Source organism: Toxotes jaculatrix, chromosome 18 (genome assembly GCF_017976425.1).
Source record: "Toxotes jaculatrix isolate fToxJac2 chromosome 18, fToxJac2.pri, whole genome shotgun sequence".
NCBI classification, from domain to species: Eukaryota; Metazoa; Chordata; class Actinopteri; family Toxotidae; genus Toxotes; species Toxotes jaculatrix.
In genome coordinates, this window is record NC_054411.1 from 21,648,614 (window position 1) to 21,936,971 (window position 288,358).

General features: G+C 40.9%; 3 protein-coding genes and 1 long non-coding RNA gene across 4 annotated transcripts; 3 read left to right on the top strand and 1 right to left on the bottom strand.

Annotated features, from left to right (window-relative positions):
- The first annotated feature begins 4,268 nt into the window (after positions 1-4,268).
- On the top strand, positions 4,269-68,651 carry rbfox1 (RNA binding fox-1 homolog 1). Its single transcript, XM_041063284.1, has 12 exons — positions 4,269-4,361; positions 7,774-8,067; positions 19,506-19,652; positions 19,817-19,870; positions 22,071-22,163; positions 27,401-27,461; positions 28,520-28,573; positions 35,829-35,961; positions 51,286-51,325; positions 54,724-54,788; positions 62,034-62,109; positions 66,537-68,651. The coding sequence occupies exons 1-12, from the start codon at positions 4,323-4,325 to the stop codon at positions 66,657-66,659; spliced, it is 1,179 nt and encodes a 392-aa protein (XP_040919218.1). The 5' UTR covers positions 4,269-4,322; the 3' UTR covers positions 66,660-68,651.
- A 9,302-nt stretch (positions 68,652-77,953) lies between these two features.
- Positions 77,954-225,689, bottom strand: jupb (junction plakoglobin b). The gene is made up of 17 exons (XM_041063434.1): positions 225,617-225,689; positions 148,642-148,696; positions 147,818-148,051; positions 130,950-131,203; positions 130,620-130,858; positions 115,822-116,023; positions 115,586-115,730; positions 115,395-115,498; positions 113,965-114,084; positions 108,539-108,757; positions 91,520-91,672; positions 90,660-90,779; positions 89,526-89,676; positions 87,638-87,759; positions 81,698-81,740; positions 78,991-79,130; positions 77,954-78,020 (listed from the first exon to the last, which is right to left on the bottom strand). The coding sequence occupies exons 2-16, from the start codon at positions 148,655-148,657 to the stop codon at positions 78,994-78,996; spliced, it is 2,259 nt and encodes a 752-aa protein (XP_040919368.1). The 5' UTR covers positions 148,658-148,696; positions 225,617-225,689; the 3' UTR covers positions 77,954-78,020; positions 78,991-78,993.
- A 43,292-nt stretch (positions 225,690-268,981) lies between these two features.
- Positions 268,982-272,137, top strand: LOC121198991. Its single transcript, XR_005896396.1, has 3 exons — positions 268,982-269,234; positions 269,294-271,978; positions 272,111-272,137. It is a non-coding gene; the product is annotated as an uncharacterized LOC121198991 (long non-coding RNA).
- Positions 272,138-272,150: 13 nt separating this feature from the next.
- On the top strand, positions 272,151-276,161 carry LOC121198992. Its single transcript, XM_041063416.1, has 4 exons — positions 272,151-273,100; positions 273,313-273,468; positions 273,881-273,973; positions 274,759-276,161. The coding sequence occupies exons 1-4, from the start codon at positions 272,222-272,224 to the stop codon at positions 275,053-275,055; spliced, it is 1,425 nt and encodes a 474-aa protein (XP_040919350.1). The 5' UTR covers positions 272,151-272,221; the 3' UTR covers positions 275,056-276,161.
- Positions 276,162-288,358: the final 12,197 nt, after the last annotated feature.

Sequence of the window (288,358 nt, forward strand, 5' to 3'; positions counted from 1 at the left end):
TTAAACTGTAAATTGTGTGCACTGTTTGGAGAGTACATCACTAGTTTAATTATAGCTCTCAGTAACATCTGGGTAGCATTGGTATTTTCAAAATCATTCAAACTTGGTAGATAATGGCTTAGCGTGACCAAAGGTTGGTAAATTTATTTTTTCTCTTGAGGGGAAAAAAGCTCTGAAATTATTTGCAGTATCTGGCAGTTGGTTGTCTACCACATTCTCTCTCTGTCTGCTGATTCAGGACAGTATGGAGCACTGGGCTGGTTTGACAGTAAGGAGCACACAGAGAGAGCTGGACTGGCAGCTGCCAGTGCTCCCTTCGGGGCAGTGACCTATCCTCGGGGACACAGGCCGGCTCTGGAGAGCTGGTTAGTGACATGGGAGCTGGTCTGGAGCTGCTCTGCTGTTCTCTCTTTTTGCTCCACTCTGTCAGCCTCCTCTGGGGCTCTTCTCTTAATTAATGACACGATGACATTTAAATATGAGGATTTGCGTCAAATAGACCTCTGAACGATGTAGTGTGTTTATAATCACAGGAGTATAAATTCTAGTTTGCAGAGTACAGAACATATTTCTTCCTGTAGTGCACATGTATTCAGATGTAACACCAAACACCGCCCTGTCACAAAATGTGAAAAATCTGAAAACCTGGAAAACTTTACATGAGGTGATTTACCAGGATTGTACACAATTTTGTGTGTGAGATACAAAGAACTCTCTCCCAATGACAACAGCCAGCAGATGGGTCTATATTACGGAGCCATCATCTGTGTTTTCATAACCCCTCGCTCTCAGCTACCAGTGTAATGGCTTTCAGTTACTACAAAGTGCAAACATTGATCCTGATGACAGAACATCTGTGTGCTTGTTAGGCAACTGAACAAGTGTTAAACACCATCAGAAAAGAGAAGCTGCGGTGACAGTGACACACACACACACACACACACACACATACACACACACTTGACTAGATGAGTGCATGTACAGCAAATTCGAGATCTGTTTTTAAGGCTGGTTATAATTAGAAACAGGTGTTGATTTTATTAATAATTTTTTCCCATTGTTTTATAAATATGTATATACTCATTTTCTTCTGTTGTTACCATAGATGTTACCAAATCAACCAGGACTGAAAATTTAAGGATTAGAACTTTGAATGTGATTAATTTGGAAAAATGTAGCTCATTTTTCTGCTTTTATAGAATTACCCCTATTAGTACATAATCAGTAACACACTGAACAAATTTTGTTTTCATTAATATAATAACATTTGTTCCATAATTGGTCAAGAATCAAGTATCCATCCAAAGTTAGTCCAAATTATGAATGAATTTCAAGGAAATCCTGTTCCATTTAAACAGTGCAGGAGAAGAGGGATGACATCATTGAAATGAATGCATGGAAATGATGTGGAAAACGTGAAGGAAATATTTCTATTAAAGGTTTCAGTCTCCTCATTGCTCCACACACATCTGAAACAGATGCTTCTGTGGACCTTTAAGTCACATGCTTTATGTATTTTGGGATTTATTTTATTTTATTTATTTTTTTGTCTGTTTTTAATTGGTAAACCAACTTTTAACCTCAACTTGGGTTAACAACTTTTTTTCCCCTGATATTTTGACTTTCTTTTGACTTTCTGGCATTTCAACTCAGCTTTGTTTATCCAAAGTGAAAATACAGATAATAAGTGGTAGATGGAAATGATCTTAGTGGCACTGACAAATGAAACAGCCTGAACTTCATGAAACAGCAGCTTCAGAGCTGCTGACCAGTGAAGGAATCAAGCAAAAGTAGTAGTAGTGTTTATAAGTATGACAACCATTACAGCTTGACCTCAGAAATATAAGGTTCTGTCTGCATTCAACATACTGAGGTTTACACATTCTAGATAGCTAGGATTAGAAAAAAAAGACTGTATAATCTTACTTTGTTTTAATGCACATCAATATTTTGGGCAGAAACAAGTTACACAACAAGAAACTAAAATTGGTTAAATAAAACTCACTAACAAATTTGGACTCATATTACAATCCACAGATTTACTAACAGTGCAATTCAAATCAATGCAAAAAATAATAAAATAAAAGAAATTGCTGCTCTACATTGTTGCTCGGTTTGCTGCCCTCTGTCTGCAACACTTCTTGCTGTAATTCTGGGACTAAAATAGCTCCTGAGTGAGTTAGGAGAAACTCCTAAAAATAAATGGTGTGTTGGTCCTGACTTTGATGTTTTTGGTCTAAAAGCGCAGTCACACCCAAATTGACTTCCCATTGATGTCTGTGTGAGAAGGGGTGAGAGACCTTCTGGCTATGAACTGATCCGCCTCTTTTGGTTAAGCTCCAGAGTTCAGGTCGTCAGGGCAGTTTGAGGGCTGACCTCTCGGGGGGTGGGGGGGTGGGGAGGGGACCTCTCATTCAGGAAATACTGTTTGTACTTGTTCATTCAGGAAATACTGTTTGTTTCTATTCTTGTTTTATAACTGCAGGTAAAATAATACAAGCAGCTGAGGAGAAAGGATGTTGTTTGGCTGCAGTGAGTGTGAGGACAATAATAGAGGTTAATAACAGTAAAATGTTTGATAAATCGCTATATAATTTACAACTTTGTGGACTGCTGCTGTTAGTTCGCTAGCCCTGTCAGCTCCTGCAGGTTATGTTTACAGCCCAACCCACGCTATTTCCTGTCCCCTCCTGCTTTTGGCCACAGCACACCAGTAAATTCCGTCTGGCAGGTTTTGGTTTGTCTTCACCATAAGAGCAAGTCACAAAGCTGTTTAGCACTAAAAGTTGCTCCTAAATGCGAGAGAAATCAGAGGCATTCCAGAGGACTCCTTATGGTTTACAGCTGAATTTCTCTAAAGACTCTGCACCCCTGGCTTTGACTTATCAATTGACTCCTACAGATCATGGTACTTGAAATGCAAATATTTGCTGGATTACCACTGTTGGAATAGATAGTTTTCACTGAGGATTTCTAACACCAGAGATGGACATGAGTGCATACAGTGGATGTCACCCGGTGACAATCAGAAACAGATACACGTTATGGCTGATAGCGGGTTCCTGGCTTGACTCATGACTGAGGTGAAGTTCTGTCTCAATGAATGGATGAACAAACAACAGATGAATGTCTGGCCTCGAGTCCTGACTGAGTAGTTCTGCCAGCCAGCCCAGCAGTGCTGTGGTCGTTTTCTGTGTCTTTTCTCTGTTTGTATGTGTGTGTGTGTGTGTGTTCCATCCTGCTTCAGTAGTGTTGCTTCGGTCACACCCTACCTCACATCACCCCAAACCATCTGTCAGCTACATGACCAGGACACATACACATCTGGCCAGAACTCACCCTTTTTACATCCATTCATCCAGCTTCTCCTTCCTCGCTCACTCCCTGTCTCTCTGTGTGTCTGGGTGATCAAACAGTTGGAAGGCCATGGCCGCTTAGCAAACTACTGATCTGTGGATGATACACTGTCTGTGAGTGTGTGTGTGTGTGTCTCTCACTTCTTTCTTTCTCTTCTGCAGAGATATTACAGTGACTGGTCCATGATGGAGGCCATGAAGAAGCCACTAAAATCCCAACTAACAGGAAGAGAAAAAAAAAAGTTTATTTAATGAGAAAAGTAAAGTTTATGAATCTTTATTGTTCATTCGTTAGCTGAAAACTGAAGACTGAAGAAACTAAACAATCTATGAACAGTAAAGTAAACAGGACTTATTACCTCAAAACATTAACTAATTAACTAATTAGCAATGCTGTTACAATGAAATGAAATCAAATAAAAAACACAAGTATAAGGTGCTTCTTTTTATGAGCTCATTGTCTTTACATTAGCTTAATGCTTACTGGTTCATATGTTGTGTTATCTGACCACTAAAGGTAAACGTGTTCATAGCTGGTAAAAATGGCCACACTGTAAGGAGGGGAGTAAAGCCAGCCTTCTGAGAGAAAGATGCATGAGGCACACACACAAGTTCAAACCCTGCCTCTTTCACACCTCCACAGAGCTGGCCAATCACTGCTGTGGGCATGAATGGCAGATTTAGAAAGTTCCAAAACCTGTATCACACAGTCCTTTGATCCAGATTAAGTATGTTTACAGGGGTGTCTTTTGGAAAATAAAAAACAAGAACAAAATAAGGGATTTCAAAGACGAGAGCAGAGAAAACATTTTTGCCTTCATTCACAGTGGCACCTCCTCCTCCTCCTCCTCCTTCTGCTCATTTCCCCACTACACACATACACACCCACACGCACACACAAAGTCATCCATAATTGATGCTAGCTGTAGGTAGACACTGGCGAGCTGGACTTTATAGCGCAGCTGGATGTGCATGGAAGAAGGCAGAGGCAAGATGGTAGAGCAGGTACTTGTGAGAATACACACTGTTTTTCCTCCCTCTCTCTTACTCCTCATTGTCACTTCTGCACTCGCTCTCTCGCTCCACACTGTTTGTGCTGTGACTGCAGAAGGCAGCATGCTTATGCTCCTTTTGTGTGTGTCTGTGTGTGATTATGCATGTGTGTGTGTATATATATACATATAGGGCTGCATGCTCCGTTATGTGGGTGTTGGTGTGTGTATGCATCTCTTTCTTTCTCTCATTTTTTCACCTTCATCTGTGCTAGACGCTGGCAGGAGTCGATGTATTAAGGCATTGTAGAGAGAGAGACAGAGAGACAGAGCGAGAGAGAGAGAGAGAGTGGAAATGAAACCACGAAGCCCTGCAAGCTGAAAAAAGGTTTGTTGTGTTTGTTCAGCAGTGAGAGGAAGAAAGAGAGAAATCTTACTATTCATTCCCAATTCTCACGTCTGTTTGAATACAGTACTCAAATGTTGTGTGTGTTGAGTTAGTTGTGTCGCTGTCATCCTTCCCTCTCTTCATAATCAGACTCTTTACTGCTGTAAAAAATGGAAGACAAAATCTTCCAAAGTCCACCTGAAGCTTCAGCCTTCACCAGCGAGAGTTAGACAAATTGCAGTAGCTTCCATCTTTGTATTTCCCTCAGATGCAGGAAGTACTCCTCCTTCCTGGTAGTCACATATGGGTTTGTTGCCAGTATTATGATGAAGTCTGTTTGTTTATAGATTTGTTTTGGTTCTTACCTTAACCTGAACCTAACCTTAACCCTTCAAGTGCCACAGGAAACACTATGCATTATTCAAACAAACTCTGGCACAAAATTGAGACAAAACATCACAAATAAACCTACAGGTGACTGCCAGGATGAAGACACTCACTTGATTAGATTGAGACTGTCTTCACAAAAAAAAAAAAAAACAGTTCTTTTCAATGTTCTTTTAACTACGACACAGATTTTTTTCTTAACCTTAACCAAGTAGTTTTTCTTTTATCCATGAGTACAAAGGTCCCCTGGCCTCAACAAACTGCTTTTTAAACCCAAACTCTGATGCTAACTGAACACTAACTGAGCCAGAAAGTACACAGGGGCATCAGCTCCTTTGCTTGAGCAAGGATATAAGATTATGTTCCAAAAATGTTGAATTATTTCTCTATATTTTTTTTTCTGCCGTCCTTTGGCAGGTGACAATTTAAACATGCACACACTAACAAACAACATTAAACAAAGAGGACAAGACATATGATACAAAGTTGCACCTCAGTACATCACATTCAATTTATTATGAAGCATGATAGGCATGACAAAAATCCAGGGTTGAGTAGCAACTTGGGTTATACATTGTATTATACAAATTAATTGTTGAGGAAATGCAGTGACACTGAGACATGATTGATCAGATGATCAGGAAAAAAACAAAACACAGGCCAAAGCTATGAAAGTAAAGCCCAGGTTGAACTAAATAAGGTACAGTAAAATCACTGATCACTCTTTAGTTCTCTATGTCATCTGGTACAGTGTTCCACTGAGCTGTGGCTTTCATAAGAGAATACCGACGGAACAATTGCAGTGCAGGCTACAGTATAATCTCTCATGGAAATCAATATTTTATGTTATCAATAGATTTCATGGTGTTTGAGGGAGGACAGAGGGGAAGACAGATAGTCAATCAGTGGAGGAGGGGCAAAGTCATTTAGAGTTAAAACAAAGGACAATTTTGATTCTAATGTAGAATTATCCTTTTGGAAAGTGGAGAAAAAGTTTGCGATAGAAGAATAACACACAGGGACACATACAGAGAGACATTTTTATTCTGAAGTAGAGAAATTCCTTCTCTCTCTGTGCACTCATTCAGAATTTTAATTGTATCCCCTGAGCTGCCTGTGAGTGTGTATACATGTCTTTGTGTGTGTGTGTGTGTGTGTGTGTGTGTGTGTGTGTGTGTGTGTGTGTGTGTGTGCAGCACTTTGCCACGTAAAGCATATTTCAGCCTTCTAAATGTGGTTCTCATTACACAGCAGAGCATTTAGCCAAGACTCACTGTCTGCATCCCCGCTCTCTCTTTCTTTCTTTCTCTCTCACTTTCCCTCTCTCTGTTTTTTTTCCTGCATACGGCTACACCTCTCTCTCTCTCTCTCTCCCTCTCTCTCTGTAATGGCGAGATATAAATGTCCCACAGGAGTAGCCTCTCTCACATACACACACATACTTACACTGCAGAAGTGTTTTGGGAGCACATTCACTTTCCTCATATGTTTCCACCATTTTTTTTTTTTTTTGAATCACATCTACAGTCAGCTGAAACCACATTTCTCAAACCTGCAATTCTCTTTTCCACGTTTGTGTTGAGCAATCACTGCTGAGATGTTTTACATACACATACACAGATCTATAATAAATGAAAAGTACTTTGGCCTGGACAAGTTCAACAAAGACTATTCATGGGACATTATCAGCTTGACATTCTAGAGTGTTTTCCTCTCTGCACAATACACAGAGTGTTCAGATGTGTTTTAGTGTATTAATGTGTGTGTGTCATTTGGTTGATTTGTGTGACGCAAAGTGCCCTCTATGATGAAGAGGATAACTCTGATGGATAAATTGGTTCTCATTACACAGGACAGCTCTTCAAGTACGTTTCCTCCATGTGGAGTAGACTAGTGTGTGTGTGTGTGTGTGTGTGTGTGTACTGGTACTAATGCAACGAAGTCAAACGAGAGTCTGTATTAGCTATGTGCTAATCAAACTTGTACTGTAAATCTGTACTCGGGATTGACACCCAACACAACTACTGACAGTTATGATATATATATATATAAGTCTTGCCCGCTACATCTACATTAACTGTAATATTTCTGAGGGTTGTTCCTGAAGGGTGCGTACAATGTGTTTCAAAGAGGGCAAAGTTCAACCTAGTGGCACTAAAAGACTATCCTCTGAGGACCAATAATATTCCTCCCAAACTCCAAAGATATCTAATAAGTGGGTAAAATGTTTTATTCCAGAAAGTGGTGGAGTCAGTAGGATACATCATCAAGCACTGATGAATGTCATGAAATGCATGGCAATCCATGTTTGTCATGACATTTCATACTGAATGATAAATGTCAGCCAGCTAGTGCCACTAGATGAAAAGTCAAGGGATCACCAAGTCAATATCATTCGTCCTCTGAGGATGACAAATGTCTATGTCCTTCCAAATGTTTTGGTAATATTTCATTCTGCACCGAAGTGGCTGACCAACTAACACTACCTCGCTCAGAGCCATGCACGGGCAGGGAGAAAAACAATACATCAAGATGGCATTTTCAAAAAGCATGCTAAAGGGATTTTAAGTAAAGGAGTGCATGAAGTGAGCAAAATCTCCAATGATGGAAAGTTCCAGTGGTCTAAATTAAAATCTCTTTGTTAATACAGGGTAACCAGGACACACCGGCACCCCCGGACCCTTCCATGGCCCAGGCGTACCCATCAGCCCAGTTTGCCCCCCCTCCCCAGAACGGCATTCCAGCTGAGTTCACAGCTTCACACCCCCATCCGCATCCACACTCCCACCCACATCCACATCAGCACCCAGCGGCGCCACAGGACTACACCGGGGTCCAGGCCTCTGTCAGTGAGCATCCACTCAACATGTACCAGACCTCACAGAGCCACAGTGAACACGTTGGGTCAGACTCTGGCAGTCAGACGGTCACCGGGACAGCCACAGTAAGGCATTATGGGAGAAGTTGATGTTTAAGTTGGGAAAAGCTATGTTTCAGAGTTTGTATGTGCTGTGCCATGTTTATGTTAGCATTTATAGATTTGTCTACATATATATATATATATATATATATATATATATATATATATATATATATATATATATATATACTCCCTATATATGTTTTTTTTTTTTTTACACATTCAAAAATCTCACTGTGCATACACACAGATTGAGATAGAGTTACACTATCAATAGTGGCCCCATAGAGGTACAGGGATGTAGGACTTTTGAATTCCATTAATTTTTTTACTGAATAGAGCTGTAAGACTGGATTATGACATGGAGATACAGGGTTGCAAAATGTAGAGGGTTGTAGGTCTGGAACTTAAATGGACTGGATCATAATTGCGGTAGTAGAACTGGACCATGACCTGGAGGTACAGATTTGTAAAACTGGACCATTACATGGATGTATGGGGTTTCAGGACTAGATCATGACTGGTACGGAGTTGCAGACCTGGATTATGACCTGGTGGTATGGAATTTGAATGGGATTCTTGGACCATAATTCATCCATAAATCCTTTTGTTCTGAAGTAATTTCTTGAAAGTTCTTTCAGAATTCATCCTCTTCACAAACAATGGAATCAGAAAGATGATTTTTAGGTCTTGGAGGCTTGGTCCTCACTGAGTTTTTACTGAAAGCTGTCACACCAGGCAAAATCAACTCAAACAAGCACACTGTTTGCAGAGTGGATGCCCTATGTGACAGTTGATGTTGATGAAGTACCACTGATTTTGACTCATAAAACCCTCAGACTGCATTGAATTGTGTGTCTTGTGAGTCAGTATTGTTCACAGAGAAGTATGACATGGCTAGTGTTTGAATGACTAATGCCTCAGCCTTTACACCGCATACAATTGGTTTACAACTCCCTTATGAAGGCTTGCAAACCAGTCTCTGAAATATGTCCCATTTAAAACCAGTTCTTATCTAATTACACCAGTTGAAAGGCAGCTCAGCCTATCAGTGTAGACTGAGGTGATGGTGTTTCTGTTCAGTCATATAGCACAACTGGAAAACAGACTGTACTGTGTTATTTGTGTTATTGAGTGTGATCTGATTATCACTCCAACACTCCAGCTCCCCCAAGACAATTGACAGTGATCTCTGGGGCCACTTTAGAGTTGCTGTTCTAATAGAATTCATATGGTTTTTACTACCGCACAGACAAGTGCAGCCACACAGGGAACAAAAATTCTGCTCTTCAAAAATCCTGCTAGTCTCTGGATTTATAACTCAGTTCATTTTCATAAATATTTATGACACCATTGGCCTTAAGTGTCATAAAGATGGGTATTGTTTTGCTAAGTAATATTGTGTTTTGTACACAAATGCTTAACTCTGAAATTTAATTTACACACGAAATATTGATTTGAACTGAAAATAAAGCTCCACTGACAAACGCATAGCTAGGAAGAACCTGAAATATAAAATGTTTACAGCAATCTTTGCACGTCGTGAGCAGCAGTCTGATCAGAAATTAATCAGTCTGACAGCTATCTGACATGTAGGGGGGCACTACTAAGAAAAAAATGAATCCGTTGATATATCATTGAATCTATATTTACAGTTACAGGTGCTCTTAATCACTCAAGCACTTGAGAAACGATGATGAAATCATGTTTCCAAACTAATTTTTTAAAATAAAAGTTAAAAAAAATTGTGTTAACCTCTGCAGTTGTGTTTGTCATGTAGCTTCCCTAATAGAAATGATGCAGTAGACAGAGAATATCTTGTTCTGCTTTTTCAGCCTTGACCAGAGTCTGCAGGTGTTCCTTTGAAGCTGCATATACTATAATTTCCGGACTATTGAGCGCACCTGGATATAAGCCGCACCCACTAAATTTAAAAAGAAAAAAAAAATGTACATATATAGGCCGCACTTGTCTATAAGCCACAGGTATCTATGTTGTAACATGAGATATTTACACAGACAGATTTTTTTAACTTTTAATTAATTTAATGCTTTTTTCCGAACAGTTCCTGTAACACGGCAGTAACACAGCAGTAACATGGCAGTAAAACGGCTGGTTAAAAAAATAAAAAATACCAGAAAAGTCGGAAAAGTCATTGTTGCAATCTTCCTCTCACTCCTGCGCACTAAAACCACTAACCAAGTCGTCTTCTTCAGTGTAGGAATTGAACAGCCTCAGAATTACTTTGTCACACACTGTATCAATTTCTCTTTTGTTGTTTTTGTTGTTCTCTCTCGTTAGCCCGTAAAAGTCTATTAATTAGGCGCATCTTTGTTTAAGCTGCAGGGTTCAAAGCGTGTGAAAAAAGTAACGACTTATAGTCCGGAAATTACGGTAGCTCTAAAACCGTCCACCGACAAGTTAGGGGAGGCTGTATGGAGCCCATGAAGCAAAACCCATGGCAAAAAAAAAGTATGCACGCAGTTGCTGTACCACTTCCTCCCACTTGTTAAGCTCATTGTGTGGACACACATGATGAACACATGATCAGCATTTCTCTCACCTCCTCTCTCCTCTCATCAGTACTACAACGACTGAACAGTAAGAGGACAGTTAAGAAACTGAAGCAAGAAAGTATAAAAGTGGATACTATTACGACTTGATTTGATGCAGTGGTTGAACACAAAGGTTAAAACAGACAACTTCACAGAATAACAAAGACCTCAATCCACCTGCAAGCACCACAGACTGTAAGTTGAGTATTAGTGGTTACAGTTCTTCAGCTGGAATATTACATTTCCAGCTGTTCCTTAATACAATAAAACTTTCATAATCTGTTTTATCAGAAATGTAATTCTTGTTTATTTGCTAGGTGCAGAGAATGTTGTGTGATGATTTCTTTGCTATAATGGCCAAGTTCTACCAGAGGAAGGAGTGAGACAAGAAAAGCATTTTGTTAGCACAAATAAGGCATAGTGTACATCTGGAAGTGTCATCAGTTCACCCTCTCACTCGGTCTGTCTGCTGCACACAATCACCCACATCATCAAACCTTCCTCTCAGTACTGTACTCGCTCTTCTTTTCCTGTTTTTTTCTTTTTTTTTCAGCCATACTGGGACTGGGACACTATTTCATGCATTCTTCAGCTGTTTGCCCCAACAGTGAATTTCAGGCCCAAAATACCACAAAAGCTGCGATGACAGAAGATTCAGACAGCAGATACATCTAGTGAGCTTATGTTCAGTATATCTAGTTGACATCTACGTGGAACAGCTATTTTTTAATTTATTTTATGCTTATCACAATAAATATAGTAAAGTGCTTGATTAATGTAAGGAGAGGAATGAGAGGACATTTTTAGAATTATTCAGTAGTTTTCAATATAATCATTGGAATTTAAAACTGGCATTATATTTATATAATATAATTATATAGTATCAGACAGACCAGTTCTGTTAATGTACCTTCACTGAGCACTTTAATAGGAACACCATAGTGATACTGGGTAGCTCCGACCTTTGCTCTCATGGATTTCACAAGATCTTGGATTATTCTGCTGGAAGTAGGCATTAGAAGATGATAAACTGTGGCCATAAAGGGATGAACATGGTCAACAATACTTGATGACAGCAACTACCATGATTGTGGCCAAGTGACCCAAGAAAACATTCCCCACACCATCACACCACCACCAGCCTGGACACAAGGCAGGTTGGGTCCATGGATTCATGCTGTTGATGCCAAATTCAGACCCTATCACCTGCATGGGTGTCAAAATAAATGAAAAAACGAGTTTCCAACTGGGGCATTTTCATGGGAGTACCCTCTTAAGTTGAAAAAACAACAAGAAAGTCATCAAAATGATGGACATGCCCGGAAAACTATGTAAGGCATCAAAAAAGCATCTGTTCAATGAAAAAGAGTAGCAGCTTTACTTCAAGTTCCCCCAGCTCCTTACCTCGTCACCTTGTGGAGGAAACTTTTTTAAGCCACTTGTTTATGCAATGTCATGTCATTCTTTCAGTCCCTACCCAAAGCTACGCTCTACGTTGGAACATAGACCGAATGGTAAATTGAAAGCTTTCTGTAAAATGCATAATGCCTACATTACTGCTGCACCAATGCGCCTTTCAATCTCCCTCTCTACTATTTAAATATTTCATATTTTATGAAATATTTTGTGGTATTCCACAGAAAAATGGAAATCACAGAGAAAGACCAAGAAGGACAGCACTCTCAGAGAACCGCATGACATGATAAGCAGACATGAGAATACATACCTGGACACTGTTCTTGTTGTTTTGGGGGATTTTGATCACTATAAACTCCAGAGAGATATACCAAAAATTTGCCAGTTACTTTCCCCAAAAGGGGAAACAACAACTTGGGTTACTGTAGCCCAATACTATACCGATCAGACTTACCATAGATATACCACTCTCAGTAAGTCTGAGCACCTGGAAATCTTGTTGCAGCCCACCGACACCACAATGCTGAAAGCTAGTCCAGTCATAGTTAGCTCTGCTATGTACTGAGATATGGTCTACCAGTGCACTGGCAGACGTGCAGGGTTGACTAGAGAATGCAAACATTAACATTTTTAAGGAGACCACAAACAATACTTGTGACCAGGAAGCATCCTGATCAGATCCCTGAACCACCTCAACTGATATTTTTATTTTGTCCATCTCCATCTGTGTACACTCCCAACCATTTCAGTTTTTCCTAATCAAAAGTGCTGATTCAACATGGATATACGTTGGAAAAATAGGAAAAGGTGTGCAGCTTTCAGGTCAGGGGACATCCAGTCTGGGTGACACATACAGGTTCTTGGAGCTTTGAAAGCAGGTAAACGCCCACAAAGCAGTATCACTTGATGGAGTGTCCCTGAGAGTCCTGAAGACCTATGCTGAGCAGCTGCCAGGTGTGTACACAGACATTTTCACACAAGCAGCATTGTGACATTGTGAAATGCATAAACCCTGTGCCTTCAGGCACAGTGGTTCCCCATGTCACCCAAACAGACGACATTGTGACATGGTGGCCCTGGCGCTTCACTCTGCCCTGGAACACTTCGACACAAAAAGAACATATGCACAACATATGCACACATGCTTTTTCTGGATCTACCTTCAACATCACCCTACCAATGAAGCTCATTGTGAAGGTGGCTAACCCACCTGTAAATGAATTTTGGATATAGACAGACCACATGTTATGAATCATTGTTCAGAAAATTGGTGAACAAAAAACTTAATTTATGGAGAGGACAATGACTTTGTTCTTAACATGAGCAAAACCAAAGAAATAATTATGGACTTCAGAACAGAGCTTTATTTTCAATTCTATTTCCATGCAGACACATCTCCTGCTTAGCTACATGCTATGATTAAGTGTTGATGCCATTCATTAGTTTTTTTGAAATGTAGAATCACCTTGGAAAGGACGTTATTATGACATGCTGATGGCCCTTGCTTGTAAGCGTTCAGTTGCATTTTCCTGCAGGACTTTTCTTCTCCTGGTACACTTCATCTCAGCTCCATGGTTTACCTGTCTCTCGCTCTCTCTTCCTCCTGCATTCTTCATTTTTTCTCCACTCTGCTTGACCACATGGGCTCCACACATTAACTGAACATTGTGTTGATGTGTACGTTCCATGCATTTGTGTAACATGAAACAAATTGGCCAGGTTGGCGGGGTTGGGTTGGTCTAATGTTTTCAGTGACTGTAACTAGCTCAGTGTGGTTTTCACTTTGATTTACACATTTTATTCTGCATTTTTAACACTGGTCCCGACACTGCAGACAAGTTTACCACTTCACATGGTACAGAGACTGGTGGTGGTGGTACAGAGAGAGTAAACAGACACATACAAATTTTGCAGACACTGTTCTCAGAATTCCATTTACTGAATGACTTTGCTTATGATGGTTGTGTCTTTAGCCAGCGACAGTTGCTGAATGATTATTTCACCTCTTATCAGCTTGTAAAGACATCAGTCAGAACTTGAGTCATAGCCTAAATAAAACTGTGGCTCTTGTGATTTGAAAACTGCACTCTTACAATTTCAGCTATAAGTAACCACATGAATAACTTTTTCTTCAATTCATGGTTTACTACTTCTACTAGTAAACTACTACTACTTGAATGCTGGCCCTCAAACGTTGTTCACTTCCAACCCTGTTCGTATCATGTTTTATATGCTGCATATCTTTCCCCTCCTCCATCTTCCTCTTTTTCCTCCTTCACCCAGCTCGGCCATCGGCAGGAGGGTCCCTCATATAAACCAGGTTCTGCTCAAGGTTTCTTCCTGTTAAAAGGGAGTTTTTCCTTGCTGCTTTCACCTTAAGTGCCTGCTCTGGGGTCAGGCTCTGGGTCTCTGTAAAGCGCTTTGACACAATTTTGATTGTGGAAGGCGCTATATAAATAAAATTGAATTGAATTGAAACTGAATTAAAAGTAATGGAAAATCTTTATATACCTGACTGTATTTGCTTAATATTTTGTGGGTGGAGGTGGAAATCAGCATTTTTCTTCCTCTCTCAGTAGCAGGAGTGTTTGTGTGTTTGTGTGTGTGTGTGTGCGTGTACTGTGTGTGTATCCAGAAAGAATGATCTCCTCATGTTTATAGTGTCAACCTCCTCTCCCCTCACTGTGAGCCCCACACTCTGTGTAGTGAGTTTCATAAGCTTGCAATAAAACCCACAGTACTGGGTGTGTAGAAGTGTATCATATGTGTCTATCCAAACATAATGTAGTGCCATTTTTGTTTCAACAAAAGTGAAGTGTGAGGAAAAAAACAGGGGTGATGAGAAAGTCATTTCATTTTGCTGTTTGGACACTGACATTCTTCATAGATTAATGTATGACTGATATAGACACAGTAACTGCAAGTTTACTGAACACATTCATGTTCCCCAAAAGGTGGGCCTTTTACATTTTACATCCTAAATATCAGCTTTTCACACAAGCTACACCATAATTTAATGGGCAGATTACTATGCATCTGCTGAAAATGTTCATGCTTCACAGGGGATGAACCCATTAGCTTTTAATCAGAGTGGTGAGGCTGTACGGATGGGGTTGTCCATTGGCCAATCTGTTCAGTACGTTGGTATGGACTGAAATATTTGTTTAATCACCATGTTTGTTACAGACCTTCAAGGTCCCCAGAAGATGAGTCTTTATGACATCAGCAATCCTCTGACTTTTAATATAGCACATTAAGCAGGTCAGAGTTTTCACTTATCTAGTGAAATATTTCACATCTGCTGAATGAACTGGCACAAAATTTGATAACAATTCATGGTTCCCAGAGGATGAATCCAAGTCTAGGTCAAAACATCAAGTTTGTTTAGTGCTAATTAGCAGATAGAAGAAGAAGAATCTTTATTATCATTGCAGAATACAGGTTGTACAGTGCAATGAGATTTTGTTTTGGCTCCATGAGATGCTTGAAAAAAGAAAGTACAGTCTAAATATAAATATGTTATAAAATAGAGGGGCACTAAGGCTAGGATTTTACATGTAGTAGATTCATGTAGATTCATATGTACATACATATGAATCTTGCTATAAATATAGATCTGACTGTGGTGAACGTACACATATTATTTACAGTGTTGTGCAAGTTGCCATCAGGTTATTTACATAGCAGCATCATACAAGGGAGGAATGGTAACAATGTAAACAGTGTAGAGTATTGTCATGGTTGTGTCAGGCAGAGAGTTTCTTTGACTGATTCAGAGCAGCCACAGCTCTGGAGAAGAAGCTGTTCTTCAGTCTGGTTGTGTGGGTGCGGAGGGCTTTATCTCATCTGCCTGATGGGAATAGTTTGAACAGGCAATGGCACGGATGTGTAGGGTCCTTGCAGTGGCTGGTTGCTTTTCTGAGGCACTCTGTGGTGTAGATCTCCTCCAGCACGAGACGCTGAGCCCAATTATCCATTGTGCACTGGACACAACACGCTCAAGTGCTTTCCTGTCCGCTGCAGAACAGCTGCTATACCACGTTGAGATGCAGTATGTTAGAATGCTCTCTATGGAGCAGCGGTAGAAGGTCACTAAAATCTCTTGTGGTAGTCTGGCCTTCTTCAACATCCTCAGGAAAAACAGCCGCTGCTGTGCCTTTTTCACCTGTGCAGTGGTGTGTGTCGTCCATGTGAGGTCCTCGGAGATGGGTGCTCCCAGGAACCTAATGCTGGACACCCTCTCCACTCTCTCACCCCTGATGAAGACCGGAATGAAGTCCTCAACCTGGGATCTCCTGAAGTTGATGACGATCTACTTGAGAGAGGTTGTTCTCTGAGCACCAGTCCACCAAGTTATGTATCTGCTCTGTAGGCTGATTCGTCGCTGTTGGTGATCACAGTCGTGTCATCTGCAAGTTTCACTATAGTGTTAGTGTCAAATGCAGGGACACAGTCGTGTGTGAACAGAGAGTACAGGATGGGACAGAGCACACACCCCTGTGGTGTGCCTGTGCTCAGGTTGATGGTGGAGGATGTGTGGGAGCCCAGTCTCACTGCCTGCGAGCGCTCTGTGAGGAAGTCCTGGACCCAGTTACAGAGCTCTGGGCTCAGGTTGAGCTGGTGAAGTTTGGTGGTAAGTTTGCCAGGGATGACTGTGTGTGTGAAGGCAGAGCTATAGTCCACAAATAACATCCTCACGTATGTGCTCTGTCCCTCCAGGTGAGTCAAAGCAGTGTGAAGAGCAAGGGAGATGGCATCCTCTGTGGATCTATTTGCTCTATAGGCAAACTGGTGTGGATCTAGTGTGGCTGGGATGGAGTCCTTGATGTATGAGAGGACCAGTCTCTCAAAACACTTCATCACCATTGGAGTAAGGGCCACTGGTCTATAGTCATTCAGGGAGGAGATGTTTGACTTCTTTGTCACTGGCACGATGATGGCAGATTTCAGGCATTTTGGGACTGTTGCCAGACACAGAGACAGATTGAAGATGTCTGTGAAGACTCCAACTAGTTGTCCTACACTGTCCCTGAGAATCCATCCTGGAATGCAGTCATGGGTTGATTCTGCTCAGTGTGCACTGTACATTGCGTGTGCTCAGATGTTAGGAGACTACTGCTAACCTGACCTGGTGATCATCACCCAAATTCCAGCCTCACAGAGCTGTCAGCATTGTTGCAGGTTCAGTCATGTTAGACACAGGATGCCTGAATCAGAATCGGGTTTTATTGCCATTTACGTTTTTACATATGAAGAATTTGCTGTATCCCTGATGGGACAGGAATGTTCTTGTTTTAACAATTCTATGGCACCACACTCAGGGCTCTCAAAGTTTAGCCCTTGTGCTGGAAGGGCTCTAAGGATTGATCGTTTGACAATAAAATCTTAAGTCAGGGTCCATTTACTATATTTTTTGAGGTTTAGTGTGTTGTGTGTTCTGTACAATATGTTAATATACAGTATGTATGTACAGTATGTAAACATTGCTGCCTCTAGAAAGGCTTCTGATTCAGTGCTGTGCCTTTTCTTTCTGTTTTTCTTAACCTTTTTTGTTTCTTAACAGCAGGTTATAGAATAAAGAGTGACTTTAAACATAGATGTTTTTTTTAAACAGCCAGCCTTTTCACCACATTGTCTCTCTTTTCTCTCTCTGAGAACCTGATGTTAGCAATCATCTTTGTTTGATATCTCCAACATGTCTGAAACCGCTCTACATTCAGCCTCGCCTCACTTCACGTATCAGTTTCTGATGCCAAACGGGATGAGATGAGATGCTTTGTCTCACTGTTTGTTTGTTTTATTTCTTCACTGCTAGTGTAGGCGGATGTCGCCACTGACAAGGAGCTCTGCACAGATGGCAGTCGCGGCTGTGTGTGTACACTCTTTTCCATATGTGCCTGTATATACCTAGGCATTGCGTTGAAGACTTGCAGTCTGCTGGCCTTATGCTGATTCTTTTCAAGCTCACACACCCACACAAACACACACATATGCACACATGCAGGCTGTATTTTTAGCTGTCTTGGAGCATGGTACTGTTTGTGAACAAGAGAAAGAGAAGGAAGAATGGAAAATATTGTCTTTCTTCTTGGATCATAATTTTAGTATGGTACATGTAAGTATGGCAGTAATTTCCATGCTTACATTTATTATTGAACCTAAGAAGCATGGAAACACAATCACTAATAGCCTCTCTAATATGTCATCCTTCCCAGTCTCTACATGGGAATATGAAATTATGAACAAGACTTGTTAATGCCAACAAAGGGACACACCAACAGTTTGTGTAACGCACACACATTTGCAGCGTAACGGGAGACTGTTGAATTCTCTCCTGTGTTTAACAGCCTTTGATCTCATACTGAGAGCTAAAGGACAAACTGTTGCTGTTACCCCATTTAGGTGTGCAAGAGCATCTCTCATGTCTGTGTTTACATATTTGAATGCTCTCCGGCTCTGACTCGTTACTTGTCTTCATCTCATGAGCCATTTCTAACTTTCTTCTAATTGATAGGCTCTATGGATGAGGTCTGACTGTTTTCTCACAATAATGTTATCAGGTCAGTTATTAATGTGAGAACTGCCCTGACGTTAAAGCAGTCCAACCTTCACTCCATCAACATACACCTATGTAATTAAATGCACTTCAATAAAACATACCTGCAACAAATCAGACAGGACTGCAGTTTGGTCTCAGACCAGGCAGGAGAACAGTGCTGTGGCCAGGATCATCAGTGTCATCATTATCAAGGACAATGCGGTGTCTGTTACATCGTTCAGCTTTCTGAAATATGTTAATGTCCAGGGCTTCTAACATAGTGTCTATGTTTTATAATCCTCCTGCACCTTCACATAGACACACAAGGCATGTATACACACAAAATGCCAACTGTAATACAATGGTGAGGTTACTAATTCAAGTAAATGCTTTTACAACTCAGTTCTGAGGAAATATAACTGTCCCACACTGTTTCATTGTAGCAGCCTGAGTGTTAAGACATAAAAACTGACTAAGAAACTCTCTCAGCTGATGCTCCACCAACAGGAGCTAAGCACAAAGACAAAAGGGATTTCCATCAGCATTTTGCTCAGACCATTCCATTTAAGAGACATTGGACATTGCTTCCTAAACAGCTATGATCTGGGCTTAGTACCAAAAATGTCACACGTGTAGTTTAAAGATTCAGGGCTTTGCTGAAAACATTTAAGTACATACTGAAGTGCATTTAAGCATCGATGCAACTGACTTCTCCTGGTAAAGACACCTGCATGGAAGGAGGTCAGCTGGGGGTTATGAACTTTGGCAAATCCCTAGGTAGTATAAAAAATTGTGTGTGGTATCACATAGATTGTGTCTGTTGAATGATGTGATTTGTCGTCATGCAAAGTTCATAGTTTCTTGTTAGAAAATATGAAGAATCTTGTAAAATTTAAATATAGGAATAGCCTTTGTGCATCTTTCATTTGTGTCCTTTAATCTTTGTTTTCCAGCAGACGGATGATGCCGCCCAGACAGACAGTCAGCCACCAACACAGAGTGTACCTGAAAGCACAGATAACAAGGCCCAACCCAAGAGACTTCATGTCTCCAACATCCCCTTTAGGTTCAGAGACCCAGATCTCAGGCAAATGTTTGGCGTAAGTACAAGAATATCTGACATACATACATAGTGTCAATTTTTATGGAACATTACAAAAAAGAGGAGTAAAAACAGTTGGGTTTTAATTTCCTGTTGAAGAAAATATGTTGAGAATTAAAAATGAATGACCAAGAATTTTCCTTTTTGCTTCTCTCGTTGCAGCAATTTGGCAAAATCTTGGATGTAGAAATCATCTTCAACGAGCGTGGTTCAAAGGTACATGGTGTTTGTTTTGTTTTTTTCTGCACACAAATCTAAATTCAAGGAACACATTTGGTTTAAAGCCTTACTGCTGGATTGACATAACTGATCAATTGATGCCTTGTTCATTGCTACATCCACATTAGACCTTTCTCAGTATAGCTTCTGCAAAGTTTGAAGACATGCCCTTGGGAGTTTGAACTTTGCATGTTGAACCAGATTCACAAAAGCAGAGGTACAAAGTATGCTCTATGTATATTTCAACACAGCTGAATAGTAAAGGCCAGCTACTGAGATAACCAACCTGCCTTGCCCTGCTTGGCTTCTTCTTTCTGGAAGCATTGGAGCATGAGTTTAAGGCATCAGTTTGTTAAGTTGACCACAAATTTAAAATCTAAGCTGTAATTTCTCTCCCAAATTTAATTTGAGGAGCACAATGACAAAGACAAAAATATAACACTGCATTTGGCTGTCCTCTATCATACATGATAAGCACAATACTTGTCCACTCACATTTTCATAAGTCAGGACAGAATTTCATGTCAACACAAGTATAGACAAAAATCCATTATTGAGGCCTCATGTTTTAATGTTACAGAAATGCTGAGCAACAGCACAAAAAGAAATGGGCAGTCAATGATACACATACATTATCGAGAGACAATGAGATTTTGATATTGATGAAAATGTTGTAGATTGATGTTCAAATTTAATTAAGTATATAAATAAAGTTGCTACTCTATTTCATTAACAAACCAGAGAGTCATGGCTGATCAATACTGGTATATTAAAATGTCCTCCTTACAACAACATCCCTGTTTTATACTGAGCTAGGCCATTGTTTATTCAGATGAAATTCAAGTCCGTAAGTTCCTTAGAGGTTTTTAGAGTGAGACTTCTTGCTTGTTTTTTGTGTTCTTAGGTTTGGCTGGTGTTTTTTGCTCCCTATTATTACTTAGTGTCTTTTTTTGTGTGTGATTGCTGATGCCGTGCCATAAAGTTAAGTTCATTTTCCATTCATTCTTTTGGTGAATTTAATTTCCTCTATAATTACTTCCTCATAGGAATCTATTTGTCGTACGGCCTTGCAATATGGGAATATTGCAGTGGATGATTTATGTCAGGCTACACTGTATGCAATTGTCATAAACCCCTGCTACAAAAGCAGACATTTATTATTGAGCCATGTTATTAACCCTTGAGGCTTGAAGGTAATGGGACAGAGTAGGTAATGAATGGGAAAAAACAGTGGAAGGCTTCAAGTCCAATAACTAACATTGGTGAACATGTCTTACAGATAGTATTGCAATTTGTTCAAGAAAGCAGTGTATATAGAGCTCTTGTAAGAGCGATACTAAGTTTCCAAAGAATTTGGAGGGTTGTGTCTCTTTTTTTTTCACCTTTCAAAATCAGAAAACCCAAGAGTAAAAATGTAATGGTTTTAATGGGATGTGGGATTTGTCTGCTCTACATAAGCCACTTTTATTAGCGCCACCTACAGTAGAAACCTTTACTACTTCCAGTATCAAGGAGCACACACAGTAAATAGCTAGCTACAATCTTTTGTGGGGTTACAGGTCTTGTGAATTAAATAGAATCCCACCACATAGGAGCTGGTCCTGGCTGCTGCTACATCAGTGTATAGGTTAACTTTGGCAGCTCTGTCCTGCGGCTGCAGCCTGAGTCTTATAGCATGCTATCATGTATGTAGCCCTGAAGTACATATTTAAGGCAGATTAGAATGGGTCCCATTTCAAAAGAAGTCAGCCAGAGACAGAGTATTCAACCGGCTCTCAAGGTTAAATCTCAGCAAGGAAAATCAGCCTTTACTGTCAAAGGATGAGAATCCTGCCTTTGTCTACCTCTGCCTAAGCAGTGCAGTATAAACAGGACTGAGCACATATCCATGTCTGTGTTGGAGTATGTACAATCTTTACATTGCAGCTGCACGTGTCATGCTAGAATAGAAAACAAAGCCCCTAAAGGGGCAGGTTTTGCAATGGGTCAGTTCCCTCTCTTCAGCGAATTTGATTTTTCTTTTCCAGACCAGTGTAATATTATTAACACTAGTGAAGTTGAAAATTAAAGCAGAGGCTGAAAATGTTGTTATCCATTGTGCTGCTATTGATGCAAGCCACAGTTCACTGTAATGTTGACTGCAATATGTACAAAATAATGTGCATGTTGTTCTTGCCTCTCTCCATCCTGCGTGCAGGGTTTTGGGTTCGTAACGTTCGAGCATAGCGTGGACGCCGACAGGGCCAGAGAGAAATTACACGGCACCGTGGTAGAAGGTCGTAAAATAGAGGTGCATGTTCTCAAATATTTCTCTGGACTTCTACTTTCTCCTTGTCCTCCTTTTCCTCTTTTTGTGTGTATGTGTGCTTTTGTATTTTTGTGTGTATGTTTGTGTGTGTGAGTGTTTGAAAGTCTAATGTCATATCCCATCTTGTCATCTTTCTTATGACATCAAACTGAGTCTCATCATTTCCCTTTCCTTGTGCAGTTTCATTAATCCAAACACAAATAAATGTGGACATATAACTACTCCAACATAATTGTAGATGAGAGATTTTGGTTGTTTTATTTTCTTTTATGTTTTGATTTTGTTCCTTTTTCCCATTTTACTTGATTTTATACTGTCAAGGAAATTGGCCTTACCAAAGTTTTAAAGGTGAAAATCCACTCTAGCCAGCCATTATAGAACATGATTGTGTTTACAAAGGTGCAAAACTGCTCTATATCAGAAAAGTTCAAAAGTAAACATGTTCTTATGTATGGTTAATAAAGAAAGTAAAATTTTCCCAGAAAAAAAAGTCCTCAAATCTTGTTATCCATGGACAGAGGAAGTACCTAGGAATTTAAAGACATCAGGAGAGTGAAATGCAAGGTTCACAACTAACCTGATTAAGTAGTATTACCTAGATGCTATTTCAGTGTCTTGTGTCCACTTACTGGAGTGCACACAAGATGCCGCCAACCTTGAAGCATAACTCTGTCCATCTGAGTTTCAGCATAAAGTTGTTAAATGTTTTAATCATGATGGTATAGATATCATGGTATAGATAACTTTCCATCAAACACCCAATAGAAACCACATCATCCCCATTCCAACTGTGGACCATACCTACACAGTCCACACAGGAGTCTGGACCATGTGGAATGTACTACATGGCAGGTTTCTGATGGTTGGGCAGAATTGACACTTAACAATAATAAGAGCTTATTTAGCCTGAGGGAATTTTTTGGACCACTTTTGGTTTTGCTCCCATCCATCACATTACAGGTGCAAATCTTCCATTGTTAATCCTTGATAGCAGGCAATGCCCACACCTGCTGTACCTACAGATATAAAATAATTTATTTCTGCAACTGGATCCTGACAAAAGCTATAGTACCCTGGCACCACAATAAGTCACATCCATCACTCAGTCCATTGATTCATCCACTTTCAATCACTTACCCAGTTTGTGGTGGCAACAGGCCAAGCGAGGTAGCCATGAGGTCCTTCTCCCTAGCTACGTTCTCCAGCTCTTTCTAGGGAACCCTGAAACATTTCCACAGCAGATGGGACATATAATCCCACCAGTGTGTTCTGGGTCTTCTCCCAGCTGGACTTCCTGCATCATCATCATCATTATCGTCAACCATTTTGAGGCCAGACAGTGGGCCTAGCCTGTACAGGGAACATGTTGACGTGAATTATGTTGACGTTGCAAAACTACTTCAGCCTTTCACAGTGTTACCATAAAGTGCAGATGAAATAAAATGCTCAGTTAGGCTCTGCGGCAATTTACTGTCAAGATCCAAAGAACTCTCAGGAGCAGTTGCCCTCTGGCACTTCATGCTCAGTATATATAGACTCATTGAAGAGCCAAAAGCTGACACCCGATTCAGCAGCAGGAGGCTTCCAGATGACAAAGGTACATACTTGATTCCAAGATTCGTCCAAGATAGATTACCTTTACCTTTCAAGTCTTCCTTTTAGTCCCACTCATGGCACCACTACATTTCTCCAATGTCATTCTGGCTCTCTACGTTAAGGCCTCCCAGCAACCCAGTGCTCCCATTACACTCTCATAATGGCAGCTTCCAGATTTTCCAGAAGCAGGACTGAGCACACCCTGGTGCTGACCACTGTATGATAAATCCCCCTCATCCTCTCATCACTGGACCAGCATTATCAGCTATCAGCTCCCTGATCTTTACCCTCTGTAGCAGAACCGACTGGAACACTTGTTTCCTATTTACAACATTAGTCCTTACACTGATCTCAAGCTGTTTGCAACTTGGAACAGCCAGACTACATCTCTACATTTTCCTACCATCTCAAGCTGCTTATACACTTCTGGAAAGTTATCACGGCTCAGTTCTTTTATCTTTCATCATGAAGGTCACAAGATAGAAATAAGAAATACTCTTCACTCATAGCAGAGTGTATGTGCACGTATGGCCATTGCAGTACCTTGGCAGATGATATTACTGCATTGGCCCCCTCTCTTTGTTGTTGGACTTATTCACATGAACGAGGGGACTGAATTTTAAATGCAGGGCTTAAGTCTGTCTAAATGCGGCCTTGCTTTGACCTGCAACTTGCCATGGCAGCTCTGCCTATCTAATTTGCATGTTGAGATCCAGTCACAGTGAGGGCACACTGAAAATAGCTAGTGTAAATGCACAGGCTTGTGATCATATGTCATTCCCCAGATAATGTATCCAAATAGAGACAGCATGTTCATCCCCCATTCTGTAGCCCCCTTCAGATTGGATTTATTCTTAGCATATTTGGGGTGATTTTAATATTGCTTGCACTGGTCAGTAATATTAATCCTGTCCAGACTGCATATGTGGGTAAATTTTAGGTTGGGTAGAGCAGTTTGTCTTTATATTCTTATTTTTCTTTAAGTTCAGAATGGAGGAAACATGCTAACACCAACATATAAGGCTACGGAGGAACAAATCAAGACCCCATAAAACCTTATCAAATGGATTGTTGTAGTATCAGCTACAGGTTTTCTCATTTGAGCCATGTCTTTAACCAATACTTGTTTATATTTTGTCAAATTGTCAAGATTAAAATTATGCAAAATTACCTATTAGCAACTGCTGTTGCAGTGTACTCATGGATGTATACACAACCACTGGATTGGAAAATTTAAATGTGATGATTCTCTGGCATGTTCTGTGGCATCTTTTTTCCAGTGACTGCTAAATAGATTTATGGATGGTAATCTGCCAACGACACTGTAGATAATCATATCTAAGTTACTCTAAATTATATCAATATGTGTGTCATGTCTCTGGGATCAATTTCAAAGAGTTACGATTGTGAGAATCAGCACAGTTTTTTTCTGGGATTTCTGCTGTTTATTAGTCACAGTGGAAATAGACAGGAAAGAGAGGGGGGGGTGACATGCATTAAAGGGCCAGACCAGATTCGATCCCCAGCTGCTGCGATAAGGCGGTAAGGATTCAGGCTTGACACACAGCATAATCTTAACCAGGTGAGCTACCAGTGGAGCCCACATTATTATTTTTGACTTAGATTTGCCTCGCTAAAATTTAAAATCCTTTCTGGAACTGTAGTTAAATTTCCAGAGACCACAGGGAATATTTTCCTTCATTTCTCCACGTAATGTTAATCCTGTTCAAATGAGGCTTCAGCCAAACTATCAGTGCAAGAGCCACTGTTTGAAAGTGAAACAGGGAGAAGCTTTCCAGACTGTTTTTTTCCTCAGCCGCCACACTAGGAATCTTTAAAACCTTAAAGCCAACTGAATTGATAACAGCCTTAGTGCCCTTACATTTATATTTACCCTGACAAAAGGGACTTTTATTAATGAAGTTCAATTATTATTTCTAATCTAATTTCTAATCTAGTAAATCTTGGACTCTAAAGGTCTTGACTTTTGGCAACCTTCTTCCATCTGCCCAGCTCTCTGCAATACACTAAACAACGTTTATATTTTATCTTAACCTTTGCTTTTCCCTATTAAAATATTACCATGATCTGACAACTGCAGGGTTTTGCTCAATGTCATGTAGTGAGGTGTCAGGGTGACAATAACCACAGAAAAGTGCTAAAGCAATGGCCAAGGTAGCATCAAAGCTTTATAAGATAAATAATAAAATTATTTTAGAGTACATCCATTTACATATTTTTTGTGTTTCATTACAGATCAGTGAAACTATGTTAGGCTATCTGAAGGCACTGTGTGCCTTCAGCGTGTCTTTTGGTTCTATAGGAATCTGAGAGTTCATCCAGAGTGTAGGTATCTCCAAAGTGAAGTAAATGAGATGCTTTTGTCCAAATCAATCAGTATGATGGATAATGACAGCTTGTATGAATAAAATGGTCAGAGTTATGCTTTAAGAAACTAGCTAACTGCTTGTATAGAGAGAGCTGAAAGAGAGAGTTTGTGCAGTGGAATGATTGCAAAGTTTTCTTGGCCACCTGAGTAAGATGCTGCTTATTCCTTTCTCATCCCCTCCTCCCCCACCATCCTTCCAATGGTAGCTTGTTTAGGGCCCCATCCAACACAGTTACAACGGTAACAGTACACAAACAAGTGGGAGGGGCCAAAAGGTTTGGGAATGGTAAGTGTGGGCGAGCAAGCCATTCTGCCAGCATTTCCTCTCACTCTTCCTCTCTCTTTGGAACGTTTGCAACGCTAAAACTTACGTGACATTTCTTTTTGAATTGTGGTTGAGTTGATGCTATATATTGACATACATATTTTCTTGCGTGTCGGCGTGAGTGTCCATTCACTGTTCTCCTGAAGCTGCGTGTGCGAGCGATAGTGACTGAGATATGAATTCGTTTGCACATCTGAGATTGTTGGAAACCCATTTATGTATTTATTTATTTATTTATTGTTTTATTTTATTTCGGAGGACAATGCACCCTTATTTTACCCTATTAGCTGTTGTTTGAATTTGGAATGATTTGATTGGTTGATTGATTGATTTCTTCAGTACATCTGTTTTCTTTGTTTGTTTTTTGACCTTAAGGTTTATTCTTGCAATGGATTTGAGAGGCTGTTGTCTGAGTGTGAATGCTTTGTGTTGCTTTTGTCACAACATGTTTTAAGGTTGACTGGATGTTGCATAATGCTCCCAACATATTCTCCTCTCCCCTTACCCCACTGACATTTTCTGTTTTTACTTCCTCCTGTTCCTCACCACTGCATGCATTTGTACATTGACAAAACATAATTTTGCCAAGTGCATCTGTTGTTTCTTTACTTTTGTCTGTATGTTATTGAAATGTCACTAGAACTGGGGAGAGCATGCTGGAAAACGTCATATAATAGAAAATATGCAAATGAGAAAGGAAACTGATTTGTTTTGGATGTGTTTTTAAGTGTTTATGAATGCAATTTTGAGAACACATAAGTGACATGGGTGTTTGCCATGACACAGTGTACTGCTTTCTTTGTTTACAACATTGGGAAACTTTGCATGCAGATTTACTCTAACAAGTACAGCACTCTCACTGACATATGCATATCATAACTTATGGAGCTCTCTCTTTACCTGCTGTAGGTCAACAATGCAACAGCCCGAGTAATGACAAATAAGAAGACTGTCAACCCATATGCAAATGGTAAGTCAGAGTTTACAGTGCCTATAAAAAGTATTCAACCCCCTCAGAGGATTCTATGCTTTATTATTTCACAGCATTGAAAGTGCATTCAAAGTGGATTTAATGTTGCTGCTTTGACACTGATCAACAGAAAAAGACACTTTAATCTTAAAGATCTCTACAAAGTGATCTATACTGATTAAGTCTAGATTACAAAATACATGTCTAAATGAATACTCACCCCCCCTTAAGTGACTGAACCTTCAGGCTAGGGAATTCTGGTATGACACCAACTTCCAAGGTGCATGGATAAGGTAAAATGATTGATATATTTATAAAACATAAATTTTCCATGTTTCACTGATCATGTCAGTATGGTTTTGTCCCATTTGAAAATGTTTGTGGTAACTAATCTCAACTGGTTAGTTAGCAAGCAGGTACTGTCACATTTTCAGTTACTTGTCCACAAACATTTGGCTTACTTTTTAGTGTGAGAGGATGTATATGTTTTGCTGACAACAGTCTTTCTTCACAGTTACTTCCTCTTCTTTTAAGCAAACATGCATTTTATATTTGGAATGAAGGCATTTATAAGAATTACTAATAATTACTGACCACAAACTGAGAAGTTTTCAGTTTGGTGCAGAAAAGGGTGGATATGAATGTGTCCAAAATATCTCTGTAGTGTATCCAAAGCTCTCTGTTGCTGCCCATTTGCCAGTGACTTAAAAAGTATTTACATCATCTGCCTGGTGTGGCTTAAATTCAGTTCTCAGTTATCTAGCCCTCTGGTCTCCTCTGGTCAGAAATTATGTGGGATTGTGCATAGCAGGGCATCACAAAACTATTTCATTTTATAATTAATAATAATAATATTATTTTATTAAAATCAAATAAATGTTCTTCTTTATATTGTCTATAATATAGACAAAATAAACACTAACAAAGATAATAGAGACAATACATACAATTTATATTGTCTACAAATATAAATAACCACAGTGAAACACTGTGGCCTGTTCTGTGTCTTTGTCTTCCTCATTATCTGTTTCTTTGTCTTGCTGTCTGTCTTGTTTCAGGCTGGAAGTTAAATCCAGTGGTCAGCGCTGTCTACAGCCCAGAATTCTATGCAGGTAAGAGGACATGCCCTTCTCCATCTGTCACCATCTCCTTTGTTGTTATCTTCCTCCTCCTCATTCTTTGTTTTGTTCTTCACTTTTTTCAACATCTTCATTTTGTCCTTCTCCTCAACACCCTCCCCCCTTTTGTTTTAACCTTTGTCACCTCTTCCTCCTCAGCTTTCATTCAAAGCAACATGCAAACAGGCACAGTCTGTTTATAGCCTGAGAACTATGCTGAATCAAACAAATGTAACAACAGACTGTCATATCTCCTGCAAAACAAACATAAATTCTGCAATGCCTCAATGCAGCAGTCTATCTGCAATCTTGGCCATCCCTGCATTCACCTCCTCCAGCCTTTAACCACCACCCAGCCCCCACCCTGTCATTAACCATGCCCATTAAGGTGAAAAATACCTGTATTTTGTGATAAGAGGAACAAAGACAGATAAAAGAGTGTGGCAAAGGAGAGGAGGAGTGAAGGAACGTAAAGGACAAGAGAGAAGAAAATCTAATTGTCCATTTCTGCAAGGACGATAGTTCTGCAAGTAACTGCAAGTTATGAAATATATTTTGTAAATTAAAATCAATATTTTCAATTTCTCCAGACAGTCGTTTGCCTAATTCACCCCCACGTTCTTTTAATTACAAAATGACTTTATATTGATTTACCTTTGTCTCACCTTTCAAGTACCCAAAATGCTATTGGGGCGTGCGGAAGTGTGTGTGTGTGTAGTGTGTGTTTTGTGTGTATGTACACATGTACAAAGAGTGTACATGCTTGTCAAGCTTTTTCTGCATTGGTATTTTGTGCTATCTTGCTATTAATAGGCTAATACAGCTATTCAGGATAGATGCCAGGATTCCTGCTCCTGTGGTTAATTGGTTCAGATGTCTTGATAGAAGAGCAGATTAAGACCAAGTTTACATTAAGTTAGTTAAATTGTGTTTTCATTTATAAACAATTTGCATCCACATTAGCATTTCCAGGTTAGTTTAGTAGAGAAATCTGGCCACAGTAAAACACTGAACAACAACAACAAAAAAACAGCTAAATCTTCGCTTCGTGCCTGCTGTTGAGTTGGCAAACAACAAGACTACATCACAACTTCTGTAGAGTGATGGTCGTGACATCATGTGATAAAATTAATGTGAATGCATACTGTGACATCTGTATCATTGGTTATGTGAACATTTAAAGTGAATGATTACCAAAATATTGAATTGAATTTAACTGAATTGAAAAAAAAAAGTCAGAGGACAGAAGGCTGTCCTCTTTGCTGTTACACAGCCCCTGCCTGTAACCAGGCAAGACACACAGCTAGTTAAGCTGGATTTATCAAAGCAATGGCTGAACACAGTGTTTATACACCAATCAGGCATAACATTATGACCAATGACAGGTGAAGTGAATAACACTGATTATCTCTTCATCATGGCACCTGTTAGTGGATGGGATATATTAGGCTGCAGGTGTACAGTTTTGTCCTCAAAGTTGACGTGTTAGAAGCAGGAAAATGGGCAAGCGTAAGGATTTGAGCGAGTTTGACAAGGGCCAAACTGTGATGGCTAGACGACTGGGTCAGAGCATCTCCAAAATTGCAGCTCGCTGATGAAGAAGTTAATGCTGGTTCTTATGGAAAGCTGTCAGGATACACAGTGCATCGCAGTTTGTTGCATATGGGGCTGCATAGCCGCAGACCAGTCAGGGTGCCCATGCTGATGCACCAATGGGGCAATGGGCGCCAACAATGGGCACATGAGCATCAGAACTAGAGCACAGAGCAATGGAAGAAGGTAGCCTGGTCTGATGAATCACATTTTCTTTTACATCACGTGGATGGCCGGGTGCATGTGCTTCACTTCAATTGGTAACAGATAAGACCAGGATGTAGAAAGCTAGCCGGTGGAGGCAGTGTGATGTTTTGGGCAATGTTCTGCTTGGAAATCTTGGGCCCTGCCATCCATGTGGTTGTTACTTTGACACATACCACCTACCTAAACATTGTTGTAGACCATGTACACCCTTTCATGGAAACGGTATTCCCTGATGGCTGTGGCCTCTTTCAGCAGGATAATGCGCTGTGCCACAAAGCAGCAGGAATGGTTTGAGGAGCACAACAACAAGTCTGAGGTGTTGACTTGGCCTCCAAATTCCCAAGAGAGGTTTTGAGTCCCAAGTGTCTTAGTTTCTGTGTTAGCTGCTGGGGTATGATTGTGTTGAATGCTGAACTGAAGTCTAGGAATAGCATCCTCACATATGAATTTTTGGAGTCCAGGTGGGTGAGGGCTGGGTGGAGAGCAGCAGAGATTGAGTTTTCTGTGAACCTGTTTGTCCTGTAAGCGAACTGGAATGGGTCGTGGTAGGGAGGGAGGATGGCTTTGTTGTTCTGCATGACCAAGTTCTCAAAGCACTGATGGGGGTTAGGGCCATGGGTCTATAGTCATTGTAGCTGGATGGGTGGGAATTTTTTGGAATTGGCATTATTGTGGTGGCTTTGAAACACGTTGGGACAACAGCCTGGCTCAGGGAGATGTTTAAGATGTTCATCAGGACATCCTTGAGCTCATCAGCACAGTCCTTTAGGACGCGACCAGGTATGTTGTCTTGTTCCAGCTGCCTTACGCGTGTTGATCTTGTAGAGTGACCCCTTAACGCTGGCTGGAGACAGACATACAGCCTCCTCATCCCCGTTCTGTGCCGGTGTGTTGTTTTGTGTTTCAAAGCGGCCAAAGAAGTCGTTGAAGTCAGGAGCCTGTAAACCTCTCCTGTCAGCCATGTTTCTGGTTGGCATGAACAGTGATGGTTGTCATGTGAGTGACATCATCTATGCATTTTGTGATGTATGCAGTAACAGTCTCTGTATACTCCTCTATGTCTGTGTGGTCATTATAAGGCTGCATGTTTGAAGATGTCCCACTCTGTGGTGTTGAAACAGTCTTTCAGAGCATAGCAGGCCCCCTCTGGCCACACACGTACCTACTTTTTAGTTGGTCTGATGGCTCTCACCCTAGGTCTGTATGCCGGTCTCAGCATGATGGTACTGTGGTCTGAGAGTCCTAAGTGGGGGAGGGGGGAGGCCTTGTATGCTTCTTTGCAGTTTGTGTACACTAAATCCAGTTTGTTGTCTCCCATTTTTGGAAAATCTACGTGTTGATATAGTTTGAGCAATAAAACCTTTAAATCTACATGGTGTTGTTCATGTGGTGATGATGTGGAGGTGATGTTGTTCACTGATGACCTGGTAGAGTTCGTTGAGTGCCTCGCTCCTATCGCTGGTAGCGCAGGGAGGGATGTAAACAGCGACAAGTAAGATGGCCGTAATCTCCCTCGGTAGATAAAAAGGTCGGCACTTAATGATACTAAACTCCGCCGGAGGAGAACAGTGTTTGTGAACGACAGCAGCATCTTGGCACCAAGCGTCGCTGATGTAAATACACACTCCCCTGCCCCGAGTCTTATTTCCTTCCACGAAGACTTGGGCTAGCGGCTAGCTTAGCCTGGATGCCTCCGCGTTTTCCTCACTTCTGCTTTCTCTCACACTGCTTTCGGGCATCCTCTCTGGGTGGGATGCGGCAGGCAAGTCTGGTCTTGTAGCAGTCTTGCGGAGGAGTCCTAGGCTGAACTGAACTGAACATCTTGGTGCAGCACACCTTCAGGGGTCTAGTTGAGTCCATGCCTCAACAGGTCAGGGCTGGTCATAATGTTATGCATGGTTGGTGTATTCCTTCATTTACTCTGTGATACAAAGTGACAGTGAGATGCACACATTTTTAGAACTTCAGAAATTTAGGTAGACTAGACATTATATAACCGTATTGTGTTAATAATAATAATAATAATAATAATAATAATAATAATAATAATAATAATGCATTTTATTTATAAGTGCCTTTCTTGACACTCAAGGTCACCTTACATTATAAAAACAGACACAATAAAACAACAATAAAAGACAATGCAATTTAAAATAGACGATAGACAATGCAGTTGTGGTCATAGGGAGTAAGCTACTCTGAACAGATGGGTTTTGAGTTTAGATAGTGCTGTCAAGAGATTAAAAAAATTAAGAGATTAATTAATTATGATCTGTAATTAATTGATCTAATTAATCTCTTTTTAAATCTCACCTAAAAATTGCTGAGAAAAGCCCTCAACTTGAGGTATTTTTCATTTAAATTCATTATTACATTATTGTGGTGGATCTAAAGATTGATATAAAACAAAAAAATGACTTTATAAAGTCATTTATTGTTTTTAAACACATTTGAACAGATGCATCCATTTACATTCTGCTGTGTTATTTTGTCAAACTCTAAATAATTAGGAAATACAAATAAAATAAAACATCACGTCCTTATGAGGTGCCATAAGTTAACATAAGAAAAAACAGTAACAACAGTTTTCTGAGTAATACAACACTAAACTTGTTGCTTTTCCTCTGCCTCAGATAATAAAAAATAAATAAAACAGACCCATCAATCACAGTGCTGTAAGTTAGCACATCAAAAATAACATAGTTCATCACAAAGTGCTGAAATAACATCAAGCAATCACTTCTAGTAGGCTACAGAGGACATAACAGCTATGCTGACCTCGTGCCTCTTATTTCTCCTTCTTCAGCCAGTCACTGAGACAGACCAGCTTGGTCACATTTTCTGGGAGCAAGGCTGCCCTTTTCTTTTGCACTATGTGGCCTGCGAGGCTAAACAGTCTCTCACAGGGTATGGAGGTTGCCGGGGAGGCCAGGTACTTGCGTGCTAGGACTGACAGCTTTTAATAGGCTCCTGAGTGAGCATACCACCACTGCAGGGGACAGTCATCAATACTGATGCTGGGCTCTGCTCTGTAGCGCTGAAGCTCTCCAGACTCCATTCCATCTTCTGAGTCGGACCCCAGCAGGAGAGTGCTCCTCCTCTTCTTCTGAGCTGGTCCAACATCCTCTGTGGAGGGCTGGAGAGTAGCTGCTCTTCTGGGCTCTGCATGTTCTCCAGACTGGTCCACATCTGAATGAATGAATGGATAAATGGACGGGTGGATTTGAAACGTGGATCCAGTGCTGTGGCCACCTTGAACCATGTCTCGTTGGCATCAGCTTGCCATGCTGCCAGGCCCTTCTGGAAGGCATTCTTGAATTTCACCACGTAGGCTGGATCATCATCAGTGATGTCCATGACACAGTCCAGATGGCGAAAAGCAGGCAGCACTACAGAGTAAGAGACATAGGCCTCACCACCCAGCAGCTCAGTCACATACCTGCAGAGGTGGATAAGTTTGCAAATTTGCTGAATATTTAGTGAAACTGATTTTCAATTTCCAATAATTGTCTTTAAAAGTAACTACCTAATGTTCATTCATTTTTAGATTACACGTGACTGTAGTTTATTTCATTAAAATGGACAAGTGTTTATTTGAGCTTACCTGCATGGTTCAAGCAGGACCACCAGCATCTGCAGTTTCCCCCACTCAGCTTTGGTTGACATGACCAATCTGTGGTTGTTCTGTAGGTCCAACATAGCCTGGACAGCCTCTCGGTTGCGTAGGAGGCGTGTCACCATTGCGAGTGTCGAATTCCACCTGGTCGGTACATCTTATATAAGTTGCTCGCTCTTTTTTCCAAGTGCTACTTGTTGCTGGTTAAGTTCTGTGGTACTTGCAGGGCTTTGTCTGAAATGGCCAACAATCTTGCGGCACTTTGCCGGTACACAGTACACATAAACTGTTCGGCACATTTATCAGCAAAATGCCTGGTTTCTGTTTTCATGGTGGTCAGTGCAAATGAGTTGATGTTCCACTCACCATCAATAAAGTGTCCGGTCACCCCCAAATAGCTGTGGTTCAGTGATCTCCTGTTGTAGCAACACAGTTGGGCGAATCCTCCACCAAAATCTCAAGTTTATTTTACTTGCTACGGCTCGCTAAATTGCTAATGTCTTCGCTGCTAACCTTAGCTGTGACTGCACTCGCGACTGGGTGCTTTGCATTGATGTGGTAGGCTAACCTTGAGCTGCTTCGGTGGTAAGCAAACTCCTTCTTACACAGAACGTACATCACTTTACCTTTATTAATGGTGCCGTCGGGGCTTTTTTGAAACGTAAATTTCCTGTTCATTGGGCCGTATGGGGAAAATATGGGGAAAATATTTTATTGTATAATATGTGACAAAAGACAATTATTTTAAAACATTTGACTTGAACCTAAGTAAAACACTGGAGTGACTGCTTTTCCTTCCGTGGTAAAGTAACAGCTGTAGTATAAAGAGAAGGAACATATTTTTCATACAGATCCAGTGTTATACCACTTTAAGACTGTAGTTTTAAAACAGCCCTATCATGAGATTCTTTCCTTTAATTTTCTAGTTGAAATTGACAGAAAGGCTGCAGTAACCATTCTTTTCTTTTCTATTCAACTGTGCATCAAAGAATGCAGTCAATGCAACACATTGAGGAGGATGGACTACAACAGCAGAGACCACGTCAGGTTCCAGTCCTGTCAGCCAAGAACAGATCTGAGGCTGTAGATGGTAGGGTCAGAATTAGGAGTTGACAGCATGAATCCATGGTGAATCCATGATGGTATCTATCTATCTATCTATCTATCTATCTGTATATACCGAGCACATTTTTCATGTAGGCTATATCAACATTACAGTGGAGTAGTATTGGAAAGAGTCATCAGTGTGACTTGAAGGGTCACCAGGCCACTCTGCCCTAAAATCAAGGTGACAAAAGATGAATAGGAACAATTACCAGCCTCACTTCTGTCCTTGTCTCTCTTTGAGAAACTCTTATCCTTTGGCTCAAACCTTCCATTTTTCATCAGGTCAATGAATGATTCACTGTTTCTATTAGCATTTTATTAGATCTCCTTTTGGAAGAGATGTATAATTAGGGTTGGAAATGGCACCTCGATCTCCTTCTCAACCTTCACTCACCCCAGCTCTCAAATTAAGCTTTGTGTCAGTTGGCCCCCATTAAGATTAATGATAAGTTAATAACAATACCACTGCAATAGCTCTCCTCCACTGCCACTCTCTCTTTATTCTTTCTTTCTCTGCACTTTCTTTTCCACAACTGGAAATAGAAATATACTTTACACATTCTCTCCAGGATTCAAATGTTAATGTCATCTGAAGGAGGACAGCTGTACCTTTCACTGAACACTACTTAAATAACCTGCCTTGCCTTAAACAGAAATTGTGCGTTCTTTTCGGGGGTTTTGTGACATCACAGAGGGTGTGCATTATTTTCTGTTCTCTGTCTCCAGTACCAGGTTTTCCCTACCCAGCAGCCAGTGCAGCAGCAGCTTACAGAGGAGCCCACCTACGGGGTCGAGGACGGACTGTATACAACACATTCAGAGCGGCTGCTCCGCCTCCCCACATCCCAGCTTACGGAGGGTGAGCATCCTTTCTCACTCTTGTCCTGTTGTCATATCTTCCTCTTCAGTCTTCTCGTTCTCTTTTTCTCTTATTGAATGGCAAAGTCTCTGTACTCAGACAGAGTCAGTGGAGCGATGCATGCCAGTCTCACCTCACAATGATAGCACAATCCCCCAGTTCCACAGAATGCTGAATCAACCAACAGGCATGCTCCAGGACATATGCCTTTGCACGGACTCATGGGAAATGACTGTCAAATTGGGCTTGTACTGTGGTGTCATTGAGCTAGGCTGTCTTCACGGAGGAATGGGAGGTCCTCAACTTTGTTTCCACTTTTGGATTTTACCCAGTAACCCCCCACCCCCGCCCCCACCCAAAAACAAAGGCAAAAAAACAAAACAAAACTAATAAACAAACAAACAAACCAGCAGCAGTTCTGACTAAAGGGCGAATGTTCTAGACAAAAGCCAAGGAGAGCTGTGTATTCTGGGCAGTCAGACCTGTTCTGCCATTTTTCTATTCCATCATGTTTTCCACATGGAAAATGGAAATAAATTTTTTCCTCTCTTCAGTGGCGTTGAAGCTTCAGTTAAGTCACGTGTTTCACAAAGTCTGTTTCCATCACACTTTCTCATAATTAGTTTTTTATCGACGCAGCCTTTTTTCTGCCTCAGCTGAAGCTTAACCTTAAATAGCTGGATGGAAATTTACTTGCTGCCAGTAATTACCAACTATAGCTCAAACTGACCAATGAGCATCCTATTTTTCTCCTTGGTATACAACACAAAGACTGATAAATCAAGACAAGATCAAAATGAATATGAAATGATAGCTCCCTAGCCTGAAGTAAGATTTTATTTTAACATTTGGTTTATTTAATATGTTACAAATTTCAACAATTTTCTCCGAGTATCCACATGGGCTTTGTGTTTTATTGGTCCAAAGAAAAAACAGTATATGCAACCCCATGTAAAGGATAGCTAGATTTCAGTTCAAACAATACATAAAAACATTGCATTTAAAAATTATAAATAAATCTTGCAGTTGCTTTTTTTTTTTTACAAAAGGGGCGTAAATGCAAAGGCACTGTATGTATTAAACTCATCTTATAAGATTGACAAAATAATAATAAAGAATGTAGTTGTCAATATATACGCATACCGTCACTTCCAACAAATCATCCAGTCTTAATGACCATATCAGTCTTTTGTCCCTACCCTCTGATGATCCATAGGAGCATTTCCTGCATTAATGCCCCAGTGGTGGAGGAGATATGCCACAGAAAAAGTGTTAAAATTTACAGTTGAAGTTGAATATAAGAATATATAACTGATGCTTTTTGTCAGGGCTTGAGGCAAGGACTAGGACCCAAATGTACAACCCCTCAGACATAGTCTGAGGGGTTGTGCATTTCAGAGGGCTGGTGGGAGAGGCAGAAGACCTCAGGCGGACAGCCTGGATGCCAACCCGGGCAAGACCGGAGACCTCAGGCGGTTGGCCTGGGTGCCAAACCAGGGCAGGACAGAAGACCTCAGGGCACGGCCTGGAGGTTGAGCCAGGGCAGAACAGGAGACCTCAGGTGAGCGGCCTGGAAGTTGAGCCAGGGCAGGTGAGGTGACCTCAGGTGGATGACTCAGAGGCCAGACAGACTGGTGAAGACACTGGGGAGGCTGACCAGGAGGCTGGACAGACAGGCAATGGCACTTGGGAGAATGACCAGACAGACGAAGGTGCTTGGGAGGTCGACCAGAAGGCTGGACAGACAGGCGAAGGCACTTGGGAGACTGACTGGACAGGTGAAGCAGCTGTGAAGCAGCTGGACAGCGGCGGCAAAGGCGAGCCATCACTGGAGGCGAAGCTGGAGGGCGACGGGGGTGAAGACGAGTCCCCTCCGGAGATGAGGAGGCAGCTGGCTGGGGGGCAGGTGTCGGCCGGACCACCAGCTGGAGTCTAGCAGCAGGTGTTGGCCGGACTGCTGACTGCAGACGTGGAGCAGGTGTCGGCCGGACTGCCGACTGGACACATGGAGCTAGTGTCGGCCGGACCGCTGACTGCAGACGTGGAGCAGGTGTCGACCGGGCCGCTGACTGGACATGTGGAGCAGGTGTCGACCGGGCCGCCGACTGGACACGTGGAGCAGGTGTCGACCGGGCCGCCAACTGGACACGTGGAGCTGGTGTTGGCTGGACCGCGGGTAGGGAATGTGGAGGTGGTGTTGGCTGGACCACCGGTAGGGAACGTGGAGGTGGTGTCGGCCGGGCCGCCGTCTGGAAACGTGGAGCAGAAGTTGGCCGGGCTGCCGACAGCACCGCTGGCAGGAGACGAGAAGCAGGTGTCAGCCAGACCGCCAACTGGAGACGTGGGGCAAGTGTTGGCCGGACGGCCACTGACTGGAAACGATGAGCTGGTGTCGACCGGACTGCTGACAGGAAGCGAAGAGCAGGTGTCGGCCAGACTGCTGACTGGAGGCAAGGCGCTGGTGTCGGCCGGACCGACCCGGAGACGTGAAGCAGGTGTCAGTCGGGCCGCCGACTGGAGACGAGGGGCAGGTGTCGGCCGGACAGCTGGTAGGAGACGTGAAGCAGGTGTCAGCTGGACCACCAACTGGAGACATGGCCAGGATCCCTGATGCAGGGACAGGGGAGACTGGCTGGAGGTTAGTTGGCCAGAGGCTAGCTAATTGGTTGGGGAATTATATTACTCCCAGGTGCTTGACCAGTTTGCTTTTAAAACCGTGGGTGTCGACCAGAGCCGGATCAGACGGAGACAGTCCCAACAATATGGCGACCTCTGGAAACACATGCACAATCCATTGTTTTTCCATCACTAGGTCGCGGATCACTTCCCGACCAAAATTCCACTCCCACCAGTAGTTTTTTCTCGGCTGCATAAGCTCAAGCAGCCTTAGAAGACGGGGGTTTCAGAAAGTTCTTCGCAAGTAGCTTTCATTTCCAAATAATCTTGGGACATGGACAAAAACTTGACTTGGTGTCGACCGGGCCGCTGACTGGACATGTGGAGCAGGTGTCGACCGGGCCGCCGACTGGACACGTGGAGCAGGTGTCGACCGGGCCGCCAACTGGACACGTGGAGCTGGTGTTGGCTGGACCGCGGGTAGGGAATGTGGAGGTGGTGTTGGCTGGACCACCGGTAGGGAACGTGGAGGTGGTGTCGGCCGGGCCGCCGTCTGGAAACGTGGAGCAGAAGTTGGCCGGGCTGCCGACAGCACCGCTGGCAGGAGACGAGAAGCAGGTGTCAGCCAGACCGCCAACTGGAGACGTGGGGCAAGTGTTGGCCGGACGGCCACTGACTGGAAACGATGAGCTGGTGTCGACCGGACTGCTGACAGGAAGCGAAGAGCAGGTGTCGGCCAGACTGCTGACTGGAGGCAAGGCGCTGGTGTCGGCCGGACCGACCCGGAGACGTGAAGCAGGTGTCAGTCGGGCCGCCGACTGGAGACGAGGGGCAGGTGTCGGCCGGACAGCTGGTAGGAGACGTGAAGCAGGTGTCAGCTGGACCACCAACTGGAGACATGGCCAGGATCCCTGATGCAGGGACAGGGGAGACTGGCTGGAGGTTAGTTGGCCAGAGGCTAGCTAATTGGTTGGGGAATTATATTACTCCCAGGTGCTTGACCAGTTTGCTTTTAAAACCGTGGGTGTCGACCAGAGCCGGATCAGACGGAGACAGTCCCAACAATATGGCGACCTCTGGAAACACATGCACAATCCATTGTTTTTCCATCACTAGGTCGCGGATCACTTCCCGACCAAAATTCCACTCCCACCAGTAGTTTTTTCTCGGCTGCATAAGCTCAAGCAGCCTTAGAAGACGGGGGTTTCAGAAAGTTCTTCGCAAGTAGCTTTCATTTCCAAATAATCTTGGGACATGGACAAAAACTTGAGCTTCAAGTCCATCTCGGAGATGGGGTCTGCTGGGTCCATTCTGGTCAGTTCGTTCTGTCAGGGCTTGAGGCAAGGACTAGGATCCAAATGCACGACCCCTCAGACGTAGTCAAAAATAATATAAATTAAAAAAAAATAATAATAATAATAATTTTATTCTAACAAAGTAGCAAAATAAAGGATCACCCAAACGGGGAATAAGGCAGGAAACAAAAATACAAAACGTGAACACAAAATCACTCTAGTGAGGAAAAAGACTGAACAACCCGAGGAGTGAAAAAACCAAACAAGAAACAAAGTAACAAATAATACATAACCTGAACAATGATAATGCTCAGGGGAACAATGATGATGCACAACCTGACGTGAGATACGAGCCCGGGCGAAAGACATGTGACAAGAGACAAGGGCATGAGACAAGAAAGAACTGACAAAAACACAGGGAAACCACAAGGCTTAAATACACAGGACAAAGGGAAACAGGTGACACCAATTAGGGCGGGGCAGACAATCAGACAGGCGGGAAACAAAACACAGAGAGGAAGTAAAACAAGACATGATACACAAGGAAATGGGAGACAAAGCTGTCTCTGTTTAAAAGTCTGATATTTGTCGACCCATCCATCCACGCCAATGGTATTAAAATAATGGTAGTCTAGTATTATTTTTTTTCAGTGAAACACTTCAAATTAAAAACTCCCCTTTATTATACTCTTTGAATTACTTAAAGGCTTGCAATTCTCAAAGAAAATGCAGTATGAATGCTGAAACCTGAAAGTAATAGTTAAAGCAGTGCTGAATATGACTGAAAAAACAGCTGAAGTGCTGAAGCAAAACTTGGAAGCTGAAAGCTGAAATAAATTGCTTAAGCAATGCCGAAAATGGCTGCAGAAACAGTTGAAAGGCCAAAGCTGGAAGTAGAAATAAAATGCCTTAAACTTGCGCAGAAGAAATTCTTCATATTAATATCAGACAGATGAAGTGTATCCTGACCAAGCCTGGACTGGTAATCGGGCATACCGGGCATTTTCCCGGTGAGTCGACAGTCCCAGGGGCCGATGCTGTTTTTGTTTTTTTGTAGTAGCTTACGAGAGCGGCCCCACCCTTTTCTCTGCACTGATCCCCGCCAGTTTCATAGTGTTGAGCGTGGAAACATGGAGAAGCAGAAGAAAGGAGGAGCGGAGAAGTTGCGGGCTAAAAGATTAAAAAATCTCGCTATAGACACTGCAAAATGTGTTAAAATAACAGACATATTCTCTGGAGGGGCTACTGTAGCCTCCACGTCCTCTGCATCCCAGGTTGAAGGGGAACAGGTAGAGGAGCAGCCAGACACTGTTGACAGGGAACCCGAGGGACAGAGTGACCAGGGAAGTGTAGCACAGGCACAGCAGGTAAGCAGGTAGTAATGTTATGGATAATACCGGGACTTTTAGGTGATGGACAGGCATGAAAATCGCTCACCTTTCGGCGAAATTCGCCGTTTTGAAGCCAAAACAGGTGACCTACGTGAATCGTGTAGAATTACATTAGAATGGTCAGCAATGAATAATGTTCTTATTTTCTGTCGCAGCAGTTGCCTTAAATTGTGTTTTGTTTTCGTTCCGTGTGAGTTTTTTTTCTACAGTATCACTGCAGTTAGTATGAGATTTTTCTGATTATTATCAAAAAATGTAACCTAAAGATACTAAATGTTTTGATGGTTTAGATAGTTGCGCAGTTTTTCCAAGTAGTTCCAAATATTTTTAATTTTAATTTGGTTTTTTAGGTTTTCTATTTATCACTTAATAAATTGTAATAATCTGCTGCGAGTTTGCTGGTGGTTTTGGGGAGCTGGGATTTTTCCTTTAAATGTTGCGCCATGGTTTCCCCTAGGCCAAGACGTAACAATAGTAAAATACATTGCTTCGGGGAACACATACATAAATTAGTCCGATGTGCACCACTAATTAGGGGCCAGTCTAAGCCAAAAATGTCAGGGCCGTTTTTTTGTCCCAGTCCAGCCCTGATCCTGACACAACCGAAAGTTTGGATACTGTGACGTGAAAAATAGAAAGAAATAGGTCTCAGTTGTGCGTGTGTCTGGTTGCATTTGTAAACAGCACTGAGACCAGAGAGGCTGTTAAGGACTAAATGTTCCTCAGCTGTGTATAGCCACCCCACTACTCAGTCAAAATAAACGGTTTTTACCTGATTTTATCTGGCTGAAGAAACCTTAGGCAGTTTGAATCTCTTACACACGGACATTAACAGACACACAAATCTCCACCTTGCATTGCAGATTCACCGCAAAAATAATAGTCCGAACTACTTAAGAAGAGCTTACTCAGAGGCTCCATGTTAGACAACTTTGGCAGTTTCTACTATACATGCACACAAACACACAGACAACTGAGACATATTTCTTTCCATTTTAACTGTTAAGAAATTCAAACCCTCAGCTGTTTCAGGATTCAGTTCATCTGCCTGATATTAATACAAAGAATTGCTTCTTTCACAGTTTTAAAGAATTTTATTTCTACTTTCTGCTTTGGCAGGATATCATTTCCCTTTCAGCCTATCCTGCAACATGTTTCAGCTCCCAGCTCCTGAGATTTCAAAGCAATGCTGTTTATTCAGCAAATTTCTTCCAGCTCTCAGCTTCTGAGTTTAGCTTTTACATTTTAGCTGTTTTTTCAGTCACTTTCTGCATTTGTTCAGCAATTTGCTTGAGCAAATTTTATTTCTATTTATTTCTATATATAATTCTATATATAATTAATTCAGTACATATTTTTAGAGCCATTTTGAGCATTGCTTTGGCAGTTTCCTTCACCTTACAATTTATTTCAGATTTCACCTTCATTCATTAGAGGCCATGGTTTGAAAACGTGGTAGTTTAGATTGTACGTCAATTTCTGAAATGGAAATAACCCTCCATCCAGCACAGATAAAAGCAAATGCTTGGTTGCTCCTTTTTTCCAATGTTTTTCTGCTAAAAGTATGAATAGTACCACCACGAACTGACCACACTGTCACTATGAGTGTCCCCAGCAGTAGCTGAACCATCACATCAGATAAGGAAGACCGGAGTTTGGGAAAACACTGGAGCATGGTCTTGACAAAGAGATATGTGCTATAGATTGTACTTTCATTAATGCTCCTGCACCACTTAATTGCCCTGGTGGCAGTCAGATGGTGAATTATTAATGTGGACCGTGATGTATTTTTATTAAAACTGTCCGTCTCAAGTAGCAATGAGTCGACTCTAAATAAATCCTGTGATCAAGCTAGGAAACCAAGTTTGGTTTGTGTGTATTCATAAAATGTTCATGTCTGTACAGATGTCTGACATGACATGACATGCTATAGTATCAGTAAGCCAAAATGTGCATGTAGCTGTCCTGCAGAGCATATTTTAATGAGTAAAACATTTCTCTCTCTGGGGCACTTTTACATTTGAGAAGTTATTGATTATTAGAGATCAGGGGGAGGTCTTTGCCCTCTTTGTCAAACCCCTGGACATCAATCTCACAGCCATCCAAAGCATTCCATACGGGGCACAACAGATTCAGCAGTGAGGATCACTTCCGCGTTCAAAAAGCTGCAGTTCCTCGGCTGCCGCTGGGGGCTGGCTCCAGAAGTGAGCAATTCTCCATTGACCCCCATGTTAAAATAGCCAACTTTACAGCCTAAAAAAACATATTTACAGCCTGGTACCTTGTTTTTGGTCTCTATTGATAGTTTCCACCTCCGTGAACACTGTGGGGGAGGGGGATTTTTATGTACCACAACCGTTTTAGTGTTATTTAGGCTTAATAAATTAGGGCGTGGTTACGTTGAGTGACAGCCCATAGACAGGCACAGGCAGTTAGCTCTTTGCTAAAGCATCGGCTGGGCTAGGCGGCTACATCCAGAGGCCTCTGGCTACCTCCAGCGGTTGACAGGGGATGCAGTGTCCATGTTTGTTTGCCAATGTTAGGATAGGTTTTTGTGACAGTATGGCTTGTTGTAGTGTAGACTGTACTAACGGACCGTCTAAGGAGCCTGTGTTGCAGTCTTCTTACTATTTTACCTGGATGTTTGCACTAATTAGCATGTACCGGCATATTTGGCCGCTGGCTTATGACTTAATTGCCGATTTATGGTCGCTGCTGATACAGATAGAGGACCGGAGCAGATAATGTTAGAAACGCTGCTGCGGTGTGTTCCGTGCTCTCAGAGTCTGTTTATTGCGGGAATACTAGGCTACAATTTTATTTCGTCTCATTTTTCTGTTTAAAAAGTCCGACATTGCATGGACACAGCAGCTCTGTCAATAAGTGGCTGCTGTTGTTTGTGTGCTATAAGTGGATAGTGGGTGGAGGCAGCGGTGAAAACCGGTAAATATTAAATATTAAACATTTTAATATATTGTTATCATCATTATTTTGATCGTTATCATTAATAATAATGACAATAACAACAACAACAACAATAATAATAATAATGTTTTTAACTTTTTAATATATTTTATCAATATGAAATAATAATTATTGTTTCACAGTTAAATAACAGACTAGAAATAAATTTCCCCCCACAACTCCACCAAACCCTGCAGCTCCATCTAAAACCTCTTTATCTGAAACAGTCATGTTTAAAACACAGCAGCAACATTATGATCTCTGTTGTATACTCTGTGTTGCGGTCGTACGGGGTCGAGCTAGTCGGGTCGGACTCTGGGACTGTCATGTGGTGGATGTAGCTGCGTGTAGCTGCCGCTTAGCTTGTTAGCCTAGCTGATTAGCTAATTAGCCTTAGGCTAGCTCAGTTGCTCCGAGCTAAGTGGCCGGGTTCTCAGCCGGCTGACCCGTAGAGTAACCGCCTCTTTGTCAAATATGGAAAGTACACTCCCACTAAAATCCAAGATGGCGCAGCTCAAACGCCCATGGTTTGGTCACAAAACCGACTCCCCGAAACCAATGGGTGACATCACGGGTGCTACGTCCATGTCTTACACAGTCTATGGTCCTGGAGCGGGCCAAGATGGCGCTGTAGGCAGACGTGTTTTTGTACAGCTGAGGACGGGCAGAAAGAAACTCGCAAAAATTTCGCGCTTTATTCATCTTTTGCACTGCAAAACATAGGTAAATGATATCCAGATAAACTCTTGTATATTCTAAAACAACGGATTATCACTGGCCAAGATTTAAAGTTTTCAACTGCTAACAAATCTTCATCTATACTACTAGCTAAGATGTCTACACACGACGTGACTGCTGTTGTGGAAGGAATGGAGTTAGACCTCATAAAAGAAAAGAGAAGACTCAGTGAAACTCATTCGTACGCATGCAAAGCGACAACTGGAGGTGAATGTGATTCGTATCCCAACACTCCCAGTAAGAACCAAAGTGCCAAGAAAGTGAAAAATTCTCCATCAAACACCTGCTCTCCCGCCACAAAAGAACCAACTCTGGGTGAGGTGCAAAATAACATCATACAGATCCTGTCTGGCAAAATCAATGAAAGGGCAGATCAGCTCGAAAAGATGGTCATGAAAAACTCAGCCGAAATTGAAAACATAAGCGAAGCTCTTAACTCAATCCACAATGAAGTTGTGGACCTGAAGAAAGACAATGATATGATGAAAACAGAAAATATGGAGCTAAAAAAGAAGGTGGAAGATTTGGAAACAAGGATCAATGAGCAGGAAAGATACAGCCGAAGATGGTGTCTACGCCTACATGGAGTAGCTGAAAGCTCAGTGGAGAACATAAAAGTTAAAGTCAGAGAAATTTGCAGAGCAGTGATCCCAGAAACGCAGAGGAATGAGGTGATTGCAGCAGTGGACGTCGCTCACCGTCTTGGTCGTCTGAAAACAGGAGAAGGAAGAAATATGAATCCACGGCCGATCATCATAAGATTTATATCGAGAGCAGCAAGAGATCTTACATGGAAACACGCTAAACAAAATGACTTTCTGAAAAGTCATGGATACCACTTCAAGGAGGATCTCACCGCCAGTGACAAAGCAGCAAGAAGCCTTCTATGGCCAGCAGTGGAGAAGGCAAGAAAGGAAGGAAAACCTGCATTCTTCAGTGGTGCAAGAGCATTTATTGATGGTAAAGAGGTTCATCCTGTTCAAAAATAACTGAAAAACATGAATTGACAAGAAATGTCCTGAACACCATATTTACCTTCGATGAAACATCTTAATTGCAGGTATTACATAGTAAAATTTAGGTTACACAAGTTATGCACTCCGTTAAAGATGCTGTGCAAATGTAATTGTTAAACATAAACTTTGCGAGTTTCTTAAAGCCTTTACGGTAAGGTTAATCTTTATCTCTACAAACCACAATCTATCAATTTTCCTCTTTGTTCTTTAATGTCTCTTTCTGTTTGTTCTGTTAATGCCAGGGGTTTAAGGAATCTACTTAAAAGAAAAGCAATCTTTCTATATTGTAAAGGAAAAAGTGCAGACTTTTATTTTATTCAAGAAACACATGCAGGTTCAGCAGATGAATGCTTTTGGAAAAATCAGTCGGGTAATGAAATATGGTTCTCTAATGACAGTAATCGATCAGCAGGGGTCGCCATCTTAAAAGATAGGTTTAAAGGACAGATATTACACAGTGTTAAAGACTTGTCAGGAAGATATATTATCTTAGTGGTAGATCTTGACCATAGCCAGTTTATTTTGATTAATATTTATGCCACCAACAAGCATTCCAACAATATACTGTTTCAAGATATTGAATCAAAAATTAATCAGCTATACTCTGTCTATCCCTTAGCTAAAATAATTTGGGGAGGAGATTTTAACACGGCTCTTGATGAAAGTATAGACAGATGGCCACCAAAGAACACAAATATAGACTGTACTCTCAACCATTCATGTTTACGAATGGGGCTTACAGACATCTGGAGAAAGAAAAATCCTCAGAGAAATGTGTATACTTGGAACAATAAGAACTTCTCCTTACAGTCACGCATTGACTTTTGGCTTATCTCTAATGACCTTAGTGATCTGGTCACAGATGTTGTAATAGAACCAGCTGTATTAACAGATCATAAAGCTATCTTTATTAAACTTGTCCCTAAAACAAACTGTATGTACACATATAACACTGGTTATTGGAAACTCAACAACTCCTTACTGAAAAGTGAAGATCTTAAATTAGAATTGGATGGTATTATTGACAAGTACTGAAGCCAGGCCCATGATTCAGGTTCTTATGGACACTTTTGGGAGCTAATGAAATATGAAATTCGTACAACCGCTATTAGAAAGGGAAAACAGTTGGCAAAATTAAAAAGAGAGGAGGAAGATAAGATTATCAAAGAAATTGTAAAATTACAAATGGAAACAAATGGAAACTTAACCAATCAAGATATATTAAACATGAATATACTACAAAATCAGTTAGATAACATTTATGAGGAAAAAACTCGAGGTGCCTTTATTAGATCACGGCGTAAATGGCTTGAGCATGGAGAGAAAAACACAAAATATTTTTTTAGTTTAGAAAAAAGAAATGCTGAATATATAACGGTGAGCAGGTTGATGATCAATGGAACATTAACAGATGACTCTAAATTAATTTCTCAGCATGTTGCACGGTTTTATCAAAAATTATACTCTTCAATCCCGATCAGTTCTCCTATTGAACCCTTCTTAAAAAACATATCACCACATACTAATAAAATAAATGATGAATTCAAAGACTCTTGTGATAGACAGATATCTTTATCTGAAATACTTGAATGTATAAATTGTCTCAAAGAAAACAAATCCCCGGGAAATGATGGCTTGACTGGTGAATTTTATAAAACCTTTTCTGCCAAACTTGGTCCTTTCTTATTGAACATGTTTAAGGAATCGATCCAAAAAGGTGAATTTCCAAGTACATTGAAACAAGGCGTAATTACATTAATCCTAAAACCAAACAAAGACAAAGCACACATAGAAAATTGGAGACCTATCAGTTTGCTTAATAATGATGCTAAATTATTTGCATTAATTTTTGCTAAAAGTCTAAAACAAGGTTTACATCAAATAATAGATGAAGAACAATCTGGTTTTATGCAGAAGAGACATATCAGTAACAATATTCGCCTGATACTGGATATGATAGATTATAATAACCTAATACCTGATGAAAGTTTTATTTTATTTATTGATTTTTACAAAGCCTTTGATACAATTGAGCATAATTTCATGTTTAAAGCCATTTCTTTTTTTGGGTTTGGAGAATATTTTCAAAAAGCTATTCAGACATTATATAACAATTGTAGCAGCTCAGTAAAATTAAGACACGGTACATCAGAAAGATTCAATATACTACGTGGTATTAGACAAGGGTGTCCAGTATCTCCTTTCTTATTTCTGTTAGTTACCCAAATAATGGCTTCTCATGTTAAGAAATCTCCCTTTCTAGGAATAAATGCAGTGGGTAAAGAGTTCAAAATTTGTCAATTGGCAGATGATACAGCAATCTTTCTGAGGGACAAAAATCATATTTCCAAAGCCATAACATATATTAATGAATTTACTTATGTTTCAGGTTTAAGAATGAATTTGGACAAATCTGTTTTGTTTCCAATTAAAACTAGCAATCTATCAGTTTGTCACGGGATCCCAGTTAAAGAAAAAGTTACATATCTAGGTGTTGTTATCTGTAAAAATATGGAGCAAAGACACAAACTTAATTTTAATCCCATTATTGAAAAAACAAAGCAGAAATTAAATTCATGGTTGATGAGAAATATCTCTATATATGACAGGGTCTTGCTATCTAAAGCTGAGGGTATATCAAGATCAGTCTATGTCTCACTTTCACTATGTGTCCCAACACAAGTTATTAAAGAATTAGATAAGATACTGTACAACTATATTTGGAGGAAAAAGGCCCACTACCTTAAAAAGGAGGTTATCAGAGGGAACAGAGATCAAGGTGGTCTTGAGGTTCTAGATTTTAATGTATTAAACAACACCTTCAAAATTAAATGGATTATACAGCTTTTAAAAAATCCCAATAGCATCTGGAATGCTTTTCCTAATTACTTATTTAAATCAGTTGGAGGAATTAATTTTCTGTTAAAATGTAATTTTTGCTTGGACAAAATCCCCATTAAATTAGCTACATTTCATAGACAGGCTCTTTTAGCTTGGTCATTGGTATACAAACATAATTTTAGTCCCCACAAGTACTTTATATGGAACAACAAAGATATACTGTACAAAAATAAATCATTGTTTAATCGGTTATGGTTTGACAATGGAATTTTGCTGATCGGTCAACTTATAAATAGAAATGGTTTGTTGCTATCATACTCTGAGTTTCTGGATAAGTTCAGGATACCAATTACACCGAAGGAATACGCTATTATTTTTGATGCTATTCCCTCTGGAGTCCGTCAGTGTTTTAGAACATGTATTATCACAGATATTAATGTTACATACTCAACTCAAATTTTTATTGAAAATGTAGACATTAATTCTAAACAGTGTAGTAACAGACTTATAAGAAACTACGTTTATGTACCTTCCGCAGCAAAATTCTTTTGGTCTTCTATGATGGATGATTTACACTGGGAAAAAGCTTGTGGAATTCTCAATAAGTATTGCATTAATAATAAAATGAAGGAAGTATGTTTTAAGATTATACATCGAATTTATCCTGTCAAAGATGTTTTAGAAAGATTTAAATTGGATATAGATTATAATTGTGATTTTTGCAAGCTAAACAAGGAAACTATATTTCATTTATTTTTCCATTGCACACATTCACTTAATTTTTGGACCAATATGCAATTATATATAAACCAAAAATTAAATACAAATGTACTTATTAATGTATTTGATGTGTTGTTATATTTTGTTGATTATAAGCTAAAGAAAAATTTGAACCATGCTATACAGATTCTTGTAATTCTTGGGAAATATCATATTCATAAATCCAAATGGTCTGGATCCAAACCCTCCTTTGTACAATTCACTGTTGAACTGACTAAATATGGACTCATTCTGGAAAACATGGAGAACCAAAAGGCAACAAGGACTTTTAACATCCTAAAGGAACTGAATTTTATCTGAACTGTTAGTTTATATTGTACCCATGGCATATATGTTCTGTTCATGTTAATGCACAATTTATGAAATAAAGTTGAAAAAAAAAAAAAACAGTCTATGGTCCTACCAAGACGGAGGACTGGGTAGTAGAAGGGACTGTGCCTGTAGCTGCAGGAGCGGTGCATTGCTAACCCTTTCCTGACAACTGCACCCAAGGTATGAAGCCCTTGAAGCTCCATCCACCTTTCATCATTCCAAACTACTACTCTTGGCTGTTTTGCCTGCTGCAGCTGCCCAGTGAAACTGAATGGACATTTGGGAGAAAATTTTATATGTGCCCTGGCCATCCAGGAAGCCTGGTCCTGACTATCCATGGTGCTCTGATCATGACCATCCTTCATTGGCATCCTTATCCCAAACAAGTATGGCCTACTGGGCTTGGCATTTTCTCTGCATAATATATATTATGAATATACTTGTGAACTTGTTCACTCCCCATGTCCCATGTGGCCTCTCCATGGAATTAGAGAGGCCACACATGGTGCTTAAATAACCACATGTTGCTAATCATCCAGGTTAGCTGCCTCTGAGTGTGTCCAGATGTCCCAGAGTCTTGACACAACAGAAGACCCACTTCTCTCTTCATGGTACACGTTAATGTTAACAAAACAAAAACATCAAGTCCAAGGTGCAATTAAGTGTACTGAGTCTTTCTGTCTTTTTGGACCTCATAACTCAACTTGCCAAGTTCAAACTCCCAATAATACACGGTCAAACTTTGCACTCTCTGCATTAAGAAAGGCCAGTGCTCCATATGTATTTTCTGCATTCTCAATCGTCAAAATACTTTTATGATATGTAAATTGCACACTTTCAAGCACATACACTAAATACTCTATATCAATGAAATAAAATAACAAAAGAGCGAAAAATGTGTCAAGTAATATTTTTCTAGTTTTTCAAATAAAAAATATGATGTCAAAATATAAATCAAAATAGGGCAAGGAATTTTTTTTTTCCTAATTCGTTCCACTGTTTTGCATCTTGCCAGAAATTCCATTGAGCACTAGTTGATTTTCTATTTTTGATTGAAAGAAAAATCAATATAAATCTGATTCTGTTGATTGGGCTTCCAGCTTTAAAAGACTTATAAACATTGTGAGATAATATTTTTGGACCCTCCCAGCCTCCTTAGCCAGAGGGCAGAGGAGGGTGCCTGCTGTATTCCGCTTTTGCCTCTGCCCCTCATGTTTTTTGTTTGTTTGTTTTATTTTGGTTGTTTATTGGATTGCGGAGATGGGGGTTGGTTAGTAGCTAGCCCAGTGCCTGCATGTCAAAATGCACTAATATGGATGTTTTTGTTTTATTGTGTGTTTGTCTGTTTGTTTGTGTTTGCATCCTCTGCAGTGTTGTATACCAGGATGGATTTTATGGTGCAGATATTTATGTAAGTATTATTTACTGGTATGACATTGCATGCTACACCGCCATCTCCGTGGTCTCTGCCCTGTTGCTACACACATGCAAGCCTGCAGACCTTCCACACACATACATGTCTTCACCTTTCAGCTGGGGGAGCACATAGCTGCTCATGTCACAGCCTGCAGTTCAGATTGGCTCCATCAAAGACACCGTAGGACACAAACATCAAATGGGTACAAATACAGGTACAAATATGAGGCAAATAAAGCTGTTCTTACAGGCGCAGAAGGTGTAAATCTAGAAACACATACGCAACATCCAAATACAGAGGTTAGAAAACGATGAGACTTTCAAAATGGAAATGGGATTGGGGAATCTCACAATTCAATTCAGAACTGATTCTTGAAAGCACCATTTCCAGGCTCTTACTCCTGCACAATGTGTGTCAAACCATTCACCCTTGTCTTTAGACCACTGCATTGTAATATGTATTAAAGGCAAGTGGTCTTGATGAAGGTCAGTGTCTGACAGAACACCTACAGTTGAATTGTGCTGGGTAAATGTATTATTTTTGAAAGTTACCTACAAAAAAAAAAGGAAACACCCTACAGTAACCTGCCTGTAGAATAATGGTGAAATTATGTGAATAAAATACAACAGTGTAGCTCTTGGACTACGCGGTGTCCTGAGTAACATTTCCTCATTCAGATAAAACAAAATTATTTCATACAAAAAACAGAAACTGATAGGAGGTTTTATTTATCTATCTTGGCATTTAAAGGTTTTACCAGCTAGAAATATAACTGATTGACTGTCATGCTGCAGTCACAACATAAACCCCCCCCCCCCCCCCCCCCCCCCCAAAAAAAAAAAAACGTTAATGGCTACCATCTAAGAAACAAACTCCCTGGACAGATATTCCACATTAATGGGCATAATCCCCTACATTCACCAACTGCTTACTGCATTTGCTGTAAACCAGCACACATCCAACACAGCATCAACCCAGACTACTACTTTTACCTTGCCTTGGTGTCCATTTATGCTGTGCCAGCAGAACTTGAATGGTCATGATTACGCATGGCTCAGCTCAGCACCGGTATCCCCACCTCTGTAAAAAGTCATTTGACATAATGATGTTGTCTTACTGCTGGAGTTGTTGCTACTTTACTGTGAATCTACTTTACTTAACAACCAACACTGGTGAATTTACTTGCGTTATTATTGGATCAGTAATGTCACATTAGGCTTTTATTTGTTCATGGTGGATTCAGCCTGTACTTGAAAAGTGGCTTTTATTTGATATTTCACTCTATAAAGAAACACGTGAGACATGTGTTGCCATTGGGATTTTAGCTTTGCTTTTAGTCATTTGAAGGCAGTGCCACAGCATGACTGTGGGCCTGCAGACAGGTGAAAAATACTGAAAGTCAGAAAAGATGGATGGACAGACTGGAAGAGATGTCCTGCTTGGCCTTTCTTTCCTTCTCTGAATCAGCAAGTATGATGGATTAGGAACATTCCCTGCATGAGATTGTGTGTGTGCACATATTGTACACACCAACTATTGGTCTCTTCTCCAAATACAGTTTGCAGACACACACACACCTGCACACAGAGCTGTAAGGTTGCCATTAGTCACTCAGTCAGGAGTGACAATCCACAGTGGCTAGTGACTAACACGGGCCAACCTGTTCATCTTTCTGCCACGGCCCATCATCGACGCACTAAGTGTCACTTACTTACCTCCACAGTTTATAGTGGTAATAATACACTGCTGATGTCAGGACAGACATACTGTCTCAGTCACAGTGTGTGGAAGGGTGGAAGGTGAAATGATGTGAGAAGTGCTGGAGTTGTCACTAAGCCTGGGAGGGAGAAAAATGGCTTTTGTTTTATGATAAAGCAGGGATTTTCAGTCATGTGTGATTTAGAGCCAAGTCTGCTGGCTTTCAGTGAGATCTGAAAGACTGCAAAGCTGTAATATAACTGCTTACACTTTTAAAAGGAGAGTAAAATAAGACGAGAACCCAGCCACGATGCAAAAGAGGTGGATGAAATAAATTAACATTTATTCATTTACACTATGTGTGATCACTGCTGCTTGCATGTTCCTGTGTGTGTGTGCATGCGTCTACAATAATTGGTGGGTGTTATTAATTGTGACATGTTCAGGACATGTTGAGCAGTATTCACTGAGCACATTAGATGACACTGTGCAATACACTGAACAAATACTAATCACTAAGTAGTATGTGGACAGGCTTCAGCATTCTTCAAAATTGTTATAAAAGTGCAGTAAGTAATTTGGATTTCAAAAAGCTGCTCCTTCAAAATTATATTGAAACATAACTGGTAATAAAAGAAAAGTTGAAGCACAACAAAGCATGTCCAATAAATGAAAAACATATTTAACCTAATGGTTTCGGTTAGATTACTTTCATTTGAGTTAGTCATGTAAGATCCAATTGTAAAATCTTATTCGAAAATTCGAAAAGAAAATACTACTAAATTAAAATAAACTAAATAGTTTCTGATTTCCAATTACAGTTTTCTATATTACTTACCAGTACTATTAATCTATATAATATGCTGTGTACAGCATATTTTGATTCGGTTTAAATCTGCATGGGAACAATTAAAAAGTAAAGCAGATCTGAAACTTTTATGCTTTGTGAGTGCAAGGACATTAATTGCACCTGAACTGGAATGGAAGCCTGTGGGTTTGTCAGCTTTTGTCAGCCACAGTTTGTCTCCAGCCATGTCTTCACCTCCAGCATTCAGATTGTACAAAGTAAAGTAAAACTTAAAATAAAAAAAATAAAAAAAAAAAAGTTAAAAAAAACATACAAAAATTACCATCTACGGTATTTGGAGGATCACTAAATTTAAAAAGGTATGCATTCTCAGACCTGTATTTATTGGACTGAACTGGGTTTTTGTGTCCACCCACACCCACCCCGGTTTTGTGTACTTCTTTGGGGGGCTGAATTTATACTTATTTTTTCATATGCTCTCGTGTTTCCCATTCCTGTAGATCAGTCAGTGAGCTCTGCATATCAGCAATGAGACGTGAGTTCTTTTGGGGAATTCAGGGAGCTAATTGGTTGCTTCCACATGGGCTTCAGCCACTGAGGACATTCTCCAATTAAAAATTTTATTTGGGTTGGTAGTTTGTAGACTGATTCCTGTAATTTTGTGAAAGAAAAACAGCGTGTCATATGTGATAAATAAGAACATGTTGGCTTGGATGATGATATTATTTCTCCACCAGAATTTCTCTTTGGCAGTCTGTATACCTCTGCAAGACAGATATCATCCATGCCCAAGACGATTGAATCTTTCATTAAAAATAAAGGCAGACATACAAAATATTACCAAAAATTTACCTCTTCTCTCTCCTTGTTTGTGTGTATTTCTTAGGGTGGTTACGCTGCCTACAGATATGCCCAGCCTACTGCTGCCACAGCTGCTGCATACAGTGACAGGTAAGATACAAATGGCATATTGAGATGCAAGGTTTACTATTTTTATTTTCAAGACAAGATATAAGGACTTATAAATGACTATAAAAAACTACAGTGGCTTTATTTACACAGCAGAGACTTTTGGACTGCATTCAGAAACACTCAGCTTCAGAGCTGTCACTGGAGGTGGCTGAATTAGTCAACTACAGCAAGGCTATAGCAAAATTTAGTTGGCATGTAATGAAAGTTCTGCACATTGCCTCCTGTTGTCTTTGGGTCAATTTGACCCATTTTCAAAAGTTAATATGCCATAACTTTGGTTTTCTTCCATATAATTGCCTGAAAATTACACGGATGTCCCACACTATGCTTTTTGCAAGGAAAATTGATTATGACTTTTTTTGTTGAATTATGTGTGTTTTATTAAAATTTATATCACCTGTGGTCCTCCTGGGTCAATTTGACCTGGCCATATTTAGTGGTGCAATGGGTCACACTATTGCGCTTTCCAGCACAATGAACATACACACACACACACACACAACTTCAAAACTACAGATGTGTAAACCTGATTTCATCACAACTTCTGATTTACCTACATGGGGCTACACATGGGGCTACATACACATGCACACAAACACACACACACACATACAGTTTCTCTGTTGATTGTATTTTTCTAAAGTTCAAAATAGTTTTAGGGATGTTTTGTGTTTAAGTAAGTGTTGTGCTTTACAAATCATATTTGTTTGGCTCCTGGCTACTGTTTGACATATGCCTGTCAGTGATCACCCAAAACACAGTGTTCAACACCCCAGTAATCAATTCGATAGATAGGTCAATTAAACCCGGGAGGAAAACAGGTGTGACTATTTGCTGCCATTAAAAAATTTGAAATGGTTTCAAAACAGTATCCTGACTAAACTCTGACATATACCAGTCTGTGATAATTCATCAACATATGTGCCTCTGATCCTAACTATAGTCAAAATAATTCACAATTTCTGCTTTTTTCTACTCAAAAACGAGGTATAATTTCATGTAAATTAGGTCTATTATACCATACATTATAAAAATAAGTGTAAAATATATGTTTATGTGTTGGAAACAAGTTCACTAAAAAGGCAAAACAAAAAAAATTGGTGATCATTTTATACGTCATGCTTTATAAGCAATCAAACAAGACCGGGTCAATTCGTCAAAGGTGCGTAGTAAATAGGAAGACAATACGAGGGTTAATAGCGCATCCTGCTGCAGAGTTTCTCTTGGAAAAGAGATACCATTACCATACTCTGACTCTACTGACTTTTACTATTTTCAAATAATGTGTAATGACATGAGAGCTCCACATCATGGGGTGTACAAATGTGGAAGTTGTTTAAACCATGGCCACATGCCAAGAATCAAATGAAAAATATCAGCCGTACATTTCTTCCTTGAAATCCCAGAAAGTATTCACATTTAATAGTTTAAAAGAGAAATTTCTCTTCTTCTCCCTGCAGCTGTCCCTCAGACTGAAGCCACCAACTTCACAGAAAGTTCTTTGAAAAGTCCTATCTTCATTCCCCTGATGCAGATTCACACATATATCACACACATTTGAAATTAAATTTGCTCTCAATTTGTTCTCATTGCTTTTTTGTCATTGAGCAAAAGAGCAATGGCAGCTACCTACCAAGTTCCTTAGGTAGCTTTCACTACCTTCACCAGCAGTTTAATATTGGTGCATTAATTTAGAATGTTTTCAATGGTCATGATATAATTATACAAATTACAAAAAACATTAAATAAAGCCTACCAGGAAGGTGGGATTGTGCTGTTTGACCCACAGGAAGGCTTTTAGTACACATTTAAACCAAATGGAAATTGCAGTATTTGGGAAAGTAAGACATTAACTGATGGAATTACTGATGTTGAAATGTACATTTGTCTAAGAGGAAACAGTGTTAAAAACAAATTCAATCAGGAACATATTAGAAATCAGTTTATTTGCACACAATACAACAGCACAAAACAGATGTGGTCAAAAAGCCATTGGCTCATACAAGAGGCCTCTTCCCAACTCAGGGAAATACAACTAAACTCATAAATACAACATGATTTAGCAAATAAACAACGTTCTGGTATTATGAGAATGAATCTAAGAATTAATTGTCAAAAAGTTGATAAAAGATGATAATTAGTGATAGTGATAGTGTCGAATACTCAACCACCTGTGGTTATTCAGTGAAACCAGATCCACACTTTTTTATCTGTACAGTGTTTCTGTTAAACACTTCTGTACTTAATGGTGCTAAAAAGAAAAAAAACAAACAAACAAAAGGAAAAAAAAACAAGTTTGTGGTTATTTAATTTCCCCCAACTTTTCTTGGGCCTCTCTCTGTCCAGATGTAGAAACTGGATCAAAATCTTACTGGCTTTATGAAGCAGGAGCTGGAGGAATGGCAGTTGTCAGCGACTTTTTCATAGCTTTTATTAAACTTCATAAAAAGCACAAAACATATACAAAACACATTTTCACAAAATGGGACCTTAAATGTCCATAACAGCAGCAACAATGTTGAATGCTCAAAACTCATGGAGGCCATGGGATTGACCTGAGAAAGTCTCAGCAAAAGTGGAACATAAGATGCTTCACTAAATTTGTTCCAGTTGTTCCAGTCCTAACTGGGTAAAGAGTCATAGTTCTAGTTAAATAGTGAAAATATGCTTCAAGAGCATTGCAAAAGGGCTTGGATTTAATAGTTTCCAGGAGTGAAATGATATTTGATGATGTTTCATATCCTATGTGCCTGTCCCCTTTTTATGAATATTAGATATATTCAGAACACAATGAATAATTTGAGCAGGATTAGTAAGCACTGGTGTGTAATTTTAGTTTATAATTGCATGGAACTTGCAGATGTCTGTCCTGTGATGTATTATTCATCTTCCGCCTCACTTTACCACCTTTTTTTTCTGCAAGCCTGGTTTGAATGAACCAGTCTCAGATTGCAGAAATACATCTAAATCCATCTTTTTCAGGAGCACCATGTAAAATTATAGAGAGGGCTTCAGTGCTGACAATAGAACCGCTATGTTGGTGGGTATACAGTAGGTTCACTTGAAAAGAAACTATATGTTTATGAATGATGAAAGTGGCTATATTTGTCGAGGGAGAAACAAGGACAAGCCAAGATTAGAAATAGAAAAGATTTATACCAAGGCTTAAAAGCTGTTTGAAATTGAGAATAAATTGTAAAACGTTATCTTTATCTTTAACACATGATACACAAACTTTGTACCACATGATTATGGATTAATGCACAGTTGATTATTGTATGGTTGGGAACATTTGGAAATTTTAATTACGTTTGACCTGAATTCAGGTGCTGAGTCAAATGAAATAAGAGAATGGGCTTCTATAAGCTTTTAAGAGCAACTATCAATTAATGGAGCTTTAAACAAGTCTTTAGGCTTATGAGAAGACTGGATGCTTCACCCTGGTCTGTGAATCTTTGAGGACTTGCTCATGTACCTGTGCAGCCTTGATGTGCCCATCTGTGCGGGCCACACTGGCACCGTGTCGGCCATGTTTTGTGCCGTGAGGGTCGCAGAGGGGAAAAGCTACAACAGCTGCTTTGATGAGGCCTGACCAGATCCAGCCTGACTCATGTGGCCTACAGACCAAACACAAATGCTGTTCAGCCACTCATGCTGATATACTCATACAAACACATTATGAGCATTAACAAATTACTGCCCACATGCACATGAACAAGCACAGACTTCTTTGTCCATTACCAGAGCACGAACTTTTCCAGATCCAGGAATTAAGCAGTACCTGCACATCACCGTTTTTTGTAACAAGGTCATTCATTTGTCCATGTTGATTTAATTTGATGATAAAAGTAACGTTCCTACCCCTCTAGTGTCTGGACTTCAGCAAAGGTACACGACATACTTGTTTTGTGACCCAAAATGTTACCTTTCCTGCACTTAGCAAACTGTTAGTCCTAAACATCCATGCACACACATACACACATCATATATGCTGGAATAATAATTGTGTGTCACAGTGAGGTTTTGTACCATTGTGCCTGGTTGTAGGTTATACCCAAACATGTTCACTGTCAAATTCAAGAAACCTGTGCTAGAGCTTGAGGCACCACACAGATTTTCTGATTGAAAGTACAAGGTACAGGTCCAGCACATGGTCCCTGTAAAAGCATTTTTTTTGTTGTTTTTTTTTTTTTTTGCTTTCAGGCACTATACAGTAATGGTCTTAATGATGATTGTTTTTGTTTTATTACATTAAACAATGGATTAAGTCATTTTTGCATGTGCTAAAACAACTCCATCAGCAGCGAAAGCGACAATTGATTAGACTATGGGTGAAAGGTGATGGATGATAAAAGCCAGATAAAAAGAGGAAGTGAAAGGTACATTGGCAAAGATGTTAATGCAAGCATAATGCAAAAATGCTCAGTATAAATGATTTTATTGCTGATGTAAACAGAGGGGTGTCTCACAATTAGCAGTATTAAATGCTTCATATCACAGCAGTGTTTCAGATGCATATGAAAATGTGCTTCAAGTTAAAACATCAGGTCAAACAAAAACTCAGTCATATTTAAATCCTTGTGTTCAGCAAGCAACATATTCTCAAAAATCTTCACATCCTGTTACAAAGACAAAATGATGTAACAGCGCTCCGTGTACAGACATAGCTCTCAGTTTCTACCACAAATTCTTATTTTGTATTTTTTTTCCTCTACAATTTAGAACATCATGTGGAAGCTTAAACATCAAAAGAGACTGTTTGTATAACTTGGAACACTTAGGGGGCAACTTAGAGATCTAACTTAGAGACTTGTGGTTGTATAGGGGCTATGATCAGGTCATTCTATGGTTTCTTAGTCATTGGGAAGAATTTCACAACGAGTTTGTTGCACTGGCATCTGGACAATATACAGTAAAAGAGAAAGCACCATTTACAAACTTGACCCAGTTTATGAAAGAGGTGTTTTGAGAGTTGGAGGACGACTAAATAATTTTCATGCCTGAAGATACAAAGCACATTCTAGCAAAGTACCAACATATCTCAACTCTTAAACACTGTCATATTCATGAACAAGGGAAGTGAAAGTGAAGGGAACTCAGAGAAAGCTTTAGCTTCATTAGACCACAGTAAAATGCAAAAGATGCTCCTGCTGGATCCCATTGTGGTGCTGTTTGGGAAGGCATACATAGGGTCAGGAAGATTCTAAGCACTGCATTCATTCACAATGTGTGATGATCATCCTAAATTATCTTCTTATTACAAAGTTGCTTCAAAGATCCTAATGACTCTGAGCCATTAATGGAAAATCACATTCTTTGACAAGACCAGTGGCAAAGATTTGTCTTCTTTGTGAGGCAACTGACCAGTAAGGAATCATAGTGGTACCCATATCCATGTTTCTGAGGAAGCAGTTTTACAGGGAGTTAAGTGACTGTTTCAATCAGTAAACAGAGACTTTTTAGGTGGGTTCTGAGTGTCACATCTTGTCTTAAGCCTGATGTATAGAACCCACCTAAACAAAACCTTCCTGGCAGCAAGCCCTATGTGGGGCCTCCTCAAAGGAGGACCACCAGCTATGAGACAAATAAATACCAGTTGCTTATTGGCAAGCGGGGGAGGCAGGCTAAAGGGAGGAAACCCTGTGGGGGTCCAGAGTTAGGACCCCCACAGGTGGAAGAGTTGCAATACCTGTTTTCTTCTGGCAGTTGTCACATGCTGGTTGATTTCCAGTTTTCTTGACCTTGTTTTACTAAGGGACAAAAAAGGCGGATGAGGATGCGAAGCTGAATCTTCACAACTGTTCCTTACTTTAGTTAATGTTTTGTTGTGCTTAATCTTCAAGGCATAAATCATATAGCAGAGAAACCATTGATCTTGGAAGCAGTTACCTCATTTATAGAAAAAAAGTAAAAACTGGTGGCACTTTTTTTTTACAATCCATGTCTTGTTCATGAGCTTTTCATGCAAAATTAGGCCCCTTAGTCACCTCCAGACTTACAGTTAACCCAACAAAAGGCAATCAAGTGGGGCTCTAGGAATGACAGTGTCTGTTGTTTGGTTCACCACTGTAGTCCAAGTGAAATAGCTCAACAGCATTAAATAACACATGTACTTTTGCCCATGCATTCATGATGACCAGCAGTTAAATCCTAATACATTTTCATTAGGGCTGAATCCTAATGAATTCTCGTGTCTGAGCTTCTAACACAGACATAAGACTTCCATCTTCTCATCTTTCACTCGCAAAGATGATGCTTGTTTGTAGATGGAAATTCATTCAAAATTCAAAATCATTCAAAAAACATAGCATATTATTCTGCAAAATGACCATGGTAATACAGTTTAAGGTAATCTGACTGCAATACGTTAGGTAGTTGCAAGACAACATTGCTTTTGCCAAGCTATTTGCATTTTTGGAAATATTTTCCTTATATATTCACTCTGTCCCAAAACCTTGTGCATTGCACAGAGTTTCCAACTATTTTGTTGAGAAAATGTTTCCATTTTTACCTTTTCACCTCAGGGTCACTTTAAAACTGCATTTAAATTTGTGTTGTAGTTGCAGCTCACCACACATTCTCATATATTCCCTGGCAGACACAGACACTGATGGTGGGTCAGGACTCTGCATTGTGAGATAAGATAGGTCAAACATGGAGCTTGGGGGGGTAGGGGTGAGCTGCCTGGAAAATAGCAGTGTCCAAAACTAATCAGGATTAACTTCTAATCACTTCAACCAACCAATGTCGCTCAATTATGGGCAGAGGCCCTGACCCCTGACGGGCCCTTATCATGTCTTAAGTGTTCTTAAGTGATGAATTGTTAATGATGAAGTCAAAAATGTGACTCAGAAGTTTGACAGGATCTTGATGAGTAATTTTGATATTATTTCCTACTTATAACTTTTGAGCAATGAGTCTAAGAGCAATATACTATAAAAGCTCTTATACAGCTGCAGACTTGGCTGAAAATTCTTTGTGACTTTGTGCTGACATAAATTTAATATTCTTAATTCTTATTGAATGATGTAGTTTAATAGTAACATGTCTCTGTGCAAGTAAAGTGTGACCCACCTCTATATTTATAATTAATCCCACAGCATGTCATAGGTAATTGGAAAGTAAATCAAGAAAGAACTAAGGAGTAATAATTTGAAGTCTCTGCTCGATTGCCAGGACATAATTTGACATAACCATCCTGTCTTATCTCCTCTGTTTCCACAGTTACGGACGAGTATATGCTGCCGACCCCTACAACCACACACTCGCTCCAGCAGCCACATACAGCGTTGGTGCCATGGTAAGAGTGTCATATCTGCCACACATCTTTTTTCTCCATGTCTGGTCCTCTTCATATCATGCATCATCCCCACTTCTCATTTGCAGAATGTCTATAATCTTTAGCCATATTTACCTGTAAACATTACCGCAGGCCTTCCCATATTATCATAGTAAAGGAAGCCTTATCAAATGCCAGGCTAACCAACATATTCTTAGACCTAAATGAGTGCCTTACCTTAATGCAGTACAATCTGACGCTTCACCTTGGAATTGAAGCTATTTTATTGAAGCTAACAAGTTGCCTATAGAGACCTTAAAAAGAGTCAGTCATCCAAGCCTATGATCCTCCATCCAAGCCTCCAGAGGTTTTCATTGAAAGGGTCTCCAGCCAACTCGATGAAGGAAAATCATTATGGCCAATTATATGCATAATCGATTTGTTTTGGGTGCTACCCAAAGCTCATGACTGTAGATTGTGTACTGTAGTTTAAAATGTGCCAGTTAACTGAAACCTTAGCAGTGTCGTGACCTCCTGTTGCATCTTACACTCATGACCTCCTTTGCTTGCACCTTTGCCAGAGGTTGTAGTCTGATGAAGCCATCAGAACAACATTATCTGCAAAAAGTGGTGATCCATTCATCATCATCAGTCACAAGATACAACCCTGGCTGAGCCCAGTAGCCGCCGGGAACATGTTTAAGAAGTCCTAAGAAACAGTCCACATTGCTGCCTATGAAACTGAGACCTGACGGTTGGCTAGAGCACAAAGCACTACCCCAAAGCTCTATTTGGTAAAGCCATTCTTTATGGTGGGAATTTTATTACATCAAAATTCAGTATTGGGTTTACTTATCAATCCCCAGTCCTCTCAAATCCCTTTTACATTTGCACACTTCAAGTTATAAATAAGCCTAATTGATATTCACAAACTGAATCAGGTGTGCAGCACAGGATGGGAAATGTCTATTGAAGATAAATCTTCTCTTTTTATCTTAAGAAAGGGAATGTTAACAACTAAAATGTTAAACTAAACAGCAACTAAACACTCAAAACAGGATCAGGTTTATGAATGTCACCTTTTCGGTAAACCATTCAAACTGTTATCTTTTGCTTCCACTTGAAGTTCAAAAGCAGGAAAATATTGTCACTTAAAGTCTTTAAAGTCTTTAAATTCTTGTATTCAGTATTTTCTAAATGGCAGCAGAAAAAGGTTTCACCTGCAGTTACTCTTTGTGGATCTGAGACATGCCATTATCAGATGCATTTTTTTTTTCAGATCATTTCTTCTGAGCAGTCGTCACTGTTGGCATTGTTGAACAACAGGAAGACACAGTCCAGTTCAAACACTGGCTTAGAAATACACTATTAGACAACAGACGAAAGTTTCATTTTATAATCTGCTGTCTGTGATTTTCAGCAGTGGCTAGAAATTACTACAGCTACTGTGACTTAATGTTTTCTACATAAGTTTTGCAAATCTGGGTATTATTCTCCACCTGGGAACTACATCTTATTTGGAGCCAGCAGTTCCAACTATACCATCCCTACCATAGTATCTGATATATTAGCAAAAGAATTTCAAACAAAAATGAAGGCTCCTTTGTAAGCAGCACTTTTCCCTATGTTGTTTTCCCTATTATGTTGTTGGTTTAGTCGTTTTTGTTGACCTGTGAGTCTATTTTATTTGATTACAGCTGGAACGCAGCTCTGCGAATGCTTCCATGATAGAATCCAGGGGCTACTCTGACTGATGATGCCTTACGCTAGTTTGAAAACAAGCGCTGTGAATTTTATCTCGCATCTTTTACAGTGGAGTCATGTTACTTCACAGTCAGCAATGACCAAAGCAACTCTTTTAAGTGCATAGATGCCGGTAAAGTCCACAGTCTTCACCTGTATTTTCATCATGAACGAGACTGTGGGATCCATGAGGATGAGCATGATTAATTTTTAAAACATTTTAAAAGATCAAGTATGGCATCAACGAAAATTACAGATGGAGAAACAGATAGAGAAAGCTGATTGAAAATCCAGCCTGTGTGAGCATTTGTTCAGTGAATTGTCAGTTTATTTCTGACACTGGTCTCTTGGTTCATTCACAAGAAACAGTTCCATTTGCCAGCTATACGTATATTAATTTACTCCAACCTCAGTCCACAATCTCCACACGCTCTCACCTCATCTCCTCCATACTGTCCCCCTCCCCCACCACAGTCAGCAGGCACTGTGCATGCTTCTCTGCAGCGTTGACATCTCTTCACTTAAACTTAATTGAATTTGTCTGTGCTACTAACGGCAATCCAAATGCCACATTAATCCCGCCTGTAAAAGGTGATGAATGTCTTCATGCCTTGGCAGCCCAGTCCATGTTAGTTATTATAGTTCTAATTTGGTGGATACCACCTCACCCCGCACTCCCTGGTAATGAAATAATTAGTCATTTTGATAATTAAATCCCTCGTGGTGCTGCAGCCGCAGGGAGGAAGTAAGGGAAGAAAGAAGAAGAAGTTATAAAAGCCGTTTGGACTGGAGGGAAAGATTGTTGAAACTTTCTGGTTAAGCTCAAGAATGGCTTCCAGACAACACAAATCTATATTAAACAATCAACAAGCTGTGTTATGAATGTTTGAAGATCACTTACATCAAACTGTAGTGTGAGTTGTGTTTTGTTAAAGTGCCTGGGCCCTCTGATTAGCAACATCTTTGAATCTTACTTGTGCCCAGCAAGTCATTAAATCTGCATTTGATTTGCATAGGCTAAACTAGCTCAACTAGCTTGAAAGGCTGTTTCATACGAATATTGCCTGCTCACTTGTCCAGCTGCCATAATCCTGGGTATATCCCAATTCCCTTGTTTAATCACTAATTTGACCTGGAAATCGTTTCATTCTGTCTCATGAAGGATTCCCGTGCTTATATTTCTGCTCTTAGGAGCAGGGAGCGAGGAGGGAGCATGAATAGCAGAGAGCAGTCTTTGTGGAAGTCTGTTACACACAGACACACCGTTTTATTGGAAATCTGTAAATGATTGACAAACAACATAATCTACAGTTTTGCTCTCTAATTCGCCATCTAGTTAAAATAGTCTGTACATTTGACTGACAAAAGAACCACGAACAACAGACAGATTTTTCTCTTCATTATCTGTTACTTCTTTTACTCATTATCATCGACGGAAAATAGTCTACTGTCTTTCAGCAATGAACATTCTCACTTAATTTCTACTATCGCTAAAACATTTGAGCTAATAAATCATTTTTTTCACAAGTTATGACACTCTAATCATAATGTGGATTAAAAAATTACAAACATAATATCAAAAAATGTAAATTTAGCTTTTGCAAATTCAAGATGTTTTATTGGCATGAAAGTATCACAGTGTTTCCAAAGCATCATCGCTTTTTAATTGTGTTGGAATCCTACCCTTACCCACGCAAACGCAGACATTAAGCTGCCTAAGCTTAATAAATTGCAAGTGCTACATTAGCTGCACCAGCTAGCTGATGGTTGTTTAACCTGAGTACCATGGTCCCTATACAGTACCACTGTATTTCAAAGTCCACTAACTAAACATCCAATAAATTAACTCTCCCACTAACTGATTTGTTAGTGGTATTATAAACTTTCTGAAATAAACGATTGTGAATGGGTAGAGGTAGGTGGTTTAACCCCCCCAAGCCAAGAGCAGTCACAGTCTGCAGTATTGCCATAACTGCTACATTAAACCTCCTGAATATTGCTATCGTTAAGATTGCGATAGAGTAATAAAGTTGATGACACAGAAACAACAGCATGCATCACTGACAAAGTCGGGTCCAGGGCTGGTATTGCTTATCAAGAAAAAAAAAATCATAGATAAATAGGATTCATAAATAAACTGTTATCAGAAAAAAACATTTCCTAAAATATAGTAAAGTTACTGTTGAGTCTTCATCGCCTCCTTTCGGTGAAAACCAGCATGATCCATCCAGAAGATACAGCCCGTCCCGGGTTCACATTCTGCTTCAAACCACCCTTTGACTTGATTTCTTTGATTCATCTTTTCCACCACTTTCTCATTGTTGTATTGACTGGATTTCTTTCACATAGCTGTTGGCATGTTCCCCTGGCATGAAGCGTCTCGCTGTGCTTGCTGCATGACGGTTGCGCCGGTCATGGGTCTTTTCATCTCCCATGGGTTTACACTGGAATAACGGTAATGTAATGTTGAAACTTTAGTAGTAGTTTGTGCTGGACTAAGGGGGGCTAACAAGGGTATGTGTGTGTGTGTGTGTGCATGTTTCCATGCCTTTGTCTACGTGTACTTTGGTGTTTTTATAAATATGTGTTTGTGTGTGTTTTTGGATTTTCTGGTGGGTGTGTACACCTGTGTGTGTGTGTGTGTATGTTTGTATGTGTTGTTGGATTTGTGCGTTTGTATGTCTGTATGGATGCATGTGTTTCAGAACGCGTTCGCCCCACTGACAGATGCCAAAACTCGGAGCCATGCAGACGACGTGGGGCTGGTGCTGTCCTCTCTCCAGGCTAGTATATACCGGGGAGGCTACAGTCGCTTCGCACCCTATTAGCAACACCTCCAACCTATGTTCAACCTTCCAACAGGACAGAGTGTGTATGTGCGTGTACACGAGTGTGTGAGTGAACGTGAGAGAGACAGAGAGATGAAGGATTTATCAGAGGAGAGACGTTACTGAGGCCTGGGTATTGCAATACATGCAGTTTGTGCATCATTTCAGCATCTCCTTAGAGAGAAGTACAAAAAAAAGAATAAGAATAAAAACAGCTGATATTTTTCATCTTATACCTCAGATATTTTGTGCTGTGTATTTTGATATTGTGGGTTTTTAATTTCTAAAGATTTAAACATAGATTATCAGCTGTAGAGGTTTTTCCATGATACTAATAGAGAGCTGCTAGAGATTAGGACAGAGAGGAAATATTTATCAAATTCAAATTGTTAGGGCTTGTATAGAACTCCAACCCTGTAAGATAAGTCACGTTTTGGGGTTTTTATGTTTTCTAAGAGTGTTTAAGTGACTATGCTATAATCAAGTGTTGTTTTACTTCAGATTTCTTTGGCACTTCCTCTCTCAGTTTAGCATTTATGTTATTTTTTTCCCCTTTGGTTTGGGAGGAAGTAAAAAAGACTTGGAAACATGAACATAGACAAAAGGTTCTCTGAACTTTTTGGTGCCTCAGAGAAGCTGAGAGCAGCTATGATTGCTTTTATTTGTCCACAATTTTAAAAATCATGACTTTTTATCTTGTTATCTTGAGAACAAACTGTTTACTTGTGACTGCAACTTTATTATTGCATGTTCATAATTATTTTGCCAAACCAAGAAAATAATCCTTTCCCAAGTCTGATGTATAGTTCTGTATAGAACTGTTATAGTTATAATAATTATAACTGGCATAGTTATAGTTATGTATAGATCTGTATAGTTATGGAAATTGCTTGTATTCTAGCCTAATTTCACATTCAACATCAGGTTTCCTTCTATTTATGTCATGCAAAATTTCTTGTAATTTTGATTTCATATTTCTTCATTTCAAAATTTGATTACAGTTTCAAACATTCAACATCCACAGACATTCAGGAGAACATCACCATTAATGTGAAGCTAAAGCTCATCGTGCCCCTTCTAATCTGATCATATCACCACAGTAACCTATGAAATCAGTTTGTGTGGCTACATTGATTAGACAGGCTATTAAGAGTTGCTCATAATTACAAGATAAGCACCTGGTTATTATGGTTATTATAAGACAAAACACTACAAGTACAAAATGAGGCCTCCAGTTCTTCTTCCCCATATGCAATGTGTCTTTGTTTATAAGAAGATTCTTTGTCATTCTGTGTCTTTTATTATGATGACAAAATGCAACAAATTGAGTCAGTAATGATGGTATTTCTGCTCTTTCATAAGTTATCTTGAGATAACAGGTTACTCATGACCATGAAATGAAATAAAAAGACTACAACAATTATTACCAATCACAGCAGCTCTCAGACATGTAGTTTAGTTTTTTTTGTTGTTGTTTTGTTTTTTTTAGGGAGGGAACGGTGCCAATCAGCACATTATGCAGGTTGTAGATTCACTAATTAAAATAATGAAGTTGTAGCTTATATGACTTCAAGCCAAAGGTTCTAATGGACATATCTGGTATGTTTATGTGTATAATCAAGCTTCTACATAGATAGGAATCACGAGATAAGTTAAAAAAAAAAAAAAAAAAAAAGATTGCCATGGCAACTAAACTGTTAATGCCAGGTAATGGCTTAGTCTACATGCTGAGATATGAAAAAGAATTAGGGCCAGATCAATATAGAATTTTTTTTTCTTTTTTTTTAAATACATGAATTGCAGTCCTATGAGAAAAAAAAGTCAGGTTTCCTGAGGAAAGTTAAACTTTAATCAGAGAATTCTAGCTTAGAATTTGAAGATTAAATGTTTTGTGGCACTAATCCTCTTCCATAATGAGCATTTGCCATCCTGATGTGTTTTTTTAATATAAAATTCCATTACAGTCATTGGTATAAGTGATGATTTTTATATAACAGGATATATATATATATATATATATATATATATATATATATATATATATATATATATATATATATATATACACACACACACACACACACACACACAGTGGTCATAGCCACTGTGTGTATTTTACCATTTTGTTATTTTTTGTTTTTTTTTAATAATTTAAAATTTATGGGGGGTAAAATATAATAATCCAACAGTGTATTATATTTGAACTGTGCAGTGAAGATGTTATATGAAATACACAATGGTATAATGTTTTAGATTTAGATGAGTAGATCAGTTGTTAGGGTGAGCCATCTCATTTTCTATCAATTCATATTCAGATTTTTATTAACACTTTCCAAATGATATTATGGCCATGTAGATACTCCCATTCGTTTCATTGTTCCATTTTTTTTTTTCGATCAGATGTATTGTTTTGCACATTGTAATTTTCACATAAACCTCAGGCATATCAGTGCTGTAGTTGTAATTTTTGTTCAATTCTTTTTTAATCTGTTATGCAGTTTCTGTTTTTTTCTCTTTCTTCTCATGCTCTCAATGTGGCATCTTGCCTGTTATTTTCTAGAACTCAGACTTTACTCTTTGAAAATTAACTGTTTGAATATTACAAATACTAAATAAACAGGGGAAATAAATAATTTGTGAACAGACTAATCTATGATGTAAATAGAAGTTAATGGAATAATTCTGTAGTGTGAAAAGCGCTACTCAGGCAACAAGGAGCTGGGCTGCGGCTGCATTGCAAGCCAGCCTATGGGCCGCTTCCTGTGCCACATTCTGTTTACAGCTATTCCCAATTAGTGTTGTTGTTACATATCTCTCTTTTGTATTTGTAACAAATTAGATTAGGAAAAATGATCAGATGCATCACGTTATAAAAAATGGCAACAGTAAGAGCCTTGGTGCCATTTGGCTCTGTTGGTTCAGCCCGTCGCCTGTGTGCCGTGTGCCAGGACCCTCGGCCAGAAACTGGAAGTCTCATAGTTCTCACTATGCTGAATGTCTGACTCCGCAACTACTTTATCCAAGGTCTGCTTCCAGTAGGTGTTGTGGTTCAAAAACAAGGCTTCCTACTTCCTTCTCATTGTATGTGCATGTAATATGGTTCTTCCACTTATCTATAACCATAAATAAAGTTTTGTTTTTCTTCAAGATGTTTTAATCTCTTTCCTGTATGAAAAACTGTTTAGTGACGAAGTAAAGAAATTAGCATGCTGCAGAGACTGGGGAATTTGGATGTTTTGGGGACCAGAGGCCATTTTAAATTCTAGAGGTTGAACTTAAAATGAAACTCTCTAAAGTCACATATGTAAAGCTCTCTCTCGATCAGAACTGTTCTTTTTTTGGCCTTCTCTGCACTTGTCAGTTTTGGCATGTTTTTGCGCATCTACATGGGGCTTGAATAGTTTTGTTCGCGATAAATCTTTTCATGTCTTCAGCAGTTAGAGTTGGGCTGTTTACATTGTTTCAAGAATAAATATATATCCTTGTAGCTCAACCTGCAGTACAACATCAGACAAAACGATGGAGGAACACTAGCTATTATCCATCATTTAGCCTCGCCGGTAATGTACTTTGGGATAAAGTGAAATATGCATGTCATCCCTACTTTCTAATTGAAGCAAAGAGAAGAAGTACTCTCCAACTCGATTTGATTAGTGTAATTAGAAAAAAAAAATGTAGCCAGGGGGCTCGGCAGAAAGATAAGCAACATAAATGTTTAAATCTGACGACGATGATCACATGACAGAAGATAATTATGTCTCACTAGTGTAGACAGAGGTGATCAATAATTAATGCATAGCAAGTCACATGTGGTGGAGATATAATTCAAACTGCTTATTAATTCTGCAATTCAGGAGAAAAATGTTGAGAGACGAAGGGGCAGTTTTTCTTTTGTTCATCCTTTGAAAAGACACGCTGCTACTGAGCCTCGCTGAGATTTGACTTTACTAGACTTTATCATACATGTACAGACAACACAACACAGTATATAGCATCAACTGTATAATGAGTGTGTGTGTGTGTGTGCGTGTGTGGGTGGGTGTGTGTGTAAAGCCTTGCAAATAAGCCTCAACATGACTGGTGTATTATTATTATTATTACACTGCAGTACTCATTGTCAGATCTGACCCATAATCCATCCAAGTGACAGACTTGATACAGTAATGTGCACTGGACGGACACAAAGGTCCTCTACAGAAAAGGACAGATCAGACTGTTCTGTCACAGGAGGCTCAGGTCCTTCAGAGTGCAGCAGAGCTCTGCAGATGTTCTGCCAGTGTGCTGTAGCCAGTGCACTGTTCTTTGTTGTGGTGTGCAAGGGAGGTGTCATCATGTATGTATGTATGGACTACAGTACAATACAGTGTTATTTTATTATTTTGATGAACACTGATGTGATTAAGACCTATGTAAAACAGGAAACATTTGGTAATCTAGAAACAATGGGAAAATATGTCATAAGTTAAATGTCTTGTTCTGACACAAGAAGGATCCTTTAAAAATGTTTTCTCTTACGAGGAGAAGCAGCTAAGCATGTTTAGTAAGCATGGAAGCAAATTGGAATTCAGACCATACTTTCCCAGAACACTAAAAAGTCTGTGGTCTCTGTTTGATAAAAAGGCAGCAGTCAGCAGTTAGGCTCACACAAAACCTGTTTCTAAAAGCAGACTGTGATATTCGCAGGTGTATCACCATTCAGTAGTCAGCGGGATCAAAGTATTATGTAACATGTTGATGTTAGGTTAAATTCTCAGAAATTGTTCTGTTTTCAGTAAACTCTTACCTGTCATGTCCGGAGGCAAATGCGACGTCAGTTTCGATCATCGTCACACACAGAAATCATTTTTGTCCTGGGGCTGACTTTTAAAACACTGCGCCATTACTTGGTTCTAGTGCACCATCTTGTGGACATAGAACTACATCACATACTTGCAATCTGACCATAGATCAGACATCAGACTTTAGACACACTAAAATTTCAGATGTTGAGGTTAAACATATAAACCTACCCATAAGAAAGCCAAGACCACAGCAGGTTAATTCTAGGTTTTCTACATATTGTATGTAAAGATGAGGGTATAAATGCCCTTTACATTAATCTGTATGTAAAATATGTGACAGACATAGACCTTATCAGGCAAACCACAAAAATTCAAATGTTCAGTGTGTGGTGTGAAAGAAATTCATCCATGAAGAAATGGAAAATTTCAAGTCCAGTAGATTATACCATTTAAATACTCATTGGAAATTATCTGTGCACAAAGAATATCTGCAAATTTCCTGCAAAGCTAAACTTAAATTTGAAGATATAGCCATAGATCACAGCTTTGGTTAATATTTTGATCTCATTGTAGATCTATTAAAAAAAGTGTCTGTGTTTGTTAACAAGATGTACACTTGAAAAAGTACTAAAAGAAGCTCAGGTCTATTACACATATTGGCGTGAAATTTGCTCAGGTATTTTCATTAAAACATTACCATGCTTCTGCATTCCTGACAGTGGTGACAGCATCATGCAGAGATATACTTCTCAACATATATGCTCTTGTGTATATTAGTACATATATTCTTATATGTTTTTTTTATTCTGTTTGTCTTTCCATGTTGTTACTTAATCTAACACACTGTTCTTTGTTTTTGATTGCTTGTTTTCATGCTCCACTGCATTTGTCGAGCTTAAATTTGGTGAATAAAGCAGTTCTGTTTTGCCATAACTACAACCTTCCCTCACCTTAACCCAACCATGGCTGCCAATCACAGATAATGTAGAAAAAAAAAAAACTTTAAAAAATTAAAAAAAATTAAAAATAAAAAAAAAATAAAAATACATCAGCAATGACAGCCAAAAAAATGTAATCATTCCTTTTTACAGAACTTTTCCAAATAACACAGTTTATGCTGAAATCACTTTGTATTTGTGTGTCATACATGTTAAAAATGCAATGTAAGAAAAACACAGGAAACTTTGTAAACTTTACTCCTTTATTTGAAAAGAAGAAAGGAAAGCAAAACTTTGAAACGAGATTTTTGTTAATTAAAAAGTATACCAGTATACCCCCACAAACACACTCTACACAATTTCTCACCATTTGTTCATTTTCCCATTCTATCTGTTCTGCTTGATTGTTCTGTTGGTTAATAAACTGCATATTTATAGAATGAACACCTCCCAGTCCAATAATTCTGTGTGACTTGCTCCTTAGCAGCAGTTGCATGCTGACCTAACTGTGGAACTAGAATTGGGTGTGGTCACAAGTGCAATAAACCAAACGTTCCAATATCCAACTGAGATGATGGGTGTGGTCTTTATCTGTTTAACCTGTAGATTTCAGTGCAGAATTCATATTGACTTCTTCCTTGCAGTCTTAAATGTACCAGGGATCTGAGATTATACCCACTAGGAGGGAATTCAAATATTTTACAACCAGCAACATAAGCTCTGTTGCTTGACCATCATCCACTGCACAACCACAGTACTGTTTTATCTGTTGAGTATGAGCTCAGTTCATCGAAATACTCAAAACTTTGCTACAACATTTTCAGAGATGTAAAGCCCTGTTAGCTGTACAGCCGTTATGACTTCTAATCACCAAATCCCAATGAGCTGGTTGATGTTGGGAAGAACCCTGTTGAATTAACTGAAAAAAAAAGAGTGAACTGCATCTTTCCCATTTTTGCAAGCTTTAGAAACCCAGTTTCATCTTGCTAATTTTGAACTCTCAAGAACATAAATGTTAACTTGGCGTGCTCTGTGAGACAGACCTCTGCTCAGGCGTCATTATCAGTGCCTTCTCCTGCATTCCTTTATATGTGTCACGCATCACTGACTTGGACATTTTTGCAAATGATGGTGACTTTCAAGTTTCTGAATTTGGTATTATTAGCTAGCACAGAGAGGGCAGTTATTAAATATTGCTGAGTGCTTACTTTTGGTTTCACTGGGAGCCTAACTTACTGTGTACATTAAACCCACTGTGCAGTTTTGGTGATCAGCATCTTTTAATTTATTTTGATGGCATGATTAAGAAAAACGTATTCTTCCCTCACTACCAGCACTGAGGTAGCCTTGGCAGGTGCCATCACTACGGCAGCATCAGGTCAGACTGTGTTTATATTGGATAACTTTCATGTGTGAATGTGTGTAACTGTGAGAGTGTGGTCAATGTTTTGCTAAGTTCTGGGCTCTCAGTGATTGTCAAAGTGTAAAGGCTTGTAAAACTCATTGGAATCAGAGCACGATCAGCTCTTTCAGACCAGATTTAAAGGTGTAGTCACACTGAGATCAGATCTCATCATGTGTAAATGCAATGTGTGAGGTGTGACCATATTCTAAAGGACAAAAATCACCTAGGAAGTTTAATGTTTCTTAAAGGTTACCTCTTTCTGGTAGTTTAAACAAGATTGGCAAATCTACAGGTAAGTACCTGTAGTGTGAGTTAGCAAGTCTTACCTTTTCATGCCTTGTTGTGAGCCAGACCCACATAACTCATTTTCATTCTGACATGTGATTCTTACCAGATGCAAATGCAAATACAGTTACCATTATCCAGATAACACATCCAGATACAGATAACATGTTAATACTAAGGGTAAGTAAGGTTTTAGGATTAATTGTATAATTAAAATAATTAGGGTTAAAATCCTTTTTCAATGGTGGATTCTTTGCTGTGTTTTTACTTCTTTCTTCTGTTATATTTGCTTGAGCCCCCGTCCCCTTAGCTGTCCTTTACAGTCTGTCTCCAAAACACTCCACTTCCTGCTAAACAAGAAAACAGGCAGGGAATGATTATCATGGCAAGATAAACCTTTTTGACATTAATTCCTCCATCTGTTTTCTGTTCTGTACTTTCTAGATCTCTCCTTCCACCATCAGATCCTTGCAGGTGAGCACTTTGCCCCCGACCCCACTGATGAGCCAAAACATTATGACCAGCATGTAAACTCTGACCAGTTTGTGGCTAAGCAGCACAATGCCATGCACTGTGTGCACATTCCCTTCATAACCATCATTAACATTTTCACTAGGTTGTGGTTTGTCCCACTTCAGACCACTATTAACAGCTACTTGCTGCTGCTGATCAGGAGCACCCCACAAGCCTTGCTGTTTCAGAGATACTTCAAGCCAGTCATCTCAGCTGTGGGCCCGGATAAAGTCCCTCAGGTCTTTACATCTGCCTATTTATCCAACACACTGATCATGAGAACCAGGTGTTGACATGTGCTTGACATGTGCTATAGTTATATAGACCAATAATTGTGATAATCAACTGAATCAGTGAATGGTCATAATGCTTTGGCCTGTCGGAGTGTGTCCCATAGAAATGCATAATGTCTCTGAGAGTGATTTGATACAAAATTTAATCATCATATTTTACCAGCAGAAAAATGTGGATTGAGACTTTCTTCTGAATGAACAGAACCAGCGGGGGGCAGCATAGGTCACATATCCTCCCCTAAGACTTCTGTCTCCCTTTAGTTAGCTTCACCCTCTTCTCAGTGCAATCAGCACCTCTGTCCTTCCAATGCCACACAAATGCACAGTCAGGATAAAAAAACACTTCTTTCACTATGTACATTAAAGTCTCCTTACATGAACTTCCTTGTTCATGTAAAATGTCCCTGTTTTGACTTTTCACATGTAATAATCTACAGTCGTTAGTCTAAAAAGACAATGGTTCTACACAGTGGTGCAATGCAATTTTACAAAGTACAGCCACTTCTTCATCCTAAGGTGCCAGCAATGCATATTTCCATTGTTAAAAAATGTGGGTAGCATATTCCTAAAAGCTGTTCCTACTCTGCTGTCTGGACTGGCCAAAGACCAAGGTCACTTTTGATTCTGAAGAAACTAAATTAAATGTTACATAACATATCCATTGCCACAGGTCATGCTTATGTTTCCACTGATCATGATTAATCAATTAGATCAAACTCCAACAAATATAACAAAAGCAACTAGGGCCAACAAAAAAAACAATACAGGACAGAATCCTTGCAGTGGAAAAGGTTCTTACAAGCCCAGTAAGTCTCAGGGTAGGTTCCAGTCTTGAAAACAGCTGTCCAGGTTCACAGCACTTGCTGGCTTGTTGAGATTTAACTGCACACTGAGTTTTCCATAGTCAGTTCTCATCCCATTTCAACATGATAGTTTCAGCGATAACCCTGGTATGGGACTTGGGCGGCTATAAGCTGGAATGTAACTATGATATTCTGCCAGTATCCATATCCATTCTTGCTAAAAAGCCACACAGTCCCCAGGCTAACAGGGCTAACAGGAGTGTTAGCCCAAAGATGACTGTATTCAGCTTAGCCGTTCTCATTAGTCCTTTACCCTACTGAGACTACAGGATTTTTAGATATACAAATCTCAGAATTAAAACATCCAGAAGTAACAAAATAAAACCCAAGCAGATGTTTTTCTTTGTTGCTGATGGGCAGGATATTATGGAAGATTTAAAACGTCTAAAGTTAAGCAAATCAGAAATACAATAAATACTCTATTTCCTTTACATGTATGCATGTACTGTGTCATAATTAAATGAAATTATTTATTAAAAGGACAATTGTATTGCTCTTTGTCTTAAATAACTGAATGAAATGCTTTTCATTGTGGCATGCCACATTCAACCCAAATTGCACACAATTTAGTAAAGAGTTGTATTGCCTTTCATTGTTGTCCAGCAGAGGGCAGCATAAATATACTAATACTAAATACAAAGCATTATCATTCATTTTCAGGAGGAGGGAACACAGAACCTTTTTAAAAGTGAAATGTATTATCAGTGGGTCTAGCTTATTTTCACTAATGCAGGCTGATGGCAGCCATGACAGTGTATCACATTAAAACAGTTTTCTGTGGGCCATCTGGCTGAAGGGAGCTAATACTGAACATATATTTAGTTACATTTTCTGACTGAAACCTTTGGATTTGACTTTAAGTGACATGAATACTTCATGTTCACATAGTTATCAAAGACAAAAAGCTAAATAACTTTTAAATAAACCATTTTCATCTAATTGTGGCAGGGTGAATGCATACATAAAAGAGAATTATAAAAAATGTGAATTGTATTCTTTTTATTGATGTTCAAATTCAGGAGCACTATAGCTGGGGTAGTTGCCAAAGCAACTTGATAGGTCAATGTGGTTGTGCCTTCTTAACATAACGGGCAATGGCTGTTTTTTGGTAGACTACTGGAACCACATTTGCCCCTGGTGTACAGAGCAATAACTGGCCATGGTGTCCACATTCCAACTGCAGCTGCATTCTCATGCACACCATGTGGACTGTACTATTATGTGATGGTTAGGTAGAAAAAGTGCTGCTCACCAAGGTCTAAGCACATCATAGGTACTTAAGTAAATTTACTTCGCTGTATACTCCATAGCACCCACAAAGTTGTGTACCAGCTGATCAGAGAGCTGTGGTCCAGATTATGCCAAAGAATTTGCAGTCCATTTCCTGTGAACATTTAAACAGAATATCTGCTTGGTGAAAGTGAGGCTGGGATATTGTTGGATTTGTGGTCCAGTTCCACACTAAAGTTTTCCAAATAGTATATTTGGCATAATCCAAAATGGCTTGTAAAACCCAAATGTCGCTTTTTCTTAGTGAGTAAAGGTGAAGGACATTTCAATGAGTACACGATATACTACCATGCAACGACCACACATGGACATCTTGGGACATGTGCACTGTTTAAATACACAGAGGAGACATCTAAAAGACAGCAGCTTAAGGCTGGGATACACGGGTAGCATTTGGTAGCAATGCACTGGAAGTATTGCCAAAAGGTAGAAATTCTATTCTTGTTAAAAGCTGGGTGTTTTTCAAGCAAAAATCTAAGGATTTTAAATCATTTTCATAGTGAATGTTTTTGTGATGAATTTTGTTAAACTGGGGTTATAGTTACTATATTAGTCCCTGTATATCACAACTAATATAACAGACTGGTTTCTAAACTTTTACAGATGAAAGGCTAAAACTTTTGGTAAAGAATATCAGCTGAGTTTGGTTGAGCTCCCCTTCTTGTCCTGCATGTCTCAAACCGGCAATGTAAAGCATTCTTGCCTAATCTGATTGCTTCAAAAAGTTACCCGTGTAACAACACCTCAAAACTTCCCCACCCCCCACTTTCACCCCACAGTTAAAACATTAGAACAAAGTTACATTTTTTTTTTCCATTTACAGCAACATTAAACTTTTGTTTTGTTTTAAATAAGCAACCTCTTTTGATAGTTTCTGATTGCCAAATGGGATTTTTTTTCCACCACTTGGAAAGGGTTCATCCAGCTGTTCCTTCAGTCTTTGTTCCTGTGATTTGCTCATTCTCTCTTTTTCTTCCAGCATTTCTTTCTCTCCTGCAACATAAAAAAAAAGGATTCAAAGAGATCAGAGGACATATATCTGTTCATTAAGGTTCATCATTTAAAAGTACTCTCAAAATGCACTGTCATTAGAAAGGCAAGTGAGACTGCATACCCACTTTCCAAACTTTTACAATAAAAAATAAGTCTTTAAGGAAGGGTTCAACATTCTTTTCCAAAGTGGGATGAGAAAATCAATACCAATCACATCTGTCATGAGTGTGTATGAAGTATAGAGCATGGTCAGCCCAGTTAACAGACAGGGCAAAGCTAGCTGTGTTCAAAAATACACCTGCAATCACCTCTAATGCTCACTAACTAAAAAGTTGTATCTCATTTATTCACATTATGCAACATTTTAGCGAATCAATAGTTTCCTATGCTGCCCTTGATTAACACTTTGGGGTAAGCTGGAACATTATAACCTGAGGGTCTGAACACTGACACAGCCATCAATGTCTCACAGCAGCATGAAATTACTACAGCATTGACCAACATCACTAAAAAAACAGAAGCACAAAAACCATGTGACATCTCAAGACATACGGTAGTAACCACAGGCCAAACTTCTGTAGCACCAGTAACCAGATACATTGCCCCACTGCTCATTTCAGCGCTGTATCAACAAATACATGTTGTCTACCAAGCAACAGCAGCACTGGGAGACAGCTGGCTGAAGTCCCACAGCTGGATCTGTGGAGGTGTCATTGTAGACAGCTAACCTGCTTTGTCTATGTAAAGTGTCAGCATGTTCCGCTGTAGTTGTTAGCACTTTATTTAAACATGTTGGAAATGTTGCTGGCTTTCTTTAATAATAGAAGAAGAGCTTAGAGGAATAATAGCTAGCTAGCTAGATAGATAGATAGATAGATAAGAACAACAACAACAACAATTTATACCAAATGTTCACTGAAAATAGAAGAACTAAATCAAATTGGCAACACTGTGTTGTGTGTGTATTTACCTGTTAGAGAGGTTCAGGGTAGGTCTGTCTTGGGTCATACGTCATATCGGGGATGTAGGGCTCATGGAGGTCAGGGTCTAGCGGCAGGGTATCCAGAGGCAGCTCAGTGTAGCCATAGGGAGGGTAAGAAGTGTCTAACTCTGAGACACACAGACACAGATACCGGGTTCACATAAACATCTTTTCTGATGCACTTCACATCACCCAGAAAATATTGGTCATCTGTATTTCCAACTTTTGGCAAAACTCATTTTTTTTTTGCCAAGCATAACAGTTATAGCCACAACTGTAACTGTAATTCCCTGTTTGTGTTACGCTTCTGTTTGTGAATGGTTTAAACCAATGAATTAGATGGCCTCATAACTCTGAGTGGAAGCCCAATGTTTGACCCAATGTTTGAAATTCATCTCACTCAGTATGAAGGTTGAACAGAGGTGTACATGGACATCTACCTTAGAGACACACACTGAATAAGAGTTTATTTGGTGCTGACAACTGCACTATGAAACCAGCTCCTTCAACTGACATCCAGTACAACTACCAACAGCTCTGTGTGTGTGTGTGTGTGTGTGTGTGTGTGTGTGTGTGTGTGTGTGTGTGTGTGTGTGTGTGTGTGTGTGTGTGTGTGTGTGTGTGTGTGTGTGTGTGTGTGCATTACTGCAGCAGATTAAGCACCTGGAAAAAATACATATTAATATCCAGGTTTTAAACAGGACCACTACCCTCTCTCTCTCTCTCTGCCACACACACACACACACAGAAACACTGCATCTGAAGGCTAAAGATATAAGATAAGGTTAAAGACAATGAAATTTGCACCTTTCACCACTCCCCTTCTTTGTCCCACTTCTTTGTTCATTTTCTCTCCTTCTTCTCCCCTTTTCTCATGTTCATGTCCTGTTTCAGTCTACTCCTCTGCTCCTTCATGACCTTCTTCCTCCCCTTCCTTTTCATCTGTTATTGCTCTGTCCTCTGTTGTATCCTCCTTTCCTCTCTTTGCTGATACAGATAGGATATGAATTGGGTTTGTTTTCAAAGTTTATATCAAATTAACTCTGATTTATAAAGCAGCTATATTCATTTTGATATGAGTGAAATATATTTTGGTACTTTCTGAGTACACAACATTTTTACTATACAGTCAATACAGCTTTTACATTAAGTAGTTCAAAAACTCAATAAAAACTTTAAATTGAATACATTTGTGTAATTCATGTAAATAAATACATTTACACTTTTCTCACAATACTGATACAGAAAGCCACTGATGTTAGCAACTCTCAGATTCCAGTTTCTCTGGCCTGAAATAACAGCATCAAATCAAGTCACAGCAAACTTGTCATTAAACAGGCTGCAAGATCATGTAAGGTTGCAGCAGGAAATATAAATAGCACCACAAACACACATGCACACTGACATACACATACCATATATCCCATCATCTGCTACTCTGATACTTTGCCTACAGCCTCTCTCCCTCTTCTGCATGTAAGCACCTTATTTTGTGCTGATGCCATTAAAATATTGTATTCTAGTTAATATCTGCACATTCTGTACCTTCTCACATTGTTTGTTGTCTTATATATCTTTGTCAGATTAGGTTCTGTTGCACTGTGGTAATTAACAAACCATTCAAAAAAGCTACATCTACACCAAATATCGGGTAACAGGGAAATGTTATGGTTATGCTGCTATCACATTTCTAAATCACTTGTCGCAAGAGTGTGTGGCTGGGATTGATTTCACTTTGTGAGTCTGCGTGTGAGTGTGTGTGTGTGTGTGTGTATCATTATGGCAAAATGTGGTCCTGGAGGCACCTATTCCAATAGGAACTACCCCAGAGGTGGATTTGAATGCACTTCTGTCTTTCTTTTACGTAATATCACACACACACACACACACACACACACACACACACACACACACACACACACACACACACACACACACACAACATGAGGCAATCATGTGGGTAGGTTCCCTGCTGTTGACAGAATAGACTTGGGCAATGAAGCTGCTGCACCATAGAGCTGTGTGTGTGGGGGAGAGGAGGCATATGACAGGAATACCAATCTGATCTCTCTATATGTGTGTAGGCTGGGCTATTGTTGTGCATGTTGATGTCCAGCTTTTTTGTAACATGATGTTATTTTGTTTGTCTCATCTGAAGAGTTTTCTGCTGTGGTGACAACTCTTCTTCCCCTGGGACTTTTGTCTAATGAGCCTGAGCATGGTTTGTTTGAGGCTCCCTCAGACTGTGAAGTTGTGAGGGCTGAGAGGATGGAGAACACTAAAGGGACCTGAAACAGTGCATGTTTTCAACATAGCATGATGGAGAACAGCGTTTGTGTTGGGAATAGCATTAGCAGGTGTTACAGCTGAATTTCAAAGCTTTTATTGCTCTTCTTTTTTTAGACTGGATTTGCACATGGTTAACTGAAGTTTCCATGCTCTCAGATCTAAGCTAATACTTTGTTGAGTGCAGTGTTTCAATAACTAATAGGACTATAACAACAACTATGAAGAAATGTTACTGTTGACCATGAGGGGAGAGATCACCACGCTTGTACGTGTTCTTTTTAAGTGTGGGATTAAGATAAAACCACATAGCGGAAACCAATTTTAAATCTGTGTATTTGTAGTTGTAGAAGACTATAACTACTACTGTAGATGTACAATGTTATCACTGTCAAGTCAAAGTACTCACCATCAGCCAGGTATGTGGGCTCCAGAGGGACTGCAGTATGAGCCTGAGAGAGATGCACGGAAATGGAGATGAACACAATCATGACTTTGTACACCACTACAGCAACATTGTTTCTGTTTAAAGTGTACTGGTCAGTAAAGTTATATCACAGGAGAGACAGTAAAGTTGGAGACAACAACAAACAACAAGGCAAACCTCACCAAACAATATGTAAGGAGGTCAATCCTTAGAAAATCTTTTCTGCTTCCCAACCCACATGAGTCAGCGCATTTGCTAGAAACTGGTGTTCTAGTCTCTAGATTGGTTGGGTAGTTCATGTGAGGTAAGAGCGATGGGTAATCGGAGGACATCAGGTTCTTGGAGTTCCCTGGCAAGAACCTGGCATCCAGTGCCAGTACCAAACAGGAAGAGGTTTGAGGAATCAGTGTATAGGCTGGGGAACTGACAACCCAGTGCCAGTAACAGAAACAGGAGGAGATTATACCTAAATGGCCCCTCAGGGGACAAATAAAGTTCATGATTGATTGATAGCTCCTTGCCAGTAGGAGAGCGATGAGATTAGATAGAATAGAGACAAAAACTAGTATAGCTAATAAAACACAGGGAGTTGAGAGAAAGGATGTGTTCTGTTTAGCTTACAAGATTTAGAGTGTCAGTTAAAAAGAGGAAAAGGATTTAATGTATTAATTTTATTTATTTCATTGTGTTTTGTTTAAATGGGTATATGAAGGGAACAGTACTGCCACTTACTGGCCGATTTTAGTTTAGCAGTCAGTTTGTTTTGTTAAGGTTGAATAAAAACTTTATTTAGGAAGTGAGGACAAGTAACATTTTTGCCAGTTTCCAGGCTTTACAAGCCATTCCAGCACACAGCTTGTTTTGAGTTGCATCGTTGGTACGTAATAATATATTTATCGTCATGTGCTGATGTTTTTAAGTGGCAAATCTTTCTCGTTAGAAATGTATTTTGCGTGTATTTCTCTCTAGTGTACTGCATGTTAGTCACGCTAGTTCTGGTTGATGTGGTGCAGAAATATCACGTCAAATGTAATGTTCTTGATTTAGGAGTACTTTGTTTATTTTCTTTTTAGTTTCACCTTTACTTCGGCAATAAACCTACAACAAACATAATACACAAAGTTTTGTTTGGAGTAGAGCGTTTAGCTGCCTGTCAGTACGTGTATGGGACACATTGAGGACAGAACAGTGAAACAGCATCTTGGCGGAGCAAGTAGCGCTGATCAGGCTAGCAGCAGACAATTCTAAGACGCCACGATGCTTCAGCTAAGCATGGCTACGACGGAAGTGTATCACCGGAAGCTGATAATGCCATCATCTCTGCCAAATCATATGGAACAAGGTCTCAGGCTTCGTGTTCTTCTACCCGTTCAGCAGCAGCCAAGGCAAGAGCAAGAGCAGAGGCAGCAAAGACTCGTCTTACCTTTGCTCAGAAAGAAGTGAGTTTGAAACTGGAGAAAGCTAAACTAGAAGCTTCACTCGAACTCCTCCAATGTGAGAAAGAAGCAACCACGGCTTCAGCAGAAGCAGAAGTCCTGGAGGCTGCTGTTCAATCACAAGTAGATCAACAAAGCAATGGATGTGACTTAGATCTCCCTTCTCTTGAAAGTTCACTCAGGACTGAAAGGTATGTTATGGCTCAGGCCAGGTTAATGAAAGATGAAACTACTGAAAAGCAAGAGCCCTCATCATCTGATGACCCTCCAGCTAACACAGTTTACCCCCCTCTGTAATACTCATCCCTCACACACCAACCCAGTAGACTGTGGACCACCACCTGAAATAAAAACTCACATTGAATAACCTGTGCATAAGCATCATATTCCAGCTGCTTCCTTACCTCATCTACCCCCCCATCCGGCTCAGGATAACTGTAATACAAATCATGATTGGACGCAACAAAACCTAAGAGACAGCTACTATGATCCCACCTACAACTCCAGGCCTTCAGCCCACAGTGAGGGGAACATCAGTGAATTTGTTAGATATTTTGCTCGTCGTGAAATTGTAGCAACAGGCCTTCTTCAGTTCAATGACAAGCCACAGAATTACAGAGCTTGGAAACACTCTTTTGAGAATGCAGTAAGGGGTCTAGATTTGTCAGCCAGTGAGGAGATGGATTTATTGTTTAAGTGGCTTGGTAAAGAATCTGCCGAGCATGTGGAACAAATCAGAGCCATTCACATCAACCGTCCAGACGCTGGGCTAAAAATGATCTGGGAGATCCTTGACCAATGTTGTGGCTCAGCTGAGGTAGTTGAGGATGCTCTGTTTAAGCGCATTGACAATTTTCCAAAGATCACAAACAGAGATTATGCAAAGCTGAGAAAATTCTGTGACATACTCATGGAGCTTCAGAGTGCCAAGGAGGAGGGAGACCTCCCTGGTCTCTCTTTCTTAGACTCTGCAAGGGGTGTAAACCCAATTGTGCAAAAACTCCCATTCTACCTGCAAGAGAAGTGGGTTTCAGTCGGTGCAACTTACAAACGTGATTTCCGGGTCACATCCCACTGCCCAGTCTGATTGAGTGCAATGACATTCCGAACAACAGGGAGGAGATACCAATGCCCAGCGCAGCACTCCATCACCCTCATCTAAAGAATGTCTCACACCTCGTCCCAGACCTTGACCCCAGCGCCCACATTCTGATGCCGCTTGGACGGGACGTTGTCAGGGTGCACAAAGTCCATAAACAGATAAGGCGCCCACATGACGCACCCTATGCACAAAAGTTAGACTTGGGGTGGGTTATAGTGGGAAATGTGTGTCTAGGTGGTGTTCACAAAACAACCACTGTGAATGCTTTATACACCAACACAACAGAAAGAGGTCGGCCAACATGTTTCCAGCCGTGTCCCAATCTGTTTAATGTGAAAGAGAAACACAGTGAGATCCAGATCCCCTGCCACAACATGCAACAACCTACTGACAGATCTAGTTGTGAGTCAAACCATCTCGGCTGTCAGGTGTTTGAGCAGACCAAAAATGAAAATCAAGTCTCCCCTTCAAGACAATGCATTCATTGAAATAATGAAAGAAGGGATGAAAAAGGATGCAAACAATAGTTGGATAGCTCCATTACCGTTCAAGTCACCACGCCAAAGGCTCCCAAACAACAGGCCACAAGCCATGAATTGGCTCATGTCTCTGATCCGTAATTTTGACAGAAAACCAGATATGAGAGATCAGTTCTTAGCCTTTATGGAAAAGATTTTCCAAAATGGCCATGCAGAGATTGCCCCACCGTTAAAGGAGGATGAAGAGAGGTGGTACTTGCCTCTGTTAGGGGTTTATCACCCTAAAAAAGCAAAGCAGGTTAGAGTGGTCTTTGATAGCAGTGCACAGTACAACGGGGTGTCACTTAATGATGTCTTACTTAAAGGGCCTGACCTCAACAACTCACTCCTTGGCGTCCTCATGCGCTTCAGAAAAGAAGCAGTAGCCTTCACAGCAGACATTGAACAGATGTTTTACTGTTTCTATATGCGGGAAGAGGACAGAAACTTCCTCCGTTTTTTGTGGTTCCGCGACAACAACCTCTGCAGTGACATCACAGAATATAGGATGATGGTGCATGTTTTTGGTAACAGTCCCTCTCCTGCAGTGGCAATATTTGGCCTTCATCAGTCTGTGCGGTGCTCTGAGACAGACTTCGACCCCGATGTCGAGCAGTTTGTGACACGTGACTTTTATGTAGACGACGGCCTAAAATCCTTCCCCACTGTGGAAATGGCTGTGACTCTACTGCAGAAGGCCCCAGATTCCTGCTCAAAGACAGTCAAAGTCCCGCTCAACACATCTACGATCTTGTTGAACCCAGTTCAGACACTGACATCAGACCCCAGGTCTCCACCCTGAAAACCAATCAAGCGGAGAAGAATCCACTCATTGCAACCCTCATTGTGAAGCATTGCCATGAACTGTCGCTTCATCAAGGTCGACTTTACACTGAGGGGGTTGTTCGTTCGGCAGGTTGGTGGATTGTAGGCGGAAAAAGGAAAGTGAGCTATGTTATTCACCATTGTGTGAAATGTAGGAGATTGAGAGCCCCCTGAGTGTTCAAAAAATGGCCAATCTCCCAGCACAACGCCTCTCAACTGACCCTCCTTTCACTAATGTGGGCTTGGATGTGTTTGGCCCCTGGAATGTCTTTGCACAGTGCACAAGAGGAGGTCTTATCCAAAGGGCTGTCCTCTTCACGTGTTTGAGCATGCAGGCAGTTCACATTGAAGTGATCAAATCTCTGGACACATCGAGCTTCATCAACTCACTCAGACGATTCTTGGCCATAAGGGGTCCAGTGAAGAGCATCCATTCAGACTGTGGCACCAATTTTATCAATGCGAGCAAAGAACTCCAGATACCCTCGAACATAAACAATACAGCGGTCAGAGACTACCTGTTAGGACAGGGATGTTCATGGACTTTCAATCCCCCTCATGCCTCTCATTTTGGTGGCTCATGGGAGAGGATGGTGGGTCTGGCTAGAAGAATGCTTGACTCCATGTTCTTTGAGCACAAAACCACAAAACTCATGAAGTTCTTGTTACCTTCATGGCAGAGATGTCTGCTATTATAAACGCACGGCCCCTCATTCCAGTGTCAACGGACCCCACTGATCCGTTCATACTCTCCCCAGCTGTTCTCCTCACACAGAAAGTCAACCCTCTGCTCTGGCTGGCAGCTTTGGTGTCCCTGATCTGTACAAACATCAGTGGCGTCAAGTCCAGGATCTTGCCAGTGTTTTCTGGGACAAGTGGTGACGTCAGTTTCTCGCAACACTCCAAACCCGGTGCAAATGGCAATCTAGCCAACCAAATGTGAACCCAGGGACTGTTGTTGTCCTGAAAGACATTCAGTCTCCAAGAAATGAGTGGCCACTTGGACTTGTGACCAAAGTGTTTCCCAGCACTGATGGTGAAGTATGCACTGTGGAAATAAGGTGGCTGGGCCACGTGGAACCAAGTTCTTTACCAGGCCTATCTCACAGATAGCGGTTCTGGTTCCCCCAGAGCCATAAAGACTGGTTTATGGACAGTACTGGAATAACTGTGTTGTTATTGGATGCAGTTTGTGTTATAAGAGAGTGGCATCAATTAACGCCAGGTGGGGAGTGTTCTGTTTAGCTTACAAGATTTAGAGTGTCAGTTAAAAAGAGGAAAAGGATTTAATATATTAATTTCATTTATTTCATTGTGTTTTGTTTGAATGGGTATATGAAGGGCGCAGTACTGCCACATTCTGGCCGATTTTGGTTTAGCAGTTTGTTTTGTTAAGGTTGAATAAAAACTTTATTCAGGAAGTGAGGACAAGTAACGTTTTCGCCAGGCTTCCAGGCTTTACAAGCCATTCCAGCACACAGCCGGTTGCATCGTTGGTACGTAATAATATTTTTATCGTCATGTGCTGGTGTTTTTAAGTGACAAATCTTTCTCGTTAGAAATGTATTTTGCGTGTATTTCTCTCTAGCATACTGCATGTTAGCCACGCTAGTTCTGGTTGATATAGTGCAGAAATATCACGTCAAATGCAATGTTCTTGATTTAGGAGTACTTTCTTTGTTTTCTTTTTAGTTTCACCTTTACTTCAGCAATAAATCTGCTACAAACATAATACACAGAGTTTTGTTTAGAGTAGAGCATTTAGCTGCCTGTCAATACGTGTATGGGACACATTGAGGACAGAACAGGATGCATAGCTACTTTGTAAGTGGCAACCCAGTGTCTTCAATGGAAATAGCAGAAAGAACTGAAAGCATTTTAGATTACAATTTTACCAGCTGGTGGACTGATTCTTATACTGGCGCCGGATTAGAATAATTTCCAGTTTTCACCAGAGCTGTCAACTCCACATAGAATAGCTTTTCCCAGATTTTTCTAATAGCTAGCTGGAACCACAAACACAATCACACCGCATTCTTACCATTTCCCATGCAGCAGGGTCATGTTTGAAAAGCGAGTGCGTTAGCTCCACTGACACTCTCTTCCTGTAGTCTGAACTCTTGTCCTCTGAAATTCGGAACAGCACTGCTGCGGCATAGGTGGCTGCAGGGACACGGCAACATTCCAGTCATTTATAAACAGACTTAAGTAATAGATAATACAGATAGTTTACCCAAAATGTAAATAGTTCCTCCATCAATTTTTTTTTTTGTTACATAAATTTGTTAAATTTAAGGAATGCTTGCCAGTTTCATCACTTTTTCACAGAACAATACTGAAAGATGGAACCGTTTATAAGCAAAATTAAATAAAAATCAAGCTTAACTCTCAAATCAAATCAAGGAGAGGATGGATTCTAAGGCAGACAACATTTTAAAGACAGCAAAATGTGCACACTGAGCTTCTTGCACATATCCTCAGAGAGAGATCAGGCCAAACGACAGTTACTACTGGAAGTGATCAGTGACTGCTTATAGGTCACATCACAATTTTTAGGGGCAGTTTTAGAAGAGACATATGTAGATTTATATAGGCTTGAGGAATACATTTATTCAAACAACTAAGGTTAGCTAAATCTTCTTTTTATTTCCGGATGAGGCAAAACGATTATAGTATAGTATTAATCTATACTAAAAAAAAAATAATAATCTCACAATCAATTGAAGATAATACTGTTGTAACTTATATTTTAAAAACATGTGCCTCAGCACTGTCTGAAATCATAAAACCTGTCGCCCATCCACAACCAGAATTTTTTTTCAGTGAGTAATAGTTGTAATTATTCAGTCACTGTGAGATATATAAGAACTTGTTTGGAATAGGGGTTTCTCCGATTAAGCCCATTTTTCAAATACCATCACAAGTGACAAACTTTTAATCATTTCTTGTAATTGAAAAGTGTTTCTTTTTTATTTTTTTATTTTTTGCAATTTTTTTCTAATAATATTTCAAAAAGCCACTGTTGATGTTTGGCAATAAATTGGTCAAAGACATTCCAGGAAAGTGTGGTTCTTACTTACCCAATGAGTCTCACCCACTATAATTACATAAAGATTGCTTTGAATTTCATAGATAAGCTGCAGGGGTTTTAAATCTAGCAGTGACTGTTTTTGTGTTGTGCAAGTCTTGAAACAGCCTACCACCTGTAAGATTTTGCCACCATATTAATATAGTGAAGATGAACACATTTTAAGTGGGTGTTATTCTACATTTTTCTTACTGTCAACAAATCCCATGAAAAGACCAAAACCAACAGTGCATTAGTCTCTCACTTTCCTATTTCACTACACTGTCTGTGGCTGTCCGAACCCACTGGTTCCTGCTGCAAGCTGAGAAGCAGCTGGTCACTGTAGTTTTGATGATTGAAAAGAAGGGAAGTAACTAACTGCTACATGGGGATATTCGATTCAGTTCAGTTTTAAATCATATGCTTTGACACTTGTGTGACGTGATGTACTTAGTCATTAATTCTCTTTACCTGACATCTGATGAATGTCAGGTTGTGGGTAACCTGTAAAATATAATGATGCCTTTTGGCTTTTCATATCGCAGATAGTGTTGAATTTCCATGCAGCTGTATCATTTGATGACTGAACTTTGGAGAATGTGTTCAAGCTTTATGTGAGCTTCAGCTCATTGTGAATTCCAGCAGATGGCAGTAATGACTCACCAGCCACCTCCCTGAACCGTCTCAGTTTTACAGCCACTGGTGAATGTTTTAATGATTTTGTTTGTTTGTTTTTAATCATGAAATCACTAAAATCCTATTATTTATTTATTTATTTATTCATTTATTCATTTTTTGTATGAACACACACATCAACGCACACTATTGTGAAACAGCTCTTCATAAAGTAGCATTAACGTACCGATTCCTTCGTTGCTGGAGTGTAGCAGTTCCATGAGCGGTGCTGATGCTCCCTCTGCATCAATGAGCTCTGCAGATTGTTTATCCAGGGCCAACTCACACAGGACACCTGCAGACACTCGCTTCACATTCTCTACATATGAGTACAACAGCTGAACACACACACCCACCCACCCGCCGACCCACACACACACACACACACACACACAAACCTGTGATTTTAGCATTTGGGATACATTTTTAACATCACAGGTAACTCATGGACCTAAAACTTATGCTCCCACAGTCTTGGTGTTTCTGTCTGTCAGCTTTCATTTTTAGAATTTGTAACCTAGCTAAACTTAGCGCTGTAAACTGCACAAATGGACATCATGGCTCACATTTTTGACAGTCTCAAAACATGCATGGTAATGCACATTAAAAAATTCTGACCCTGCACTTTGAAACATGCATGGAGTTTGAAGCATAGTGAGACTGGTCCCCTATCCCCTGATTATCCCCTGATAATCCCATCTCACTCTAATCCAGCTCCCCATGGAGGATATGATGATATAGGTAATGGGTGGATGGAAGTGCAGTAGCTAATGGCTCTGAGTTATTTGTTGTTTTCTCTAACTTACTACACACTTCATTGAGATATGTTGATAGTGGCAGAATGACCCACAGAAAAGCAAAAACTCAAGAGGTGGGCTAGGATGTTCAAACAAAATCTGTTCAAGCCAAAATGGCCGCTGTGGGGAAACTTTACAGCTCAGTAGTAGCAGCAAGTGACTCCAGGAAGGGCAATGTTGGTTGATGAGACAGCACCACCACTCTCATCCACACTGAAATATGTTGACACCTGACTGTTCATTTAATACCAGCAGTAGCCAAGCATTCTCACATCCAAAAGAACATCTCATTGGATTGGATTGGTACAAAGGAGAATGGCCCCTTAAAACTTCGGTGATCCCTGCTACTACCACCCCAACTTTTTTCCAGAGTGCCAACAATTTCTTGGAGTAGATTCAGCAAGAATGTGTGTGAGGGTAGAAGTGAGCTGGTCCCTCAGTTTCAGGATGCTGATATCACATCAGCTGCTTCTGTAGTTTGTGCAGCCTGGTATTTTCATGTTGCAGCATACATGTGTATGTACCTGTACAAACAATGGTATGGTCTGCATGCTGGCGATCTCTCCTCTGTTTATGGGGTCTCTGGCCAGAATGTGAAGTGCTCCTGTGCAGCCTTCTACTATTTCCTCCATACGAACACCATCCTGAAAACAGAGACAGAAAGACAAGCAGAAGTAAAGAAATAAAGCAGCTAATTATACCATTACTGATACTGCTAAATACAACATGTTCTGCTTCTGACAGGACTTGAAGCAGTGTGAAATTCTTCCTTTTTATTCCTCAACATTTTTGTGAATGAAACTTTCTCACAAGTGGAGTGGAACATATGGCAGTTCCGGGGTCAAAGCTTAAAGACATTTTAAAGCTCAACCTGCTATAACCTGTGTAATATCACAGGTTATAGCTCTATATCTTCATTGTTTGATATAGTATTGTCATATCTGGTTGCTGTAAAGTTTTTTTTTTCTTTTTTAAGAAGATATGTCTTATAGTTTTATGTTTCAAGTGACAATTTGTCTAATCAACACATATTTAGACACAGAGGAAGGAAAAGGAAAGATGTTTTCTTTTCTCAAACCTAAATAGAAATGATCCAACATCCACAATAATGTTGTGTTTCCCTTTCAATGAGGTGGAGACAGTGCTGGAATTACAAATGATAATAACAAATCACTTTGCTGATTCAAATAGTAACTTTGTTCTGTGGGTCATTCATGATTTTCTAAGCCAAGCAATGGCATGACCATTCAAAAGATAAATCAGTAAGTGATTGTATTACTTAGTACAAATACTGCTCCAGTCTGTTACATTGAGTGTCCTCGCAGCTATTGTAAGACAAGATTGTGTGTCTGTTTGTGTTAGTGTAGGTGTGTGTGCTCCAGACCTGATATGTCTGCTGCGTGGAGGAGGCGTGTCTCTGCGTGTCCTGGTGAGCCTTCAGCAGCAGGTTGACCAATCGTGGAATAGCACCTGCCTCCCTCAGTGGCGCTTGATTGGCCGGGCACAGTGCCAAGTTCCGGATCAGACCAACTGTGGCCTGAAGAGATGACAAAGATCAAAGAGCTTTCTCAACAGGATGTTCCAAGCTGTATGTGGGTCAGCTTTAAAGGCAACTTCACATGCCTCCAAACGGCAGTGCCAGTCACTGTTTGGAATACCAGCAGACTGCACTCATGTTTACCAACCAGTGTGCGATGCTTCATATCAAAGGAAACCACAGGGATTAGAGGAAAAAGATCTAACAGTTTTCTGTGGATGGAGAGCTCATTCACTGTTGAGGAAAACAGCTAGGCCAACTCCCAGCATTCAGCCTTCCACCAGAGTTCAGTGCTATGTCACTGATACACCAGCAAAGTGCTCAGAAAAGCTGTGATTTTATTTTTCACCAACATGCAAAGTCTGTAACCATGCAGATATTTCAGAGGGAGTAGCCTTGGTGAAGAACACACTGATAAAGTTCCCCGAAATGGAAACGCATAACCAAAAAAAACAGGAATTGTGCCCAGCATATGTGCATCAAATGACTCCATATCCTAACCCCCATCCAGTACTGGTACTGATTCTTGGGATTACACAATACACTACGTATTGTGTAATCCCAAGAATCAAGAGGATTGTGACATGGCATCACATGTAGTCTGGTGAGATTTGTATTCATGTTGTGTCTGTGTTTAATGCTAATAAGCAACTTTTTTTTACCCACTATTTGATCAGTTTCTCATTCTAACAACTTTTTCCACTTGTAAACAATTTTTAAGATGCTGATGACGTTGTATATTCTTGGGGAAAAAAGGAGTTGAGTGAGTAATGTAGATTTTATCCTCCCAGCTGTGTGCTGTACAACCCAAACAAAAGTAACCAATTTTTTTATACTGTAAAATTTTCAGGGTAACAGGTATAAAAAGAATGTATAATAAGTCTCAGGCATGTAAGGACAGTGTGTGGCCTCTAGGGTGTGGCCCCTAGTAAGTTCGGCCCAACTTCTCACTGTGACCAGTACAGGTGCCTCTCAAGCTGAAAAAAAAAAAAAAAAAAATTTTTGAAATGTGTTTAGATTAGACAAACCTGTGCAGTAACACTGAACATCTCTGTTTTCACTGTGCATGTAAATTTGATTAGTTTCACTGTGCAGCTGCAATAGTGGTGGTGTCACTAAAGAGTGCAACACAAAAAATCACTCGGCGTATTGGTCTTTTGAAAAGAGGATTGAAGCTCGGGTATAGCAGCAACACTAAAATTGAAAAAATTATAAAATGAACAAGATACATAAGAGCCATGGGGTTGAACATGCAATGGCTCATTATCATTACATCATCATATGTGAAGGGTTTTGTAACATTTAGGCAAGAAACATTTAGAAGTAGGACAATTTCCTGTTTTCCATTACTGCTTCTCTCTCACAACCCTTTTGCTTCCCTCTCTCTGTAAAGCTCCTTTATAAAGTCACATTGTTCATCCCTCCATTCCACATCATTAAACACCAATACCTCAGTTCATTAATGTAATCTGCCTCAGTTGGCAGGGCTGTCTGACTGAGTGGGAGAAGAGCAAGTCTCTGTGTGTGTGTGTGTGTGTGTGTGTGTGTGTGTGTGTGTGTATTGGAGAGGGACATAATGGACAAAGAGAGACATAGAGATTTTCTTTTTGTTTTTTGCTGCCAACTAACCACATGAAACATGAAAAACAATAATGACTGTATCCTACTAACAAGTTCTGTGTGAGTATGACATGTTCAGGGTGACAATGCTAATATTACGCTGTTTTGCAGGTATAACTGACTAGGTGAGTAATCTTTGTTTAACCTATTAGCTAAAGTAAGTACTGTTGAGACCAGTGGAAATGTCATTAGTTTTGTAGGTAATAAACCTACAAAAAGCATTGGGCAAATTAATATTTTGGCCTGGTCATGAGACTGTATAAGAAAAGTTAAAAGATCACCAAAGTGATCAGAATTTGTCAAAGATGTCAACATCATGCTGGCACTAGATAAAAAGCCAGAGTCATTAGAATAAATGGTCCTGTGAGGACAAAATTCGAATGCTTTTGGTGATTTGGTTTTCCTGTAGCACCACCAGCAGGTTTTCTCATTTGTTAAAATAGCATTCATAACATGCACAGATTTCGTAGAGACGTTTATGGTTCCCAGACAAAACCTGCTGGTGGTGCTACAGGAAAACCAAATCATCACAGGACCTTGAAAATCTGCACGAAGTATTACAGCGGCTGTCAAGTTATTTCACTCCATACTTGTATGTACAATTTATAGCAGCCATTTAACACTGCCATCCCAAAAGACACATTGTTATTATGGCTTAAAACAAGGTCCTTGCACTCTGTATGTTTGAAGGGAGTGTGAGAGTCTGTCCATCCAACTCCTTTAAGATGAAGACATTAACTGGATCACTGGATTCCCAGGGACAATTCCAAAGGCTGATATTTGGTCTGAATAGTTTTTGTTTGGTTCAAATATTCTGATGGTATTATTATATACATTTAGAATCCAGCCATCTTTTACTGCAGCACAAGCAGCAGCCTTCAGCCATTCATAGCAAACAAACAAGTCTGTGAAGCTCATGATATACAGGATGAATACAGGATGACTGTAACACACCATATACAAAATAGTGGAGAAGATGCAAATTATAAATACACTGTTGGCTTTTGTTTTTGATAGCATATGTTGCAAGTACACTGAAAAAAATGTTTTGTTGAATTTACTCAATTTTAATGTTGAAAGTGGTTGCACGCAATATTCTCATCTAAATCAGACATTTTTTAAGCTGACTGTACTTAATATTTTTGAGTAATTTCAAATAAATTCTATAAGCAGTTTCAGCACAAAAATTCTGAGTATTTGTTACTCTGATTTCATTGGTAACAACAAACATGCAACCACTTTCAATATTAAAATTGAGTAAATTCAATGAAAATTTTTTTCAGTGTATAACAAAGTTTACTTTAAACAAAATGCTTTTTGGATCCGCAAACAACATTTGAACTAGTGGAAAATGTCACCTGCTCTATGACGACAAGCTTTTCACTGCACTACAACAGTGTTCTATCTGTGTTCCAAGAAGAGCTATAGGCACTTTTGCCGTCAGTTATAGTCAGAAAAGACATCATTCGAGCTAGTTCATTTCAAGCATCCTCCGGACTTAGAAAGAAATAAACCAGTGCTTCCACATTTATAAAAAAATTCCTAACTACTCAGTGCATCAGCACCCTTTGGGTACAGAATGAGGAAGCGAAGCGTTTTAATGGAAAGAACTTAGTACAGGTGTGTGTGTGCCCAGAGACTGGGAGGAGAAAAAAAAATGACTTGTGCCTGATTTAGCTGCAAGAATGGCATGTTTATGTGCCATCTGGAAGATTTCTGGAAGAGAAAATAGCCCTGATGATGTTAAGAGGATCTTGGTTTTTGTCTTGGAGATTACAAATGCATTACAGAAACCCTTTGTTACAAATTAGAGACATGGGAAAGGATGATCTAAATAAAGAGAATCTAGCATGTTGAATCATGGGAAGTGTACAGACAGGACCCTGATGAAAACTACAGTCACTGCACATTGTACACCCAACCACCTCCCAATGACTCTTGTTGAAAGGGAGTTTTTCCTTGCTACTGTCGCCTTAAGTGCTTGCTCTGGGGTCAGGCTCTGGGTCTCTGTAAAGTGCTTTGTGACAATTTTGACCATGGAAGGAGCTATATAAATAAATTTTAATTGAACTAAATTGAATTGAAATAAGAAAATACGCTATATCGGGAAAAATGGTATCGTGAAATATGTGTATGTATATGTCCAGTCGCAAATTGTAGTGTTTTGACTGCGTTTATCCTGTAACTGCTGTGCTCCAAGATTGGACTGCCAATGGAGAGGCCTGTCTGAGTTGTAACTGATGATTTGAGATGATATAAGGCCAGTGTACATGGCTGTACAGACTGAAGCACAGTCTGTCAGATATGTGTGTGATGGACAGCTGAAAAATGTAAAAAAAAATTATAATTCAGTTATTGTGATGGGAAAGTAATTACTAGTTTTGTCAAATGCATCAGTTTATTAAGTGATTTTAATTAAAAACTGTAAAGTTATGGATATTCTGTTAGCACACTCCAGACTTCAAAGTAGAGTTCAAAGAATATCCTACAGTACAACCACATACTGACAATCAGTATGTGGTTGATTTCCTCCAGCCCTTTTTTATTTTGCATTAACGAACCTCTGGGGGCTTCGTGCAGGGCTTTAGACTTTTAGTCTTGTTAATTTTACTTGGATTGAAACCCAGCTTCTGTCAGTCCTCTCTCTCTTGCTCTCTCCAAGTGTGACTGAGACACTAAAACAACCAGCTATGTCTCTAGAGTTCCAAGTCCCTCTTTTCCTCGTTACCTGTCTGTCTCTCCAGGGACACAGCACGCCAGCGGCTGTTGTCACAGCTCAAGTGTTTTGGAAGTGAAGCATGATGGGAGACGTGTGTTATAGTGTATGTGTTTTCTTGTCTCTAGGTGCTGCTTTATCTGTTCTTCCTGCATATATGAGTGTGTGTGTGTGTGTGTGTGCTTTATTAGGGCACATTGGCACTATATTGCACTTTCAAACACAAAAAACACACAAAACCAGCATATTCAAACTCATCCTAGGTTGAAGTCAAATCTTTATAAACTGTTGCACATAGCCCTCTTGACTCATGAATGACTTACGCTAAAACCTGGGGTCAGTTGCAACAGGTTAACTCTACCCAAAGTCCAGGGTTTTTCCCAGGCTAGGTTAACAACGCTTTCTTGATTACCACACTGAAATACCACTCAGAAACATTCCAACTTTGCTGGTAGCTCGGAATCTCATTACATAGGCCATGTCCATATTCAGCTCTTTTACAAAGTTTACCTAGGCTGAGACCAAATGCGAGTCTGCACAAAACTGGCCTCAAGGTGGCTCTGTAATAATCAATTTTACAATTATATAGATAATGGCTTGACTTAAAATTCTGTCATCATTTTCTCAGTTCATGTACATCTTTGCTCCAATGGTCTTTTGCTCTGAAATTGCTGAAACTGTCCCGCAATTAAATAAATAAATAAATAAATCAAAAGTAGTCTCGTGAAATCTAGTGTAAATCGTCAGACAATGTTGACAAGAAGTTACCAAAAGAATTTCGATATGTCGAACCATTTTGATTTTACAGTTTTTATCAAAATAGGTAATTTTCAAAACTGTGCATTGTGCTTCCCCTCTAGGGTATGCTAGAAATCCAAAAAGTTTATATCATAAATATCTCATAAATGGCTGCATAGATTTGAATTTCAGTTCATGCGATCAAGGCTCAGTCGATTCAGAAAATTTGGTAATGATTGATTAAAGTGGGTTTGGCTCATTACAAAAAAATCTTAATTTTCTTTCATAAATCGGCATAACAGAGCACATCCACGAAACTGTGTCAAAAGCTTGCCTCTCTACAACTTTGGACCTCTTAATTCACTATATTTTTCACATCACATCACACATTTTTCATAATACACAAAATCAGTAAACATCTATATCTCCACAAGTTGTTATTCAAGTGCTACCACTTGAAAACCGATATAGCATGGCTAAATTTGCATCCTTTAGATCGGGGTGTCAAACTCATTTTAGCTCAGGGGCCACATGGAGGAAAATCTATTCCCAAGTGGGCCGGACCGGGAAAATCATGGTATATATAACTTAAAAACAACAACTTCAGATTGTTCTTTTTGTTTTAATACAACATAAAAGATAAAGCTGGAGCCTGAGGACAGTGTGTCCAAAATAGTACAAGCACAACATCAATATTAATCATAAAACATCTCAAGTTTATTTGAAAATTCTAAAGAAAAAGAACACACAAACACACAATGCCTCAGTGATTCACAGAAGTATATCACAGAACTATATCAGGGTGTCTCGTGCAGCACTTTAAGTGGGGTTGCATATTTTATTTGACTCCTGATACCTGGCATCTTTTAGCTTTCACCAGCGCATCAATATCAGGCGTCACATCCTGAGTGGCAGCCAACTTCAGGATGTGATTCAAGTGCTTGTGCGTGAGCCTTGAGCGCAGCTTTGTTTTATTTATGCTCATTACAGAGAAAACTTGCTCACAAAGATATGTGGTTCCAAACATGCACAACAGTTTTGCAGCGAGGGATGTCAAGTTGAGGTAACTTGGCAAGAGATTCTGATAAAATGTGTCCAAGCCAGCTGCGGCAAATTTGCCCTTCAAATCCGAGTGTTGGAGCTCGGTCTGATACCGAGACGCCGAGGTGTAAAGACTCCCGGGAGTGGCTTGGATGACACGCTACTGTTCCCATTACCGTCTGCTTTACTTCGTATGAATGAAGAGTCTATTGATCGTCTTACTGTGCCACATTGTCAATTTATTTTCCAGTTTGATCACATTTACTGGCATCTTCATTACACAAAGAAATTCAAACCAGCCGCCATAGCGGTCAAGAACCTTATGCCCTTCCGGGGTCAAACACGCCCAGTGAGGTGAGCTAACAGCCCTAAATACCTGTTGCTGTGGCAGCACACCAGCGACACCTACTGGCACACAAAAGCCACCACACCAAGTGCCCACCAAAGTAATTTATGACCATTTGCAAATGGCTCTTACACTCCGACCCCTAATTGTTAATGACAAGCAAAGTTAACAATTCAAACAAAATAAACAAAGTGCCATTAATACAAACAATGTAGTCACCACAGTACCATCAGACATCTTCAGCTGAATTTAGTAGACAGAGTTTGGTGACAGGTCTTTCCAAGACATTAGACTTTGTCTTAAGACGAACAGACCTTACGACCCCATGTTTGTCAGGGAAGATTTCAGACACTCTCCCAAGCAACCAAGAGCCTCGAGGTGCAGTCGAATCCATGACTATAACAATGTCTCCGGGTACAAAGTTTCTTTTTTCTCTGTTCCATTTTTGCCGTTCCTGTAGCAAAGGGAGATACTCTCTGACCCAACGTTTCCAAAACAGATCTGAGATGTATTGAACCTGCCTCCATCTACGCCTTGTATACAGGTCTCGTTTCTCAAACAGCCCGGGTGGTAATGCAGGTTTGCCTTTCAGTAAGAGAATATGATTTGGTGTAAGGGGTTCAAGGTCAGTGGGATCCTCGGACAGCTGAGTGATAGGTCGATCATTTAATATGGCCTCAACTTCACAAAGAACTGTGTGAAGGCCATCGTCGTCCAACTGTTGCTGGTGCAGCACAGATTTGAGGACGCGCCTTATGGTTCGAATCATGCGCTCCCAAATCCCTCCAAAATGAGATGCTCCTGGAGGATTGAATTTCCAGTCCACTCCAGCTGGTCTGAGTGCCCTTTGGATATGGTTATGGTTGAGTGTAGCAAGAGCCTCCTTCAATTCCCTATTTGCTCCAATAAAGTTGGTGCCGTTGTCGGATAGCAGATGAGCTACTTGGCCTCTCCTACTTATAAATCTCCGTATAGCATTAATACATGCATCAGTATCCAGTGAGTTCGCAACCTCCAGGTGAACTGCTCTGCTTGCCAAACAGGTAAAAATCACTCCATATCGTTTACACAAGCTTCTTCCCCTCTTCACCTCAATCGGCCCAAAATAATCAACACCGACACTCGTAAAAGGAGGGAGATCAGGCAAAATCCTTTCCAGTGGCAGGTCTGCCATCTTTTGTTCACCTGCTCTTGCAGTGTGAAGTCTGCATGTCCAGCAGTCGTTAATGACCTTCCTTACTGCTGAGGGAGCCTTTGTGATCCAGTACTTCCTCCGAAGCTTGGATAGCGTATGGTTTCTACCACTATGACCCAGCTGTTGGTGGATATGCCTAAGGATAAGTGTTGAAATATGCTGGTCCTTCATAAGAATGAGTGGATGTTTTACTTCTTCTGGCAAAGCTGCCTTACAAAGTCTTCCTCCCACTCTAAGCAGGCCATCCTCCAGGCGTGGGTCTAGTTTGTAGATTGAACTATCCTTCCTAACAGCAGATTTCCCAGATGAGAGTGCAACAATTTCTGTTTTGAACCGCTGCTGCTGGGCGAAGCGAATGATTGCAACTTCTGCTTGCATGAGGTCATCAGATGAAATACTCTGGCCTGCAAACGTGCTTCTCAGCTTTCTCATTTCAGCCTGTATCTGCGTGGGTTGTTTATTTCCCTCAAAAGTCTGCAGCTGTTTTCTCCTTTGACTTAACTTCAAGAGAGCGTCCTTTATCTTAAGGCACCAGGCAACTGAGACTTTGAGCCTCCTCCAGTCTGAGAAATATGTAATTAGCTGATCAGTTGCATTAGATGGGCCTGTGACAATTACAGCGTTCACAGTGATGTCTTTCTTAACTTCCGGATCATCCACTGGAATGCTTGTCTCCGTAACACTTTCTGGCCAGTACCTTTCTGATTTCCAAAGAAAGCTAGGGCCTTCAATCCACCTGCTGCCAGTCAGTAAGTCATCAACTTTCCTGCCTCTGGATGCGTCGTCTGCTGGGTTATCCTTTGTATTTACATATCTCCATTGTGACACCTTTGTAGCATCTCTGATGGTTGTCACTCTGTTTGCCACGAAAGTATGAAAGCGTCTGTCCTCGTTCCCTATGTACTTTAACACCGAGGTGCTATCTGTCCAGAAAAATGAGTCTTTCAACTGCAACTGCAGCTCTGCTCTTAACATTTTGTCCACCTGAACAGCAAGAACAGCAGCAGTAAGCTCTAGACGTGGAATGGTGACTGGCTTTAGTGGTGTAACTCTTGCTTTTCCAAGCAGGAATGCTACATGGATGTCATGTCTGTTATTCTCCAACCTTACATAACTAACAGTGCCATATCCTCCTTCACTTGCGTCCGAAAAGTGATGCAGCTGGACCAGTGAGGGCTGTCCAAACTCCTTTGGTTTAATACACCGCTTGATCTTCAACTCTGACAGCCTGCTTAGTTCCTCAAGCCACTTCATCCACTGTTGCAGTATGTCACAAGGTAAGCTGTCATCCCATCCAGACTTTCTTCTGCAAAGCTCCTGCAGCAAGACTTTACCAGACAAAGTGACTGGTGCTATAAATCCTAAAGGATCGTACACTGAACTAAGCATAGACAGCATGCCACGTCTAGTATAAGGACCTTGTTTCCCCAGCATTCTGAACTGAAATGCATCACTCTCGATGCACCACTGAAGACCAAGGGCTTTCTCCAAAGGAAGGTGATCTCTATCCAAATCCAGTTCATTTAAGTCCTTGGCTCTGTGTTCCTCTGGAACTGATCTGAGCACCCTCCGACTGTTGCTGACCCACTTAGTCAGATTAAATCCTCCTCTTTGACAGATAGCTGTAAGATCTTTAATCAACTGAACTGCTTCTTCCTCTGAGGAAGTGCTCTTCAGACAGTCGTCAACGTAGAAGTTTTGCTTCACCGTCTGAACGACGTCACCAGAGAACAATGACTGACTGTCCTCTGCTGTCTTCCTGAGTGCATAGCACGCACAGCTCGGTGATGAAACCGCCCCAAACAGATGTACAGTCATCCAGTACTCTGCAACTTCTTGACTCAGGTCACCCTCTGGCCACCATAAGAAACGAAGGAAGGTTTTGTCCATTTCTGCAACCCGGACCTGATAGAACATCTGCTGTATGTCTCCCATCAAAGCTACAGGCTCCTGTCTGAACCTTGTAAGCACCCCAAGCAGACTGCTCGTCAAGTTGGGACCCTGCAAGAGTTCGTGGTTCAATGATCTTCCCTTAAATGTTGCCCCGCAGTCAAACACTACTCGCAAAGTATTCTTCCTAGGATGATAGACTCCGTGATGGGGGATATACCAAACTTTTCCTTCTTCTCCGTCAAACAGGTGCTGAGGTATTTTCTCTGCATAACCTTTACTAATGATGTCAGTGAAGAAGCTCGTGTACTCCTGATGAAACCGCTCATCTCTCTCAAACCTTCTCTTAAGGCCCAAAATCCTTTGCTTGGCCACAGACAGATTATTAGGAAGAGTAAGATGCTCTTTCCTAAAAGGCATTTTCAGGCTGTAATGCCCATCGACCAGCCTTACAGAATGGCTGACGATTTCCATAAACTTCATGTCTTCGCTTGACATTTGTCCCTCCTCCATTTTCCTGTCGTTGAAGTCATGATTATACTGAGCAGCCAGCATTTCCTCCAGTTTATGCACGCCGATTCTGTTGGCCATGATGGAGGGAAGCTCTGCATCCCTGGTGCCACCGTTTCCATTCAGTGGACCATTTACCGACCATCCAAGAACAGTTCTAACAGCATATGGGCCATTCCCGCAGCTGTTAATGACCTCCCATGGCTCCAATAGCCTGGGAGCATTGGCTCCAATCAACAGATCAACGCTTGCCTGAATACTTGGAATATGTACGTTTGCCAAGTATGGCCATCTATCCAGCTCTTCCTGTGTCACTATGTCTTCAGCAGTCACTGGCATCTTCTCCTGTGTGAGAACATCAGGAAGCATATAGAAATCACTGCCGTCGAGACCAGCAACCTCCAAACCAGTTAAGGAGTAAACAACTTTCACTGACTCCTGCCCCATTGTGCGTAGCAGGAAGCTAGTTCTTTTACCCGTAGCATTCAGCTTCTTCATGAGACGTTCAGAACAGAAAGTACCAGAACTGCCTGGATCCAAGAATGCATATGTTGTTTCAATATGATTTCCCTTTGAAACTTTCACCTTTACAGGAAGAATGGATAAAGCACACTGGTCCCTACCGACCCCTGTTTGTCCACAAGTTGTAACTGTGGGCTGTTCATTAGATGTTACTTTTCCTTGCTCCAAAGCTGCATGCCTTTTTATATGAAGCAAAGTAGGGTGGAGTTTGTCCACAGACTTTGCATGTCAGACGCCTCTTACAGTCACGGCTCACGTGACCCACACATAAACATGCAAAACAAACTCCCTTTTCCCGCAGAAACTGAATTTTCTGCTTATGCTTCTTTGCATTGAGCTCCTTACACTCATCCAATGTGTGCCTCTGAGCACAACAGAGACATCCAGCGTCTCTACTATCCTTTGGATCATCTCTTCTTTCAGCCCCATTTATAGATGTTACTGTGGTGGCGACAATGCTTTCCTTTATTCTATCTCTGGGCTTAGATTTGAACTTGGTGAGAGCCCTTGGTCCAATAGCACCTAAACCAGGGTCCTGAATGTTGCCAAACAGAGGGTCAGAAAGAATTCTGGCATGGCGTTCAATGAATAATACTAAGTCCTTGATGTGAGCTCTGTCATCTGTTCTTTCCATTATTTCATGAGCTTTAGTTCTCCATTGGTCTCTCATCTTGAATGGTAATTTAGAAATGATAGTCCTCATGTTCACCGGCATGTCCAACTCTTGCAAATACTGGAGCTCCTCCATTGCATTACAGCATCCCCGCAAAAATAGAGAATAAGCCTGGAGTGCCTTTGCCTCCTCAGATTTAATTGACTCCCAGGCCAATGCCTTCTCCATATAAGCAGTGGCGATTTTGTGCTGGTTGCCGAAATGCTCCTGCAAGAGACCTTTTGCCACTGCATAGCCACTCACAGGTTCCATATGCTGGCAGCTACGTACCAGCTCTTGTGGCTGGCCCTTAGTAAATTGCTCCAGATAAAAAAGACAATCTGCCTTGCTTGCCTTTCCTTCCACGCCATGCTCAAATGCCTTAACAAATGCTCGGTATTTAAAAGGATCTCCTTCAAAGATAGGAATGTCTCTTGGTGGCAAAGACAGAGAATGCTGCTGCTGCACCAGTGCTGCTGTTATTTCATTTTGCCTGTGCATGACATTGAGAATGTCTCCATGAGTATTTTGGCTGATTGACCGTTGAATGTCAATATATTGCTTTGATTCGTCATCTGGCTGAGCGGCCGTGAGTTGACATTGTATGTGCTGTGGTTCTGCTGATATGCTTGGGAGGTGAGAAGTGCTTTTAGCAGCTTGCCAATCTTGCACATCTTGCTTTGGCACATCCACAGATGTTAGTCTGTCAGGTGGCATTTGTGATTCAGCTAAATAGCTTGGTTGTGGAGGCCTCCATACAGACTTGAACTCTTTTGCTGTGGGGTTTAAGGCAATGTCGTGTTCCTTTTCCCTTTTTTTCCTTTCATAGTATGAATAGTATGAATTCATGCCATTTGAGCCTTCACAAGAGCTGTTAGTCTCACAAGTCTGTAATACTGCCAACTTAGCATTAAATGCAGCAAGCTCTGTTTCCAAATCAAGCTCCTCTCTTTTCCTCCTCAGTTGTTGTTCCTGGTCCTCCAAAGCATGTTTTGCCTTTAATGCTGCCTGCCGTGCAAGAAGTGCTGCTCTATCAGCTTCAGCTTTTATACGTGCAGAGGATGTTGTACTTAACTTTCCACTGTGGTAGCTCTTTTGACTTGAACGTTTGCTACCAACATTAGAAATACTGTCGTCAGGATTATCCTCCACATTACCATTATGATTTCCATGAGCAGTGAAACCATCATGGTACAAAACCCACTTTTTTGCATCAGCAATACACTCGTTGTTATTTAACATTTTTGCTTTAAACCACGTTTCATGCTTCACCTTTTCATCACATGGCAGTAAAACCAACAAGGAATCCTGCCAGAATGTCGCTTCTTTACAAACCCTTATCAACTCATCTAGTGCATTTTGTACCTCTGTTTTGTCACCATTCACCATTAAACCTTGCATTGTTTTTCTTATAACACTTGCTTTGTTTAGCCTAGATTTTCTTTCCTTTTGTAAACTCTCTAATTTACCAGCAAATGCCTTTGCAGTAAGTTTAACCACCCGTGTTCCAGTCTGTCTTTCACCACCGCCAGTCACGCTGCTGGCCCTTGTAGCAACAAACGCAACATTAGCGTCGCCCGTTCCCATGGCAACGTCCGAAGCTGCGTTGTGCGACATGGTAAACGAAAAAGAGTCACAAAATAAGTCCAGCGTTTCTTGCACAATATAGTCGAGTCAGCGCGAAGTCAACGCAAAGTCAACAGTCATTCACTTCCCCAACCAATGCATTGGATTTGTGCGTGCACGCAAGTAAATGGCCATAAACAGTGTAGCGCTACACATACCTCCCATAAACGTTGCGTTGGGCACCGTGTGATAATGCGAAGCTCCAAAGCTGTTTCCTTAAGCCGCAGCGCAGCTCCCGAATCTGGTCCTTGGATGAGCCCCGACGCGACAGAAGATCCTGGCAGCTCTCCTTCTCCTTCCGCGACCTGTAGACACCTCCAGCGTAGCAGAAGTCCTGGCAACCTCCCGATCCTCCATCAGCCCGCACGCATCCTTCGTCCTTTCACAATGTCCGAAACTGCAGCTACCGCCGGCTCTCCATGTCCATATCGCCTCCGTCACATAGCAAATGTGCCGGAGTGTTCTCCATCCAGTTCGAAATGGCGAGGTTCTTGACTAATGTTGGAGCTCGGTCTGATACCGAGACGCCGAGGTGTAAAGACTCCCGGGAGTGGCTTGGATGACACGCTACTGTTCCCATTACCGTCTGCTTTACTTCGTATGAATGAAGAGTCTATTGATCGTCTTACTGTGCCACATTGTCAATTTATTTTCCAGTTTGATCACATTTACTGGCATCTTCATTACACAAAGAAATTCAAACCAGCCGCCATAGCGGTCAAGAACCTTATGCCCTTCCGGGGTCAAACACGCCCAGTGAGGTGAGCTAACAGCCCTAAATACCTGTTGCTGTGGCAGCACACCAGCGACACCTACTGGCACACAAAAGCCACCACACCAAGTGCCCACCAAAGTAATTTATGACCATTTGCAAATGGCTCTTACACCGAGTTACACTGCAAGTCTATTATTTCAAGATGGACGCTGACGGGCAGATCAGAGGGATTCATGGTGAATGGCGAGAAAAAATCTTTGAAGTCTTTCTCCAGTTAACCAAAAATCTGAACTCCCGTAACAGTCCCGTTATTTTATCTTTGAACCACTTCATGTCTGCAACATGTTGGGGTCGCCCACACATTTTTCAGACAGGGGAAGTGAGCTGCATCACCACCGGCGAGTTGCGTCTCCCACAATGACAGCTTCAACTTGAAAGAACGTATGCTGTCACGATACTGTGTGACAACTTGCGTGACCTTGCAGCTGTTTAAGTTATTGAGGTGCTCTGTAACATCCACCATAAATGCAAGGTCCTGCATCCATTCTGCTGAATGAAATTCTTACACTGGTTTTAACTGGTTTGCCCTTTTCTTCCATGAACTGTTCAATTTCTTCTCGTAAATCAAAGAAACGCCTCAGCACAGTACCTCGGCTTAACCATCTTACCTCAGTGTGGTATGGCAGGCCATAGATGTGGTCTTTCTCTCTGAGAAGGCTGTCAAACTGACGGTGATTCAGGCTTCTGGATTGGATGAAATTAACAGTTTGGATGACCACCTTCATGACGTTATCCATCTTTAATGACTTGCAACACTAAGCCTCTTGGTGCAAAATACAGTGAAAAGTCCAAAAATCACATCCTCCATTTGCAGATTGCACTTTCTCTCTGAACTTTGTCACAACGCCTGCTTTTTTCCCGATCATTGAAGGCGCACCATCTGTAGCCAGGCTGACAGCGTGGGACCAGTCCGCTCCGACCCTGTCCAGTGCGCTGAAGAGTGCGGTGAAAATATCAGCTGCTGTCGTTGTATCTGTCATCTGCACCAACTCCACGAACTCCTCGGTGACGGTCAATGTGTAATCAACTCCGCGGATGAAAATGGCCAGTTGTGCAACATCTGTAATGTCCATGCTTTCATCAATTGCAACTGAAAACGCAATTAATGACTTTTTGCTTCAACTGGCTGTCCATATCCACAAAGATCGGAAATCCTTTCTGCAACTGTGTTTCTTGTCAGGCTGATATTTGCAAAAGCCTGGCGCTTTTCAGGGCACACAATCTCCACTGCCTTCATCATGCATGTTTTTACAAATTCACCCTCCCTAAATGGTTTTGAAGTCACTGCGATTTCATTAGCAATGAGGTAGCTAGCTTTCACTGCAGCGTCACTGATGTCTCGGCTGTGAGTAAACACAGACTGCTGTTTCTTCAGGCCTGCCAAAAGTTCACTCACCTTCTCTTTTCTCCGTTGTTTTTGAAAGTTGTCATATTTGTCGGCATGAAGACTCAAATAGCGGCGACGAAGGTTATATTCTTTCAGCACTGCAACATGCTGTCAGTGGCCGCTCACATGGGGGCGGCAAAACCACGTGAAAAAAAAATATCATCTGTGCCACTAACCCGTTTTCTATTATCTGTCATATTACTGTGTGAGGAATTGGGAAATTGGCGCCCGCTGCAGCTGCAAGCGCCCCTGCTTGCTGAGAAGGTGCAGTGTGAGGAAGGGAAAGGGGAGGGGGCGTGGGGGACAGTTCATCTCTGGGTCTCTCCCAAATGGAATGGACAAAGGAGTGGTATCCACTGTATAGAGCAAAATACTCTAATGGAATTAGTGGGCTAAGGTCACCTCATTCACATTCATATTAGTTTTGTTTTTCTGAATTGTGTGGCTAATAAAAACACTCAAGCAGAGAGGAGCTTTTCAAAGCTAAAGTTGATCAAGTCGTACCTGAGGTCAACCATGTCTCAGGAATGGCTCACTGGCCTTGCTGTCATCAGTATCAATCACTCAATAGGGGAGCAGATTTCGTATGATGACATTATTGATGATTTTGCATCAAGGAAGGCCAGAAAGGTCAGGTTTTAGTTTTTGTTTGCTGTTCTTAGTGCAATAGTGTTACAATTAGATTTCCTTTAGTGTGTTTTCATTTGCGTGATGAAGGATTTGTGCTATTCAGAATATTTATTCTATATTTTATTTGTATATTATTCTTTTTTTTGTTATTCTAAAATAATAAAATTATATTTTTATTTTATATTATTGTTATTCTCTGCTGTTCTGTGTGATTGTGTATATTTTTGCAACTTTTATGTATATACAGTATATTTATTTAATTTCTAATAACTTTAATTTCTAAATTGTTTTGGCAATGTTGGAGTAGGAGACTGTTATAATACAAATATTGTTATAATAAAACATGGCTGTTTTTGCTGTTTGTTCTTTTTTTTTAACGAGAGGGGCCGCTCGGAGGGGGTTTCGCCCCGGGAGTAATTTAATGTAGAACCGCCACTGTATGCTGTGAACACACCAAACATACAACTTTCTTGGAACACTCTGCGTCCACTTTTCTCTTTTTTGACAGAGACATATTAGGGCAATGAGGGTGCCAAAGCACATAATGTTAAAAGTAGAAGCCGTAATAAATATTGCGGGCAAAATAAAGTAGCTCATCCGTACTGGCTGCATTTGCTTGACCTACTTGCTCTGCCTCGGTATAAAGTTTATACCAAGCAAACTGTTATACTATAAACAGTTTGCTTGCTGAACACAATTGCTATTGCGCCATCCAGTGGACGCAATTGGAACAGCAGTTTCTTTTATTGAAAAATTGCTTCTCATTTTTATACTTTACAAAATCATCTCGCGGGCGGGATTATACCCATTTGCAGGCCTGATCTGGCCCGCGGACAGTACATTTGACACCCCTGCTTTAGATGGTAGATATCAAAAGTTTGACATGGTGTTCAGATTGGTCAAATGATGAGCCTGCAGCGATGTTCACCATATTGCTGAAATTTGTATGCACATTGTATTTTTGGCTCAGTGTTGGATTCAAAATCAGTAAAATATTTGATGATACTCCCGAAACCAGAAGAATGTTGTGTGTTCCTTATCGTTCCCTTTCTTTCCTATCCTATCCTTCGACTTCCCCTCCTTTCCTTTTTTTTTCCCTTTCCTTTCTATTCCTTTCCTGCCTTCTTTTCTTTCCCTTTCTTCTAACCCATTGAAGCTACTTAAGTCCATTTACACTGCATGGCAAATTTACTTATACGGAACATTGCCTCCCCTCACCTTTACTACAGGCCAGTAGTGAGGTTGCCCCAGCAGCTTGACAACAGCAGGGATCCCGTAGTGCAGCCGCACAGCATTCTGGGCTAGCTCAGCATCCGAGTGTCGTGAGGTGAGGTGACGCAGGGCGCAGACCGCCGGCTCAGCAACATCCTCCTTCTCCCCAGCACGAAGCACAGCATGGATCAGCGCTTCCACACCTCCGTACTGAGTCACCAGAGTCTGAGAATAACAGGTAGAAGTGAGTAGAAAGAAATTCCTCATCTAAAATGCAGGTTCAAAGTGAAGCTTCATTTCTGGCATGAAGCATAAGAATGAAACTCATTTTTAAAGCATGAAGGAAAGAGAAACCATCATATATAAATGGCCGATGTGTACTGTGTGTGTGTGTGTGTGTGTGTCTGTGATTAAAAGCAATGAGAAAACAAACAGTAAATATCAGTATGATATATTGCTTTTGTAAATTGATTCTTCTCCTGAGTGCAGAGTTCAGCTTGTCTAAGATGATGGGTATAGAAAGCCCTTTTAATATCAATTCGATATTTTGTGCACAAAATAAATAATAAATAAATAATTTGTTGCCCACCTGGACAGACAAATTTTTAAATTAATTTAAGATGCAGATGTGTAAAACCATCCTATATCTGTGACTCAGAACCACAATAACATGTTGACATGCATTCCACATCCACTTGTATGTACACTCCGACAGAGATGCACACACACACAGGGAGAGAGAGAGAGAGAAAGAGAGAGAGAGAGAGAGAGAGAGATGGGGGGACTGTGATCTCTAGTATGAAATAATTTCTCTCTCTCTAACATCACATACATACAAACTTACACACACTCTATAATTTCTCATCACACACATACACACCACAGTCTGACATCCATTCCAACACACCCACACCATTTTAGTTGCATATATACATTCCATTGGACTGCAGTATTTTATAATACAGCAGAAACAGAAAGCAGGAAAATAGCCTATTTACTCCATAGGCCAAATTAATTAATTTATAATTTAATCTATAATAATAATCATTTATATACCTAAAAATAATAGAAAAAGCAATTGGTCTGGTGGTGCACATGGTTTCATGTTTTATTCTGTCTGTTGCTACCTGCCAGCAGCTCACCAGGCATTACAGGGTTAATTTCTGGCTGGGCAGGACTGCTGCTGGAGAGCCAATAGGAAGCCGCAAGTTATATTCATTCCCACCTCCTCATTAGCATTTTTTGCAACTAGTGCGACTAGTGGGCATTTTTGGACTTATGAGTCAACTAGTAAGAACCAAATGTCTTACTAGTCGACTAGTAAGGCCAAAAACACCCACTAGTTGCACTAGTTGACTAGTCAGGGATTTTGGAGCTCACTAGTTGACTAGTGAGCTGAAAATGTGCTCACTAGTCGACTAGTCGTCAATTTTTGTGCTCACTAGTCAACTAGTGAAGCAAAATGTCAGTTGATATCCTGGATATCGAATTGATGTTAAAAGGGCTTTCCATAGAAGTGTACAAAGAAACTGAGATCGTTCATTAAAGAAACACAAACACACAAGAGATGAACAGGATTGTTCTTCTTTTTTAAAAAATATATCCTCACAAGAAGAATCAAGACACACTGAAAGATTTAAAATTGTGAACAAGTTTTAAAAGCTCTGCATATGCTAAAGAAACTCCTGTAACTCAAATCCTACAGGGTTCATTAAGGTGTGTTTATAAGCACATTAATGGAACACGCATTAACATGCATTCATAAAGTAGTTTAAAACACAGAAGAAAGATAATGTGGACAAATTCCTCCTAAAGATGTGGGTTTTGATGAAAGCAAAGACAGTAGGTGTAATTTTAGCATAAATTCAAATGTCAGTCTAATTGTCCATCTGCTGGCAGTTAACTCGTAAGCAGTTTACACAGTTACTATTCTTTGGTAACCATGTTACTGAGACATCGCCATGTAAGTACAGCAATTTTCTCTGATCAGTCTGAAAGTGACAATAAGTTAATATTTCCAGACATGTCACCATGCACTATATTTATTTTATATATTGTATTTATTGCAGAACAAGACACTTGCTTTTCAGCCTGTTTTTGCCTGTCCATCATTATTTATGAAAAATGAGCTCTAGTTACAGGATTTACAGACAGCTGAAGTGAAACCAGAACCTCCGGGCTCTGTTTCAGAAGAAAACCTCATTCCAAGGAAATAAATAAACAAACAAACAAACAAACAAACAAACACAAAAATTCAGCCTTGGGACAAAACCTTACTCAACGGTGGTTTGCTCCATATACTTTGATGATGATATTATTATTATTATTATTATTATTATTATTATTATTATTATTTTATGATCTACAGTTGTTATCTATCTATCTACACATTCTAAAAGAAACCCCAAAACCTATTTATAAGCTGTACTTATTGTGCATTGAAAGAAAGGAAAAGAAAATCTGTGACACAGGGACAAAAAAAGTAAAAGTCACATTGACCTGAATAAGAGGAAACAACAGGATAACAACATTCAAGCTACAGGGAGAGGATCCAATCTTTCAGATGCTCATCACCCGAGGGCATGAACTGAAACATGATGGGATCTGGTTTGAATGTGAGACTAGAGGAGCACTACACAAATCAGGTCTGATGTCCTTTTTCATTACTGATGATTTCTATCTCATTTTGAAGAATTTTCCCCTATCTGATAACTATTGGTCTAATTACATGGTCGGGGAAAGAACATGACTGTCTCACTGGTTTGTCTGGCATCTCCTCAGCCTGGCAGAGAGAACCATCCCTCAGAGCTTTCTCGCCATTTAAGCTCTAACGAGGTCCACTGTGAAAGGACCGCTGTGGGAGTCACTAGTATATTTGTGTTTATCTACTTACATTTCATGTTCTGTACAAGTGACAGGGGAGATGTTGCGCAACTTTTGGGTTCTTGTTTTGAGTAAGGAGAGGAGCTGGTCCAGTTTATGCGGCTAGGAAATAGAATAAATTAAATTAGAGTAGCTTCCTTTAAAGTCAGTGGAAGCCCCATTCCTATTAAATGGGCTAAAATTTTAATCAATTCCAAGAAAGAGTTGAATTAGATGTATATTTACAAGAAAAATCACCTTTGCCAAACAGAACATCATAAATGGAATAGGATGGGATGTTTTGTTCACAGCACACAAGTCTTGTTATATTAATTCTGTATATTAATTTTCAATAGGATGAACTATGACCATACCCCAGTAATTAAAGCATTTTATAGACACCATTTAATGTTTATGCCCCATTTGGCTGTGATTTTACTACTGAAACCCAAGATATTATCAATTGTTAGTGTAATAAAATATATGATGCAAAATATAGAGATTATGGATGTATGGAGAGACTTCTTCCTCACAAATGCTGAATACACATATTACTCTCACCCTGATGGATTATACTCCAGAACTGATTATTTATTTGCTTTTGTGAGCTTTTGATTACTGAAATCTATTCTTTTCTGAGGAAGAAAAGACAGCCAAAATGTCTTGAAAAAGAACATCTGCAGGAAATTAACCAGGATCTTCTTCAAGATATCAAAGGAGTTAGAAATGAGATTGACAATTACGTCTCCAAGATTTAGAAAAAAAGACTGTACTTTTGAAACACAGATACTATACGACATACAGTAGGTACGGAAAGTATTCAGACCCCCTGAAATTTTTCACGCTTTCTTATATTGCAGCCATTTGCTAAAATCATTTAAGTTCATTTTTTTCCTCATTAATGTACACACAGCACCCCATATTGACAGAGAAACACGAAATTGCTGAAATTTTTGCAGATTTATTAAAAAAGAAAAACTGAAATATCACTTGGCCATAAGTATTCAGACCCTCGTGACCCTCATATATTTAACTCAGGTGCTGTCCATTTCTTCTGATCATCCTTGAGATGGTTCTACACCTTCATTGAAGTCCAGCTGTGTTTGATTATACTGTTTGGACTCGATTAGGAAGGCCACACATCTGTCTATATAAGACTTTACCTGTGGTATACGACCTGATACATGTATTCTGCCATCTAGTGGATTATCATCATCAAGTAAACATTTTCTGTTTTGAAACAATGCATAAGTACTAAATAATTCATTCTTTATATTACAGTTAAATTGTGTTAAAAATTTGTGTATCAAATTCGATACTCCAGGTATATAAGGTGCTTTATCGCTGAATGGTAATGTCACATTTTTGTGATGTAATCTACATCATGGCTACCACAATACAAACACACACTATTTTGATGATTTATTTAATCTAATTAATGAATGAAATTTTATCTTAAAATACATTTTGGGTATTTTCACAATAACAATTCCTCTATATTGACCAATTTGGTATGCGTCTTTTATGTGTGTATTTTTAGATGTCAAAAAGAATAGAGGACGAAGAGAGACAAAGAAAGTGCATAGAAAAAGTCATCAAAATAATAATAATGGATGGCAATTCAAGTGACATGGAGCAGTTAGGGGAAGATGATGAGGAGAATGAGGAGGAATGGACTCCTCAGGCCATGTGTGATGGTGGAAGTTCAGATAGCAGTGATGAGGACTATTGAGATGAAAGTATAGCCCAGACAAGTGCAGAAGTTGAGGTCCCAACAGGACACAATCAGAAAGGAAACAGTGACGGGCAATGCAAAAAGGAAAGAATACAGATGGAGTAAAATACCAAGCTATCAATATCAAGCTCCATCTGTCGACTTTGTTGCATGTGTTGTGGAAGACGCAGCGGACAGGTGTGACTGGACACCATACATGTATTTCAAACAGTTTGTCACTAATGAAATGCTACAGGAAACTGTAGAACAAACAAACCTGTACAGAGTACCAAAAGATGGCAAGTCAGTAAACACAACTCTACAGTGATCCATTTCTAACACGTTTAATGTTCCACTCGGCTACAGATAAATTTTGGATTAATATTCTCTGCAGACTGTAATGTAAATAATTACCAATCATGACAGCTTTTTGCTTCTGTGCTCTGTTTCCTATCATAACTGTAATCTGCTGAGCACACATTATCCACTAACTGTTCACTAACTGTAATCTAAATGCTGGCCCTCTAACATTGTCCATTGCCAACCCTGTTGGCAATGTATTATGCTGCATGTCCTTCTCCCCCTCTCCTCCATTCCTAGCTGTCCTATCTTCCTCCTTTTCCTCCTTTCACCCAGCCCGGCCATCGGCAGGAGGGTCCCCCATCTGAGCCAGGTTCTGCTCAAGGTTTCTTCCTGTTAAAAGGGAGTTTTTCCTTGCCAGTGTCGCCTTAAGTGCTTGCTCTGGGGTCAGGCTCTGGGTCTCTGTAAAGCCCTTTGAGACAATTTTGATTGTGGAAGGCGCTATATAAATAAAATTGAATTGAATATGAGCTGATTAATACCAATAGGTGGTTACCTTGTTGCGTGAGTTATTACAGGTGAGGTTGGACAGGATGCCGGTTGCACAGGTCAACATGTTGATGTCATCTGAGCCCAGCTGGGTGACTAGTATCTGCAGCAAACCATCTAACCCCTCCTACAAAGAGAGACCAGAAAGCGTAGAGACAGACAGAGAGAGAATAAAGGCACAAATCATAGAAGTGGCGTCAGTATGACTCTTATACATTAGATTTTGAAATGTCGAAATGTACAATGACTGGTGAATGAGTTATGCACACTTTGGGCATGGATCTCCTATTTACAAGAGGTGTGGTACTGCTGTATAAGATGCTTTACAGAAACATGAATGTCAGACAAGGTACTGGACATCCAGGAACTTCTGTCTCTATACACTGCACAAGCAGATCACAAAGTGGTGAAGAAGGCACAACAACACCTCTTCTACCTTTGGCAATTAAAAAGGTTTGGCATGAACACTGTCATTCTCAGAAATATTCTTTACAACTAGTATTGTCCTCTCATTACTTTTAATCATTACTTTTAATCCTGCTGTCTTCATGAAACCTCCTTGTCCCAAGTTCTCTTTCCTCCCCTCACTGAACTGAGAGCATCCTGACTGGTTGCACCACAGTCTGGAATGGAGGCTGTATGGGCATCATTAGGCCTCCGTACACCTACATTAGAGGTGGGCTGCTCCCACTGGCCAATCATACCAGGCGGGTGCTTAGATCCCTCCCCCTCAAGCAAACCAAGGCATGAATAAAAAGTACTCAGATTAGTACTCTAATTTTCCATTAAAGGTACAGTAACCATGATGGGTCAATCTGAGAAGCAAATGTGATAAAACTACTGCTTGTTTTTATACAGAGACACACTTCCTTGTAGTGCTGAGTCTTGCTTTAGCAGTTCCTGTGTTTCCAAATTTGTTCAATTTCTTCGCCTGGAGAGTACCTGGAACTTGAATTTAGTACCACCCCCTGACCTGTGCCCATATTTATAGTTCGAGGAACTCATCATCAGTGAAGGGTAAGGAAAATACAAACAGAAGCAGAACTTGTGACAATGGCTCCAAGTTATGGGCTGCATATAACATATAACATATGCATATGCAGGAAGAAAACATGGCATTTGAAAATTGCAGCTCCAGAGCCAGAGATACCTGCTGAAAGGTACAGAGAAAGAGAGACCAGAGAGAAACAAACACAGGACTACGGGACAGAGAGGACACAGAGTTAATGACATGTAATAAAGGCTAATAAATTTGTAGAAGTGAATCACTCAGCAAAAATTAGATGTGGTGAACACCTTTTCTACTTTCTGAATGTCTGAAAGTCCCTCTTTCAGACATTGTAGCTAGCCCTCCTAGGACTGCAATTAGCACTAGTAGCACTAGTAGTCATAGCAGTATAAGCATTCAGTAGTAGTAGTGGATGAGGCAATACGTGCCTGTTTGGTTGCAGCGTCTGACAAGTTGCGTAGTGTCCACAGACAATTCTGGATCAGACGCTGACTTGAACCTGTAAGGTGCTGGCCCAAAGCTTGCATACCACCTGGACACAAATGTAAAAATACAGTTACGTAGTATATAAACATCAATACTCATTCTTCTACATTCATGTTCAGCGATGTGGACATACCAGCCTCTACTATTGCTGGCTTGTTGCTGGGACAGACAGACAGCACTTTGAGAACGCGGCTCGTGGTCCACAGCAGCTTCTCATAGTTGTAGTTCCTCATGATGAACACCAGACCCTCTGGGCCTCCATTAGCGAGGATGATGAGCTGACGAAGGCAGAAGTAGGAGGTGTAAATATGTAATAAAAAAGAGGACACAACAAGAACCTCCTTCCCAGTGTTAAGGTCCTCTCCTCACCTTGCTCTCCTGGTTGCCATAGGACAGGAGCTGCAGACAGTCAGTGGTAATGGCCAAGAACTTGGGATTGCTCTTTTTCAGTAAGGGAACCATCCTCTGCAGGCCATCGGCGAGACGCACTGCCATCTTAGCCCCCTCTTGGTGCAACAGCAGGTTGTGGAGGGTGGTAATAGCGTAAAATAAGACTGATTCCACCGGTGAACTGCATAAATGAGACAGACAGAAAGGAAAAGATGTAGAGATTTAATAAAATTAGCAAACGTCAAGGAGCATTAAAAAATCTGTGGTGTTTGTTGACTTCTATTAGCCACCAATGGCGCATCTACACAAGTTTGGCAGACATGGGGTGAAGAAGCAAAAAAGCTTATGTAGTTGGTGTAGCTTGTTCACAGCACCATCCTCTTAAATGTGTTTTCTGTTCAAAAACTAGTCAGCATCTGATGAAACTTTAATGATGAAATTAATACGGATCAGCAACCTTTTGAACTTGTATCAACCTTGATATCAACTTATATCAACCTCCCAAAATAGTACAGCTGTTTTGTTAATATATCTGCAATTTATATAATCCAAAACATGACAGTACAGTCTTTTAACTCCCTGAAGTCATTTCTTTTATTTACAGGTTTCTGGCACTGTCACATGGTGCCTGTCACATGGTGAAGGCATGTCTGTACTACTGAACAATGTGGATGCAAAGGGTTTATGAAGGCAGTCACAGTCATTCTGATAATGCTATCATGAGGTTGAGATGTGTGGTTTTCCTGCAATTACTGGATGGATTGGTATGTATTTGTTACATATTTGTGTTCCCCTCAGGAAAAATTGAAATAATTTCAGTATGCAAACAAAACAATGATACAACTAATAAAAAACTAGAAGTACCGCATGGCAGTGGTATCCCTCCGCACGGTTGGGTGCCTGTTTGTAGCAGATCTAGAGGTAGAGCTTAGGGTGTTTTGTACTGATAATGGCAATGTTTGGGAAGTTTGGGAAGGTTAGTGTTGGGTGTTCACAAGCAAAACGTACACAAGATCACAGTGGCCTTGACCTTTGACCTCTGACCTCCAATACATATTGACTCCATCTTTGACAAGCAGTGATAATATGTGCAAAATTTGAAGAACATCACTCAAAGCATTATAGAGATAACATTCTGAAGCACAACATTTGCATTAAGATCACAGCAACCTTGACCTTTGACCTCTGACCTCCACAATCTAATCAGTTCATTCTTGAGTCACAGTCAACATTTGTGCAAAGTTTGAAGAGCATCCAGAAATGAAATGAACATACGGTCACAGCAACCTTGATCTTTGACCTTTGACTTTCTAACTAACCGAGACTTTCTAACTAACCGACCCCAGACTGTGAGACTCGGCCCCCACCTCTCCTCCATTTGCACGCTGAGCACCGGCTCTCCACAGGGCTGTGTGCTGAGCCCCCTCCTGTACTGCCTCTACACCCATGACTGCAGTCCGGCCCACAACAGCAACCTCATTGTTAAGTTTGCTGACGACACTACAGTGGTCGGACTCATCTCAAAGGGAGATGAAGCAGCCTACAGAGAGGAGGTCCTGAAGTTGGCATCCTGGTGTTCAGAGAACAACTTGGCTCTGAACACCAAGAAAACCAAGGAGATCATTGTCGACTTCAGGAGGCACTGCACCGACTTAGCCCCCCTCTACATCAACGGCAAGTGCGTGGAGAGAGTCCACACTTTCCGGTTTCTTGGGATCCTCATCTCCGCTGACATCTCCTGGACAGAGAACATCACAGCGGTCATTAAGAAGGCTCAGCATCGGCTACACTTCCTGAGGGTCCTCAGGAAGCACAACCTGGACTCCATCCTGCTGCTGACCTTCTACCACTCGTCCATTGAGAGCCTGCTGACGTACTGCATCACAGTATGGTACGGCAGCTGCACCATGGCAGACAGGGAGAGGCTTCAGAGGGTAGTTAAGGCGGCACAGAAGATCTGCCCCCTCCCCTCCCTGATGGACATTTACACCTCCCGCTGCCTCAGCAGAGCAAAGAGCATCATCAAGGACAGCTCCCATCCTGCCTTTTACTTTATTCTATTCTATGTTGTATATTTATACATGTTGCACTGGAGAAGGAGATGCTTTCTATCTCGTTGTACATGTAAAAGATGTCCAATGACAATAAAAGGCATTCTATTCTATTCTATTGGCCTCCAAAATCTACTCAGTTCATGCTTGAGGCAGTTGACATTTGTGCAAAGTTTGAAAGCCATCCCTCAAACGGTTCTTACGATATGACCATGCAAAACATAAATATGGTCATAATGACCTTGCCTTTTGACCTTTGACCTCCAAACTCCTTTCGGATCCGCCTTAAGTCACAGTCAACATTTGTGCAAATTTTGACAGACAAACCTCAAAGCGTTCTTGTGATATCGTGCGTAGAAGAATCCGGGACGGACAGTCTTGGATATCGCCTGTACGGAGGCATAAAAACAAGATGCCTGTCAGATGATAACAATGACAGTGGGTGGATTAGGATGTGGGACAGTTGATCAAGTGAAGAAAAAATAGAAAGACCTTCTTCAGGCAGCCAGGAGAGACACATACAGCTCCTTAGACATCAAAATGCATTACTTTCTGACGTTTCACTTCTGCCTCCAGTGGTCCCAAATTCTCCATCCATCTTCTCTTAGTTAAGCAAATGCTGTGCAGCACAGCTTCTAAACACATGATGGTAAATGCCCTCTCTGGCTCCATCCTGATTTCACTGTGCAAGCAGTTGAATCTAAAAACTCTCTAATACCCAGGACCTTTTTAAGTGTAGGCTAAAATACACAGGGGGTGGACATGTTTCATATTTAACCAAAACATAAGCCACACACACCTGAGCTTGAGCACACTTTAGAGCACTCAATGATCAACCTCATCTGTGAATAGTTGTATATCATTTCCTGCTCCATCTGGGGTACTATGACAGATATCAACAGTAATAAGAATAAGAATTATGCCAGAGAGCCACCCCTCCTCACACCCACAAGATGCATGCGTCATGGGCAGACCCATTTCGTCACACCACCATATGAATTAATTTTATGTCTGCATCACACATACATACACACAAACACACACTCACACACACACACACATACACACACACATACACACACACATACATACACACAAATCCCTTCCTAATGTACTTGCAGAAGAAGTGCTATACACAAAAACAGAAAGAGGGAATCTTATACCAAAAAGAGTGGGTAACATTAACTTTTGTTTTGGCTCCAAACGTGCCTTTTTGATGATCTGAACATGCTATATTCACTACAGAATGAAGTACAGTGGTTTCTTAGATCTCTTTATGAATACAAACGAGAACGACACATTTTAAATAGACAATGCATCAGACATTTAAAAAGATTCAAAACAGACTGAGTAAAATGACAAATGGAGGAGCAGAGAGAGATAAAACAGCCTCCATGAAGAACAGTACAGAAATAAATAGGGAGAAAGAGGAGTTTTTTTCTGATATTAATGCCATTTCCTGTGTCTAACCAGATTACCACCCAGTATCACACACACAAATTAAAGGATTTCATTATGGAGGAGGTTGCAGAGGGTGGCAGGGACAAAGAACAAACTCAAACCTCCTTAAAAAAAAAACAAAAGAGACTGAGGGTGGGAAAGTGTGTATTAACAGGCAGAGGTGAAGACGGGCAGAGCAAGACAGGCAGAGCATGTTGATAGCATTAATACAAGTCGCTCACACCAACCTCTCTCTCTCTGAAGCCCTTTTATTTTTTCTTATTCAATTTTCTTTCATTTTCTGGGAGAATTAAGCTTTAAATCACTTAGTAGTATGATTTACTCCCCTCTGTTAAGCCCTTGTGTGAAGGATTTGCATTGCTGCCTGGAGGTTGGAAAGGCAATGAATTTGAAGGCTAGCCTGTTAGCGTCATCTGTTATCGTTTTCAGATGACCTCCAGTTGCCAGCTATTTAAAGCTTTCAGCTTTCAGTTTTCAATAGCTTACCATCTGCACAGCAAAATCTCCAGTTAAAATTCAGTTAAAAGTTAAAATTCAAGTGTAAAGCCAATTCAGAGTAAAGTGTTGAAGTTCTGGTGTTGATTCTGAAGTAATTAACTCTATGCTGGTGTGAAGACATTCTATTGTGGGCGGAATTTTACGGAGTTATCTGTATTCAACATCTATGAGTGTTAAATGGAACATCTGAGTATTTTGGTAGGTAGATTAGGTGGACAAGTTGACGGCGACCATTTTCTTTTGCTTGCCTCAAGAATGAGAAGGAGGGACTGGTGAGTATTAGTTGTTTTGCACCAAATGCAGCCATCGTACTTAAAACGCACATTAAGTAGACATGCCCAGGGCTGCATAATGGAGGATAACGCAGTTGGTTGTCATTTATATTAGTTTATCTTATTCCACAATTGGCTTACAGTAGACTTGTAAAACTCTTTGTGAAACTAGTCTCTAGCTGTGTGAGTTGAGTAAAGTTTGCTCGAAAGAGGGTCACAATCAGGTTTTGTCTGTGCTTCATTCATGTTAATGTTGCCTGCAATTGTTAACATCATCAAATGAATTGACTTGCCGCTGCCAAATCGATTTTGACGTTAAACCAAGTGGCAACCCACTGTGACATCACACACTGGTTTGTGTACTGCCATTTTGAAACCTCAAGTTTGCCAATTTGGCCTTTGCCATCTTGGTTTTTTGGATGCAGAAGTTATCATATTTGGATAAGGGGGCAGGGTGGGGAAAGGATGGGGGCGAGTCTGAGTGAGAACACAAGGACACTCTCCTCAGCCACCTACACCAGCAACCTGACTGCTTCCACCACATTGGGGTAAGTTACTAACAAACTTAGCTTCCATAATTCGCGGTAAACTTTAAAGCTAAGTGTTAAAGCTAAATACATCAAGAAATATTACATATAAGAGAATAATGTAATGTAATGTTTTACTAGGTGAAGTTACATATTACATAGTGTAATCATGGGTGTAACCTAACTATAAGCTAACTGTGTATCATCACCCACAGATGCAAGTGAGGGCTGGTGTCGATCCGAGGAAAATCGACAAGGCTCGCAGGTTTGTGAACAGTGTATTATATACAGCTATATATGTTTTAATAGTTTAACTGGTTATTTAATTCATCAATTCATTAAATTTTTTTTATACACCTTTCTGGTGATATTGATGTAATACAATTGTTGAAATGAATAGTTTTTAATGTGCAATAAAGGTAATAAAGCTCTACCCTAAGTTTGTTGTTTTTTTCATATATCTATTTTGCATACTATTGTAATCATCCAAGATCACACTAACAGAGGTTTTTTCCAGAATTTGTAATGTATTATAAGCCTATTTTTACATTAGCTTAAATCAATTACATAAATAATAGAAATGTTTATTTAATGTTGCAGTCCTTGACCCTTGACAAAGATCAGAAGACATATTAAAACGTGTGCTTTCCTTATGTGAGTCTTTTTTACATACCAATTTTAACCCTCCTGTTGTCATCAGGTCAATTTGACCTGTTTTCAAAAGTAAATGTCATAACTTTGGTTTTCTTCGATAAAATTGCATGAAAATTAGATCGATGGTTCCATACTATGCTCCTTGCAAGGAAAATGTATTAACAGTCACCAACTTCTCAAGTGAAAGTATTTCCCAATTTGATATCTGGCCAAGCAGAAGTGATATGCTGCTGTAACCACTGTAAAAGTATGTTTTAGACAGAGTTCGGAGCAGTTAAATAGTTTATTCTATTTTTGTTGAATTATGTGTGTTTTATAGCATCGGTGTTCCTTGCGGGTCAATTTGACCCGGCCATATTTAGTGATGCAATGGGTCACAGTATAACCTTCAGAAGAAGAAAAGGAAGTGTCAGAGGAAGAGAACGTCACTGAAAATTTGACTTTGCTCCAAATGATGAGGAGGAATCAAGTGATTAAGAGAAGCCTGCTGAAAATGAAGATATTTTCCAGTCCAAAGATGGAAATGTTCTCTGGTCCTCCATTCCTCCAAGTGACCAACGGCGTATGTTTGGTGCAGAGAGGGAAAGGATCCCCCAAGGGCCAACAAGGTATGCTGTTTCTCGTGCTGATAGCATAAAGTCTACATTTGAGTTGTTTATGCCAGAGGAAATTGAAAAGATAATGCTGGAGACCAATAAGGAGAGGTGTCATGTAACAGGTGGAAGAAGATGGATAAAACGCATCTACAGGGATACCTAGGTCTTTTGATTCTTGCTGGTGTCTACCGGTCCAGTAAAGAGGCTATGTCCAGCCTATGGCATACTCAGTCTGGGAGGGCAATTTTTCGTACAACGATGCCACTGAAGACATTCCACATCATCTCAAGAATAACTCGTTTTGATAATCATGACACCAGACCAGAGCGCCATGCCAGAGACAAACTGGCTGCCATCCAAAAGGTATGGGATAAGTGGGTGTGTCACAGTGATGTGACAGTGGATGAGTGCCTGTTCCCATTCAGAGGTCGATGTGGATTCAAGCAATATATGCCAGGTAAACCTGGCAAGTACGGCATCAAAATCTGGGTAGCCTGCGATGCCCAGACCAGCTACACCTGGAACATGCAAATGTACACAGGTAATCAGGGTCAGCGTGTGGTTCTCGAGGTGACAGAGGGTCTTCACACCATCACGTGAAAACTTTTTCACGTCCTATGCCCTTGGCCAGGACCTGCTAAGGAGGAAGCTGGCCATGGTGGGAACTATGAGGAAGAACAAACCAGAGTTTCCCCCTGCACTGCTGGCAACAAGAGAGAGGGCCAAATCCTCTTCCCAGTTTGTGTTCACTGACACACATGCTCTTGTCTCCTACTGCCCCAAAAAGAAAAAGAATGTGCTTCTCATGAGTACTCTGTATCGGGACACTGCAGTTAGCACCCCAGAGGACCAAAAGCCCCAGATCATCCTTGATTATTACAAGAACAAGGGGTCAACAACCTCAACAAGGTATTCCACTTTTTTTCATGTAATATTTATTTATTCAGGCCTATGCACTGCATTCTTGTGTAAATAAATAAAAATTAATTTTTGACTGATTTGTTGTTTATTACTTTTGCTGCAGGTCATCAGTGTATACAGCTGTAAATGAATCACAGCCCGTTGGCCCCTGACGGTATTCTACAGCATGCTTGATGCATTCAACTCCTTTGTGCTGCGGTGAGAGATGGACCCAAGCTGGAATCAGGACAAGTGTCACAAGAGGAGGCTGATCCTTGAGGAACTTGGAAGAGAACTTGTGACACCTCTCGTGAGACAGGCACTTCCCCGCACGCCAGCCTCTGCCAGCTTGGTCATGGAAGTCCAGCAGGATGCATTGACCTCTGCAGCTGCTCCCCCTCACCCAACTACTCCTCCTCACCAATCACCCAAAAGGAAGAGGTGCTAGTTCTGCATGAGTGACAACAAAACCAGCACCAGGTGCCAAAAATGCAATGCATATATTTGCAAAAAGAATAGCATTGTAACCTGCCACTCATGCAAATGAAGACAGACACACACACTGACTGTTTTTGATTTTATGATGAAGTTGAACGCATGCATGAGCACACACACACACACACACACAAAACAAACACAAACACCAGTTTTCACTTTTCTCCTCTGTCGTTTTCCACCTTCCTCTGTTTTCCATGACTGAGTGTGACCTTGTTGGTGTCCAACAAAGAGAGACAACATTAAGAAGCAGCAGATAGTTCACAGTGAGACTCTATTCTGCACAGTGGTTTACACACACACACACACACACACACACACACACACACACACACACACAGTTTCTCTGTTAATTGTATCTTTCTAAAGAAGTTGAAAATAGTTTTGCGGATGTTTTGAAATAAATGCTTTGCAAATCATATTTGTTTGCTCTCTCTTATTTATGAGTACAATTGCATCAGTCAGTTTTGATCTGGGGATATTCTGGTTAATGTTTGACAAATACCAGTCAGTGGTCATCCAAAATAACTAACAATTTCTGCTTATTTTATTCAAGAACATGGGATAATTTTATGTAAATGAGATAAAATATGTAACACAGAATGGTGTTATCATTTTACACTTTATGCTTTATGTACAATCGAACTAGACGGGTCAATTTGACCCGGGAGGACAAGGGGTGTGAGTATTTGCTGCCATTAAAAAAACAGAAATGGTTTCAAAACAATATCCTGTCTAAACTTTGACATATACCAGTCTGTGATATTCCATCTACTTGTGTCAATTGAGCTGGGAGGACAAAAGGTGCATAGTAAATGGGAAGAAAATATGAGGGTTAATGACACTGAAAACACTAATTAACCAAAGCATCCAAGTGCTCTGTAGTTCATAGAAAATGCACTCAGTGCCATTACCTTACAGGAGGTTTATTTGAAATTCAATATAACAGAAAACTGTGATAACAAATTAATAAGGCACATTAAACACATTTTCAATTACAATAACTGTAGTTTGGAATAAAACTGTACATGAGCTGTGCTACACTGACAGTCTTAAGTCTCCATCAAATGAAAAACATACAAGGACATGCAAAATCAACTATTTAACTGCTCCAAACTCTGTCTAAAACATACTTTTACAGTGGTTACAGCAGCATATCACTTCTGCTTGGCCAGATATCAAATTGGGAAATACTTTCACTTGAGAAGTTGGTGACTGTGCTAGAGCTGATTAAACACTTTATATATTTTTTCAATCTTGTTTATTACCATCGCCTCTAACAACAGCAGAGATGAAGTCCAAGGCATAAAACTGAACGTGTGAATATAAGGACAGAGAACAATAAACTTCTAAAAAGTTGGCCCGTCCTTTCATCAGATGAAGCTGAACTGGATCTGAGTTTCCTGGCATCCATACATGTAGTCTCCTTTCTCCACAATCAGATAAATGGCACCAAATACTTTGCTGCAAACATGAGGTCTTCATTCTGTTGGCACAGGCTGTTCAGTTTTCAGTGTGGAAACCTTTTCAATTAAAGTAAAAGAAAAACATTTTAGCTAAGACATGGTGGATCACAATAAATCGTATTTACTAGCTGGTCAGGGTTACAGTATTAAATGAACAAACTCATATGTGACAAATGTTGTTCTATACATTGTGTATTGTACAAAGAAGAACACACTTCTAACTCTTAGATATGATCATTGTGTGAATGAACTGCAATACTTGAGTAAATTGAAAATGACATATCCAAAACCAGCTATAGCCTCCTGTCTGTCTGCCAGTGTTGCTGGTGAACTGAGGATCTGTTCATGAAATGTAGTAAACTTACTTCTCTATGTTATTCCTGCTCAGCCAGGATCATTTGACGTCTAATACAGAGCTACATGAACAACGTTGACAATGCGAGTGTACAAGACTTACGTACACCTTTCCTCACCTGTTTACCTTCTGAGATATAGCAGACATTCATAACTACTTAATGGCAGGGTATGAAGTAAGCGTTACAGTTTTAATCACATTTAATTTAATTAAATGTGATGTTAACCTGAACTATTACGATGTCCTGATGGATAATTTTATTGACGTCCATTAATGCAGTACATTCTACAGTAACACAATACACTGAAACTTGGTTACATGTCTGAAACAAAACAAACATTGTTACATTAATGCACAGGTTTACAGTGGTTAATGAGTTGGCTACCAGTTGGCTAACGGTGGCTACCAGCCCAGCAGGGCCAGGTACTGTAAACATAGCAAACGCTAGCACTAGCTCATTAGCTTGGTTAGCAAGGCGCATCTGTAATTCATATAAACCGTGATATTAATTGTGATGCTAATTGTCTCCACTTCTCTGACTTCTCTGGTCAGAGCAGAAAGGAAAAATGCACCAATGTTTGGGCTGCAGTGTACACATTTTACTTAACTCTAAACTGTATTAAAATTGGACACCATTTAGATAATAAATATTTACTTACCGAAAAAACTGGATACCAGAATCTTCGGAGGATCTGTTGGTACAACTGACCGAAGGACAAGTTGTAATTACGGCGAACCCAAAAAACTTATGAAAACAAGATAACTAACAACATAAGAGACTATGGAAAATTTCTACTCCACTGACAAATAAACACGAATTTAGCTATTGACCCCGTAGTGACATGTGGAAAAAAAAATATTGAATAGTATTTGAAATCGACGATTTTTGAATTGGAGTGTATGGAGTAGGAGATTTTTTGGAGCCAGCCCCTAGCAGCCCTTAGTGGTATTGTACTTTAAGGCACTTCCACACTGGCTTAATTTTTCAGACCCGGAGTCGACATCCATTTTTTTATGAACACTGTAAATGCATTTACGTTTACCAAGTCAGTTAGCTACTTGTTTAGGCGTTTAATTCACGACGAAGCAAAAGTAAATTCCAGCCCTCAAGTAGGCTAAGTGAAGCAGGAGTGATTAAAACCTCTAGTTACTTTAAGTTAAGTTAAGTGCAAAAATAAGTTAAAAGTTAGATTAGTCTGTCAGGAATATGTTTAATTTATGAAAGAGTCCTGTATTCTGCCTGCATAGATTACCAAATAAACAAGTAATGTTACAATGAAGATAAGAATAATGTTGGAGCCAAACAACATATTTGTTGAGCTGTTTTTACTATTTCTGGACATTGTGTAATGTTTTATCCTTAATACATTGACCGGACCACAAAGTAAAAGTTCAGTAAAATTGTACAGTTAAGGCTGGACAATTTGCAAAATAAACAAAATTGCAATTTCTGAATCACAGAATTAAAAGTAAAAAGTATATATAAGTATAATAATGTCTGGCATAAAAGGACAGTTCTTTGTTTTCCATTGTGTTTTTTGGCAAGTTACAAAGATACCGCATTCATCATAAGAAGTGTGAAGAGCAGTAGGCCTATATAAAGTTCCAGACCCGTCAGTCAGATGAAGAACATCTGCATACTCAACAGCTCCAGTTAACAAAAGTATATTTCTGTATATCAGAGAGAACTTGGGTGTAGTGAAAACTTTTGGATGTTGTATTGTATAGGCTAGTAAAACACAGTCTATACAACACAGCTCTGGATTTCTGGCATGGCGGTTGAAGACCATACAGAGAAAGACAAGGCTTGGGTTTAATGAATCAAAAATGCAGACAACAGGAGGAGGTGGTCTGGGGCAAGACAGGGAGCTGCCACAGATTGGTGGTCAGCTGGAAGAAGAGTGTTGTAAAGAGGTCACATCCTTGATGAACCTCACCAGTGGCAGAGAAACAATCCTGCAGAAGATGAAGGAGACCTTTGAGTATAGAGAACGCCTCATCCACCAATCGGTGGATGACCAATCGGACAACATATTCTCAATGTTTCCAAAGCTATCTGCAATTCTTAGCTAAAAGCGATGAGTCAGAAATGTAAATTTAAGCAACTGTGTTCTTTCATTTCTCTGTTGCTGTAGATACATGAAGATATCAGCCTCCTCTTTGGGTCCGAAAGAGCTGCCAGACTGCTTGAAAAGTGGAATACATCCTTTAAAACAAACATGATCAGAGAAGCAGAGAGCCTTACGACTACCCCACTGCTCCAAAGTTTGCTGATGTCTGCTAGAAATCAGAACAGTGATGAATCCTCTGATTGCACAAGTACTGAAATTAAAGGCCACATAAGATTAATGCATTGTGGCATTTACCAATACTTAAATAGATGTACTTATGTAAAGTGGGTTTCTCCATGGTTTTGAAAGGAAAGAAATGTATAGCTAAAATGAAACTGAGCTTTTGTCTTACATCTTACAGAGTGGGATAGTGATATGACATCTTTCCAGTTTCTCCTACATATCCTGCCACCTTAGCCTACTAGAAAGAAAAAACAGAAGATCAGCGCAGGTCAGGCCATGGACCATCAAGTTGTGTTTCACAAAGTACAGAAAAAACTTGTGGGGAAATGTTGCACAGAATGAGTTTTAGAGTACAACAATGCAACTTGACATGTAATTCTCCCACAGTCATGCAGGAGCCTTGAAGAACACCTAGAGAAACATGAGGGACATCAGCAGCCATACCTTCTTGCTTCTGGAACCTCCAAACAGGCCATCAGCACTTACTACATCGTGATTGACAAAAAGCTCATCCCCTGCCAGGGAACCACATCATTGGCAGCGTTTGATGAACTCTTTAAAGTGCACTTTGTTTTCAGTGTAAGGTATGATGATGCTTCCAGCAACATGTACACCTTTCTCCAGATAACAGTCTACAATATCGATGTTGATACCACTAAAGAGAGGCCAAAGGTTAAAGAGTTAAGAGCCAATTTTATGAACAGGCGCTAAGAGCCAAGTTCTTAAATGTTTACGTGCAACCTTTATAATTCAACGCGCGGTGCACTTGGTGCAGTTATCCAGCACTTTTTTGGTACAAAACATTAGAGATGAGATATTGTATATCTATCAGTATTGAATATCACATTGGTTTTGTTGTTTGCACAGACTTTGTCAATGAGATGCCAGTGTTGAATAAGATTGTTTGCATCTTTCTTAGAAATGAAGTTTGGTTTTTGGTATCTGAAATGGAGACTACATTTGTAGAGCATTTCCATGCATTTCATGTTGTTGACAATGTGCATAATGTTTCAGTTGACTTGAGATACTTCAAACCTTTTAATGTCCAGATGTCTTATGGTACAGACTCATTTTTCTATGTTGTGCCAGACAGCTATTTTGTTTAAGGTAAGCAGCAAAAGCTGTTGTAAGCAGTATTATAGAAGGTCATTGCAGGTCATAAGGTGTTACAAAAGGTGTACCCTGCATGTTATGAAATTTAATGTTCCTTGTTAAAGGAAAAATAAAACTTTTTGATGCAGTAATTGTGAATATTGCACATCGGTAGTGGATGGTTAAGTAGCACACTGTACATTTCAACTCTCTGAGGTTCAATACCAGTGGGCCATGTAATTTTGTAAAAAGCACAGTAAACACCAGTTAGCTGTACATTTTACACTACAAAGTGTTACTCATCACTCCTGCAGTGTTAATTGGTGTCTCTAATGAGTGAACTTTCTGAACACCAATTTAGTTTTTTTTTTCATCCATTTCGGTGTTAATATTTGACAGTGTATAAGTTTGTCAAATAACTATGCAGCTGTGTAATTTATTGTTAACTTCACCTACTACACCACACTATAAGTTTGGTAACACTGTCATAGTGTTAATAATGTAACACTTTGTTAGATTTGTGTTCTCGAATTTGCATATTTACAGAGAGTGTCTTTCATGAATCTTTTTTTTTAAATTCCAACAAGTCTTCCAACCTAATTTACCATGTAAGTCCTTTGTGCCTATCCTAAAATACAACCCATAGGGGTGCAACAGTGGCAGCAACCCTTCGCTGTCATGGTTACAATAATAATCACACAGTTAAGATGTTTGAACAGTCATAGATTAAAGACAGCACTGACTATCTGTTCAAAAGGTAAACAATAAGTGGTGTCTTGTGGTATTTTGTTGACATTGTCTCTCTGTTTACTGCATCACATGCCTTCCTCCTTTGCTCCTGTCATAATTACTACAGTTACTAGATGTTGCTTAATAAAATGTAATTATGAGTCATTATCTGCCTGCAGAAATGACTTATGGGGCCGTTTTAGCATCATAACAATAAAATGCTGTTATTTACAAAGCATTCAAATTTTACACTTTGTTTTACAATATTTGATTTTTACAACTAAAGTAGAACATTTGTATGGTTAAGTTTCGGCCACTTTGTTAAAGCATCTTTAATCGATGCTCTTCTGACAATACATTAAATGAAAATGTGCTCTTGTGCCTGCCTGTCCTCTCATCATGTAACAGTCTTAGTTTTCCTTTTAAGAGCTTATATATTTTTTTTATTTAACATCACGCATATGTGCATACTCATGCAATACACAGCTCCAATTCATATTTTATCTCTTTACATGCGGACATACATGGGAGAGATTTGTAGAGCATATAAAACTTTAATAAAGTATTTAATAAATTATTCAATTTGACTATTTCCATTGACCCTAAAATTAATTTCCTTTTTTTTTTTTTTTTACAGTTATAATACTTGATATTTTTACAATGTGAAAATTATGTAAAAGGGGTCATGCACGGGCCCACACCTAAAGAGAACTATCAGCTGAATCTGTAGCTCCCCTGAGCTCTATAGTGAGTTTCAGTTCATTGTTAATCTGTCCGAACCACAACGTTACTGTTTTGATTCACTCTCAATGCTCTCATAGCCTTGTTTGTGGCTGTAGCAGCTGTTTTCAGAGAGAAAGCTGTAAAAAGCCACTGTACACTACCTGCTCAGCAGCAAACAGCAATATTAGAGAAGCATTTAGAGGCTTGCTGGTAAATAGTAGTTTTAAGTTACTAGACAGCCAGATATTTTTCTCAGGAGATGGTGAACACCAAACCAGAGCTGAAGAAAGAGAGGACTTAGATTCATCAGATGGACTCAAACTCAACTGAAAATGAATGATTATGTGGCTCTGTAACTTATGGATGTGTGTTGGCAACATAAAAGGTGATGTCAAGGTTATGTTCTGACAGAACTCCTGTCTGCTGCCCCCAAGTGGCCAAAAATATCTGCTATGTTCCCAACCTAAGTGCCCAAAACCATTTATTAATGCAGGTTCAAAGACCAGGCTCCCCGGACTCACCACCATGCCACACCACTGAAATCTAATAGGTAGATTTCAATTAAATTTACTGCAATATAGTATGCTCAGAAGTTCATCTATCATATCTTATATTGTTTATCACAGTAATATAGTTCACTGTAATCAAATTAAATTTTTTCTACCTCAGCATACGGACCAGTGCTGGTATCCCTCCAGACTTAAATATGGCCAGCAGTCCCTCCCTCTGGTGTGACAAGCTGTGGAGTACGCTGGCTGTGCAACGGGCTGTCTCCATGTCAACTGTTGTTGTCATGGCGCGCACCACAGCACCCACCAAGGTTGGAGATTGCACCAGCACCCGCCGACTTGCCTCCTTTCGGGTCAGCTGGTTGACTATCATGGCCGCCTTATTCACCACAACCTGGATGTATGAAAAAAAATATTTTGTAAGCTAAGACACATGAGTGTGTAAAACGTAATCCTATTTAAGTGAAATAATTGTGGCAGTGTACCGGATCCTCATCTGCCAGCAGCTTGGTGAGTTCTGGCACTGCTCTGGTTGCTAGCTCAGCATCATCCTGGTAGTTTATCAGATGGACGATAGCTGTCTTTAGCAGCTGGGAGGGCTCAGCCAGTCTCTGTACATTGCTCTGCTGTGAAGGATCTGATTGGACAGGCATGGCTGCCTCCCCCTCCACCAGGGTCTCTGGGAACATCGCAGCCCTGACGCGCTGAGCTCGCGTTAGCGAGTACTGAGCGTCTAAATCTGTCAGAGGGAGATAGAAACAGAGAGAGAGAAAGAGTAAGATATAGTGAGAGACTCTGGGTGTGTGTGTGTGTGTGCGCGCATGTGCATGCGTGTGTTTTTGTTAGTACATAGTGAGTTTACAGAAGATAAAACTCTGGACTATTAAAAGAAAAGAAAGAAAGTGGTTAAACCATGCAGCCTGTGTGTACCAATCTGTGTGTACCAGTGTTACTCATGGTGTGGGGACATAAATCTGAATCTGTTTTTACTGAGTCATATTGTGGGAACTTGCCTTTGTTTTGGGAACAAACATTGACTCCAAGTTCTAACAACTTCTCATTCACTTCTACAGTTAAGACTTTAGGGTAAGGTTAGGGTAAGTCTCCAGGAAATGAATGTAAGTAATCTGAAGTAAGTAATCATCTGTAGTGATGGAAACACAACTGTGTGTGTGTGTGTGTGTGGGTGTGCGTGTGAAAGATAGTAAGATCAAGCAAGAAAGCCACCACAGCATTGCTTGAGTAAGTTGGTTAAATAACACTGAAATGTGTAATTACAGCTGGGAGATAAAGTTTGATTTGTGACTTGCTATTCAGCATTCAGCTAACATGATAACAAGTGTTATCTGAATGCATTATTGAATCCATTTTGCATTAGTTCCCCAAAGGCCAAACATTGCGTTAGAATGGGCCTCATTAAATGTGATCTGATTTGACTAAATATGGCTAAGTTTGGTTTAATCTGGACTAAACTAAGAAGAGACACTGTGTCTGCCCCAGGACCAACAGTAGTTCAAAAGTGTCTATATTTCACCTCTGTCTCTTAGAAATGATGTTTATATACAACTAAACTGCACCCACAAATACATTTTGTGGGAAATGTAATTGAGTGTCTGATCTGCCACTCATACAGATAAAGCTTGATTAAGGTACAGCAGTATCCTACCAATAGTCCTGTAACTTTGGCCTTCCAGCTTTGCAAATACAACCATCCACCTTGTCCTCCCTAATTCCTCATTACAGGCTTTCACTTCATGAAGCCTCCAAAAAGAATCTTGACACGATTCATATGTTCCTCTGGTGCAACATGCAGAAGTTGAGAAAGGTTCCATTTTATGCATACCATCCAGAATAAGACATATGGGTAAAATCTACACATTATTGTCTTTCTTTTGTGGTTAACAAGAGCTCATCTAGCTGACAGAAGCAAACTTTAAGACCACTTGCCTTCAGTTAAAGAGGTGAATCATTCAAATGTGTCACAAAATATGTGAAGAACATGCTCTTGAAGCTCTTGAGCTTTTGAACACAAACATTACACAAACCATTCAAAAGTAGGACTTGATGCAGCTAATTAGGATGACAAGTAAGTATTTATGTATCTACATTTTACAAGATGAAGCAGTGGAATAACTGCTGAGATGAACTGAGAGGAATTTACCATCTGCTGCTGAACCTGGAGGGGGATTTGTAATACACTGTAAATGGGCATTTCTTGTAGAGCTTCTGGTGGTATCATCATCGAAGATATTTTGTAGTTATGCCTAATGAAGAATAATTGTTTGATAGAAGACTTAATCTCAGAGCTGATCACAGACTTGAGAAATCAGCCTTATTAGTCTGAGCCTTAAAGGGTGATTGTACTTATGTGTTAGAGTAATTTATCTCTGCAATCAATGTCATGCATGTCCAGTACTCCAGGATATCTTCCAGGTTTGAAGTGAGTGAAAGGAAGGAGGGCAATGAATTATAAGTAGATAATTTTGAAAGAGGTCAGTTAATGCAGTTAATATTATATTTCACATTTTATTACACATTATTCATTACACATGTACAGGGACAGGGCAACAAAATGCAGTTTAGCATCTAACCAGAAGTGCAAAAGCAGCAAGTGCAGGATATGGCAACAAGTGCAGAATATACAGTATTCGCAGTAGATATATACAATAAATATGATATACAGATGAGTGTTCTATAACAGAATATACAGTTAAATAGGTATTATGAACATACTATACAGATGCATTATGTATCTAAGCGTATGTACAGACATACGGGTAATATGAACTTACTATACAGATAGGTTTATGAATATATGTACACTTTATGGAGAAAAAAGAGGTTGCAGGTTGTAGGAAAGTGTGGGTGGGGGGTGATGGGGGTGGGGGTTGTTAGGGGGCAGGGTTGGTGTGGGAGGTGGAGGTGGAGGTGGGGGGTTTACAGGGGGACTGAGTTCAATAAGGAAACGGCTGTGGGGAAAAAGCTGTTCCTGAGTCTACTGGTTCTTGTGCGGAGGCTCCTAAAGCACCTCCTGGAGGGCAGGAGGTGCTCAAGATGCTCAAGATGCTCTCAATCACAGACCAGTAGAAGTTCACCAGAACGGCTGAGGACAGGTGGTTCTTCTTCAGTGTCCTCAGGAAAAAGAGGCGCTGGTGAGCCTTCTTGACCAGGCTGGAGGTGTTGGTGGACCAGGACTGGTCCTCTGTAATGTAGGTCCCCAGGAATTTGAAGCTGCAGACACGTTCAACAGCCATCCCATTGATGTGAATGGGGCTGTGAGTGCCTCTTTTCACCTCCTGAAGTCCACAATAAGCTCCTTTGTCTTGCTGGTGTTCAGGAGCAAGTTATTGTCGCCGCACCACATGGCCAAGTGCTGTACCTCCTCCCTGTAGGCAGTCTCATCGTTGTTGCTGATGAGACCAATCACCGTGGTGTCATCTGCAAACTTGATAATGGTGTTGGATCCATTACCAGGCCTGCAGTCATGGGTGAAGAGGGAGTAGAGGAATGGGCTCAGCACACAGCCCTGTGGTGTTGCAATCAAACGAAAGATGAATGCAGCCAAGTACAGGGATATCCTGGACGAAAACCTTCTCCAGAGTGCTCAGGACCTCAGACTGGGCCGAAGGTTCACCTTTCAACAAGACAATGATCCTAAGCACACAGATAAAATAACAAAGGAGTGGCCTCAGGACAACTCCGTGACTGTTCTTGAATGGCCCAGCCAGAGCCCTGACTTAAACCCAATTGAGCATCTCTGGAGAGACCTGAAAATGGCTGTCCACCAACATTCACCATCCAACCTGACAGAACTGGAGAGGATCTGCAAGGAGGAATAGCAGAGGAGCCCCAAATCCAGGTATGAAAAACTTGTTGCATCATTCCCAAAAAGACTCATGGCTGTATTAGCTCAAAAGGGTGCTTCTATTAAATACTGAGTAAAGGGTCTGAATACTTATGGCCATGTAATATTTTAGTTTTTCTTTTTTAATAAATCTGCAAAAATTTCAACAATTTCGTGTTTCTCTGTCAATATGGGGTGCTGTGTGTACATTAATGAGGAAAAAATGAACTTAAATGATTTTAGCAAATGGCTGCAATATAACAAAGAGTGAAAATTTTCAGGGGGTCTGAATACTTTCCGTACCCACTGTAGAATGAAAATGGTGACAAAATACATTAATCAACCACCATTTTTCCCATGATGAGGAAACAGAGGTGAGGCAAAATCATGTAATGAAACAATAACTGTGACTGAATCTCCATGCAATAACATATCATTAACAAAAAAGTGATGACTGAAATGAAGAAAATAATGTGATCTTTATATTTTTGTTGTTGAAAAATTTGAGACAAAATCATATATTGTTTTTTCAAACAGCTTGAATCATCTTCCCGGTGACATTACACACCAGCAGTTCATTCAAGAATGAATTGCCAACAATGCTAAAATAGTGGGGCCTAGATATGCACTATGCATTTACTTACAAATGGGGGCTTAGCCTCACTGAAGAATCAGTAACCCAACCAGCTAAGTTGGCTAATCTTTTGCTTAAGACAAGCTTGTTGATTTTATACTGCTAAACATGCTACCCCATAATACTTCCATACAAATTTGATTGTTGGGTCTTGTAGATTTTTGGCCCATGTAGTTAATTGTTGTCTATTTAAGTCTTCTATATATTGGTTACTAAATTATATGGAAAACTGGTTCTGGCTTTGAATACAGTCTTATCAACACAGTCAACAGTTGGAGCTGCAGTTATGGCTCTAACACAGCTTAGGGTGTTAGGGTACTTTACAACTCTTAGCACTTAAAGCATTTTAATTCTTAGTCCCTCTGAGTCACAACTGAGTCAAATCTGAGCACACAGACATAATACATATATTTAATTCAGCCTGATTTACACATGAGTGTATCAAAATCATTGACAGCAACTGTAAATAAATGCCTATTTAGAATACTGGAATGAATACTGGAATGACATGTAGAGTGGTACATGAAGGAAAGGTTACCAGCCAGTGAGATAAATACCAAGACAGACGAGTATTATTAACCCCTCTGCGAGGGCACTAGTGGTGATGTGTGTTGTGTGTTGGTTCATGTTCCACAGTGCTAGCTTAAAATATTACTATTAGCTCGATTGCCCTTATGTTATGGGGCATAAGCATATGTAGATTTTGTGTGTTTTCAGCTCATATTTTGAAAAGTTTACTCTGTAGTAAGCATTCAAATGTCCAACAACAAATGCATTGTTTTCCATCAACAATAATTCATTTTATGCTGTCTGAACACAACTTACCAGGCAATTTGATTTCCTTTTGGTTAATGTTTTTAAAATTTACTGTTGATGGTTTTGTAACTTACAGGGAAAAATACAAAAACATGATCATTAAGATGATATTCACTCTAAAAATGACAGTATGAAGGTGCTAAACTGACAGATACCCACAGCTTCAAAAAGCTGTGGGTATTTCTGAATGCTCATCTCAAAAGAGATGTATGGCTTCAAACTACAAAGACACCATGGCTTGAAGCTGTATCAATTGCAGAGAGCATTACAGAAATTGATGTCCTGGAATAAGCCTCTCCTCAGGGGAAAACAAAGATTAGAAAGTGTCTAGGAAGTCAAATAATAGTCTCCTCTATCTGAGTCGGGGATATAACAAGCCCACCCGTGTCCTCAAGGTCTAAAATAACCGGCCATATTTTGGCTCACCAACAAGTATTTTGGATTCAACAATAAGGGAAAAGGGGCACAGCAAAACCCAGTTGTCATGGATAATCCCACCAGCATTTGTTACAAAATTCAGAGCAACTATTACATTTTATCTCCAGACTTATGGGAATTTGTTCAGTTCCCAAGGGAGAGAACTGCATCACAATTTCTAATTGGTATTACACTCTCCAGAATGTTGTGTGGCATGTCAGGTAATTGACCAGGTAAAACATCCAAATGTTTGTTAGGACAGAATCTACTTCCTCATTCCAAGAGAAGTCTAACCTGTTTTTCTCACAAGATATTTGTACATTCCAGGTAGCCATTGATTTGGTTTTCATTTCAATTTGCATTAAAATCAACTTGTAAAGAGAAAAATATTCCAAAGATACAATATAAATACAATAGAATGCAGGTGTGAGCAAGGATTGTTTTGGTGAGTTCAGGGACACACCAGTCCTGTTGTCACCCTCGGGCTAGTTACTGACAGTTTCATTCATCTGTCTGGCGTGTACTTGCCATGTTCTAAGAGAAATGAGTATCTACTCTGAAGTAAGAATAATGCACTTTGAACCTGCGTTATTGTAACAATGATACATGATTCATTCGCAAACATTTAAATGCAACTTCCATGAACTTTTACTGACGTGGCATTCTTTATTGCAAATTTTCTCTGTTAACGGGATGACATGTCTGAGTACACAAATGTTCTCACACATTTGTCGATATGTGTGGTCCACACATGTTTTTATTCCAATATTCATGGTCATAACTTTGGGCTCTGCCATGTCTGTCTGGGGAACAGGAAGTTTTTGGCTCTGCAGTCTAAAAAATGTCAGCATTACTTGTTCTGTCTTTACCACTAGCTGTGGACTAACCACAGCTACCTGACTGGAAGAACCTGCTGACCTGATGTTCAACCACCAACTTTTTTGGGTTTATAAGAAATAACTTACACTTAACTTTGAAAAGGGTCAGCAATAGTTGTGTTTCGTATCAAATGGGGTAAAACATGGAAAATTTGTTTTTGTTCTAAAATAGTGGTACTACCGTTACATTGGTTCTCATCCTGCAAGGATTTCACCGTATGTGCAATCTGACATTTTCTTAAAGGTAAATAAAAATGCTTGATCTGGGGTTGTTTAGGTGTTTTGAAGCCCTTTCTTCCATTCTTAAAATACACAGCAAGTGTGACTATTTAGCAATCTATAGACCTCAGAGAAATGAACAGTTTCATTGATTAATTTGCCAGTGGTTTATCTATTATCCTGCCTAAATTTGATGGGTTTATGATCCTCAGAGATTTCAACATCCATATTTGCTGCTCCAGAGACAGAGATTTTAGACGTGGAGTGGATGGATGCTTGTAATTCCGACCACTATTGTCTTATTTTTTAACAGGGTGTTGCCTTCACTTTCTTGTAACCCAGGGCCCAAAACTCAACCCATGTCAGGCTCAGGAGGAGAGCGGAAGAGGACACAGGTGCAGAGACAGCGTATGTCAAAAACGGTTTAATCAGTCCAGGTTCGATACACAGGTAGTCAGTCCAAGAAGGCAGAGGTACAGTCAGGGAAAAGGCTAGCTCGAGATCCAGAAATCCAGGCAGGGGTCATACACCACACTAGGAAAACACACGAAACTAGAATAGGTACGGAACGCTGGAAAGCTTGGTTGGAATACACAAGACAATCTGGCAATGAGTGCAGGGGAGACGGAGACTAAATACACCAGGGGGAGGTGCGACAATTACAAACAGGTGAAACACATTAAGGGAGGAAAGGTAATCAGGAAGTGGGAGGAGCACTGATGCTGGACCGACGGCACCGCCACCTCCTTCTCTTCCTCAGGAAACAGAGGTGGCTGGTAGCCCAGAGCGCACTCGAAGGGGGATAGTCCAGAGGCAGAAGAGGTGAGGCAGTTGTGCGTGTACTCTATCCACGGAAGGTGAGTGCTCCATGATAACTGGCTGTGGTGGCAGATGCACCGGAGCGCGGCCTCCAAGTCCTGGTTAGCCCGCTCTGTTTGGCCGTTGGTTTGAGGATGGAAACCCGACGACAGGCTGGCGGTGGCGCCGAAGGCGGAGCAGAAGGCTCTCCAGACCCGGGAGACAAACTGTGGTCCTCTGTCTGAAACGATATCCACTGGGATGCCATGTAAGCGGAAGACATGTTTAATGATGAGTTTGGCTGTCTCCGCAGCGGTAGGGAGCTTACGAAGAGCCACAAAGTGAGCCGCCTTAGTGAAGCGGTCTACAATGGTTAAAATGACTGTCTTTCCTGAAGAGGGAGGCAACCCAGTCACAAAGTCCAGGACTATATGTGACCAAGGACGGCTAGGTACCGCTAATGTAAAAGTCCTACTGGGGGCTGATTACTAACCTTACACTGTGCGCACACAGGACAAGCAGCAACAAAGTCTTTGGTGTCTTTGGTTAGCTCCGGCCACCAGAAACGACGCCGGAGGAAGGAAACTGTCCTCCGAACTCCCGGATGACAGGTGAGCCGGGAGGAGTGCGCCCACTGGAGAACCTGCGGACGAGTTACTTTGGAAACATAGAGTCTGTTAGTGGGGCCCCCTCCGGGGTCGGGTTCCCGGACCTGAGCATTTTTAATGTCTTTTTCGAGTTGCCAGGTTAGCGCTCCTAACACACAAGAGGAGGGAATGATAGTTTCAGGTACCTGATCTGCCTCCACCGGTTCGTGGAGCCGGGACAGAGCGTCCGGTTTAATGTTCTTGGATCCTGGACGGTAGGTGATGGTGAAATCAAACCTGTCAAAATACAAGCCCCACCGTGCTTGTCTAGAGTTCAGCCGTTTGGCGGTCTGGATGTACGTCAAGTTTTTATGATCCGTCCAGACCATAAACGGCTGGGCAGCACTAACTTTGGTGGAATCTGGTCTCAGCTCTCCCTCGGCTACAACAAAACCCAGGAAAGTCACAGATGACGAATGAAACTCACATTTCTCAGATTTGACAAACAGTTTGTTCTCCAACAACCTCTGGAGGACCATCCGAACATGCCGCCTATGTTCATCCAGGTCCCTGGAAAAAATCAATATGTCGTCAAGGTAAACAAACACAAATCTATGCAGGAAATCACGGAGCACATCATTTACCAACCCCTGAAACACAGCAGGTGCGTTAGTCAGCCCGAAAGGCATTACCAGGTACTCGAAGTGTCCCATGGGCGTGTTAAACGCCGTTTTCCATTCGTCCCCAGCCCTGATGCGGACCAGGTGGTAGGCGTTGCGCAGGTCGAGTTTGGTGAAGATTCGCGCCTCCTGCAGGGACTCAAAGGCAGAATCCATCAATGGCAGGGGGTACTTATTCTTCACAGTGATTTTGTTTAACCCCTGATAGTCAATGCATGGGCGGAGAGTACCGTCTTTCTTAGAGACAAAAAAACCCCCCGCCCCAACAGGAGAGGCGGAGGGCCTGATTATCCCTGAGTTCAATGATTCGGCTATGTACTTTTCCATAGCCTCTCTTTCAGTCCTAGCCAGACTGAACAGCCTACTCTTAGGAAGGGGAGCACCCGGCAACAGTTCAATGGCACAGTCATAAGGCCGGTGGGGGGGAAGAGCCAGAGCTCTGGATTTAGAAAAAACCTCAGCCAGGTCGTGGTATTCAGCTGGGACGTTAGCTAAGTCAAGTGAGGGTGGCGCCTCTACTGGGGCTGAGTGGTCACTACCCGGGGGCTGAGCTGAGCGCAGACAGGTGGCATGGCAGAAGTTACTCCAGCCAGTAATGCGGCTGGATGTCCAGTCTATGACAGGGTTATGTAGGGATAACCAGGGGTGGCCCAGAACCACAGGAATCTGGGGAGACGAAAAAAGGTAAAACTGGGTGAGTTCATGGTGGTTACCAGTAACAATAAGATGCACCGGTTCAGTTAGAAACCGAACGGTAGAGACTACTCGACCATTCAGAGACGTAACCGGGATCTGTTTAGGTAAAGTCTCGAAGCCGATGTCTGCCTGCCTGGCCCACTCAGCATCTAAAGGGTTTGGTTCGGCCCCTGAATCAATTAGCACCCGGACCGGTTTTTCCCCCTCTTTCAAAATGATGTGGGCCTCAATAGTTAGGCTAGTCACGGGTTTAGTGGGCGTTAGGTTAACGCTAGTCAAAGTGCCCAATTTCAGGGACGAGCGGAGGCGTTTGGGCGCACCGTACACTCCCTGATGTAGTGACCCTCCTGACCGCAGTAAAGGCACTCACCTGACTTAAACCGTCGTTGGCGCTCCGCTGCGGAGAGTCGACTACGGCCCAGCTGCATCGGCTCCTCAGCAATCTGATGGGTGGATGAATGCTCTGCGGAATTAGAGGGCAGGACAGTAGTTAGTTGGGGAACAGTGCGCTCTCCGGAGCGCCTGGGATGAGCGGGTCTGATCGCCTCTCTGCGTCGCTCCCGCTGGCGATCTGCCAGCCGATTGTCGATCTGGATAACCAGGCTAATGAGGTTGTCCAAGTTGGAAGGAAGTTCCAGAGGAGTGAGGTGGTCCTTAAGTTCCCCGGTTAACCCCGCGAGGAAGGCGTTGCAGAGCGCCTCTTCGTTCCAGCCACTATCCGCTGCTAAAGTCCTGAATTCGACGGCGAAGTCCGCTGCCCGCCGACCTCCCTGTCACGCTCCCATGAGCGCTCTGGCGGCCTCCCTTCCTGGCTTGGTGTGTTGGAACACTAATTTGAATGCTTCGACGAAGGCAGAGAGTGAGTTACAGATGGCCGACTTTCGGCTCCACTCTGCCGTCGCCCACGCTGCTGCTCTGCCCGTCAGATGGGAGAGTATGAAGGCTATTCGGGCTCGGTCAGTGGTGTAGGCAGCAGCTAGAAGTTCAAAGTGCAGCTCGCACTGAGTGAGAAAGGCGCGACAGTCGCCAGACTCACCCGAGAATTTTTCCGGACGAGCCAGCTGTACTGGAAGAGGAGAGGCTGAGTGGGAGGCGGAAGCCTCATCTGGCGGTGGAGGTGCAGCCTGAGGAGGAGACGAAGGTTGCATGCGTTGGATATGTTGAACCAACTGGCTAAGCTGTTCGCCGACAGCCGCCAGCTGACGTTCGTGTCTGTTGGACAGGTCGAGGATCCCCTGACGAAGGTGGCTCACCTGGCTATCTTGCTGGCGAATGAGCTGTTCTTGTGCAGCGAGAGTCGCTCGCATCGATTCTGCCTCTGCTGCGTCCATTATTGGCCAGATTGTAATGTCAGGCTCAGGAGGAGAGGGGAAGAGGACACAGGTGCAGAGACAGCGTATGTCAAAAACGGTTTAATCAGTCCAGGTTCGATACACAGGTAGTCAGTCCAAGAAGGCAGAGGTACAGTCAGGGAAAAGGCTAGCTCGAGATCCAGAAATCCAGGCAGGGGTCATACACCACACTAGGAAAACACACGAAACTAGAATAGGTACGGAACGCTGGAAAGCTTGGTCGGAATACACAAGACAATCTGGCAATGAGTGCAGGGGAGACGGAGACTAAATACACCAGGGGGAGGTGCGACAATTACAAACAGGTGAAACACATTAAGGGAGGAAAGGTAATCAGGAAGTGGGAGGAGCACACGGGGAGAGGGAAGTCGAGACACCTGAAATGAGAGGGAAAACAGTGAACAACCGGAACTAAGGCATAGACAAAATAAAACAGGAAACACTAAATAAGCAAAACAAAATAAAACCGCCCTGGCGTCCAGGGCGAACCCTGACAACCCAGATCTTTCAACTCCCCCTCTGTGCTAAATTCAAAACTGGTTTTACCATCTTCACTGGTTTAATACAGTTAGTCTTTAAAGTGAGTGAACTTTTGGCATCTGACATCAACTACTGGCACCATGGACAAAGACACAGACAAGTGCATTTGTATTATGATCCCCTCACAGACACTTAGACATTTACTAATGTTGACAGTTTCATTGCTGCTTTGACAGATGGAGTCATTCAGCCTTTGGATGAGACTTCTGGATTCCCAAATTTAATGATTATGTGATTAGCAGGGAAGTGTGACTCATCAGGCACAGCATTGGCCTGCTGAATTACCAACACTTCAGGAAAAAGGAAACTCTGGCTTTTTAATGATCCTCCAAAAAATCCTTGACAAATCAGCTGAAAGCCCCTCTCAGTGTGCCAATCCCACAAGTGAGCAATTGTTGCAATAATTTCACTAACAGCAACTTCTCTAACACAGGTCACTTTGGCTCTAGTAGATCACTAGTAGGTCCTCCTCTAAAGGTAGGTGGTTTGATCTGATTTATCATTGGAATGTGAGTGTGGATGTATAGAAAAATCGCTGGATGAATATGTGTTAATGGGTGAATGTGACTTGAAGTGTAAAGTGTTTTGAGCAGTCAATAAGACAAGAAAAGTGCAATACAAATTCAGTCCATTTATCTCCCCACACCCCCCGACACCATGTACCTATGTCCTATCAGGACATATAGAAATAGACAGTTCTGTTTCATTCTTCCTTGGATCCTCAAAACTAAAAATTTAAAAACTGTAATTCGAAAACATCATCACTCCCTACAAGAAAATCCCAAACTCAGCAGAGCTGGGAGTGGGAAGTGACAGTTCTACCTTTTGAGGATTCTAGACTCAAAGTCTATGTGTCTTTTGAAACATACATATGAACAGCAGCAGCAATGGCAAAAAGTGTCTGTATAGTAATAAAATATAGTAATAAAATATAAATAGGGCGTTGAAAATTCCTGTAAAATAGTATGTGGTTTCAGCAGAGATATTTCTTTTGAAAGTTACAAATAACACCACTGGTGTTGTATTTGCTACTTCCACGTTTCCTGGTGTATAATAATTTTCATGGGAGTATACTTATTGTAATGTAAAATGTGTATGCTTTCCTATAAAAGATAATGTTATGTGTTTAGTACTGGGTTTTTTTTGTTTGTTTTTCTTTTTTGTTTTGTCTTTTAGATATGGTGCATTTTGGTGAATTGGATTTATGTTGCAGTGAGAAGAGTATGCCATGGCCTCCAGGGAACGTGGTCATTTGAAAGGGAAGAGAAGACTCTCCCCTTTAAATGACCTTGTGGTTGCAAATGTCTGGTCACTTGCACTGTACCAATGGGCAACGACTTACCTATTCAAAAAGGGCTACAGGACATTTGGACCTGTTAATAAGCCTGTCCATCCACACTGCCACTCTGAGTAATGCACTGAAAGCAGGAATGCAACCATGGTTCTCATGGAGACAAGCCAGGCCAAAACTCCTGATATCGTTGCCCATGTCGGAGCGACCTCAGTGGCACAGCCCTTTCAGCTCGTACCAAAATCAACCGCGTTGGTCATAAATGTGTGATAGAAGTGTGTGTCATTCGAGGGATAAACCTACTAGCAGTCGCCTTAAAGGCCAAAGCTTATACAAAATAGGCATTCAAACAGCATGAAAGAATGGAAAGGGTTAAATCATGAACAATACGGCAGTAAATCACAATTTGCATCTGTTTTGAGTGTGAGTACCAGCTGCAGACAGTGGGAACTCTGGGGCCTTCCAATAATTTTGAACAGGTCTCAGAGAGTCAACTGTTGGAATGTATAAACAAATTGTTAGAAACTGCACACAAAATAATTTTTTGCAAGCTGTAGGTGAATCCAACAGCATGTCCTTTTTGAGATTACATATCCACTAAATATGTATGTAAAAATATATACAAATTCCACAAGCTAATAGTTAAATCTTTTAAAGGTAGATCACCCACTTTTATGGGTGGGCATACTTTTTCAATCATATGTTTTATTGATTATTTAAAAAATAAAACATACAGGATTTTTTAAACCTAAAATGATATAATAAATCTCATCTAATAACAGCACTCTTCTGCAATTTTAAGCCTGGTTATTTGTATTATTTGTGCATGTAAAATGAAAGGTACAAACTATATTTTAATTATGGAAAATGACTGTTTTACCTTTTTTCCCCCTTTCTTTCTTTTCTTTTTCTTTTTTTTCACAGTGTACCACAAAAACTGAGAATGCAGATCTCATGTCATGTAGAAAGAAATCAGCCAAATCATGCACAAGCACATTCTTATTGTCAGGAACAAAGTTATTAACCTCACATTCAAGAGACAGTAGCCAAGAAGGTATACTTTTAGAAAATTTTGCTCAGTAAATAATTTCAGTGTTACAATCATTTCAAGTGTGTTCATGCCTGTTCTTTCCTTTTCAATTTCAGCTGTTTATTTGTGTGCTACACACATCATTAAGGAGAGAATCACAACAACAATCGCAAACCAGTTTTGACTCTAACTTTCATTTCAAAGCGTGACCAAAAGACCAAACTAACAGGGCAGGTATGAGTGGCAGGTATGAAGATTAGACACATTCATTACATGCTTCTTAAGGTGTGATGTTCCCATCATTCCAAAGGAAGGATATTAAGAACATTTCAGCTTATTATTAACTAAGCCATAACCACTTCCTGTATTTAGAATCAACTGTGGCATTCAGATCAGTTTCACTGACATGTTTTGTCTGTGCAGGAGTTTAATCCTTGGCCCTTAGGGGAAAGTTATTGATGTGCAGAAGCAGATTAAGGAAATCAATAAGAACTCTTACTTTTTTCTTTTTTTTTTACTTGCTGATGGAAGGAGTCAGGAAGATGCATGATAAAGCATTCATTCTCACACTGAAGCTGCTTATCTGCCATTGTCCATTCACTTGTATCATACACATTAACCTTTAAAAGCAAGTGTGCCAGCAGGAAAAATAACTGTTCCTCAAGCTGTGGCACCACTAAATCTAAGGCTTTTCAGGACAGTTTGAAGTGGTAAAATAAGTGTCTTGGACTCAACCACATCTACAAAAGGTGTGCAAAAAGGCTTAACTACATTGTGTTTCCCTTGTGGGTAGATGCAAATCCCCCTGTTTCAGCTCTCCTCACAGCTTGGGTTTTATAATTTACCAGACATTTATCTGACACACTTCATCTTCTGATTTAGGGACCAACAGTCAGATATCAAAGGACTGGATTCAGTGGATGCACAGACATGGACATTATACATGCACAGGGTGTGTTTATACAATGAGCAGAGAAAGCAGACAATTAAGAATGGTTAACATTGCATGCACAGTCTGGCTGTGAACCTTTCCTGGCATGGGCATATGATGAACTGCGGCATATGTTACTAAGACCCTCAGGGCTACAAGGATGCAAAGAGTATAATTTCTGACTTCCCTGCTCTGTCTGTGGCTCTCAGAGCCAATGAAAAATGTATAGTTCAATTTAAAAAAGGGCTCATTCATTTCCTAAATTTGTTTTTTTCAGCACTGGGGATCGTTTTCAGCAGTGGAACTTCATCTAAGTCATAGAAAAACACAGTCCAATTAAAATAATACTACACAAACATTATATGTTTTTATGTTTTTATTGAACATAATATGTAAACATTCACAGTGCAGGGTGGAAAAAATATGTGAATCTTTGGACTTAATAACTGGTTGACCCTCCTTTGGCAGCAATAACCTCAACCAAACATTTCCTGTAGTTGCAGATCAGATCTGCACAACAATCTGGAGTTATTTTGGACTACTCCTCTTCACAAAACTGTTTCAGTGTAGCAATATTCTTGGGATGTCTGGTGTAAATCGCTCTCTTCAGGTCATGCCACAGCATTTCAATCAGGTTGAGGTCAGGACTGTGACTGGGCCACTCCAGAAGGCGTATTTTGTTCTGTTGAAGCCATTCTTTTGTTGAATTACTTGTATGTTTTGGGTCATTGTCCTGTTGCATCACCCATCCTCTGCGGAGCTTCAGTTGGCAGACAGATGGTCTTACGTTTTCCTGCAAAATGTCTTGATAAACTCTGGAATTCATTTTTCCATCAATGACAACAATCCGTCCAGGCCCTGAGGCAGCGAAGCAGCCCCAAACCATGATGCTCCCTCCGCCATGTTTTACAGTGGGGATGAGGTTTTGATGTTGGTGTGCTGTGCCTTTTTTTCTCCACACATAGTGTAGTGTGTTTTTACCAAACAACTCAATTTTGGTTTCACCTGTCCACAGAGTATTTTGCCAGTAGTGCTGTGGAACATCCAGGTGCTCTTTTGCAAACTTCAAATGTGCTGCAATATGTTTTTTTGGACAGCAATGGCTACCTCTGTGCTGTCCTCCCATGTACTCCATTCTTGTTTAATGTTTTCCTTATTGTAGATGTGTCAACAAAAATGTTAGCATGTGCCAGGGACTTCTGTAAGTCTTTAGCTGACACTCTAGGATTCTTCTTGAACATCAAGGCTTTTGGAGATACTTTTGTAACCCTTTCCAGCTTCATGCAAGTCAACAATTCTTGACCGTAGGTCTTCTGAGAGCTCTTTTCCGGAAGGCATGTTTCACATCAGGCAGTGCTTCATGAAACCAGTAAACCCAAATCTGGTGTGTGTTTTTAAAGGGCAGGACAGCTTTCAGCAACACATCCACTATCATCACACTGATTGGACTCAATGTTGGCTCACTCCTGGCTCCAATTAGCTCTTGGAGAAGTCATTAAATAAAAACATATAATGTTTGTGTAGTATTATTTTAATTGGACTGTGTTTTTCTATTGTTGTGACTTAGATGAAGTTCAGAGCACATTTTATGACCAATTCATGCAAAACTCCACATAATCCCAAAGGGTTCACATACTTTTTCTTGCAACTGTATTTGGGGCAGCAGGACGATGTGTGTTTGACTGAGTGCAATAGTGTGGCTTACTGATGTGTTTTCAATCATTTATGGACAACAATAGAGCTCTGTGGCACCGAGGAATGCGAAGACTACTTGTTAGTAGGAGACATTCTTTGTTAGTTTTCGTCTTGTCATGTAATTTGTTGGGAAATAAATAAATACAAAATATCGAATTATTGACTTATACACTAAGTCCTTTGTAGGTGGAGGGGACTATAGAAGAACTTATTATTGTCTATTTTTAGCTGACATTTTGGTATTTGGTTTGAAAGTCCACGCACCATGTTGTCAAACTAAGCCTGAAACGAACAGCTGTCTCAACAGCTGTCTCAACTAACGTGCTGTTAGTGCAAGTGTGACAGTAAAGTTTGTACAGGTAGATGCTTGTGAGGGATTTTGTTTTCCTGAAGGAGACGCTTCTTTCTTTCTGTATGTGCCAGGTGACTGGTGAGAATCAGAGCATAACAGAGTGAAATGAAGATAAAACACAAAGATTCTTCAAATTTTCTGTGATGGGCTGTCTCACACTGTGTAAGTTGATTTCACAGTGAAGATGGGAATCGTTTCCTCTGAAGTAGCAAAACAAGCTCATTAGTTCTCCCACAGTGAAAACTTTACATTTTACTGACTGTGTTAGATATCAATTGCTATTTTTAGCACATCATTAAATCTGTACTAATCCATGGTTCTATATTATGATGGATCAAATGACTGTAAGTTTCATCAAAATCCATTCAGTGGTATGTGGAATAATCATGTGACAATGAGAACACAAATAAGAAAGCAAATGACCAATATATAATATTATATTACATCAGTTCATGTGTTCTTGCAAAAATAAGAACTGCAAGTAGCGAAAGCAAGAGAAACAAAGATAAAGAGGAATGACGTATGGAATAAAATAAACTAAAAAAACTAACGGACATGAACTAGTGAAACCAACTTATTTTTGGGAGACTCACCTGTGGGACTCTCTAGTCCACCAGCTGCTGTGTCTCCTCCTCCTCCAGCAGAGGCAGTTGTAGGAGCAGTGGTAGTACTGGTTGTAGTACTGCCAGTGTACTTCTTACTGCCACTGTACTCTGTGCTGCTCTCATCATCCCGCACTGTGGTGGCTCCTGACTGGATGCCAGAGTCTGAGGAGTAGTAGGTCTGCTGCCACTCTGCCACCTTCACCACACTGTCTGATTCATTCACTGCAGGGAACATTGCAAGGCTGACATCAGATACTAATAATACTACTAGCACTACAACTGTTACGGCTGCTACTTGTACTGTGACTGGTCAGAGTACTACCACTGCTACTAGTACTAAATACTAGTATTAAATACTGCCACTGCTAGTCCTGCATGTAATTATAGTAATACTGCCAGTCCTTCCTCTACTCCTACTGCTAAATGAACTACAACTAGTACTACTGTTACTGGTAGTTCCAATACTGCAGTAGCAGTAGCAGATGCAGTACAAGTGCTGCATCTGCTTGTACTGATGCTAATATTGCTATTTGTACTGCTACTAATGCTATTGCTACCTCTGCAACACCTTTTCTACTTTTACTGTAACAATTGTTACTGCTGCTGGTGCTAGTACTACATTTCATCTACTACAACTGATTACAGTACTGCTTCTACTATTGCTTCTACTACTGCTACCACCACAACTATTGCAGCTACTTAATTTTAAACATAACCACCTCCAGTTAACACAGTAGAGGAATCTGGCGGTGATATCTGTGTATATGTGTTTGAAATGCATATAGTCAATGCTGTGGTGACAGAGCACTTACTTTGCATGGACATCATCTCCGTCCACTGCGACCACTTTCTTCACTGACCTTTAACCTATAGAGAAAGAGAGAAAACAGGAACAGCAAACAGGATTTCATACAAGATTCAGGCCAATCTTTTTCTTGAGGATTAAGGCTTTAATCACCAAAATTTGTGTCTAATCCCTTAACATGCAAAGCAGTCTCTGAGGATTCTATATTCATGCAAAGCATGTTAAGGAATTGTTTCTTCTCAAAGAGACAAATGCATATTGTATATGTGTGCTTGGTGCCTCACAGGGGTCAGTTAGGGCTACCTTTGCCTTCGCAGGGTCTGGAATAATTCAAATAACTGATCAAGAACAAGTCATCATAACCAAGTACATTAGTGTTCTTTCATTTATCTCAGTAGCATTTGTGGCACAAACTTTTATGCAGTAGCAGAGTATAACATCAAAATAATATAATAAGCATCTTCTGTCCTGTGTGTGAGTTTTAAAGAGCATCACTTCTGCTGTTAGTGCTGTTGTGAAAGTATTTCTTTCCATAAAACTGCCAGAGGAGCAGCTGCAAGTTAAACAAATGTCAGCACTGTGAAGCATATAAAACTCCAGAGAGCACACTTATCTAACTCCCAGAAGCCAAGGCAGGTGTAAGGTCAAAGCATCTCATCTTCCCTGCCAAGAGCTCTTCACACTGCTCACAGCCTAGTGGGAATTCACACTGGTGCTCAGAGGAAGATGAAGTGCATGTGTTTATGTGTGAGCACGAGATATTACAACAAACAAGTCCAACACATCCATCAGCTGAGTAGGATGTAATGACACCTCATGGTGACTCAGAATAGAACAAGATTGGTCAGCACGTTTCACTCTCTTCTACTGTCTCGTCATTTCTCTTGTAAGTTCTCAAATAATATTTTTAAATCAGATCAATATACAGATATACATTAATATTGTAATGTATTTACAGTATATTATGTATATGTGGGTGTTTCTAGGTCCCTAAGATGGCGGCATGTTAACACAAATTGGGAAGAAATATTTGCCCTCCTTCTCCTAGGAGCACTTTTAACTTTGAGATGTCATTTAGTTCATCAAATTACGATACTTCAAAATATGAGTGCTTTCTCTTAAATGTTAATTATCAGAGTGTATCTGCCTCATTCTGCTCCACAGGCATTTGTTAGTGTTTCTCTTTGAATGTGTAAAATGTATCTGCAGAATCCTGCATGTAGAGATTGTGTAGGATGTTAATCCCAACAGGTACAGCTGTGAAGACTGAGTGGACCCACACTTCACTGCCACATAGATCAATGGGCCGGAGAACACTATCAAATTTTAAGCCAGATTTTAGTTGGAGTATGGAAATTATACTTTTTTTTCTCCTTTTAACTGGACCTTGTTCTTTTAGTGCTTTCACTGCCAAGGTGAAACTTGCTGATGCTGTTAAGGTCATACGAAAATAGCTATACAGTCATGGGGAGGGGCAAGGATTTGGACCAAAATGCAAAAAACCCAAAAGACAGGCAGAATGAGAGAACTAAATGTCTTTTAAGAATGCAAAATCCTTGGATGAGTCCAGGGCAGGGGAACAAAACTCAAACAACCAAAAATCATCCACGAAGGAAAAAAACTCTTACGAACAAAACTAAACAAAAATACAATAGTGCTTACTTGAAACAAAGGAAACCAAAGTAAGTCCATGAGGGGGAAAACGCAAGACACAGGAACATGAACAAACACAGGGACTTGACATGGTGCAGACTCAAGCATGGACAAGGACAAACTGACCAAAACACAAGGAAACAACAAGACTTAAATACACAAGGCAATGGGCAACAGGTGAAACCAATTAGGGTGGGGCAGACAATCACAAATGGAGGGAAAAAAGACAAAGACAGGAAGCAGAACAAGACAAGATACACAAGGGCCATGAAACAAAACTTAACAAACTAAACAAGAGTCCACAAAAGGGTTCAAAACAAAACAAGGGCTCAGAAAACAGCCCCCTTAGGGGCTAGTCATGACATATATATCATACTGTGGTAAGTGATTTGATAATTGATGGTGAACTGGCTTTTATTTTCCTGAAATCTGGGGCATTTTTGAAAAATCATAGTATTAATTTTCTTCATATTTTCAGTTGACAGGATGTTTGTGCCATGTCCAGCTGTTGCTGCTACTTGGGAAAAGAAAGAACAGAAAAAGGTCATCAGCATAAAACAAAGACTTTACTTTGGTTTCTAAGAGGGAGAAGCCAGGAGCAGCCCACTGATCCAACTGAACAGCAAGTTCATTTACATATACACTGAATGATGTGGGGCTTCTTCTCTGGGGGAAAAATTCAGTTAGTTTGTCTCTAATTTTAACAGCTCACCTATTTCCCAAATACATTGATTTAATCAGATCATACATTTTGCCCCCTATACCACACTGCAGACATCTTGTAGGTCCTTTATGCCAAATGGAGTTGAAAGCTTTTTGAATTTGGGGGACATGTTTTTTTAATTAAAGCGTGAAGGGTCAGTGGTGCTTTGGTGTTTAGAGTTGGAGCCAATTTGATTTTTACACAGGATGGATATTTGTTGAGGAAATGTAGTTTCCTGTTATTAAGAATATTACAGAATAATTTACCCAGACAGCTGCTGACACAGACAGGTAGTTACTAAGGTCTGATTCCTCCCTTCTCTTCTAAATGGGGGAGATGAGCCCTTTGCAACAGATGTCAGGAAAATATCCTGACTGTAATATGACACAGAACAGCTTCAACACTGCACCCTGCATCTCTGGGGTGCTGCATTTGAACATTTTATTTTTATTTTTATTTTAGCAGCCAGTGCAGCAGGCAGGTGTGTGAGAGGCAGAGATCAACAAGATGATGGGGTTTTCTTTTGGGCTCTCATTTTCACTGTCAGAGGGGACATTGATTCTCTTGGTGTCCAGCTCTCAACAGGTGGAATGCCTCTTCAAAGGTATACAGGTTTTCTTCTTCCCTCCTGGACCATGATCCTTCTTTTGGTTTAATAGGTGATAGTGAGCAGAGGGTCATCCTTGCCAAAGGTGTTGATCTCTACAGATTTTCAGTCTGCCTCCTGAGCCAATGCTCTCACTGGAAACATTTGCATAATTGTTGAACAGAATATCTTTCCAGAAGTACATAGACTCTTTTAAATTGTGTATCCACCACACAGGAAGCTTATCAGCGAAAATGATCCCATCTGTGAATTTGAAGTTAAAAATCTGTATATAAAATATCAAAATTTATTCAGCCCGTGAAGTGTGTAAAATTTTACATTTGTTTAAATTTGCTTGGTATTTGTGTGTGGATTGGAACACGGATTTGTAAGTACCCAAAATTACACACAAATCATTGTGCACATTTACACATCTGTGTTCATTTTGAGTTAAATTTATTTCAATATAATCTACTGTTTTGAGGGGTTATTTTCCCTCCTCACTAATCCACAATATCCAATTTGTGGCATAGCATAGAGTTACACCTGTGGATAGTGTGTGTGCGTGTGGCTGTGTGTACGTGGGTTTAAAACTGTCTTCAGATCTACCCGTTGTAGTGGACTTACCATCAGTCCATATAAAATCAATTGACTCACAATTACAGCACATTTTCTGCTCATAGGGGGACAGAAGCAGCAGCTTTGAAACAGCACAAATGTGGCAGAAAATTAAATGTAAGATCTTTTCATTGTGTGCCTCCTTGCTGATTAAATTAACATTGACTACCTTGCTTGTTTGATGGCTGGTTTGCTTAATCAATAGTGTCAGGCTGCAGGAAGCAAGCTAATGATTATCAGTGATGTTGAGTGCAGCTCTTTTGATGACTAATGATATAATATCAGCCTATACCAAACAAAGGTTACCCTAAAGCAGTTTTTATTCTATATCTGTACTTGTTTTTGAAGGTTTTGGGAATTCCCCCTGGACAGCAGGTGTAAATACAGACAGACATGATACTGCAATGACACTTGGACCTCATTTACACCTGTTCTAAAATGCAACCTGGGCCAGGAAAAATGTCAATAGAGCTGTAAATGAAAATCACAAATGAAATCTGAATCTGGGATTGGATCCATCAGAATACACCAGGACATGATTTGCTTCAGACATGAAATATGTGGAAAGATGAGTACAGAATGACCAATCACATGGCAATCTTTAAAGAACCACCAATCCCAAAAGAGACGTAGCCAGTTACTGTAGCTGCACACTGCATAGGCAATTATTTTGGTGACAGAGGTCAAATAGCCGCACATAGATAGTAACAAACAAGTACTCAATCTGAGGAATATCAATATGTGGATTTCAAGTGGAAGTGAAACAATATGTTTCATTATCCTCAAAATATTTAGCCACGCCAATCAAGAAATCAAGAAGTGTTTACTGTGATAATTCTGTTTAAATAAAAACAAATCTACCAACACATACTGTATGTTTTTTATCATGATAGAAGAAGAAATATGACATAACCTAGATGCAATAAAAGTATTTTAATCAAAATGAAAAAACACTCAGGCACTAAAAGTTGTCAAACTGTCAACCAAACGACAGCGAGTCTTGACAATAATAAGCACTGAGTCTACTTTGACTGTGATACATGATTGAATGTTGCCAACCCCAAAACTCTACTCTACTCTACTCTGGTATCAGCAGCGGCCGAGTTTAGTTTGTCCCCCAGATTCCATTAACATGTCTCCTACTTCACAAGAGGAGACAAGAACTTAGACCATGTGTACTCCAACATGACTGAGGCCTACAAAGCAGCCCCCTCCCCTTGAGACATTCTGACCACCTCTCATTGTTCTTACTCCCTAAATACATGCCACAGGTTGTGACAGTAAGACTGTATGTAATGTAATTTAATACAGTGATGGTAAAACCCAGGGACAAAACATCATACAGTGCTTAAGGCAGTTCAGCCAAACTTAGTGGAGAGCAATCAGTTGTTTCAACCCTAGTTTTTAAAACCTATTTACTTACTTAATTCAGATTTTGACCTGGAACAGACTGTTCATTGTTAATTCTGCAAGAAAAAAGTGTTCCAACAAAGATGGGAATTCTACTAACCCAGAGGAAAAGAATATTAGAAAAGAGATCTCAAATCTGTTTGAGTTGTTTCTCCTAGGCAACTATGAGATCTGAGTGACACCAAAATGTTACTGTAGGCTCAATGAACTGATTGAATGTAATTGAAAATGAGACTGCAAAGTCCTTTCACATAAATAGGATGTGTGACCACATAAGCAGAGACTCAAATAATACAATATTTTTAATGGATTTTACATGCTTGTCCATGTCAAGCTTTTGCAGACTGTTACACTATTCTAAAAGTTAAACCTTACTGAGACACATTTATATTTCAGATTTTCTATATGGTGAATACATTGGAAATTATTAGCCTCTTAAGAAACTTCAAATCTTACCAAGCATATTTATAGTCAACTAGTCAAAGTATCTATTTACAGTTAACAATCACCTTTCAGTGACATAAGACTTGTTTTTATTTGATGCATGCATTAACAGGCAGATTTCAATACTTAAACTGGCAGAATCTTTTCTTTATGTACTAAAAGCAAGAACAATTTTTATAAAGTATTTTTGTGTTAAGTGTATACTTTGACAAGAAATAAGCTAAATATCCTTGGTAAGTTTTAGAATTTTTGCATTGTACTGAAATAAAAATTCTTGAACGTGGAATAGTAGAGTAATGTACATTAGTTGAGATGACAACTGTCAAAGAGGCCCTCGCATAGAAGTCCTGTATTTGAGCCCTAAACACCTTAAAGATTGTTCAGATATTGTTCAGCTGACTATCACTGATTATTCAATTCATCACAGTTGATAAAATGTTATAGTTTGTTATATTGCCCAGTCATTTGAAGGACACTGACTGACAGAGTGGCCAAGCTAGGACTAATGCTAGCAAACGTCTCCACTGGTAAGGAATACTGTCTTACAGTATAAGTAACATTAGCCTAGTTAGTACAGCTACTGAAAAACAGCCAAGAGATGTGTTTAGCTCTCTCCATCTGTCATAAGACCCTGGGTTTGAAAATTGTAACAGTCCCATGAGAACATCCAGAATCATCTCAGGAACCATATTTGTTGACAAGTCCACCAGCTAATTTCCATGTTGCGATCCAATCACAATATGTGGGCTCCATGTACAACCAGATGGAGTCACTAGAGCAACAACAAGGACAAGAAGCCTCGCAGGCTGCCCACATGCAAACTCAGCCAGTCGTGTTGTATTAACCACTCAAACAAGACAGAGGTACTCCTAAAGTAAACTGGGTGTGGGTTTTAAAGATCACACCTGAAAACTTGTGTTTGAATCACCCAGTGTAAATCTTTGAAATGTAATGTGTAAAATGCAAAAGCACTTGAAATCCTGGTTTGTGCCAAAAGAAAATGAAGAAATGATGCAGATAAACACAATACTCTTAATTAGTCTGTATATGTCTACTTAACAGGGTGCATATGTTGGCAGGGCTTGTGTCAGTGTTAAGCCCTTCTGACCTTTTGCAACACAGCAGGTTTAATTAAAAAATGAGCAAACCAAATAATATACATCTTTTCTCCTTATTCCCATCTCTGAATGCTTCTTTTAACTGTTAAAACCATAAAAAATGTCATTCTCTGGAGAACACACCCATTTCACAACTATAATCTATTTCATCCCATTTGTGTTCAAAAGACCTTCCTCATCTTGTCGCCTCATTTTAAACAGCCAGCTCTGTGAGGCGGTGTACTGCTTGGTCTCCTGAGCAGACTGTCAGTGTGGTGTAAATTGCTCTGTGACTCCATATGTTTGTTGGAGTCCCTGCCTAATTAAAACTGAGCAGACTCTGTAGGATACATGTAGAGTTGAAATGTCATGGAAAGTTTTGTCACTGGATGTTAGAGTGTTCCCCCATTGCTGTTCAAGCACAGCATAACAAAGTACAGTGTGCAGAGGAAAGAAGAAATATGAACAGGTAAGCTGTCAAAAGGGGGAAGGTGGGGAAGGAGCCAGAGTGGAAGGCAGGAGAGTGGAAAGAGAATAAAAGCACCCCGTCAGCTGTACCTGGGTTGCTTTCTGTGTGTGTGTGGGTAACATATAAGCCAGTGTCTGCACTCTGCTGTAAAAGCTATCTCATTTCCGCTGCAGGGATAAAACAATGCCTAACTCATGACGAGAGACACATTCTGGGTCATGTGAGTATGTTTGTTGTTATTCACCTGGTTTCACAGCATCTTCTTCTGAGCTTTCAAACACATCACATGAGGCAAGTGAAGTGTGGACTTTTGTGTAGAACAGTGGTTGATCAGGATACAGGGTACCTGGTCACACAGTCCAGCAACTTTTTTGACTCATCTTCAAATCTAACCAGCCCTGACAACATCAGAGGTGAAGACCCTCCTATGCAGAATACAGTGCAGAAAGATAGAGAGAGGGAGGTGGAGCCCGTTCAGGGAGTTACATGTTAAGATTACAAAGAGCTGATAATGACAGTCCCATCAAGACTTAAACCACTAACTTGACATGGACTGCCAGAAGCATTGGTGTGTGTCAATAGAACATTTTTGGAGTGTCTTTTTTCAGTTATTTCCAGTAAGGAGAGAGCACCTACAGCTGCATGTCGCTGCCTAGAGAAAAAGTGCTAAACCCAGTGTCTCTTTGCAGAGAGCTGTGCCTTTTTTGTGCAGCCATTCCCAGTGCTTTTAAGTAGAAAATCCTGGGCTAATAAACAAACTGTGATTATAAAAAGGGGGCACTGGTAGTCTTTCATGCAAAGGTGGTGGTGATATCCTGTCAGATATTGTTGACATAAGAGCAAAACCCATGCGCAGCACTTTTTTGATGAAGCGCTGGGATGAACACTACCCGCCAGCACTTTTCTGCCAGATAAAAGCACTATATGAACATACAGCCTTATGGGGCTGGACTGTCAGAACATCTAGTCTCAAGGGTCCAAATGAAAGTCCGCCCACATATTACATAGTTGTGAGGATTGCATTAACCATTAGTTCATATTTCAAGGAATAATCTGTAATTTCTCTGAGATAGTGGTTGCTATCCTAGTGTATCTTGTTTTGGTCAGTTGTTTACAGTTTACTGACTTTAAAGACACAGAAATTAGAATTATGGCTTTTCCAGTGTAACCTATTTTTTTGGTATAGAGTCAGAGTCAGTACAGCTTAGTCAATTTACGTTTCTTCCCGGTCCAGCATGTAGACAGTATATGTGGTGGTTTTATTGTGAAGGGGTTAGGGTTGGGCCACTGGAAGGGGATTGTTGTCACGTGGAAAAATAAACAAGCGCACATCAAGGCCGCTTGGTTACACCAGTATCACAAAATAGGACAGCTTCCAATGGGGTAAAAATGACATACCTAAAGCATGTTAATGTGAATATTGGGATTAGAACAGCAGCTAACGTGTAATGAATAAAAGACAGATTACAAAAATATGTTATGGACTGGTAAGTCCAAATCATTTGTATTTTGTAGGTTTGTCTAAAAAATAAAAGTCTGCATTTACACTGAAAAGTCTATTGTGAATAAAATCATGGGCTTATACAAAGAACATGTAGTGTTGAAATAATCTTTTCACCAATGAATAACTGACTGCAGTTACACGGACGCAATACTCTGATCTGAACTGAAAACAAGCTAAACAAGCTTTTTGACACAAGACATTCTCTCCCTTAACTGGTTTTCAACAAGACTGCTTATTTTTGCTTTTTGTCAGCTGTTAAATGTTTTATGGAAAACTGGTGTGGTTCACTCACGTCTTAATCTGATTAAGACTGGAGTATTGCTGTCCATGTAACTGCAGTAATTCATATATAAGATGCAGTTACCAGTTGTCATTACAAAGATTGTACTGTCCTCGATGAAATATTGAAACTTCAACTAGACAGTGAGCTAAACTCTGACTCAATGATGCAAGGCGTGTCCTTGTAGCAGGTTGCGGGTTTATTACACATCCTTGACACCACTTTGAATACAGAGTGAAACTAAAAATAACAAGAAAATACATCTACAATTAGATATTTGTACTTATCAAAGTGTAACATTTCAGTAAACTTAAACTCTATTCAGAGAATCATAAAGGCACAACAAATTAATTAATCAACAACATCAACAATCAATGAACTGCTCCTGACTGCCTGCCAAGAATAGTTTAGCTTTAGCAATGTAGCGATAACCATTTCTCATTCAGCTCTCCAAACTCGTTTTTTACTTGAACATACTGGCACGAAATAACTGTATAAATGTATACATACAGGCGTTGCTTCCTCAAGGAGTTATATGAAGTCCGTTTTAATTATTTGAAAACGTGCGCGGTCTCTCATTGCCAACTTGCATTCACTTTTTTAACATTACCTTCTGTTCGCATCTGTTTACTTCCGCGTCCAACAAGCATCAAAATAAAGGTATGTATTTCAAAAAAAGAGTTTCTACTCTAAACAAACAAAAATGTGCCCCAAAGGCAGAAAATACTTACATTTACTACAATGTGCTCCACTAAATTTCATTATAGTTTACATCCCACTTCCTCACCTGATCATCTCTATCTCCAGACCACTGCTTTCAGCATGTCTCTCTCTCGTCCTGTCTCTCTGTGCTGCCTGCATTATGACCAGATACCATCATTTTACCAGAGGAACACTGACTGACCTTGATCATCATTTTAATTTAATACACTGAATGTTCTGCTTGCATTGCTAATTCTAATCACTGAAATGTTATTATCCTGTTTAGCTAGCTATATCATAAGTGGGTTAAGAACAGTGTACAATCTACAGTAGTCAGTGGTGGAAGAAATATTCAGATCCTTTCCTTAAGTAAAAGTAGATGCTGGAGGTGGAGTTAGGACATATTATGGGGCCCTATGATTTCCGCGATCACTGAATCGCGGAATTGGGCGACTAAAACGGAATCTATCTTTAACGCGGAATATCGACATGCTGTTTTCGTGTGGAAGAGGAATGTGTGTCTGGGGAAAACTGCACAGAGGGAAGCAAATCTGGGTGGCACAACAAGCCCCTTCCGCAGACTAAGCCCCTCCCCCTTAAAAACAATGCAAGCATGGCGAAGCGGCTGCCTACGCCTCTGTTTCATCTGCGAAAAAACTGCGAAACTCGACGCGAACTGCTCGGCTCTATACTGAGGGGTTAGCGTCGAGTGTTGCATATTCTGTCAACACGCCGTTGACTGGAAACATAAGAATACGCACATTGACCATATAGTGTCCAAAATCCATATGAGAAACAATCTGGCTGACATGCACATACAATAAGATTTAAAAGGATTACTTTCTGGACATGTATGTAAATCAAGATATCAAATTGTAATAGAAGTGGAAATATTGTCAATTTCCTTTCCCTATTTTTTTCTTTTCTTTTTTAACAGATATTTTTTTCATGTACATGTTCATAATAAAATAATCAAATCAGAATCATGTCAGTACAGCCACACAATATATATTTTTAGTATTATTATTATTGTTTTTAATCTACATCAATAAATGAAACAGGCATTACATGTGTGAGCTAATGCCTGTTTCTTCTTTTATCAGAGGAGTTAGAAAAGAAAAGAGAGATAAACGTGTTTTACTTCAATGAATGGATATGTAAAAATATACATTATTTTACAAGTAACTACAGAGTGAGAAAAGAAACATTCTATGTGGGAAAAAAAGATTAATCGAGATGCATCGATAATCGGTGAATCATCAAATCGTAGCACCGTGAATCGTAATCGAATCAAATCGTGAGGTGACTTAGATGGCACACCCCTAATATATATGTACAGTTTTATAAACAGGGATACAAGATAAATCTGAAGGGTCATGAAATGATTAGTAGGAGAGGAAAGAAGAAAAACTACTTTGTAAGAAACCAAAAAGGCTGGAAATCACTGGTTTAATCTTTATCAATGTGTTGCATTTTAAAAGCTTGTTATACTATCATGTAAAATCTTGTTTAGTGGTAACTAGTAACTTAAACTGTCAAATAAATGTAGCGGAGTGAAAGAACAATATCTCTTTCTGAAATGTGGTGTGATTATAAAGCAGATTAAAAAGAGTAAAGTACAAGTGCCTCGGAATTGTACTTCAGTACTTCAATACTTGAGTCAAGTCAAAGTGTTTGTCATGTGCACAGTAAGGAAACATGTTTTCCTGTACAATGAAATTCTTCCTTTATTGTCCACACTGAATGCCAAACAATACAAACTCTAAAACACTATAGATTCTAAACAGTATAAAATAAAATAGATAAGTAATAATACAAAAAGGGTAAATGTACTTAGTTACTTTCCACCACTGACGGCAGTAACAGTCACCTGGAACGTTAGCTGTTGCTAATATGCTAATACGCTAAGCAAATATTACTTACTGATGATCTGACGATGAAGCTGAAGATCGTTCTCTCTCAGTTTTTCAGCCATTACAGAGCCATTTGATCCCCTCCACTTACTGACCGATTATAAAGACCTATCAAATCAACACCACAAAAACGACACGCTAAACTAGATAATAAAGTCATGTGTGCTAACCATAGACTGTATAAAAACATGGACGTAGCACCCGTGACATCACCCATTGGTTTCGGGGAGTCGGTTTTGTGACCAAACCATGGGCATTTGAGCTGCGCCATCTTGGATTTTAGTGGGAGTGTACTTTCCATATTTGGCAAAGAGGCGGTTACTCTACGGGTAAGCCGGCCGAGAACCCGGCCACTTAGCTCGGAGCACCTGAGCTAACTTAAGCAGCTACACGCAGCTACATCCACCACACAACAGTCCCCGAGTCCGACCCCACTAGCTCAACCCCATACGACCGCGACACACAGCATACAACACAGATCATAATGTTACTGCTGTGTTGTAAACATGACTGTTTCAGATAGAGAGGTTTTAGGTGGAGCTTCAGGGTTTGGTGTTGTGGGGGGAAATTTATTTCTAGCCTATTATTTAACTGTGAAACAATCATTATTATTGCATAATTAAATATATTAAAACGTTAAAAACATTATTATTATTGTCATTATTATTAATGATAATAAAAATAATTATAATAATAATAATATATGTTTAATATTTAATATACCCGAATGATCCTAGGAGCTATGTTGTCGGGGCTAATTGCCCTGGTAGGGTCTCCCAAGGCAAACAGGTCCTGGGGGACGGGTCAGACCAAGAGCGGTTCAAAAGCCTCCTATGACTATATTTAAAACAAGGCCAGCTACGTCGCCCGGTATGGTGCAGCCGGGGCCTCACCCTGGAGCCAGGCCTAGGGTTGAGGCACGCACGCGAGCGCCTGGTGGCTGGATCTTTCCCTACGGGGGCCGTCGTTCCTTTGGGCATTGCCAAAGGGCCCGTCCTCCCGTGGACCCACCACCTACAGGAGGAAACGTGGGGGGCCGGTGCAGTGTGAACTGGGCGGTGGTCGAAGGCAGGGGCCTCGGTGACCCGATCTCAGGGCACAGAAACTGGCTCTCGGGACATGGAATGTCACCTCACTGGGGGGGAAGGAGCCTGAGCTTGTGCGGGAGGTTGAGAGATACTGACTAGAAATAGTCGGGCTCACCTCCACCCACAGTCAGGGCTCTGGAACCCAATTCCTTGAGAGAGGCTGGACTCTCTTCTATTCTGGAGTTGCTCGCGGTGAGAGGCGGCGGGCTGGTGTGGGCTTGCTTATAGCTCCCCAGCTCAGCCGCCATGTGTTGGAGTTTTCCCCGGTGAATGAGAAGGTCGCCTCCCTGCGCCTTCGGGTTGGGGAGAGGTCTCTCACTGTTGTCTCGGCCTATGGGCCGAACAGCAGTGTAGAGTACCAGACCTTCTTGGAGTCCCTGGGAGGGGTACTGGATGGTGCTCCGACCGGGAACTCTGTCATTCTGCTGGGGGACTTCAACGCCCACGTGGGCAGCAACAGTGACACCTGGAGGGGCATGATTGGGAGGAACGGCCTCCCCGATCAGAACCCAAATGGTGTTCTGTTGTTGGACTTCTGTGCTAGTCGCAGTTTGTCAGCTGTCAACTGATCACCACCTGGTGGTGAGTTAGATCCGCTGGTGGGGGAGAAGGCCTGACAGGCTTGGCAGGCCCAAACGTACTGTGAGGGTCTGTTGGGAATGTCTGGCTGAGCCCTCTGTCAGGGGGGTCTTCAACTCCCACCTCCGAAAGAGCTTCAACCAGATACCGAGAGAGGCTGGGGACATTGAGTCCGAGTGGACCATGTTCTCTGCCTCTATTGTTGATGCGGCTGTCCGGAGCTGTGGTCATAAGGTCTCCGGTGCCTGTCGTGGCAGTAATCCCCGAACCCGGTGGTGGACATCGGAAGTAAGGGATGCTGTCAAGCTGAAGAAGGAGTCCTATCGGACCTGGTTGACTTGTGGGGCTCCCGAGGCAGCTGACAGGTACCGACAGGCCAAGAGGGCCGCAGCCTGGGCGGTTGTAGAGGCAAAAACTCGGATCTGGGAGAGGTTCGGTAAGGCCATGGAGGAGGACTATCGGTCAGCCTCAAAGAGATTCTGGCAAACCGTCCGGCGCCTCAGGAGAGGGAAGCAGTGCTCTAACAACACTATTTATAGTGGAGGCGGAGAGCTGTTGACCTCAACTGGAAACACAGCCTCCCTGGGAAAGGGTGCTGGAGAGGAGGATTCGGCCGATAGTCGAACCTCGGATCCAGGAGAAACAATGCAGTTTTTGTCCTGGTCATGGAACATGGGACCAGCTCTATACTCTCTATAGGCTGCTCGAGGGTTCATGGGAGTTCGCCCAACCAGTCCACATGTGTTTTGTGGATCTGGAGAAAGCGTTCGACCGTGTACCTCGTGGCGTCCTGTGGAGGGTGCTCTGGGAGTATGGAGTTCGGGGCCCTCTGCTAAGGGCTGTCAGGTCTCTGTACGACCAGAGCAGGAGCTTGGTTTGCATTGCCGGCAGTAAGTCAGACCTGTTTCCAGTGCATGTTGGACTCCGGCAGGGCTGCCCTTTGTCACCGGTTCTGTTCATAATTTTTATGGACAGAATTTCTAGGCACAGCCAGGGGCTGGAGGGAGTCCCGTTTGGGGACCACAGGATTTCATCCCTGCTTTTTGCGGATGATGTTGTCCTGTTGGCTCCGTCAAGCCAAGACCTTCAGCATGTACTGGGCCGGTTTGCAGCCGAGTGTGAAGCAGCTGGGATGAGAATCAGCACCTCGAAGTCCGAGGCCATGGTTCTCAACCGGAAAAGGATGGCTTGCCCTCTCCGGGTTGGAGAAGAGTTCCTTCCTCAAGTGGAGGAGTTTAAGTATCTTGGGGTCTTGTTCACGAGTGGGGGAAGGACAGAGCGTGAGATTGACAGGCGGATCGGTGCAGCTTCCGCAGTGTGGTTGATGTACCGGTCCGTCATGGTGAAGAAGGAGCTGAGCTGAATGGCGAAGCTCTCAATTTACCGGTCGATCTACATTACTACTCTCACCTATGGACATGAGCTTTGGGTCATGACCGAAAGGACAAGATCTCGGATACAAGCAGCCGAAATGAGTTTCCTGGGTGGCTGGGCACTCCCTTAGAGATAGGGTGAGGAGCTCGGTCATCCGGGAGGAGCTTGGAATACAGCCGCTGCTGCTCCACATCGAGAGGGGCCTGTTGAGGTGGCTCTGCCATCTATTCAGGATGCCCCCTGGACGCCTCCCTAGGGAGGTGTTCCGGGCATGTCTCACCGGGAGGAGGCCCCGGGGAAGACCTAGGACATGCTGGAGGGACTATGTCTCTCGGCTGGCCTGGGAACACCTCGGGGTTCCCCCGGAAGAGCTGGAAGAAGTGTCCAGGGAGAGGGAAGTCTGGGCGTCCCTGCTTAGACTGCTGCCCCCACGACCCGGCCCCGGATAAGCGGAAGATAATGATGATGATGATGATATCTAATATTTACCGGCTTTCACCGCTGCCTCCACCCACTATCCACTTACAGTTACAGCAACACACAAACAACAGCTTCCGCTTACTGACAGAGCTGCTCTGTCCATGCAATGTCGGACTTTTTAAACAGAAAAATGAGACGAAATGAAATTGTAGCCTAGTATTCCCGCAATAAACGGACTCTGAGAGCACGGAACACACTGCAACAGCGTTCCTAACAGTAGCTGCTCCGGTCCTCTATCTGTATCAGCAGCGACCATAAATCAGCAATTAAGTTATAAGCTAGCAGATATATGCTAATAAAATATGCTAACACATGCTAATTAGTGCAAACATCCAGGTAAAATAGTGAGAAATTACCGAAAAAAACTGCAACACAGACTCCTTCGACAGTCGGTTAGTACAGTCTACACTACAACAAGCCGTATATGTCACAAAAACCTATACGAACATTGGCAAACAAACATGGACACTACAGCCCCTGTCAACTGCTGGAGGTAGCCGGAGGCCTCTGGATGTAGCCACCTAGCCCAGTCAATGCTTTAGCAAAGAGCTAACAGCCAGTGCCTGTCTATGGGGCTGTCACTCAACGTAACCACGCCCCTAATTTATGTAAGAATTTTAAGCCTAAATAACACTAAAACGGTTTTGGTACAAAAAAATCCTCCCCAAAAATCACCCTAGCTAACCATGGGCGCAACCAAGTATACAATTGGGAAGGGGGAGTCAAACTCTTCTGTTTTCCTTAGCAAATGTAAATTAATTGAAAATAAATAGAAAATGACAAGATACAAATCTATTGACTGGATTCATAAAAGGAGAACATACTTAACTTTTTTTTTTTTAAAGGGGGCAAGACTCCTCCAACGAATGTGTGGTTACACCCTAGGATTTACATATTTGGCAAGATAATACTGAATGTCAGTGAAATGTTCACAGACAGTGTATTCATTTTCTACTAAAATATGTGGGGAGCTTTTACACAAGGTTGTGGGCAGAAATGATAGACTGGGCACTGTGACTGACAACTTGACAGCTTAAATGACACCCTGTTGTGCTTCAGTAACTCCCACGCAGGGCGTGAAGAAAGTGTGCATGTGCTCTCTGCATGTGTTCATACATGATTTTTATGTGTGTATGTTAAAGCTTGTGTGATAGTGTATGGTGTTTAGAAATGTTTCTTCTCAGAATTTTGTGGGTTTTTTGACATGCTGAAAAGCTTTCAGAGAGAAAGCACCAAGGAAAAAAAGCTTTTTTTTCCCTCACACATGCACATACACTCACCCTGCCTTTCTCTCTGTTTGATGAGGTCTTTCAATCAGCACAGGGTACCTGTGCTGTGCCATATTAAGAGCGACTGCAATCAGAATCCTGACGTGAGCTGTGTGTATGTGTGACATCAATAGCACAATAAAAGGTATGTCTTACTGTAATAACATGCTGGAGGCTGGAGATTTATCAATAACAAAGCTAATTAATCTGCAAGCCAGAATTTCAGAGCATTCAAGGACAGATTTGCAAGCTTAGAAGAAGGTTTAACCACAAATTCTTCATTTGGAGTGCTCAGTTTTAAACCAGCTCTGTGTCCTCTAGCTGTTTAGTTCAACAAGACACACCCTTCTCTTTCTGGTACGGTTATGTATTTTTTTTTTAATGTATTTTTAAGTCTTTTACTGACAAAATGACACAATACGAGGGGCTTGCAGGAGAGAAACCAGACATTATTTATAAAGTGAGGACTAGCAATAGGATGCTTCACTTCCAGGTCAAACCAAATGGAGTTAGGGACTACAAAGCTACAAAATTCACAACTTTGAAGACTTTGAAGACAGACCAGGACCACAGGAAGCCCTACTTCTTGCTCCCACCAACTGATACAATCATACATTTCGCCCTCAGCACAACACATTTTGCATCAAATTATTACAGCCCTTCTTTTCATACTCATAACATACATAAAACATAGAATCAGATGTTTCAGCATCAATTTTGTTGATGTTTTCAGTACACTTTACTTTTGATTATGTGAAATTATTAATTCATGCCCACTGCCCGGTTACAGTACAGTCCAGCGCACCTGCAGAACAGCCCCCTCACACTTAACTCCGATAACAGCCTACATGTCAAGGCTCAGATTTTCCATTCAAGACAAAACTGTAACAACAATTGTCTAATTATATTAATAAGTAAAAGGACTCTGTTGTATAGAGGTGGGCCTTTAGCTGAGATTTAAAAGTGGTGATAGATTGGGATGATCTGACTATAAGGGGAAAACTCTTCCACCATCTGGGAGCAGCAATGGAAAAAAAGCTCACCTTTGAATTTTGACTGAAAACACAGAATGGGGAGAAGAAGTAAAAACAAAAATTCAATTCAATTCAATTTTATTTATATAGCACCTTCCACAATCAAAATTGTCTCAAAGCACTTTACAGAGACCCAGAGCCTGACCCCAGAGTAAGCACTTAAGGCGACAGTGGCAAGAAAAAACTCCCTTTTAACAGGAAGTTAACTTGGCATCTTGGTTGTAGTTCACAGCTGATGACAGTGCTACTGGGTGGCAGTAGTTGGTAGTTTTGAACCTTTTTGAACCTGGCCATCAGCAGGAGGGTCTCCCATATGAGTCCGGTCAAGGTTTTTTACTGTTAAAATGGAGTTTTTGCTTGCTCTGGGGTCTGGCTCTGGGTCTCTGTAAAGACAATTTTGATTGTGGAAGGCACTATTTGTCTAAAAATCGAATTGAATTTAAAAATTGAATAGAAGTGAAATGCATCATTAAATATGAATTTAACATAAACTGTCAAAAGCCATTCTAAAGAACATTTTGGACCCACACATTCGTACACATACCTGCGTAAGAGTCTTCAATGGATGCTCTCCAACAGCTGCAAAAGAGGCATCCCACAAGCACTTACTGTGGGCATTGTGGTTTATTTTGTACACATTTACGACCTGCTATGCTAATATCCTGTCGCTTTCTGCAAAATTGCACTTAGAAAAAAAGCAGTGATTCAACTAACAAAATGAGACACAGAGCCTTCTTAATGATCTGAATCATCAGTATTTAGGGTGCAGCCCTACAATACGCCTGGCAATCTCATTATGATGACGACTTTACTGTGATGAGAAGACTCCAGGGAACTGTGATTACCACACAGAGATACAATGACAGAGCCAGGTGAGCTGTTCCTCTCTGCTTACAGTACAGCTTTATACTTAACATAAAGGCATGAGATTGATATCTATCTCCTATTTTAAGTCTTAGAAAGACAGCATATTTCCAGAAATATTGAACTGTTGATCAGTCTTTTCACACTTACAGTCATAGTAGGGTAGCCCAGAAATCCTTCTTTTTCTTGCCATGTCTCCAAGCTCTTTCTGGGATATCCTCAAACATTTCCAGGCCAGATAAGATAAGAGATAAGAAAATCCTTTATTAGTCCCTCATTGGGGAAATTGCATTTAGCAACAGCAGGGGTACAGTACAGTAAGTAAATATAAGTAAGAGGCCAATATGGCCAGAACAAGATTAAATAAGCACTAATCCAATAACAGAATAACTAAGAACTAAACTAAGAAAGATATCTGCAGTATATACATACATAAATATGAGATGGGGAGCTTAACATCAGCTCCTTCACCATGAAAGCCCAGTAGCTGCATCCTCTGCAGCAACCTGCCAAAGACGATTATGGCACACTTTCTACACCATAATAGAAGTGCACCATATCTGCTGTACCTGATCATGGCCGCATAGCATGTGCCCCCAAACACAGCAGTTATGTGAGACGTGCAGATGATGGCAGGACCATCATCTCAACTACTTTGGATCACGGTTCATATCATATGAACATTTGTTTAGCATGCATAAAAATGTGAGTCTAAAATTCGTACATTCACACTTTAAGTGTTTTTATTTAGCTGTGTCTTTTTGTTTTTGTTTTTTTATCAGAATCAATTGTTTCTGTCTGTTTCTATGATGTGATTCACTGATAGCTTATAATAGCGTTTGAGAGGTGTGTCACTGCATCCCACTGCATCCTGCACATTTGATTGCTATTTTCTGTTCATACATTTGGACACCAAATGCTTGTTCAGTAGTGACTGTTACAGTGACAGTTACAATGTCATCCATATGTAGGGCAGTTTGAATGCTTATTCGGTGTTTGCTCATTGCAAATTGCTAGTTTATTACACAGCCCTTGCCAGCCTTGAGCCCTGTATGCTAGCTATTTTCTCCATTACTAATCAGTAATGGATTAGCAGGAGCAGGAGGGGTTTGCCAGACACAAACTTTTTGGAACAGAAGGCTGTGACCCATTGGGACCAAAACCTCATGCCACAAGAACTGTTTTTTTCATGATTGTTTGCCTCATCAGCAAGGCGCATTATATATTCTTTGCACTGCAAACTGTGAACTTCCCTGAGCATTGTCTTCTGAATACTCTGCACATTGCTTGACAGAACTGTACAGCTTATTCACTTAAATAACATAGTGTACAATTTTTATTTAATCATATATCATTGTTAAATTCCTATTTTGTATTTATGCTTCTTGACTTGCAGTACTTGTTTTACTTTCTTTATATATTATATTTTGTTATGCACCAAAACACCAAGGCAAATTCCTTGTATATGAAAACCTACTTGATTCTGATTAAGAAGAATAACGTACAAACAAATGAAATGAGGGATGTTTGGGACATTTGTCTCCACCAGGACTCCTTACTTTCCACAGAGCTGTAAAGATAAGAGACATGAAATATGAAGTGCTCCAGGATTAATTAAATTCAAACAACACCGCTGCCATTGTCATTGAGATGAATCATAGAGGGGAGTAAAAAAGGATGGAAGGAGATTGGTATGACAAGAAGAAGAATGGAAAGACTGAAGGATAGTTCAAAGGAAGATAATGTGTTTGAAGAGAAGATGGAGAACATATGAAGAGATGGAGGGCCAGAAAGATGATAAATGATGATCAGAAGGGAAGATGGAAAGGAGAAAGGAGGTAAAAGGCCTATACAATGCACTGTGTCATAGGATACAAGAAGGATGAAGAAATGGAGGAAATGACAGAGGAAAATCAGGAAAATCAATTCAATCAAAAATTTCATAGGGGGAAGTAAGACAGGCAGGAAGGAGGTAGAGCAATACCGATTTCCATGCACACACACACACACACACACACACACACACACAGTAGGAGTCTAGTATTCAGTGGGCTAATTGTGAGTTTATTAAAACTCTTTATAAAGACTGAGAAACTGTCCTGCTTTTACAGATAGATATTCAACTTATTGCGTACATCCTGTTTACTGTGTGTGTGTGTGTGTGTGTGCTCGTGTGTGTACATGTGTGTTCCATTACAAAATAAAACTCTTCTTCCTGTACAGATATGTGCTTGAAAATGCAGTACACCTGTACAATGTATTTGTCATGTTTGTGTGCTTGTATGGGTATGTGTGATCATATGTGTGTATCAGTGCAAAGAAGTGACAGCCAATCTCTCCCAGCAGACTTTCAGAAGCTCTGCAGAACTATCATTACCCGCATCAGTAAGAATGACAACATCAAAACACTCCTCCTGCAGCTGAAACATCAGGGAAACTTTTTCTCACTAATTAACACTTCACTTGGCTGATGGTAACAAGATGCACCTACCAGCATCTCTAAACCTCAATAATTAACATCTTACAGCGTTATTCATGCAAAGACATGTGGACAAGTGTAAAAATTACATTGTGGTTTTACAGGGGTATGTCCAAACTTGTTTGGGTGCAGGTGACTTCTACTGCAAACTACTGCAAAAATGTTTCTAGCCTTAGCTGAGGTGCAAAAGTTGATGCATCTATAAAACTAAAGTGCAACAAAGTGCAGTGGAAACAAACTTGATTACATGAAGGATGTGACTTAACTTTCTGCTCCACTGAAGAGACAAAAAACAGCTTCAGATCATCAAATCAGACTGAAGCATGTTCTATCTACATTGTTTTTCACCATTTGAAGTTTGAGTGAAGTTTTTTAGGCATGAAGACTTCTATCCAAACAAAGAAAATTAAAATGGGGTTTGGAGTAGCAGTGTGACTGCAGTGATTCAACTGCAGTGGACAATCTGTGCTGATATAAGTTTCTGATTGAGCTATTTGCAATAATATACAAAAAAAACTGACCAGCTTCCACACAAGACCTTTGGTAAAGCAGAAAGGTAATCCTCAGCTTTGGGAATAAGGCAGGAGAGGGGATAATGGTGGGTTCCTCCAATAAGCAAGAAGGATTTCACTAAAACTCCTTGAGGATTTTTACAAGCGTACCACACGTCTTTATCACCCATGCTTTCAAATCCCTTGGAACCAGCTGTGGTGGAGGAGAAGAATGATGTATGAATATGAAGCGAACAAGAGCAAAGGAAGGCCTTTGTTGCCTGACCCAGCAAATCAATGTAAAATTAATGACTGTTGACAATGAGAGTATGTTCCCAGTTGTTGTTGACAGATAGTGTGATAGCTGTGCTGGCTGATCAATGGAGGGAGCCATGGAGGGGAAGTTAACTTACCTTTAGTAATGATGATATTTGAAAAAGCTCACCTGATACTTAATGAGATAGGTCAACCTTTATACAGAAGACTATCATATCATTAAAAGAGGAAACTGTCTAAATTACTGTCTTACTGTCTTAAAATTACATTATCATCATGGTTATGACAATAAACAAGGTTGTGGTCATGTGGTCAAGTCTGATGTTTTGTCTACCTCAACCTTCTCTATGCCCAATGCTGACTTTCAATCTATAACAATGTAACCTTTGGTCCTGTCATAATTTCAGCAGGCGCTAGTGGGCTTTGGGGCATGTGAGATGACTGGTGACAATGCCACTATTTTACTAGATCCATATCTCATAATTCTGAGATCAAGATCTCTTAAAATGAGATCCTGTTATTATCTCTACTTATATGTAATTAATAGATAATCATAATCACAATATTTAACTTTAATTACAGGATCTCATAATAATGGATCTCATAATAATGAGATATCTATCTCATAATTCCCAGATTGGTAACACTTTAGAATACTGATCCCTTATAAGACATTTATAAGCTATTAGTAGATATTAGTGCATAGTTAACTAATCATGAACAAAACACATACATTTGTAAATGATTATTAAAACACTTGTTACTTAAGTTACAAGACATTTATAAGCTATTATTAGATATTGAACTAATCATGAATAAAGCATTTATATACATTTGTAAATGATTATAAAACAATTTATAACTAAAGTTGTACAACATTTATATATGATTTAGACATTATTAAAAATGCTTTGTCAACATTGTTTATATATGATTTATTCATCATCAACTAATTTTCAATATGATCAAGCTTATTAGTAAATTATTGGTGAAATAGTGTAATGTTTAAAAAAAACTGTACCATCATTTGTTTATTAATGTTTAACAGATGATTTGTTAGGCACTCTTAAAAAAATCTATAAATCATTTGCAGATGTTATGTCCCTTAATCTAAAGTGAAGACTATCCATTATTTACACAGGCCTGTTAATGTGTCACCATTTGTTTATTCATGTTTAACAGATGATTTGTTAGGTATTCATAAAAAAAAATCTTAATCAAATCGGTCCACACAAGCATTGGACCATTTAATCAGTTTGTGGTGTTTTTGGTAGTTTTTTCCCTTCTGTCAGCTCTCTCAATATACTGGCCAAACCAGGCATTTTAACAGCTCACAAAAACTAAACCTCCAAGTTCACCGCCTAGATTTGAATGCATATCAGTGAATGAATGGATGGGCCCGCCAGAAAACATCAATCTCCCCCAAGGCAGTTCGACATGTTTATATGTCTGTGTGTGTTAAGAGAGCAGTTAGCAGCGTTGTCAGGTGTATGACAATTACCATATTTTGTACAATAGTTGTGCCCTTTGTACTATAAACGATCAGTGATGTCAAAAGTCCCACAATGTACGTTAATTTGATCATTGTGTGACACTTTGTATTAGTAGCTACAGCTTGTATGAGCGTCAATTGATGCCTTTCCGTGTTGTGGGAAATTTAAAAAGTCACATCTACAGCGCAGAGGAAAGATGCAACAAATCTACAACATCTAAGCATCACACTGTCACAAATTAGTTTCTAACATGCATATTTTCTTTCTTTGATAGTATATTTTACATTAGTGCTTTAGAAATGTTCATTGTGTCCCTGAACGCAGCACCCCTTTCAGCCAGCACGGGCAGCGACAGCAGAGACTACACATTTCTGCTGTTGGTTATGACTCATGTACACTTTCCCTCAATATTTTAACATTTCCGATCAGGCAGCGCGGTCCGTTAGACATTCCGAGGCTGGAACATGTACGTCACAACAAGAGCTAAGTGTTCCAAGCGACCTTCGACTATTGAAGACGGGGAAGGAGCTGGCAGAAGCAGCGCAGGTAACATTAAACTAACTGATACAGTAATGTTACAAGTCCACAGTTATAAATTCACGTTTGCTGGTTAACTTATTTGTTGACTTATTTTACCTGGCTGAATCTGATAACTATCAAGCAAGCACAAACACTAATCGGTTTTTAGCTAGTTAGGTCTGTTAGCTATATCGGCTAGTCTAGCCAACTTTATCAACAGGACATGTCAGTGTGGTTTGGATAGTTTTGCTAATCCCACATGGTGAATGCAGATTGTTGCAAGGGGTTAAGCTATCGTAAAATGAAACATTGAAGAACTTGTGCTATTATGCACAGTAGTGTAAAAAAAAGTAAATGTGACCTAATGAATCAAAATCAGTGCAGGATCATAGTCCTACACTTGCTGGTTGAGATACACCTGTTTTTTTATTCCATTTTAACATTCCTGAGATTTTATATTAATTTTTTAATGTAAATATTAGCATTTTAGCTCAAAAGTTATTTTATTATTTATTTTGAAAACCGGGTGTCGGTCCATGCTGTAGCATCCTAGCGCTGACTTTCTCAACCGCATCCGTCTATTTACCGTAAAGTCTGTAACACTGGAGCACTTGAAATGTTGGAGCGGCTGGCTTGACTTCGCAAAAAGGAGAGACGGCTGGCTTGACCGCAGTCAGGTTGAGCATCGGTAGTAAACCGCTCTAGCGAGCTAGCTACTACATTTTCTATCAATAACCCTGTTTTCATGGACAATTCTTTAAACTAGAATGATTAAAATTGTATTGAAAAAAAAGATGTCCATGTAAACGCAGTTAGTTATATGAATTGAGATATTGTTGACCTTCTATCAGGTCAGCAAGCGTCCTCCTGTCTGATTCTAACTGATTTTTGTTTTTTCTCACATAAATCAGGAATCCATAAGGGAATCATTAAAGAATCAGATCAATAAGCAGAACTGATAATAGATTTGATATCCATAACATTTTACCAATTCTCATCCCAAGTTAAAACACAATGTTATGGTAACTATCAGTTTTGGTTAACTAGCTGCCACTGGTCCTTTCTTTGTGGTTTCAGGTAACCTAATGCCACCGTCCCCCACAGCTGTGCTGTCAGCCAAGAAATTGCGTACACAGTTCAAGGAAAAAGATGATGCACAATCCAAAAAATAGAGGAGTTGACCAAAGCGATGGAGGCCCTGTTGTCAGAACAAGCAAACAATTTTTAATCTGTATTAACAGTGTTTTGAATGTGCAGGCTGTTGAAAAGCACTTCATTGTTATTGCTATATGTTGTTTCGTAGCACATTGGTTGCTGTGCTTGTTTTAATAAAATGTTTTATATTCTTATACTCTGTACTCCTAATTCTGTCGCTGTTTGGAAAGGAAGGATGGATCCCAAAGTTGTCTACAACATTTATTACATGTGATGAATAAGTCTACAAATCTTTGGCAAGCATTATTATGTTAATGATGAATATGGTTCACTTTAGATTAAGGGACATAAAAACATCTGCAACTGATTTATAGATGTTTTATGAATGTCTGACAAATCATTTGTTTCAACATGAAAGGACAAGTTAGTAATTTCTTCGTATCTGTATTTATTAAAGCCAGATTGTTCATAAGAGGTGAGTAAAGGGTCCACAAATCATTTATAAACATTAACAGACAATTAAATTAAATAATCATTTACAAATGTATATGTGTAAGTGTTCATGATTAGTTAACTATCTACTAATATCTACTAATAGCTTATAAATGTCTTATAAGGGATCATTATTCTAAAGTGTTACCCCAAGATCTTGTACTTAAAACCAGTGGATCTAATAATTATAAAATCCATGTATCATAATCTCCTTAATTATGAGAGCTTTTCTTGTAACTCTGAGATGCAAAGTCATTATCACAAGATACAACTCACATAACGAAGATGATTGTTAGACAGGAATAGACAGTCTCTCCTTCTTCCCTTGTCTTAATGCTCTTTCTCAGGTTCACCTGTACCTACTCCTCAGTTTCCTCGCCATACTGAGTGCTTCCCCTTTTTGTCTCCTGCTCCTGTGGATTGCTCTCTGCTCACAAGTCCTGGACACCATTCCAGTCTGCTTGATTCTGTCAACTGATTCAGTTTGCGACTACCTGCCTGCACACATGCCTGCCAACATCAAAGACTGTTCCTTCTTTTATAGAGTTAACTTTCCACACAGATAGTTAGGTTATGTTTTTGTGCTGCCATGTCAGGCAATTTACTTGTACAAGGAATTCAGTGGATTTAATGGAGTTTGTCATGAAATATATTGGGGTTCATTCCTGCTCTGCAAACTTTCATATGGCTTTTTGATATATATAAAAAGTGCCATCGTGTCTTAACTTTATTATTATATATTATTATATAATAATAAAGCTAAGACACAATGGCACAACCTTATTATTATATATTATTATATTATAACAAACACCAGAGAGTTTCATATTACTACAGTGTCACATAGAGAGTTTATCTGATTTTTGAACAGCCACAATTCACATTCAACCTAATTACTGAAACTGAGATCATCCAGCACTTATTAAACAACAGTAGTTGTAGTAGTAGTAAGTAAGTAGTAGTAGTAGTAGTAGTAAGAAGTCCCCTTGTGGTTGGCCTTCCATTTTAGAAGGCCAACCACTGGTGTTAACTTTCAGTGGAAATATTCTTTTAATTAAATACTAATGGTTGTCCAGGTTAATCAATGGAAGTAGCTGAAGGAGAGGAAGTGAGCTAATCATTATTTGATGATGACTGGAGACTCTTATGATGACTGATGAAGCTATTAGGAGGATGGGTTAACAGAAAGAGTTGGGGGTGTTTCAGTGTAAAACGGAAGAAGATGAAGAGAAGTAGAAAGGCTTCAAGGATAAAGCTGCGCTTAGGAAACATGAAATTACAACTATCAAGTCAACAGGTTACTAATCAAAACTACAAATGCAGACATCAGAAATTCTTGGCCGCAAAATTTAACCAGAAAATTTAAGACTGAAGGTCATTTTACATAGAGAGTAAATTTAGCAATTTTTATTGGCACTTAAAAAAATACCATTTAAAATTTTTACCATCATTTTGTCCTTTGATGTTGCAAAACTTTAAAACTTGAAATGGCAGAATTGTCTTAAACTTGTGATGCAGTAGTGAATACTTTTGCTACAACAATATTGCAAATGAAAAATAAAAAAGGATTCAGGGTGAGCATCGACCTCTGACCTCTCAGTTTTGAAATAAAGGAGCATTGAGTTTTTATTGTTCTTCAATTAAGGGAACCATCCAGTCCCTATCACCCATATAGCTTTTACAAGAGACTCTGTATCATAATTCAATTCAATTCAATTTTATTTATATAGAGCCAAATCATGACAGAAGTTATCTCAAGGCACTTTCCATATAGAGCAGGTCTAGACCATACTCTTTAAACAATCCTCTTTCCTCTTTTTAAACAATCACATGGCCCAACATCTGACCACAGTAAACAGCAGCCAGGAAAAAGAGGAAATGAAAAATGAGTAGGGAGCTGTAAATGTAAAGTAGCCTTTCAATGTGAGCTAATTAGATATCCCAGTGGTGTGTGTGTGTGTGTGTGCCTTCTCTGCCACTTCATATTGCTATCAAACTAAGCTGGCTATGCACACTATGCATACATTACATGAAAAGAAATATAGTCATTTTTAGAAACTCAGATTTGATCACTGATTGATACCTGTCCTTAATCATGTTTAGAGAAAGGTCCAGCATTAGTGGTCCAGCATTAGTACCAGGTTACACCAGAAAGGGGGACAGAGAAATTAATTTACAGCTTTATGCAAAACCGATGTTAGCACTCTTAGTCTCTAATGGGGCCGTGGATTAACCAAGTTATTTTAATGTAACACATTTCTTTTGGTATTTGGCCTAAGCATACAAACAAACATAAATTAAACCAGAAGCTCTAATGTGCAAACTTCACCTGAGATTCTCTAACCCTGTCTTCAGTCTGTGATTTTGGACAACGCAACTCAAAGGTTTTCTCTTAACTCTTAAATAAAATTAAGTAAAAACTTCAACTTCTATTTTTTTAAATATCCTTATGAACTTTCAGCTTGACATTTCACCTCACCTGTGAGCCTGCAGCACACCTGTCTGTGTGTTTTTGTGGTCAGGATGCTGCTGCAAGGATCTGAATAATCAAATTATGCATGAGCAATGATCACATAACACCTGGCACCTGAAATTTAAATCTAATAGTAATTATCTCCAGTGAAGCTATTTTTAGACCATTTTAATTTACAAATTGGACCTGAAACTTCATGCTATTAACATAGTCTGCCATACTACCAGGTACCAGTTTCAAGAGTACTACTGACAGCATTCATTTGTTATATCATGTGGTCATCTGTTACACAGACAACACAGGGCTGAAGGGTTAAATCAAGATAATAAAATGCATTGCGCATGAGCATTGGTTCTCTCTATAGAGAAGCAAGGTGAAATCAAAATGCCCAAATGAATCTGACATGTATAATATCACAAATAACTAAAAATCCAAAACTCCAACATAACCTTGCTCAACACTATGTTGTATGGGTCACTCCATCTTGTCACTACACAACTTAAAGCCCTTGGATAATGTTGAGTATGAACAGTGTGAAGGTGTTAAGATGTTTGCATGAATGGGTGAGTGTATGTGTTTTCTTGTGTATGTGTTTTCCTGTGAGGTTGGCTGATTCCAGTGAAGAGCGAGGAATCCTATTAACACCTATCTGCAGAAAAACACATGGCAGATCAAGCACACTCTCAGTCTGTCTAAATATAGACAGAGGCTCTGATGAGAGACAGAGAGAGAGACGTGGAGGTGGAGAGGGAAATTGGCAGGAGAGAGAGGTGTAGACAGAGAAAAAATAGATAAGAGACAGGCCAGAAAAAAAGAGAATGAAAATATGTCAACACTAAATGCCCCTACACACTGAAGATAACAGTGATCAGCACATGTCACCAAGTAAGAGACGGGTCCAATAAAATTTTGGCTGCTATTTGTGTTTTGAGGAATGTCAGATCATTCACACCTGGTCAATTGTAGTTCTATGCTGTAAATAGATGCTGCTTACAATGTTGCATCAGCCAGTATTGTATGTCACATTCTTCCGTATTCTGATAAGTTGGTTTGCAGATGTGTGTCATAGGTACTCTTAAATTTTTGACCCTATGAAAAATGTTGACACCGAGTGTATTTGTTCTCCAAACCTGTAAACTTATAGTTGCTCTACATGTCTCACAGTGACATCTAGCTCCACTGTTTGGACTGATGACTAAACGGTTCCCCAATTCAATTCAATTCAATTCAGTTCAATTCAATTTTATTTATGCAGTGCCTTTTACATGCCTGGATGGCCTGTGTGTGTGTGTGTTTTTTCTTCTTCTTTCTCTTCCCCTGCCCTGCTTCACAGTGTTCCAGGTGCAGATTGCCAGCCTGGGCTCACCTCAGCAATCCAAGTGATCTGGCCTGACCAATCAACCTATGAGGCCCGTTGATAAAAGGAGGGCACAGTGATGGCTCTCTCTCTCTCACTTTTTCCTCTGGTGGCATCATGCAGTAAAGTGTGGTGGGTGTTTGTGGACAGGTGAGTTTGGGGGACCCTGTGCATTTAGCAGCACGTAGGAATTATTGTTTCATAAACACACTACGGTTATTGGTTGGTGCCACCCCCCTGTATTTTGTTTTCTTTATCTTTTTAGCTAGCTCAGCCAGGTCTTTTGTTTCCTTTGTTTTCTCAAGTAGCCAGTAATCTAGGTCTGGTTTTATTGTAACTTTTTTTGTTTTGTTTGGGACAACCACTGGTCCACATCTCCTCCACCTTTTCCATTTTGTTCCATTTTGATATCCATGTTTTCAAATAAACTAACCGTAATGATGCCACCAATACTGACTCTGTTCATTTACTTTGGTTGCTTGTGTTACCTACCTGAAACCCCTTCCACCAACTAAGGTTGTAAACAGTGCCTCAACAAAATTGTCTCAAAGTCCTTTAAAGAGTCCCAGAGCCTGACTGAAGAGCAAGCACTTAAGGCGACAGTGGCAAGAAAAAACTCCCTTTTAACAGGAAAAAACCTTCAACAGAACCCTGGCTCATAATGGGGGACCCTCCTGCCGATGGCCGGGCTGGGTGAAAGGAGGAAAAGGAGGGAGATAGGACAGCTGGGAATGTAGGAGAGGAGGAGAAGGACAAACAGCATGTAAAACATGATACAAACAAGGCTGGCAGTGGACAAAGATAGAGACCCAGCATTCAGATTACAGAACAGTTAGTGGATACTGTGTGCTCAGAATCAGAATCAGAATCAGGTTTAATCGCCAAGTACGCAAACACATACAAGGAATTTTTTGCCGGCAGTTGTTGTCTCTCTAGTATATAAAATATAAAAATATTTTCAAATATACAAATATGTAATGTACATGAAATGCGTACCAGTCCAGTAGTGAGTGGATTGAAGGTGTTGGAAGATAAATAAAATAGAATAAATATAAGAATAAAATAAAATAAGACAAAAAAAATAAACTAAATTGAAATGAAGTATGCAATAGTGAGTTATCTGTTAACTGTACTGTTCAGTAGAGTGACTGCTGTTCCGGTGCCTAGCTGTTCTGGTGCCAGCAGATTACAGTTATGATAGGAAACAGAGCACAGAAGCAAAAACCTGTCATGATTGGTAATTATTTACATTACAGTCCGCATAGTGTATCAGTACAAAATTTATCTTAAGCAGAATGGAACATTAAACATAGTAATGTGTTAGAAATGGACAATTATAGACAATAAACAGGGGCAGGTCGGTGGAGCCAGGACCACAGACAAAGAACATGCAGCTCTGGAGCTAGAGACACCTGCAGAAAGGTACAGAGAAAGAGAGACCAGAGAGAAACAAGCACAAGAGTATGAACACCCACTGAACTAAACACCACCTAGTTTAGAAAACCCAGCTTTTCTTTTCTCCATGCTGGCCTTCCACAATAAGCTGGTGATTTTGACACCCATGAAAAACTCATCAAAAAGTGAAATCACTGCTTTTGTGTTTCAGTGCAAACAGGGAAAATGGAGGTTTTGGAAAACAATGATATGTGCTAGTTGTAGTAAATTCAAGAACACAGGTTTCTGTTGTCTCTAACCCTTCTCTCTGATCTCTCATTCTTAATACCAGTATAAGCATGTGTTGCCACTAAGCTGCATTTATGCTTATATTCTGTAAGATGATGTTGCAGTCATGAAATAGAAATTTGATTAGACTCTAGGTGAAGGTGTCTGGTTAATAGCTTTGATCTAACACTATTTTATGTTTGCTGAGTCTTGTGGTCGTAGAAACATGGCAAAATGGATGCAGCCCTAAAACAGCTGCAGCTTTGTGTTTAGGACCCTCTTGGATACCTTGTCTCTGCCTCAAAAAGCATTGGGTATGACTGGTATAATAACTTTTCAACTGAAGACCTGTTGGATCTTCAAATAAAATATTGCATGTATGATTAATGCCAAGTCACAAGAATTGTAAGGTGCACTGCCACATGCTGCAATGGCTTGTGGAGCTAATGTGCTTGGTGCCTAAGTCATGCTGACATTGCTCTGGGTGTGCACACGCTGATGTTTGGAATGCTGAGTCATAAAGAAAGTTTGGCTTGCATCTGTCCCATTTCTTACAGATGTTGCTTTTGCCATTTGCCAACCACAAGCGAATAAAGAAGAAAAGATTTTTCCATTATGTGATTGTTCAGGCAGTTCAGTGTAGACAGATGTGTGAAAATGACCTCAAACAGAAAGCGAGATAAAGAGAAAGAGAATAAAAAAGAAATAAAAAGAGAGAAAGAGAACTGAAGGCAGAGAGGCATGAGAAGATGGAGAGAGATAGAGACTAGGCAGACAAGACAGAGTGAGAAAGAGAGAACAGATAATTACTCACATTGCGTGAATGCTATTTTCATCTATGACAATGTAGCACAATAACCCTTCCTAATGTGCACACACACACACGCACACACACACACACAGACACAAACACACACACGGAGAAGGCTCAGAGGGAAAATGAAACCCTTTTCATCTTCACTATGGATAATCCTGCACTATTAGAGCTGCTGGGTAAGACAGAGAGGAAGAGAGAGAGATGACTGATCCACCAGAAAAAAAAAAGCATTTATTTTCTCAGCAACTCCTGTCCCAGTTTTCATCAAACTTCTCCACTGTCACAATGTCGTCGCTGAGCTGTCACAAACAGCATTCACACACTAGCCACTAATAAAACAAGTCAGAATGCAACCACACTCTCGCTGTACCAATGACAACAAAGGAAAACAAATTAACATTGACGCTTGCTCAATGAAATGTGTCTCCCTGCATTTAATAATTATAAAGGATTCCTACAGAGCTATATTGATGCATAACACAACACAGGAACATACAAACATATCACTCCAGTCTTTTGTCAAATGAACAAAATGCAAATTAGTTGTTCTCCCCCGAGTAACATACAGTGGTGAACTTGATCCTGGTCAATAATTGTTGTCTGTATGAAACAACTTCTTCATGGGAGATATCTAGTGTAAAAATTTAAATATAAGTGTGTGTGTAAATACAGTATTTAAAGGATAAGTCTGGAATTGTTCTATGTTTTTTCTGTCAACAAATCCAATAAAAAGACCAAAACCAGCCAGGTTTAGGGGCCCTTGGGCAACCTGGTGCATGTGGCCAGGTGCCATTTTTCTTTTTTACCAGTTTACTGAACCAAACCCTAAGTACTTGGTGATTAAGCACATACAATTCGAAATAAAATAATGGATTATACATTACAGTATTAAGTGTCAGCTTTAATGGTAACGATTAATATAGGAGCAAAGGAGAAAGTGGTTAAATAGGTCAACAAAACACTGTGACTCTGACATGGAAGACCAGAAGACCAGTTTGTTTCTAATTTAAAACCCCTAGTCATTGTTTCTTTTGACAAAAAACCCCTTCATGATTTCACAGCAAGTCAAGATTGCTCTCCGGAATGTAGGCGGGCATGACCATGACATCAGGATTCATCACCTGCAAACCCCTGGTAAGACACACACAGAAAGACCAGACTGCAATTTGCAAAGCCATACCAAAAGAAACCGGTAGAGTTCTGGAACAAAATATTGAAAAAAAAAAATCAACCTCCAAAATGAAAAAGTTGAGTGGAAAAAAAAGGAACAGCTCATGACTCAAAGCTACCACCTCTGTTAAACATGGCGGTGGTTCTGTTATAGCTTGGGCATGAATGAACGAAGAATGAACACACACACTGGCATTTATTGATGATTTCACTGCTGACAGAAGCAACAGGTAACAGGTTGAATGCAGGGGTATACAGAAGTGTTCTCTCAGATTCAGAGCTCTGATTCAGCCAAATGAAACAAAACTCAGAGTTTTGTTTCATTTGGCCAAGTGAGGGAGGAAAGCAGATTGGTGAGAATGATATGACTTATGGCATGAGCTATATCATGCTGAATTTACCATGTGAACTATTTTAACCCAGCGTTCATGTGCAACCACGCTTTGTTTCTGAATAGAGACAGTGAACTAGTCCAGTCTGTTGTAATGCTGAAAGGGTCATATGTAGCAGTTTCTGTAGAAACAGCAATTAGCTATGGGAACATGAGTAGGTGTTAGCATTAAGCCTCAAACAGCAGGTTTAGTGCAGGGTCAAAGCACAATCACTGACAACTCCCTGCTGTCTCTTCTGTCCTCCTATTGTTATCTCCCATCACTCCTTGTCCCTCAGTCTCAACCTTGCTCCCTCAGCCTCGTTCTTTTCCATCTGTCTCTGTCCATCAATACCTTGCTCTTTCTGCATCTCTGATCTTTCTCTTTTTCATTTTTCATGGCTTCTTTCTCTCTTTTACATCATTGCTCTTTTTCCAGAAATAATTATACACCATGAGAAGTCTACTCTGTCTGCCAACACCCACAAAGGGCAAATTCAATCTCTCGCTATCTCTCTCTCTCCCTGTCTCTCTCACTGACACACACAGACACACACAACACCACACAAAGAGAGCTGGATGGACAATCTGTGGTTGACTTTGAGATCACCTACAGTAGGGAAAACCTGCCATCGTTAACATCCACCAAGAATACCAACTAACACTTTAGAATTTGTTATTGTCCATATCCAATATGAACACAGAAACAAGAATAAGACACAGTGTCACCCAAACAATCTGCTGTACTGATATTAGATCTGCAAATGCCCAGGTTTCAGCTCTGCCACAGCATGAGACAGCAAGTCAAGATAAAGGCGCTATCAACCGAAACAGGCTGCCAACTTACAAAAGCCAGTAATTGTTTATATTTATTGTTTATCTTCCAGGCTTGAATGAATGCAACCGTGTTTACAGTGGCCTTTCTGAGGTGTAGAACCTTTCTGTCAGCAAATGAACTCAGCAGTAACAGTGTCGACTGAAAAACAGAAATGGTGAGCTGGCAGAAATCCCAGAATCAGACTGACAACAAAATCTAACCAACTAAACCTTGAGCTAGAGACTATCTGTTAATTCATACTGCCACATCTATTTATAACTGTGTGAGATATTGTGTCAACAATGAAAGCATAACCTCCACACAGCACGTTCACATGCAAACTGTGGAGATGGGACAGAGCTTGTATCACAACCAAGTTCAGACTAGTTTTTAGGGAGTGAATAACTTGCATTTTCATTAACTCAAAAATCTCTGCTTTTACTGTCACTGTAAATATGTTCTACAGTTCCACTTTACTACCACAATACTGGTGGCAGTGCCTGGGAGCACAACACATAAATCAGATGCTGAATTTATCTTTTATTATTTTAGCCAAATTCCATAAAAAGACAAAAACCAAAAACTCCATCTCTTAATGACTTAATGACGTCCCAACCCTGACTGTAGCTCTCAGCCCCAAGTCAATAACTTCCTAGCGAAGACATAAATCTTTATAAATACCTCACAAATATATGATTTCCAAAATGTCCTCGAAGTTTGACATGACCTTCCACAACAACTCATATAAGCAGTTGCTGTTCTGGCACTCTTATTGGCAGGATGTCACTTCCCTCTAAAATATGGTCCTAAGTGTTTTCTGATCTGCCATCGCTATGGATGAGGGTTGGTTGGGACTCCGGTAGGTTGCCTGGTAGGGTTAGGGTTAGGACTGAGTCCTTACTGGGTCTTTTCTTCTCAACTAGGTCTTTTCTCTATTGTTAATGTTATGCTTATACTGAGGTATGTTTATACTGTTATGTATTGTTGATGGAGCTGTGTGTTTATACTGTTTATGTTTATACTGTCTTTATTTATTTATCTTACTACTTTTGTTTACTGTAACACTGTGGGTCTAGGGAGCACTGCAATTTTAAAACCTGTGTATGACCTGTACATATGGTTTTGACAATAAAGTTGACTTTGACTTTACCAGAAGCAAGTACAGTCTGGGCCCTTAGTTGCATGCCATTAGTGCAGTCAGTTTGACTATAAAGTGCCCTGCACTCAATGTCCATAAATGTGATTGATCCAAGTGTTTCTGTTTGTTGTTTGACTTAGGGGTTGCCAAGACACAACATGTCCCAAGTCTCCAAGTCCCAAGTAGCCACAGAGAGATTACTGAATTTCAACAAATGAGGTGTTTATCTTCAACATGCTAAATGTTTGATGGAGCTAAGGGTAGACTTCAGAGTGGGTAAAGACCAACATAACAAACAATTCTAACTAAGAAGGTAATGAGTTTAACTAAACCAAAATCAAATTAAAAAGAAACCAATTTACAGCAACTTACCTACCTAATTAAAACAAACAGGAGAAATCATAATGAAAATGGCAGTGCACCCCTACAAGCTCCTAGCAGGCAAAAACCACCAGCATGGCTCAGATTTTACAAGCTGATGCAAAGTGAAACAACATGAACAAGCGTGGACGGCTGGAGGAAGAGGAAGATGAGTAATGCCCGACAAGGCACTGTCACCATCTTGGCATCTGAAGCGTGCCAATCAATTTTTTATCTGTGGTGCTATACTTTTACTAGTGTTATATAAGTGAAATCTTATCTTAATACAACATGTCTACTTGCACTTGTGATAGCTGATCACCTTCACTATAAAAAATCTCTGTAGATTTTACAGTGAAAAAATGTAAACTGTAAATTAGTTTAAAGCTGTTTTTTTAACATCAAATCACTGTAAATAACTTAATCAGGGAAAATGATCATTTTTACGTTTTCTCCAGAAAATATACATTGCCCTGCCGCAGTAAAATTATTGTACTACTTTTAACAGAAATATGTCACTTTTTTAAGCAGCAGCTACCGCAATTCTTGCATTACTTTGTCGTAAAGAATACAGTTTCTAAGTGTTAAATGTACATACTGTTTTGCATTTTATAGAAATTAGGTTTCTAGTAGGCCAATAATGCACCTTCTCTTCAGTTTCCCAGGTATGGAAATCTTATGGAAAGTTACAGAATGTTAAAAGTTTTAATTACATTCAGTAAATTTATCTGAAAAAAAACAAAAGATTGTGTGCAAAGTGTGCATTTCTAGTTGTAGCTAGAACTAGCTGTACATCTTAAAGCCTCACGGTCGCTACTGCTGCATGCTAACCCTTGGTGTAGTCTGTTTAAGATGTATTCCTGTAACATATGTGCAGAAACAGTTCAATCTGTTAAAGCATTTGTCTTCATTGCAACCTGCATCACAATGAACCGAGGTGTATGTTCAAGTGTGTTGCATCAGGTTGCAAGCAGGTGTGTACTGGTTAATAAAAGCAGCAATAAAGGCAGTATACATTACATTTTAGCAGTCAAATGATGGCAGTTACAGTATTCATATCATTTTTACATTCTTAGTATTCATGTCCAAATATGATCTTGAAAAGTTACTACATGCATTAATCTCAAACAGCTTCTTAGCTCTAAAAGAAGAAAGGCCAAAGAAAGGCAGCTTATCTGTCCAAAGTGTAGCTGCCAGAATTCTAACAAAGACAGAGAAATATGAAATATAAACAGGTCTGCTGTCTTTTTCACAAATGTTAGCATTTGAACAAATGAAAGCATTTTTCGCTGTGCTAAACACACTTGGTGATCTTTTCTGCTCTTTTTCTCTTATGTACTGAATTTTTAAATTTTTTTGGTCAATGTCATATTTGTTGTGTTGTGCAGTTTTAAAGTAATTTGAACTGCAAGTATTCAGAAATAACAGTAACAGTTAATTCAGGGATGCTTGTTTGATATTTCTGAACACAATGACTCTAATCATCTCTTCGTTCCTCTCAGCTCCCCTCCCTCACGCTTGCTCTCCCTTCCTCCTTTTGATCTCTTTATCTCTTCTCCTCCCAGTTAATCTGCTTCATCTCTTTCCATCTCCTTCCTCCACACTAACATTTCTGAGTTATGCTGGAAGCGTATTTATTTACATATCTTTATTTTGTTGATATTTTTTCCTTTTAACACTGTCTCTTTGCATATACAATATACTTCTCTATATACTTGAGTATACTTTTGTTACTGATGATGTAATTTCTCATTGTTGCTCCCACTATTTTTACAGCTAAGGGAGGGGTGGAGAACAAGGATGGGAGGGGGGGCATCTGGGATCTGGAAGAGCAAGGCAATAGATGTGCAAGCCCCTGGCGCACTGAACTGTGTGTGTTTCAGGTCTATATTTATTTAGCTTAGGAGAAACAGTAGAGTGTAACGGTTGTGTACATGCTCTCTCCTTTTCTCTCTCTGTCTCACACACACACAAACAAACACACACTGTAAACAGGACTAGTCAGTGGCACAAGAAAGTAGGAAAATCTGTGAGGAAACTGAAGATGAACTGAAAATCATAATTTATATAGACGTGTCCAAGACACAGAGATCCAATCTAGAATAGCACCAAGCAAAGTACATTTCTCCACCCCTTTAAATTAATCGTACCAGAAATTAATGGGTTCTTCCCTGGTCCTGGCCCCATCCCTCCACTAGGTTTGGTGCAAATGGGTTCAGTACTGTGTACTGCTGACAAACAAACCAAAAAAAAAAAAACACGTGGGAACGTGTTATCTCCTTTGAAGAGGTAAGAAAGCATTACAAGTGTTTTCAAGTGTTTTAGTGCAAAAATTGGTGTTACTAAAATGTTAGTAACTTGTTTTTGTTTTTCTATTACTTGGGGTTCAAAGTCACGCTTATCTTCCCTTATTTAGCTAAAAAATATACATAATAGTTTTGAATTTTTTGTGGAATTTTAGGGGAATTAACATTAGCTAATAGGTTAGCACTACCTTAAGTACAGTCTCTTTCAACTCTCAAATAAAAGCTAAAATTCAAAATAATGTAAAAATCTTGGCCATTGTCTGTCAACAGTCATGTCATACTCGCCACTCTGCTACCCTCACTTTCTCTTTTGAACAGAAATCCAGTTTTCTTTACTACTTAAGGCTTCTTCTGCTCTAGAACATCCATATGGAAACTCAGATGTTGATGAGCAGTACCTACATTTTGATCAGCTTCCCAAAAATTTTAGTGGTCACATTAAACTGTAACTAAAATGGTGAGGACAAAAACAGACTTTTAATGTTAAACATCTCTGCACAGTATTGCAGTAACATGAGAACATGCTAAATTTATGCAAACAGGTGAATATGGAAGAAGTTTTGAGTTTGCATTAACAAGAAATTAAAACAGTAGTAGAAAATATAAAAATATATTTTATTAAAACAGGAAAAAAAATGTAAATAAAGGCCTGGCTCCAGGATCGGGACAGACATTGCGTTGTGCAGCAGCTGCATGTCTTAGCAGCAAGCATTCGTTTGTTTGTGTTTGTCATTTTTAATAGGGTTTGTGCACAGTTTGGAGATACAATGGTGACAGCTGGGTGGATCGGACACTTCTTATTTCTGTGCTTTGTGCTGGGACTCCTTACTACAGGAAGCTCTGCCTGCAGTAACTCGGGCATGGTTTTCACCCGAGATAAGCTGATTGCACTGAGGAATGTAAGTCTTTTGCATGGAGGAAAGTTCACCATACCGGTGGAGATACGGAGGAGGAAACAAAGGGGCTGTCGGTCAGGTGTTAAACAGCGTTTGAAGCAGAGGAGATTTAAACCCTGCATCCCTGCAATTATTACGGGAAATGTGCGGTTTCTGGCAAATAAAATGGATGAACTGGAAGCGCTAGGACCGGTTACCGAAGGCATGTGGGAGCCAATTGTGTGGAGTCCTGCAACACCTATTCAATATGAGCTTGTACCACCAGAAAGTCCTGGAGCAATAGAAAACATCATGCTCGGTCCCAGTTCCAAAGAAAGGATTCCCTGCGGAACTGAAGCACTACAGGCCCATAGCTCTGACCTTCCACATAATGAAGGTCATGGAGAGGTTGGTCTTGGCACACCTGAGGACGCTGGTGTGTGCAGCTCAAGACCCACTGCAGTTTGCGTACCAGCCCCATGTGGGGGTGGACGATGCAATTATATATCTACTGCAGAGGGCCTACTCCTCCCTGGACAGACCTAACACCACTGTTCGGATTACGTTCTTCGACTTTTCGTCCGCCTTGAATACCATCCAGCCAAGACTGTTGAAGGAAAAGTTGGAAAGCATGGATAAGATAAGAGAATCCTTTATTAGCCCCTCAGTGGGGAAATTGCATTTAGCAACAGCAGGGGTACAGTACAGTAAGTGGAAGAGCCAGAACAAGATTAAATAAGCATTATTCCAACAGTAGAATAACTAAGAGACTAAACTAAGAAAACAGAAAATTGCTGCTGTAAAAAATAAAATATACATACATACATAAATGAATAAATATGAGATGGAGATTGTTGAGTTGAGTGACTATAGTACACAAAAGTATTGCACACTAATAATTGAGTTATTGCACATTGATGTTACACTGATAGTTGCATGTGGACACTTCCCTCATCATGTGGATCACCAACTATCTTACGGGCAGACCTCAGTTTGTGAGGTTGCAGAGCTGCGTGTCTGACCGTCTGATTAGTGTCATCGGGGCCCCCAGGGTACTGTGCTTTCTCCCTACATCTTCACCACCTACACTGCGGATTTTAAGTACTGTTCTGAGGTGTGTCATCTGCAAAAATATTCAGATGGCTATAGTGGGCTGTGTGGAAAGGGGACGGGAAGAGGAGTACAGAGGACTGGTGGATGACTTTGTTAGGTGGTGTGGGGAGAACCATCTACAGCTTAATGTGGATAAGACAAAGGAGATGGTGGTTGATTTCAGCTGTAAGAAGGCTATGCCACTGCCGATTTCCATTGTGGGATCAGATGTGGAGATTGTAACATCGTACAAGTACCTGTGTGTTCATTTGGACTACAAGCTGAAGTGGTCCACAAACACAGATGTGCTCTACAAAAAGGGCCTGAGTCGACTTTATTTCCTTAGAAGGCTCAGGTCCTTCAACGTCTGCAATAAAATGCTCCACATGTTCTACCAGTTGGTAGTGGCCAGTACCATCTTCTTTGCGGTGGTATGCTGGGGAGCAGGAATTAGAGCAAAGGACACAAACAGACTAAATAAACTCATAAAAAAAGGCTGAGTCAGTTGTTGGCACCAGCCTGGCTCCATTAGAGGTGGTGATTAGAGACAGAATGCTTGGAAAGATCAGAGCAATTTTGGACTTTGTCTCTCACCCCCTTTACAGCTGCGACAGCAACAGACTGCTGCAGCCCAGATGTTCTAAGGAACGCTACAGCAAGTCCTTTCTGCCTGAGGCCATCAGACTGTATAATACACATGTAGCCTCCAGAACTGTGCACTGAATTTTATTTGAATTTTACTTAGATTCTTAATCTCTCTATTTCTATCTATCTATATTTCTATCTATCTATATAGGCCTGTTTCATATGAACAAATGATGTGTTCTTTAAAATGTGTTGATTGGTGTGGTTATGATCTGATTACATCTGAATAGGGCTAATGGGAAGGTAAAGGAAAAAAAAAAGGACAGTGTTACCGGTCAGGTCAACCACCCCACAACAGCGAATGGAAGATGACAGGTGTAATGAAGAAAGAAAAGAGCAGAAAGGGAAGGAGAGAAAAAGGGGGAGAGCCGTTAAAACAATAAGAGGAGGGAGAGGTGAGTTGGAGCATGAGAAAGAAGAAGAAGAAGTTGAAGAGAAAGGAAATAACAAGAGTGAGCATGTGATGGTAAAAGGAGGAGACAGGCTTTTCAGTCCTCCTACACGGCCATCAAAGCAGCTAAAACCCCACACACACACAGCCACAGAAGCTTAGTATTTTTCTGAGGCCCATTTAGTTTAATTTGCTCTCACATAACAGCACATCTCTCTCCCTGTCTCTTTCTCTCCCTGTCGCCCTGTCTCTCCATAAAAAAGATCATTCCCCCCTCCCAACACACACACACAATCCCCACATCACCATCCCCACTTTGATCAGTAACTGGTGTGAAAGTAGGCAAGGTTTGAACTCTCTCAAGCTCTCTTTTTTTCATTCTTTCAACTACTTCTGTCACTTGAACAGCTGATTGTTACACTATAATGCCTTTTAAGAGAGACTTTCCGAAAAAGTCCACATTTGAATATACCTGTCTTAGGGCTTTATTTGTCTTCCTGTTTGAGATCAGCACCTATTTGATTGGATCAGACACCTCTTTTACTATCTAAATATGTAAATAAATGTTGTGTAATATTTAATGTTATCTGTTCTGTCACTCTTTCATGTCCTATTGAAGTTACTCATAAATTGCCTGTTTGCTTATTTTGTGTGTATTTTAACCCTTTCATGCATAGTGGTCACTACAGTGGACAGCTATTCAAAAGCTGTTCTCTTGTATATACATGGGCTTTATTGTTATAGTTTCATATCAGCCAACACGTTGGATGCTTGTGCACCAAAGCAAAAAATGCCAACAGATGCCATGATGCTTCATGCACACGAAAAATAAGTATGTCTGCATGCAGTGTCTTGTGTGCTGGATGCTTTGCCAATTGCCATACAAGATGGATGGGAAGTGGAGATGAGCAGGACATTATTATGTGAGAGGACGATATCAAATCAGAGAGGAGACAGAACATTTGTACACTGCGCAGACAATGTTGTGAGAAAACATCAGATTAGTAGCGTTAAAAATGTTTTTATATGATAGTCGACAAAAAGGTTCATAAACAAAATTTCAGTTCTTCATAATTCATGCATGAAAGGGTTAAATCAGATTTTTTAAAAAGAGACTTCAGTCTCTCACATCACACAGTGGCACCTGAGGCACGTGGAGTTCTGAGGATCTATATCAAAATAGCAAAAATACTAAAGTTATTGGCAGGGAGTAGAGCTGTGTTGAAAAAATCGATTCTCTGATTCTGAATCGATTCTCATTTTATTTTCTAAAGATCGATTCGTACGTGCAAATATCGATTTTTTAAATACATTCCCCCCCGGTGAACTTTAACCCCACTAGTCCCATCATCCAATTCACGCATGCGCGCGTGGTGTGAAGCTATCCAAACAGTGAACATGGGGTCGGATCGTAAGCGCAACGTTAGCCAAGCATTGGCTTTGAAAACGCCAGAAAGGGTCAAAGCTTCTTTCTGGCACCATTTTGGGTTCAAAAACGACAAGGACAGAGATACGCTTGACAAAAGCAAAGCAATTTGCAAGGAATGCCAAATGGAAGTGAAGCATTGTGGAAATACGACCAACCTCAGGAACCACCTAGCCTCGCAAGCCGGTCTCAAACAACTGAATATTGCACACCTGCTTGGGAAAGTGAGGCACATTGCAAAGTTCTTTTATCGCAGTACAACAGCCATCCGCATCTTCAAAGAAAAACAGAAGCTATTGCAGCTGAAAGCACACAGGCTCACAATTGATGTCGTGACCCGGTAGAACAGTGCGCTCGAGATGTTAGAACGTTTTCTGGAGCAGCAACCTGATATATCTGCCGCTCTACTCTCACCTGAAGTCCGCAGAAATGAAAAGGGGCTGTGCAGCTTGAAAGAGGAAGACATAACAGATGCAGAAGATGTGGTCAGAGCTCTGAAGTCAATGAAGACAGCTACTCAGGTCATGTCAGAAGAAAAGTCCCCAACAGTTTACATGTTCGCACTTTAAAGGCAATTGAATGTCATACACTTAGAGCCCTGGATCTGCTGGATCTGGTAATTCTGCCCCACAGCATTGTTTTTGGCATTAATATGTTGCATAACTACACAGTCATGCAATTCATATAACAGCTTAAAAAATGTTTTTAATAACACCCGAATCAAGATCGAATTGAATTGTGATAATCGATTCTGAATCTTGAGAATCGGAATCGAATCGATTCTTGAAATTTGAATCGATACCCAGCCCTAGCAGGGAGTTAAAGGATATAGGATACTTGGCAATTTGGTACCACAATTTGGAGAACAGTGAGATGGTCAAAACTCCTGATATTCCTTAAATTAATTGAAACTGTTTATTTGTACAATCTCCTATCATCAGGCTGCTGGTTTATCTATTTTATTTGTACCGAACACAGTGCCAAAGATTACAGCAGTGACATTAAAATGTAACTAGAACTACCACATGGCGGTGGTATGCCTCTGCACGGTTGGGTGCCTGTTTGTAGCAGATGTAGAGGTAGAGTTTATGGGTGTTTTGTACTGATAATGGCAATGTTTGGGAAGTTTGGGAAGGTTAGTGTTGGGTGTTCACAAGCAAAACGTACACAAGATCACAGTGGCCTTGACCTTTGACCTCTGACCTCCAATACATATTGACTCCATCTTTGACAAGCAGTGATAATATGTGCAAACTTTGAAGAACATCACTCAAAGCATTACAGAGATAACACATTCTGAAGCACAACATTTGCATTAAGGTCACAGCAACCCTGACCTTTGACCTCTGACCTCCACAATCTAATCAGTTCATCTTTGAATCACAGTCAACATTTGTGCAAAGTTTGAAGAACATCCAGACGTAAAATGAACATAAGGTCACAGAAACACTGATCTTTGACCTTTGACCTCCAAAGTCTACTCACATCATCTTTGAGTCACAGTCAGCATTTGTGCAAAGTTTGAAGACAATCCCTCAAGGGGTTAACATATCCCATTGCCAAGCAAAACGTAAACACAGTCATAGTGACCTTGACCTTTGACCTCAAACCTCCAAAATCTAATCACATTTGTGCAAACTTTAAAGAACATCCTTCAAAGTATTCTTCAGACATCACATTTGCCTGCATAAAATTAATGTATGATCACAGCGACTGTGACCTTTGACCTCCAAAATCTACTCAGTTCATCCTTGAGGGACAGTTGACATTTGTGCAAAGTTTGAAAGCCACCCCTCAAACAGTTCTAACAATATCACATTAGCATGCATAACATAAATGTGGTCATAGTGACCTTGCCCTTTGACTTCCAAACTCCAATATTTGTGCAAAGTTTGATAGAAAGACCTCAAAGCGTTCTTGAGATAGCAGGCATAGAAGAATCCGGGAGAGACAGACAGATGGACGGACAACCCAAAAGCATAATGCCTCCGGCCTTGGCTATCGCTGGCACGGAGGCATAAAAAGTAAAATAGCATTTAAACACTGGTGCCATAGGCCTGAGGATTCTCAGCTAACTTGCAGATCCACCTGGCAAATTTCAAATGCGGTAAAATGAAATGAAATTTAGGCAGTAGTGTAACATGCAGAACAGCAGGGACCACCCAAAAAACAGGAACATCCCTGGAGATACATGTTATTAAGACTTGGCTGTGAACCATGGACAGCTTACATAAACTTAGCAGAGAATGACAGACAGACAGAACACATCACTTCATTGGGTCGCTTAGTCGGCTTGCTTTTTCTCCCATTGTAGCAACTGACAGAAGAAAAACAAAGTGAAGGGTCAACGAGAGAATGAGACAGAGCTGAAACCAGAAACAGCTGTTTCTGTGCATCTCCCCCTGCTGATTTTGAGTGATTCACTCCGACATATTAAGTTAAAAATGTGTTAAAAAAATGTTTAAAAACTCAATAAAAGATTTTCAATTTTGGGAAAATGTCAAAAGGGAATTAACTAACAGTGAAGTACAAACTTCAGCAGGGCCAACCAGGGCACATTGCACCACTTAACAAAACTCCCAGCCACCTGTAACTGGGCAAAGAAAATAAGTAAGTTCATAGCATATTTCATTTCATACTTGTACATGTGTGTACAGCCCATGTAAACAATATATGGAATAGCTTTTGGCAACCCTGCCAAAAGTCTGCAAACAAAGCCCTCAGTTCACTGGGATCTGTGAAACAGCTGCTAAGCGTAGTTATTTCAACAATTTCCACGTTGAGAGAAGAAATATGCTGATTTAAAGCATTAAAGGAGCTCTGTCTGTTTTTTACAGCTAAGGAGCTATGGAGCAGTGCTTTTACAAATAGGTCTCTCTCTGTTTGTATTACGAATTTGCACAAGGTGTTTATCAAATGCACATATGCACAATTTTGTGCTTAAATCACGTGTATGCTCTTATCAAAGCAAATTTCTTCTTGTGCTTGAAAATAAGTGTTACATTTAAAACCTCTCCTAACCGGGCGTCAACAAACAAACAAACGACAAAGACAAACCAGTTCCTAAATTACAGACACACAAATCCTTACCTTACTGTCAACCATGTAATTATGGATATATATATATCGTAAACTGTTGTTCCTGAAGACATGCATCTCCATCTTTATTTTGAAGACAAGGTAATCATTTACTCTCTCAGAGGAAATGGTTTCATTAATGTCTCTTTGTTGTGTTTTGTTTTTCTAGTAGTGTACTGAGCACACATGGCTTCATATAAGAGATCCAGAGGATCAGTTAATGGCATTCACTTGCACTATTTATGAACTATTAAGTTTCAGGATCAGTAATTTTAATTGACAAGTGCATTTCTTGTTAAGCTTAAACCCTAACCCTAACCCTAACAATGAAAAAGAAAATCAAAAATTAATTTGACCATCACTTAAAGTGAAATGTCCATCACTGGTCCACATTCTGTGTCTTTATTTATTGTTCCAAAATCTACTGATGGAAATGTCAAATAAAGAACAGATGGGCTTAATGTATTTCCATTTATTACTGTGATGATCTCAGCTTTTCAGCTATGCTGCCAAGACATAGTTGGTCATTAGACTGCACTGTATTTTAATGTACTAACAGGTGTGACTGGAATTCTTGAAGGCATGAAGTTGTGCATGTGCAGCTTTGATAAATACTAATTTTCTTGTTCGTAATTTCTATGCACACATTTGGAACTTGTTCTGAGCACACTTTGATGTGGCCCCACAGCAATTTGAATCACTGCAAAAATAAGAGATGTAGGTGGTGATCCAGAGGTCTGAAAGCCGGCTGGGAAATACTGGACCTGGCAGAGGGAACACTTCTCATCTTTGCATTCCATTGGTACCATTTATTGATCAAGACAACAATAAAATGAGAAACCCCAAAAAGAACCAAATAATTTAGGTGTTACATTCATTAAGATACACATGCATTAAGATGCAGACATACACATATAGAAACAACGGAGCTGTGTGTTGGCTCTGGCCACTACTGAGATGTAGCATTTACAGGCTTTGTCAAAATTATTTCTTAACACTTGGCTTCACATCCTAACACAATGCACACGCACACACACACACACACACACACACACACACACACAGCGCTCCATCCTGCCCCGCTGGCTACCTCTCTCCTGTCCTCCTTTCTTTATTTTTGTCTTTCACCATCTTTATTCCCATTTCACTCCTCTTCAGTCTCCTTCCCTTTCCTCCTCCTCTTTTCTCTGTCTCTCCAGTGTCACCATGGCTGCTTTTACTAACCTTGATAAGCTGCATGCACACACGCACACATACAGAGGGAGAAGCATGCATACTGTATGTAAGTAGAGGCAGAGATATCGACTGAATGAAAGTGAAAGAGAGGTGGATACGGGCGGTGGGGTGGCAGAGATGCAGCAAATGTAGAGTAGGCGAATCTGACAGGACAGCACGCAGGCACAAATGCATGTATGCACACAGTGAGCAGTGTGTGCATCCAAGAGGAATAATGTGTGTATACAAATGTATGCACTTGTGCATGTGTGCACGTGTTTGCCTGTCAGCACTGTGGATGGATGTTCTTGTGTTTGTGGTGGTCTGTGTGTGTGTTTTCTCAGTATTATTAGTGTGTGTTTATGTGCATGTGTGCACGCCACGCTTGACTGAAGAGAAGAAACGGCTAAGTTCTGAAGCTCTGAGACAGAAATGATGAGAGGGATGCTGGAAAAAAAAGAGAAAGAGAGAAAGAAGACATGGGAGGGAGGGGAGAAATTAGGGATGAAGAAGCAATACTTGTGAGGAAGGAAGGGATGGATAAAAGCAGCTCTGTCACTGTGTGTGTGTGTGTGTTTGTGTATGGTAAAGTCTAGCTAACAGCTCATTATCATGCAGACTGTCGACTGGTGACTAGCTCTGCTGCCCTCAGTGTTTCTCTCTCTCTCTCTCTCTCTCTCACACACACACACACACACACACACAAACACACACACACACACATACACAAAGGGGCACAGAGCTCCAGGCACACACACACATACACAAGCTAAGGCTAGCAGAGAGCAAGCAAGGATCGTGAGGGGAGGATTCTGGCTGAAAATCTGCCAAATTTTAATCACTTTTTCACCTGTTCACAGACACAGATGCAAGCACACAAATACACACACCTGCGGCTCAGACCTGCTGAGGTTCACCATGGCAACGAGCAGATGTAGCACTCTCTGTTGTTCGGGGATAATTTTCTCCATGGAAAGATTACGGAACATTTTAGGAACCTTTTCAGTAGGTCAGCAGAGTCACAGACTTGATTCCCTGTGAATCTTCAGTTGAAGTGTCTTTGAGCAAGACAATGTAGCACCCTCTTTGTTTGCAGCGTGGATTGTTCATGCATATCAGGCAAGAGGAAACATGACTGTTAGCTATGTGTATGTAGGTGGATTAATGGTGCCTGCACTAATGATCCTGGAGAGTTTTCAGGCCGAGACAGCAGAACACGTGATGCCGGATGTGAGTAAAGACTAACTGAACGATTTCAGTAGGTACCATGAGGTACATTCAGACCTCATCAACTCATAAAATTGAAAATTTCTTAGTTCATCACAACAAGTGATCAGATCAAGATCTACTCTACAATACTGTTTAGAATATCAAAACCATAGATACAAAAAATGGCTCCTTCTGTCTCCTCATTAGTGTGCTCATTTACATTAGAGAAAATAGTCTTAGAAATGATTAATTATGAATCAAGCTAATAAAAGTTGAAAGCTATAGACTGTTAATTTCACATTAAGCTTTGTTTTCATGCTAAAAAAATTCCATGTATAACATATCGTCACCCTCTTAAAATAATGGCATAAGTCATATTTGTTAACACATGACTTAGGCCATTATTTTAAGAAGGTAACAATATTTCTTTGTGTGGTTTCCAACACTTAATGATTTGTGATGTATGCATTTTTTTTATAGCTTTCTATATTCAGCTTTATTCCGCATCATCTTCAGCAGCACGGACAACCAACTTGACGAAGCTCTGAACAGAGTGAGCATGCACCTGTTTTTAACTGCTGCTTTGGGAAAAGTGCAGTGATAATGTTGACGCTGCCATTGCAAAGATCTGATAGCTTTCTGTTTCCCTCAAAGCCTAGCAACTACCCACAAGTGCAACAATCAATGTCACATCAGAAATAAGAGACAAGAAAGGTGCATGTTCACCTAAGCAGTAAAATGAAATTGTTACACATGTTTATATGTTGTAATAACAGTTCAACTATTGCTTTACGCTGCAGGGGTACATCCCAACTTGCCATAAACCACCTTTTTGCCTGTGGTGGCCAGCACCATTTTCTATGCTGTGGTTTAGTCAGGCAGAAGCCTGAGGGTGGTTGAGACCATCACTGACACACCAACTGATTTAGAAGGCTGGCTCAGTCCAGGGGGTGGAGCTGTAACCTCTGCAAGTAGTTACAGAGAGGAGGATGTTGTCAAAATTCCTCCCCATCATGGGCAAGGTCTCCTACCCTCCACACAGTGTTCTGGTTAGCAAGAGGAGCACATTCAACCAGAGAGTCAGAATGGCTAAGTGCCTTGCCCAATTCCACAGGAGGTTCTTCCTTCCTGTGGCCATCCAAGTTACATAACTTTTTTCATTCAGTTTACCTTTACTGCTAAACCACTTTACAGATTTCCATTTTTGCACATTTGCATTTTTAAATTCGCAAACAAAGCAATTGTAACAAAGCAGTTAGGAGTTTAATAAAGTTTCTCTGATTGACTCTGCTGTGACTCTCTGATTCACAGCAGAAATAATGCCAACTGAAAACAAAAACGCTATCCTCCTCCTGTTTTGGTTGTGCAATGGCAGATGCATTAGATTCATTAGATGTGGAAAGCCTTTACACAAACATATCCCATGAGAGAGGACTCAAGACCTCAAGACCAAGACCAAGCTTTAAAACTTGGCTTAGCTAAATGTCAGTTTTGTAAATTAAAATACTTCTGCCATTGTGATGAAAATGTAATAGAGAAGACCATTGAGATGAAGACTCAGTGTATAGATGAGGCTTATTGCACTGCTTTATCTAAACCTAGGTCTGACCTATTGAAAGAGTCCTAAAAAAAGAAAAGTATTTCTCAAAGTCTTATATCACTACTTACATTCCTCAGGCTCAAATTATAAAGAACATGATCCTGAAATATTGGCATATCTTGTCAACAGATCCAGTTCTCATACAGCATTTTAAGGATGGACCCATCTTTGTTTATGAAAGAAGACCTAACCTATGTAATGTGGTGGAAAAAAGTTTTCAGACACCCTTAAAATTGAACACAATCTAAAATATTATCATGAAATATTTGCAGAAAAATCTTTTTTGTATTTTACAAGGTGTGGATCAGACAGACACAAACAAAACAAATAATTTCTTTTGTTTATTGTTATTAAGAAAAAAATAGCAAAATTCTTGATGGTGTCAACATGTCAGTTCTCAACATTGTCGGTAACAAATAGCAAAATATAAATAAAACCATCACATAACAAAATTAATATTTAGTACTCCTGCCATTAGCACGCAGTAGCGCTTTAATCCTGGCTGGCATGTTCTCCACGAGCCTTTCACACTGTTGATGGGTAATCTTCTCCCATTCTTCTTGAATTACTGTTTTTAATTCTTCCAAATTCTTTGGTTTCCGCATTGAAACAGATCTTTTGATAATCCACCAAAGATTTTCAATGGGGCTCATGTCCGGGGATTGAGCTGGCCACTCTAAGACCTGGATATTGTGCTCCTGCAGCCAAGTTCTACTTGACCTGGATGTGTGGCAAGGGGCCTTATCTTGCTGCCCAAACCATGATACTGCCTCCACCATGCTTGACAATAGGTACTGTACATGCTGGAGATAATGCCTCACCTGGCCTTCTGCATACCCTCACATTAGCATGAGGAGCATTAAGCTGGAAACTGGACTCATTCGACCACAGAATCTTCTTCCAGTTCCTGGCTGTCCAGCCCTTGTGTGCTTGGGCCCAGTGGTGCAGAACTAACCTCTGCCTCTCGTTGATCAGGGACTTCTTAACAGCCTTGCAGGACCTTAAGCCATGATTGCTCACACCTCACTATTTCTTCACTGCCCCATGGACTCAGCAGCCCCCCCAGCCCTCCCCTGTCCTTCACACCTGCCCAGGTGAGGAGAGAGTTGAGGAGGATCAAAGCACGAAAGGCAGCTGGACCAGACGGCATCAGCTCCAGGCTCCTGAAATCCTGTGCAGAGGAACTGTGTGGGATTATGGGGCAAGTCTTCAACCTGAGCCTAAAGCTGAGGATGGTACCACAGCTATGGAAGACCTCCTGTGTGGTACCAGTGCCTAAAACACCGCATGCTAGGGATCCTAGCAGCTTCAGGCCGGTTGCCCTCACATCACATCTGATGAAGACACTGGAGAGACTGGTCCTGGGTCAACTCCGGGCTGAGGTGAGCTCAGCGATGGACCCACTGCAGTTCGCCTACCGACCCGGGATCGGAGCGGAGGACGCTGTGATCTTCCTGCTGCACCGTGCTCTGACTCATCTGGAGAAGCCTGGCAGCACTGTGAGGATTCTATTCTTTGATTTCTCCAGCGCATTCAACACCATTCAGCCTGTGCTTCTGAGGGACAAGCTGGTGCAGTCTGGAGTGGACTCACAGCTGGCAGAGTGGGTCCTGGACTACCTCACAAACAGGCCCCAGTTTGTGAGAGCTCGGGACTGTGTGTCTGACCCCCTGACCTGCAGTGTGGGTGTTCCCCAGGGCACGGTGCTTGCGCCCTTCCTCTTCACCCTCTACACTGCAGACTTCAGACACAACACGGACGGCTGTGTCCTGCTCAAGTTCTCTGATGACTCTGCTATCGTCGGCCTGATCAGCGATGACGATGATGCAGAGTACAGAGGGGTGACGCAGGACTTTGTGGACTGGTGTCGGCCAAACCACCTCCTCATCAACGCAGGGAAGACCAAGGAGATGGTGGTGGATTTCCGCAGACACCAGTCTGCCCCCTCACCAGTGAACATCCAGGGAATGGACATTGAGAGAGTGGACTCTTATAAGTACCTGGGTGTTCACCTAAACCACAAACTTGACTGGTCTAACAACACAGATGCACTGTACAGGAAGGGGCAGAGCAGGCTCTACCTCCTGAGGAGACTGCGGTCTTTTGGTGTGCAGGGAGCACTCCTAAGGACCTTCTATGACTCTGTGGTGGCGTCAGCCATCCTGTGCGATGTAGTCTGCTGGAGCAGCAGCATAACCGAGAAGGAGAGGAAGAAGCTGGACAAAGTCATCAGGAAGTCCAGCTCTGTCCTGGGCTGTCCTCTGGACTCAGTGCGAGAGGTCGGAGACAGAAGGGTCCTAACAAAACTGTCATCTATGCTGGACCATGAGTCCCACCCCCTGCAGGACGTCCTGTCAGCTCTGCAGAGCAGCTTCAGTGACAGACTGCTCCACCCTCGGTGTGTGAAGGAGAGATTTAGAAGATCTTTCCTTCCTGCTGCTGTCAGACTCTATTATGTCTATCTATATAATGACCATTGACACACGAACATGATAACAATTCCGGGCAACTATCAGTGAAATATCAATGTGCAAATTCAATTATTAGTGCAATATCAATGTGCAACATTAATCTTCATCTCATAACTATGCCCATCTCATGTTTATGTATGTACATACTACAGATCTTTCTTAGTTTAGTTCTTAGTTATTCTGTTATTGGAATAGTGCCTATTTAATCTTGTTCCGGCAATATTGGCCCCTTACTTATATTTACTTACTGTACTGTACCCCTGCTGTTGCTGAATGCAATTTCCCCACTGAGGGACTAATAAAGGATTTCTTATCTTATCTTATCTTATGTAGGAGTCGTCCACACACAGTGCGGGTAGAACACTGGACACCAGTTTGGTTTGACCACTGTTGCTGAAGCTCACGTGATGTCATTCGGCGGTTCTCCCTGCACATGCGGATCAGGTTGAGATCATATCTCGCTAGCTGTTTGTGTTTTGTGCTTTAGGTGTGTTTCTTGTGTTAGGTTCCTTGTTTTAGCCATTTTTGATCTGAAGAATTTTCAAATATGCTGGCTTTATATAGACACAAAGCACCCTAACAAAAATTGTCTTCAATAAAAAGGATGATCTTCATTAGTGGGTCAGTGGTACCACAATACTCAAAATTTCTTTTTGTATTTTTATGGAGCTAATCAATTTTAAGTTTTTAATGACTGATTTTAGGATTGGTTTAGTATTGTGGCTATGACTGTACAAAAACAAATTGCACTTGGAAACTTAAGAGTGATTGTTAATGCAATATATCACAAATGCATGGGGTGTCCGAAAACCACCACTGTCATACAGACAAAATAGGAAAAGAAATCATAGTTCTCCCATATTAGCTTCTCTGCACTGGCTTTCTGTAAAATCCAGAATAAAAAAAAAATCATTTTCCTTATGTAAAAAAATCCCTTAATGACCAAATGCCATCACAGCTTAAAGGTGAGCCCTGATGAAAAGACTATAAATCTCCCCTTAGTGTTGCTGCTATAGGAAGAAGCTGCTGAGGGAACTCCCATGATGAACTGAACACTTCTCCCCCCATTTACATCACACTGCTGGATTTCACTAACTTTGTATCACCTCTCCTCCCAAAGTTAGTACTCTCTGTCCTCTAACTCCCTGTTCTCATTCGGCAGGTATCTCTGCCTCCAAAGCTGCAGTCTCCAGATCTGCCACTGCTAGCCAGCATCATCATTATTCATTTTCTCCTTATTATTTTTAATTGGTGCTGCTGTCATTGCTTCTGTTATTGTTATTGTACATCATTACACCTATAAAGTATCACTATTATTATTGCCATTATAACAACTAGTCTGGCTGTGCTTAAATACAACAGTATATACAGCTGTTCATGGTCTCTTTGTCTTCTCTCAACCCTGCAGGTCGAGGCAGGCAGCCGCCCAACCCTGAATCTGGTTATGTCTCAGTCTTCTTCCTGTTAAAAGTGTGTTTTTCCTCTTCACTGTTGCCAAGTGCTTGTTCATGGTGGGAAATGTTGGAGGGTGAAATGCCTTGCGATAATGTTTGTTGTGATTTGGCACCATATAAATGAAATTGGATTAAATTGAACTGAACTGAATTTTACTCCATCACATTCACATAAGTTTGTGGCAGAATTAAAATGGTTCATAAGAGAGCAAAATGGAAGAAAGTGTGTGTATGTGCAAACACAGTGTGTGTGTCTTGGTGCACGTATGCAATTTGCATACCTCTGATGTCGCCCCTGTTTGAGCTGGCCTCAATACTGTGCTGGGCCCTGAGGTCCAATCACTCATGCACACAGACACACACTCTCATATATATACACACATTTAAAGCAGCAGAGACACGTGCACATATTGGCATAAGACTACACACACACTGACACACAGCCCAGACACTCACTACTGATGTGGCCTGTCAGCTCATTAGAGAACATGTGTGTGACTCACTCTCGCCCAATCAGAGACCTCTGAGCCCCGGAGACGAGATTCCCTGTTTTAACCTCAGATTCGCTACCACTGCAAATACAGCAGGATAAATCAAATATTATACACTCAAATATAAATATGATGCTGTGATATTTCTATTCCATTTTAGTCTCTCCTATCATGCTAAACCATGCTGGCTAAATTACTGGATTACCAACATTTACAAGGAGCCAGGAGGAAGCTGGTGCAGGGTCAGTCACATGATCTGACATTAACTCTCTGAAATGAGAATTTTAATTAAAGGGATGTGGAGATGTTTGTTTGTTTGTTTGTTTGTTTTAAAGAAAAGGCAGCAGAAAGGTGGAGGGATTCACTTGCCAGAAGTATATCCCTGACTCCAGAGACGGATGAAAGCACTAATAAGTTTGGATAAGTAAGGAAGGTAACACTGATACAAATCCATGCTGTCATTCCTACAGCCATACTTGTGAGCATTGAGAACTTCGGATGTAAAGATTTTTAGGAGTAAAAAAATTCAAGATCCCTGTTAATGTCACCAGAGATGGAATCATCTGAAAAAGAACGTTATCCTACTTTACAGTATTCTTGATGTAGTGAATTTAGCTTCAGCTGTGTACACGGTACATGACTAGACACATACACTCATGGTATCTAAAGCATGCTTTTTTGGGGCTTGAAAAACCTCAGTGCACAGGGAACTGTGCAACTGTGATCATTAGAAACAAGGTAACTATCAGTCAAGCTTTTTGTTACTTAGGACTGAGTCTGGATCGTTACCTATAGTGGAAATTGAATAAAGCTCTCAAGAATTGTTAGCAGGTTAGCTTGTCTGGGTGCAGTAAGCAGTCCAAAAGGTAACTGTAAACAGAAATGTTCTCATCGCTTTGTATTATGCTCTTTGCTAACTCAGATTGCTATGATGGTCTAGGACCCTTTTCACCAAATTTGTAACATGCAGTCATGTCCTTTCTTGCTAATTATGCCTCCTAACCTCCTAATCCTCCTAACCAAAGGATTTGCATTTAGGCAATGTAGGCAGATTGGGAATGACAGGAAAAACACTGCTTCCTCTTACTTGAGGGTAGTTATTCCAAGGTGGTAAGCCTTACTGCTAACCTTGTAATCCCAGCCTAAATTAGCTACTTTTTTTTGTAGCAGCTTGTTACCAAGTGAAACCAGATACACAAAAACTGCAGACATGTATGTATGTATGTTGACAAGTCTGTTGTTCTTTTCACCAAGTGGTAGATACTGTTGGTGTCAGAAACTTCCACTATCTCTGACACAGAATTATGAGTTGGAGGCAGATGTGAACAGACACAGCTTATATGATGGGCCACATAAAAACATAGTCTTGATGTCATTTATTGCAGATGTCACTGAGTCCAGTGGGTTCACACACATACGCTTCCTCTCTGACAACCATTTTGTAAGATACTTCATTCCATTGAACACAGCTGTCATTTATCACCCACACATGCGGAAAAAACACACAAATGGCTGCATTTATGCAATGCTTTTATCCAAAGTGCTTGACAATTTGCCTCATTCACTAATCTATACAAAAAGCACATTTAAACTCTGATGACAAAGAGCTTCCATGCAATGTGCTGACCAGTGTTCAGTTCAGTGTTCAGCAACATGCCCACAGACACGTTGGCCTTGACCAGAGGAGCTGGGGATTTAACAGGCAACACTCAGTAGACGACCCGCTCTACTTCCTGAGCAACTGCAGCTTTTAGTAGTGCTTTCAGCTACTCTGTAGTGCAAAATACACAACATATATATACAGACTTAATAGTCACATAGACTGAGCCCATATGCCATGAAAACTGCCTTCTCAAGAGACACACATTCCCTCGCACAAACACACATTTAGTCCACAGATAAGCGCATATTTCATTCAAAATAGAAGCTTCACTTGGTGTATAAAACTTTACCTTGCACGTGCACACACACACACACACACACATATAGACACAGGGGCTGTGCTGTCTGTTATCAGGGCTGAGGCAGCCTGTGAATCAGTGTGTGTCCTCGCAGGCTTGGCAGAGCTGCCCACAGTCTCTAGATCTCTGAGATTCTGTTGTCTTGCTGAGCTGGAACTTGGCATATACATCATCTAAAATGGATTCTAATGTTTCACTCTGCAGTAACAGTTTCATTTCTCAATACTTCAGCTGATACTCCCCAAGACAAGCTCACATTATCAGCCTCTAAGGTGTCTCACATAAACCTCTCTCATTTATTCACAAAGGTCTTGACAAAAAACTAGATGATGAGACCTTGTAAACTGTAACATAGCCATTCCTCATGTGTCTATTTGGATGCAACATTTTCTCTCAATAGCATTATGTTATTTGTTTGAGGTTCAAAAAGAGTGTCTGCATGGTTCGTGCCATTTTTTGCACTCATAAATTCACCCACTCAAAACACAATGTCTGCTGACACACAGAGACAGGGCATTCTTCCTCTTATTTAAAACTTATTTAAGTCCACATTCGAACTGACTCAGTGCAGTTCCTTGTTGATGATTGTCAACTTGTAATCAGCTGGTGGTCACTGCAAAGTAACTATAGTATGTCTACTATATATTACTACTACACTATAGTAGTATAAATTGTGTTCCCTAAAAAGTATATTATTTCCTTCTGAATTTTATTAAAATAGAAAATAAAGTGCTATGGAAAGGAAATACTCAGGTTAAGCACAAGCTCACCTTCTAAAGTATGTAGAAAATACTTTCTACAGAAAATTATATTAATATTTTGTTTAACATTAACATATAAGGTAAAAAATAATAAAATTGTGGGGGTGGAGTAGGGTTCTGCTGCACAAGCAGAAGCACAAGAGAAGTTTTCCCCCAACAATCAAGATTAAATTGCACTATAACTTGAATTGAACTCAGTTAAAAATTAAACTGCAGAAATAAGGGCAAAATTATAATGAGAGAGAGGCAAAGCAAAGTCAAAACCAAGAAATGTGAACAGAATATTGATCCACACAAAAACCATAGCTGAGAGTCCTCCCCAGCTAGCTGAAGCTCACCAGCTAATGCTAATAACAGGTCAGTCTGAAAACTGTACTAACCAAGATAGAAAGATTTTGACAAGAAGCAATAACTAGGAGATAAGTAAAACTAAACTTATGGGTTGGAACAGCAAATACTGAAAACAGATAAGATAAGATATACCTTTATTAGTCCCACAATGGGGAAATTGTATCTGTCACAGCAGCAAAGAGACAGATACCTCGTAGTCCCAGCCTAAACTAGCTACTTTTTTGTGTTATGGAGCTTGCTACCAAGTGAAACCAGATACACAAAAATTGCAGACATGTAGCCTATGTAAGTATGTTGACAAGTCTGTGGTTCTTTTCACCAAGTGGGAGATACTGTAGGTGTCAGAAAATTTCACTTTCTCTGACTCAGAATTATGAGTTGGAGGCAGATGTGAACAGAGAGAGTGTGTAAGCAGAGGTGGATTACTTCACATGAAAGAGCCAATAACACTCCAGACTAAGCTGGAAGAATCAGACCAATAGGGAAAATCAAGACGGAACAACATCAGGACCTGCTCCGTAGTGGAAAGTGGAAGGAACAATTCTCCATCAAGTTTTGTCAAATAGTTGTTGAAACATAACTTATCACTGGTTATCATAGATCTCCAGATAGAAAAGGCACACTGTGTACTTGGCCTGACTCTGCCAGAAGGAGCACCCCTGATATTATTATCATAAATGTTTCATAAACGTAAAAAATATTATCGGAAAGGTTTCTTTGAAGGTTTTGAAGGAAAAGGGGAAAAGGGTTCAGACTCCCTTCCCAGCAAGGCTATTGAACTCATTGTGGACGGTTTGAGGACTTTAATTACTTAAGTTTTGTTAGTAGTTTCCTGTTTTAATTCATGTAGTCTTGTTTTGGTCTCGAGTGATTTACATTTCCTGTTTTATTTTGTAAGCCTTGACTCTAGTGTATCTTGTTTTAGTTTACTTCCTGTCTCTGTCTGGTTTCCCTCCTTTTGTGATTGTCTGCCCCACCCTAATAACATCTGTTGCCTATTACCTTCTGTATATAAGTCTCGTTTTTCCCCTGTGTCTGCTGCTGTGTCAACTACTCGTGTCTGTTCCTCTACCTGAGCCTTGTGTTTTCCCCTCTGGACTTTCTTCTGTGGCTGGTTTGCCTCCCCTGAGAGGACTTTTTGAGTTTGCCCGTAAGTTTGTATTTTTTGCTCCCATGTGGATGAATTTTAGTTCAGATTTTTTGTTTGCTAGCCATGGACTATTTTCCAACTGTGAGCATAGATGTGAGTTTCGCTCAATCTGGAGAGAAATAATGTCGTTCACCCCCGTTTAGGAAAAAAAAGAAAAAAAAGTTTTATGACACGTGTCAGTCGACTTGCGATTTACGCCATACAGCATGACTAGTGCAGCTGAAAGAGAAGTCTCCTCTGGCACAGCAGAAGCAACTGATCCACACAAACATTTGAAGGAAATATCACGTTTTGTCGCGTGCAAATTGTGCCCGTTGGGTCTGAAAAAATAAGTCCGGACGTCTACCACATCATTGTCAAATTTGAAGCAACACTTCGAGTTGAAGCATCCGACCAGTCTTGGGAAATATCTGAAAGTTGCTGGACTGCTGTGAACAAGGCATTTATGGGCATCATGCTTCACTGGCTAAATAAAGATGATGTTTCTCAGAGAAGGTCTGCAGCACTTGCATGCCGACGAATTAAAGGAGCACACACACAGCGTGTTGGCAAAAGTATTGTCAGATTTGCAAGATTACATAATTTGGTTCATGCAGGCTAAATAAAATGTATATATATATATATATGTAAATATATATAATATGACACATTGTTTAAGTGGTAAAACATATACTTACACTGTTTTTTCTTGACTTTTGAAAGTAATCTCTTTCTATGATTCTATAGTAGTGTACAGTACAGTTTGGGAAGTGAGTGGAGGCAATAATTGAGGTCAGTCAGAGATTCTATTGAACAAGAATAGTTCGAAGCTGCTCATTTAAAAAAAAAAAAACTGAAAAAATGAACACGAACTGTTCATTTTGGAGTCAATGAACTTAGTTCAAAATTTAAAAATGTGAACTATGAACTTCAACTAGTTCACTTTAATTTGTGCGAATTGAACTTTGAACTAGTTCTTGTTTAGTGTGAACTTGCACAACACTGCCATGAACTGTTAGCCAGTGATTTTGAATTAATTAGTGTTCCTGGCTGCACTGCACTGAACTATAAGAGATACTGATGGTCAGCAACAGACAAGGACAAAGGAGCACATACAACAAGGGTTGTGTATATATATATATATATATATATATATATATGTGTGTGTGTGTGTGTGTGTGTGTGTGTGTGTGTGTGTGTGTGGCTATAAATGATTTATTTAATGTTTGTTTGATGTTGTGCGAAGCAAGAGAGATGTCACATTAACTTCATGTAAGCACTGTGAAATTGTCTTACCACAATAGTTATGGCAAATAATACTCAAACCATAAAAGTGGTATCCTTTAATGTGAATGGAATACTTAATCCACTTATGAGAAGTAAAATAGAATCCAAAACGAGGAGGGAGGGGACACAGACAGCCTTCTTACAGAAGGCCACATATAACAGAAATAGAGCATTCAACATTAAAAAGAAGAGGATTTAGACATTCATTCTTCTCTTCTTACAAATCCAGAATAGGAGTTGCTATTCTTATTTCAAACAAGGTTCACTATGAGCATATTTCAGGAAGGTCTGAGGGGTTGATGGTAACACTCTTAAACATATACGGTCCACCAGGAAGTGACTGGTCTTTGTTTAAAAGATTGTTTAATGTGATGCATACTGCATCTCAAAGGTTGTCAAAGATGGATTTATCCAACTCTAACCCAGGACAGTAATCCCATAATTTACCAAGTAAATTCTATCATAGAAGAAACTGGTATTGTTGACCTTCCACCCAACTAGACTACACCCACTTTTCTGTACTGCATCCCATTTAACTTTACTTTCTGACATGTCTGATCATTCACAGATAGAGATGATAATTAGCAACAATTCAAAATCTACACTATGGAAATTGAATTCCAACATACTGAATAATCCCTAGGTGAACTACAAATAGATCATAAGAACAGATCAAAATCAGATAAGGCAGTAGGAAAAAGAGACTAAAAATATATTCAGAATAAATAAAAAATAAACTGTTATTTCTTTTTGAAAAAAGGGTAATTTTGTAGAAGTACAGCAATGAAATTATTGGCATAACACCAAGCAGAGCAGTAAAATATCTTCAAACCAAGAAAATACAGCAAAAATTAGATGACATAGTCCCTAGGAGAACCAGCAAAAACCAAGACAAGGTAATAAAGATGAAACAGACAATTTCCTTAAGCTTTTGAATCTACTTATAGTCACGCAGGAACAAAATAGGGCACTGGTTACTGAGCTCACCAATAAAGAAGTGAAGTTGTCAATATCTAGAGTTTAACCACATAAATGAATGGTTTTACAGTCAAATTGTATAAAACCTTTAGTGAAGAGATAACTGAGATTGCATAGGGCACTTAAAAAGGGAAAGGTTTAAGATTGGCCTCCACAAAACCCTTATAGACGCCTTCCAAGAAATATACAATAACTCAACAGCAACAATTAAATCAGGCGCAGTCTCTCAAAGTCTTTTCCGTTAAAGCGTTCATGCAGGCACAGAAGCCCCTGTTCTCCATTCCTCTTCATTCTCTTTATAGAACCTCTCAGTCAGTGTGAAGGGACAACTGAAGGGATCAAGGCTATAAATATAGTAGGAAATTACTGGTATTTGTAGATGTTGTCTTCTTGACTCAGCCTTAAGTATCCTTACCAACTCTTTGGATTTATCGCTTTGGATAAATTTGATGAATTATCAGGATAGCACTTAAACATACAAAAAAGTTCTGACCTTCAAATATGCTCCACCAAAACACCTCCTAGGTAAGTGTGATTTGAGATTCTTAAATTTCTCTTCAAGGACTGAGTTATTAAGATGGTTATTTCACCATTCATTGGTCTGTTGTATTTTTTCCAATCCCTGCCAACTGAAATACCTGAACAGCAATTCATTGGGACAAGTTAATTTCCTAGTATATCTGGATGGGTAAAAAAAAAAACAAGAATAAAAAATATAAAGACATGCAGTTATCAAAAGGGAAAAGAGGTCCAACATTGCCAAATCTGAGAGACTAATTTTATGAAGCTCATTGGTGTGTCTTTTTAATTCACAATTAATGGTGATCATGGTGATGATTCATGGTGCAAGGTGGAAGGAAATAGAAGATGGTGCTATAGGTGGCCTGTACACCACCGCTGCTTGCACTAGGCTGACTGGTGAAAGAGCAGTGTGCATCAAGATGGCTAGAGATTCATGGGGGGCGCTAGTGAGATGAGAGCAGGGTAGACGTGTTTTTTGGAGCTCCTCATAGCACACCACATCTTACCACTAAAAACCGCTTTTTTATACACTTGACTAATAGTTTATGCCCTAATTTGTTTAATTTTTACTCTACCGATCAGCCGAATACAAAAATGTCGGGTAAAACTGCACGGGGTGGAAAAGGAGCTGGCCGTCTGCTAGCTGAGACCGCGGCTAAAGTTAGCCGCGAACAAGCTAGCAAATCATCACCAGAAAAGTCTGCGGCTGGAGACGAAGATGAGCTTCCACTGGCATGGCACAAAGTGTCTAGTATGCTTTTGCAGTCTTTTAATGATCGATTCGACAAGTTTGAGGAAAGTTTTCAGAATATCCTGTCTGCCCAGAGGGAGCTCGCAGAGAGACTGGATAACACCGAGAGCCAAGCCGCGGACCATGAGCAGCGTATGCAAGCAGTGGAGACTTCAGTCACGGAATTGCGGCAAGAAAATAAAAAACTGCGCGCCAGGCTCTTGGACCTCGAGGGGAGATCCAGGCGTAACAACATAAGAATTGTTGGCGTCCCAGAAGGCGAGGAGAAAGGGAGGCCGACTGAATTTGTGGCTAACCTGATCCCTAAACTGCTGGGGGATGACAACTTCACCAAACCCATCATCATTGACAGAGCGCACCGCATCCCACAGCCCAGACCAACAGAGGGAGCCCGGCCCCGCATGATCATCGCACGGGTGCATCTCGTACAGGATAAGGAAAAGATTCTGCGGCTCGGGAGGCAAACGTCAATGGAGTATGAAGGTAACCGGATCCTGATCTTCCCGGACTACACTGCAGAGGTAATGGAACAACGGCGCGGCTTCCGCGAGGTGCTGCAGCAGCTGAGAGAGAAGGAGATCCGCCACTCGCTGCGCTTCCCGGCCAGACTCCAGATCCACTACCAAGGGCAAGTAAAAACATTTAATAACGCGGAAGAGGCTAAGACTTTTGTAAATAAAACACTCTAAGAGTGCTCTCCGAAAATTAAGGGGGTATAAACATGTTCTATGCGGACTCAAATAACAGCGGTCTTTGTTTGCAATGCTAAACTTTTTTTTTTTTTTTTTTTTTCTGTTTTGTGTGCTAATGAGGTGCGGTCAGATTTGTTTTTCTTCTGGACCGGCGATCCCAGATGTGGATGAGGGTAACCATGCTTCGTTTGGGGAAGCTTTGGGTGGGGTGTTTTTTGATGTTTTTGTTAGTTGTATTAGTTTTAGTTATTGTTAATGTGTTGTGTTTTACACTGGCTGCCAGACTGAATATTATGTTATGTCTATGTTCTAAATGCAAAAGGTACCACATGCTCTAGATTCTGTGTCCTTGGTCTCCTGGAATGTACGTGGTCTAGGTCATCCAGTTAAACGGGGTAAGGTTTTTGCGCACTTGAAATCATTGAAATCTGACATCATATTTCTACAAGAAACCCATGTTAAAGCCACACAGCAAAGGAAGCTTAGAGCTAATTGGATCTCACAGGTTTATCAGTCACCATTTACATCCAAAGCGAGGGGTGTTGCCATTCTCTTCCGGAAAACTGTTCCTTTTCAATTCCAGTCATCTATAACTGATCCGAATGGCAGATTTATAATTGTAATTGGGCATATCAACTCATTTCCTGTTACGCTTGTGAATATATATGGACCAAACGTGGACGACCCGGCTTTTTTTAGAAGGGTGTTTGATCTGATCCCAGACAACGATTCAAGCCATATAGTGATAGGGGGCGATTTTAACTGTTACTTGGACCCATATTTAGACAGGCTGTCCTCTGCCCCCCCACCCAATATCCAAGTTGTACAAACAGTTAACAATTTGATGAAAACAAAGAAGGTAGTGGACATTTGGAGACTGCAGCACCCATCAGATCGAGATTACTCTTTTTATTCGGGTGTGCACAAATCATACACCCGTATTGATTACTTTCTTGTTGATTCCAGGTTGATTCCATACATTGATCATACTAAATATCATAATATCATTATATCTGATCACAGCCCCGTTAATATTAACCTTAAATTACTGTCCCACAAGAAAGCATACAGTTGGCGTTTTAATCCTAACCTTCTTGAGGACCAGGCCTTTAAAACTTACCTTTCCACACACATAACGCAGTTCTTTGAGACCAACAACAATGGGGAGGTGAATGACTCAATATTGTGGGAAACCTTTAAAGTGTATCTTAGGGGTCAGATTATTTCGTATGAGGCAACTTTGAAAAGGAAAAAACGGAGCAGGTTGGAAGAGATTGAAAAAGAACTACAAACTGCTGAACAGGTTTACCGAAATTCACTACTCCAAAAAGATTACAACATGATTCTTAAATTAAAGTATGAATATAATACCATTCTGGGAGAACAGGTAAATAACTTATTACTGAAACTTAGACGGAAACACTTTGAGCTTGGTGACAAGCCACACACCTTACTGGCAAGGCAGTTAAAAGGAGAACAAGCAAAGCGAGCCATTTATAAAATTAAATCTGACTCTGGAGTGATGCTTACAGACCTAAAGGACATTAATGAACGTTTTAAGGACTTTTACTCAGAAATTTACACCTCCAAATCAATAGCCACACAGGAGGATTTTGACAATTTTTTTGATTCACTTCAGCTTCCAAAATTGGATGCTGCTTTTAGAGAGAGTCTGGACTCTGATTTCTGTCTTTCCGAGCTACAAGAGGCAATCAAAGCATTCCCCACTGGTAAAGCAGCTGGCCCAGATGGGTATGGACCAGAATTTTACAAAGCCTTCCAAGGGGCCCTTGCACCCTTTCTGTTGAGAATGACCCGAGACACATTTAAAAACAGTCAGCTTCCATCCACCCTCAGTGAAGCAAATATTTGTGTCTTATTGAAACCGGATAAAGATGAAACAGATCCAGGTAGCTACAGACCCATTGCCTTACTTAATTATGATTTGAAAATAATAACAAAAGTTTTGGCAAATCGGCTCCATAAACATGTAGCAAGTATCATCCACCCAGATCAAACAGGGTTTATTCCGGGTAGGTATTCTTTTTGTAACGTCCGTAAAATCCTTAACATTATGTATGCAGATTATGCTAAAGATGACAGAGCAGCTATATTGTCCTTAGATGCTCATAAGGCATTTGATATGATAGAGTGGCCTTACCTATTTGCTACACTAAAGAAATTTGGATTTGGAGATACATTCATAGAGTGGGTCAAAATATTATATAGCAATCCAAAATCTTCTATTCTTACAAACGGAGATAGATCCAGCTTGTTCACTCTACAATGTGGTGTTCGCCAGGGTGACCCATTGTCCCCTATATTGTTTAATATAGCACTAGAGCCCTTAGCTATTGGCATTAGAGGACATCCAGGTATTGAAGGCATTAAATCAGGATCCACCGAGACTCGTGTGACCCTGTATGCAGACGACCTCCTTATCTGTTTAGCTGACCCAGTGGTCTCCATTCCTGTCCTACTAGACTATATAGACTCCTTTGGTAGCATCTCTGGCTATACCATAAATTGGAGGAAAAGTGAATTCATGCCCTTAACAGACCAGTTAACTGATGATTTCATGACTAAATTGCCCTTTAGAGTGAAGAAGGAGCACTTCACCTATTTAGGACTTAAGCTGACAAAATGCCCTAAGAATCTATTTAAATTTAACTTTACAGAATCTCTAGAAAAATTAAAACAAAATATTGAATCTTGGAGAATACTGCCCCTGTCTATGATTGGTCGGATAAATGCAATTAAAATGGTGAGCCTCCCCAGGTTTTTATATCTTTTCCAAAATCTACCACTATACTTAAATGCATCTTTTTTTAAGAAGCTTGACTCTCTCATACTGCCTTTTGTCTGGGGTTACAAATCACACAGGATATCTAAGGCCCACATTCAAAAACCCCTTAGTAAGGGTGGACTGGGACTCCCTGTTTTTAAACATTACTACTGGGCAGCTAACTCCAGAGCTCTTTCTTACTGGAAATGTGGAGACACTAAAGCCGAGGAGCGTCCGTTGTGGCTACAGCTGGAGGCCGATGCAGTTAGTATGTCCTCCCTTCCTGCTCTTTTGTTTTCTGATTCCGCCTCGGTATATAAGTTAATCCAACGAAAGATAATTTTGAAAAACTCCTTGCGAATCCTTAACCAGATAAAAGTGGCCTGCCGGATTCCTAGAGCATCCTTACATGCGCCTATATGTCATAATCATGCATTCTTACCTGCTCGTTTGGATGGGGGATTTGCAATCTGGAGTGAGAAGGGTATAAAGACATTTTTAGACCTGTATATTAATGGCCAGTTTGCATCTTTTGCTCAGTTAAGTGACAAATTTAATCTTCCAAATTCTCACTTTTTTCGCTACCTCCAAGTCAGAGATTATGTTAAGAAGAATTGGCCACATCTTGGCTCCATTTCCACAACCCATTCTTTTCTTGAGACCTTACTACTCCCTCCAGACTCTAAACAGTTAATATCAAAATTTGTTGCATCTTTCACTAATTCAGTTTCTTCGGACTTTATTAGGGAAGCATGGGCTAAGGATCTGAATACGGAAATATAAGAACTCTGGGAGGAGGCATTGTTGCAGGTCCATAGCTGCTCTACCAATTCACGTCACAGGTTAATTCAGTATAAGGTGTTACACAGATTACACTACTCAAAGACAAGGTTAAATCGCTTTTTTCCATCTGTGTCCCCTACATGTGATAGGTGTCAAATTGCGGAGGGTTCACTGGCACATCTCTTCTGGTTTTGCCCTAAAATTCATAACTTTTGGTCAGCTATATTTGAGCGGTTGTCAAGAGCCTATACTAGAGTCATTCACCCCAACCACAATCTGGCTATCTTCGGATGCTCACCTGAGACTTCGGATCTCCCACACAATACCCAGGCGGCTCTGCGCCTGGCAATGGTGGTGGCCAAGAAACTTATCCTCTTAACCTGGAAGTCTAAAACACCGCCCACTTTTGCTCACTGGTTCAGTGAGATGTTATCAGTTATTCGATTGGAAAGGCTGCGTCCACACAGACCCAATAAACAGGACACATTTGAAAGAACTTGGGGACCCTTTGTGGCCCAGTGCCAGGCATGAGGCCTGACTTAATTTCTGACCTGGTACCTGCTACCTATGTACGTATGTGTGTGTATATGTATACTGTATATGTATGTATTGTAAAACTATGTATATAAATGTATGATTGTCTGGCAGCCTTTGTTTGTCTTGTTTGTTTTGTTTGTTTGTTTGTTTTCTATTACAGTGTTCTGTACTGTTCTGTAAATGTTAAAACTACAAATAAAATATTTTAAAAAAAAGATGGCTAGAGTTAGAGGAAACATTGGAGAGATTCAGCTGATGTTTGAGCCTCAGTCACATCCCAGATGAAGACTTGTGCATCATCAAATTGACAGACCTATCAGAAGTGAAATGCTCTTGAGGGGCTAGGGGTGCTCAAAAACTCACAAAACCAGGCACACACCTCAGAAGAAGATTTAAAGACCAAAGTCAATAATTGGCATTTTCTCACCATGCCAAATGCAACCATGATCTGATCTCATGTCACATAGGGTGACATCTGGATGAGGAGGTGGAGGTGTGCAGTCTGTTACTTGCATCTCTTTATCTAACATCTCACTGTGGCTTCTCCTGAATCTTCTATCTCTCCCTGATCTGCTGACAGACTGCCCACAAAGAGTCCTGAAAAAGACTCGGTTTGATGTTTTACGTTGAAAAATAATGAGTAATAATTTGATTCATTTTCCACCCAAAGCCAAGCCTCTGCATTCACTTAACGGCTGTAACACAAAGTAACATTGTGAGACGGCTTACCTCTATTTCTTGGCTCATCCTTTCTCATGTAGAATTGTGTCTCTCTCTTTCTCTCGCTCTCTCTGTCCCTGTCTCACACACATACACACATAATATTCACATCCTGTGTGAGAGAGATGAGAGAGAGAAAACAGATAAACAGAAGATAAAGGCATCCAGATCCAAAGCAAGGTCAATGTGAGGAAGAGAGAAATGATGAGCGTTAGACAAACAAGCAGACACACATACACACACACACACACACACAGAGAGATCCCAGGAGAGTGTAGACTTAGGAGTGGCATCTCTACGACCACTGCATTGATTTTCATGTCAGCCAGTAAAATATCCTGCAGCCGTCTGTTCATTCTGCCTGTCCTCTGTGAGAAATAAGCCACTCTGTCACAGGCTCTGGTGTCAGGCCCAGTTTACACATCTGACATATAAGACCTTTCAGATGGAAAATGAATTGGATCATTTTTGATTTTGAAAACATTTGGTTGTGACGGTTCAGACTGTGTCACAGAGGACCCATCTCCTCCTTCCGTCTGTGTCTCTTCCCAGCACAGAACTGGTTTCAGCCCCTGGTTTTTGTCCACAGTTGGAATCCTTAACCAAAATTTGATTTGCCTAAGCTAGAATGAATTTAAAGCTTCCACAGTGGAGACTGTTATAGCAGTCGAATGTTGGACCCAAACTGCAGACACAAACACAGAGTCAGTTCATTGTAGTCTCGAATGATGGTGAATGAGTTCAGGTGGCAGACGAGAGTCGGGAGTACTGCTGGTTGACAGAGCAGTAGGGGTGTGAAAATATTAATACAGTAAAATATTGTGATATTTCATGATGCGATATTGTACCGATTCTTTGATACAATGACCATTATCTGATGTCAACCAATTCAGGAACAAGTTCATACATCGAAGTTACCACCAACCTCAACTCAAGCAATGGAAATAATGCAGTCAATACTTTATTTGCAAAGACCTGCGCCCTCTTAGTGTTGTGGATAATGACGGCTTTCATAATATGATAAAGACATTGGAGCCCTCATACACCATACCTTCCCAACAACACATAACTGAGTATTAGACTATTTTGGCGAAAAAACACCATAGTATATTGCCTTGCTCATAGTATACTAATATATTGCAATGTATAATATTGTTAGCCCTGAATTGGGATATGTATCATATCACCAGATTCTTGAAAATACACAGCCCTACAGAGCAGGGCAGGTGTACTGGAATCCTGTTAGACTGAGATGGTGGAATGCAGATGGGGAATCTGATCCTTGAGGCAGATGATCGCAGACAGGAACAACACGCAACATGGTTGCATTCAGATAACAGGTGGACATGAACCTGGAGCACAGGAGGAACACAGAGTAAGAGACAAGCACAAGACTTAATTCTGACTGAACTGAAAGCTGTTCTGTAGCGTAGTTACTGCAGACTGAACGATCAGGCAGAGTTTGGTCTGAAGAGCCAGTGGTTATATACTGCAGGAACCTGTAGTGTGGATTGGATGATCAGGAACAGGTGAGTACATGGAATGGCGAGAAGAAACCAGGGGACCAGAAGACCACACCCATCAGACACAGACAAGCACAAACAGGGGACAAACAACACAATAGAAAAAGGAGAAACACAGGAAAACAAAGGGGAGAGAGAGAAGTACTATTGGGTCCTAACAGAGAGGCTATAAACAAATACTATTTTATTTGCATTTAGTATTTTGCACTAAACTGCCCTGTTTGTTTTCTGCGGGGGAAAAACACATGTTGAAGGCATTAGTGTCTTAGTTAATATTTACAAAGGCTTACTGAATCTTCAGAAATCCGCACTGCTAGCTTGTCTTGTTCAATCCCTCTTTCATGGGTGGATTACTGACACCAACTGTCAGTATGTGGAACTGTGTGACAACCACATCTAACCAGAGGGCTAGATAAGGCTTTTATTGTTCCTTTCACTTTTTATACAAGGCCACAACTTAGAGGTAAATTTGGAATTTACTTTTAAATGTATAAGGCAAATTGATTTGTGCTCACTGATGAAGGAGTTTAAGTATCTCAGGTTGTTCACAAGGGACTCAGATGGTGACATCAACTGATATACCGATGCAGTGTCCACAGTAGCACAGATAAAGCGGCAGCTGAGCCTGGGAGCGATGCTTGTGAATGACCAGGCAGTCTTCCAACACCCACTTATGGTCATGAGTTTGGTTAGGAAATAATATAATCCCATATATAGGCAGGTGAAATGACTTCCTTCACAGGGAGTCATGGCTCCCCCAAGAGAAAAGATAAGTCGTCAACTCAAAATGTATTTCTACAGCCCAATATCACAAATATTCCAAAACAATCTGTACAGCAGATGACCCCCCTCTGTGCTTAGACTCACAAACTCAGATCAGAAACTCAGACATACAGAAAGAGCTTTGATACAAAATGTTGCTTGAAGTGGTTTCAGGTGTTAAATGGGCATTAAGACATAGTTGTGATAGAAATGGCTGTGTTAAAAATTAAAAAGAGAGCTTCAGAGCTCACAGCTAATCACTCCCTGTATGATGTGTGTATTTGTCAAGTCAAGTCAGTTTCATTTATATAATCATAGCAGTTATCTCTGGGGTATTTCTCATATAGAGCAGGTCTACACTGTACTCTGTATTGTATGAAGAAGCACTTGGTGACAGTGACAAGGAAAATATCTCTTTTAACAGGAAGAAGCCTCAAGTAGAACGAGGCTCTGGGTGTCAGACAGTGTAACAAAAAAGTAGCCCAATCTTAGCCTAAAACCTTTTCATGTACGGAACCCTGATCTCAACATTATGGAGTCAGTCTGGGATTAGATGAAGAGACAGAAAACACTGAGACAGCCTAATGTTTTCCAAGATGCTTGGAACAATCTAATTGCCAAGTAACTTGAAAAACTGTGAGCAGATGTACCAAGGAGAGCTGGTACTGTTTTAACAGCAAATACTGATATAATTTAGGTTTTTACTCTTGATTGCACTTTGGTTGCGTGGTCAAGAAAGGTATTTTAAAACCTGCATTATAATAGGTTACTTGTAATGTCTGTGGTCCCAAAGTCTAAAAGTTAAACACCTTAATGTAAATGTGAATGTAAAGCCTGCAGGGATCAGCTCCAGCATGTCAAACACTAATATAGCAGAAGTGGCTAATGAGCTAGTCCACCTAATCTTCATTTAAGTGCTCCCTCATTCAGATGCCAATTGGAAGGTAATGTGTAAGGTGTGCCTCATTTATCAGCTGCATCAACAGTTAGTGCAGTGGCAGAAGAAAGTTTAGAGAAGCAAGTATGAGCAAGGACATTTGCTGCTGGAATCACTACAACAAATATCTGAGTGGAAAATCAATAACAAACTCAATTAAGCTGCTTTTCCTGAAATATCGGGGATTTCTTCTTTTAGGAAGGCATGGAATATAGAGATTTGGTTTTCTTACTCTGAAATTTATTGTTTACTTTTTTCTGTAAAGCGCTTGAAGTTCTCAATCAGTTCAGTATGCTCATGCCATCAAACTGTCAAATCAAATGCTCACATATCATGTAATGATGAGTCTGATGTGTTGATGGTGATTTCATTTTAACCATTGATGATGGGGGACGGAGTATAGTGATGGCTTGATGGCCTCGAAGTTCTATGATATGCTGATTTACATATTCTGAAATAGGTTTTTGTACACTGTAATGTCCAGTAGCTACCCTGACATACATACATTAATTGAATTGAATTGAATTTTATTTATATAGCACATTCCACAATCAAAATTGTCTCAAAGCGTTTTACAGAGACCCAGAGCCTGACCCCAGAGCAAGCACTAAGGTGACAGTGGCATCACAGTCTCACTCCCACTGTGCATTAAAGAAGAGGAGGAAGCATGCATGCACAGTAGCAACATTCAGTCTCTCCCGCTCAGCAGCGCACCAGTCCAGCACACAGGCCGGGGCACTGAGAGCAGCCTGCTGACTCGACTTTTGTGGCGTCTTGTTAATCTTTTGAAGCAATAACAAGGTAAACTATCAAGCATGTTTGTCTGTTAATATGTTTTAATTACTGCTATGACTGTCAGTCGACTGTTACCTGGTCGTCACCAGTAACGGGAGCCTCGAGGGCTATGCTGTGACGAGTAGGAGGGCCATTGTGGTGAGCTGGGAAGCGGGTGCTAGCGGCGGATGCTAACCACTACCGCTAATGTAAGTTAGCATCAGCTTTAAGAAAATGTGTTCATTGTCAGGGCTCCATGTGCCATAATAATTAATTGTTAATATAAATTTTTGCAGTTTCCTCAAGTACTTAAAACACAGTTGGACTTTGGTCATTTTTTGGGGTCTAAGTTATTTTTCAAGGTGCAATTTTACTGTCAAAAGTATTTTTAAATCATGACCTCCACCTCTGATATTTTAAAAAGAAACACTAGTCGGTTAAACTAATTATTAATATTTTTATTAATGTACATTACAGATTAACTGTTGCGTCTAAGATGTTGCAGCCACCCACAACCAAGGGCTGCGACCCCCTCCCCAGCCCCAATCTCCACACTTGGCCAGAAATTCAAATTTTTGGCTTTTCAGACCGTGTCAGTTTTCTGGGTGTTTTCTTACTTTTAGACTAATCGACTAGTCTAAATTTAAATTTTAGACTAATCAACTAGCAAATTAGTCGCCAGGAACATTCCTAGTGGGGGTGCATTCTGATGGTGTGCAGCTAGTTTTTGGCCTTGGAGAACGTTTTTTACCAATAATAACGGCGGTAACTACTATAGCAATAGTAGCAGCAGTAACAATCCATAAATCCATCCATATAAATCCATAAATGCCTTTCCCAAACATAACTTTGCTATTTATGTCCTGCAATTTCAGTCAAAATGTACATGGAGACATTTGTGACTACTTAAAACTGCCCAAGAACATCAGTACTAATTAATTAGCAAAACTATTAGCAATATTAATAGCAGTAGCTACTGCAGTAATAATATTACCAGTGCTAGAACCAGCAGCTGTATATGTACCAGTTGTAACAGGATAATATAAGCAGTAGTAATACAGTATGACATAAGCAGCGGCAGCAATGGCAGCAGTTACAGTATTTAGGAGTGGTACAGGGGGATGTTAGTAGCAGTAGTAGCAATGGCAGTAGTGGCAGGAATAAAAGAACAGCAGCTGTAATGGTGGAGCAGTTGGCGCAGCTGCGGTTGTACGACCCGGTATTTTGTCACAATGCAGTATTAGCAGCAGTATTGCAAAATTGCACTTGCTATAGCAGCAGTGATAGTGGTAACAGTAACCGTGGCATTAGTGGCAGGAGTAGCAGAACAGCAGCAGTAAGGCCAGAAACGGTAGTAGCTGAAGTGGCAGTAGCAAGGGCAGCAGTTTTAGCAGTATTCGTAGTGTCAGTATGCTCTAGATCAGTAATGGTAGTATTAAGCCTATGTTGTGTTCCAATGGAAGTGATGAGGATCCAGCAAAAGCAGAATGTGTGCATACCAGATGTTTCCAACTGTGAATATATGGAACTGTGAATATGTGAAGTGAGGTTTAAAAGTATCACAGTGGTCACAAAGCCAACCTTTGATAAACATGTATGTGAATGCACCCAGAAAATTGTTTTCTTCATACTTTCCCAAAACAAGAGAACATTCATTCATTCATTTTCTACCGCTTAATCCATCAGGGTCGTGGGGGAGCTGGAGCCCATCCCAGCTGACTATGGGTGAGAGGCGGGGTACACCGTGGACTGGTCGCCAGTCAATCGCAGGGCTAACACACAAAGACAGACAACCACACACGCACACACGGGCAATTTAGAGTAGCCAATTAACCTATCCCACGCATGTTTTTGGGATTGTGGGAGGAAGCCGGAGTACCCAGAGAGAACCAACGCAGGCACAGGGAGAACATGCAAACTCCACACAGAAGGGCCCAGACCGAACCTGGAACCCTCTTGCTGTGAGGCGACAGTGCTAACCACTGCACTACCGTGCCGCCCACAAGAGAACACAATCTATAATTTATGCAATAAAATCCAAACCTGTTTTGTAACCCCTGTTGTTTCTGAAAGGTTTGCTGCAAACAGCCCCATAGCTGCAGCATCACCAGTGCGGAAAATGTAGTGTTCTTCACCTGTCAAACTGTCCTGGTGTGTGTGTGTGTGTGTGTGTGTGTGTGTGTGTGTCTGTGTATATGTGTGGAACCTGTCCCTTGACAACTGCTCCCTGTGGCTGTAGCTGCAAACAGGAAATAAATAAATAAGAAAGTGTTCTTAGACAGCTTGTCTGAATGAATAATAGTTATGTTAGACAACTTAATAGGAATAAGTTCTTCGTCAAGTATCCTGTGTTGCTACAAAGAGGCCTTCAATGTACTTCCCTCATGAAAGAGGAGCTATAGCTAATGAACAAATAAATCAAGTAACCCTACGTAAAGGCCGCCTGGTTAGCTCAGTTGTTAGAGCACGAGACTCAGTCTCTCGGGGTCGTGGGTTTGAGCCCTGCTTTGGACAGCACTACCTCCCATGGGCTCACTATAGGACTATAGGACTGCTATAGGACTTCGGTGCATTGTGGACTGGGTCGGAGTTGCCCCCGCGACCTGGGACTGGACCCAGATAAGCAGCAGATCATAACATGACCCTACGTGAAACCGTATAAGACAAATATATTGCACTGTACACTATATGTACAACAACATTAACCGCTCACTAGAGGTACTATAGAGAGCTATAGAGCTCGGTGTCTGAGGATGAACAAGCACAGCTGTGTACTCTCCACGGAGACAACAGATGTCAAAGGTCATTTTGATTTGTGTGATTTGTGATTAGCTGCATTGCAGCAACTCTGCCTGTTAAGTGAAAATTTAGACTTTGGAGTAGCAAGTGTTGCATCAGGTGACCAAATGTTTGGAGAAAAGTTGCAACCACGGGCAAAAGTTAGCCCAATGAGTAATATGAGTAAATAAAACTGCAGTCACAGAGTTATTCCAGGCAGCAGATGTCAGCTTTGCTGTTGAAACACATAAGGTCTGTTTTAGGTTATACCCTCTTGTGACAAAAGTTAGTAACCACACTTCCCTAAGTTATTTTTATAATATGACTGTATAAAAATTGTAGAAAAACAATTATTTAGAAAATCAAACAAAACAAACATTAAAGCTAGAATGACACCCTAGCAAAGGTGTCCACAGTGCATACGTTTACTAAGTCAAATATTGACAAAAATGTTGAAAAATGTTGCAACGATGAGGAAAGTGATTAAATAATCCACCCTTTGATGATGATGATCCACCCCTTTAAGTGGAACCAAAATGTTATGGGTTCTTCCCTGGACCAGGCCCATCCTCCACCAAGTTTGCTTATTTTTGCATAACCCTGCTGACAAATAAGCAAACAAATAGACACGGGGGAAAACATAACCTCCTTGGTGGAGGTCAAAACCAAGACCAGGTAAAAACCTAGCAGAAGGCAGGACTGTGTATGGCCAATGTGCAAAGTTCGGCAACCTTGGTTGCATGTTTCACTCCTTCCTCTCTCTTCCCGTGATTCTTGTCTGTATCTAAACTGTCAATATCTAATAAAGGCCAAATTCCAACAAATAAGTAAATAAAATAAGGTAAACCCTGCCATGAATTCCAACCTCAGGACATTAAAGGCAGTCTTCACATGTACACACAACAGCATATGAAACAGAATGGTTTTACGATTAAGATGAGCACCTTTCTAGAGCCACTGCAGCTTACCTACCACCCTTAGATTTGAGTCGACAACGTAATCATCTACCTGCCTTAACAAGCCCTTTCTCACCCCGACAAAGCAGGCAGCACTGTGAGAATCATGTTCTTTGACTTCTCTAGTCCCTTTAACACAACTCAGCCTGTTCTGCTGAGAGAAATATGCAGGTAGATGCCTTCACACAACCTACTGGATTACTGACTACTTGACAGATGCTTGACAATTTTGTGCGGCTGCAGGTATTGTGTCTGAATGGGTGGTAAGCAACACAGGAACACAGCAGGGGAGTGTCCTCTCACCTTTCCTCTTCACCCTGAACACCTCTGACTTTCAGTACAACTCAGAGTCCTGTCATCTGGAGATATTGCCAGATGACTCTCATGGGGTGTTTCCAGCAGTGGACAGGAGGCAGAGTACAGAGACCTGGCAGGCTGCTTTGTGGCATACTGTAAGAACATCCACCTACTCCTGAGTGTGGTAAAGACCCAGGAGATGGTTGTGGACTTCAGGAGGACCACAACTACGTTAATGTGTGCAGCAAGATGTTGCAGATCTTTGACCCCTCTGTTGTAGCCCGTCCGATATTCTTTGCTGCAGCCTGCTAGGGCAGCAGCATCTGAGCCAGTGACACCAACAAACTGAACAAACTGATCAGGAAGGCTGGTTCTGTGCTGGGAACTTCTCTGTAGCCCCAGAAATATATTTGTGGAGAGGAGGATGCTGCACAAACTGAACATCATGGAGAACATCTGACATCCCCTCCACCACCTGCTGGTCATACAGAGGTGCACTTTCAGTAAGAGACAGCTATATTCAGCACACACTTTAATTCCTTTAAATGAGATAAAGCAATATGTAGACAGTTGCTTCTTTCTGTGAATTCAGTGTCCTCACAAATAGAACTGAATAACTGACTGAAAATGTGTTCAGTATTATCTGGTCAGACTTGTGGCTCCGCTAAACCACATCAGCAGTGAATCTGTATCACTTCAGTATTTTCAAACAGAGCTTGAAAGTCGGAGTTCCCTCAAAGGGAAAACAGGCTTCACTTGATGAAATGGTTAGAAAGATAATAAATCTACTCTGTCTCTCAAAGACACACACTGAAAGAGCACGACCAGAACCTGCAGGACAACTAGAACAAGCTGAGGCTGTCAGACAACCAGGTGACAACTGCTGAGACTGTGTCTGAATTATGTAACAGAACTAAAAATAGATAAGGAAGGTTCTACATATTAATGGGGTCTCTCAGGTGAGATGGTCAAGCTGCCCATTGGTCATACACTCACAGCTGCACACAGTGAGCAAGGACACATATTGAACTCACACACATAATGTTTAGACTCAAATATTGAGCAAGAGCAGCAAAGGATGCACCCACCCAATCACATGCACTGATGCTCACACACTTGGCCAGCTCTCTGGCTGCTACCCGCTTGTCACAGCCAAAGAATGTGGAGTCAACAGCAGAGACAACGAGACAGTGTGAAAATGTTGTGTGTGTGTGTGTGTGTGTGTAGGAGAGACAGACTGAAATATCACCAGTGACAATTACATCTGTCCTAAAGGGTTCTTTCTCTCTCACCACAGATGCATTTCACAGCCTCACCCTCAACATCTGCTGGGAATGAGACACTTCTGCTGCCCACAGGAACAAACACACATATACATGAGCACACACACCACAAGCATAAAGAGAGAGAAATAGAGAGGCATGGAGAGATAGGAGAGGTGGGACTTTGAGCTAAATATTGATATTTTACCCAGAGGATTAGTTTTGTAAAAAAAAAAATTACAATACAGCTCACAGCAAAGAACTGAGAGAAGGGAAAATGGAATGTGAATGTGTGTGTACATGTCTTTCTATGGTTGCGTGGATACATTTTGTTTTGAAGCCATCATTGTGAGTGAGGACAGTTTGGCTGGTCCTCACACCTGCAATGAGCTGTTTGAGGGTTAAGAATTGATTTTAGGGTTCAGGTTAGAACCAGGTTTAGCTTAGGGTTGGGTTTGTTTTGTTTTTTTTTTTGTGGGGGGGTAAGAAAGAGGGAGGAGTGTCATGCAGGGGCAGAATGCGCCTAAAGCCTACATGGAAAGACACTGTGTTTACACACACACACGCACGCACGCACATATGCAGTATAGCTGTACCAGAAGCAGGGATGTCAAAGCCCTGAGCATTGCAAGATCACATTATCTACATTTATCTTACTGAGGCAGACATCATCATTCACATCTCCATAATCCTAAAAAAAGGCTGCAGTTAACGGTGAAACCCGCACAAATCAGCACAAAGCAGCTCACTGTTCACAGAACTCATAGTTAACGTGAGATTTTATTATGCAAATGAAAAGCTGGAGCCCGAACCCAGGAGAGAAGCATCAGACTGAAGTTTAAAGAGAACAGAGGGGATGCAGTTCACAGACTAAAACCCCGCTTGTGTTTCTAATGATGGTCGTGATGCTGTGTGGTGACCACCGACTGGAGGTCACTCTTCACCCTCCTTTTTTATTTACCACCACATTTCTAATGGCCGTGCGTAAAATGCGAGCTCGTTATCTGGTTACGGCGCGTAAAAAGACAGCTCAGCTGGTTTTGGTTACCTTATTAACTGGACAGTAGTCTGGAGCGGCTGCCTGTCGCAGTAGGGACGGGTTCAGATCTTCCCTTCTTTCCTTAAATCCACAGTACGTGAAATTTAGGTGCCGATCCGTGGTTTGCTCGCCTTCGTGCCCTCTGTCTCGTTGTGTCGTCCGTCAAAGACAGTGTGCAGCACGCAGCCACCCGGGCGGAGTGAGGGGAGCGAACCGGCAGCGTCTTGGTTGCTACAGCGTCACAGGGAGAGGAGGGGAAAGTGAAGAGGTCTCACTCTGATGCTGAGGGCCCACCTATACACTCAGTTATACAATTAGTCACAGCCTCATTTAACAATGTTTTGATTTTATTTTCTACATTTTTTTACTGTCAGTTTTTATCCTGACATATAATAACCTTGCATAAATAAATTATTTGGAAATTACCCACTAATACCTTAAGAGTTAGTTACAGTGGGGTTTTTTTTTCAGGACTTTTACTACGACATCTGTTTCGGATAACAGTGAGTTTATGGTTTATCTACCTCGGCTTCATTTCTTTAGTTCTTCTACCATCTACAGTAAGCTGTACAGCATGCACTGCCTCCCCGAGTGAGCCTTCTTCTCAGACTTAGAACATCTCTGGCGGCGACAGCAGCGCGCAGCCTCCTCTCCGCTGTAGGAACGGAGCAGAAACATCGCTGCTATTATTGCCAAGTGATTGAAAATGATGTGCGAAGTCTCCGTGACAATATGCTATTCATTTAATGTTCTTGTGGAGCAGAGATGAGGCTGCGCCATCACATTTCCAGTTGTGCAAGCAGAAAAACGTGGAACCATGAGCTGTTACACAAGCACACTGCGCAAGCATGACTGTTTTCTGATTCACAAGAGCATGAAATACACATAACATAAATTATATGTGAATCAGCTATTCAATTAACTATCCTAGCTGCCAATTAATTTTATGGATTAAAAAAGAAACCAGAAGTCAGCACATTGAGTGCTGTGCCTGAATGCAGGGCTTGGTTTTGTCTGACAACCTGGCTTCAAATGTCTATGCACAGTAAATAAAACAAATTATATAAAATAAATATGACTTTATAATATTAAACGTGTTGATAAATACATTCTCAGAACTAAAACAGAATTCAAACAGACACACAAAAAATTATACATATATATATTTCTTTTTCTCCTTTCGCTAGTCATTTTAGACATCATATCAATATAACCACACTTCTAGAACTTTTTGTGCAGTAGTCCCTTGTAATAGACCATACTTCTTGTGCTGATTTGTTGTAGCTTTATTTATTCATTTATTTATTTATTTATTTTTAAATGTTCATCAACAACCAATCAATTACAATAACTGACTCTTTCAAGTGCCTTAGCACACACATCAGCAATAAACTGAAATGGGACCACAAGCACCACACCAATCGTTTAATGCAAAAACCCAAATGAGTGTCTGCTGAGAGTCTAGGCCTCAAGAGAGGCAGAGTCTACTGGTCCAGTTTAACTTGTGTAGTGTTCATATTTTTGTTATTCAGCCAGTGTTCGTGTGTTTGGTGGAACCCCTGCATTTTTGGGTTTTCAAATCAACACACTCAGATGTTTACTTTATTACAAGCTGTTCTTTTAATTTTTCTTTTGATAAAAAATGAAAATGGGTCCCATAGACCCGAACACCATACAAGGGTTAATACAGCCACAATTCAACATGAAGCATACAATAAATAAAATGGACAGAATAATCACCACAGTATCACAGACCACAGGCTGCAAACTGAACTCCAAATACACACAATGCACTGTCTCATAGGCAGTCAAGATCACAGATGACCATCTCCACCACCCTCTACATCTAGGTCACCATCACTTCAGCAGCTTCCCTCTGGCAGAAGGTGTCGGTCACCAGGGGGCAGGACAGAATGCTTTAACTGGAGCCTCCTCACCAAAGCTGTACAGCTGTTACATAAAAGTCAGACTAATTGTATATGTGCACTTGTGTACTGTATGTTTCATCTTTTTGCTTTCCTGTCCTCATGCTTGCATTTATGCATTTATACTGTTGTGTATTGTTGATGGAGCTGTGTGTTTATACTCTTTATGTTTATACTGTCTTTATTTATTTATCTTACTACTTTTGTTTACTGTAACACTGTGGGTCTAGGGAGCACTGCAATTTCAAAACCTGTGAATGACCTGTACATATGGTTTTGACAATAAAGTTGACTTTGACTTGCTGTAATGTCCTTATGTGATCTATTCCATCTCTGCTCAAATGGATTCCACCAGCCGAGCGGTGTAGTGAAAAAGACACTCTGAAATTTGGAACTCTGAAGTGCATGAACGCTGCAGATGGATGGAGTCTGTGATGAGTGGGTCCAACACAAGATGAATAAACATCAGCAGATCTGTGCCATGATCTTGTTTTCTGTATGAAATGGCTGTTTTCTTATTGCTCTGCATTTTTATGAATTTTGATAAACTGCTCATGGCCTCATCTCTGCCCCTCTGACAGTTTTCACTGGATTCAGTGTTCTCGTTTGCATAATTGCTGTGGCTGCTTTAACAAACTGTGTATTTTTGCTGTTGTAATTGTCTTGCTTTCTGCTGTGTAACAATTAATAAAACGAGTGTGAATTATTTTTGGTAACTGTTGGCATGTGATATAAATTACTCTGGCCATTCAAATTAATGCAGAAACCTTTTTGACATTGTCCACTTTAACACACATTTTCAAAGTCAAATTTTACTTAGAAAAAAGAACAGCTGAAAAAAGGAAAATAAGTAGAATAAAAATCAGCTTTTACTGCAAAAAAAAAATCAGAGATCCACAAAATAAAAGGCCATCACTCCAGATGGGATTTAAATACTGGGAGAACCTGTGAGTTCACAGGGTGATGGTGGAAAATTACCCACATACAGGATTAAAATCACTGCCCACGAGGGTAATTTTTTTTTATGACAGCCCTCAGTGGTAGACCAACTGGACTTGCTACATATATTTGTAGAGCCATGCCCAAAAGTCTGCAGTCATACCCAAACACTTGGTGCAGCTTTTATTAACCTGAGGGCCAGTCACTGCCTTGGTGGTTGGATGAAGACGCACTTGTGGCAGCTGGATTGTTTCAACATGCTCCATATGCAGCCTTTAGATAAAAGCATCCAAAAAAAAGCCACTATTATGCTAAAAGGTTGACAAGTGACTGCTTTAGAGAGCGCCATCCTACTCTAATGCAATATAACCTACATTTACATTGCAGCCATTTAAATGCTTTTATCCAGTGATTTACAATTTAAAGCAACCATTCCATGGATAGCAAAATCATTTATTAAGTTCAGAGATCCTGAAAAGACCAAAAAAAAAAAAAAAAAAAAAAAAAAGAAATCTTACATCACACATTTTCCAATCAGTTTCCATATTGATCCAGTGCAGAATCTTGCTGCTTATTGTATACTTATTATATTATTAATAGTACCAATTACATTTTAAACGTTTTATTAAAGAATTTGTCTTGTTGGCATCACAAGAAAAAAAAACAAGTAAACAATCTTTATCTGATCATCTGACAATAAAAATCTCATTTGGAAGAGTTACACATGTGCAGGTCTGACTCAGTGAGAATACTGTCAAATGGACATTTACTGTACAAAAAAGTGAGACAAGAGCCTGACAAGAAATTAGGGGATAAAGACTATGGATTACTTGAGCAAACAAATGTTGGAGAAACTTCTACAATCCAACTAATCCAAATCAGTGTTTTACCTATTTTCAACCTTTAAGAGTTAGCATTTGACTGCTTTCTGGTGGATTACTATCTCACTTTCAATTTAGTGGTCACAGTTTAAATTTCCTAAATTGACCAAACTTTTGGCCAAACTGCCATACATCATAACCCTAACACCAGCTGCAACTCCTAAAATGACAGACGTCAGTTTGACAACACCTTATCCTTCTGTTCAGCTCTCCATCAGTTGTCAGTGTCTGCATTACAAGTCATTTTACCTCATTTGTTACTGACGTGGATGAAGAGATTTGTAGCATGTGAAACAGCTTCAGCAGCACGATGTCCAAGAACTCTTGATCACCTTTTGTAATGCGTTTGTGCATGTGCAGTAAAAGAACATTTTTATTTGTTTTAAGTAAGCACAAAGCACTTCTCCCTCTCATATTAAAAGAACATCCAAGAACGAGTAAAATCATGAGTTGCTGCTTGAGTGTGTGTGTGTGTGTGTGTGTGTGTGTGTGTGTGTGAGAGAGAGAGAGAGAGAGAGAGAGAGAGAGAGAGAAGGGAAGAGGTGGACTGTAGTCTCTCTCTCCTCACTGAACCTTCTAGAAACAATCTCATGATGAGCTGCTGCTCTCAGCCTGATTGGCTGCGATTACTACTGGCTGAGCAAGTACTGTAAGTTGCTGTGTCGTGTGTGTGTGTGTTTGTCTGTGTTTTAAAAATGGTTTCCATGGTGAGAAAATATCCCTCACTGCTCTCCTAATGACCCCTCCTCCTTTTGCTTTCTCTTTGTTTCTTTCTTATCTTTCTTTAAGTGATTAAATCTGCTTTCTGTACTGTATTTCTGTCCAATTTACACTTCCACTCTTCCTATTTTATAACTTTTCACTTCCATTTCAGTTCCATTAATTTTCTTTTTACTCTTCCTAACTTGTATTTTCAGTGGTTTGGTAAGTTTATCTTTGGAGCTTGAGACATAAACAGGTGAAGAATACATTTACTTGGAATTTAAAACACTTCGGGGACATCATGTTACAAATGATGACTTCAGACTTTAAAAATTACTCGTAAACTTTACTCGGATTTGTATAAAGACTGCTGTACAGTGATGGGGGAAACAAGGGCTACTCCTGAATGCAGTTTATTTCACACACAGTTGTCCATACTGTGTCGTCTTTCTTTATTCAGGAGTAATTAGTAAACAATGTCTTCAAGGATTTTTTTTAAATGAGTGGTGTTCACAGAATAAATATAATCTTTCTGCACTTGAGACCTGTGGAGTGGCAGGTTATGTGTGCTGTAGTTGCCTACACAAGCATGGGAAGCAGACTCCACACAGAAAAGTCCCGGTCGGTGGATTCGGACCATATTTATTCAGATCAAAGTAAACTGATGAGGAGCAGGATCAAATGGAAAAGGAGACACAAGGAATGGAGGCAGAGAAAGAAAGACAACAAGACTTTCCTGAAAGACAATGTATGACAGGAAATTGGTGGTGTCAAAACCATTGCCAACTGAGGTTTGCTTTAGAGAGTTCTACCTGTTGATTCCAGACTTAGAAAATAGATGCATCCACAGATAAGAGTGATTCCAGTTGTGTAACTACAACAAATTAATTTGTGGTGGTTATCAAAATTGTCGTCCTGGAGATTTTGTTAAATCTCCTTAAAATCACTGGAAGAAAAGAGAGAGGTCAGCTGGAGCAAACATTCAGTTCTTCATAGAGAGTCTGAATTCAGACAAAACTGAGGTTATTGTGTTTGGTCCCAAACGTGGCTATCCACTAATTTAGAGGAATTCCGCCTACACTGAAAAAAATAACTCATTGGATGAACACAAATAAATTTTGGGCAGGATTTCCATCCATTAAATTTATGCAGCCCCAACTCAAACTAAGTGCCTCCTTGTAACATGACTGAATTGAGTTGGTCGACCTCATCTTTATCAAATACAGCAAAAATAAAATAATTACATTAATTGGCCTGAACTGATTTACATTTCTTCAACTCAAACTAATACAGTTAGTGTAAAATAAAATAAAGGTTAAATTATTTAATTCCTTCATTTGTCCCCCATTTCTGACATGTAACACAAAATCTGATTGATGTATTTTTATTTTAAATGAATAAAAACTCACCAAAATACATATCACATATGTATATGTACATCCATACACACATGCATATATATTTAACATGGAACTCATCAACAGTGATCTGTATAAACTCAACATCATGACTTACTCATGAATATAGAGAAAAACTGCCTTTAAAGGCTGTGCTATGTTTCAGGCAACAAAGATAAGGCAAGGTATGACCAGTTAAGACTAAACAAGAAAACTTCGGTTTTACCATTAATGTAATTACCATGTAATGCATGTAATTACCATGTAATGCCTACAAACACAAAACAAACAATGAAACAAACATATGCAACACACATATGGTAGAACCTGAGACAAAAATGCTGTCTTTGTAAAGTCTTTGAATCTAGTCACAGCCTATCCATGGTAACACACTTCAAGAACAAGAAAAACACCCATGATGACTGTCACTGGCTGTGTGGACACATGTTGTCCACTGTTGTCCTTTATGAAAACAGCTTGATTTTCAGCTGCTGTATCTTTGCATTCAGCTTGTGTCCATCCAAGTTCATAATGATCTTCTGAAAAAACTCGAAGGTGTACTTGAGGTTTTCAGGAAAGGCTAGATCAAGGGCATAAATGAGCCCAAACAGCATGATGAACCCCATGATGACACTGCCAAGGTTGTTGAGGACTTTAATGCCCTCAATCACAACTCCCACGTCCTCTGGCTCCTCATGTCCATCTCTTCGGATTGCGTAAATCCCCATGACTGTGGTAGCAATGTCCCTCTCTGAATCCTCAGCTGCAGAAGGCTGAACACAAACACAGCATTTTAATTACAAATGTAATTAAAATGCTAAACAAAAGACAGAAAACCATATACAAAATATAAATAAGATAAGATAAGATAAGATAAATCTTTATTGTCATTGCACAATCATACTTTGTACAAAAGTACAAATTGAGGTACTGTCCCACATCAGTGCAAAAGAAGACATACAATCACAGTGCAGAATAAAAAAAGTAAAATAGAAAAAGTAGAATAAAATAATAAAATAAAATAAATATATCCAGGATAGAAATATACAGTATGTAAAATATATACAAAGACAAAGACATTGTTTATTGCACATGACCTGTTGTCGGAAAGGTGGCTAACCAGATTAAATGAGGCTATTTGTTAGCATTGATTAGGGCTATTGCCCTGTTGTAAAAGCTGCCCCTGAGTCTGTTTGTTCGTGCTCTCAGTTGTTACTACAGTTACTACATATACATATAGAAGTTGAGAACAGCAGCTCAAAAAACAGGTGCCAGTTCTAAGGTGGTTGAAGCCTGTAACACGTGATTTAAGATATCTTGCAATGGATAGTGTTCATGGTGTGTAAGGTTTTTGCAGAATCTTCTCATGCACACATCACTGTTTCCTGGAGATTCCAGGTTGGAGTGTAACAAAGGAGTTAGTCAATGACAGATAAAAGAGAAATGGAGGGTGACATACTCTATGACCACTTATTCTACAGACTGCTGCACAGGAGTTTTTTCAGCTCCAGAATCTGAGGCACACAACATAGATAATGTGGTGGAAAAATACTTTCTTCCTGATGAGAAGTGAAATAGAATTCTTTAGACAGTTATTGTCTTTTGATGTTTTATTATAAAATAAGGTTTACAGAGTAATCAATTTCTGCAGAAAGGACAGAGCTCACGCAGCATGTCATGCTACAGAGGTCTGACCCCAGGTTACAAGTTACAAGAGTACTTATGCCTGTTTCTCACATACCAGGATGGCAAGGAGGGCAGGGAGACAAAATAATCCGAAGGTCAAAAAATAGAGATAAGTTGTGCTCGGAGGCACCGGAGACATAATAGGTGTCTTCACAAAGTACAGTAAACAAAGTACATTAGGCCACTACAGGTCATGTTATATGTACTTCACCCAGAATTGAATATACGAGTTCATGAGAATATATGAATGTTTGTTAAAGAATATATGGTTATATGATAAATTGACATTACAGATAATAGTGGACTGAACCCAATCGGTTTCAGCTACTGCAATGCCTGAAACTGGAGCTGCCAGAGCTAAGGCTAAAGCAGTGCATGAGAACCGAGTGGTAACATAATGTTAGCAGCTTAATGGCTAACATTCAGTTCATTCAGTTGTAAAGCTGTGCAACTGCAGTGATTCCTTTTGAATCGACCACAGAAAATATTTAGCAAAACTCTAGAGAGAGAAACCAAATCTATCCCTACTTTAAAACGTAGGTGTCTCCGTGTGTATCTTTATTTTTACATGATAATTTACAGTGTCTACAGTGACTACTACATGTCACTAGGTTGCAGTAATGTCCTGACAAGTAAAACAGAGGGGCCAGATTTCAGTAAATGCAGAAAATATATAAAATATTTTTATTTTGCATGTTTACATTAGCAATATATATGGGTAACAATTATACAACTTGAGAAATAATAATATAATAAAAATAAACTTACCAAATATTCCTTGAAAAACGCATCTGGGTCTTCATTGACATAGACAACAAGGCTTCACAGGATGCACTCCCTCCTCATGTTAATGTCCTCGCACTAAAATATGGGTGACAAAAAAAGACGTGGCTGTGACGGTGGTGCAGGGATTAGAGAAGTGTGAAGATCAGCGGGTTTTTGGGCTGTCAATATATGTGAAAAAAAAAACAATTATATATATATTAAATTGTAAAAGAGAGCAGACATTAAACTGTGAAAATTATAACTGCAGTAGGTAGATTTGAGAAATTAGTAAGATCATGCAAGATTTTCAAACATTGACCACCTTCCTTCAAGCCTCCCTCTTACAGAGATTGAATATTTTTGAGATTGAATATTTAAACCAGATGGTTATCATCACAAGGTGTGTAGAACATGCACATGATCACACTACCCACCATAGTTTTGATTCTAAAGCTGTCACATTTCCACATTTTTTTGGCTAAACCAAGCACCACTCAACTTGCGAGAGCTGTCTTTTGGCACGATGTGTTGCAGTGCATTCTTGTAGTTGCAGTTTTTCTCCCTTTAGGGAAAGAACAAATGCCACTGCCCCTTTTCTCTAATCATGTAGCACCAATGTCCTAGTGTTATCGAAAGACCATATTTCCAAGCTGTGAAATACTTCTTTACATAAGAAGCTGCACACAAGAAAAAACTTACAGTGAAGGTTTGTTTGCTGCATTTATACTAACCGAGTCTTTCATTGCTAGGAAGCGCTTGATCTTTTGCCCCTTAACTCCGCCTTTGCTCTGGAAGATCAGCATCAGCTTGTCTGAGAAGTGGTCCATCTGTGATAGGAACTTTGATTGCAGTGGCTTGGTGGTGATCCGCAAGAACTCCGCATTCACCTAAAAATTTTTCATCAGTGAACATGTTGTCATGTTAGTTTTTTTTTTTTTTTTTAAGTATTGCCATAAATGGATGCAGGATTATTGCAAAATACAGCCATTAATTACCATGGACAATAATAAAAATTGATAACACACAAACATTAACTTACTTCACTCTGCTCAAACAGGGCAGGCCATCTCTTTTTGAAGTCTCCTACCATAGGCCTCTGCTCCACAACCTCGAGGCGTCTGTGGGAGAAGGTTTTCTCCATCTTTGCCTTAATCACAATTTCGTTGTCACGCTTTTTCAGTTCTGACAAAATAGCAATTCTCTCTTTCTCCAAGCTCTCTGCAGTTTCACCTTTTGGGTGCAGAGGAATATAGTTAACCTCAGCTTTTCTTGGCTTCTTGATATTTGCTGCAGCTTTGCCTTGGCCTTCTTGCTTGTGTTTCAAGGAGTTTACACGGATCTCAGGATGACCGAGTCTCCCGAGTTTTGTTGGATAATTTTGCATTTTGTACTTTAGAGACTGTTTCCATCCCCAAAATCCTGTCTTTGATCCGAGCTGCCCCAAACAAGGATGGGTCCTTGTCAAAGCTGCTGCTACCTCTTCACACTGATAGTCTTTTGGGTATTTAGTGTACTTCATCATTTCTTGAGCTAGTCCATCAAGGATGATCCCTTTTAGCTTTGGGCCAGGGCTAAAGTAGGTTCCATTTGTCTCAAATTCAGTATTCTTTTGCTGTAGCTCAAATTCAGCCTCATAGGTGAATTTAGGGACCACAAAGACTGTGGGCCAGGAGGACAATCCAGAGAGCTGAAATTCTGGGGATGAATGTGGGGTTGATGTGTACAGCGTATCATTGCTGCTAGATGAGGCTACTGACGAAGAAGAAAAGGTGTCAGCATTTGGGCTAGTGGTATTTGAAGCCTCATCAGATGGTTCTACTGGGTACAAAGTGATGTAGGGCTCCACAGGTGGCGTGAGAGGCGTGTATATTACTTTGAGTGTGCTCTTATTTTGTATTTCAGACACTGAAGTTAGATTCATGAACTCATTAAAGTCTGAGTCCAAGTACTGCAAACGAAAGTCCTCATTCAATTCAATTTAATTCAATTCAATTTTATATAGCGCCTTCCACAATCAAAATTGTCTCAAAGCGCTTTACAGAGACCCAGAGTCTGACCCCAGAGCAAGCACTTAAGGCGACAGTGGCAAGGAAAAACTCCCCTTTAACAGGAAGAAACCTTGAGCAGAACCTGGCTCAGATGGGGGACCCTCCTGCCGATGGCCGGGCTGGGTGAAAGGAGGAAAAGGAGGAAGATAGGACAGCTAGGAATGGAGGAGAGGGGGAGAAGGACATGCAGCATAATACAGACAACGGACAATATTAGTGGGTCAGCATTTACATTACAGTTAGTGAACAGTTATTGGATAATGTATGCTCAGCAGATTACAGTTATAATAGGAAACAGAGCACAGAGGCAAAAAGCTGTCATGACTGGTAATTATTTACATTACAGTCTGCAAAGAATATTAATCCAATATTTATCTGTAGCAGAATGGAACATTAAACGTGTAAGAAATGGATCATTGTGAACAATAAACAGCAGCAGGTGGGTGGAGCCAGGACCACAGAACATGCAGCTCCGGAGCCAGAGATACCTGCAGAAAGGTACAGAAAAAGAGAGACCAGAGAGAAACAAACACAGGACTACGGGACAGAGAGGACACAGAGTTAATGACATGTAATAAAGGCTAATAAATTTGAGAGTGGGACTGAGGAGAGAAAGAGAGAGAAGAAGAAGTGCGCAGTAGATCATGGGATGTCCCCCAGCAGCCTAGGCCTATAGCAGCATAACTAGGGGATGATTCAGTTGCCTGAGCCAGCCCTACTAAGGGCTATATCCTTAACTGTAACAGTGTCTATAGAGATAATTGTGACTAACTATAAGTTTAATAAATAACTAGGACAGTCACTAGAACTAATTCTAAGCTTTGTCAAACAAGAAGGTTTTAAGCTTAGTTTTAAAATTAGAGAGGGTGTCTGCGTCCCGAACCAAAACTGGCAGTTGGTTCCATAGGAGAGGGGCTTGATAGCTAAGGGCTCGGCCTCCCATTCTACTTTTAGAGATTTTGGGAACCATAAGCAAACCTGCATTCTGGGAACGAAGCAATCTGTTGGGATGATATGATACTATCAGCTCTTTAAGATATGAAGGAGCCTGGCCATTGAGGGCCTTATATGTAAGGAGAAGGATTTTAAAATCAATTCTGGATCTTTTCATGCAATTGAAAGCATGTCTTTACTTGATGATGCAGTTCGTCCACTGTTTCTGGAATTCCAGGAACTAAGTGCAGTTTTCTTGAGTCAGATCCATCACCAAAGATGACCCGAAGAACAGCTGGATCTGCCATTGTGGAACCTCAATCCTGATCTGAAACAACAGAGAAGAATACATAAGTAATTTATATTAACTGCAAATTAACATATTTTTAGATTTTGCAAGAGCCAAATATCCAAAATCCAAACTATTTTAGTGGAGCCTGACTGATACTTGTTTTTTGAGGCCAAACCCATGCACAGTTTTTGGAATGATCCTTCAATTACAGTTGACAAATGGCTATTATATTTTACACCCTAAAATATACTTTACAGTCTGAAATTTTTAAACATTTTTATCAGCCTATTGTACAGACAGACAGACAGACAGAAAACAGTACAACACTGATACCAACACTGATACCAATATGTCTGTAATCAGGCTAATATCAGGAAACTGATAGATCAGTTGGGCTCCATTGTTCATATTCAACAATGTCACTAACCTTTAACGATGACAAATCTTTTTGTCATTGCATTACCATGCTCAAACCCCCTACAAGGTATTCCACAAGGGGATATGGGTCGTCCAAGTCACCAAGCTCAATTAGGGCAACCTCTCTAGTAGGTGATGTGGACAGTTCAAAGCCACCATAATGCTCCCTATACCACGCACAAACTTCTCTCACTAGAAAACACAGCTTCTCCTTTACAATGCACAGTTGAATTATCTCATTAAATTTTGGAAGTCCATCTGCAGATCCATGTACAATAAGCATCCCCCTGCTGTAACATATACCACTGTAAAACAAATGTTTTGCCATACGGACCTCAGTCACATCTGGGAGACATCTGTGACCTCCAAGAATGAATTCTTGATGGTGGAGGCATGTGTGTGATAGGCAAGCATAAACTGATGTTTAATAGCTAGCAAGCGAGGTATATTTTTTAAAGCAGTTTGTATGCCGAGCAACCTGCTTGAAGAAGCTATGCTTAGCCTCAAACCTCATTGTCCACAATGCCACCAGAGGGCCAAAGCAACGAATCAGTTGTGGATAATGCTCTAAATAGTGGTGTTTAGGTAGGAGCTTAACATGTGGAAAGAGTTCCAGGTAGCGCTGTCTGTGATCATAGATCTTAGCCTCAAGATATGCAATGGTCTCATCTGTGTGTACAGGGGCCACAACCAACTCAACAATATCCTTAAGATCCAGAATCACCAGCCATGCTGGTTCATCTTCTGGTACAATATGCCCAATCACAAAAGGAAGAAATCTTAACAATGACCAATTTTCATGTGCATTGCCATCTACAGTGTTGCTAGATGTGAAAGAGCGTGGTATGGTGTGTGGGCGATTGGTTTTGTCTCCCCATTTCTTTGGAAATGTCTGAATCAATGTGTTTAGCAAATCAAGAGTGAAATATTTTTTGGAGATCAAATAACTAATACAGCGTGCAAGTTCGACTGGAACAACACCCTCAAAGAGGTCATGCACAATATCAGGAGGATAGCCAGTGCTTACATGGAAATGGGAAAGGTGCTCTGTTAAAACACACTGTTTTTTGACACCACAGCAAACAGATGCACTTTCCTGAGCAGACAGGACATGAACATTATGGGTATCTCTGGTTCTAAGTTGGAAAGCACCAGACTTCACATCCTTGGTCTGAAATTCTGATTTATCTCCTGTACAAAATCTACATATTGACCCGCCAGAAAAACTCTCAACAAAACCGCCTATTGCATCGGCACCAAGATTATCAGCAGTTACACACTGCACAGAACCTTTAACAAACTGACCAACTTGTGGAATAAAGACTCCTTGCTGTTCTGGTATGCTCAAGTCTTGCAAGAGTGGCTCTAACACTCTACTATAGCCATAGGCCTTGACATCATCCGATTTGCAAAGAACGGCTAAATAGATTGAGCTTAGTTTTGAATGGGAACCTGGTGGCAAATTACCCAAAACCCAGTAGACACCACAGAGCTTGTGATTTTTAAGAGATGTCCCCAGAGGGTTACAAATCTCAAAATCATCAATATAAAGATGAACTGCTATTCTAAAACCTTCACTAGACAGAAAAGAATTTTGTTTAAAGTACTCACCGTCTCTTATGTTTCGGTACTCTTGTAGGCAAGACAAAAGTGGGTTTTGAATTCTTGGAGTTTCAAGATGATCAAGGACACCTTTATGAGAAAGTAACTGCTGCAAAGATTTTAAAAGAGATATGTACTGAAATGTCCTTTTCCTTTGGGCATCTAGTATGTATTCAACTGGCTCCACAACCCTAAAATGAGAAGTATAGTATTGTTTACGTTTATAAGCAGTAGCAAGAGGGCCGTCCTTTGCAATAGCTATGCCTAATGGGTTAGATTTACATATAACAGCGGAAAGCTCATTAACCACTGAATCTTCAACTTGTAGATTATGGCTCTGAAATACTTCAGAAACTGTAGCTTTTGTCAAAGGCAAAGATTCTGTACTTATTACATAGTGAAGTTCAGAGAGGACCTTATCAATAACAGCTTTTGGAACGTGAACAATGTTTTCCAACTTCAATAAAATACATGCTATTTTCTCTTCAATAACACTTGTCGAGTGTAACTCTGCAGGATCATAGCAACTTAGTGTTTCGTATTCATGATCTGTGTCTATGGACTCTGTTAGCCCATCTGCAGAATTATCTAACTGATGCAAATCACTGCTTTTACTGATGACATTTGCTTGAAAGTCCTTTAATGAATGTTGGCTGTGTTTCCTGTTCTTGTCTGTGTTAAATGTACTGTAAATGTTGGTTTTAAATGTACAGCCTAAAAACACACATGGAACCGTTTCATTATGCCTAAGATGTCCATTTAGGTGTTGAAAAAAATCTCTTTCTGTTGCTAGTTCTCTGCAAGAACAGACATGACACTGGAATGTAGATGCTTCTAATGGTTTTGGAGTTGGCTGTTTAGCATGACTTTTATATGTGTGATTTAATAGCTTATTCCATGTATCAAATGTACAAGGGCAATCTGTGTATGGACATGGAAAGCGACAACTACCCCTAAAATGCCAATGAATCTGCCTGAAATGCTGTAGCAACAAATACCTGCTAGCTAGTTCTACACTACATTCTTTGCACCTCCACATTATCCTAAAAAAGAGAGTAAAGACAATTAACACAATTCAAATTGATGTGACAATACATATACAAATCAACATGTGCTAGCATTAAGTGGGTAGTCTTTTACTTACAATCACTGAGAGGTTGCCACTAGTACCTTGGTACTGTTGATGAAACTGCAAAGGATAAGACAGACCTAATCAGTGCAAGAGATGGGATGTAAGAGTAGACATTTAATGGATAGAATCATTTTTGAGTGGAGGGGGACACAAGGAAATATCTGTCAGCATTTATTAAAGTATCAATAAATAAAAACGTTCTCTTGAACAAGAGAGTATTTTAAAATTATACAGTAGATGCTGACATATGGTGTAAGCCAGAAAAGTATAGAGCTGGTGAAAAGATCTTTTATTGCATCAAGATGAAATATTTCAGGTGGACATTCAGGGCAGATAATTTCAGCACATCACCAGGCAGCTTGGGATGATGTTTGTAACGCAGTATATATTATGTATACTGTGTATATTACATATATGACCCACATTGCATTCAAAACGGTGAACAGGCGCAAACTAACAGACCCAGACAAACAGCTTATTTTCAGTACCTATACGTCCCATTTCAAGATAATTAACCCGTTTAAGTATATGCTATATACTCGTTAGCAGCTCGGAAAAAACTGGTTTATTGCTCTGAGCAGCTTTTTTCCCGACCAGCTGATGCACGGTTAAAAGCGAAGTGAGCGCGACTGAGTCCGCGGGTGTGTCTGTTGGTGGAGTGCATGCGAAAGGGGGACTTCATTAATTGTAAGAGCTCATAATTCATGTTCATGTATTCGTGTACACGTTATTCAGTAAAAGACCCGTCGTTATAACAATAGAGTAACTACAGACACTTACTCAAACTTTATTCAACCTTGTGTACCCTAGCTAGCTAGCCCGTAATGTCCGAATTCGCTTATGGTGAAAAACGTCCCGCTTCACCGTCTTTTCAGTGTAACGTCCGTGAAAGGTTTTCACAGCAAGCCTTTTAAAATATAATAAAATCGAATACTCACCAAGGACTGGAATGATAGCCGCTTTCCGTGGCTCTCTACGTTACTGTCCCAAAACGGCGCTGCCAGAAGCGGTCGCAGACGAACGATGCAAAGTGCAAAGCCCAGGAGGAAGAGGCGCTCATGCACCGGGCATGCGTAAACGGTGGTCCCAATTCAAATGAAACGCATTTGTCTTTAGTTCATGAACGTTGTAAGGGACCAAGCTGGCAAGCACAAGGAACACAGGTGGATTTCTTCAAAGAGCGGGTTTTATTTACCCAAAAAAGATGCAAAGAAAGATTTTAACCAAGATATAACAAACTTGGATCCATAAAAGAGGTCAACCTAACAGAACTATACTGAAAAAAATACAAACTCAAGTAACTGAACAGACCAGCCGGCAAACAAAGACAAACAGACCTACAAACTGAACAACAAAGGACACATATATAATGGTTGATCAGACCATTATCTTAACAAAAAGGGGGATTTACAAACAACAAACACGGCAACAAACTCAACAACAGAAAACAAAACCAGACAATCAGCCTGTCAGTAAAGAATATCTTTAACTACTAACTAAACCATCTAAATAAACAACTAACAGTCTAAAGAAATAATTAACTATACAAACTAAATCCCTAATTTCCCCCCATGATGTGGCATCCACTTGGTCCAGCCCAATTTGGCCGCTCCCTCCATATAATGGCTGCACTTCTGGGGGCAGCTCCTTTTGGACCCAGCCTCACAGGACACCACTCTGCAACACCAGCGGCACCAGCAGCAACAGCACTCTCTGCACTGGTAACTCAAACAAACCAAAATTAGAATAAACCATTTAAACAAAGAAAAGAGTTGACCGTACAAAAGTTAACTAAATGTGCGCGCTACAAATAGAACCAATTGTACTGTCAAAAAAGGATAAATAAAGTGTGTGTATTATGTTAAACAAATCTCATGTGTTTTACTGTGTAGGTGCAGAGGGTACCGACATTGCCATGTGTTGTGTGGTCACAGGTGTGGCCATCACACACCCCCCCCCCCCCCCCCCCCCCTTCAGAGTCCTTGCTGGGACAGCGGGAGAGATAGTCTGCAGTGATGTTATCCTTGCCAGGGATGTGATGCACTGTGAACCGGAATGGTTGCATTGCCAGATACCACCGGGTGATTCGACCATTTGTGTCCTTCATCCTCTCCAGCCATTGTAATGCCCTATGGTCAGTCTCCACAGGGAACTCTCTCCCCAGGAGGTAATATTTGAAGGAGTCCAGGGCCCACTTAACTGCCAAAGCTTCTTTCTCCACTGTTGAATAACGGACCTCCCTGAGAAACAACTTCCGGCTGATGTAGGCCACAGGATGCTGGTCCCCTTCTGGCCCCTGCAGAAGCACAGCTCCCACACCTCTCTCAGATGCATCAGTCCTCAATATGAAAGGTTTATTAAAATCTGGACTGTGAAGAACTGGATTCTCACTCAAGGATTTCTGGAGATCCTTGAAAGCTGCCACTGCCTCAGCTGTCCACTGGATGTGGTTGGGGCATTTTGAGCCGGTCCGGTCAGTCAGTAAAGCAGCTCTGGCTGAGAAGTTCTGTATGAACCGATGGTAAAAGCCTGCCATCCCAAGGAAAGATCTGAGCTGTTTCGTAGTTTGGGGGGAGAGGACACGTTTCAGTTGCATGGACTTTATGCACTTGTGGCTTTATCAACCCACCTCCAATGGTGAAGCCCAGGTATTCAGTTTCTTGTCTGGCGAGGGCACACTTTACTGGATTGATTGTCAGGCCTGCCGCCCGCAGGCACTCCAGGACTTCCTTCAGGTGTCTCAAGTGCTCCTCCCAGGTGGCGCTGTAGATGACAATATCATCAAGATATGCACAGGCAAAATCAGAAAGCCCACAAAGTACCTGGTCCATCAGTCTTTGAAAAGTTGAAGGGGCCCCATGCAACCCAAATGGCAAGACAGTGAACTGGAAGAGCCCCCAGGGAGTCCGGAAAGCTGTCAACTCCTGAGACCGCTGGGTCAGAGGCACCTGCCAGTAGCCTTTGCAAAGGTCAATTGTGGTCAGGTATTTTGCTTTCCCTAAGCACTCAATGAGGTCATCAATCCGTGGAGTGGGATATGAATCAAACTTTGAGATGGAGTTCAGGTACCTGAAGTCAATACAGAAACGGAATTATTCCCAGGGACAACATGAGGTCCACTTCCTTCTTCAGTGACACCAGGAGGCGCTCTGGTATCCTGTAACTCATACGCCTCACAGTTGCATCAGGTTTCAGAACAATATCATGCTCCACCAGATTTGTGCGACCTGGATAATCCTGGAATATTTGTGAATTAATCAAAGTCTTCACCTGAGTCTGCTGGTCTTCAGAAAGGTGGCCCAAATCCAAGTCTGAGGATAACGGCGCAGGTAGATACTGATCATCCACCTCCTCTTCCTCCCTCACAGCCTGGATCAGCAACACCCTTGCTCCTTCCTCAGCCCTTGGTACCCATTCTTTGAGGAGGTTGACATGAAGCACACGACTGGAGGGCCTGTGCCCTGGGTCAGAGATCTGATAGGTGGTGGGCCCAAGCTTCTTCTGGACCTCAAAAGGCCCCTGCCACTTTGCCAACAGCTTGCTGTCACTAGTTGGCAGCATGACCAGGACCTTTTGACCTGGCTCAAAACTTCTCTGCCGGGCTGACTGGTCATACCAGGCCTTCTGATGTTTCTGGGCCCCCGCCATGTGTGTCTCAGCCAGCTGACTCATCCTCTGGAGCTTCTCTCTCATCTGTACAACATAAGAGATGACATTAACAGGCCCCTCGTTCCTGTGATCCCCCTCCCAGGTCTCCCGTAGTAAGGCCAAGGGGCCCCTCACCTCATGACCATAAAGAAGCTCAAAGGGGGAAGCTGGAAGCCGGTGGAAGCTTGGGGTACCTCCCTATAGGCAAAGAGAAGGTAGGGAAGCCATTGATCCCAATCAGATCCAGTCTCATTGACAAACTTACGAAGCATTTGTTTGAGGGTTTGGTTGAAACGTTCTGTCAATCCATCTGTCTGTGGGTGGTATGGGGTAGTGCATATGCCCTTTATGCCCAGAAGCTGGTAAACCTGTTTTAGAAGGTTAGACATAAAGTTAGTGCCTTGGTCTGTTAAAATTTCACGAGGGAAACCCACTCTTGAAAAGAACTGAACCAGGGAAAAAGCCACTGCTTTTGCTTTCACTGATTTCAATGGGAAAACTTCAGGATATTTGGTGCCATAATCTGTGATGACTAGCATGTAGCGGTTTCCTGATTTGCTTTTTTCCACAGGGCCAACAATGTCCATCCCCAGGCGTTCAAAGGGGGTACTAATGATGGGGAGGGACTGGAGTGGAGCTCTGATGGGGCCTCTAAGTGATGTTTTTTGGCACCGAGGACAACTCCTGCAGAACCGGGCCACATCCAACCTCAAGCCTGGCCAGAAAAAGTGGTTCTTAATGCGGGCAGTGGTCTTGTGTTTCCCTAGGTGGCCAGCCCAGGGAATCGAGTGGCCCAAGGTTAATACTATATCTCGGGCTGCCTGCGGGACCACTAGTTGCTTAACCTATTACTCATCATTAATAGAGGAAAACAAGAACAACCCTAGGTTTCTTTTCAGCACTGTAGCCAGTGAGAGGCATAGCTCTTTTGAACCATGCATTCCACTAGCTCTCACTAGTGATGACTTTATTAGTTTCTTTACCAACAAAATAGTAGATATTAGAGATAGAATCCGTCTCATCCTGCCTACAGCTGTTAATGATGTAGGTGTGTCTAGAACAGCAACTTTAGAAATGTCTGCCAGTTCAGACTTGTTGTTAGACTGTTTCTCTCCCATAGACCTTGCTGAGTTGACTTCAATAGTTTCTAAATCTAAACCATCAACATGTCTTTTGGATCCTATCCCAACCAGACTTCTTAAAGATGTTTTCCCTTTGATTGGAACTTCCATATTAGATCAGATAAATCTCTCTTTGGTAAAAGGATATGTTCAACAGGCTTTTAAGGTTGCAGTTATCAAACCTTTATTTAAAAAGCCTTTTCTTGACTCTGGTATTTTAGCAAACTATAGACCTATATCCAATCTCCCCTCTACTTCTAAAATTCTTGAAAAGGCTGTTGCAACTCAGTTGTGTGACCATCTTCGTAGGAACGGTTTGTTTGAAGTCTTTCAGTCAGGATTTAAAGTAAATCATAGGACAGAAACAGCACTGGTGAAAGTTATCAACGACCTTCTCATAGCATCGGACAATGGACTCGTCTCTATACTTGTCCTAGATCTTAGTGCTGCATTTGAGACTACTGATCACAGTGTCCTATTGGAAAGATTGGAACATGTCATTGGGATTAAAGGAACAGCACTAGGAGTTAGTCATGGAGTTCCACAGGGTTCTGTGCTTGGACCGATATTGTTCACCTTAAACATGCTTCCCCTGGGCAATATTATCAGGAAGCATGGAATAAATTTCTATTGCTATGCAGATGATACACAGCTATATTTATCTATGAAGCCAGACGAAACAGATCAGTTAACCATACTTCAGGCATGTCATAAAGACATAAAGGCCTGGATGACCTGTAACTTTCTTCTCCTGGATTCAGACAAAACTGAGGTTATTTTGTTTGGTCCTAAACACCTCAGAAATAGTTTATCCAACCATATAGTTACTCTGGATGGCATTAATTTAGCCTCCAGTAGGACTGTGAGGAAACTTGGAGTTATTTTTGATCAGGATTTGTCCTTTAACTTGCATATAAGACAAGTCTCTAGGACCGCCCTCTTTCACCTGAGAAATATCAGTAAGATTAGGAGCATTCTCAGAGTGATGCTGAAAAGCTAGTCCATGCATTACTTCTACTGGACTACTGTAATTCCCTATTATTTGGGTGTCCAGTTAACTCTCTAAAAAGCCTCCAGCTGATCCTTATAATTAGTTATAGTTACAGTTTTAGTTATTATGACTGAACCTATAGTTACTCACAATTAATTCTATAGACACTGTTACGGTTAAAGATAAAGCCCATAGTAGGGCTGGCTCAAGTAACCGAACTCTCTGCTATAGGCCTAGGCTGCTGGGGGACTTCCCATGATCATCTGCGCACCTCTCTTCTTCTCTCTTTCCCTCAGGCCCACTCTCACATTTATTAACCTTAATTACTATGCTTAATTTTCCACTCTTCTTAAGATACATTTTGTATTAATATTCTATGCAGACTGTAATGTAAATAATTACCATTTATGACAGTTTTTTGCTTCTGTGCTCTGCTTACTATCATAACTGTAATCTGCTGGGCACAAAGTATCCACTAACTGTTCTGTAATCTGAATGTTGGCTCTCTGTCTTTGCCCACTGCCAACCCTGTTTGTACCATGTTTTATATGCATCTTGTAAATGAGATATCGGGGGTTACCTAGATGACAGGTTTTGTCAATGTCTCTTGGTTGTTTCAGGTTTTGGAAATCTGCCAACATCATCATTGGCGATTCCTCAGTAGGCTCTCAGGCGGGTATGGAACAGGCATGTGTCTTTGCCGGGTTGATGGCAGAGTAAAGGTGATTATTCCAATTATTGTACTTAACTTTTGCTCAATAAAGGAATTGGTGCTGGTTAAGTGACATGAAGCCTTCCAAAACCACGGTAATAACTGAAAAATAAATAAAAGATATTCTAGGATGATTCTGCCCTTCTGAATTAATCTGATGTTTTCTTGGCTTGCAAAATAGAAGAGCTACAGGTCGGACATTATTACAAAAGCTTACTCAGAACACATACAAAAGAAATAAGAGACACAAGGACAAAAACTACAGAAGAGCAGTGCAAAATGGCAAAAAGAAATGTGTGGGAGTCTTAGGGGCTGTACTCGTTTTCTCCCTTTATTTCAACTGGAGGAGTTCACTAACTTAGTTGTGTGTGTGTTAGTATCTGCTACAGTCCATAGTATGAAGGAGGGCTCCTGCTGTCAGTTGAATGCTGTGTTTTGCCAGCATTCAACTGGCAAAACACAGGATATGACTTTTATTGTGAACCAGCCACAGGATATACAATTCACTTCTACCAGCCACATTTTTGCCATGTTTCGTCAGTGGATCACAATGAATGGAATAAACACTACCAGAAGAAACAGTCATGGTGAATAGGCTGCTCACCTCCAACTTCAGCTCTTAGTGTTGTCACATCCAGCTCCTGAGTAATGTCCTGTTTTACCTTGAAAATGCTAACCCCTTGTCTTTTTTTTTGTAGATTCACTTCCTGTCCTCCTGTGTTCCCGCCTCAGTGATTACCTGCCCTGCCCCTAATGTGCTACACCTGTGCCTCATTTTGGATTAAAGACCTGTGTTTTGCCTCTCATTCCTGTGTGCTCGAGTCGTGCATTTGAGTCCTCGTCAGAGCCCTCACCTTTGTGTCAAGTGTAGCATGAAATCAGATCACAGCTGATGATGGTGTGGCTGAACATTTGATTTGGCTGCACTGTGATCAGATGTATTAGATGTTGCTTTTCTGTTGCATTTCTGACAGAGTAGCTGCTCAAACCTTGATGCTCCAGTGGTTGATACATGCGTCATTCCCATTAGATGCAACTAACACATAAAACACGTACTTGTTTCCTGAAAGTTTTGGTATATTGTATATTGTGTTTTGGTGTATTGCATGCTGTGATTTTTTATGTGCCATGCTTCTTGTTGTTCATGTCGGGTGAAGAACTCTGGCACCTGATTACTAAAATGTCCTTGTTGTTATCAAGTAGTAGTAGTAGTAGTAATTGCAGGTGTCACCAACCAGGACTGAAGTCTTAAATAAGAATAAAACCTTTAACTGCATCTAACCATCTGTCTAAACCACTTATTCTATTCTCAGACACTGGAGCCTATATCAGCATGCAATGGGGGAAGCAAAGTCACATCCCAGGTCACTTGTCTGTAACATGGCCTACACTGTTAGGCTCACAAAGCCATTCAAACACCCACACAGCTACTTGTATGCTTTCCTCTTATGTGAAAGAACGTTTAACAAAATCCTTTTTATAAATAGCCACTCGATGCATTTTATGTTGAAATATTAAAAAAAAAAACAGACCCAGAATCATGTCACTGTTAAAGGGCTCAATCCTAAGGGTTGATTAAAGGCAACTGGACTTCTTGTTTGAAGTTTGAAGATGTAATGTCAATTTATCATATAACCATAGACTCTTCTATCAAGCATTTGTATATTCTCATGAACTCGTATATTCAATTCTGGGTGAAGTACATACGACATGATCTGTAATGACCTAATGTCCTTTTTTTTACTGTACTTTGTGAAGACACCTGTTATGTCTCCGGTACCTCTGAGCACAACTTACACTTTATCTCTATTTTTTGACCTTCAGATTATTTTGTCTCCCTGCCATCCTTGCCATCCTGGTATGTGAGAAACATGCATAAGTACTCTAGGAACTTGTAACCCAGGGTCAGACCTCTGTAGCATTTGGTGCTGCTTGAGCTCTGTCCTTTCTGCAGAAATTGATTACAATCTGTCTCTACTGCATCCTGGACATTTACATTGAGGTTTTTTTCACATTGGATAGTCATCTGATCCAGCCAGGCCTGGCTGTCATCTGCTTTTGTTGCAGAGTCATTCTCCACCTGTACAGACCATGGGTGGATTACTGAACAAGCCTACCAGGTACAGGTCCATGGGCCTAAGGTATCAGAGGGGCCCTGGTCTTCAGCTGCAAAGGAACAGAAAGATCTGGAGTTATTGGTGAGTTCTGACATTAGTCAGAGGCTGAGCTGAATAAACACACACACACACACACACACACACAGTCGGTGCATCTGTTTCTAGCTAAGTTCCAGCTAATATCTGTACATTTGGTGCACTGAATGTTTGGGGCAAACAGCTATGTGGTGGAATTTCCTTGAATAGTGCAAGGAGAACATTTCCTTTGCTCTCTGTCTGAACATATCTCTAGAGTTGCAGTCATTGTCCCAGGACCTAGCTGTCTGGGTCAGTGACTCCTGCCTCCTCCTCATTTTTGCCTTCCTGCCTGATCCCATCTTGGTCTTTTTGGCCTTTACTGATCGCCTGCTTGTCAGCAAACCACTCTTCTGAATTCCAACCACACAAGCATCTTAAATTACTATTCAAACATTTACTCTGATCTGTGTACAAGTTCTGTTAACAGACAGTGACATTGTGATTTTTCAAGCGTAGTTTTTGAAAGTACCTTCATGTTCTCATTATCTACAGCAAAGGATGCTGTGTTCCAGACAGATCTGAGAGCTCAGACTGTAGTTAAAAATAATTTGGCAGAAGCAAAAAGAGTCACACTTCAAAAGTTGGCTGTAACACAATGGCAGAGAGGGCAAACTGACCTGAGACAGAGAGAGGAACACAGCAAACATCCACCACAAGACAGACCTCCAGCATCTAGCTGACACTCATCCACAATTATGTGAAATGAGAATGTTTGGAGAGTCATTACAGAAAATGATGGAATTTAATTACTACAACTGCATAAGAGTAATTGGTGAGATGTTCTTTCCCCACTCATTGAGTAGGCACTCCCTAACAGAACAGGGTACAACAAAGCAAGAAGGAGTTTTAATCTGTAAAAAAAAAAAAATTCTAGAAACAAATGAGGCATAAAGATGAAAACCAACCACTAACAGTATATGAAAATACATTAGCAGAATTTACTAAGGCACAGAGTCTGTACTTCTGTCTCAGTTACATACTATGCAGTAACGTAAGTTTGCTCTCAGTGTGTAGAGGAAATATACTGTATCTAAAGAAAAAGCAAAAAAGTTTATTACAGCTTGGGTTTTATCTTCATAGCCACTGGCCCTATCATTTCTAATAAAATAGTACTGAAAACTAAAGCAGTCAACCTGTTGCTGAGGCTAAATTAAAGCAAGTTATCAGGCTTCATCATCTAGGGACTATTAATGTCTGTTTCAAGTGTTATGGCAATACAAAGACTATATGGTCTCAAAATAGTTAATAGTTCTTCTTTAACATGATTTAAAAAAAAAAAAAATCATTACATTACATTATAGGGCCCAAACATGGATGTTGCCAAAGCCAGAACAGTCCTGGCAGAACGTAGTACCAGTATGGAGTATGGAACAATCTGGCCAGGTGTGGAGTGAAGGATTGGGGTTTAAATACTGCATTCAGGTGGACTTTATGAGTAGATTGGTATTAGGCTCACAGGTGAATTGGCAGGAGGAAGAAACTGGAAAGCCACGGCAGAGACAGACACACACACAAATGGGACAAACAAGATACACGAAGTAAAAACAGCAGACAAACTGGGAATGAGGGAGAAATACTGCCTAACCGACACTTCTGTGCATGTGGCTCCCTTCATGCATGATGCAAATATGTAACTGTGTAGAATGTGATTTGACCCAAAATGTCACTAATAATCCCTAGTCAATTGTTCCCAAACTGTTGGACATTTCACCCAATCTCAGCTATTAACTTGGCGATTACAGTCTTACAGTACACATTTAAATGATCTCCACAAAAATAAAACCCAAATAAACCTTGCAGAACTAGTTCAACTACCCTCATTCATCCAACTGCTTCATTTCTGACACACATGGACGGCAGGAAGGGACGAACCACTCTGTTATGCATGTATTGTTTGCAGATGTCCTGTTGTAATTGGCATCCGTGAAACAAAGTTCCATCTAATGAGTCAGTATTATCAATAGAGCTTGTGCTGATGGGTGGCAAACAGAGAATAAGGCAACAGACTGCGTCAATCTGCTGCACAGGAAGAGCTGGAGAGCAGAGAAGAGCAGTGGGAAAGGCGACAGCCGAGGAGGTGGTTTGTTTTCTCTGTCATATAGTGGCTGTCAGGAAGCAATTGCAACACACACACACACTCATGTTTAGAATACTTCATAGGACATTACCTTGGCTTGCAATAATTTGTGACACACACACAATCTTGTAGGTGACACAATTACACAAAATAAGAATAGTATGAACACTGTATGTTGATAGCACTGTTGAACTGGCAGTAGAAATCCTGACTTTTTCCTCTGAATTCTTACTTTAAACTCAGAATTCTGACTTTTTTCTCTGAATTCCAATTTTTTTCAAATGTGGCCTTAATCCCCTTCTGGATTCATGGTTCATGGTCGTGATCAACGTTAAATTTATTTGCAGAGTGCTTTAAAAACAAACCAGGTTTGTGCCAAACAACTTTACAACAAACAGAAATGAGCAGAAGTTAACATAAAACATAAGAGTTCTTTGATCAGACCTGGGCAAACTGCGTGCATCCATACGTAAAACATCAAGCCTTTGGCTTTTCAAAATAAAAGCTACACAGTTGTATTGCATGCACGGCATGAATATTTTTTCATTTATATTCTAATTTATGAGTGCCCTCACACAGACAGAACAGGGACGCACAAAGGGCCAGGTGTGGCTCGCGGGCCGTTGTTTGCCCAGGTCTGTCTTAGATATATACAAATATACAAATATATATACATATCTACAAATATACAAATATATATACATATCTACAAACATACATGTATGTATAATGTACACATACACATACACACTTTTACATATATTTGCCCATATAAATATAGTACACATCATTTCAGGAATTTGTTATAGAGGAAGGCAAGAGAGTAAAACTAAGACACATTTTAAAGGAATCCATAGATTCTGCAGTTCTTATATTTTCAAAGAGATTATTCCAGAGTCAGTGCTGCTGAAGTTCACAAACAAGCCTCTTGTGGTAACGCTAGTTCTTACCTCAGCAGTAGTCGCTCTTGTATGTCTTCAGTCATTCCTGAGTCTTTGAATGAAGAGAAAGAACATAACAAGGAGAAAAAGAGCAGGATGGAGGGAAGGAAGACAGATAAATCAGAAGTAAGAACTGTATCCACACACACATTGTCATAACGTATCTTCACAACCTTTCCTACAAACTATTAGTGTTAGAATGGATGCTCATGTTAAAATAACAGAATACACACTCTCTGACACAATTAGCAGCATTATAAGAAAACACACAAGGGCATTATCATTAACACATGCATAATGTGTGGTCTGTATTAATAATAGGTTAGAATCACTTAGAGCAGAGACTCTCTCCCTCTTTTTCCTTACACCAACCATCCTCATTCTTTCTCCTGCCATCCGTTGACCTGCATGAAACCTGCATTGTCCCAAGTTCTCTTTCCTCCCCTCTTGCCCCCCCTCCCCCCTCTCTCTCTCTCCATCTCTCTGTCTCTCTCAATCCAACCGGTTGAGGCAGACAGCCGCCCACCATGAGCCAGGTTCTTTGGCTCTATATAAATAAAATTGAATTGAATTGAATTGAATCACTGAATGTTAAATAACATTGACTTTGTTGGTTTTGGTCTCCTCGGTGCGTTTGTTAATAATGAGAAAAATCAAGATTATCACCAGATCCATCCTTTAAATCAATTAGCAATCTTTTCAATATTGTATTGAAGTTAAACATTTTTTTATATTGGTAGCTGATGCCATTTTGATCCATCCCTGCTTATAAGGAGTATATTTGCTTCTTGGTGATTAGGTTCACCAGTTAATCAGACTGTTTTTTCATATGTCTAAAGCACAGTGGCTGTACTGGCAAGTTCTCATGCCGATGAATGTGAAGCTGTGCTGTTCTTCATGCTTCTCTGGAGCCTCATCTGAGCAAACTCTTCCCCGGGTAAATAAGTCAAAATGAAAGCTTTGGAAGCTGCTGAGCTCAGCCCCATGGGTAATCCCTCATACTGATGGGTTGGGGGTGTAAAGGAAACATACAGTATGTAAAAACAGAGAGGGGTGTAGAGAGAAAAATGAGATTGGAATGACAGAGGGGCGCAAAGATAAAGGAGAGAAAAGGGAAGTAAAGTACATATGAGAATGAAGGAAGGGGAAAAAGGGAAATGCAAGAGACTGAGAGAAGATGTTAAGGAGGTAAAGGAAGGAAGGGAGAGGACGAAAGAGAGAAAGGTAGAGGAAGGTAAGATAGAATTAAGGAGGAAAGAGGAATGAATGGACTTTATTTTCAGATTTTGTAGAGACGTGTCTTCAGAATCAGAATCAGTTTTATTGGCCAAGCTTGTGCACACAAACAAAGAATTTGACTCTGGTTTCCCTTTGCTCTCAGGCAGTTCAGAACAAACAACAGAGTAACAATAAATAATAGTACAACAGGTCAGTCTGAATAGCTAGTGCAAATATACACATATATATTCAGACCGTTGAAAAATGATGTGCAGGTGGTGGTGCAAAAAAAACAAATGCTGAGATGAATTAGCAGAAAAATCAAACATTCATCAGAGTAACAGCCTGGGAAAGAAACTCCTTGTATCTGGTGGCTTTGGTGAACAATGTTCTGTAACGCCTGCCGGAGGGGAGGAGTGCCTACCTGGATGGAGGGCATCTCCTGGAGGGCTTCTCCTGAAGTTGCGACAGGGTTTACCTCCTGAGTCCTGTCTGGGGTAAGGTTTAGGTAAAAGCACTTTAGGCATTAGGGAAGGATCTTTCAGTTAAATGTTAACCAATATGTTGTGTCTCATGCTTGAACACGTTTTCTTTGTGTGGTGTTTGTATTTTTGTTACTCAGCCAGTGTTCGTGGGTCTGGTGGACCTGCTGCATTTTGGGGTTTTTAATTCAACACAATTAAACAATTTTATGCTAAAATACTCAACAGATGTTTACTTTATCTGAATTACAAGCAATATAAACAGCATATATGGTTAATATTTGCATTTCACCTTTGTTAGATCACATTTATGAATTAAAGTGCTACTCGTTTTTTGTTTCTTTTTTAATAAAATGTAATAAAAAAAGAAAATCTTTTACAGTCAAGATATGAGTGGGAAAAATTCAACAGATTTACAAATGAAACAGGGTTTTTCATAACTACTGATTTGTATTTATTTGAACTTCACTAGAAATTCAGCCCATTCAGGTCGGTTTACACAACACAAGCTGAACACATACACTAACCATGTCAGTCTGGACAACACATCAGCCCACTGAACACATTTACTGTGTGTGTTGCATATGTACTTCTTGTACTTGATGCATGTATATTGTGTTTTTCTGTTCATCTTGGGTCCACACACTCCTCTTTTTGTTGCTGCTGGCCGCAACCTAGAATAATGAAAAGATCTCCGGTTTTTGATGCTCCTGGCCACAGACTCCCATCCCTGTGCCGTGTACTCATAAGTACCACATTCTTGCCTTTCTTTGGCACATATGTGGCAAGCGAAGGGGAGAAGGGATAAGAGGATGATAGGGGGGTGGTAGCAGATAGCAGATAGTATTGATCACTACAACACCCAACTATGAACAACCTATCCTGCCGACAACGCCAAGTTGTGGCGAGCGAAGGGGGAAGGGAGGATAATAGGGGGTGGTAGCAGATAGCGGATGGTATTGATCACCTCAACACCCAACTATGAGCAACCTATTTAAAGCCAGACAACGCCACCTTGGGAATTTCGCCCAAGGAAATAGTTTAACTGTACCACTCTAAGGCACCCAGGTTCGTTTTACAACAGGGCAGAGACGTCGTTCCAAAACAATAATCAATGTACTTTATTTCAAAATAGTTGCAATATGGCTAAAACATTATAAAACACCATTCACACACACACAGAGTATTAAAATACTATAAAACACCATTCACACACAGGGGACGAAAGGGGAAATGGGGGAGACCCTATCAGGGCTGAGGCCTACCAGGGGGCCAGCTTGAGGAGAGGGGTGAGGGATCCCTAATAATATACAAAAATTATCACCCCAGCCACACGTGACAGCCACACACACTCACTACGCACACGTAGTGAAAGGAACCCAGGACCAGGGGAGGCACACGACACATGAAAAAGGGGGAAACCACCACCCGGCACCACGACCGCCACCACCTTCGGCTCTCAGCCACTGAAAAGGGGACAAGGAAGTAAAATTAGAGTCACTCCCAACACAAGAAAACAAATAACCAATATACAAATAATAAAAGAAAAAAACAATAAATCAATGCTTACAAATTAATCAAAGCACCAATAACTAAACATAACATGAAGTTCTTGTCACAAACAAAGGAAATCAACGGTTAAGGAACAAAGAAAACAAAAAAAAAAAACAAAATCCAACTGAATATCAGGGCTAATTGAACCACCGGATGTCAAAAATTAAACAAGAAAAGAAAAGAAAAAGAAAACAAACAAGCCAGCCCAGGGCCTAATTAAACAGGATATTTAATAAACCAAATAACCTAACCTAATAGAAACAAAGCTATAAGGAAAACAAAATAATCAAAACAATAACCCAAAACCCATTCTAACTAAATGCAGCAAAGGAAATGGGGACCTTAGATTAGGAGCAACCCCAGCATGCATTCAATTTTTAAAAGTCCAGGCCCAAGGCGAATGAAACTGCCCAGGTAGGGGGTGATTGCATTGTCCACCTGCGCAGCCCGACGGCAGCAACACCGGAGCGCCCGAGCGACCGGCAGAACCGCAGCAGGGAAGCGCGGCAGAAACAACCCCAGTAAGGCAGAACAAGCAAAGCAGGCACAGCAAAGCACAGCAAAGCAGCAGTATTTCTTGCTCCGACCAGACAGGACAAAGCAGCTGGAAAATGAGTCCCTGTGTTTAACAAAACAGAAATAAGGTTAGCCAAGCTACATATACCTGCAGATTAAATGCATTAAACACACCGCGGCGTGCATGCCGATCAAGCTACGTGTGATCACCTTATGGGAGAGAGAAGCGAGCGCGTGCTCACTCAGCACGAGTGGAGGCTAGCAGCAACCTGCAGCTAGTTTGCAGCACAGGGGAATGACCCACGAGCCGCGCACGTCGGTGGAGGACCGACCGTCCGGCGTCTGCGCCAACGACGACAAGGCGGAAGGAAGCGGGCGACCAGGAAGTGGGCCTCGGAGCCAGGAGCAAGAGAGGGTCAGGACGGCCACAGCACTCTTTTATAGAGTGCCCTCATGCGGTGATAGGCCAACGAGGACTGAGGTGAACAAAACGGCGCAAATCTGCACTGGGGGATGCAAGGCGAAACATCTCATCCTGCTACACATAGGATACCAAGGACCTGTCAGCCATATACACAAACTTGGAAGAATTGACAGGCCTGTTTGTTGCAGTCAGCAGTTGGGGTGGGAGCTCAGACTTGTCTTTCCGTATCGTTCCCACCATGGTCAGCTTCCTCTTTTGGAGAAAAAATTGTTGCGTGTGATGCTGTGTCCACTGAGTCCCCGAGTCATGTCCAGGACAACTCTTGATTCCTTCAGGTTTCCCTGTGTAGGCCGCCTGATCAGCTCAGTTGGTAGAGCACGAGACTCAATCTCTCAGGGTCGTGGGTTTGGCGGTGCAGCACTGCCTCCCATTGGCCCAGCACCCGTGGGAGGTGCCTTAGGACTTCGGTGTGTTGTGGACTGGGCGGCAGTAACCCCAACAAGTTGGGCCTGGACCCAGATAAGAAGCAGATGATGACATGACTTGTAAGTTCCAAGCATATGAGGAAGTGGCATCACAGGCAGCCCATACTGTGCAGGTTTAGATGGTATATACTGCCTAAAGGGGCATTAGGTGGGGGGGGGGGGCAGTTTTGGACCCGAACATCCTATATGTAATGGGGGGGTGTACAGTGTGTGGTCATTGAAAATGTGTTCTGGTATATGTTCTTCACAGAAAATAAGCCAAGACAAATGAGTCTGAGTTTGAACAAATAATTAATCATATCATTTTTCTTTTGATAAAAAATGAAAATGGGTCCCACAGACCCGAACACCATACAAGGGTTAAATCAAGACTCTGATCTTTTCCAAACCTTAACCAAGTGCTGTCAGTGCCAAACCACATCCATTAAACAGTTCAGTGATGCTGTAGTCACTGACACTTGACACTGCCAGTCAATATGATTATTTCAATTATTATTGAAAAAGCAGATATTTTGATGGAAAAAATTAAATAAACAAATGAGTTCTACAATTTTGCGACTTGCCAGATACTTTAAGTAACAAGATGGGCAGCAATACATTTTCCTCAAAACACATTTGTTGTTGCAGAGTAGTTTTTATATGCAATTTGTTGCCTGGTTGCTGCTTTACATACATGCGAAAAATAAAGAAGACAACACAATAGTCTGAACAAATTGCTGACAAAAGTCTGATATTGGTCATTTGAGCTCAGTATGTATTTTCTCCAACATCCTTTTGGTATGTGCAATTGGAAATTACTATTTTTGAGCATAATTTTGCAGCCTAGGAACTTTAGCTTGGGGAGTTATTGACCACATGTAATGCCATGTGTTTGAAGCTTAGTTAACTGATTAATTTCCTCTGGCTTTACTGACAAGCACAACTGGGTATCATCTACATAACAGTGGAAGTTTATAGAGTCATCAGTTTTCCTGATAAGGTTGCCTAAGGAAAGCATATATAAAGCTACTGTAATGCTTAGTTAAGTTGTCTAGGTCTGGACCCAAAAGCAGACAAATGAGAGGTTTAGGGGCAACAAAAAAAGGTCAGTTTATTCTGACAGTTCAAAAACAAGCAAAAGAAGGGGAAGGCTGAGGACAGGAGGGATTCCGGGTCGGCGAGGCAGAGACGGATGAAACTGAGAGGTGGTGAGGCTGGATGGGGGAACCGGAGGAGTCTGCAGGAGAGGAGAGCACGGTGGTTAGAAGGAGTCAGGAATAATGATCTTCTAGCGAAACAAGTTAAGGTAATTTGGTAGCTAATAACTAGGAGAATCAGAATCAGCTTTATTCGCCAAGTATGCAAACACATACAAGGAATTTTTTGCCGGCAGTTGTTGTCTCTCTAGTGGTAGAAACCAAAAATAAAAAACAAAAGTCTATATAAGATATTTCCAAATATACAAATATGCAAATATGTAATATACATTGAAACATGAAATGCGTACCAGTCCAGTAGTGAGTGGATTGAAGGGGTTGGAAGATAAATAAAGTAAAATAAATATGAGAATAAAATAAGACAAAAAGAAATGAAATGAGGTATGCAATATGTAAGTTATCTGTTAACTGTAACTGCACTGTTCAGTATAGTGACTGCTGTGGGGAAGAAGCTGTTCCGGTGTCTGCTTGTTCTGGTCTGGAGGGCTCTGAGGCACCTCCCTGATGGGAGCAGTTCAAACAGTCTGTGTGCAGGGTGAGAGGAGTCCATCATGATGTTCCCTGCCCTCTTTCGCGTCCTGGAGGAGTACAAGTCCTGGATAGAGGGCAGGGGGACACCAATGATACGCTCAGCAGTCCTCACAGTGCGCTGCAGTCTGGTCTTGTCCTGCTTAGTGGCAGCTCCGAACCACACAGTGATGGAGGTGCACAGGACGGACTCAATGACTGCTGTGTAGAACTGCAGCAGCAGCTCTTGGGGGAGTCCGTATTTCCTCAAGAGCCGCAGGAAGTACATCCTCTGCTGGGCCTTCTTGAGGATGGAGCTGATGTTCTGCTCCCACTTCAGATCCTGTGAGATGATCGTGCCCAGGAATCTGAAGCTCTCCACAGTGGAGACGGGACTGTTGAGGACTGTGAGGGGGGGCAGAGCAGGGGGATGTCTCCTAAAGTCCACTATCATCTCCACCGTCTTGAGGGTGTTCAGCTCAAGGTTGTTCTGACTGCACCATAGCACCAGCTGATCCACTTGCCGTCGGTATGCAGACTCATCATCATTCTGGATGAGACCAATGACAGTGGTGTCGTCTGCAAACTTCAGGAGCTTCACAGAAGGGTCTGTGGAGGTGCAGTCATTTGTGTAGAGGGAGAAGAGCAGTGGAGAGAGGACACATCCCTGGGGGGCGCCGGTGTTGGTGGTCCGAGTGTCTGAGGTGAACCGTCCCAGCCTCACCTGCTGGCTTCTGTCAGTCAGGAAGCTGTAGATCCACTTACAGAGGGCAGGTGGCACAGTGAGCTGGGACAGTTTGGAGCAGAGGGTGTGGGGGATGATGGTGTTGAACGCCGAGCTAAAGTCCACAAAGAGGATCCGTGCATAAGTCCCAGGACAATCCAGGTGCTGCAGGATGTGGTGCAATCTGATGTTAACTGCATCGTCCACTGACCTGTTTGCCCGATAGGCAAACTGCAGGGGGTCCAGCAGGTCACTCGTGAGGGACTTCAGGTGGGTCAGCACCAGGCGTTCAAAGGTCTTCATAACTACAGATGTCAGTGCAACGGGTCTGTAGTCATTCAGTCCTGAGATGGAGGATTTCTTGGGGACTGGGATGATGGTGGAACGCTTGAAGCAGGAGGGGACTTCACCCAGCTCCAGAGATCTGTTGAAGAGCTGAGTGAAGATGGGAGCCAGTTGATCTGCACAGGCCCGCAGACAGGAGGGGGACACTCCGTCTGGGCCCGGGGCCTTCCTGGTTTTTTGCCTTTGGAGCAACCGGGTCACTTCTCCCTCGCTGATCCGGAGTGATTGTGAGTCAGGGGGGCTGGAGGGGGGAAGGGGTGAGGTAGGTGCTGCAGTGCCAGGATAAGTGTTGGTGGGTGGTGGGGGAGGGAGGGCAGGAAGGGGAGCTGCAGAGAGGTGAGGGACGGGTGTGAAGTGGTCCTTCTCAAATCTGCAGTAGAAGGTGTTGAGTTTGTCAGCCAGGGCTTTGTTAGCTTCAGCAGTGGGGGAAGGGCGAGTCCTGTAGTTGGTGATCTCCTGCAGGCCTCTCCACACTGTTGCTGGATCGTTAGCTGAGAAGTTGTCCCTCAGCTTTTCAGAGTAGCGCCTCTTGGCCACTCTGATCTCCTTTGTCAGTGTGTTTCTGGCCTGCCTGTACAGGGCTCTGTCTCCACTCCTGTAGGCATCCTCCTTGGCATGACGAAGGTGGCTGAGTTTTGGGGTGAACCAGGGTTTATTGTTGTTATATGTGCGAAATGATTTGGTTGGCACACATACATCTTCACAAAAGCTGATGTAGGATGTCACAGTGTCTGTCAGTTCGTTGAGGCTAGTAGCTGCAGCTTCAAAAACACTCCAGTTGGTGGTGTCAAAACAGTCCTGGAGGTCCTGTTTGGCCTCACTGGTCCACTTCTTCACTGTCCTAACTACAGGCTTAGCAGATTTTAGTTTCTGCCTGTAGGTTGGAATAAGGTGGACCAGGCAGTGGTCAGAGTGTCCCAAAGCTGCACGGGGAACAGAGCGATAAGCATTCTTGAGAGTGGTGTAGCAATGGTCCAGGGTGTTATTGTCCCTGGTGGGACAATTGACGTGTTGCTGGTATTTAGGCAGTTCATGGTTGAGTTTTGCTCTGTTAAAGTCCCCCAGAATGATGAGCAGAGAGTCTGTGTGTTCCCGTTCTAAACACGTGATGTGCTCAGCCAGCCGCTGTTCAGCCTCACTCACGTTTGCCTGAGGTGGGATGTAAACACCGACGAGGATGAATGAAGAAAACTCCCGCGGTGAATAAAACGGCTTACAGTTCAGAACGAGGAACTCCAGTTCCGAGTCGCAATGTTTACGAAGCACTGTGACATCTGTACACCAACCTTCATGTATGTAGAAGCATATTCCGCTGCCCTTTGATTTCCCTGACTGCTCCGCGACGCGGTCCGCGCGCAGCAGCTGGAAGCCTGGCAGGTACAGACCGCTGTCCGGGATAGAGTCACAGAGCCAGCTTTCCGTGAAGCAAAGAGCCGCAGAATGCGCAAAGTCTCTGTTGGTCCTGATCATGAGAAGCAGCTCGTCCATTTTGTTGGGCAGAGAGCGGACATTGGCGAGATGTATAGCAGGGAGCGCGGTGCGAAAGCCCCGTTGTCTTAGCTTCACAAGCGCGCCGGCTCGCTTACCGCGTCTACGTCTCCTCCACAGCCCGTAGAGCGCTGCCGCTCCGCCAACAAAAAGTTCTGAGAAATTGGCCGGGTCCAAATAAAAAGTTGGAGAAGAGTTCGAAGTGAGCTTCCCAATGTTTAGGAGCTCATCCTTACTATATGTGATGAGATTTGAGTACGCAGGTACGCAAAAAAAGACAAAAACTACACAAAGTCCTAGAGAGCGCAGTACCGAGGCCGCCATCCGCGGCGCCATCTTGTATTTATAGAGCACAGAGTACTAGTCACCACGTGAGATGACGGAACGATCTGGCGAGGGATGACAGACAAGCCGAGCCTTTTATACACTTTGCTGGGAAGGTAGATTGCCGCCAGACTGCACACAGGTGAACGGAATCACCTTGATGAGGATGAGGGAGGAGGGAGGAGCCGTTCTGGAATCCATACAAACACACACGCATGCACACGCACACACACACACACACAAATACACACACAGGAAGACAGCAAGCAAACCCTAGAGGCAGCAGAGCTGCCTCATGACAGCTACTTTACAGAACTGTGGTACATAACCTGTTAGTAAGGAGGAATTTAGCATATCCAATAGAGAGGTGCTGATTGGTGGTGAAATTTCCTTGAGGATAGAAGTTAGTTGGTGAAGATCAGTGGAAGAGAAACTTTCTAAATACATATCAGGTTTTACTGCTGTTTCTGAGGTTCCTGTGCATAAAGAAAAAAAACAGTACTAATTGAGGGCAGGACATGATCAATTTTGTCTCTGATGATAAGAATTTTATTATTAAAGAAGCCCATGAAGTCATTACTGCTGAGAGCACAGTAGAGCAAATGAAAAATCATTAAGCTTCGGCCCATAAGTGAACTAATTGCATGAAAAGCTTCAATGCTTTATGAAGCTTCATCTCACCATCACTACAAAAAAACAAAAGCATAAACTTGAAGGGAGTCCAGGACTCTTACGTGTCTCAAAACAGTCAGAGGTAGATCCACAGAAGTACCAGGAACACGGAGGCAACAAGGTACAAACACAGAGAGGTCTGCAGGTACCAAGCTAAGGCAAAATTAACATGCATAAACTAAAGGCCAAAACAGGTACAAACTTGGGCAGAACAGCAGAAACAGACAGACAAACAGACTCCAGGACAAGAACGGACGAACTGACAAAGGGCCAAGGGAGCAATTAGGCTTATATACACAGGGGTAATAGACAACAGGTGAATCACGTAAGGGTGGGGCAGACAATCAACAAAGGCGGGAAACTAGAAAAAAACAGGAAGTGAACTACGAACAGATACATAAGGACCAGGGATACAAAATAAAAGAGGAAATCCAGAACCCAACAAGAAAAAGAAACACAAGCAACAGGACTTCCAACAATATGGCATACCAAATAAAACACTCAAAAACCAAAACAAGAGTAACATGACTTCAGCATAAACCAGGAATTACTGGAATCGTTACCTATTAAACAGGATTTCAAACTAAACAGGAAATACAGAACATACTAAAGAAACTGAAAAAAGAGCTCCAAAATAGGCCATAAAGATTTAACAACAATCCAAAGGGAACTCTAAAACTCACAGAGGGGCTGATCATGACAAGTTAAAATACAGTCCATAACGTGTTCACTCAATGTGCAAAGCAACATAAAAGAATTCCAATACAATTCAAGGTAGTCCAAAATAAGCCAAAACAGGTAATTTCTAAAAATCTGTATCTGTTGCTTGATTCCATCTATTGGTTGTACTATACTGCAGACAAGTTAGCGCTAGCGTTAGCTGCCTTCCCCAGTTAGCACAAACCTTAGCTTTCCAGTACAAGTCAGCAATAGAGGTTATTTCAGTCATGGTTGATGGCGGAAATAAATGTGCTAATATAAGAGGTATTCTCCTTTCCTCTATTCCGGAAGGCGCACTCCCATTGGATGTTAAGGGCGAATATTTGCAGACTGCTAAATACTTCAAAAACAGTCCAGAGGCCATATTTGTGCAAGTAATGTAAGGCATCTTAAAACATGAGCAGAGTTTGTCAGAAACACAGACTGCAGGAGGACCTACAACCCCCTATAACGGACCTATTTATTGTTTAACAGGGACAATGTACAATACCTTCAGATTCAGATTTAGAGAACTTTATCTGTCCCCGGGGGCATTTTAAGGCACATTGAGTAGCATGAGGTGGAAAAGAGACATTTCAAACAAGACACAAAAAACCAAAAACAAAACAACAAGAAAACATACAATATATATACAGATATTTACAATACCAGGGAGGATAAAGTGCACACAGTGTCAATGTATGTATTTACAAGTTTATTGCAGAGGTAGTATGGTTAATGGATAATAATAAATAGTCACATAAGACGTGTAATTAAGAAGGTGAATAAATGGGTGCATAAAAAGGTGCATAAAAATAAAATAGTACAGTATAGACAGAGAGAGAGAGAGGGAGAAAGAGAGAGTGTATGGGGTGTGGGGGGCTGTGAAGATACAGAGAGAGAATGAGGGGCTGGTGTGCTAGGAGTTGGAGTTTAGGAGCAGGATAGCTTTGGGGACAAAGGTGGCCCTCCTCCTCTGGGTTTTGTCAAGGTGAAAGTGGGAAGAAAGTTTGGTGGCCAGAATGTGGGGCTACAGGTTGTTGAATGCTGAGGAGAAATAAGCAGACAGTAGTCTGGCTGAAGAGTCGGGGTGCTCCAGATGTTTATGGATGCTGTCAGTAATGAATGTTTTTGCATTATCGATGCCTCTGCTTGCCCGATATGCAAACTGGAGTGGGTCCATCAGGGGATCCGTTGCTCTTATGATGTGATGTTTGATGATCCTCTCCATGGCTTTCATCACTAGGGAGGTGAGAGCCACGGGCCGAAGGTCATTCAGAGTTGTGGTCTTACTCTTTTGGGGATGGGGATAACTGTGGAGTGTTTCCATGGTTGGGGGATGGTGCAGCTGTCCATGGAGCTCTGGAACAGGATCTGAAACACACCACCTGGTTGCTGGGCACAGTGTCTCAGGACCTGGCCACTGAGGTTGTCTGAGCCTGGTGAACTGCTTTCTCTGATCTTTCCCTTAGCTGTCTCAGAAAATAGAGATGGCTCTGGCCCTTTCTGTACACAGTGTCCACGTTTTTGGACCAGTCCAGTTGGTGATCTAGGTACACCCCCAGGTACCTGTACTCCTCCACCATGTCCACATTGACCCCTTGAATGCTGACAGGGGTCACTGTAGCCTTGGTCCTCCTTAAGTTCACCACCAGTTCCTTTGTCTTCGTTACATTGAGCTGCAGGTGGTTTATCTTGCTCCATGTAGCAAAATTGTCCACAACCACCCTGTACTCACTCTCATCACCACCTGAAATACATCCTATTACTGCAGAGTCATCAGAAAATTTCTGAAGGTGGCAGGTCTCTGTGCAGTCGCTGAAGTTTGTGGTGTAGAGAGTAAAGAGGGAAGGAGAAAGCACAGTCTCCTGCGGAGCCCCGGTGTTTCTGACCACTCTGTCTGACATACAGCACTGCAAGCACACGTACTGTGGTCTGCCAGTCAGGTAGTCCACAATTGTGATTGTGGGAGCCGTCAGCTTCTCACCCAGCAGAGTCGACCAGATGGTGTCAAACGCACTGGAGTTATCAAAAAACATGACTCTCACAGTGCTCGCCGACTTGTCCAGGTGGGTGTAGACTCTGTTGAGCAGGTAGATCATGGCGTCATCCACTCCGAGACGGGGCTGGTAGGCAAATTGAAGGGGGTACATAAGTGGCTGGACCATAGCTGCTCCAGGATGAGTCTCTCCAGAGTCTTCATGATGTGTGACATTAATGCAACAGGCCTGTAATCCCTGAGGTCGCTAGGACGCGGTGTCTTCCGTACAGGGACAAGGCATGATGTCTTCCACAGCATGGGGACCCTCTGAAGACTGAGAAAACCCTGATGGTAGCATTGTCGTCAGGAACATCCTGGTGCAGCCATGTCTCTGTGAAGCACATCAAACTGCACTCACGATACTCCCTCTGACTCTGGGCCAGCACCATCAGCTCGTCCATCTTATTTGTGAGGGACCTCATGTTCCCCATGAGGATAGAGGGGAGACACGGCTTAAAACTTCTCCTTTGTTGTTTCAGAGCCTCCTTCTTCCTCCGTAACTTCTTGTTTCCTCTGCATCCCCGGTGTGTCTTGCGCCAAATTTCAACAGGGATCTCCTCTTGCCTTGTCAATGAAAAAGCCGGCTTGAGGTCAATCAGCTGATCCCTGGTGTAAACAATGCGGGCCGTGTGGAGTTGTTGCTTCACTACGCTGAAAAAAAGTAGCGCAATGACAAACAAAAGCTCCAAAAATCTCACAACCCACATGTCTCAGTGTAATGAAAAGAAAGTAATCCAACATATTAAACAAAAATAATGATAAGTGCCTCGAAGATAAGAAAAAATACAAAAAAGTGAAAGAAAATCGGGAGCAACCGCAACAGGCTGCACATGTAGTGACGAATGCGCACTTTTTGCCAATTATGCAGGTGCCATGAGGCCTCACGGAAGGTCACATTAACGTTAAATTCAAACAACTATTGCTAACATTAACGTAGGACTTTTTTAAAAAACAACAAACATTGTCCTCTTGTTTGTTTAACGAGTTTAACGTTTTAATTAATCGGCCATTCTTCCTGTGGCAGCAATACCTGGAATTTAGAAGGCAGAGTAATGTCTAAATGTCTTAATCTGTTGATATATATTGTATGAAATTTATTGAAATATTTTGAAACCATTTGTTCAAGTAAAAAGATTAGTTTTTCTTTTGCATTGCAGTGACATCAATTATCCTGATATTTTCATAACTCTTCTTTCATTTGTGTTGCTTCTTCAGAAGACCATCAGATCCACTGGGAGGAGCAGTTCATGGAGTAGCTCAGCTCTTGGTGGAACTGAGGTAAATGTTTCAGAAGTTTGTTGTTATCTGTTATGTGTCATTTAGAGGAATTAAGGTATCCAAAACAGAGTTTGTGGGGTGGGGATGGGGGGCTACTATTGATATTAATAATTAACTGTTGACCACTAATAAGAATTTTGACCCACTGACACTATAAGTTAAACAATGATAATAAATAAAGTCTAATAATCTATTTGATGGCAGAAAAAGATATGTCCATGAGCATGGTATGTAGGGATGGTGTTCAAGAGCTACTGGCCTCCGAAGAACAAGTGAGAGCTGCTGCTTCTGCAGCATCAGATTTGTTGAGCAAGTTAACGCAGGCCAGCAACAGCAGTCAGTTCTTTCATGTCAAATGCTGTGGTCAGGTGTCCCTGTGTTTTAATTTAATGTTTTAAGAGTATACAGTGTAGACTACTTTGAAGGTGTTATTGTAAGGATTTAAGATTATGCATATTTGTTTGATTTTTTTTTTTCTTTGCTTCATCACCAGTCAAGCACAGACTTCTTCAGTTCCTGGATCTGCCTCCAGCTGCTGGGCACGTGATAAGCTGAAGTTAGTTCTGTTATGTCAAATGCTGAGGTCAGAGGCCCTTTATTTTATTGTGTTTTATTGTGTATTATTATGTCAAATGTTTTAGTAGAATATAGCACAAATTGTACTTCAACTGTGTTCTTATATGCATATGTTATCATTTTTAATACATATGAAAAGGTACTGTGCAGTTCTGTAAATTTCTCGGGTCAAGAGTCACCATATTTTAGTGCGTGTAAAGTATTAAGAGTATAGAGATTGCACTTTGAAGGTGTTCTATGCTACACTTAAAGGTGAGGTCAGAAGTTTCTGTAATTTTTAATGTTAAAATGTTTACAACATTAATGTTTACAAATTAACATTTGGGGTGGTTGTGGCGCAGCAAGTTAAGAGTGTGGCTTTGGACTTTGGACTGCCTGGAGATCGGAGGGTCGCTGGTTCAAATCCTCAACCAAGCACAATGGATAGGGGTGGATAGGGGGGGTGAAGGATGCACCCCCCGGGATGACCCCAGTTTCCTGGGCTTGTCACTATGGAAGCCCCCTGCCCCAGCGTCCCGGTGAAGTGGATTGCAGAAATAATTTGTCTAAACAAATGAGGAAATTAATTCAAATAAAAAATTTAAAATTTTTATTTTAAATGTTACTTATTTTAATTAAGTGTGATGTAGTCAATATCCTGCTATTTGTCACAATGGTTAAACTCAAATGTTTGATTTTTCTTGTAAACTCTACTTCATTTTTTAGCATGCAGTAAAATACATAATACTGATTTTTTACCAACTCAAAATACCAAGAAGTTCACTAAACTTGCAAAAAGCAATTGGAAAATGTTGCCTTAATTTTTTTGAGTTGAATCTAAGTAAAAGTTTTTACAGTGTGTGGTGCACAGTTTCTCTCACTACGGCCGTGGAGCACCAACTTCTGTTTACATACAGACACACGCCGCCACCATGTTGTTTCCCCGTGAGTTCACTGTCCCTATCCAGTTGTAGTTGTGGGGAGAAGCAATTCTTTTTGTAGCTCACTTAATGTCATCCTACGGTTGCTGAGTGACATTCGAATGAGTTGACAGTCATCCCGGTCAGTGGACAGCCGGTTTCACCCTCTGCCAGTCTGTAGCTTTGTTGTCCCCAGTGTCTGCTGCTTGACCTTGTTCTTATGAACAGCCATCTTAGAAATTTTAAGGATGGAAGCAACCTGACGCTCACTGTATCCCTCTGCCAGTAAAGCCAGAATTTAACCCTTCTTTTCCTCAAACAAAACTTTTCTTTTCAACTCTTTTGGCATGGTCAAGTTATTTTTTTGATTGCTATTACTTTTGAGGTACTACTAGCACTGTTTTTGCCATTTTATACTTTTCCTCATTAAATAGGATTTGGTTCAGGTGATTACCTAATCAGTACCTCTGATTAGGTAATCAGGATATGCAGCTGCTTTGGCACAAGGTTAAAATTAAAGTTTGCATTAGCATGACCCATTAACAAAACAGCCACACCAGCCCAAAATGTTAGCAGCTACTTTAAGGTCTTCAAATTCCCATTGAGCCCTCTGACTAGCTCTCCAGCACCATATGGAGTCATCACTCACTCTTTAAAAACAGACACAGTCAGAATTTGATCTGATCATTTGATCTCCTGGGCTCCTCTTGGCCAATTGGTCTTCTTCACAGGGTTTTTCTTTAGGATGACAAGATGAATTCTTCTAAAAACAATGGCTACAGAGAACTTCCATATCTGCTGTATTTAACCCTTTTTTTTTTAATCTACATGCTCTCCTAGTCCATTCTTTACTCATACACCCTTTCCCCAAATAGGCTTTGGTTGATACAGAAAATGTGGCCAACACACTCACACACACACCAGAGAGAAAAAGAGAATGGATGTGTGTCACACCCGAGTTTTACAGCCCTGCTTATGCAACTCACAGTCACAGAAAGGAAGAAGATGGTGTGTGCATTTGTGTGTGTGGCCTAAAGGGAGTTGTATTTTTGCTAAATATATCAACTCCAGTTCTCCCAAGAGCTGAGGACCCAGGCTCCTGCCTTTGTTAGCTCAACCATGACTGCAAGGTGTGTGTGTGTGTGTGTGTGTCTGGAGGCTGGTCTCATTGCAGCTCCACTTTCTCCACTGTGCAGCTTTCTGTCTCTTTTCTCTCTCATCCACCTTTTCCATCTCCTCCCTTCTTGCCCCTCTACACTCAAAAAAAGCAAACTGGGTGTCTGTTAACCTAAATCCAGTATGTAGCTTATATTATATAAAATCTAACCCTAACCCCCGGTGTAGCCACCACCAACCTCCAGGGCACACTTATCAGGTGTTTGTCGTGACATGCAGCTTTGCTATGGATTTCTACAATATCTCTCGGTCGCACCGCGGCACATTCACGCACTTTTAGTTTTCATTCAAATCAGTCCCTCCACAAACACAAGGAAGCATATTTAATGTACTTGTCCACTGGAAATAATAGAACCAGTCATTGTTTTAGCTCTCTTTCTAATATTATGTACGTTAAAGTTATTGTATGTCTCCCTCATCCTGTCTCTCTTTTCTCTCTCAATTCATCACAGAAATTTGTGGCAGTAAACGTGTCCAGTGTCATCATACAAGTCACCACCATTGGCCATACTCCTGTGAAAGTGTCCTCTTCTGGCATCATCAAACAAGAGTGACTGCAGGAAAAGGGAGTCGTCTGCTAGTGTCAGGTTCAGTGTAGACAGTAAGTTTGTACACAAATGTGGTGACAAACTGTTTAAGATCAAGTAAGGTGAAAAGGGGAAGATGAGAAGTGCCCAGATGTTAGATTGTACCGTTGTGTGTTACTGATATGTGGAGGTGCAAGGAGTGTAGTCTATCTTTTTAGACTAGATATGATATACTTCAACATTTAAGACTACATCACCGCCATAGACAACTTCACTCATGCCCATATCAAAACTGTCCATGCAATTTTAAGACGCAAAATGCGTTGAGCATACATTTAAGTAGAGTTCATCCTAAGCAAACTCAAAGTCAGGAGCTCCTGGAATTGGAAACATTTTGTTGTCCTTTGTGCAACTGTAGCAATATTTCTACAGAGAGGGACTTTTTCACACATACTGGCATTCATTTTAAGAGTCAAGAAACTGTTACCTGTATGTTTGGGGATTGCACTTTCAAAACAAATATCTATGCAACATTTCACTCCCACAAGAACCGGAAACACAACCCCCATACATTAAATGATTTTAAACCAGAGTTTCACAAGAATCAACTGACAGTGCAGAGGACGATACACTTAACCCAGATGACTGTGCAGTGGAATTAAACAGTGCATCTTCAAATAATGGTGATATAAGCAAGACCCTGCCTGACATTATTGAGCAGAACTTTGCTGCAACTTTGCTTAAACTAGAACATTTGGCACATGTGCCAGGCACAAAAGTTGATGAGTTTCTACAGGAGCTACACTATTTGTTGTGCTCAGCTGCATTTCCTCTCACTGTTAACACTATTGAAACTATGTTTCAGAAACATGGCTCCATACCTGAAGTCAGTGATAAAAGAAGTAGCCACAGCCCTTGCCACGTCTCACCCCTTGCTAAAATCTGTAGAGAAAGGTGGCTCTTTGAGCATATCTACGAAACAAATTTTTCAAGGAGAACTTTAATGTCATTGCACCCACTGAGTACATGCTTGATGAAAAGGAAAACAAAAGCTTTCAGTATGTGTCTTTACTGAAGAGCTTGCAACAGCTCTTCAATAGGAAAGATGTTGTGGATAAAGTTGTTGAAGAGCACATCAGAGTCATGGGGTCACAGGAGAACAGTGTACTTATAAATCATTTCAAGATGGCTCTCACTTTAAGGGAAATGGTTTTCTTTCAGGGGGTGAGTTAAGAATCTTGCTAACTTTGTACATAGACGATTTCGAGCTGTGTAATCCTCTTGGCACTTTGCGCAGGAGACATAAGCTCTGTGGTATCTACTGGACTTTGAGTAATTTGCTTCCAGGCTCACATTCAGCACTATCCGCGATTTACCTGGCAATCTTGTGCAAATCTGATAATGTGAAGAAGTACAGTTATGACAATGTCCTGCATCCTCTTCTTCAAGATGTAAAAACCCTTGAGCAGGAAGGAATTTTTGTCCCATTGCTTGGTAAATGTGTTAAAGGCACAATTCAAGTTGTTGCAGCGGATAACCTCGGTGCCCATAGTGTGGCAGGTTTTAATGAAAGTTTTTCTGGTGGGTACATCTACCGATTCTGCACAGCAACACGGGCAGAGATCCAAACAAGAGATGTGAAATCAGGTTCATTTGATCAGAGGACTAAAGAACTACATGACTTGCATGTAAATTCAGCTCAGCAGAACAGTTCAAGCTGTTTTGGGGTGAAAGGCCCATGTGTAATCACCAAAAACCTTGCCCACTTTAATGTTCTGACTGGTTATCCACCAGATATCATGCATGATGTCTTTGAAGGCATCGTACCTGTGGAGCTTGCAAATTGTTTGTCACTGCTGATATCCAAGAAATATTTCAGTCTTGAGCTTCTGAACAAGTCTATCCTTAGTTTTCCCTTCAAGTGGTCAGACAAGACTAACAGGACCCATGTAATTCCACACACATTCTCAAAAACAATCGGGGGGAACGCTCATGAGAACTGGGCTTTGATAAGATTTCTTCCATTCATCATTGGGCATCTTGTGCCAGGAGACGAAATGGCATGGCAAATTTTTTATGGTTCTAAAAGATGTTGTAGAGCTGGTGGTTGCTCCAACACACACAGAAGACTCTGTTGCTTACCTTGAGTGCAAAATTTCAGAGCACCGCAAAAGATACCAAGAACTGTTTCCTAATGTGCAGCTTCTACCCAAACATCATTACCTAGACCATTATCCTGGACTCATCAGGCAGTTTGGTCCTCTCGTTGGTCTCTGGACTATGCGATTCGAGGCCAAGCACAGTTTTTTTAAGCATGTAATTCGACACTCCAACTGCTTCAAAAACGTGCCCCTCTCGCTAGCTTTTAAGCATCAGCTCATGATTTCGTATCACATGAGAGCACCCAGTTTTGAAAAGCCTGTCCTTGAGCTGATAAATGTCTCAACAGTTCCTATTGATGTTTTAAAAACAGACATTGTTGAGAACATTGAACAAAGATTTCCTGGTACCAGAGAGGTACACATGACTCGATCTGTGTCAACCAAAGGTGTAACTTTTAAAAAGGACATGATTATAGCTCATGGGTCTACGAGTGGACTTCCTGATTTTGGACAGATTGTTCACGTTTTTGTTATTCAGGAGAGACTGTTTTTTATGGTTAAGAGACTTTGTGGATGGCATAATGAGCATTACAGGGCTTTTGAGCTCACGGCATGTCCAACCAAACACACAGATCTGATTGAGCTTAGTGACCTAGCAGATGACTACCCTCTGGCAGACTACTTTGTTGGATCTCTCAGAATGGTGACATTAAAAAGACACATACATGTATAAGGTATGATGACGTTTTGATTTAAAATTTAATGTTAATTGAACTGCCAATGAAAAGTCTCAACCTTAGATAAGTACTCTTGTACAGATATATTTTTATATCTATGTCTTTATATGTTTTTGTTTTTATTCACAGATTGTTGATGAAATGGCTGCTCCAGTGGGCAGTCTCCCAGAGACTATTGGTGAACTTGTTCAGCACATTAAGAGGCAGTGTGGGGTAGAGGACCACTTCAGGCTGCAATTTATGGATGCTGAGTTTGGCAATGAATTCACCAACTTGACTTCAATGTTAGAGATCCAGGACAAAAGTACCTTAAAGCTTGTCTTTGATTCAGCTGCCGCTGCCTCTGCCCTGCCTGGTGGCTCCCCACCTACACCCTGCTCCACTCCTGTCACATCATGGTCTGGTGAGGACTCATCACTTTTATTTAGTAGCTTGTGTGACACAGACATCCTGTCTTCTCCTGAGTCCACCCCTTCAAGATCCTCTGGATGGCCTGCTGTTTTTGTTGTACCCCGTTTCCCATATGATTGTCAGCTTCAGCTGGACAAGGCCAATGCGGCATTCAAAGAAAGTGGAACTTTATTGGATCCAGATGTTAGACTTAAAACTGCCATTCTTGACAGTTTAGCTGAGGAAATTGTTCGGTACAAAGTGTACCCCTCAGACAGTGAGTTTGAAGAGGTTTCTGAAGCCCTTGTGTCATCCCATCCATGTTTGAACGAGCCAGGCTCTGCCACTGGATATGGTGGCTGGAAGGTGAGCTTAAAGTACAAACTTGCTAACTACCGGAGGAAGCTCAAGCGGCTTGGATGTCCAGAAGTTGAACTGAATTCCCTGACAAATAAACCTGCAGACAAATGCAGTCCTGCTTATGGTGTGAAGAAGCCCAGAAGAGCAGAAGTAAATTACTGCCCCACCTACCCATCTGGTGAATCTGCAGAGACACTTGAAAAAATAAGAGAGACCCTGCTTTTAGAAGTAAAGAAAAGGAACAATCAGGACACAGTGGCGGCCATGATGGAGAAGACCTTTGCACACAGAAGGCAAGAGGTTATTCGTGATGCACCCTTGATTGCTGATTTCAAAACCAAATGGCCGGCTCACTTCTGTGTATGTGAGGTGGGTGAATAAATACAGAGCACTCATTTACTTCTGAAATATGTCTTCATTTTAGATAATGTACAGTGTGATTTAGTGTAAGCCAAACAAATATGGGCAAGCCTTTGAAGTAACTTGTAAGGTGATTGAATACTTGATGATGATGGTTCAATTAGTTGGTCAATTCAATCAATTTCAGTGTTGTGTACCTTTTTTTTCTTCTCTCATTTAAGCTAACTGCTGAATGCAAGAGGATTACAACCGTCAGTTTGCTGCCAAGGTTCTTCTCCGAACTGGATGTTCTATCTTCAAACCTGATGAAGGTGTTTTCCAAGAAAGGGGGCGGTCAAGGAAGAAAGATCAAGAGCATCATGATACCCATCACCCAGGTATGAGGATAAAAAAAAGAAACTGAACAGCCATAATATTTATGTCATGCTTGACATTTTAAGGGAAAATGTAAGAGGGATGAAGATAAATAAAACTAGATGGAGAGGGGGTAATGTACTTGATTGAAGAATGATTTGATAAAATACGAACGTTGGGCACATTTGACAATGTCCACTGACATTACAATGGTAGTTACCGTTTACTGGGACCACATGAATAAATGTCTTGCTTGGAAATAAAACCAAACCACCCAAGGATAATGTAAGTTCACATATCATAAAAATATCAATCAAGTTTTTACATTAAAAAAAGGTTAATTTCAGTGTTTGTTCAGTGTTTGTGAAATCTTTTCTACCTGTTGATTTTAAAATTGCTTTCTGTTGTCTCTTTTTTATTGTCCTACACACTGAGGCCGATGCCATTGATGTCAGAAGAGACTGCATCATCAAAGCCCTGTGTGTCTACTTAAATGAAGAGCCAGAGAACCTTGTGAAAGAATACATGGTATGTAATTTTGTTTTTATTCTCCAGTCCCTATTCTGACATCTGTAAACAACCCAGTTACACACTTAACCCTCCTGTTGTCCTCTGGGGTGGAACTGACCCAATCTGTTTTGACTGGTCCTTCCTTCCTCCCTTCCGTCTGTCCCACCATCCCTCCATCCTTCCTCCCTTCCTTCTGTCCCTCCATCCTTCCTCTCTCTTTCCTCCCTTCCTTCTGTCCCACCATCCTTCCTTCCTCCCTCCCTCCTTTCCTTCCTTTCTTCCTCCCTTCCGTCGGTCTTTCATTCCTCCTTCTTTCTCTTGCCTTTCCTGCCTTTCTTCCTTCTGTCCCCCCACTCCTCCTTCATCTTTTCCTTCCTCTCTTCCTCAAATCTTTCTGTCCCTCCATCCCTCCTGTCTCTAATTTCCTTCCTTTCTTAGTCCCTTCCTTCTGTCCCTCCTTCCTCCCTCCCTCCCTCTCTCCTCTTTTCTCTCGTTCCAAATTGTTCTTGCCTTCTGCTGTCCCGCCATCCCTCCTTCCCTCCCTCCCACTCCTTCTTCTCTCCTTTCCTTGATTTTATTTCTCCTTTCCTCCATCCTTCTTTCCTTCCTTTCTCCATTCCTTCCTTCCTCCCTTCTTCTTTGTTCCAGGACAAAAGGAGGGTTAAGAAAAGACAATGTAATACTAGAATCTTTCACATAAGATAAGTGACAGCTGCTTTACAGAAATTTGTGTGTTTAAAAAATGGGATTACTGTAACATTTTGACATACATATCCTCTATTTCCCCCCTTTCTTCTGTGAAGAACACAGATGGTGAAAGCAGTGAAGCTGCGATGATGAAGACTACATTTGGAATCTTTGTCATTCGCAAAGAAGGTGCAGAGCCAAAAGATGGACCGGAAGATGTAGGTATCATTCTGGAGGGTGTGCAAGTTCTGGATGAGCTCAGAAACGTACCACTTGCCGTGGGAATGTTGTTCTCATTGTATATGCGCTCAACCTCAGCTACCCACCAGAGCTGCGATACACCTTCGAAGCTTTGCAGAAGCTTATCATGGAGCTTGATGGAAACCGACTCTCAAAAAAAATTCAAACACTGAAAACACTACTTGCACGTTAGTCATCCTCAATAGAGTAAACTACTGTTCAGGTAGTGGTTACTCTATTTGAAGCCATTCAGGCATTTACCTTCAAATATGATAAGCTGTTGTTAATGTGTTTTGATGTTTCTTTAAACAAGGGAAGAAAAAAAAAAGTGTTGTCAAACAACGAAGTTTTCTTTTGAAACTTGAGATGATGCACAATGCTGTATTGAACATTTTTCTTTGCACACAGTTGCCAGGACCGTATTCTGCATATAGCTTCATAACCAGCTTTGATTTGTTTTTTGGTCATCAGAAAGCTCCAAATATAGACACCTAATACTGGTTGTTTAAATGGTTTACACTTGAAATTTGTCTGTGAATAGGAATGTATGTTGCAGTGATATTTCTCAAACTTGAGCCACTTCATGGCTACCTAGAATCCAGTCTTAACAAATTTTCATAGATGTCAGTTTTTAGAGATTTGTTTGACTGACATAAATACATTGTAGGTTGTTTCATATTAGATGTTAACTGGGGGCAAGCTTGACAGTGTACTCCAATTTCCTAACTCAGCAGTCACAATTTGTCCTTGTCTGTCTGTCTGTTGGACTTTGAAATTTCATGCTGTGTGTTTGTATTTTCACAGCAACATGTTTTCAGCCAATTGCTTGAAAGTGAGTTTTGCCATTTCTGATTAAGTGTTATTCCAACAAATCCAGTTTGCTTCATGTTTTTCTTTTCCAAAACTTGACACCAGCTTGGGGAATATAAAAATACTGTTAAATTATTTATTTTATTAATAATTATGCTACAGTTATGTTCCTGTTCATATCAGATGCTTAAGCCTAATGTGGTTTTGTTGACTCCGCACAATGAATTAATGTAACTGTATTTAAAATAATGGTTGCAACTACCCATTTAAATTAAGTAACTCGTAATTATATCATACAAGTTTAAATGGCCCAACAAAAATATGTTAGTATGTAACATTTACCCTTACAAATCTAGTTGGACATAATCCTAGTAATTAAGTCATAGTAACACAAATGCATCATGTTGATCCAACATATTTATATTTAGGTCACTCGACAAAATTGTTTCCGGCTAAATTAAAACATTTTGTTTAGGTGGAAATTATTTCCATAATTTTATTACATTCTGCGAACAAATAATTTTTTTGAGTGTACCTCTCCTTTCCTTTCAGTGTCTCAATCTTTCCTTCATTCTCCTCTTTCAGGGTTAGAAAGTTCCAGAAGCAGCAGCTAGTATGTAACGTAGTCCCACCCACCTATGGCTACGATTACTGTATTCAGCAAGTCTGCCTCTCATTCAGGGCCACTGCTCCATTTTTAAAGAACAGCTACTGCATGTAGTTTAAAAATCAGGCGAGAGAGCAGTTGCTAAAACCAAGAGAACCACAGATCTTGACAGGAACACGGGTGTTTATTCATAAAATAAGATAAAATATAAGAACACAGATAAAAACTAAAAAGACTATAAGACCGGGGTTGATAAAAAGGTATTTTAAAAGGAGAGAGGCTAAAACTGAATGGGGGAGAGTCCAATGGAGCAATCCAGAGTCTTATCTGTGGAGGCTGGGGTTGTCGCACACACTCGGGCGCTGGCGGAAAAGGCTCGGTCACCGCAGAAGCGTCGAGTCGTTCGGCATCACGGGTCCACCACGCCGCTGCACCGCGCCCTTGTCCTCCTCGGAACACCGACCTCGAACCAACAGGAAAGCGGGACAGCAGTCACTGCACTTTTAAACACATACAAGTATCGGTTACGCTTCGCCGCAGATCGTTACTCACACCGCTGGGCAGAGTAAGACTCTGCCCGCTTCTTCATGGAGCCTGCAAACAATCCGTCCCTGGTTTCTCCATCAACGGCAGCTCCGGCGTGGTCCTGCAGCCTGTCCCCTGTGTCTCCTCCGCCTCGTCTGTGTTCTCCGCGTCCTTCTTCCGGTTTCCTCTCCGAACTTATCAGTGCTCGCCAATCTTAAGCTCCACAGGTGCAGGTGATTACACCGTGGGGAGTGACATCCACATGGGCTTTTCAGAATAAAAGCACAATATACTCCCAGTGTGCAATACATGCAATAAAACACACCACACACTAAAATCAAAGAATATAAATTAAAAACACACTGGGAGTTAAAAGACACACAATAAAATCTTACTTTACCCATGCAACATGCCCCCACTGTTTGACGTTGTCAGTCCCTGCAACGTAAAAATCAACACAGTCTCTGTATCTTTCTGGCGGTTGGCCAAAATTAGGCCGAGTGGAGCGTCGTGGCGCTGCTCCCAGTTGTCCATCCTGTGGAAGCCTAGGCAGGGCTGCCGGTAAGAACCCATAAAACAATGGTTCTGGCAACCTTTGAGTCTCTGTAAGGCTCTGAGAGTCTTTTTCGGGTTCACCTGATGGAGGTAAAACATCTGCAGGAGGTGCTGTACACAACTTTAATGCATTCCTGTGCACAGTCTGCTCACGGCCACCTTTCTCTGGTCGTACCCGGTACACCACCCCTGTGTCTCCCACCTTGTCCAAAATCACATAGGGGTCAGCACTCCACCATGTACACAATTTCCCTCTGCCATGCCTGTTTCTCTCCCGCACCCATACTCTCTCTTCTGGCAGCAATGGCATAGCTTTTGCCTTTTTATCATACTGCCGTTTATGTTGAGAAGCTGCCTCGCCCATCCTTCGCCTGGCTATGCCGTAAGCTAGGGAAAGTCTCTGTTGGTGATCTTTCACCCACCCACCTAACTCGTGACAAGATTGCTGGGGACCCACCCCTAGTTCTATGTCTACAGGGAGCCGTAGGTGTCTGCCAAACATCAGGAACGAGGGAGCATAACCTGTTGAGCTATGTGTTGTGTTGTTATAAGCGTGGACTAACTCAGGAATATCCTCAGGCCAACGATTCTGTTTTGCCGTTTCCAGTGAGCGAAGCATATTCAACAACGTCTGGTTAAAACGCTCTACACTACCATTCCCTGCCGGGTGGTATGGTGTTGTGCGACTTTTGGTTATACCATAAGTGTCACAGAGCTGCTTCATCAAGGCTGACTCAAAATTAGGGCCACGGTCAGAGTGAAATCGAGCCGGACAGCCAAAAGGCTGGATTACATGTGTCCAGAGGGCTCTCACTGTGGTCTGAGCTGTCTGATCGCATGTAGGAATGGCCCAGGCAAAACGAGTGAACAGATCTGTAGCAACTAGGATGTTTTGGTAAGCATCTGTGGGCCGACCAAGGGACAAAAAATCTAAACCTATCACCTCTAAAGGATAAGACAGTAATAGGATTTAGCGGGGCCCTAGGCTCTACCTTCTCTCTTTGCAGGCTGCAGGCGACACAACCCTGATGCAGACGACGTACCTCCGCTTCCTGGTCCGGCCAGTAGAATCTTCGTCGGATTCTGGATAAGGTCCGGTCCACACCAGCATGTGCAGCTGCCTCGTGGGTCTTTCTCCAGACTTCTTGGTATCTAAAACTGGGACACACAATCTGAAAATGCTCTTCATTAGAATGAGGGTCGATCACCCTCCAACATAGTAGATTGCCTTTATTCTGGAGCCTCTTCCACTGTTGTAGCATCTTCTGAGCTCTGCGGGACATAGTGCGTCGTTCAGGTCCTGAGGGTTTTTCTTGTGTCTCCACATACCCCTTAACAACTTGAATATCAGGGTCACTAGCTTGGGCGATCTCACACTCGCCGTCAGCCCACTCCTCACTCTCTCCCTGGGGGGTTAGTTCCACAGCTGCCGAAAACGGAGACCCTGTGTCAGCTAGTTCGGCATCTGGAATCCCCACCGGAAACTTGGACAAGGCATCAGCATTCACATTGCTTTTACCTGAACGATACTTAATGTTGTAGCTGAAGGAGGCAAGCTGGGCAACCCAACGCTGTTCTACTGCACCCAGGCGTGCTGTCTGCAAATGGGCAACAGGGTTATTATCAGTATATACTGTAAATTGCACACCAGTGAGATAGTCTTTGAACTTTTCAGTTACCGCCCACTTGAGTGCCAAAAGCTCCAATTTGAATGAGCTGTAGTTGGCGTCATTCTGTTCAGATGGGAGTAGGCCACGGCTCGCGTAGGCTATAACACGTTCTTGCCCCCCCTGAACTTGGGCCAACACTGCTCCCAAGCCCTGGTTACTGGCATCCGTATACAGAACGAACGGCAGGGAGTAATCAGCATATGCTAAGACAGGAGCCTGTGTGAGTGCTGCCTTTAATGCGTCGAAGGATGCTTGGCACTCGGGGGACCACTGTACTGACCAAGTCTCTGTCCGTTTGTCAGCAGGGGCGCCTGTCAACGGTGCATTCAGGGGACGTGCAATTTTTGCAAACCCAGCTACAAAGCGCCTGTAATAGCCAGCTAATCCTAAGAAGGCTCGCACCTGTTTTACCGTAGAGGGGGTCGGCCAATCCTGTACTGCAGAGATCTTATCTGGGTCAGGTCTTACCCCTCGCTGGTCTACCACATGGCCCAAGAACTTCACTTCACTTTGCAGGAGCTTACACTTGTCCAGCCGCAGCTTCAGTCCATGCCGCCACAGCCTTTGAAACACCTCATCCAGGTGCTGCAGGTGAGAGGAGAAATCGGGTGAATAAATGATGATATCGTCCAAATACACCAGTAGTGAGTCTGCCACCTGACTACTTAAACACTGTTGCATGAGCCGTTGGAAAGTGGCTGGAGCATTACACAACCCAAACGGCATGCGTTCGAACTCAAACAGGCCAAGTGGAGTGGTGAAAGGAGTCCTTCTTCCGGTTTCCTCTCCGAACTTATCAGTGCTCGCCAATCTTAAGCTCCACAGGTGCAGGTGATTACACCGTGGGGAGTGACATCCGCATGGGCTTTTCAGAATAAAAGCACAATATACTCCCAGTGTGCAATACATGCAATAAAACACACCACACACTAAAATCAAAGAATATAAATTAAAAACACACTGGGAGTTAAAAGACACACAATAAAATCTTACTTTACCCATGCGACACTCTACCTCTGCATATTTATGAGGCCTCAGTGAAGGCTATTTGGACTGCAAACACCTTTTCTTCATGTTGATAATAAAAGTAAATAAATGGTTTCTGAAGAGGCCTATTAAAAAAAATTCTATACATATATATAATGTGTGTTTATTAAATTATTAAATGATCATGAAAAGAAAACTTATTGCTGATTTTTTTATGTTTTGGGACATTGGCTGGGACACTCTGGCTGGTACAGGTTCCAATCAGCTAGTGTATTCAAACCCAGGACATTCTAGTCACTGCCCCACCAACTCTTGGGTGCCCATGGGGCTGACTATATGGGCCCCATACGGAATATATGTGGGTTAAATGGGCATGGTCTGGAACTGGGAAAAACTATGGGGGATCCATAAGGTTTTGATTACATGAGTGCCACATGGGGAGTCCATGTGGGCTGACTATTTGGGCCCCGCAATCAGTAGTACATTAATGTCTCAAAAGTATACATGAGTAAATAATACAAGTATAAAACCTGAACAAAGGAACTTAAAAAGTAAAAAAAAAAAAGAGTTTAAAGTTTAAAAGTTTTTTATTCATGTGTATTACTTGTAGCACATTCCTCACCCCTGATGAATGTGAAACGGCATTATTTGGGTTTATGAGCATTATCTGAGTATGAAGCCTGAAAAGATCATGAGAAAATAGTTACATAATATAACAAAGTCTGAACCCTGTTATTGCAGAGAGAAAAATCAGTTGTAGCAGCTGTAACTAAAAGATAAATATATACTAGACATTGGAATGAAATTAAAACTAACTGCATGACTGTGCTGGTCACACATTTTTCCTGTTGCATTTTGGACCTATGTTTTGAAACAAGCTGTTAAAACTTTATTATTGCTGTGTGCAAAGGTGAAAGAAGCTTAGTCTAAAATAATTTGTAGTGTTTATCTGGTTTTCTGAGAAAAAGGTTTAGAATAGAATAGAATGCCTTTTATTGTCATTATACATCTTTTACATGTACAACGAGATGAAAAGCATCTCCTTCACTGCAACGTGTATAAATATACAACATAGAATAGAATAGAATAAAATTAAATAAAATTAAATAAGTTTAGTGCAAGTCAAAAATGTATAAAAAGAAAGCTATACAACATAAAAATAGAGTTTAAAAAAAACAAAATACAAGGGGGGGTAAGATGCACAGTTCAAGAAAGTATGGGTTATTGCACATTAATGAATATTGCACAGTATACAGATAAACAGATATTGCACAGTGAGTGGATAGAAGGAAGTCCGGGGGGTCAGGGGAATAGACTGTGGGGTTCAGTGCATGTGAGAGTTCAGTATGATTGTGGCTTTTGGGGAAAAATGTCTCTGTTAGTCTTTGTTCTGATGTGCCTGTAGCGCCTCCCTGAGGGCAACAGGTCAAACAGAGCAAAGCCAGGGTGGGAGCTGTCCTTGGTGATGCTCTTTGCCCTGCTGAAGCAGTGGGAGGTGTACATGTCCATCAGGGAGGGGAGGGGGCAGCCGATGCTCTTCTGTGCTGCCTTTGCCACCCTCTCAAGCCTCTCCCTATCTGCCATGGTGCAGCTGCTGTACCATACAGTGATGCAGTACGTCAGCAGGCTCTCAATGGACGAGCGGTAGAAGGTCAGCAGCAGGATGGAGTCCAGGTTGTGCTTCCTGAGGACCTTCAGGAAGTGTAGCCGCTGCTTCTTGATGACCGCTGTGATGTTCTCTGTCCAGGAGATGTCAGCGGAGATGAGGATCCCAAGAAACGGGAAAGTGTGGACTCTCTCCACGCACTCGCCGTTGATGTAGAGGGGGGCTAAGTTGGTGCTGTGCCTCCTGAAGTTGATAATGATCTCCTTGGTTTTCTTGGTGTTCAGAGCCAGGTTGTTCTCTGAACACCAGGATGCCAACTTCAGGACCTCCTTTCTGTAGGCTGCTTCATCTCCCTTTGACATGAGTCCGACCACTGTAGTGTCATCAGCAAACTTGACAATGAGGTTGCTGTTGTGGGCCGGACTGCAGTCGTGGGTGTAGAGGCAGTACAGGAGGGGGCTCAGCACACAGTCTTGTGGAGAATCGGTGCTCAGCGTGCGAATGGAGGAGAGGTGGGGGCCGAGTCTCACAGTCTGGGGTCGGTTGTTAGAAAGTCCTTTATCCAGGCACATGTGAGGCACATGTGAGATGGGGCAGGCCGAGAGTGTCCAGTTTGGTGATGAGAATGTTGGGAATGATTGTGTTGAAGGCAGCACTGTAATCCACAAAGAGCATCCGGACGTAGCTCTGCTGCTGCTCCAGATAGCTCAGCACAGAGTGGAGAGCTACGGCGATAGCATCCTCTGTGGATCTGTTACCGCGTTTACATTTGAATTTGACCCTTTGCAGCAGACCAAAGTTTAGAACTGGTTTCTTTATTATCCTGTGGTTATCAGAATTGACAACCTAGACTCATCTACTTCTAACATGATTAACATCTTATCCATTCATTCATTTAGTGTTAAAGTCTTTGTCTGTTACAGATCTGAAAAATGGATTTCTAGCTCTTGGACCAAATGAAGATGCTTTAAAGCTCCTGCAGAGCACATGCAGATGGTGAGCACAGATGGTGGAAGACTTGCTTGTCAAAAACAATGCGTCCTTTTAATATTATTACATGTTGGGTTGCTCTTTCAGGTCCTCCTCTTTCTATGATTAGGTTAGAGAGGACAGGTCCTTTGTCTGCTGTGCGATGAGGGAGTGAGGAGTGAAACTGTTTGTTGACTACTAATTTTTAGTTAGTTTTTTGAAGTCAACCACAGTGAATATTTCTGTTTGTGTAAATAAATCCTGAATAATTTTTTTGAACCTGGAAGAATCTCTGTGAGCATTCCTTTTTATTAGTGGGTCATACACCTCCTGTTCAAAAGGCTACTCTGATTTTATTTTTATTTTTTTGAATGAAAGAGTAGCCACAACAATTGTGCTTCTCTAAACTTAAATGTGTATACATACCTTTAGCACATGGACCAACAAACAATATTGACTCTTTATAAGGCCTGATACCAAGATCTACTGTTTACAGACTGACTTAACAAGACCAGTCTCTCAATAATGCGTAATTGATAGTTAATGATTATTGTATCCCAATATATTTATTAAAATTGGCTTGGCTTAAGTAACTAGTAAGTAACCTTTAAATCTTTAAGTTTTGTATTATTTGATGAAATATCTTTTACCTGAATGTAGGCCACCCAGAAAAGCCCAGGTTCTTTCAAGTGAGGAGGAGGAACCTGATTTGTGTGATAAGAATGAATTGCTACCTTCCTCACCCCCTGAATTTAGCCATTCAGCAGTAGGATCTAAATTTGGCATCCCAGTGAGTGAATGTCCAGTGAGTGTCCCCAGGGTGACCCCAAGTGTTCGAAGCCCCAGTGCAGCCCAGATTGAGAGAAGCCCAAGTACTTCCTTGAGTGGGAGCAGCCACAGTGACATTGAAGGAGCCATGTTTGTAAACTTGACAGCTCTGCTGGTGGAACAGCACGTGGCAAAATACACTGCTGAAGCAGAAAGTGGATGTGCCAGTGTTGGAACCACCTGAAGGGGCAGTATTTCCACTGACCACCATCCAAGATGTACAGGCCATGAATGAGAAGCTGTCCAACCTGGAATTTATGTCTGGAGTTGTAAGTTCAAATTTCTGATTCACATGTGATTTTATTTGTATTTGCTTACAAACACATTTAAGTTAACCCCTTATAAATAAAAATCTTGCTATTTCTCGGACATGTCTGTTTTATTCTACCTACATAACTACTACATTTAAGGTGGTACACATGCAGCACATCATTTGAAAGCTGAATGTCTTATCTTTTCAGTGATATAAACAACAACTGTAGATACAGCTAAACCATTTTCTAAAAAAACATCAAAGTAATAACTGTCGTCACTTATTGTTTTTATTTTTTTACTAGTCACCCTGCGGTTCAACACACAGGGAAAAAACAACAAAATTGGTCTTGTTTTGTCAGGAAATGTCCAAAGAATCCCGTCTAGTGGAAAAATACAATCAAAAACATGTTTTTAGGTGCATAAATGATCAAAAGTTGCAATCATATCATCCCGACTCGAAAACACATCCCACTATTTCTCCTTCGTTTCTACGTTTTGCCGCCTTAGTTTTGCGTTGAAAGTTGATCCCATGGAGCTTGGTTTGTAGTCCCTGCCCTCTGCTTTTGATTGACACCTCATTTGACCATCCAGGAAGATCTATGGCCCGCCCACAGCCAGAAACAGGAAGAACAGTCACGGAGTTGTCCTGAAGCCACTCCTTTGTTATTTTAGCTGTGTGCTTAGGATCATTGTCTTGTTGGAAGGTGAACCTTCGGCCCAGTCTGAGGTCCTGAGCACTCTGGAGAAGGGTTTCGTCCAGGATATCCCTGTACTTGGCCGCATTCATCTTTCCTTCGATTGCAACAAGTCGTCCTGTCCCTGCAGCTGAAAAACACTCCCACAGCATAGATAGATAGATAACTTTATTAATCCCAGAGGAAAATTAGTTTGTCCCAGCAGCACACATACACAACAAACACAGTACAATTATAAATAGAGAGATTAAAAATCTAAGTAAAATTCAAGTAAAATTCACATAAAATTTAGTGCACAGTTCTGGAGGCTACATGTGTATTATACAGTCTGATGGCCTGAGGCAGAAAGGACTTGCTGTAGTGCTCCTTAGAACATCTGGGCTGCAGCAATCTGTTGCTGTGGCAGCTCCTCAGACTGTCCAAGATGCTGTAAAGGGGGTGAGAGACATTGTCCAAAATTGCTCTGATCTTTCCAAGCATTCTGTCTCTCATCACCTCCTCTAATGGAGCCAGACTGGTGCCAACAACTGACTCAGCCTTTTTTATGAGTTTATATAGTCTGTTTGCGTCCTTTGCTCTAATTCCTGCTCCCCAACACACCACCGCAAAGAAGATGGTACTGGCCACTACCGACTGGTAGAACATGTGGAGCATTTTATTACAGATGTTGAAGGACTTGAGCCTTCTAAGGAAATAAAGTCGACTCAGGCCCTTTTTATAGAGCACCTCGGTGTTTGTGGACCACTCCAGCTTGTAGTCCAAATTAACACAGAGGTACTTGTATGATGTTACAATCTCCACATCTGATCCCGCGATGAAAATTGGCAGTGGCCTAGCCTTCTTACAGCTGAAATCAACCACCATCTCCTTTGTCTTATCCACATTGAGCTGTAGATGGTTCTCCCCACACCACCTAACAAAGTCATCCACCAGTCCTCTGTACTCCTCTTCCTGTCCCCTTTCCACACAGCCCACTATAGCCGTGTCATCTGAATATTTTTGCAGATGACACGCCTCGGAACAGTACTTAAAATCTGGAGTGTAGGTGGTGAAGAGGAAGGGAGAAAGCCCAGTGCCCTGGGGGGCCCCAATGTTACTGATCAGACGGTCAGACACACAGCTCTGCAACCTCACAAACTGAGGTCTGCCCGTCAGAGAATTGGTAATCCACGTGATGAGGGAAGTGTCCACATCCATGATCTCCAACTTTTCCTTCAACAGTCTTGGCTGGATGGTATTGAAGGCGGACAAAAAGTCGAAGAACATAATTCAATTTTATTAATATAGCACCTTCCACAATCAAAATTGTCTCAAAGCGCTTTACAGAGACCCAGAGCCTGACCCCAGAGCAAGCACTTAAGGCGACAGTGGCAAGGAAAAACTCCCCGTTAACAGGAAGAAACCTTGAGCAGAACCTGGCTCAGATGGGGGACCCTCCTGCCGATGGCCGGGCTGGGTGAAAGGAGGAAAAGGAGGAAGATAGGACAGCTAGGAATGGAGGAGAGGGGGAGAAGGACATGCAGCATAACACAGGCAATGGACAATATTAGTGGGTCAGCATTTACATTACAGTTAGTGTACAGTTACTGGATAATGTATGCTCAGCAGATTACAGTTATAATAGGAAACAGAGCACAGAGGCAAAAAGCTGTCATGACTGGTAATTATTTACATTACAGTCTGCAAAGAATATTAATCCAATATTTATCTGTAGCAGAATGGAACATTAAACGTGTAAGAAATGGATCATTGTGAACAATAAACAGCAGCAGGTGGGTGGAGCCAGGACCACAGAACATGCAGCTCCCGAGCCAGAGATACCTGCAGAAAGGTACAGAAAAAGAGAGACCAGAGAGAAACAAACACAGGACTACAGGACAGAGAGGACACAGAGTTAATGACATGTAATAAAGGCTAATAAATTTGAGAGTGGGACTGAGGAGAGAAAGAGAGAGAAGAAGAAGTGCGCAGTAAATCATGGGAGGTCCCCCAGCAGCCTAGGCCTATAGTAGCATAACTAGGGGATGATTCAGTTGCCTGAGCCAGCCCTACTAAGGGCTAAATCCTTAACTGTAACAGTGTCTATAGAGATAATAGTGACTAACTATAAGTTTAATAAATAACTAGGACTGTAACTACAACTAATTATAAGCTTTGTCAAACAAGAAGGTTTTAATAATCCAAACAGTGGTGTTAGGTCTGTCCAGGGAGGAGTAGGCCCTTTGCAGTAGATATATAATTGCATCGTCCACCCCCACATAGGGCTGGTATGCAAACTGCAGAGGGTCTTGAGCTGCACACACCAGCGTCCTCAGGTGTGCCAAGACCAACCTCTCCATGACCTTCATTATGTGGGAGGTCAGAGCTATGGGCCTGTAGTCCTTCAGTTCCGCAGTGTCCTTTCTTTGGAACTGGGACCAGGCATAACGTTTTCCATAGCTCCAGGTACTTTCTGGTGGTACAAGCTCATGTTGAACAGGTGTTGCAGGACTCCACACAATTGGCTCCCACATGCTTTCAGTACCCGATGTCATGAGGCAGCTCTGCTGCCTCTGGGGTTTGTCTGTTGGTGGTCTCTTTTTCTGTTTGTTTTCTCTTTTTGTCTGCCTGGTTGGTGTGGCCTTGGTTTGCCGTTTTCCTGGCTGGGTCCTCCCTGCTCCCTCCTCCTCATCAGAACGATTCCAATCACCTGTGCTCATCCTGGTGGCAATCTACCTCCCTTTCGGAGTATAAGAGACTCAGCTTTCCAGTCAGTCCTCGCCAGATCGTACCGCCATCTTCTCGGTGACTAGATCTATGAGCCTCGTGATTTTTTCTCCTTGTCATTATCGCTTTGAATCTTTTCCTTTGTGGTTTTTGTCGACTTACTTTTTTGCCCCTCTCCTAACCGCTCACCTCTCCCTCCTTGCAGACTCCGCCGGACTCCTCCTCCCCGTGCTTCCTTACCTCTGCCTCAGCCGACACGTTTTCCGGGATATCCCGCCGCCCTTAGTTCTATTAGTTATTCTTTTGTTTTCTCTGTGAATAAACTGTTGATTACTCTCGAAGCTGCCTACGTTCTGCTTTTGGGTCCAGGCCCTGACTGACTCTGAGCATGACACCCGAAGGCTTATGCCATCCGGTCCAGGTGCTTTTCTGGGATGAAGCCTCCCTAACTCTCTCCTCACCTGATCAGCAGGAAAGCTTAATGTGGCTGTACTGCTAGAAGGTGTGGGAGAGTCATTAGGTGAGCGAGGGGGAGAAGGTGTTGGGGCCTGTTGGCTGCAACTGGTGAGTGGAAGATGGGGCAATGGCTTGGTAATAGAGCTGCTGTTGGTCATCCCACTCCAGACTGTTCTGGCTTTATTATTTTCCAGTTTTTCCTCCAGCTTTCTCCTATAGTTGTTTCTATTCTCCCCTAGTTTCCTTTTCAGCTCTTTTTGTACCCTCTTGAGTTCTGTCTTGTCCCCTGTCTTAAAAGCCCTATTTTTTCATTAAGTAAGCTCTTCAGCTCACTTGTGACCCAAGGTTTATTATTTGGGTAACAGCGGACCTTATTGGTGGGGATGGAATTATCTACACAGAACCCAATGTACTCAGAGATACAATCTGTTAGTCCATTTATATCCCCCCCATAAGCATACAGAAACCCTCATTGGACCACTTCCTCACTGTCCTCACTACAGCTTGTTGTTGTTTAACAACAGGCTTGTATTCAGGTGTGAGTAGAACTAAGTTGTGGTTTGATCTACCTAATGGGGGAAGAGCAGTGGAGATGTATGCATTTTTAACATTTGCATAAAGCAAATCTAAAGTCTTGTTTTCTCTTGTGGGACATTTGATAAACTGATAAAACGTGGGGAGAGTTTTGGATAGAGTGACTGTAATCACAATGAATGCTCCAGGGTGTTTTGTGAGGAGGTCCACTGTGACGGAATGGATGACGTCACAGAAAGCTTCGACTTTCCCGGAAGGGGGGATGTAAACAGA

Coding starts and splice junctions, on each gene's coding strand:
- rbfox1 (XM_041063284.1), top strand. CDS start 4,323: ATGTGCATGGAAGAAGGCAGAGGCAAGATGGTAGAGCAG. Junction 51,326..54,723: donor TTTATGGTGCAGATATTTAT/GTAAGTATTATT, acceptor TGTATTTCTTAG/GGTGGTTACGCTGCCTACAG. Junction 54,789..62,033: donor GCTGCTGCATACAGTGACAG/GTAAGATACAAA, acceptor CTGTTTCCACAG/TTACGGACGAGTATATGCTG.
- jupb (XM_041063434.1), bottom strand. Junction 116,024..130,619: donor GCACTGGTCCGTATGCTGAG/GTAGAAAAAATT, acceptor TCATTTATGCAG/TTCACCGGTGGAATCAGTCT. Junction 87,760..89,525: donor CTCCAGCAACGAAGGAATCG/GTACGTTAATGC, acceptor GTGTCCCTGCAG/CCACCTATGCCGCAGCAGTG.
- LOC121198992 (XM_041063416.1), top strand. CDS start 272,222: ATGGATGCTGAGTTTGGCAATGAATTCACCAACTTGACTTCAATGTTA. Junction 273,101..273,312: donor CTCACTTCTGTGTATGTGAG/GTGGGTGAATAA, acceptor CTCTCATTTAAG/CTAACTGCTGAATGCAAGAG. Junction 273,469..273,880: donor TCATGATACCCATCACCCAG/GTATGAGGATAA, acceptor CTACACACTGAG/GCCGATGCCATTGATGTCAG.